The 288,358-nt window shown below is 37.5% G+C and overlaps 9 protein-coding genes and 2 long non-coding RNA genes across 17 annotated transcripts; 6 read left to right on the top strand and 5 right to left on the bottom strand.

The window, feature by feature from the left end:
- Window positions 1-1,448: 1,448 nt before the first annotated feature.
- LOC106053599 (40S ribosomal protein S9) lies at window positions 1,449-5,940 on the bottom strand. The gene is made up of 5 exons (XM_013209177.2): window positions 5,790-5,940; window positions 2,969-3,200; window positions 2,599-2,785; window positions 1,842-1,945; window positions 1,449-1,577 (listed from the first exon to the last, which is right to left on the bottom strand). The coding sequence occupies exons 2-5, from the start codon at window positions 3,186-3,188 to the stop codon at window positions 1,504-1,506; spliced, it is 585 nt and encodes a 194-aa protein (XP_013064631.1). The 5' UTR covers window positions 3,189-3,200; window positions 5,790-5,940; the 3' UTR covers window positions 1,449-1,503.
- A 12,903-nt stretch (window positions 5,941-18,843) lies between these two features.
- Window positions 18,844-122,053, bottom strand: LOC106057700 (UPF0764 protein C16orf89 homolog). 3 transcript variants are annotated; one of them, XM_056020134.1, is made up of 9 exons: window positions 61,953-62,107; window positions 48,935-49,048; window positions 40,607-40,832; window positions 35,523-35,684; window positions 31,043-31,196; window positions 22,369-22,480; window positions 21,532-21,691; window positions 19,898-20,026; window positions 18,844-19,067 (listed from the first exon to the last, which is right to left on the bottom strand). In XM_056020134.1, exons 2-9 carry the CDS (start codon window positions 49,019-49,021, stop codon window positions 18,922-18,924), a joined length of 1,176 nt encoding a protein of 391 aa, XP_055876109.1. In that variant the 5' UTR covers window positions 49,022-49,048; window positions 61,953-62,107; the 3' UTR covers window positions 18,844-18,921. The 3 variants fall into 3 exon arrangements, with proteins under 3 accessions (XP_055876109.1, XP_055876111.1, XP_055876110.1); XM_056020136.1 differs by lacking the exons at window positions 48,935-49,048; window positions 61,953-62,107 and adding an exon at window positions 121,981-122,053; XM_056020135.1 differs by lacking the exon at window positions 48,935-49,048 and having other exon boundaries at window positions 61,953-62,099.
- On the top strand, window positions 85,395-94,877 carry LOC106051249 (uncharacterized). The gene is made up of 4 exons (XR_001214829.2): window positions 85,395-85,492; window positions 85,979-86,076; window positions 89,409-89,451; window positions 94,824-94,877. It is a non-coding gene; the product is annotated as an uncharacterized LOC106051249 (long non-coding RNA).
- On the top strand, window positions 90,785-93,385 carry LOC129924571 (uncharacterized). The gene is made up of 2 exons (XM_056020133.1): window positions 90,785-91,053; window positions 91,684-93,385. Exon 2 carries the CDS (start codon window positions 91,847-91,849, stop codon window positions 93,368-93,370), a length of 1,524 nt encoding a protein of 507 aa, XP_055876108.1. The 5' UTR covers window positions 90,785-91,053; window positions 91,684-91,846; the 3' UTR covers window positions 93,371-93,385.
- A 1,035-nt stretch (window positions 122,054-123,088) lies between the features above and the next one.
- LOC106061751 (uncharacterized) lies at window positions 123,089-124,352 on the top strand. Its single transcript, XR_001216693.2, has 2 exons — window positions 123,089-123,157; window positions 124,277-124,352. It is a non-coding gene; the product is annotated as an uncharacterized LOC106061751 (long non-coding RNA).
- Window positions 124,353-174,613: 50,261 nt separating this feature from the next.
- LOC129924681 (uncharacterized) lies at window positions 174,614-175,471 on the top strand. Its single transcript, XM_056021166.1, has one exon. It carries the CDS (start codon window positions 174,614-174,616, stop codon window positions 175,469-175,471), a length of 858 nt encoding a protein of 285 aa, XP_055877141.1.
- A 7,823-nt stretch (window positions 175,472-183,294) lies between these two features.
- Window positions 183,295-196,851, bottom strand: LOC106072322 (uncharacterized). The gene is made up of 6 exons (XM_013232685.2): window positions 196,635-196,851; window positions 192,120-192,221; window positions 190,145-190,214; window positions 189,164-189,296; window positions 188,250-188,358; window positions 183,295-186,630 (listed from the first exon to the last, which is right to left on the bottom strand). Exons 1-6 carry the CDS (start codon window positions 196,779-196,781, stop codon window positions 186,463-186,465), a joined length of 729 nt encoding a protein of 242 aa, XP_013088139.1. The 5' UTR covers window positions 196,782-196,851; the 3' UTR covers window positions 183,295-186,462.
- A 1,971-nt stretch (window positions 196,852-198,822) lies between these two features.
- LOC106072299 (ubiquitin conjugation factor E4 A-like) lies at window positions 198,823-220,857 on the top strand. Of its 4 annotated transcripts, none has more exons than XM_013232662.2 (22): window positions 198,823-198,997; window positions 204,265-204,404; window positions 204,875-204,958; window positions 206,112-206,206; window positions 206,309-206,482; window positions 207,150-207,309; window positions 207,532-207,743; window positions 209,507-209,698; window positions 209,998-210,115; window positions 210,462-210,668; window positions 211,027-211,139; window positions 213,663-213,804; window positions 214,912-215,063; window positions 215,262-215,404; window positions 215,792-215,944; window positions 216,058-216,250; window positions 216,959-217,072; window positions 217,374-217,625; window positions 217,820-217,993; window positions 218,362-218,439; window positions 219,386-219,543; window positions 219,651-220,857. In XM_013232662.2, exons 2-22 carry the CDS (start codon window positions 204,269-204,271, stop codon window positions 219,769-219,771), a joined length of 3,171 nt encoding a protein of 1,056 aa, XP_013088116.2. In that variant the 5' UTR covers window positions 198,823-198,997; window positions 204,265-204,268; the 3' UTR covers window positions 219,772-220,857. The 4 variants fall into 4 exon arrangements, with proteins under 4 accessions (XP_013088116.2, XP_013088109.2, XP_013088131.2 ...); XM_013232655.2 differs by having other exon boundaries at window positions 198,823-198,993; XM_013232677.2 differs by having other exon boundaries at window positions 198,823-198,993; window positions 204,878-204,958.
- Window positions 220,858-223,252: 2,395 nt separating this feature from the next.
- LOC106072288 (ubiquitin carboxyl-terminal hydrolase 22-like) lies at window positions 223,253-240,329 on the bottom strand. Of its 2 annotated transcripts, none has more exons than XM_056020138.1 (13): window positions 240,051-240,329; window positions 236,848-236,980; window positions 235,221-235,334; window positions 233,058-233,159; window positions 232,151-232,323; window positions 231,351-231,498; window positions 231,134-231,236; window positions 228,845-229,011; window positions 228,427-228,484; window positions 227,578-227,704; window positions 226,940-227,091; window positions 224,552-224,701; window positions 223,253-224,085 (listed from the first exon to the last, which is right to left on the bottom strand). In XM_056020138.1, exons 1-13 carry the CDS (start codon window positions 240,168-240,170, stop codon window positions 224,043-224,045), a joined length of 1,590 nt encoding a protein of 529 aa, XP_055876113.1. In that variant the 5' UTR covers window positions 240,171-240,329; the 3' UTR covers window positions 223,253-224,042. The 2 variants fall into 2 exon arrangements, with proteins under 2 accessions (XP_055876113.1, XP_055876114.1); XM_056020139.1 differs by lacking the exon at window positions 240,051-240,329 and adding an exon at window positions 237,109-237,127.
- Window positions 240,330-248,036: 7,707 nt separating this feature from the next.
- On the top strand, window positions 248,037-260,816 carry LOC106050845 (dynactin subunit 5-like). The gene is made up of 6 exons (XM_013205893.2): window positions 248,037-248,290; window positions 256,194-256,262; window positions 256,508-256,626; window positions 257,931-258,042; window positions 258,786-258,888; window positions 259,805-260,816. The coding sequence occupies exons 1-6, from the start codon at window positions 248,243-248,245 to the stop codon at window positions 259,903-259,905; spliced, it is 552 nt and encodes a 183-aa protein (XP_013061347.1). The 5' UTR covers window positions 248,037-248,242; the 3' UTR covers window positions 259,906-260,816.
- A 563-nt stretch (window positions 260,817-261,379) lies between these two features.
- Window positions 261,380-262,382, bottom strand: LOC129924682 (loricrin-like). The gene is made up of 2 exons (XM_056021167.1): window positions 262,082-262,382; window positions 261,380-261,975 (listed from the first exon to the last, which is right to left on the bottom strand). The coding sequence occupies exons 1-2, from the start codon at window positions 262,380-262,382 to the stop codon at window positions 261,380-261,382; spliced, it is 897 nt and encodes a 298-aa protein (XP_055877142.1).
- Window positions 262,383-288,358: the final 25,976 nt, after the last annotated feature.

A 288,358-nucleotide genomic window follows, 5' to 3' on the forward strand; every position in this document is an offset into this window, starting at 1 on the left:
GCTCTAAATTATAAAGCTAGAAGTGAATTTTAAAGTAGAAAACCATGAATAGTTTTATTTTATATAGCACCTAATAGACTATATTACACTATACTCTAAGCCCCATCTACTTCACTATCTAGATTTATAAAACTAAAACTAAGAGAGAGATTCCAGAACCTAAGTAGATCTTGAATTCTAGAAATATAATCTATACCATATATACCTAAGGCCTCCACCCTAAGACAGTAAAGTAGAATAGTAGGCCCTATATGTCTCTAGATTAAGCAATAGTCTAGAACTCAATCTATGTCTATAAAGTTGACAGTACTCAGAGGTAGAGTTTAACTCTAGAGACATCTAGATCTATATTATCTAAAATCTAAATTGATTTATTCTAATATTAGTAATATCATTATCTATAAATTTGTTTATCAAACTAGCTTTGTAGATAGATCTACTCATCTAGTCCTTGATTTAGATCTAGTCTAGATTATATCTAGATATTCTAGGTCTTAGGCCTAGATCTATAGACTGACTAATACTAGATTAGATCTAGATGATAGACTGCATCTATATTAGACTGGTATTTAGTGGCATAATATAATAATACTTAGTCTTACTACTTTTACTAGAATAACTAGATCTAGTAAAATCTTGAGTCTAGAGTCCAGTATATACATTACAATTCTAAATCTAACTCACTAAGTGACTACTATAAACTAGAACTTTCTAGACCTATGTAACTAAGTCTAAAGTCTAAGTATATAGCTTATTAGCTAGTCACCGCTAGTGACACTGTAATTCATGTAACAGTTACAGTTTTAAATTTAAAGACTAACATAACTTTAGAAGTCTAAGGCGAAGACTGTACTTACTAGATATAGATATCTATTTCTAGATCTAGTAATTCTAGTATCATCTACTAGATCTAGAGATAGTACAGTAAAACTGAGTAACAGTGCTGTCTTAGAAGTCTCTAAGTCACAGTATACTCTCTACTCTAAAACTCTAGCTCGACTATAACTATAATATAAATAATCTAGTCCTAGATCTAGACTATTTTCTAGACTAGTAGATCTAATCTAGATTTACGGTCTAGTCTTAATTTTAATATCATGTCTCTCTAGATTTAGATAAAATAGATCTAGCATTTTTCATTTAATTCTAGATCTATCAAATCTTTGTATCTAGATGTAGATCTAGGTTTGTTTATTAAAAAATCACTTTTTTTTTTTTTTTTAAAGAGATCGAGATAGACTTTTATATTATGCAATTTCAGGAGATTTCCAGGAGCTCCTGAAAAATCAGGAGGCCGTGGGAACCCTGAAATCCCTAACTTCAAGCACAGTGTGCACTTTGGATTACTGTTAGGTCATTCTAATGTGCAACATAAAAACACAACTGAAACTAAGTTTTAGTGTCATCACTTAATTACGGTACTTAAAATTTTTTTTTTAAAACAAAAATGTATTTGAAAGTAAATTTAATTTGCACAGTAGACAGTTTATGTAGCTTGTTAAATTAATCTTCAGCCTCTTCATCTTCAGCAGCTCCACCAGACTGACCTTTCTTAGCATTCTTCCTCTTGACACGGCCTGTTTAGAGGGAAAAAAAAAAAAAAAGATCAATAATTCAAGCTAACAGCATTTAAACCAATTTCAGCCTATCAAGCAAACAACCCAACAGTAGAATTTTAGCAACACGAAATTCAGAAATACAGGTTAAGCATTTATTCAACTATAAGTACAAGTATTAAGAAGGTCAAAGGATCTTCTAATATCAAACTGTACACTTTGAAGAAGCATTTGAAAGTTGATTATATGTAATACAGTATTACAAAATTTGTATAATGAACATACCAGGTCTGCCTCCACCATACGGAGACTTCAATGAAAAATCAATGTGCTTCTGAGAGTCCAAACGAACAACATAACTTGGGATGTTGACAACCTGTTTACGAACTCTGTTGATATAGAGCAATGGAATATTTTTAAAATTCTTACAAAATAAAAAACCCATTGCTTTGGACATGAAAATTCTTTTGCACACTGAAATGATTCTGGCCATGTGCATCTTTACTTTCTTAAAATTTTACATGCTACCCCACTAGCTTATGTGGGTGAGTTAAATCCACTCCATATGAAAGTTTAGACGAAAATGTAAAACTGTACTATTTAATGTGAAAAAATGCAATGTCTAATTCCACATTGTTTTAAATTCGCAATTAAGCAAAAAAATTCAGTAGTTGAGTAGTTTATGTGATCATTTACACTACTAGGTATAGACTATAGTCTACTGTTTCAATAAAAATTTACCTGAACATTAATTAAAATTAATGTATTTTATCCATAGACATAAAGGCTCAAGCCCGAATGCATTAAGGCTCAAGCCCCAGTGGTCTTAATGTTTATAATTATCAAAACCTAGCGGTCAGGCAGTCACCACAGACCCAGTTTGCACTGATTTTAAGAGTGAGGCTTGCTTTTCATAGGAAAACATACCTACAAACAAAAGTTTTGACTAATATAACCTGAATAAAAAGAACACATAGTCACAACAAATCATAGACATTAGACATTGCAAATTTTAAAGAAAAAAAAATAAATTAAATTTTACCTGATGTGTCTCTGTCTAATAAGCACACGAGCATGGTGGATACTTTTGGCAAGACCTAATTTGAAAACTTGAGTTTGAAGTCGACGCTCCAAAAAATCTTCCAATCTAAGACCCAAAACGTAATCAAGTTTCATTTTGCCCTCATCAAGCACACCAATCCTAACAAGTCGGCGGAGGAGAGCATTACCTGTGTATGTATATATATATAAAAATATGTTAAGAACATGTATATTTTATTTACTAATATCTTGTGTAAATGAAAAAGTAACCATTACCAAATTTAAAGCATTTTGAAAGTATTCAAATGGACAGCTACACTGCACAGTCTGATACAAAACAAAACTAAAGCTAATATTTTCAAATTCCATACCTTCGAATAGACGCTTTTGATCTTTTTCATCAAGTGTCAACAACTCTCTGGCTGCTTTTCTGATTTTTCCTAATGTATACTTGACTCTCCAAACTTCACGTTTATTACGAAGACCATATTCACCAATAAGTTTTAACTCTTGGTCAAGACGTTCCTTCTCAAAAGGACGACGTGGGGCAGTATAAGTCTTACTGTGAAGAGTGGGAACACCTCCCGGCATTTTGAAATTAGGCTGAAATTAAAAGTTTTAAAAAATCAATAATTTATAACAAGTCCCCCATGCCCATATATATCTGGTAATTTCACAACCATGACAATGGCAGCCACTAGACAAGACCGCCAACTGTTACGCAAAATCTCCCCAAAAAATGACAGCCAGTATGAAAATACAAATTTAACCTGTCCCGTTACGCTTTCCCCCTCTACACATGCTTACGAGTGGTCACAGGTAGAACTACGCCGTCTTGTGCAGAAATATATATATATATAAAATAGAAAAAACCCAAACAAACAGAAGAGGTGGAGTGAACACATTACGCCTAAATCTATATGTCGATTACTTCTTGATAGCAATTAAATTTAGTCGATAAATGAACGCGGGAGTGGTGGGTTGGTATAATTAAGTTAGCTAATATTACACCAATATGTCTTTAAAGTTCATGTGTAGAAATTAATTATAATTCGAGCTTTAAAAAGTCTAATGCAAAAAAAAAAATAATTGAAGCACTGTCGATTCAATGAGTCTGTGACTAGCGTGACATGTGTCAAGTGAAGTAAGTGAATGCACAATAGAAATTTAATCTAGCAGTCCTTTTGAAAACTTTCAAATAAATGATTTAGTAGCCTGTCTAGACTTTTTATTACACTTTTCTTTTTGTAGCCACTTTGTCCCACTTTTGGTTGTCTTGTCTTACACACGTCACACCACGGCCACTACTTTGGGCCTAGCTTAGCTGGTCGCGCTAGGGGAAAAAAATCGCCTCTGGGGGGGGGGGGGGGAGTACTCTCTCTAGTCTACCTACGGGGCACTTTTTCCCCCCGTAGCACAGCTCCACTAGCGCAGTGCGTGCCTGTCTCACCTTAGCCTTTATGGTACCAGTCAGATAATTGCTAGTCTCCTGCTCTCTCTCTCACCTGCTTTTTTTTTTTTTAGAGCGTGTAATGGTATGCTTAAGAGACGTGGAAAAAAAAAGGGGGGGGGGGGAGACTTCATGTAGTATACTCTCTTTTGATTTTGACAATCTCTTAGAATTTTGATGTTTCACACAATGGCCATTTAGTGCACCTGGTCGATCAATAATTGTAGGCTCGAGGTCTACAATGATATTGCGACTTTTTTTTTTTTCAGCTGCCCATTGATGCCAATTTATTATTATATATATATGGGCACCTAAGTGCTATAACATTTGTACATATTTGTTGCATATTAAATGGTTTAAAATAAATGGTTATACGTTTTGCATACACCACATTAACTTTTTACACACAAGAACACATACATAACTTAAATATACATTTTCTACTATATTATTTTATCAAACAACAAAATTATTCTTGTAAATGTTTAAAAAAAAACAATAACAATTTGTTTATTTCCCCATAAGTACTGTGTCAAGTTATTTCCCTTCGATGACTAGCGTCATATGACGATATGTTTTCTTATTCAGAAAGGTAAAACTTGTTGGCCACCCCCTACTTACATGTTAAGTGGGAAAGGAGAGTCTGGGTTGTACAATTTATCTGTTTATAGTGCCTATTTAGAAGCATTATATCTGGGTTTTAATTGGGTAATGCATCTAGGGGCTTAAAAATCGTCTTAGCTCCAGACCCTATCTCGTTCTTCCCCTTGGGAGAAAAAAAGCTAAGTTTTACAGTAGTCTACTTTGACCCCAGATAAAATTACTTTCTCTCAATATAAAAGGGGGCTGTACGTGTCGGAAGTGTGACAAAATAGTCCATGCGCAATATTTATACGGAAGTTGGGTAGTAAACATTCAAATAAAGAAGATTTAATAATAATACATCGAGGTGGCCGATATGCGAGACGAAACCCGGGTGGCCGACAACCATCCTTTACTCTAGATATAATTATTATTTAGCTTTTAAATATATATTTAAGATACATTAAAATTAATATTCATGTGATTTTTTAATGTTATTTAACTTTTAATTAACATTATGAGATAATATTTTAAGTGAGAAAATATGTTCATCTGACATGGCATTCATTCATGGCCACCCCCCCCTCCCTGGTGATGTCTAGATCTAATTAATCTAATTCTAATGTACATGATCTGACTTATTGGAGATGGCCTAAAATCAAATGTATAATTAAATAAATACAAAATCAACTAAAATGTTTGTTTTTACGGCTAAATACATTGATAAACATAATAAAGGAAAAAATTCATTTTTAATTTTAAGTGGCAGTTTTGTCTCAATTAAGAATCAACAAGATTTCGTTTAAAAACAATTTGATGTGATCATCATTTCATTTTTAGACATCTAGTCTAGTCTAGATCAGACATGGACCATTATTATCGAATTATTTCGCCACCAATGCGCTAAGTTAAGTGTACGTCAATACGCCTTATACTGTTATACGGCCATATTGTAATTCATGTCTTCGTCACTCGTGTCCACGTGGTTTTAACGCATTTATTTTAGAAATTTAATCTTCAAAATCTGATCCTTCATACTCAGTACAAATCATTCTTTCAATAGATAGGTCTAAAAGTAAAGCCATAGTTAGCTAATTATCAATATACTAAACTGGAAATTCGTTTAAAAAAAAAAATTAAGGCAGAGCTTGATCACTTACCAACCGTTCTCAATGAAGTCCGGGACTAAAAAGAACGGAAAAGGTGGAAAAGGAAGTGAATGTTGTAAAATGAAAATACTTAAAAACAGTGACTCGGATTTAGATCCAAAACAGTGACTCGGATTTAGATCCATATAAATAATAATAGATCTAGATCTAGACTCTAGATCTAGATTTACATTTGATTATCCAATCATGACGTCTTCAAAATATATAAAATGTTCAAAATATAAAAAAAATAGATCTAGATCTAATAACTAGAAAAAAATATTTTTTTTAAAGGACATTATGATTACCTCTTTAGGCTCCTTTATACTATTTATAGATCTAGAATCTAGATCTACATCTTCGATTATTTTGCTCTTCAAAAATAATGAATGTTAGATTTTAAACAAATAGAACATTTTTTAAACCCTATTTCATTGCTACCAACCCCGAGAAGAAATCCTTGTTAAAGCGAATGCATTTATATCTACTAGACCAGGAAGGCCTAAAATACGACGCGAGGGCCAGATCCGACTGCAACGCGGGTCTATCTGGTACGTCAAACTTTTGTATGTAGAACAATAAATCGGCATATTTAAAAAAATATGAATAAAAATAAGAAGCATTAGGGTAATCTCGGTGAACTTTGAAAGATTTCAATCAATGTGATATTCCAATTTAAAAAAAGGTGTTTTTAGTTGTAGTTTTAGTTTATGAGATGACATTGTCATTGACGTGTGATTAACACAAGGCACCTTTTATGTTTTCCTTTTCTTTTGGTAGCAACGCGAGTGGTAGGGCTTATAAGTAGAGTAGGCCTATTCAACGTGTGTGTGTGTGTTGTGTGCGCGCGCTTATTGATGAAACTTTTTTGCTCAGCATAATAACAAGCAATGAATTGAAAGGGAATAATTTCTTTAACAAGGAGTAGCCTATCAACCCCCTCCCCCTGAAATGAAATCCAACCCCCCCTTTCTGAGTTTAGTTACAGATTTTTTGCTTTGATTTTGTTTATTTTAGGTGAGATTTTAATACTAAACCATCATTTGCTCGGTGCAGCCAAGGGGTTTTGAGTTTAAAACCCCCTACCAGGGGTTTTTCCCTATCTATGGCTAGTAGAAACAAGAAAGAGTGTAAACAGCCTTGTCTCACTCCTGTTTGGACTTCAAATGCCTCTGTCAGTTGTCTGCCGTGCACTATTCTGCAAATCATCTCCTCATATGACTTCTTGATGATATTTGTAATTGACAGCAACAGACCAGAAGCGGAATGGTATACAGTGGAAACTGTGAAAACAGCTAGATGATCTTGACTTTGCAGATGACTTGGCTCTTCTTTCTCACACACAGCAGCAGATGCAGGAAAAGATAAATGTTGTTGGAGACAATTCAGCTAGAATGGGTCTTACCATAAACAGAGGGAAGAGCAAGGTGTTTAAGGTAAAGGCACCAACAATACACTCATTACAGGTGAGGCGCTGGAAGAGGTGGAAATCTTCACCTATCTCGGCAGTATCATAGACCACCATGGAGGAACAGATGCAGATGTCAGAACCCGCATGGGAAAGCTCGAGCAGACTTCCATCAGCCGAAGAACACATGGGGATCTAATGAAATAAGCACCACCACCAAGATTAGGCTCTTTAACACCATTGCTAAGCCGATACTACTTTATGGAGCAGAGACCTGGAGAACCACCGTCACTACCATGAAAAAATCCAGGTATTCATCAATACCTAACTGGGGAAGATTTTTTTAAGCTCCGCTGGCCAGACAAGATCTCGAATAAGGAACTGTGGCAAAGAACAAAACAGCAGCCCATTGAAGTAGATATCCTTCAGATACGCTGGAGATGGATAGGTCACACCCTGCGCAAGCCTGCGTCCAACATAACAAGGCATGCTCTAACCTGGAACCCCAAGGAAAGAGGAAGAGGGGACGGCCCAGGAATACATGGCAAAGCGATATGGAAGCAGATGCCAAGCAGATGAGCAAGACGTGGGGACAGTTGGGGAGACTCGCCCAGAACCGAGATGCCTGTAGGAAGCTGGTTGGTGGCCTCTGCTCCAGAAGGGACCACAGGCAGAGATGAGATGAGATGACCAGGGGTTTTGCAGTTAAATCCCTCTCTTCTATAAAACAAAACAAAAAAATATGCAAACGACAATCCCCAAATTCCAAGAGCATAGCAAAGGAAGGTTTTGATTAAAAAAAAACCTCGGAAATTAACGATAAAACCCTCTCTTCAATATATGACAATCCATTCACCAGTCATCAGATTCTATGAGCGTAGCCAAGTGTAGTTTTGTGTTTAAAACTCCTCTCCAGCGGGGTTTGCAGCTAAAAATAAAATATGAAAAAAGCAAATTACACACTCAAAATTCTATGAGCGTAGCCAAAGGGGTTTTGAGTTTAAACCCCCCTTCTTCGGGGTTTGAAGCTAAAAAATACCTCTTCAATATAAAAAAAACAAAATTGCGCACTCAAAATGCCATGAGCGTAACCAATTCAAGGGGGGTTTTGAGTTTAAACCCCCTTTTTCAGAGGGCTTTAAAACCCCTCCAAATGGTTTTGAAAATCTCCCTATAGAGAGTTTTTAGGTTTAAAACCTCTCTCTTCAATGTTATTCTAAAGCAAACTATAGTCACCTACTTCTAAGAGCGTGGTCAATAAAAACATGCCAATATTCATAAAGTGGACATGATTCAATAATGTCAGTTTTGAAATACATAAACGTTTATGTTTCAAATAAAAAGAATGTGCTTTTAAAACTATGATTATGCACCAAACATCTTTTAGTACAAAGACAAAGCGTGTTAATCTAAATATAAATAAAAACTTTACATTATAAATTCGCATTACACACATAGCAGCGATGGCTGGCATATTTTAAACTTTTGTCTTCACCTTTGAGTGGGCTAGTTAACATGTAATATTCCTTATTTTTTGTCCTTAAATGTCTTTTGGGAAATCCAAATTAGGCCAACAAATAGCCTGTTTGACAACACATTTTATGACTTACACAAGATAATTGTGTATAATTAGAAAAATGTCCTTTGCCAGCTTGTATTTTTCTTTAAAAGTAATGTATTGGGGACTGAGAAAAGACGATAATGCAATCTTAACTATGTATAGCAGTTCAATTATTTTTCCCCTTTGGTTTCATAGTATACCCATGTCTCATATGGGCCCTATTGGTCATAAGTCATGGGCCCAAGCGCAATGAGCCCCTTAGCACCATATTTGCTACTCCACAGGCTGTGGGCTCCTAATGGTCGTGGGCCCGGCTCATTGAATCCATACGCGCCATGTATGCCACACCACTGTCCCAAAAGCGGCTCTAACGATTTTCCTATAAAACAGTTAATCATATGTTTATCGCTGAGAAAATAATTACTAGCTCGTCGTGAAGAAGCAAAATAAATTTTTAAAAATCTATTTTAAAAAAGCTTAACTAAGAGGAAGAACTCCACATTTATAATAATATATCATTATATATCAATCCTGTAAGATTTATTTCTCGTTTTAGTATTAAACAAAAATTATTTAATTAAGTAATTGTTTTTATTTATGTATTCATGTTTCATTTTAGGAACAATGAATAAATATGCAAAGTTTCAACTTGATCCGTGAATGAGAAGTGGGAGAAATAATGTGCTCAAAATGTGTATCAGATAGACAGAAATAAGACACAACACAATTCTATTTAGCATAGTTTGAAGTACCGTGGTCTGTCTACCACTGTTCGAGTAACACTGCTCTAGTGACAGACTAGTGAGTAGACCTAACTGTAACCCAGGAAATCTAAATGTGACATCTTTGTGCTACGTGTTTTCTTAGTGTTTTTTGTATTTCTTCCAATGTGACAGAAAAATTCAACCCGACAGAAAGTGTACACACCAAATATAAAGGTAAACACGTTGTTCAATTAAAATAGTAATAGTTCATCAAACCATTCTTGAGCACACATAGCTAGTCCCTTGAGAGATCTACACAGGTCTACACTATTTTCTTTTTCACTTATTTTATTAACTAGAGTCTAGAAATCAACCATGTTCTCCAGGTGATAGCGAGTTTAAAAACCAAACAACAACAGAATATTAATATAGAACCACTCAATTACCTTTTCATAGATAATAGGTGGTTTACCTCAGCCACCTTTAAATTTTTGGACTATAACAAACTCTTGAAATGGTTTGTAGCCTGTTTGAGTTTATGCACTTCTTATGCACTGTGTACAAACTGTGACAAAGCAACGTACGGGGTATTTTTGAGTAATTTCGCATATTATGGAATGTTTATTTTTCGGCATGAATTTGTCAGATTTACCCTAAAGCAAAAAATTATTTTAGATCGAAATAATTTTGAATTTAAAAGACAAACTAGAGCATCATATTCAAGTATTGCAATTATGATTTTTGAACGCAAAACTTTTTTTTTCTTGTTTAAACCATTCCTCTTATTTGCTTGCAAATTTTTCATGGGTTTAAAAAATTGGACACTGGAAACTGGACACAGATTTCAAAAACGGTTCTAACGATTTTCCCAGAAATTTGACAGTCCAATTATATCTTTGGGTATAGTGCGGAAATTCTCACTGACGTATATTCAAAATAAACCAAATTTAATTTTAAAATGATAATATTTTTTTTAAATAGGACGGTCATATCAGAATTTTCACCGTGTTACAAATTAGCTATGAAATAAAATCATTTCCTGTTAGTTTCCATTGAGATAAAGTAATGTAAAGTTCCCCATTCAGACCTTGCGATCCATGAGCATAGCCAGGGGTTCAACCCCATCCCCCCCAAATGAAATCCCCCTCTCAGGGGGGGGGGGGCGAAATTTAGTGACTGATTTTTTGCTTTGATTTTGTTTATTTAAATGATATTTTAATACTACACAATCACTTGCCCCAGCGCAGCCAAGGGGATTTTGAGTTTAAAACCCCTGCCAGTGGGTTTTGCAGTTTAATTCCCCTCTTCTATAAAACAAAACAAACAATAAATAATGAAAACGACAACCCCAAATTCCAAGAGCATAGCTAAGGAAGATTTTAATTTTATCCCCCCCCCCTCAAAAATTTACTATAAAACCACCTCTTCAATATAAAAAAAGCAAATTACACACTGAAAATGCTATGAGCGTAGCCAATGGGGTTTTGAGTTCAACCCCCCCCCCTTCAGCGGGGTTTAAAGCTAAAAAATACCTCTCCAATATATAAAAAAAGCAAATTACACACTAAAAAATCTTTGAGAGTAACCAAAGGGGTTTTAAGTTTAACCCCCCCCCCTTCAGCGGGGTTCGAAGCTAAAAAAAATACCTGTTCTGTAAAAAGAAAAAGTAAATTACACACTCAAAATGAGCGTAGCCAAAGAGGGTTTTGAGTTTAAACCTCCCTTCATCGGGGTTTAATGCTAAAAAATACCTCTTCAATATAAAAAAAAAGTAAATTACACACTAAAATTCTTTGAGCTTAGCCAAGCCGAAGGGGGTTTTGAGTTTACCCCCCCCCCTTCTCCAGATGGCTTTTTAAAAAAAAAAGTTTAAAACCACTCCAGATGGTTTTGAGTTTAAAATCCACCTACAAAGAGTTTTGAGGTTGAAAACCCCCTCTTCAATATTATTCTTAAGCAAATTATACTCACCAAATTCTATGAGCATAGCTTAATGGGGTTTTGAATATGTAAAAAAAAACTCCAGAGATTTTTTAGTTTAGAACCCCCCAACAGACGATAAAACTTCCCTTTTCGATATAAAATCTAAAGCAAACTACAGTCATCTAATTCCAAAAGTGTAGCCAAGAGAGGTTACAAATTTCTACCAGTGGCTGGGCTCCATTAATAAAGTGCAGTGGATAGCAGGGGCGGACTGGCTATATGGGCAAACGGGCAAATGCCCAGTGGGCCGGCACCTAATGGGCCGGTCTGGTCGCGACCAAAGAAAAAAAAATTCAATGCAGACAACTTAAAAACAAAAGTGACAGCAGCAAGACACAAAGGCCCGAACACGTTTTGTTGTTGTTTTTTTTGTAAATTATTATTACAATTAATTTTGTTTGAAATATAACAAGAATATAATTTAAAGAATTACACTATACACTGTATGTATTATCATTTGTAAAACTTTAGACCGTACTTTCTGCTATGCATGAGCGGCATGGCCTTCAACACTACTTTGATGTCTTCGAGACTGTGTTTGGCCTGATCATTTTGCTGGTCGGCATTGGCCTTTGATGGCACTCCTATTTTTCTTTTGCTCCTTCCCTCACCCGTTTTTTGATGGTTCCATGAAAGTTAACGAAAAAGAGGGATGGGAGAGGTTCAATTAGTAAACATTGATATAACGCGGCAAAAGGGGAGACAATTAGCTCTTTAACAAAACTTAATAGAAGTTAACAAACACATACACACAGCCGCGAAATTGCAAACCACCCAACTTATTAATAGCTCAATATGGGTATAAAGTTCTACTTTCTGCGATTTGAAAAGAAAAAGTAAGTTTCTTGTTGTTTATTTGTAATAACATAGATCTAAAAATACTACACTTAAGGCTTACAAAAAAAAATTATTATTTAATTAAAACATAAATCTAGATCTAAATCAATTTCATAATATTTTGATTAATCATTTAATGGCAAACTTATGCTTAGTATGAAGTCATTAATATTGGAAATTATTACAATAATTAAAATAATTTATATAGCACTGTCACATCCGATATTTAATAAAAGGAGATTTAGAATAATTTATATTTTAAATAATATATTCATATACAAATCGCGTTTTTGAAAATGTACTAGGACGAAGCAAGAGCTTTTCACATTTAGAAGTACCTCTCTAACCGTTCTGCTTTCTCTTATCTTTTAAAGGAATATATATAGATCTATCTATCTATCTATCTATCTATCTATCTATCTATCTATAGTTCGTCCATCATATTTCGATTATGACCATTTTGTCATCCAGGGGGCTGCGGGCCTTGCACTGGAGTTTTATGTCTCCTCATGTGGCTGGTGAGACCTATGTGAGCCCGGAATGTTCGGCCGCACACTAGGCAGGTTATTCCAGCTGGAGCTAGTGTCATTGGCCTTGCTTTTCTTCTCTGGCGTTTTTCTTCTGAAGCGTTGTTCTCTTTTCCTCAGCAACCTGTGCGCCGGTTTCACAGCGCGACGTCATGATGCTCTGTCATGTGCCTCTGTCTCCCAGGTGGCTGTGTCTATGCTGAACGCCTTCAGAGAAGCTTTCAGGGTGTCCCTGAAGCGCTTTCTTTGACCACCTTGCGATCGCTTTCCTTCGCTTAGTTGGCAATACAAGAGTCGTTTAGGGATGCGGTGGTCTTTCATTCTGCATACGTGTCCTGCCCATCGCAGCTGGGACTGCATCAGGATTGTGTGGATGCTTTGCAGACCCGCTCTTTGAAGGACTTGAGTATCTGGTATTTTGTCTTGCCATTTGACATTCAGTATTTTTTCACAGACATGTCATGTGGAAGTGATTCAGTTTCTTTGCATGTTAACTGTACACTATCCATGTTTCTGAGGCATAGAGCAATGTGGGGAGGATGACGGCTCGATAGACCCCTAGTTTTGTATTTGTGGTGATACCACTTTAAAGGAATGGGTTGCCTGAGTCAGCCAGGAAAACCAATGATTTAGCATATTTTAAGTCACAGATCAACATGCATGACAAATTTGAAATGCGTAGGACCTAATTATTATATATTTTTTGAAGAAACGTCTGTAATCTATAAGTAATACCAAAAAGTTTGAAACTGCTATTGTAGTGTTTATAGCTTTCAGACTACATACATGTATAAATAGAATACATTATATAAGCCTACGAAAGCATACATCCAGTTTTGATGCGTTATCAAACCTTATATATTTTGAATAGAATTAGGCTTACACCTATGATAAAACACATGGGCGTAGACGAGAGGGGAGGAGTTCAAACCATCACTGGCCTCAGATCACATTGTTTGAAAGGGAAACTTTACTTACTTCCTCATTGCAGCCAATTCCTCATTAAAGCATTTTACCATTTTCTACCAGTCGCTGGACTCCACTGAATAGAAGATTTAGTTTTTGATTTTTTTAGCGGAAGAGTAGCATGCTAATTGCACTGTATACCTCAAAATATGCATTTTTGAAAGCTTAAAATAATGGAAATAATGCTTCGCCCCGGACCCCACTGGGGGAGCTTACAGCGCTCCCCCAGACTCCCTAGCTGTCCCTTGGCGATGTGTACTGCCTTTCATTAATTATAGGAAGAGAGTATTCTAGGGTAGAAAAAACGTTTAAAAGAATGAAAGATAAGAATGTAATGAAGATTAATTGCATATACACACACTAATATATATATAAATTGCGGAGGGGGTTTAAAATGCCCACCCCACCGAAAATATATGACATGCCATTTGTGGGCCGGTTTATATGGTAATGCCCTGGCCGATTTTGATACCCAGTCCGCCCCTGGTGGATAGTCATCTGCCGAAATTGAAAAAGACTAAATGTGGCTCAACTATGATGGCTAAGATAAATGGGCGTAACCAGAATTTTTTCCTGGAGGGGGAGGAAATTGGGGTGTGGTAAAAGTTAAAAGTATTCCTTTTTTAAAATTAATTAAATATTAAAACTTCATCGGAGAAATATTTAATTATTTTAATCTTTATTTTTGATATTTGTTTTATGATACCTTTTGCATATCTTTTTCTAGGTTCAAATAATTGTTTATTATAAAAATGAGTGTCTTATATTAGCAGTATTACAAAAGAAAAAAAAACAAGGGTAAGGCAGTACTAAGACCCCTGCCCTAACCCACGCGATCCCTTATCATTATTTATACTATTCGAATTACTTTATATTTATAGCTTTAAAAATTTTACAAATAGATGTAAAACAAACTATTGCTTTCATACATTCATTTAAAATTGAAGGGTTTTATACACGAGAGATATATAGTTTTGCATAATTTTAAAAATTATTTTAATATTGAGCACAGTTTTCGCATTTTTGTCATGTAAAGATTTTTTTTTTTACAAATATATTAGCAATATAACCATTGTCCACAGGTGGTCAATTTAGATTTTCTTTTCGCAGTCTGCGTCTGTCCTCGGCAGCGGATTTTCTTTTGTTCTCAAATGTGTATCCCGTGGCCTTTGTGAGTGACCTCCAGCTGTCTCGTTCTGAGGCCGCAGGCCACCAGGTGCTCTCTTCTTTGTCAGCTAAGGCAAGTTGGCGCCTAAGCTTATTGTCCCTTTTCCCTTCCGGTGATGTCGATGGTTGCCTGCTTATTGTCCCTTTTCCCTTCCGGTGATGTCGATGGTTGCCTGCTTATGTCCCTATTCCCTTCCGGTGATGTCGATGGTTGCCTGCTTATTGTCCCTTTTCCCTTCCGGTGATGTCGATGGTTGCCTGCTTATTGTCCATTTTCCATTCCGGTGATGTCGATGGTTGCCTGCTTATGTCCCTTTTCCCTTCCGGTGATGTCGATGGTTGCCTGCTTATTGTCCCTTTTCCCTTCCGGTGATGTCGATGGTTGCCTGCTTATTGTCCCTTTTCCCTTTCGATGATGTCGATGGTTGCCTGCTTATTGTCCCTTTTCCCTTCCGGTGATGTCGATGGTTGCCTGCTAATTGTCCCTTTTCCCTTCCGGTGATGTCGATGTGTGACAAGTCAAAAACTCGCTGTCAGAGTCACTCTAAATTATCACAGCATTAATTATTAATTTTCATTATTTATTTATTTTATTTTAATTATTTCTCCATCCTACCCCTAAATTCTCCACCCGCCCCACCTTTTCCTCTATACCAGGCTAGACTCAGTCCACCACCTTGGAGAAAACTAGGCCAGTCCTTTCATTTATCTGCCCTTGATCGGGGAAAGATAATCACACTATCTCTTTTGTCTTACCCGCCGGATGTCTGAAGGACGGTCGCGGTTTACACCACCTTGGTTTGAATGCAAGCTAATCCTTCTCCCCCCCCCTTCTCTCACGTCTCTCTTTGATCTAAGAGATTACCCTGGTCAACACACCGCGTGATATTCCAAGGTGCGGCTCCCACCTCGAGTCAAATCCACCCACGTGTAAGATAAATCTTAGCCTAGGGCATTTCCTGTGTCCGCCCGCACTTTCCAGGCTTATATAAAGTAAACCAACTCAAGCCAGACCCTTTTTCATTTCTCATTCGAGCTGAGCTATCGAGTCTGGACTATATCACTTATTCTCTCTCCTAGAGGAATATCTGGTGGTAAGCCGAACTTAATCACAAGTTCCATCTTAATTACTCTGTGTATATTTCCATTGGATTTTATCATGTGTAGCTTATTAGTTCATTTATATTTAATTAGTGCATTGTGTATTTCTCACTGGCGTAAGTAGAAAACATAAACATGCCCTATGTATTTATTTAATATTGCATTAATCTATTAAGGCTACGTTGCTCAATTGATCATTGATGCAACCATGTATATATTTGTACACCTTATTTTATTTCCTTTATCTCGGTTGATCGCCTTGATGATTTTACTATCGCACTAATACTGCGCTTAGAAAGGAGATATGAGTTATCTCCCCTGTATTGAATTATCTCCCCTTTACTCATTTTACCCTAATGAGAGTTGCGCCGCTTGAACGGACACACCATTCAAGCGCGCTCCATTGTTCTCGACCCACGGTCATATGTAAACAATCATCTGGGTCGCTGACCACCGCCCAATTCAACCCCCCCCCCCCCTTTTCTTTCTCTATCCACCTGTGTTGTTCATTTGAGATTATTATTTCCCCTTCTATGTACATTTTATGTTATTATTTTCCCTTTTATGTACATTTTGATATTGCTACTATCATCCATCTATTTTCCAAATCCCATTTGTCATCACCTCCCCCTTGTGCTCTAAAGCAATTTTACCAATCTGACGAATGCACCTCAGTCGAGGGCATCGATAAGATGTATGAGAGACATGTCCTAACTTGTCTTTATTTATCCGCAGCCTCCCTCAGGTGTCTGCCTATTTGCCTACTGGCCTATCTATGTGCTTAGTGCTAATCAGCGCTGCTATCAAGAATCACCTATTGCCTAGTTATTGGATCAACGATCTATTTACCTGCAGTTGTGCTTAGTGCTATTCAGCGCTGCACTTGCCCATTTAGATGCTTAGTGCTATTCAGCACTGTATTTGCTATCGAGGATCACCTACTGCCTATTTATCCATTGGATCAACGATCTATTTACCTGCATTTGTGCTTAGTGCTATTCAGCACTACACTTGCCTACTGAGATCTACTCAACTCTACCACTTGGCGCTATCGGCATTGCCCGCCTATTCGACAGCCCACCTGTCAAGCTATTAGGTGCGACGTCCCTATAGACCAGATCTGTGTGAGACGTCATAGCTACGCCAACCCGCTGCAACTCACTGGACATATCCTGTCAACTACGCTGCCCACGGCAGATCCGCTCTGCCCGCAGTAACCTTGTGCCCACGGTAGCCGGCCACCCGCTTTACTGTGCCCACTACAGATATTAGATTTTGGGGATTGAGACTCCACAAGAACTATATCTCCGGCGTCCCTCTATCCGCTAGAGCGCCACCTCCAGCTGCAGAACCTCAAGCCAGGACACAGCCAGCTGCGACATCAACAGGACAACTAGCTAAGTCAGAGGACAAAGTGACATACTCTCTTATTAGGTGCAAGAGTGATGATTAAACATATTATTCACTAGAGATAGATGCAAACCCTCCCCCTTTTTATTCTTATATGTATATTTATGTAAATAAATATTCTTTCATTTTAACTTTTGTATCTATTTTTCATTGCTTCGTCTCGTTGCGTGTCTACTCCCGATTCATATGCTGATAGTGGGGGTGTGATAGCATTAAAAATAATCATCCCCTAGACATTAAACTCGCCAAACACACGTCACATTTCCCCACCTGTCACACGATGGTTGCCTGCTTATTGCCCCTTTTCCCTTTCGATGATGTCGATGGTTGCCTGCTAATTGTCCCTTTTATCCTTCCGGTGATGTCGATGGTTGCCTGCTTATTGTCCCTTTTCCCTTCCGGTGATATCGATGGTTGCCTGCTTATTGTCCCTTTTCCCTTCCGGTGATGTCGATGTTGCCTGCTAATTGTCCCTTTTATCCTTCCGGTGATGTCGATGGTTGCCTGCTTATTGTCCCTTTTCCCTTCCGGTGATGTCGATGGTTGCCTGCTTATTGTCCCTTTTATCCTTCCGGTGATGTCGATGGTTGCCTGCTTATTGTCCCTTTTCCCTTCCGGTGATGTCGATGGTTGCCTGCTTATTGTCCCTTTTCCCTTCCGGTGATGTCGATGGTTGCCTGCTAATTGTCCCTTTTCCCTTCCGGTGATGTCGATGGTTGCCTGCTTATTGCCCCTTTTCCCTTCCGGTGATATCGATGGTTGCCTGCTTATTGTCCCTTTTCCCTTCCGGTGATGTCGATGTTGCCTGCTAATTGTCCCTTTTATCCTTCCGGTGATGTCGATGGTTGCCTGCTTATTGTCCCTTTTCCCTTCCGGTGATGTCGATGGTTGCCTGCTTATTGTCCCTTTTCCCTTCCGGTGATGTCGATGGTTGCCTGCTTATTGTCCCTTTTATCCTTCCGGTGATGTCGATGGTTGCCTGCTTATTGTCCCTTTTCCCTTCCGGTGATGTCGATGGTTGCCTGCTTATTGTCCCTTTTCCCTTCCGGTGATGTCGATGGTTGCCTGCTTATTGTCCCTTTTCCCTTTCGATGATGTCGATGGTTGCCTGCTTATTGTCCCTTTCCCCTTCCGGTGATGTCGATGGTTGCCTGCTTATTGTCCCTTTTCCCTTCCGGTGATGTCGATGGTTGCCTGCTTATTGTCCCTTTTCCCCATCATCAGCCAAGCATAACGGAAACGTTTGTAACGGGGTTTTAAAACAATAATTTGAATATTTATAATAGTTGCTTCTAGCTATCTCTATTTGTTAACTGTTCATTAATATTGGCCTAATATTTACGCTGAAATATGCAAACAATCAACTATATGATTTTTAAACACCCGCTAAACCAATTACAACAAAAATTGCACATGTTTTATTTCACAAATATTAACTTTGTTTAGTTAGTAGGGGCGGATGTTAGACGTCGAAGAGGTTTTATTGCAAATTTTCTTGAATCCAGACTTCCAAAATATATCGAACATATTGCGCCATGACTCCAGCAGCTACAGTTGATCTGTGACACAAGCAACCTTTGAAGATACGCTTCTCTTCTCTTTTCCTTCTTGAGACATGACTCGTTTCTACAAACATTAAAGTGAAATGTATTACTATTAACAATAATAATAATAATAATAATAATAAATTCATATTCCGCTTCCAGGACAGCGATGAATATGAAATAAATTAGGCAGGCGGTAACTATTATTCACCAATGAGTCGAGTGTTTACTGAGGGCAATTCACAACCTCATGACCAAACACAAGAGGTCGGTCTACTCCCTGACTCGCACCCCACACAATTGAGAGGTGCTGTTGGTGGTAGAACAAGAGGAGCCAAAAGGATCAAATGGACGAGAGAAATGAATATAGACGTCATCAAATCGTTCTTCCGTGTAAACATTTGTGATGATGGAAATTGTCCAAAATAACAATATACCCCATTGTTATATCAACCGAGGGGATAATAACAACTGACCTCACAGACACCTTCTAGGCCCTTAACATTCCTAGGAACATCCTCGTTGCCTGTCAGAGGGCGGTACTGCTGCAGACCTGCCACATCACCAGAAAATTCCTCAGTGGAAACTGTTAAAGGGACTACGATGAATTTTGTTTCTCTTTAGCGAAACTCGACCCTGGCAGCGCCAGAGAATGACTACTCGTTCATTTCTAACATAATAATAATAATAATAATAATAATAATTTTATTTATTTTATTTATAAAGCGCTGTTAACAAACAAAATGTAGGCTCAAGGCGCTGTAATAACATTAAAAACACAAACACGACACCAACATTAAAGAACTAATCTAAAAAAGTTTTAAACAAGTAAAAAAGTAAGGGAAAGTCTGTATTAGTTATAGTGTAGACAGTATAAATAGACTCTTTTCTGTTTTCTGTATCGTAACCAACCTGGAGCATTTTCTGGATGCCACGCGTCCCATTTGTAGCAGCCTTCTTCTGCGTCCTGCCAACTAAGAATGTGTATCAACCAATCGTTATTGAAGAATTGTCTGAATCCTAACATTCCACAGAGAGCAGCTGAAAGTATAAAAGAACATTTTTTAAATTATAAATATGACCAGTATAATATTTAACAACTAGTTAAGTGTGCACTTGTCCAGGGCATAAGAATACCAAGGGTAGGCCTAAACAAATGCATTGGTTCACACAATAATATTACAATTTAGCTTTGTAGTTTGTACATATAGGCAATCTCGACTTGGAAACTTATATAAAATTTATTCTTATGTCTCAAAAGAGAACACCTCAAAAATGATCATACACGATCTTAGAGTGTACAGAAAGGGTCCAAGCAAAGACTTTGAAATCACTGATCAGTGGAATTGTTTCTCTCCCATGGATTCTTGACAAATAACTTTTCATACTGGCAACTATCAGTTGGAAGCAAATTATATCTCAACCGTTTCGGGAACTCAAGAAAGGGCATGGTGTGTAGAATCTCCTTTGTCATCCAAACCACAAACTTGCAATCACGTGATGAAGGGCAAACTGGCCTTAAGTTATCTACATAGATAAAAGATATCTAATAGATAAATAAATGATTTAGGAATTAATTTGATGTTCAATAGTTCAACATTTGTAAAAAATTTCAATTCAATTTTCTTATCTTATTTTATATTATACAGACGTTAGTTCAAAAAGAAGATGATTACGTTTCGTTTCACTTAGCTCTATTAACAAGAAGTGGAAGGATACGGATGGAATGAGAAGGATTGAAGGATAATTAATATGAGAAGGATTGAAGGATAATTAATAAAGATCTAAAATTAAACTTGACAGTAGGTCTCATTTATTTTGGAATTTTATATATTGCAATGTCAATGAGCTAGCAAAAACAAAAAGGTGTGTCAGATGTGATAAATTGTTGTTTTGCAAGATATTTTGTAAGTGGAGATCCATCCGCCAATCCAATAGATTGAGTCGTCGCGAGGCATTTTTTAGTCAAGAACAGCAAGGGGCCCGCCTCTTATTGGACAATCTACAATGGTAAGTTGAAGTAATGGTCAATATGGTGTGGTTTAGATAATTGTTTTATGAAAGGTATTTAAAAAATACTTGCTCAACATGTGCATTGTTTAAAAAAAAATTGCCTTAAACACGTGTAGCACTCAAGTTGGAACTAAATTCAATTTCCTAACCCAGGAAAACTCTCCATTGAAAAAGTTTAATTATGTCACGTTAAGAATAAAGTGTGCTGAGAAAGATAGTACAAATGTCTATGTGTCGCTAATACGAGCCATTCGGAATGATCATTATGGACCAATTATTCGAAGGATAAGTTAAACTTAAACCGAACGGGCTTATGCTGTATATTTTATTATACGGTAGTTTTCTACTTGAAAATAAAAAAAAAATATGTATAAAAGTAGAATGTGTTTTAATTAATATTTTTATTTAACAAACGGGAAATAATCCTACCTATAAAACTAACGTACGGTTGTGCTAAATTCTTAGACAATGGGAAGTGTTCCGTTAAAGAACAAGTTTAGGGACCACTTGGCTAGAGGAATCTAAAAGAACACCTTGTTCCATAAAGAGATCTCGTTGATTTGAGGGGAAGCCTTTCTCAGCTATCATGTTGGCTTCATCCAGTATGTTGGCACAGAAAATGTCCTGTAGCTCTCTCAAGTTAGGTTGTCGATGATTGAGAATTTGTCGTTGTATTTCTTTCTTACAACCAAACTAGGAGTTGAAAACAAATTACAAGAATTATCACAAAAAGTAGATACGATTACTATTTTAAGTCTTTATTAAAACAAAATATATGAGGTTTTAATATTTATTATCATAGTTTGGAGTCTTCAGAAAATGAGATCACTAAACGAAACTATGCCTTGTTCATTTTTTTTTAACATAGCGAGGATTGCAGACCGCACCTGGTGCCACAAAAAAAAAAAACACTTTTTTTTTCTTGCAAAAGCTAACAATGTTTGTAAAAAAAAATAAGTACATAGTTAAATTCCTTAACAAATGGCTGCGCGTTTAATAATAATCTATGCTTTCCTTAGGAAATATTGATAGTTGTTTTTTTTTTGTTGGGGGGATTTGTTGTGATGGGGATAGGATTAACCTCATTTGTAAAAATAAATAAATATGTAAATAGTTAAATAAATTACTTAACAAGTGACTGCGCGTTTATTAATAATGAGTGGGGATTGGTTGTGATGTGGATGAGATTAGCTAACCTCATTGGGTGACACCAGCACCAGCGACGCCTCTGGTTTAATCTTTGGCTAAAACATTCGGGAGAAAGCTGTAAAATTAATCTCTGAACTAATCGTTTCGTGTACGCTTCCGACTCCTTCTTTTCAAGTTAGTTCTTGCTCGTGTTTCCCAAGCACTCTGACGAATGTACTTACACCTTCAGCTATTTCCAAATAGAAGATCTCGTGTGTTAGAGAGTAAGCACTGTAACCAAACGAAGTCATGAGTGTCCAACACTGGTCTGTCGTTGCACACTGCATGCCGTCTCTGAGCACACAAAGAAAAAGAATTTTAAATTATCAGAATGTACGAATGTATGCCTATAGCATATAGGACAATAGGAACAGAATTTAAGTTGATCAACCATTATCCACGATTACGACGTTCCACCTACACACTGCGAATGTCGTAAACTATATTTGACAATGTTTCTGTATTATTATTATTATTCTTTTATTACTGTACTGTATTTTATTCTCAACATCAACCACACTCACACCATTTTATTTTTTTAAATTGCTTATCCATTCAAAGTAGTCGCTTACTCACCCAGGGCATTCGCTTACCGAATAAAAGGCACCCAGCGGATGAGTTTGAAGAACTATTTTTATCGTAGAGAATGTGAACGAAGACAAAAACAAAATATAAACATAGTTACAAAGACAGCTTGTGTGGAAACACAAACTCAAAATTGGCCCCCCAAGTGGTCCACCCAGGCAGGTAAAAGGCAGGTTTTAATACTTTCAGAAAGAATATCAGAAGGAAATTCTATCAAAGGCAAATGCAGAGGCATAGCTAGGGATTTGGGAGCCCGGGGGAATTGACCTTTTTTTGGGAGCCCCCTGCATTGTGACATTTGACATGATGACATGAGATAATGTACTTAATATATAACCCTACATTCAAATTGGTACAGTATATCAGTAAAATTAACAACACTAGAAAAGTTTCTCCAACAGCTTTATGATTTTGTCGAGATGCTAGGAAATCGACAAGGTAGCTTCTTCTCTTGTCACCTTGTATTATCTCCTTTTTTAAACTCCCGGCTCCAGTTTGGCCAATCTCTGGGCTGAATTGGAAAAAAAGGTGAACAATTCATTTACAGTTCCAAAAAAAGGGTGACAATTGCTGGATCTATCTCAGCAGAATGAAGAGCTGACAGGTTCAGAGAGTGATTATCACATTTCAGAAACGTTGCCTTTGGATTTATGTCTAAGAGACAGACGGCGACTCATTGTGGTTGCATTATCATAGAATTAAACTTGACAGTAGGTCTCATTAACTAACTTTATGCCCATCAAGTTTATGAACTCATTTTGAATTTCTGGTGACAAATAATGTGTCTTCCCATAGTCGATTCTATGTAAGTGGTGTTTCGTAACTTATCAAATTTTGCAAGAAATTTCAAAGATGCTAGGAAGTTCCCAGGATTGGGTGAATTCAGTTTTTTTTTGTTGTGACCACATAAGGTTGAGTTTGTTTTTGTAAGTACTTAATAGCTGCTGCTACACGCTTCAGAATATCTCTCCAATACTGTTAATTTTTCAAAATTTGCGCATGTGACAGTTCATATGGTTCTGCTTTAAGCTTTTCTTTTTCTAGCTTCCACTTAAATAAAAAACGTGTCTGTGGTGGACTCCTTCTTCATGTTCTTTCAGTCTCTCATGTTTCTTCCAGTTGGTGAACCAACTCCAGGTTTGCTCAATGCACTAGATATCTTTTCTGATGCCTCAGAAAACAGTACACATGCAAATCAAAATAGACATCCCAAGAGTCGAGAGAAGAGGACCCGAGATCTCTCCTATTGGACGCTTTCTAGTGAACCATGATGTCAAACTTTGTGATTTGTTTTGGGTAAACTCTACTCGAAACAAATACCTTTTATCTTTGTTTTGGAAAAATAAGCTACCCTTTAACAGAATTTTGCTCGCAGTTCCTCTGATAAAATTCCAGGCAGGATATATCTAAAGTCTTTGTACTTAATTATAGCTTTTTCCACTTCTGGAGAATGTTATTTTGGAAGACCATCCCTTGACACATTATCTGTATCATTTACTTCAGATGTTTTCTCTGACTATGATAAAAGGGTATTCCCTTGGAGTTTCTTCAGCAATACTTCCCTCATCAAGAGATATTTTCACTTCTTCGACTGCTGTATCTTTGTATGAATCATCTGAATAGTGATACTTTTCTTCGATAGGTTCAAGGTCTCCTTTGTTTTCAGTGCTCTTATCATGTTTCTTCTTAAATGATAAGAATGGTGAAATAAACTACCCTATATAACAAGTTACTTCCTGAGAGTAACACGACACTAGTCAGCGCTATGGAAGTTATTCCTTGAAATTGAGAGAAACCCCTTACGGAAAGAGTTAATACTTTGTGTGGAATACATACAACAGGGGCACTAACTTATATAACAACGTGAAAAGCAAAATTATATGACAGTGACGTAATATTTATTTAAAAACAAATTTCGGACACTCATTTGGGGGCCCACTCAAGTGGAGGCCCGGGGGGATCTTCAAATTCTCCCACCTCCTGCCCCCACCCTAGCTACGCCACTGGGCAAATGACAGAAGGATGGAGAAAGAAAGTTGACAGATCTTGTGTGGTGCCCCAACGATCGAGTAGACCATGGGATAGAAGCTGAAGTCACCTGTGAACCTGGCCTAACTGATGTCATATAATGATTATCTAATTAATCTCATCATTGGCCTCCTTCAGTCGTAGAACGACTATGGTTCATCTCAGAGCACACCTCCTCATGTGGCTGTGGAGCCCTATTTTGGAGAGACACTCCCGTCCACAGATAGCGCAGGTTAAGGTGGCTTTTGCTTCTGTGGTAGAGGAGCTGGCCGTTTTTCGGATTGTGCGTTTTTCTTCCTGAGCTGAGACCCATGTACTTTCACTGTCCATAGCTTTCTTGGTCACTGTCTCTCTCCATCTGTTGCGGTCTAGAGCTATGTCTTCCCAATTATCAGTATTGATGTTCACTGATTTGAGGTCACGTTTTATTACATCTATGTAACGGAAGTGGGGGCGACCAGTTTTTCTTGTGCCAGTCGCGAGTTGACCATAGAGGATGACTTTCGGGATGCACTTGTCCTCCATCCGGCAAACATATCCAAGCCAGCGCAAACGGCGTTGTCTGAGGGCTGTAAAGATGCTGGGAATACCTGATCGCGCAAGGATCTCAGTATTGCACACTTTTTCTTTCCATGTGACATTCAACATCTCAAATGGAATGAGTTCAGTTTTCTCTCTTGCTTTGCGTAGGTGGTCCATGATTCACTGCCAAACAGCAGTGTACTCATAACGCATGCCTTGTAGACTTCCATTTTGGTCACCGTAGTTAGCTTATGGTTTTCCCAAACTCTTGGTCTGAGTCTAGCAAAGGTCGAGGTAGCCTTCCCTATGCTTTTTTTTCATCTCCTCTTCTAGAGACAGGTCATCTGTAATTGTGGATCCCAGATAGCAGAATTCGTTTACAGCATCCAGCTTGTTATCGTCTATGAGGATGGAGGGTGGTGCTGTAGCAGGTGGTCCCATAACATTTGTTTTCTTCGTGCTAATAGTCAAGCCATATTCTTTACAGGCCTGAGAGAAGTGGGACATTAGTGACTGAAGTTCCTCTTGCGTGTGTGCCACTACCGCTGCGTCATCCGCGAATAGCATATCTCTTACGAGGGTGGCTCTGATTTTAGTTTTGGCCCTCACTCTGGCAATATTTAGGAGTTTGCCATCAAATCTGGAATGGAGATAGATGCCATCAGTGGATTGGTCAAACGCGTTGTCGATTAGCAGTGAACATAGTATTCCAAAGAGAGTTGGGGCCAGGACACATCCTTGTTTAACTCCGCTATTTATACTGAAACTTTCAGAGCTGGCACCGTTGAATTGCACTGTACCCATCATATTTTGGTGGAAAGATATGATTACATTTAGTAGATTGGGTGGACAGCCTATTATCTGTAAAATTTTAAAGAGGCCATCTCTGCTAACTAGATCGAAGGCCTTTGTCAGGTCAATAAACGCAATGTACAAAGGCATCCTTTATTCTCTGCTCTTTTCCTGGAGTTGGCGGATGGAGAAAATCATGTCAATCGTGGATCTCCCTGAGCGAAAGCCGCATAGTGATTCTAGATAGACCCGATCAGCGAGTTTTTGTAGCCTGGGAAGTATCACTCGAGCAAAGACTTTGCCTACACTACTTAAGAGGGAGATTCCCCTGTAGTTGTTGCAGTCGCTTCTGTCACCTTTGTTCTTATACAGTGTAATGATTTTAGCATCTCGCAGGTCTTGTGGCACAGCACCTTCTTGCCAACATTTGCAAAGCAGTTCGTGTAGAGGTTGGATTAGAGTAGTTTTGCATTGTTTTAGAAGATCTGGGGGGGATACCATCGCATCCGGGTGCTTTGCGCGCAGCAATTTTGTCTATGGCTTTGTTGAGCTCTGAAAGGGTGGGTGTTTCGTCTAGCTCGTTCATTGTGGGTAATTGTATGATGGCCTTAAGGGCTGAGTCAGAGACTGAGCTTGTTGTGACGTAGAGCTCAGAGTAATGTTCAACCCATTTGTGCATTTGTTGGCACTTGTCTGTGATTGATTTCAAAGGTGTTGTCTTGTTTTGGGAGGGTCCGAGAGCCTTTTTGATTCCTTCGTACATCCCTCTTATGTTGCCCACTTGGGCTGCGAGCTGAATATTCTCACTGAGCTCTACCCAGTATTCATTGGCACAGATCCTTGCTGTCCTCTGTGCATTGGCTCTAGCTTCTTTCAGGTTTAGCAGGTTGCGTTGGGTAGGTTTTGCCTTGTAAGTAGCGAGTATATCTCTCTTTGCTCTGATGACAGGTGCTAAAATAACTGCTTTAGAGTCGAACCAATCATTTTGTTTTGTAATTTTTCTTCCAAAGATTTCCAGGGAAGTTAATTAATCTAATTGTTTTGTAAAGGGTTAATCTCTTATTGAAAACCTCAAGAAGGAAAACTGCAGTTCACACGATAATATGAACAACTACTTATTAATTGTTGTTTTAAATTATGTTCCACTTAAATAGATTTTTTCTATTTAAAAAAAAGTAAACATTTTTTTTTTGTAAAGTAGTAGTTAGTATGGAAGAACTTACGTAACTTAGCAATAAAACAAAAAAAATTGTTTTGACAGAAATTTAAAACCGTTTGCATAAATGTGTTAAAAATATGGTAAATAATCATCTCCCTTACTAAACAGCCTCCCGTGTTTGTTACTATTAATAGTGAATAGTTGTAAAAATGATGTATTTTTATGAAAAAACTGCTTGCATAGTTGATTTAAAAAATGTAATTTTTCGCTTTCAGAAAAAAAAAACGTAACCGTTGCATCAGAACTATGAAAGGTCTAAAATATCATGATGTCGAATTTTCAATATCTTTTTTAGTTTTCGAGATCTAAAAAGGACGGACGGACATACAAACCACACAAAATTAATAGCGTCTATTCCCCTTTCGTTGCCGCTAAAAATACTTTAGTAAAAAGCAAAGCTCTCAATACCAGGTACTGTAAACATTTTTACCCCATTTCAATACCAAACAAAATTATTGAATTACCACTATTGGATTATCTATTGGTTAATTTAGTTGATTTATTCATATGTTGTCTTCAAAAATGAATAATTGTGCAAAGTTTCAAATTGTTCCGAAAATGGGAAGTGGGAGAAATAATGTATTGAAAATGTGTATCAGACAGAGACAGAGCGACAGAGTGAGTTGATATAATCTTTGTAAATGTGTGTGCCTGTGAGCGTATTATTGAAAAAAAAGTTATGATTATTTGGAAATGACATCTATTTAACAGATCAGATTGCAATTAGAGGTGGATATTTGGAGACAACTATGTTGAGAAATGTTGAAGTCACATGTAAAATAGTAAGTATCTTCATCTCAACACCCTTGGAACATGCCCATGTCATTGGCTAAAACATGATGGCCAGAAATGAAGAAGTTTTAAGAGAAAGCTCTGATTTATCACCAACAGGACAGTGTGTGTAAAAGAGCGCGTGTATGTGAGTAAGTATGAGGGGTTTTGTGTGGTATACTGAAAACACGCTCACAGTCAGTTACTTTTGTTTTAAAACTTTATTTCCCTCGAGTAACCGAACCGCAACATCTCTTCCCATGCCCAGATCAGTAGACAAAACAAATCATTTGTCCATTATAAAAAGGAAAAGATAATGTTTGGTTACCAATATCAGAGTTACATTTCATTAATAGCTGACCATATAGAGTCCACAGTGTTTAGTTCTTAGGTAATTGGGTCTATACTTTTTAAATAAGTTTGTAAATATACAACAGCTGTTTATTGGAATGGAAAAGATGATCAATAAACATATGCTTGGGGGATGACATCCTTGAAGGCTGATGAACAGCAGATTGCAATAGGTTCACAACCACAATTCAAGTCTTTGTTCAAAAGCCTCTTGAAATAGAAAGTAGGTCTCGAAGGGGGAACCCACTAACTTTAAAATTAAACTAGATGCATCTGAGTTGTGTACGATACAGAATATAGAGTGCCAATAAAAAAGTTGATTCTCTATTACTAAGGTCAAACAATCCAATATAAAATTCCATTCTAGGGGTATTTCTTTTTGTTTAAAGTTGTAAAGTTCATTGCTGAAGTTCATTGTAAAGTTCATTGCTAAAGAAAGACGGAATGTCACGGGCGACAATTCTCTTTTTCCATTCACTGCTAAATTTTTCTCCAGTCGATAGAGTGATTGGAAGTTTGGAACTCACGTCAGTTACTTAATCCTAGCAATAATTTGAAGCCTGATCCTCGCTACGTGAAACTCATTCCATTTGAGGCACTCTTTTTCTTTGATGCTTCATGACTGACGTTTTTAGTTTTTCAGTGGGAGGCGGGACAGAGAGTACAGGTTCAACTCTTTGATAACTTGCCATGAGATTCAACAAAATCTTGGCTTTTGACTTACAAAGAAATACACGATAATTACAATGTATTGTAGCTGTTGATTTGGGAAATATTTTATTAAAAGGAGTTTATAGAAGATTCAATTAGGCCGAGTGATGGCTATGGTTAATATGAACAAAAACAAACACCTGATTTGGGCCAGTTTGGGCTGTAGCTTTCAATATGTAACGTTAAACATAACGCCATGCCACCTTGGTTAAAAGATCGGTCATGAGAAGTGACATTACGGACATAGAGGACCATAATTCTTGCAATACATGCATGAACACTGTGTAACAGAGTAGAACAAAAGTTAATCGTCAAGTGAATAGAAGAGACTAGGTCAGGAAACAAAATTACAATCAATCTTTGCTAAAGTAGAAATGGAATTAAAGTGAAGTGATACTTGAGAAACCGACGTCCTATCCACAAAGAATATCCTCTCGTTTGACGTTGTGTTGATTTTGTTGCATGTATGGCAATAGTTTGTGTATGTGAGGAGCCTACTAGAACATTTCAATAAAGCAAACAAAGACTAAATCCAATGAAAAAAAAAACAACGAGTTTGTGTGTGGGAGGCCCCTGAGGGTTAGTTGTGCTCATAAAGTACGTTGCACACGTAATTATGGTTCACACCTAAGTGGCGGGTCAATACAAACTTGTTTGTATGTGCATACAATATGCATAGAGTTTTGGTGGGAAGTGTGGTCGAGAGGCCAAGTGCGCTTGAACTTGGCTTAGCTTGGCTACCTAGAAGGGGGCTCGAAGTTCGACACCCGACTCGGGCAGAGTTGTGTTTACTGAGCGCCTAAAGTACGGTAAACCAACTCATAGATACCACCTCCCCCACTGGTCCACAAATGAGATTGGACCAAAAGCGCTCTGAGCATGCTATAAGCATGAAAGTAGCGCTATATAAAAGCTATTATAATAAAAAAAAATTAAAGTTTTCTGAGTGCCACAAGTGTATCCTAAGATCCAATATTTAACATGAAAAAATAAAACAATTTAAGCCCCTATGGGAAGAGCGAAAAAAATGAAAATAAAACATTTCTACAAAGCTTATATCTACTTACTCTGTCTGTCTGGTAAAAAGTGTCTATATGTTATTTCTCCCACACCCATTCTAGGATCAAGTTGAAACTTTGCACAACTATTCATTGACATAGACAAGACATGAATCAATTAAAAAAAAGTAAACAATTCGACAAATAATTCCTGGTAATTAATTATTTTGCTTACTAGCAACAAGGGAAACTAATACTTCAGCATTCACATATATGGCTAAATTTGTTGGGTTTAGTCTCCCTACATAATTGTTAACGCTATTTCTCCCTCACGCATTCTATGATCAAGTTGATACTTTAAATAATGATTTATTGTACCTAATAAAATATGACTCAATAAACAATGCTCAATTAGTCAATTAATTATTTGCAATTAATTGTTTTGTTTGATATTGAATAAGGGAAATAACTTGTACATTATTGGTAGATATAGTTTTAAAGACGGAGTTCTTCCCCTATAGATAAGCTTAGTTTTTTTTTTAAAGGATTTTAACTATTTTGCTTGTTTAACTCTTTACGACGTAAACAAAATGTTAACAGAAACAGCGTCATTTATCTCCCCTCAATCATTATCCAAAGCTAAACACAATATAACCCAGCAGCGATATTCACCCACATAAGTCATCTATCAACTCTTGGCAATAATGATCACAAATGTTTTGTATAGCTAATTTTTTCCACCCTAAACATGACCCTACTACAATTATTTCACTTCAAAAGTACCGATATTAAAAGACAACAACAACATAAAACTAAAGTGGCATCGCTTATTTCCTGCTCCCCTCCCCTCAAAATAGCTACCCACCCCACTACACAGACCTGGCACCGAATATTTCCCCCAGGCAAGAGTCCGAGTCCGCTTCACTCATTATCTCGTTGAAAGACTTTTTCCACAATTTATTTTGAGTTGTGACCACGTCTCTGCTGTCGTAGTTTAAATCAAACAAACCTCTGGCTATTGTTTCACCAATTCCTGGAAGGGAAAAAAAATAAAGCAATTTTTGACATAATAATGGTTTAACCAGAGTTTAGAAAAAAAATGACTTGATGAATTCAATCAGTTGAAAAATAATGCAGTATTCTTATCACTTATTCACATTTACCATACAAATAAACATTCTTTTTTTTTTAATTGATTCGTTAATAGATCTGTCTTTTATATAAATATATATTATATAAATTACAGACGTCCCTTCAAAGGAGAAGATAATTATGCAATATCTTGCGTGTACCCTTGTGTCAATCTAGTTCATTTTAATTAGAGACTTCAACTCTGCTAAATCATTCGTTTTTCCTGGCTGATTCAGGCCAACTGTTCCATGCTTTGATGGCACTAATGAAAAAAGAGCACTTTAATGAATAAGTCCTAGTAGATGGAATACGAAATGTGCCTTTATCTTTGTGTCTTTCTGAATATTTTATTAGATTATTACGTGCGCAGCGTAGTGTGAATAAAGAATGGTGCGAATGTGTGTTGAAAGAAAAAAAAAGGAGACATAATGGAATACTGTGAACGAGGATATTTTTGAGAATATTATTTGTTGAACAGGATTAAAGTTCTCCTACTCTCTACGACTTGTAGTGCTGTGTTGATGTAGGATTAGAAGACTCTCATCTGCTCGTAACAATTAATGTTTTTGTATTTGTTAGTCGTGGTTCAGTGTTTGAAGTATTATTCCTACAAAACATCTAACTTTGATATATGCTTTAATGATCTCATCCCCTTCAAAAATATCCCATAAGACTTTTCATGTTTCTGGTTGGTTTGTAGGTTTTACAACTCAATAAAATGGTCAGTGAGTTGGCCAACTATTTTCAGACTTGATTTTTGCTAACCCGTCCATTTAGCTTTTTTTTTTAGACGGGTATTCCCATTAAGTCCATTATCACTTCAGACAGTGGGTTGAAGGTCATCGCCACTGTCCAAGATATTTTCGTGTTTTCTCCAAGTACCGGACAGAGTGGGTGGGCCATTACTTGACCAATGCCGACCATTACTATCGCCACATCCGAACAATATAATGGTCAGTAGACGTCTTCCCTCAGGTCATAAGGTCGCAGTACTGTGTACCAATATAACCAGCCGTACTACCAGGGGCGGACTGGGTATCTAAATCGGCCCGGGCATTACCATATAAACCGGCCCACAAATGGCATGTCATATATATTCGGTGTGGGGGGGGGGGATTTTCACCCCACTCCACAATTTATATATATATATATATATTAGTGTGTGTGTAGGTTCTTTATGAAATTAATCTTCATTACATTCTGATCTTTCATTCTTTCAAAGGTTTTTCTACCCTAGAATACTCTCTTCCTATAATTAGTGGAAAGACAGTACACCGTCAAAGGGCAGCTAGTTAGTCCGGGGGAGCGCTGTGAGCTCACCCCAGTGGGGTCCGGGGCGAAGCCTCGGAACCAAGCATTATTTCCGTTATTTTAAGCTTTAAAAAATGGATATTCTGAGGTATCTACAGTGCAATTAGCCTGCTACTCTTCCGCTAAAAAAAATAATAATTCAAAAACCAAAACTGTTATTCAATGGAGTCCATGGACTGGTAATAAATGGTAAAAATGCTTTAGTTTTTGTATTGGAGGGGGAAGGGAAACCAGAAAACCCCTTTTGGCTAAGCTCATGAAATTTGGAAACTGTAGTTTTCTTACGTTGGCTGCACTGGGGCAGTAAGTTAAGTTTCCCTTTTAGACAATGAGGTCTGAGGCAAGTGATGGTTCGAAGACCCTCCCCTCCAGGCAACCTGTTACGTCTTACGCATTTCATGTGTCAATCTAGTCATGCATGTTGATCTGTGACTTGAAATATGCCTAATCATTGGTTTTCCTGGCTGACTCAGGCAACCCATTCCATTAAAAGATAAGAGAAAGAAGAACGGTTAAAGAGGCACTTACTTAATGTGAAAAGCTCTTGCTTCCTCCTAGTACATTCTCAAAAACGCGATTTGAATATGAATATACCATGACCCATTATTTAAAATATAAATCTCCTTTCATTAAATATCGGATGTGACAGCGCTATATAAATTATTGTAATAATTTTCATCATTAATGACTTCATACTAAGCATAAATTTGCCATTAATTATAATAGGATACAAATTGATTGAGATCTAGATTATTTTTTAATTAAATATTTTTTTGTAAGCCTTAAGTGTAGTATTTTTAGATCTACGTTATTAAAAATAAACAAAAAGAAACTTACTTTTTCTTTTCAAATCGCAGAAAGTAAAGCTTTATGCCCATATTGAGCTGGGAATAAGTTGGGTGGTTTGCAATTTCGCGGCTGTGTGTATGTGTTAAAGTTAATTTCTATTAAGTATTGTTAAAGAGCTAATTGTCGCGCCTATCTTTTTTTTTTCTGCGTTATATCAATGTTTTCTAACTTAACCTCTCTCAATCCCTCTTTTTGGTTAAATTTCATTGGAACCATTAAAAGACGGGGGAGGGAAGGAGCAAAAAAAATGGGAGTGCCATCAAAGGCCCATGCCGACCAGCAAAATTATTAGGCCAAATACAGTCTCGAAGACATCGAAGCAGTCCATGCCGCTCGTGCATAGCAGAAAGTACGGTCCAACGTTTTGCAAATGATAATACGTACAGTGTATAGTGTTTTTTTTTTTTATTCTTGTTGAATTTCAAACAAAATTAACTGTAATCAGAATTAAAACAACAACAACAACAAAACGTTTTCGGGCATTTGTATCTTGCTGTTGTCTATTTTTTTTTAAAGTTGTCTACATTGAAATTTTGTTTCTTTGGTCGCGACCAGACCGGCCCATTTGGTACCGGCCCACCGGGCACTTGCCCGTTTGCCCATATAGCCAGTCCGCCCCTGCGTACTACTCACAGATTTATGTCGGCTCTGCAAGCGGAGTCCTACATTTCTGAAACGTTATATTTATTCACTGAAGAGCGGTACACGAGTTTAGACCTAGGAGTTCTCTAAGTGATACACTCCATATGTTATCGAATTAGGCCTTCTAATCATTTTTTATGCTGAGGTATTAATTTTTTCTAGCTCTGTATTATCATTGTGTGTTGCCATTATCTATTTCTTCTTTGTGGCAGAGTTTGATGGCTAGGGTGAACACTGGTTAAACTAGCAGTTAAGGGTAGAACACTAATTTCATAGATTCAAAAGCATTGTAAATGATTTCGTCATTTAGTCTAACCCACTCTTGTTTCCGCAACGAGTTCGCTAAATACCAAAAAACAAATTTCATGGTGTAAATGTAAGCAAACAAAGACATTTCACACAAACAAGTGTTAACAGCTGGCTTCGTTGTTTAATAGGATTGAAAGAAAGAACGAAGAGAAGTTATTTTTTCCCCTCACTATTCTATAGTGTGTGTATAGAGTCCACCCAACTCTGATGGGTAGCTAACATTTGCGGAAAGTGAATGCGATTGATCGTTGTGCTGGCCACATGACACTCTCGTAAACCGTCAGCCATAGAAACAAATTACTTTTGCATCCTCTGAAAAAAATACATTACTTTTGATTCTTTATCTATTATTTGATAACTACTATCTGACGAAAAAGAATTACGTGTTATCACGCGATGTAAACCAAAGAAATATAGAAACTGGTATTTTTAATCCATCATTTTATTAGGCTATCTATATCGTTTGTGAACAGCAATGGTGGTTAAGAATTCACCAGAAAAATAGTGTGATCTTCACTTTTAAGAATGTTAAAATGTTATGTTTCGCACATTAACTTTTTTTTTATGTTTGTGATTTCCGAGTAAATCACAAAAATATGGCCGACGTCTCAACATCATCTACAATTGTCAGATTAAGATCTTCTTTTTTAGGTTTTTAACAATATTATAGAGAAGGCGCGATGGCTGAGTGGTAAAGCGCTTAGCTTCTGAACTGATGAGTCCCAGGTTCTAATGCTGGTGATGAATGGATTTTTAAATTCGGAATCTTTAGGGCGCCTCTGAGTCCACCCAGATCTAATGGGTACCTGAAATGTAAAGGCGGTTAGTCGTTGTGTTGGCCACATGACCGCGGGCCACATAAACAGATGACCTTTACATCGTCTGCCCTATAGATCGCAAGGTCTGAAACGGATCTTTACTTTCAACATTGTTAAGTTTATATTTAAAAAAAATATATTTTACTAGTTGATATTTTTCAATTGCTACTCTAGATCTACTGTATAAAATGTTGATTTTTGAGCACTCTGCTATGCGATTCTTCTGAAAAGCACATATCAAGTCAACGTATTCAACCAAAAGATTCCTATGACATATATGCAATTTCGAATCATCTTACGTCGATAGTACTCTGGATCATTACGCTTGATGTATGGCGTAGCATCCTCACTGAATTCTCTGGCCATGTTACGTAAGCGTATGATGTTATGTACAAAGCTATGCGGAAGCTGTGCAAGTAGATTGGATGTGTTCAACTGAAGTAATAACATATTCAGGGAAGCTGTAAGAAGAGAGAAAAAAACAAGAATATAATTCCAGTCAACAAAAGACCTCAATAGAATATTACACACAAGTTTCATGTTTTTTGTTGTAACATTCATTGATTACTTTTGAAGCGGCCAAGTTAACGAAACCAGCGATTATTCTTATTACATAGGACGTATTTTTAAAAGGTACTTTGTTCATTTATACGATATTTTCTCAATATTTTTATATTTGTGTGGCTACTATTCAATTACTATTTAGGCCTAAACTAAAATAAGATTGACAAAATAGTTAACTCTTACTGTACTCAAATTTGAAAATCAAAATAATTTAATCTAGAAAACAAAAAAGCCTGCCAAAAATGTGTTGTTCATCTAAAAGTCAGAGCATGTCATTTATAGCGGCCCCCGAAAAGGGAAAAGACGCTATTAGTTTTGTGTGAAATGTCTGTCCGTCTGTCCGTCCGTCCCGTTTAGATCTCGTAAACTAGAAAAGATATTGAAAGTCCGACATCACAATATTTTAGACCATTCAAAGTTCTGATGCAACGGCTACTTTTTTTTCATAAAGAGAAAAATCTAATTTTTAAAATCAGTTATGCAAGCCGTTTTTTTAAAGAGAACAAGCTAATTAGTATGCATTATAAGTTAGACCTAATTTAAAACTTTTAAACTTCATTTTTCTGAACATTTTTATTAATTACAGAAATGAGGAAGAGAAAAGAGGCCTAAGGCCCAAGGATTCCTATGATGATAAAGCTAAAATTGCATATCGCAAATTCTGAGGTTTCTTTAAAAAAAAAAAAAAAGAGGATTCGAAAAAGAGATTGAGTATTTTCAAAACAATGACATCAATGATAAGATTTTAGTTAGCCCATGAGAGGCGCGGTAGCTGAGCGGTAAAGCGCTTGGCTTCCGAACCGGGGGTCCCGGGTTCGAATCCTGGTGACTGGGATTTTCAACTTCGGAATCCTTGGGCGCCTCTGAGTCCACCCAGTTGGTCGCTGTGCTGGCTGACACCCTCGTTAACCTTAGGCCACAAAAACATGAACTTTACATCATCTGCCCTATAGACCACAAGGTCTGAAAGGGGAACTAGTTAGGCCAGGTTCACATCTAGCTTTGCATTCACTTGCACCTATCCTTTGGTCTGCTGGACCGTTGGGGCACTACACAAGATCTGTTAGCCTTCCTTCTCAATTTTTATCTCTGATTTGTCTTTGATATAATTTCATTCGGATGTTCTTTCTGAAAATATTGAAGCCTGGCTGGGTGGACCACTTCGGGGGCCGATTTTGAGTTTGTGTTTCCACACAAACTGTCTTTGTAACCTTGTTTAATTATCATTATTGTGAAAGAGTTGTGGAGAAACTAAAAGTAGGTTTGATTAATACATTGCAAACCACGGAACTAGCCGATCAAAAGACGATAATAAACGAAACTAGAACACATAAAACTGATCTTCTACATTTTAACTTAGGTCATGCAGGTGTTTAAAAAAAAAAAAAAAGGAAGATTTTTAACATGATGAGGTATTCTTTTGTAGCTCGTTCTTACATAACAATCTAATAAGTGGCCCATGGAAATGTTATAGCAAACAAGAAAATCTACTCTTTGAGCATTAGTAATGAAACAAAAATTAGAGCGCAATGCAATTACTGAAACCCAGAGGAATAGAAGGTTTAAATCTTCTCGGTTCTCCATTGGGTATTTCCACCTAAGTTTGGGTTGAATTATTGATAACGTAAAACGCACATTAATCCTTCGGAGCACATCAAATCTAGAAACGAACAGTCCCCTGGTCATAAAACAGGACAACGGATTGTACTCAATGGATGCAGAGTGCAGATTGTCCATAACTGATGAGCGCTATTTTTATAATTGTACATTTGTAAAGCTACACAGATAAAAAATGACCAAAAAAAAACACACACACACACAAAACACCACCAACAAAAAACAAAAACGAATACTAGGTAAACAAAATCATAAAAAATGTTCTGATTATTAATTTGGAGTTGGAAAGAAAATGATACACACACACACACGCGCGCACACACACACATACATATACATATATATATTGTTGTAACTCCGCTCCCGAGCCACACTGATGGAGCGCATGAGAGCACCATTCAACACAAGTAGTGTAGGACATGTTTAGACAGGAAGAAGGACTGTTGTGGATCCGGCTAAAGTGATGGAAGTCTAAGCTGTCTTGAGTCGAGAGAACGTCCTTAGTGCTATCTGTAAACTGAGATGAGGACCTGGGCCGGCAATGGGAAGTGTGTCGGTGGTCTGTATTGATAGTTAGGTAGAAAAGGACTGGTGTCACTTGAGATAGGACACTCTGGGACTAATAGCTGAAGTCCTTGACTGTTTGTACTGTAAATAAATACCTCGATTATTGTTACCTCCTGACGTTCGTTGAGTGCCTACCATAGAGTTACAACAATATATATAACCTTTAGCTGACGTTAAAGCAAAACATGTTAATAATTCTACAACGCTTGCAGAAGTAGAGTGTAAGTACGGCTTCAGTTCTATGACGTCATTTCCCCTTTGACACATGCCATACTCCAATTATATTATAAAAAGAAGTCTCTCTGCTCCTAAAAGAAAGAAAAAACTTTCTAAAATTCGCGAACGGAACTATGGGAGAAATTGACTCACAGTAACTACTTAGATCTCACAAGAGCTGTAGAGTGGTCTGTTGAATCTAATATATCTTATTGAAACATAGTAACTGGCATAACATGGTCTGTTGAATCTAATATATCTTATTTAAACGTATTAACTGGCATAACATGGTCTGTTGAATCTATTTAAACTTTTTCTGCCATGTTAGTAGCTTGATATGATGGCTCTAGATGTACCTAATTCAGCTTATTTCATCTAACGAAAACGACACGTCTCTGTCTAAGGAAAATGTCTTTTCTAAATGTCTCAGACTTTATGACATTTCATGATGCACGTTCTCCAGTGGAACTATGGGAGGGGGGGGGCGTATCACGCTGGATTGGCATTTCTGGCCAGAGTTACATCAAATACCTGATGTCGATAGATCTCTGAATGTTCTCTTTTTTTCTCCTATTAAATATTTACCACAATATTTAAAGCAAAGAATATTATGTTGAAGTGGGGTATTAGTTTTTTAAAGCTATTTATAGAATCTCACTCTTACTTACCCAAACCAACATCTATGATACACTGTCTTATAAGTAACATTTTAGATTTATCGTTATATCTTTTTTTTTTATTATCCGTTAGCGCTGGATACAAATAAAAGTATTCTTGCTGGAAAAAAAATTAAATAAACTTCGGACCAGCATACATTGACTCAGAGACTAATACAATTTACACAAATACAATTGACACATCTATACATTAACACATTGTTTGAGACAAACATCCATAGAAAAGCTAAAAAGATTCTAGAAATAAAACAAGGTTACAAAGACAGTTTGTGTGGAGACACAAACTCAAAATCGGCCCCCGAAGTGGTCCCCCCAGCCAGGTAAAAAGGCAAGTTTTAATATTTTCAGAAAGAACATCAGAATGAAATTCTATCAAAGACAAAAGACAGAGAAGAATGGAGAAAGAAGGTTGACGGACCTTGTGTGGTGCCCCAGTGGTCCACAGACCAAAGGATAAGTGAATGTGAAGTTAGATGTGAACCTGGTCTAAGTAATGTCTTCTAATGAACGTATATTTGCTCTAATTGTTTTGTAAAGGGACAATGTCTTATTCCCCAATAAAAAAAAATGTCCGTAAAAGAAAAAAAAATCCTTTAGTTCCGTGTCCGCGCCAATGATGCAGTTCACGCGACAATATGAAAAACTATTAATTAATTGTTTTAAATTATGTCCAACTTATATGCATACTAAATAGATTTTTTCTCTTAAAAAAAAGTAAACATTAATGTGTATACATGTAGTAGTTAGTATAACAGAACGTAATGTATAAAAAATATTTTTTTGACAAAAAATCTAAATCCGTTTGCAGAAATGTGTTAAAAATATGGTAAATAGCCTTCATCCCATACTAAGGAGTCTCCCGTGTTAGTTACTATTAATAGTGAATAGGTGTAAAAGGGTTGAATTTTTATGAAAAAACTGCTTGCATAAGTGATTTTTAAAAATTAGATTTTTCGCTTTCAGAAAAGAAAAAAGTAGCCGTCGCCTCAGAACTTTGAATGGTCTAAAATATTATGATGTCCGATTTTCACTACCTTTTCTAGTCTACGATATCTAAACGGGACGGACAGACAGACGGACAGACATTCCACACAAAACTAATAGCGTCTTTTCCCCTTTCGGGGGCCGCTAAAATCACCCTTTGGGTCAGGATTTTGTGATTTTACCATTACAAAAGAGATGCAAGACACCGATAGCAAAGACAAACACAAACACTTTTTGGTTCCCCATGCAGTCAAATCATTCAATAGAAACAATCTGATATCAACTTTGTCACATGTAAATTACGAGTGAGTCCGGTGTGAATGTACATTTTGTTTTTTTATAGTTATAATGTTATTTTTGGTGCAATGCACACATTGTAACACAAATTTCCTTACGGACAATAAAGATTATTATTATTATTATTATTATTATTATTATCACAGGACACAGGTACTAATACAATTCACACCATTTTGGATTTCGTTTTTGGATTTCGTTTTATTCTTAAACTGATTTTATAACTCTTTAAGACCCCATACCATTTTTTTTCTTTTTGAATCTACTTATCCATCCCAACAAAGTTCGCTTCCAATGAGCAATACAAATCTATATACCGAAAACTGTAAGCTAAACAAAAAAAAATTACCTATGTGTATTTGAAATATAAAACAACAACAGCGAAAAGAACAACAACATAGACTCGCTTGTATTTATTCATACTTAGCAGTTGATTCACGAGACTTGTATTAATATCTCACCTTCAACAATTCTTGTTCCAATAACGGCATCTAGATTTACGTCCCTATACTCTCTCAGAAAAAACTGCAGCACTTTGTCCAGGCCATCAAATGTTTTCTCTAAGTAATATTCAGTGGAATTAGTTCCAGGGCTCTGGTCGTTGGTCGGTTTCAGAAATGCTGGAGTCACCCCAGCAAATAAGCCAATCAAGATGGCGACACAGGTGCAGAAGTAAGCCATTTTGCTCTAGAGACAAATGAAGCAACAAGCAAAATAAAAAAGATAAAAACTTAAAAAAAAAACTAGTTTGGATCAGTCATGTAATTAAATTTGTAATACATCTAGACTAGCAATAATAACTCGTAGCGATTCAAAATATTTTTACCGTTTTTTGTTTAGCGCAATTTTATACTTGTAGCTTTCTGAATGCGCTATGATCCTATCACTTGTCTGGACCAGTTGTGTAAATGAAAAGGGGGGGGGGGGAAGGCACAAAGGACGTAGCCTACATGCATTCGATACATTAAAAAAAAAGTTATACGACTTGAATTCGAACTTGAGGGCTCAGGCCTCCTCATGCTAATTCGTAAATCACTGTGCCAGCCAAGTGCTTATGAAAATAGAAGGTTTCATAGTTATCTATTGTTGGTTTCAATTTTTTAGCCACGACCTACTTATCTACACAAAGTATAAAGGGGACTAACTCAAAGTATGCAAGTAGGCCTACACGTTCTTTCCTTTACTCGATACCAAACAAAATAATTAAATACCAACAGTTAATTAACTAATTTTTTTTTTATATTGATTCTGGTTTTGTCGGGTACAAATCTAAATACCTACAAACTATAAATAACCACAATCCCCCCTTCATACAAATATACAAGTTTGTGGAGGGAAACTGTTGCCGGCGTGATTGCATTTTTGACGATGGTATTATTGTTATTTTTTTATTACTATTATTACATTAGTAGCCTAATATCAATAATTATTCAATAAGCTGATCTTTAAGAAGAGATATGGTTTATTATGAGCCTGCCCTAACGTATGTTATTAGTGATCTGAATGACCAAAAATTAAAAAGCACACATTATCACACATTTAAGCTAACGCAGACTGTATCTATTTACTGATGGTCAAATAGGAATTAAAAATGGCTAGTCACTGACAACCAACAATATTTTTTAAAGTAAATTTTTATCACGGGACAAAAAGATGCGTGGCAGGTGGCATAACCGGTGTGTAAGGGAGAGAAAGGGGGGATAAATATGGTTAGGCAATGCTCCGCTTATAACCGACTTATACAAAAAGTAAACAGATTTCACTCATGTTTATTGAATAGATTTAACGTCATATAGGTAGCTAAAGTGATAAACAGATTTAGTTAAGAAGAATATATAAAGGTGTTATGAACATAAAGATAAGAGAGTCCAAAAACCATGTCTGTATAGTATGGCTTTAATACACTGAATGACTACACAACACACATTTCGTGAACACATTCTTACGGAGGAGTTACAAGCACATGTAAACATAAGAACGACAACCGATACAGAATATAATTTTCATAACATTCACCCCCGTTTCAAATAATGCTAACTAGTATTATAAACAATGAAAGAATCAAGTAAGTGCAGAATAATAATAGAGATTCAAGTAAACAAACAATGTAGAATAGCATGACATAATGTAACATGTTGATATAAGTAAGTGCAGAATTATAATAGAGATTCAAGTAAACAAACAATGTAGAATAGCATGACATAATGTAACATGTTGATATAACATGGTAAATCAAATAGCTTTTTAAAATATATCATGATAGATCAAATATCACATTAAAGTCAAGTCAACAAAAGAAAATGAGAGTAGTAAAATAAACAAATGTCATTTTGGAGACAAAACTGAATGTCAATGTAAGAGCTCTAGTAAGCTGATGAGCTTTTACACTTTGTAGTTGGGCCTAGTTCTCCTTACTCTAAGATTGTATGTATGTGTAGTTTCATCTGCTTGAAATTCGGACGGTCTGGCTATGTCTTCGGTGGTGCTGGTGGTTTCTTCAGGCATGATAGAATCAGTCGGTTGATTCCTTGGAGGTGAGCTTTGGATGGGGCAGCCAATATCAAGCTCTGTTCTACTCTGATTCTCATTTTCTATAACTTTTTGATCCTCCCTAGGGGCTAACATTCGTAATGAGACAGTTTCCTCTCGACTGTAAGGGGTCGTTCTACTGGTTGCAATTCCTCTCTCGTGGAGGAAATGCTGCACCTCTGTAGACATAAACGAAGTTCCCCTCTCAGTGTGGACGTACGCTGGAAATCCAAATAGGGCGAATAGTTCATTGAGACATTTAACGATCGTAGAGGAAGACATATCGGGACATGCAAATGCAAATGGGAATCTAGAGAATTCATCTATAATGGTAAGTAGATATCTATTTCTTGAAACAGTAGGGAGAGGTCCCTTGAAATCCATACTAATTCTCTCAAAAGGTTGAGTTGCTTTAATCAGTTCTCCGGTCGGCTGTCGAAAAAAACGGGGCTTTAGTTCTGCACAAGCTTGACATTGTTGTATTACAGTTCTGACGTCATCACAGGAAAATGGAAGATTTTTAGTCCTTACGTAGTGCAATAGTCGAGTAACGCCCGGGTGGCAAAGAGCATAAGCAAAAGTGTCAGTGAGTCGTTCGTCTTCGATGATTTTGTCATTCGTACGCTGAAAACAGGCGACTCCATTCGTAACACCAAACGGAATCCGACGGAATTGATACAGTTTCCCACATGCTTCGAAGGCTGTGAACGGCCTTTCCTCTTCTTTTATAGGAATCTGATGGTATGCACTTTTTAGGTCTAAAGTGCTATATATAGATTATTGCGAAATCTTCTCTGCCAGTTCGTCAATTCTGGGCATAGGGTAGGCGTCTAGTAGAGTGAACCGGTTTATGGTTTGGCTGTAGTCCACAACCATTCTTTTCTTATGTCTGTCATTTGTTGTGACTAGGACTTGTGCACGCCAGGGAGATTTAGATGGTTCAATAATTTCATCCTTTATTAGTTGTTGAATTTCCTTCTCTATAAACTTTCTATCTGGAACTGAGTATCTGCGAGACCTTGTAGCCACTGGGGTACAGTTTGGTGACAGATTACTAAATAGGCTAGGAGCCTCAACCTTCGCTGGCTGTAGAGTACTCAGGCACAACGATGGTTTCTGGCCATCGAAAGGAATAAACAAGTTTTGGTGCAAACTTATAAAGTCAAATCCAAGAATTACGTCAGAGCATAAATTGTCTAGTAGAGAAAGTCTAACTCCCTCGTATCGTTCATTTTTGAGACGTATGTTAGCGTAGATATGTCCTTGAGTGATTCGAGATAGATGGGTGGAAGCCATAAATATTCTGTTGCCTGAGGAACATGTCTGCCATTTGTGCTTCTTAGCGATGTGCGTCGAAATATAGCTTTCACAGCTCCCGGTGTCTACTAGGGCTTTCAATGGCACGTTGTTGGTGCAAATTGGTATTGTAGATTTGTTTAAATTCAAAGGCTGCACAGTAGCGATAGCCGAAACTGTTGAAGATCTAGATTTGCAAACTCTTTGAAAGTGAACCTTTTTGTAGCACTGATTGCATGTGGCTTCACTTGCAGGGCATTGCAATCTAACACTAATAACACTTGCAATCTAATGCATTTTGAGGAATCGTTACATTTGGCAAGGGTGAGGCCGAAGAATTGGTGAGAGTAGTTGCCGCGCAATTAGTTTCCGGCTGTGATGATTCATACTGTAATGAGTGCTGATAAGCATGTTCTAGTAACCGAGCCTCCTCGAAGGCGTCCTTTAAACTCAAAACAGTCTTTTCAAGTAGACGTTTTCGAATGCTGTTGGACACTAGTCCATTGATAAACGAATCTCTAATAGCCTCTTCTCGGTGTGGTTCAGCAGTCACCGCTTTGAAGTTGAAATCTTTGGATAGAATTCTTACTTTCTGCATGTAGGCGTCTATCGTTTGACCTTGCTCATGTTTGCAAGTAGCTAACCTATGCCTAGCAAACACCTCATTCTTTGGTTGAATGTAGATGCCATTTAGAGTCTGAATAGCTTCATCAAATGTCTCTTTATCAAGTATCATTTGATATACAGCAGGAGAGATATAGTTTATCAGTAGTTTCTTAGTATCAAGATTGTCTACTGATACTACCGATATAAAAATTTTTAACGTTTCATACCAGTGCTGCCAATGCTCTGCTGCTTGAGGTGCTGTGGGCTCGATGTCAAACTTCTCTGGGCGAAATATCCTATCCATTTCGAAATTCTAACAACTTCACAGTTTTGGATTCAGTGTATTAAATTGTTATGAACATAAAGATAAGAGAGTCCAAAAACCATGTCTGTATAGTATGGCTTTAATACACTGAATGACCACACAACACACATTTCGTAAACACATTCTCACGGACGAGTTACAAGCACATGTAAACATAAGAACGACAACCGATACAGAATATAATTTTCATAACAAAATGATATCAATTCTTGGATGGCTGCCTGGTCGTGTGGTATGCGCTTCGAACTGTCATAACAATGATCCCGAATTCAATCCTTGCCCCCCCCCCCCACTCTACCGTCCTGCAAGAGGTTTGGATTAGGACGTAATAATCTTTCTTTATGAATGAACGTTTGCAATTTAGTTGAAAACAATTTCCGCTGAGACGTGGAGCATTCATTGAATGTTGTGACGTCCCGAGTAACAAATGAGTTCCCCAAACACTTTTTGTTTCATGTATCGAGCACTAAATGAAACTAGCAGGACAATAAGGGCTAACCTCTGTCGTGACACATAGATTGGTTTAGACGAATTCATTGCTTATTTAAACTGGTTCAAAATGTCAATAAGGTCGTGGACAAATTGTCCATCGTATAGCTGCTTGGTGTGAACGACACCAATCATTAGAAATAAATAGCAGCCGTAGTGTTCACACCTAATCTTGTTACAATTATTTGGACAGCGTTATAAACTGCTGTAGTACAACTGAAATGATAGAATAGAAGAAACAGAGAAAGAAAACATCTATTCATGTGTTACACCCATTGCACGCTTTCTATATTTCAAATTATGGATGAGGTAACTTATTTAGTTTTAACAAATTTGGATGCTTTGGAACTTACACGCTAAATAACTAGATTTTTAACCTTTCAAAATAGTGCGTACATTTGCTCCAGCCTGAGGCCCCTATCTATTGAACCCATTTGTTGTGCATTTTAAACTACAATCTACAACAAGTATTAGATACAATCTTTTGATGTTAAAACCGGGAAACTGTTGTTAAAAGCAATGAATTCTCTTTAAAAAAAATACTGAGTTTCACTGTAGTTAAAAATTCTCACATTTTAATATATACATGTATATGACTATAAAAGTTGCAGACACCATTTTTGCCATTGATCTACGGGCTAGGCTTATGATACACTTGGTACTCTTTGAAAAGAGGATGGTGTCTTAGAGCACTGAACATGCTCAAGTAGCAAGGAGACGCCCTGGTATTTAAAAGAAAATTAACTATTTTAACCCTACACAAATGAGCGTTACACACACATACAAAGAGAAGGCGAGGAAGGAATAGTGAAACGGAAAGACAAAACTAAGTGTTGAGGAGAAGTTCAAGACTAATAAATAAATAACTACGATCTAGCAGACGCAGTGAAGTCCAAGTCTCCAAAATTGTCAAAGTATTTCAACCCAATCACATTGAACTGAGATTCACTATCCAATAAATCGAACAAGAAAGAAATGTAACTTTCTTATTTAGTTGCTGTTGCAATTTTTGAATAAACTATTAATTATCAAGAATTATTTTAAAACTAATAAAGATAAACGAAAGAATGTCTAAGAGAGAGAGAGAGAGAGAGAGAGAGAGAGAGAGAGAGAGAGAGAGAGAATGATCAAATTTAAACAGATGAAGTAGTAGAGACCGATTTATATTCAAAATACGGAAATAATTCATACATTCAGTGAGTTTAATGATTTTTGCTTATTGTTTTCTGGTATCATTGTAATATGTCAAATTGTCATGTTACATTAGTATGTTTCTCATTTATTAAATGTTCAATTGTTGAGCAGACGATATCCAAACAACGCATACGTGATAAATTCATCACGTATGCCAAAAAAAAAAAAACATAACAAAAAAAAAAAAAAGAGATGATCTCCGTCATGTTTGACAGATGTAAGCTCTTATTATGGCTCGATACAACTATCTTTGTAGTCCTGCACTCAGGGCTAAAGTAATATTGACCAATCGTCGCGTTGTTTGGATATCGTCTGCTCAACGCGGATCTAAAACGCTTAATGAGCCAAATATTGAAACACTGGCAAGAGAAAGCTTTGAAATCAATTAGATGAAAAGAATCGAAGCACGATTTTAGAATTTCACACAAAGAAAAAAGCGATTAACTTGTTAACACAGGGTCAAAGTTCATTTCATTTGCTTGTTGACTTGAAAACTTAATGAACAAATGTCTATAGTTTTAAGCTCTTTAATGTCATTGGTAAAAACAGAGATGTTAAAGAAATGAAAGCATTCATGTTATTTTTACAAAACCTATATCAAATCACTCTATCTGTCTGGTAAAAAGTTTGGACACGTTATTTCTCATACGCCAAACTTGGATCAATCTGAAATTTTGCAAAATTATTTCTTTTACCTGATAACATAAGAATCAATAAAAGAAAAATTAACAAATCAGTTAATTAACTATTGGTAATTAATTATTTTGTTTGGTATCTCAAACAAAGGAGAGAAATTGTACTTGAAATTAGATGAATTAGTCCTCTTTATAGGTCGCCGCTTTAAAGTAATTTTGAAACAAAACAATAAATAACTATACAATCTTCTATTTTCATATGCACCTCAATAGCAGAGTGGTTAGTATGTCAGCTTGAGGAGGCTTGAGATATGAATTTGAATTCGCCTTTTTTTCTTCCCCCATTGTCCCAACTGGTCCAGATAAGCGATAGGATTCATAACGCACTGAGAACGCTAAAAGCATGAAATAGCGCTAAACAAAAACAATTGGTAAAAATATTTTTAATTGCACACAGCTTTGTTGTTGGTCTAGATATATTAGAAACTATTATATGACTGATCCAAACTCATTGATACAATTACACTTCGTATTTGCTTTTTTTTTTTTAAAGTATTTTTAAAGTTTACTGACATTTTTCTGGTTGGTAGAAGCGCAGTGTTTTACGTTTTACGCTGTTTTACTTGTCTACAAACAGTAACACGCTATACACATTTAGCTTAGCTCGGCTTATTAGTCGGATACTGATTTCAATTGGGCGCTTGATGTTATACTAGTTTTGGATGGTCTCATCTGAGTCTCGAGTAGAACAATTACAAAAAAAAAAATGTAGAGGACTTAGAAAGAAGAAAACAGAAACCGTAGAAAAGTAGAAACGGTAGAAAATAGATAATGTAGAAATCATTGGAAGTAGCAACAGTAGAAAATAATTTTAAAAAAATAGTTACAAAATTTAAAAAGTAGAAAGAGTAGAAAAAATGTCGCACAAAGTAGAAACTTGAAAACGTAGAAAAGTTGATAAAGTAGAAAAATGATGACCCTACCTGAGTTTTCAATAGTTTAAAATGTTCCTCGCTTCGAGCACACTGAGTCTATTCTAAATAGATCTAGATTATTCTAGATGTCTTGTTAATCAACAAATCGATCATGCTAATTTGATGTTAATGACGCTTGGTAGATTAATAAGTTAAAATATATTTTTTCCAGCAACGAAATAATATTAATAATTACTTATGGTTTCAAATAGGTTCGTATGTTGTATATATATATACATACATCTATATTGTTACCCTGTTCCTCCCTGACTAACCATTTGTTTTCCACGTGCGAAGTAGGGTGATTTGTGTTTATTCTGTTGGCCGTAAATGACCTGAACTCGTGTGTAAATGTGTTGAGAAACCTGAGTTACGATTTTGGATTTCTCGACTGAGGATTGAGGATTGTTTTCTTTAATTGGTGTTAGTGAATCGGGTTATGTGAATTTGATTTGGAGATTTTGACATTTCTTTTTACCGGGGATAATGATTGATCATAGTTGGATTGTGCTTTTGCAATCGGAGAGATACCAGAGATCTGAGAATCGGTGAGTTGATTTGTTTAGTTCAAACCCACGTCTTAACAATATATATATATATATATATATATATAATTATATACATATACATATATATATATATATATATATATATATATAAACCGCAGCATATTACAGAGCTGAAGGAAGTGCGATCCTGACGTCAAGTAATGAAGATATAACGAAATTTTTTTTTACTTACATTTTGTTCGTAATTTACTTTTTTAGCGGCTCCCGAAAGGGGAAAGACGCTATTAGTTTTGTGTGGCCTGTCTGTCCGTCTGTCCATCCGTCCGTCCCGTTTAGATCTCAGAAACTAGAAGAGAAAATGAAAATCAGACATCATGATATTTTAGATCATTCTGATCCAACGGCTACTTTTTTCTTTTCTGAAAGCGAAAAATCAAATTTTTGAAATCAATTATGCAAGCAGTTTTTCCCTAAAAATAAACAATTTTTACAACTATTCACTATTAATAATAACAAACACTTAAGGCTTTTTAATATTTACCAGTTTTTTAAACACATTTATGCAAATGGTTTTAGATTTTTGGTAAAAAAATATTATTTTTTTTTACAATTGTATTGCTAAGTTATGTAACTTCTGTCATATTACATACTACAAATACAAAAAAAAAGTTAACTTTTTTTTAAAGAAAAAAATCTAATTACTGTGACAAGTCAAAAACTCGCTGTCTCCACGATGGCCGTGGCTCCTCAACCCACTGCCATTGATCTTGGCCAACTGAAACTCCCACCAGTGCTACCTCACCCCATCTCTTCTCCTCCGGTAGTAGAGAACATTCTGGCCAACGGTGTTGAAGTTGTGTGCCTATACGACTCAGGCTGCTCGTTTGGCGCGGTAATCAATAGGGCGCTGATTGACCCATCGGATCTCACTGGTGGAACAGTGACAATCCAGTCCATAGACCGTGGCACTCCTCCGCAGGTTCTACCTGTCGCGAGGGTACACGTGGAGTGCAGGTACGTGCATGGCACCATTGACGCCGCCGTCATGGACACGCCAGTGTATGACTTCATTCTAGGCTCCAAATATGTCCCTCTTGGAGTAGTCAACAAACCCTACTTCTCTCTGCCCGTCGGTAGATCGACGAAGCAGAAACGTGGCAGCAACCAGCAGGTTGGAAGCCCTGGTCGCCGCACTCACCCGCCCGGTCCCGACTCATCAGCGAAGCTCAAACCACTCCGCCCTGGCATTGACACTGCTAGGAAGTCACGAGTTAAGTCGTATACCCGCGCTCGTGAGGGTTTACTTAGCCCAGGCTACTCAGCCAAAATTAAGCAACATTCCTCTGACATTGACAGTGTCAGAATGCCCCGAGGTAAGATTAACCCTTGCTCTCGTGGACTCACTCCTCTCCATGGCCCATCAGCCACCATTCCGAATCAACCTCCCCCTGGCATTGATAGTGTCAGGAAGTCACGAGGTAAGCCGAACCCTCGCGCTCGTGAAAACTCTTCTCACCCTGGCTCCTCAGCCACCATTCAATATCAACCTTCCCCTGGCATTAACCGTGTCAGGAAGCCACGATGTAAGCCAGATTATCGCACTCGTGGGGACGTTCTCCGGCAGAACTCCACATTCTTTATCAGGCCACTCTTCCCTGACATTGATCGTGTCAGACGATACCGAGGTAAGCTGACTACTTACTCTCGTGAAGAAGCGCCTCACAGCGGCTTCGGAGGTAAGCCCCAACGTGCACACGTGCCTTGGGCACCCCGCCTAAGCCCCAACCACCCTCCCCAATCCGCCCCAGGAAGGAATTATTACTCACCCAATCGCCCAATCTACTCTCCCAAGCAACCCCAAATGTTTCACCCAGGTGACTACATACTCAGGGACGGAAAGTAGACCACGGACAGACTTGGACAGACTCTCCTCCTGGCATGGCTACCCCTTTATTTTCCCAGATTTCTTTTTCTAATGCTGTGATAACAACTGATCTTAAAGTTAGAGTGACATCAGTCTGCTCGCACTTTATGGATCTTCTGCGATAGATCCATCTTGGCGGCGGCGTATGTGACAAGTCAAAAACTCGCTGTCAGAGTCACTCAAATTTATCACAGCATTAATTATTATTTTTCATTATTTATTTATTTTATTTTAGTCATTTCCCCGTCCTATCCCCAATTTCTCCACCCGCACCACCTTTTCCGCTCCAGGCTAGACTTAGTTGACCACATTGGAGATAGTTAGGCCACGTCTTTCGATTTATCTTCCCTTGACCGGGGCAAAGATACACCCAGACTCTTTGATCTCATAGGCAGGATGTCTGACAGCCGCAGTGGACACCACCTTGTGTGGAATGCAAGTCACTCCCCCCCCCCTTTTCTCCTACGTCTCTCTTTGATCTAGGAGATTACTCGAGTCAAAGTGCCTCTCGACGCTCCCATCTTAAGTCTAATTCACCCACGTGTACGATAATTCTTAGCCTAGGACATTTCCTGTGTCCGCCCACATTCTCCAGGCCTGTATATAAGGTAAATCAAATCAAGTCAGACTCTCTCTCCTTTCTCATTATATCTGAGCTATCGAGTCTGGACTATATCATTTATTCTCCCTCCTAGAGGAATACCTGGTGGTAAGCCGAACTTAATCACAAGTTCCATCTTAATTACTTTTGTGCTATTTCCATTGGATTTTATCATGTGTATTTTGCTTAGTTCATTTATATTTAGTTAGTGCATTGTGTATTTCTCACTGGCGTAAGTAGAGAACATAGACATGTCCTATGTATTTATTTATGAATTGCATTAATCTATTAATGGTACGTTGCTCAATTGATCGTTGATGCAACCTTGTATATATTTGTACATCTTATTTTATTTTCTTTATCTCGGCTGACAACCGTGATAATTTTACTAGCGCACTAATACTGCGTCTAGAAAAGAGTTATGAGTTATCTCCCCTGTATTGAATTATCTCCCCTGTAGTCATTTTACTCTAATGAGAGTTGCGCCGCTTGAACGGACACCCTCTCCATTCAAGCGCGCTCCATTGTTCTCGACCCACGGTCATATGTAAACAATCATCTGGGTCGCTGACCACCGCCCATTTCCTCCCCCCCCTCTTTTTCTCTATCCACCTGTGTTATTTATTTGAGATTATTATTTCCCCTTTTATGTACATTTTTATATTATTACTTTCCCTTTTATGTACCTTTTATATTGCTACTATCAGCCATCTATTTTCCCAATCCCATTTGTCATCATCTCCCCATTGTGCTCTAAAGCAATTTTACCAATCTGACGAATGCACCTCAGTCGAGGGCATCGATAAGATGCATGAGAGACATGTCCTAACTTGTCTTTATTTATCCGCAGCCTCCCTCAGGTGTCTGCCTATTTATTTGCTATCGAGAATCACCTATTGCCTATTTATGTGCTTTGTGCTATTCAGCACTGCACTTGCCTACTGAAATCTACTCAACTCTACTACTCGGCGCTATCGGCATTGCCCGCCTATTCGACAGCCCACCTGTCAAGCTATTAGGTGCGACGTCCCTATAGATTCAGATCTGTGTGAGACGTCATAGCTACGCCAACCCTCTGCAACTCACTGGACATATCCTGTCAACTACGCTGCCCACGGCAGATCAGCTCTGCCCGCAGTAACCTTGTGCCCACGGTAGCCGGCCACCCGCCCTACTGTGCCCACTACAGATATCAGAACTTTGGATTGGAACTCCACAAGAACTGAATCACCGGCGTCCCTCTATCCGCTAGAGCGCCACCTCCAGCTGCAGAACCTCAAGCCAGGACACGGCCAGCTGCGACATCAACAGGAAAACCAGCTAAGTCAGAGGACAAAGTGACATACTCTCTTATTAGGTGCAAGAGTGATGATTAAATCTAATATTATTTAGAGATAGATGCAAACCCTCCCCCTTTTTATTCTTATATGTATATTTATGTAAATAAATATTCTTCATTTTTAACTTTTGTATCTATCTTCATTGCTTGTCTCGTTGCGTGTCTGCTCCCGATTCATATGCTGATAGGTTGGTGTGTGATAGCTTTAAAAATAATCATCCCCTAGACATTAAACGCGCCAAACACACGTCACATTTCCCCACCTGTCACAATTACTATGCAAATAATTTGGACATAGTTTAAAACAACAATTAATAAGTAGTTTTTCTTATTGTCGCGTGAATTATAGCAGATTAATAATATAGTAATGTACAAAACTAAAGGAATTTTTTTTTTTACGGAAAAGTTTTTTTCTTGAGGCTTTGAATAAGAGATTGATCATTTAGAGAACAATTAGATCAATTAGATTCATTATAAGACATCAGTTAGGCCAGATTCACATCTAACTTCACATTCACTTTCCCCTATCCCTTGGTCTGCTGGACCTTTGGGGCACCACACAGGATCTGTCAACCTTCTTTCTCCATTCTTCTCTGTCATTTGCCTTTGATAGAATTTCATTCTGATATTCTTTCTGAAAATATTGAAACCTGCCTTTTTACCTTCCTTCGTAGACCACTTTTGATATAATTTAATACCGATATTCTTCTGAAAATATTGAAAACTACCTATTTTTCTGCCTGTGTGGACCATTTGGGGGTCCGATTTTGAGTTTGTGTTTCCACACAAACTGTCTTTGTAACCTTGTTTTTTTTTTAATTTTGAATTGAACAATGTATACTATAAAGCAGAAAGTAAAGCGTATGTATGGGTGTGTGTATGTCCATAATAGAAATCAAAACCGTTTGACCAAACTTGATAAAACTTGGATTAATGAGGATTGCAGTATTTCCCGTGGCTTTCTCATTCACTCTTTCTCTTTCCTTCTCTCTCTCTCTTTCTCTCTCTCTCTCTCTCTCTTACTAAATGATTAACTTGATCACTAACCAGTAATTCTTCTACGTTGACAACGAGCTAACAACGTGCATTAGATCGACCTTAACCCACATCCCTAACTAAGGAATGCAAATGAAAGCCACGGGGAATAAATGTTGGAACGAGAGGACAATGTCACTGTCGTGGCAATCAAACTTATTTTGGCACTTTAGCGTTAAACCCCCCCCCCATCAAAACCCAGGTCATCTTTGCAAGGGGAGATTAAAAAATACATGTATTGTGTTTCAATGGATGATATATAAACCGCTTCATTGCAGCATGCACTCACCAACAAATAAACAAAACAAAAACAATTTTTTAAAGGTGTCATTGAGGCTATGGCGGAGCTATCATGGGGCGAAGGGTTTCATTGCACCCGTGCTTAGGCCTAATGGCCGTTGCCATGACAACCATTATAAGAAAACATTTTTAACCACATTTTTTTTATGGTTATTCATAGGGAGTGTACATATAAAGTTTGGAGTAATTTGATTAATAAATAAAAAAAAAGGTGTCAAGTGTCCCACACATAGCCTTAAGAAAAAAAATATTTACAAAAATACGATGCGTTGATACCAAACCCAATACAGATTATAATTTCAGAAGACTTGAAACACGCAGCGTGACACATGGCAAGCGTTGGTTCGTTTTGACGTGACATGACCTGCTTAGTGCCACATGGCAAGCGTTGGTTTGTTTTAACGTGACATGACCTGCTTAGTGCCACATGGCAAGCGTTGGTTTGTTTTAACGTGACATGACCTGCTTAGTGCCACATGGCATGCGTTGATTTGTTTTGACGTGACACGACCTGATATATGCCGACGTAATTTGAACTCATTGAAGCCCAACAACAAGCACTTCAGCGGATATGATGACAGTCGTAGCAGTGGAGAAGTTAACCGGAGCTGGCCAATAAACAGAGAGATCTTTAGATCTTTAGAAGCAGAAATTTCAATCATAACAATCAAATTTCGGAAATCAATAAATAATTAGCATAAAAACTTTGACCGACTGACCAACCTGCCAACCTGATACAACGATCTGTCATATTTTAACTAAGTCTATTGTGACCACTTTGTAGAGTCAGTTCGAATTGTTTTTGCAAAAAATTATATTAACTCATTCCGTCTGTCTTGTACAAAATTGTGCACAAGCTTTTTCTTCCACATTCTATTCTCGGATAAAGTTGAAATTCAGCACAAGTATTCATAGTCGATGACAATACATAAATCAATACAACCAATTTTAAAGTATTTTTAAAAATATTTTGCCTATTTTATTTATTTATAGATTTGAGAAAAACATTAATATAGCTAAAAAACATTTTAGATATAAAAAATAAACAACCTCTGGGTCAAGATTTAGTGATTTTACCATCACAAAGAAAATACCAGACACCGATTAAAAAGACAGACACAAAAACTCCTTTGTTCCCCTGGCAATCAAATCATTAAGTATAATTTAGTTATCTGATATAAACATTTCACCTGTAATTTTTGAGTGAATCTGGTGTGAATGTATATTTAGTTACCTTTAGTTATAGTGTTTTGTTTGGTGTAATGCCCAAATTGTAAAACAATAGGATGAAGATTATTATTATTATTTTTATTATTATTATGTTAGAAATGAACGAGTAGTCATTCTCTGGCGCTGCCAGGGTCGAGTTTCGCTAAAGAGAAACAAAATTCATCGTAGTCCCTTTAACAGTTTCCACTGAGGAATTTTCTGGTGATGTGGCAGGTCTGCAGCAGTACCGCCCTCTGACAGGCAACGAAGATGTTCCTAGGAATGTTAAGGGCCTTGAAGGTGTCTGTGAGGTCAGTTGTTATTATCCCCTCGGTTGATATAACAATGGGGTATATTGTTATTTTGGACAATTTCCATACACGCTTAATCTCCAAGCCTAGGTTCCCATATTTTCTTTGTTTTTCTATCTCAGTTTTTCTTAAATTATGAGACAGTGGTACGGCGATATCGATAATGGTAGCGGTTTTTTCTTTTTTATCGATGAACAGCAGATCCGGGCGATTGAAATCTACCGTTTTGTCGGTCAGAATAGGCCTATCCCAGTACAGCAGATGTTCAGTAGACTCGAGAACCTCTTGCGGAGAGTATTTATAATAAGGGGGAGTGTCCTTACCGATCAATTTGTACGTCAAAGCCAGGTGTTGGTGTATTAACTTTGCAACTTGGTTATGGCGACCCAGGTAGGCTGATTCTGATAGGGCTGGACATCCTGCCATAATGTGTTCAATCGACTCGCCCACATTTCCACATTTTCGGCATTTGTCGACAACATTGAGTTTCAGGATATACTTCTCGTAATTTTTTGTCCTGATTACTCTGTCCTGTATTGCTGTAACAAAGCCTTCTGTTTCAGGGTAGAGATGACCTGCTTTGAGCCATGTTAAGGACGCAGCCTTGTCGATGTTGTCCCCATGTAATGAAGCCGGAAATTTTCCGTAGAGTGTTTTTTCTTCCCATTGGCGAATCTCATGCCCTACGTCGTCCAAACCGACATTGACATCAGCATTGTGTAGGTTCAGAGGGGTTGCATCGGAGTCGTATTTCCGTAGGAAGGAAACTAATTTGTTGCTGGAGGCGAGCAGTTTTGATCGTATTTTTAGAACTTGCATCTTACACAATTTGAAGATGTTCTGCAATCCACGACCCCCATCCTTCCTGGGCAGGTATAACCTTATGGTGGAGGACTTGGGGTGTAGGCATCGAAACTTGGTTAGTAATTTTCTAGTGAGTCTGTCAATGTCATGTAGGTCGGTGTCAGTCCATTTGATCACACCGAACGTGTAAAGGAGCACTGGGACGGCCCAGCTGTTTATTGCAGTGATGAGATTACTGCCAGACAGTTTGGTGTTGAGGATTTTATTAACTCTTTGCCTATATTTGCCAAGAAAGTCCTCTTTTAATTTCTTATTGTTTATCTTGGCATTCTGGTTTATTCCAAGATATTTATAAATGGAGGCGGAGTTCAATTCCTCGATGCCTTCAAATTCAATGTTGGTGTTCGTTGCCTTGTCCTTTTTAATGCTTATGATGCCACACTTATCCAGGCCAAAAGACATACAGATATCGTCACTAAAGCATTTTACCGTTTTGATTAAGGTGTGTAATTTTTGCTCGGTTTCTGCATATAGCTTTAGATCATCCATGTATAATAAGTGGGACACACATTTTGTACATTTAGTGTCAACCCTAAAACCGTTTCTAGAGTCTTGGAGTAATGTAGATAGAGGATTAATCGCTAGGCAGAACCAGAGTGGAGATAGTGAGTCACCCTGGTATATACCTCTTCTTATGTGCACAGAATCTAGCTTATCACGATTAATGTGCAGGTTTAATTTCCAATTATTCATACAGACTTTCAATAGTTGTTTTATTCTTGGGTTGATTCTATGAATATCCAGGGTTTTTAATAGCCAATCATGCGGAACTGAATCGAAAGCTTTTTTGTAGTCGATGTAACACATGTGTAAATTTCTCTTTCTTCTATTAGCTTGTTGCAATATAATACCATCTATAGTTAGCTGTACTTTACAGCCCATCGACTCTTAAATGCAACCTTGTTGTTCCTCTGCTAGTAGCTTATGAGCAGAACAAAATTTATACATTTTACTTTTTAAAAGTTAATAGTTTATACACCACTGACAGACAAGTGATAGGGCGATAGTTTGATGGTTGGTTCGGATTATTATTATTATTGTGTGAAAAACGAACTAATATTCATTCTCTGGCACTAGATGGTTGATTTGTGTGGTTTTCGTTAGAGAAAAACAAAATTCATTGTTGCCCCTTTTAAGTGTTCACTGAAACAAAATTCATTGTTGCCCCTTTAAATGTTCACTGAGAAGTTTTCTGGTGATGTGGCAGGTCTGCATCAGTACCACCCTCTGACAGGCAACGAGAATCTTCTTAAGAATGTTAAGGGCCTTGAAAGTATCTGTGAGGTCAGTTGTCATTATCCCCTTAGTTGATATAACGACAGGATATATTGTTATTTTAGACAACGTCCATAACAGCTTTATCTTCAAGCTTAGATGCCCATATTTTCTTTGTTTTTCCATTTCAGTTTTCCTTACATTATGGGATAGTGGTACGGCCATGTCAATGATTGTAGCGGTTTTTTCTTTTTTGTCATTAAACTGCATATCAGGGCGATTAAAACCCACCATTTTGTCAGTCAAAATAGACCTCAGTATAATAAGTGATCAGTTGACTCCATAACTTGTATTTATAATTATTTGTCATAAGAGAATGTATTGTTATTAATCAAATTATGTGTCAAAGTGTTGGTGTAATTATTTTGCATCTTGGTTATGGCGACGTAGGTAGGCAGATTCTGATAGATTATTATCATTATTATCTATTTTTGTCTTTTAAAAAAAAAATTCTAGAGTAGAGTTGTGTAGATTCCAGATCTTTGATTGATAGTTCTAGAACAGTCCGAGACTGTGGACCAGACGAACAGTGATCCCTCACAGTCTCAACCTTTCAAGCGTTAATCCAAGGGGCATAAATGTAACACAGTCTTTCACTTTAGCGTGAAAACGAAGCAGCACTTGAGATGCGACATTTAACGATATCTTCTGTCATCTAATAGCGGCACCATTCAATTTATGTGCTCCATGTTTCAGCCCGCCGGCAGACAGAAAGAATCCACCACTAGGTGGCGTTAGACGGTTAGACGGAGACGTCACGGAGACAAGGAATATTAAGTGATATGAGTTAACTTTACAAGCAAGGGGTGATAACAACTATGGCTATTTCAGAGTTTAGCTGAAGCTGTGTTTGAGTATGGAGATAAAAATAGGGAGGGGGGAGTTTTTCAGGCTATTTGTAGTTTAGTTAAGGAGCATAGGATATAGTGACACATTTCTAAGCCAAACAAATAGCAGTTATAAAAAATTAATATAGCAGTTTCTACTGTATAAAATTGTTGGAGCTCTACTATTTCTCATTCTATATATTTATTGTAATGCTTCATTATCGGAAATGATCCTATATTTATTAGTATTTTTATTAATCCAATAATTATTAAGGTAAAAAAAAGTACTGTTACAAAGACAGTTTGTGTGGAAACACAAACACAAAATCTGCCCCCAAAATGGTCCACCCAGGCATGAAAAAAGGCTGGTTTCAATATTTTCAGAAAGAATATCAGAATGAAATTCTATCAAAGGAAAATGACAGAGTAGAATGGAGAAAGAACGTGAACAGATCTTATGTGGTACCCCAACGGTCCAGCAGACCAAGGGATAGGTGAAAGTGAAGGTGAAGTTAGATGTGAACCTTTCCAAACTGATGTCATATAATGATTATCTAATGGATAAGAATCAGTTTGTAAAGAGTCAATCTCGTATTCAAAACCTCAAGAAAAAAAAAACATTTCCGTAAAAAAAAGTTCCTTATTTTCCTTTAAGTGTTCCATGAATACTTATACGTGATGCACTTCACGCAATACTATACAAAAAAACTACTTATTAATTGTTGTTTTAAATTATGTTCTACTTATATTCACACTAAATAGATTTTTTCTCTTTATAAAAAAGGAAAAAAATGTGTAAACTTAGTAGTTAGTTAGTTATTTCTACTTAGTAGTTAGTTAGTTATTTCTACTTAGTAGTTAGTTAGTTATTTCTCCCACACTCATACTCCGATCAAGATGAAATTTTGCACAATTATTTCTTTTACCTGACAACACAAGAATCAATAAAATAACCTATTAGTTAATTAACTACTGGTAATTAATTATTGTGTTTGGTATCTTGAGCAAGGGGAAGAAATCGTACTTGAATGGAATGGTGATATAAGCTGAATTAGTCCCTTTTATAGGTCGCGCTCTAAATTGAAACAAACACTATATAGCTATACAACTTTCTCTAGTGGCAAATACCCCATTAGCATTTGCACGTCGGCCCGAGGAGGCGCGAGCCACAAGTTTGAATTCAGGTCGTCCCCCACCCCTTTTTTTTTTGTAAATGCTTTTAAAAACCAATTTCGGTATAATTCACCCAGATCTCCCATGCCATTCCTTCCCACCCCCCTTCCAATTTTCCCTACTGGTCTAAACAAGTGATAGGAAGAAAGTGCTAAAAATCATGACGCACAGATGTATTTTTGTTGGTCTAGATCTATTACACATTGAATTACTTGAATTTTTCTAACTAATTGATACAATTACACTTGGTCTAATTTTTTTAAAATATTTTTTAAATGTTTTTCTTGATTAAAATCTAACATTCATTAGTTATTAATACAGAAACAATCGCTCTATTAGTTGTATTAAGAAGGTAATGTCTTTAAAAAAAAGGTATTTTTTCAATGTTTTTCTTGTTTATGTATAAATTGTCAGCTTGATATTATTTTTGATCAACAAAAAAAAAAAAAAAAAAGAGATGGTTCTATATGACTCTAACACTAGAGATTCAATGATGAAGTAAATGTCAAATGACAAACAGGAGGCATGTCGTGGCTACCATCTGGTCGCTATCATTTATTTCCGTGTTTCCCAAACTGTGTTCCGCGGAACCCCAGTATTCCACAAAGCCAGAATTGGTATTTCATGAAGAACTGGAATATTTAACTAGTAAGCCACCACATGAATTGACCTCCCTAAAGAAAATAAACAAAGTGTTCCGCTAAATACTCGGAATGTGCGAAGTGTTCCGTTATTGGGAAACAATTGGGAAACACTGGTTTATTTTATAGGGCTACCACCACACATTTAACCTTTTACTAACTCGGTACAAGGTACAATATACAAGATATACAAGATATACAAGAAATACAAGATATACAAGATATACAAGAAATACAAGATATACAAGAAATACAAGATATACAAGAAATACAAGATATACAAGATATACAAGAAATACAAGATATACAAGAAATACAAGATATACAAGAAATACAAGATATACAAGAAATACAAGATATACAAGATATACAAGATATACAAGATATACAAGAAATACAAGAAATACAAGATATACAAGAAATACAAGATATACAAGAAATACAAGATATACAAGATATACAAGAAATACAAGATATACAAGAAATACAAGATATACAAGAAATACAAGATATACAAGATATACAAGATATACAAGATATACAAGAAATACAAGAAATACAAGATATACAAGATATACAAGAAATACAAGATATACAAGATATACAAGAAATACAAGATATACAAGATATACAAGATATACAAGATATACAAGAAATACACGATATACAAGATATACAAGAAATACAAGATATACAAGAAATACAAGATATACAAGATATACAAGATATACAAGATATACAAGAAATACAAGATATACATGAAGTGTCTTTTAGAACACACTATGGCTATTAATGAATTCAAAATTGCTTATGGTTACATACCCAATAAACACACAAACACGCATACACAAAAACACATAACAAACACAAAACAAGATTTTACATGCTCATTAAAAATGCAATGAAAATTCGCCTAAAATTAGTCTATCTCTCAATGTTGACGTCTCGTTTCTAGTCAAGTCAGATTAACAAAGTATTAGTAAATCAAAGTATCACACAACATTCATGAGATGTCCTTATTTGACGTGTCCTCAATTGAAGTGTCCTTCTTCTTACAGCCTTAGTGTCCCCAGTGTCAACGCGTTTTCTTTTTAGATGTGTTTGTAAATGTTTGTTTGTGTTTGTTTTTTCGTTTTAGCGTGATTGTGTGCTATATTTCAGATAGTACACATTTCTTTTTCATAATTTCATTATGATATTAAGCGATATAACTTTATAATGGAAACGCACACATGCGCATGTTTACTACATTAACAAATGTTGGCTTTCCTTTGTTATGTTTAGTTAACATTTCAACCTTTTTAGTTAATACGTTGTTAGATCGGTACAATGAACAGTTCGTTCAGAAAAATAAACACACAACTGCTTCAGACAAGTGCTATTAAAAATTAAATCAACTCCAACTTGACGTTCAAATAATAATCTAAGCATTATTTTTTCTTTCTCATTGGAAAATAAGAGAAAAAAATTACTAGTAAGGGGATCGAACCGACGACATGCGCGTGACGCGCTATCAACCGAGCTAACGAGCCATTCTACTATATTGAAATTTTCAGATAAATTCTTTTTTTTTCTCCCTCCCAGCTTCCACATTCTAGCTTCCTTAACTTGATTTCAACCATGCCCTTTTATAATAGTTCATAAATATGTAATGAAAAGCCTACTAAAATGCTGTTGTAAATTGTTTTTGTATATTTAAACTGTGTATCATTTAAGAGTACACTCAACACTCAGTCAATGACTCAACTCACCTCTTGCTTTATGTTCACCAAGAACTAGCACCACTGTTGTAAAATGACTCCAGTCAGTATCACGTCCCCCGCCATTACGTGGGTCTCTCACCACCAGCTGTATTTAAAGGGCCCCGATCAAAATGAGTTCTTGCCACGGCGAAGGGGTTTGGCCACCACTTCCGACTGGTGCCTGGCCACTCTATTGGGCTGGATCTGCTTCACTGGCCTCGTATGAAGGTGTCAGAACGGAGGTTGCCAATAATAATCTTCTCGAACTAATGAAACAATATTCAGAAGTTCGTTGCTCAGAAAACAAAAGGGGAAAGGGGGAACGAATGGTTGGGTCAATAGAATAAAAGAAAACCAGTAACTCCCCTCCCTCCACACTGTGATCTGCAAATAGAGTGGCTACTAATCCACTCCAACATTTGCCATTGATAGGGGCGTGTCTAATGAAAGGGTTCTTAAACGATGTTTCAAATGAGGAATTGATTAGCTACAAGAATATACTACAAAACAGGATACGAGACAGACACTTAAAGAACAAAAGTAGTAACTAAGGTGTCTCACAGCTATGTTCTTCTATTAAAGACAGTTGTAGTGTCTTACTATCAAGTGCTTGCTTAAAAGATAGCTCTAGTGTCTCACGGGCATGTTCTTGTATTAAAAGACATTCCTAGCGTCTCACAGACATGTTCTTGTATTAAAGACAGGTCTAGTGTATCCATTACATGCTCTTGTATTAAAAGACAGTCCTAGCGTCTCACAGACATGTTATTGCATTAAACTTCATATCGGATTCGATACGTAACGTACCGCCTTGACAACAGCATTGTAATACACGTAGCTGAAGTGTTGAATACATTCTTTAAGAGAACTGGTAGATGTACGAGTTGTCTTTTCTTTCAACTCCTTAAAATATAAACTTACAAATAGATTAGTGTTTGTTTTGGGAGGGAGAGGAGGTAATGGTGAATGTGGGAAAGTGGCAACTAATTTAAATTAGTAGTGTTGTCCCTTTGTGGCAGGGGCGTAGCTAGGAATTTTCCATCGTTTGGAGCCTGGGGGCTAGACCTCTTTGGGGTCCCTGCATTTTGCGTAATATTTAATTTTTAATGTAAAACACACTCATTTGGGGGCCCCTCTCAAGTGGGAAGCCGGGAGGATTTTCAAATTCTCCCCCTCCTCCCCCCACCCTAGCTACGCCACTGTTTTGTGGTATACTTTGTATTGAAACTACATGGCTAAAGATCTTTACTTTGTAATACGTTATTGTACTCAACAAATGTACGTTTATATTAAGTCTTTGTCTATAAAGTTGTTGCCTTTTTAAAAATACCTTTTTAGTTGTAATACTGTCATAGAGTGAACATATGCTAATGGAAACAGTTGAAGCAAATGAACTGCAGTGCCTAAAATGTACTTAAAATGTAATGTACATTTTCAAAATGCATAGCTTATCAGTACGTTCTTAACCTTATATCCTGTAATTTCTGTCTCTGATTTTGTTGAGATGGCAAATGTAATTAGCAAATAGATTAGAATCTCCAATTCAGAAAAAGTGCAACTATTAATCAGGTTTTGTTATAGTAACGACCTAAAAAATATTTTTTAACAATTCCCTTTTCGATCTAACACAATAATTTATTTATATTTTTTTAACGCCTAAAATTAATTTTCTAGCACTACAGCCAAGGATAACACTAAAATAGAAGCATTCATTTCGATAGGCCAGAGAGGCTATTCAGCCGAAGTAATGCATTGCTTCCCTTGGTGTACAAATAGAAGAGGGACTGCCTAAAATAAGGTCCATTTGCATATTAACTATAAAATTGTGAAGTTATTCTCTGGAGCGATCTCGTCTGGTTTTTAACTGGAAATGGGAGACGAGTTAATGTCGCCATGACAACGTCGTCTGATGGCCACCTTTCGACGCAGCCATTCATCAATTCTCACAATAAATTGTGTCTGTTAGCTGTTGTTTTTCAACAAGCTGATACTCGCGCATTAATACATTGAAATAGTTGATAGGCTATATTGACGTTATATGTTGATAATTTTAAACAGAACATATCCATAGAACTATTTTAATTTTGAAACAATATGATAAAAAGTGTCTATCGGGACCGGCCTTAAGCATAGGCAAACTAGGCAGCCGGCTAGGGCCTCCGATTGGTGGTGCCTCGCTCAGGGCTCAAAACATTTTTTTAAAGAAGACATAGCGAAACTTGTGCCCAATGTTATTGTTGAAGTATAAATATTCTGCGTAATTTTATTTTTTCGTTGTTTATTTTTCATTTTTCTATTTCATATGGGGGTCACTAAAAGTTCACTTCGCACAGGACCTCAAATCATCTTAGGCTACGATTTAAGCAATTTACGATTGTGAGTTTTCGCCCTAAAGAGTGCGATTCAGTGTATGCTAAAAGGACGTATATTTTGATTTTCACATGTATGTCACCAGGGCGGCCTTAGGTATAGGCGAACTTGGCAGTCGCCTAGGGTCTCCGATTGGCGGGGGCCTCGCAAAGGACTTAAAATATTTTTTTTAGAGAAAAACAGTTCAACTTGTGCCCAATGTTTTTGTTGGAGTACACTAGCCTTGATAATGAATTGTGTCATTTTATTTTTTGCTGTTTATTTTTCTATTTCATTTGGGGGTCACCAAATTAACTTCATCTAGGGCCTCCATTTATCTAACGCCGGCCCTGGTGTCAATCTTGACAGCACTCAATAACGGTTGACCAGTATGTGTACGTATTATTGGGTCACATTGAGTGTGCGTGCAGAAAAAAAATCCAGACCCTTCTAGATAACCTTGTCTTGCATAAACATGACGTAGGGTTAATGTGGAACAATGGAAAGCTGATAGAACTTATTATAAACGACTAAAGTAATTTAGAAAGATCGATATGCGATACTATATAAGACACGTGTAGTTAACTATCAGTTAGTTGTTTGGTCATTGTTCACTGTCGCTAGTCATTTGTCATTGTCCCATGTGGATTATTTAATGTGCTTTTGAATTCTTGTATTATATCTATTCGCCTGTATCTTCAATATGTTTTATTTCAACTACAACAGTGTTTCCCAAACTTTTTCAATAACGGAACACTTCGCACATTCCGATTATTTGGCAGAACACTTTGCTCATTTTGTTTTAGAGATTAATTCACGTGGTAGTCTACAGGCTAATTATTCCAGTAGTTTGTAGAACACCTATTCAGACCTATTCAGGCCTAACGGAACACTAGGGTTCCGCGGAACACTGTTTGAGAAACACGGAACTAGAGTTTTCTATTCAAATTATCGTTGTGCAAGTGATTGATTTACTTATTTTATTGAATTGAATTTAAAACATTAAACTCAAGAAAATTGTTCTCAGCTCTGAGCTACTTTATTTAATTCTAGAGAGTGTTGAATAGATTTATAGGCACCTCCATATCCGCGTATGCCATATGATTGTGGAGACAATACAAATCTCTTCAAAACACAAACGTGACAATGCTATTAAAAATTGTATGTCGCCTTAAATAAAACACATAGTTTGGAAGAAGATAAAAAATATCGATTTGGAAAAATCTAATGTTGGCATCTTTGAACGGAAAAAATGCTTAGTTGTTCCAAGTACATAAGTGGTTACACTTTGACATTTACTTCTCTTTCAAAGTACAGACATTACTTCGAAAAGAGAAGATAATTATGCCCTATGCATTTCATGTGTCAATCTTGTCAAGAATGTTAATCAGTGACTTCCACTTTGCTAAGTCTTTGGTTTTCCTTGCCTACCCAGTCCACCCATTTCATTCTCTAGCGTTACTTGTACGAATTTGTCCTAGCATATGGAATAAGAAATGTGCCTTTATCTTTGTGTCGTTATGAGCATTTTAAAAAATTAGGTTTTGCTTTTGTAAATTATGGTTCCGTGTTTTGTGTATTATTGCTAGTTTACTTTTGTCTTCTATCCTGGAGTGTCTCTGAATTTAATAATTTTACTAAACGTGTTAGTCTAATCAAATGTCGTTATATGTTTATTATAAATCTCACGCTCTAGTTTGTGGTGTCCTAGTTTATTTGTTTTCTTAAGTTGGAGGTCACAAATAGAGGATGAATATTCTAGTAATGATTGGCCTAATGTAAATTAGCATTTTAGTTTTATGTTTATCTCCACAAGAGAGAGAGAGAGAATTATAAACGAACAAATGAGTTAGTAAGTTGATCCCGAACAAATGAGTTAGTAAGTTGGTCCTGAACAAATGAGTTAGTAAGTTGGTCCTGAACAAATGAGTTAGTAAGCTGGTCTCGAACAAATGAGTTAGTAAGTTGGTCCTGAACAAATGAGTTAGTAAGCTGGTCCTGAACAAATGAGTTAGTAAGCTGGTCTCGAACAAATGAGTTAGTAAGTTGGTCCTGAACAAATGAGTTAGTAAGCTGGTCTCGAACAATTCAGTTAGTAAGTTGGTCCTGAACAAATGAGTTAGTAAGTTGGTCCTGAACAAATGAGTTAGTAAGTTGGTCCTGAACAAATGAGTTAGTAAGCTGGTCTCGAACAAATGAGTTAGTAAGTTGGTCCTGAACAAATGAGTTAGTAAGCTGGTCTCGAACAATTGAGTTAGTAAGTTGGTCCTGAACAAATGAGTTAGTAAGTTGGTCCTGAACAAATGAGTTAGTAAGTTGGTCCTCAACAAATGAGTTAGTAAGCTGGTCTCGAACAAATGAGTTAGTAAGCTGGTCCTGAACAAATGAGTTAGTAAGCTGGTCTCGAACAAATGAGTTAGTAAGCTGGTCCTGAACAAATGAGTTAGTAAGCTGGTCTCGAACAAATAAGTTAGTAAGTTGGTCCTGAACAAATGAGTTAGTAAGCTGGTCTCGAACAAATGAGTTAGTAAGCTGGTCTCGAACAATTGAGTTAGTAAGTTGGTCCTGAACAAATGAGTTAGTTAGTTGGTCCTGAACAAATGAGTTAGTAAGTTGGTCCCGAACAAATGAGTTAGTAAGTTGGTCCTGAACAAATGAGTTAGTAAGTTGGTCCTGAACAAATGAGTTAGTAAGCTGGTCTCGAACAAATGAGTTAGTAAGCTGGTCCTGAACAAAGGAGTTACTAAGTTGGTCCTGAACAAATGAGTTAGTAAGTTGGTCCTGAACAAATGAGTTAGTAAGTTGGTCCTGAACAAATGAGTTAGTAAGCTGGTCCTAAACAAATGAGTTAGTAAGCTGGTCTCGAACAAATGAGTTAGTAAGCTGGTCCTGAACAAATGAGTTAGTAAGTTGGTCCTGAACAAACGAGTTAGTAAGTTGGTCCTGAACAAATGAGTTAGTAAGTTGGTCCTGAACAAATGAGTTAGTAAGTTGGTCTCGAACAAATGAGTTAGTAAGTTGGTCCCAAACAAATGAGTTAGTAAATTGGTCCTGAACAAAGGAGTTAGTAAATTGGTCCTGAACATATGAGTTAGTAAATTGGTCCCAAACAAATGAGTTAGTAAATTGGTCCCAAACAAATGAGTTAGTAAGTTGGTCCCAAACAAATGAGTTAGTAAATTGGTCCCAAACAAATGAGTTAGTAAGTTGGTCCCAAACAAATGAGTTAGTAAGTTGGTCCCAAACAAATGAGTTAGTAAATTGGTCCCAAACAAATGAGTTAGTAAATTGGTCCCAAACAAATGAGTTAGTAAATTGGTCCCAAACAAATGAGTTAGTAAATTGGTCCCAAACAAATGAGTTAGTAAGTTGGTCCCAAACAAATGAGTTAGTAAATTGGTCCCAAACAAATGAGTTAGTAAATTGGTCCCAAACAAATGAGTTAGTAAATTGGTCCCAAACAAATGAGTTAGTAAATTGGTCTCTGCTTTATAATAACGTATTGGGTAGAAACTGAGGAAAAAAAAATATCGTTTTTGGAAAATGAACCTCTGCCTTAGCGATTTTGAAAAGTTGAGTCCTCCATAATATTTCCTTTTGTTGTGGGTGAACAAATAAGAAAATTTAACCCGTCATTACTTACCATGTACCTAGAACACAATGAAATGTAGGTATGACCATATTATTTTGTGTTTTGAGGTCGGAGATACGAAGAATTCTTGGATGAGAGAGCGTTACGACACCAGTTATAACAACACACAAAAAAAAAAGAAGGTCCACTAAAAAAGTAACATAGAGTTTATGAAATACTTGAATACTGAAGTAAAAAGCGAAGAAAAGTGTCAGTTATGTAAAATCATTTTTTTATGAGTGGTGACGGGGCGGGGGTTTTAAGTATGTTTGGGAAAGTTATAATGAGAAATGGAGAGGAGGGAATGGTGTAGATTAAACAGCTAGAAGTATTTGGGAGGGCGTTTTAAAGCGGGCCATTCCATGTAAACGTAACATATACTAGAATACACGCGGGCTAAAATGAAATTTTAAACATGCGGGCAGTTTTGTTGAAAGTGCAAAAAAAAGGGGTAGGGGAGGGCGGTACGACCAAAATATTATGTGAGTATTTGCAGGATGTAATAAGAAAAGAAATATCCTAGAGCCTAAGAAATATTTCGAATAAGAACTGAAAAGCAAAAGAAGTCAGATAGTATAAATAAAACAATTTGTTAAGGCGGGGAGTTGGGGGGGGGGGAGAAGAAGGGATACCCGAATTCAGAGACCGGCTACAATTCAACGTAATAGCTACCAATGTATGAGTGAGAGATTACCAGTGGGCCGTTTTATTATTTTTTTTTAAAGTAAGAACTAATAGGGACGGTAAAATAAATAATATATAACTTGGGAACAAATTAAACGGTGGGTAATGCTAGTTTAGAATAAAATGTTTTTTTTTTAAATCAGAGCGTTATATGGACTGACTGATGTCTGCTCATATTTTAATCAGCTGAGTTATTGGACTCTCCTCTTCGTTAGACCAACACTAACTGATCGATAGGCGTTTCCTTGATTGAAACTTAACGTGCAGTGAGCCCATAAAGAACCAAATAAATCAGCAATCTTTAATCTGTTGCATATTTAATGGCCTGAAATTATCACACGGAGAGCTGGGATCAAGCAAAATATATATCAGGGCAATGGCAGGAAAGAGACCCTCGTCACGTGATCCGACCAAAATAAAATGTTTGGGTGCAGAGTACTGATTCAAATTCGAATGAATCCAACTTTTCAAATAAACTATACCATATTCTTACATTTTTTCCCCTAAGATTTTATACATTACAAACATTTTTTCAAATGAGAAGATACTTACGCTCTATGCGTAACCATGTGTTAATCAAGCCGTGAATGTTACTTAGTAACTTAAACTCTGCTATGTCATTGATTTTACAGGTAACCCAATTCATGGTATAACCGTTCTAACGGTACTATGAATGATAGGGCGATTGTAAGGATATCCTAGCAAAGGGAATAAGGAATGAGCCTTTGTCTTATCTTTCTGAGCATAATATTAGGTTGATTTGTTTTTGTAAATTATTAATGGCAATGTCTTCGATTACGATGATTAAGGATGAGTGCAGTGTTTCATATGACTACCCAAACCCAATTGCGACCTACATATTTTCCTCATATTATGCAGACAAAGCCGTTGTCCATCGGCTGTCTATTTAAGTTTTCTTTTCGTCATCTGTTTTGTAAAAAATAAATGTTTGACATGATGTTTTTTCAGAGTTGAAGATAATTTACTTCCTGGTCCAAACCTCCCGCAGGTCGACGGGGGATGTGAGAGAGCAGGGTCTGAGCCCTGGACCATCGATAAGTCTGAACGACAGTCCAGCGGGCACACGAGCAGGCAGCCATTCTGTGCCTGTCTTCACTAAGGGCTTTACTAAAGCCTTCAGCCTTGTAACTTATGATTCCGTGTTTTATATGTTATTGCTTCTTTACTTTTTAGTCTTCTGTCCTTTTTAATGTGAAGAGATCTGTAGATTTTTGGTTTTGTTTGATCGTGTTCGAAAATGGATTGAGGTTTAGATTCTATTCTTTCTATCGATCTCTTTGAATATTCAAAGAACATCTTGTCTTTCTCAAACTGAAATCGATAAGTACAAATTGGATTCTAAGTAAAATTATGTAAGAAGTCATTACATTTAACTTTTTAAAATCGCTTTTTTTTTCTTTCCGTTGCCCTCCTTAGCCCGTATTGGCAAATAAATAAACCTATGCGCAATATACCCAATTTACTCCATGGCTGCAACGCCTCTGATTATATTATAGATTTATGTTATGTTGTATAAACTAGCTCTCAGGGAGCTGAATCGGCAGATTTTTTGTCGGTCTCTTGCTTCAAAACAGTTTTAGTATATTGTGGTCAGTGGCATCTTCGTAGCCACTTAATAACACACTGACACACATTCCGTGTTAGTCCACAACCAATTGTTTTGTGTTCAGCTGTGATAATATCAGCTGTGCTCTTTGACAGGACAAGACTAGGGAGGAAATAACTGCTCAAAGATGACAAAGATATTGCGAGCATTTTCAGACTACAAAAAATATGTTAGAAACGAAAGTCCCTTGCGTCTTTCTCTGTAACAATGTAAATCTTTGTCTAGAAAAAGGTAGCAAAAAATATTTGTTTTATTTGGGGTGATTTTAGAGGCCCACGAAAGGGGAAAAGGCGCGCCCTATTAGTCCTTCTGTCCGTCCCTTCTGTCCGTCCCTTCGTACGTCTTGTAAGTTTAGATCACAAAAGCTAGAAAAGATCTTGGAAAATCCGATATTAGGAAATTTTACGTCTTCTGGTGCAACGGCTACTTTTAACTTTCTTCTTTAGACATTGATTTCATAGAATAAATAAAATTAGAAGAAAATATTACGAACAAAAGATAAGTATTTTTCGATAACATTTATTTATAAACTCTTTTGAATTGTCAGTATATAGGTGGCACTGTCGTCACTGGGTCTTAGGAGAGACTCCAGAACGTTAAACTGAAAGGTTGTGTTATTGTAGTGAGTTTGTTAAGAAATATTATTACTAAAGTCTACTAGAATTATTTTATCTCATATCAACTTGATTTTGTCTATATTATAAATAAAAGTTCTATTTACTTTAGTTCACAAAAGGAAGTTATTCAAGTTACTTGATGTTTTATTAGTTAAGATATATTACGGTTTAGTTGCCTACCAGCAGTCTCTTTCTTATTCTATCTTTGAAATTGGTAGAGAATATTGTGTTATTAAGTGACTAACCAATTAACTCAATATGATTGTTAGAAATCGCTGTTATGCATTATATTACATTTACTTGAAGTCCAGAGGTCTCATTAACGATATTCGTTTCTAAAGACTAAGGAGGTCAATCTATTATTATGGTTCCTATTTGACCGATTTAGGGCACAATGTAAATTGTTATTTCCTTGCGATGTTACTTTTTTGTTCAAACAAGACAAAACAAAACATTGCTTGAATACTCCGATCTATTTTGTTTGTATTTGGCGGCCAGGAGATTTCTTTAAGGCATTCGGCGAGTGTCTCACTCATCGTCTGGGATTCTATTTAGTTTAAATGTTAGAATTTTGCAGGCATTTGGTCCAGTAGTATGCCCAATTTTTCAATTTACAAAAGTACTCAATCAGCCGGTGGTCATGTCATTTTACAGTACTCGATCAGCTGATGGTCAAGAAGATCTAATATTACAGTTAATGAACAATACAGAAAAAAAAGTTTTATTTTTTTAATTTCTATTTTGTAAATCACAATTTCTTCAATGTCCGTCATGTAACAAAACATTTAGTGTATCACTTTCAAATGACTCTGAACTAAGGTGTTCCTTCAGATTGCAAGTAAAACCTAACTACATAGTGCGAGAAGCAGTTGGGGATAGTGACATCAGTTTAGAAATCACATCCAAATAAATGTTCAATATCATCACACAATGTGTCATTAGACACTTCCATCACCATTAACCTGTCGATGTGATTAGCGCACAGGAGATGACGAAGTACATTCAGTGTCTTCTGGTTTGTCTAAATCTCATGACATGCCTAAGTCTAAGCACTTTACCCAGCTTGTACTTAACGTCATTTAACGAGATCGTGTTTGCATTGGTTCAGGCTATATAAAGTGTTTTATTACAAATAAAATCCAAGCTGACTCAAGGATTCTTGAGCTGGCAAGTGTACGCAGCGATATCACGAGAAAGGCCAGTCGGCGCCACAAGCCAATCTCCCACTAGTAGAAGTAGTTCATATTTACACATGAAAAGTCAACAAGCAATAACAAAAACTTGCATATAATGTAAACGAAGTTGAAGAACATAGCCACAGAGATATACAACATTTATGTTCTATTTCGATACCCATTTTAGCGCCCCATGCACATCTGCCTTCCCTTCTGTACGCCACTGAATCTACGAGCAAAAACAAACTTGTAGCAAAACTATAAGAGACATTTTTGTTCGTCTAGGATTATAAACAGATAAATATGCACAAACAAACAAACAAACGACTTCTAAATGAAATTGCGACTGAACTTCTAAAAATAAACTCGTCTCCATTGACAACTTCCCTTTGACCAAGGATGACCAATGCACAAAGACTGCAAGCTAGACATGTTTGGGATCTAAATAATCGCACTCCTGTTAGTCTCTATATCAGCGGTTCTCAACCTTTTTAGCTCCGCGACCCCCTAACACAACTTTTCACTAGGAGTCGACCCACAACCATAACAAAAAAATTGTCATAGGTCTAGGTCAATGTGATTTAGCTAATGTTATAAAATGGTTATCAAAATGTATATAACTAATATCTATGATGTTAATTTAATTGTTAGAAACTTATCATATTTATTTAGTGTAAAATAAATTAGTGCTTAAATTTTTGAAAAAGTTTATTTTATGATTTTCTTTTATTGATTTTTCTATTGCGTATTTATAATATTCACGTAACATACATAATTTACAATTTAAAAAGTATTACTTATCACGGAAAATGTGGCCACAGTAATAACAAACACGCCAAAGTTAGTGCGAAAGTTGAGCTTGTTATTATTTCACTAGATTAGGAATTCACATTTTCTGCATCAAGTTTATTTCTGTATTTAGACTTGATAACTAACAGGCAGAAAAAAATATGTTTGATCAACATATAATGTTGGAAATGAAAAAGAAAGTCTAGAACAGAATGACTGCAAACAATTGATCCAGAATTTTGTAACTGACATTGAAGAGAAATATTTAGATGCATTGCTATTAACGTTGCTAATATATGTCTATGAATCATACAGTAAGTTAGGATGGATTCTTATGGTGACTCATTCTGTACCAAACATAAAACTTCCAGACAGACATCCAAGCATACTTAGAGCACCATCTGTGCAGATGCCACAATTATTTTTCTAAGAAGTCTTTTACTTTTTCAAATTGAACCATTTTTGTGAATTACATCACTCGCTGTAGAGGTCGTTTATAGAGTTTTGCATTGAAACTCATCTTTACAATCGCCATTGTGTTTATATCTTAAGTATACCGGAACTAGTAATTGTGAACAATATACAACACCTGTGTATTCATCAAGCTGGATGCTAAATATTGTAAAAGAAGAAGATATCATTTCCTTAATATCAGAAGACATGTCAACTAATCTCCTGTCAATAGTGTCATTGGGTATCAGAAGACATGTCAACTAATCTCCTGTCAATAGTGTCATTGGGTATCAGAAGACACGTCAACTAATCTCCTGTCAATAGTGTCATTGGGTATCAGAAGACATGTCAACTAATCTCCTGTCAATAGTGTCATTGGGTATCAGAAGACATGTCAACTAATCTCCTGTCAATAGTGTCATTGGGTATCAGAAGACATGTCAACTAATCTCCTGTCAATAGTGTCATTGGGTATCAGAAGACATGTCAACTAATCTCCTGTCAATAGTGTCATTGGGTATCAGAAGACATGTCAACTAATCTCCTGTCAATAGTGTCATTGGGTATCAGAAGACACGTCAACTAATCTCCTGTCAATAGTGTCATTGGGTATCAGAAGACATGTCAACTAATCTCCTGTCAATAGTGTCATTGGGTATCAGAAGACACGTCAACTAATCTCCTGTCAATAGTGTCATTGGGTATCAGAAGACATGTCAACTAATCTCCTGTCAATAGTGTCATTGGGTATCAGAAGACACGTCAACTAATCTCCTGTCAATAGTGTCATTGGGTATCAGAAGACATGTCAACTAATCTCCTGTCAATAGTGTCATTGGGTATCAGAAGACATGTCAACTAATCTCCTGTCAATAGTGTCATTGGGTATCAGAAGACACGTCAACTAATCTCCTGTCAATAGTGTCATTGGGTATCAGAAGACATGTCAACTAATCTCCTGTCAATAGTGTCATTGGGTATCAGAAGACACGTCAACTAATCTCCTGTCAATAGTGTCATTGGGTATCAGAAGACATGTCAACTAATCTCCTGTCAATAGTGTCATTGGGTATCAGAAGACACGTCAACTAATCTCCTGTCAATAGTGTCATTGGGTATCAGAAGACATGTCAACTAATCTCCTGTCAATAGTGTCATTGGGTATCAGAAGACATGTCAACTAATCTCCTGTCAATAGTGTCATTGGGTATCAGAAGACACGTCAACTAATCTCCTGTCAATAGTGTCATTGGGTATCAGAAGACATGTCAACTAATCTCCTGTCAATAGTGTCATTGGGTATCAGAAGACATGTCAACTAATCTCCTGTCAATAGTGTCATTGGGTATCAGAAGACACGTCAACTAATCTCCTGTCAATAGTGTCATTGGGTATCAGAAGACATGTCAACTAATCTCCTGTCAATAGTGTCATTGGGTATCAGAAGACATGTCAACTAATCTCCTGTCAATAGTGTCATTGGGTATCAGAAGACACGTCAACTAATCTCCTGTCAATAGTGTCATTGGGTATCAGAAGACACGTCAACTAATCTCCTGTCAATAGTGTCATTGGGTATCAGAAGACATGTCAACTAATCTCCTGTCAATAGTGTCATTGGGTATCAGAAGACATGTCAACTAATCTCCTGTCAATAGTGTCATTGGGTATCAGAAGACACGTCAACTAATCTCCTGTCAATAGTGTCATTGGGTATCAGAAGACATGTCAACTAATCTCCTGTCAATAGTGTCATTGGGTATCAGAAGACATGTCAACTAATCTCCTGTCAATAGTGTCATTGGGTATCAGAAGACATGTCAACCAATCTCCTGTCAATAGTGTCATTGGGTATCAGAAGACATGTCAACTAATCTCCTGTCAATAGTGTCATTGGGTATCAGAAGACACGTCAACTAATCTCCTGTCAATAGTGTCATTGGGTATGCAAATTACTCTAAATTTATTTATAAATTTGGCTCCAATCATGTCTTTGGCCACTGACAATAACTGCTTGGTAGTGGTGTGAGGTCTCAGAACTCTGGCGATTCTGAGAGACACCAAACAAGAAGATTCATATGTTTCAATTATGGTACTTGCCATCTGAGGCTAAACTAAACTAGGCTACTGTATGTCGTAATCAGCAAAGTTCGGACGTTTGTTCGACCTCAATACTTCATTTCAAATGTTGCATCGGGATCTCTGCTTAAACTATACCGCAAAAAAAAATCGTCATTCTCTTTTCTTGTATTAACTTTCTTTTGTTCGAAGTCCATGTTCATGATTTGTTACATAATGAATCTATTTCCACTGCATATAATACGATGGCGTACAATTAATTGAATTATCTTCACGACGTGATTAGATCTTCACCAAAGAAATGTTTGATCCCGCAATGGTGTTTTGATGCATTGATAGACATTAAATTTATTTGTTGAAAAATGTATTTTGCAACGACAAAGATGTGGCCTGTAACATCTATTTTTGAATGACAATTATATAAAAAAAAAGAAACACAAAGAAGAACAAATAAATAAAACATGTCTACTCTCAAACAAGGAGGTTACATTCACTCAAAGTGCCCTCAGTATCGTCTTACAATATATGTACGTTTATATTTGTCAACGCCACTTTTGATTTATTTATTTTCTATTGAAACTTGACGATCGTTTCTAAATTGATATTATAATAATGCTATCTGAGTAATGCCCCACTACTACAATACTCAATATAAATCTATATCCACTATGGTACAAAAATTTTACAACACATAAGAAAAAAAAAAACTTCCGATAAAAAATTCCCAATCTCCCCACCCAATTTTCAGATAGTCTTAGGCGACCCCTGGCAAATGGTCATTCAACCCCCAAAGGGGTCGCGACCCACAGGCTGAGAACCCCTGCTCTAGATTAAGTCTTGTCTTCGACTGCTGGTGTCACGTGACAACGCTGACCCAACAAAGAAACATATATTTTGTTACATCCATTGCAAAGCCATTCTCTGCAGTGGGTTGATTTGTGCTCTCTTTTGGCTGTTTTCTCTATTGTGTCACGCGACTTAAGTGCTGTTTATTTCAAAACACCTGAGCTAGTCTTTAAAGCGTTCCCGAGGTTACTTGTTACGTGGTCCTCCTTTAACCTGTCTATAAAAGAGTCGTCCAGAGACATGACGTTAAACTGCGCTCCTCTTTCCTTAGCACTTTTGGAGCTCAAAGGTGCCCTACTTCTTTTCTATCATTGTGTCTGCCTCCTCTTTTCCTAAGTCTGCCTTCATTGATCATCACACTGTCTCCTTATCTTTAAAATCTCACTACGTCCTAGATCAGTCCGTTTGCCGTGGACTGCGACGGGTAAGGGGGGATAAAGAGATCCTGGTATTTGAGTGATGGCTATCTGAGGATAAACCATAACAACACAATACTTTGGCTCCAAGTTCCCCTAGACCCGAGGCCCAGATGGCCCGCTCTGGGTCAACCGGCTGGTCATGCCGAGCTACCGGCATAGTTCTTCGACCTATGCTGGAGGGCGGTGGCTGGAGGGTGTGATGATACGAAAATTGCATGCACAAGTTCATTTGAGTCTTTTCCCAGCAAACCGTGAGAAACTTTAATTAAAACTTAATCAATTATTTTCATTTCCATGGCATGAACAACTCCGATTGACGGACTTGGACTTTGCTGATGGTGTTGCACTACTCGGGGCTACAAATAAATGCATTCAAGAAATGACGGAGAGCCTAGACAGAGAGGCACCCAAAATTGGCCTCCGCATAAACTTGGATAAGACTAAAATTATGCGAGTGGGATATAAGGCAAAGGGTGTCCCCGTCAGACTTGGCGAGTCAAAGCTTGAAGAGCTGGACAAGTTCACGTACCTTGGCAGCATCATAACAAATGATGGAGATGCTTACCATGATGTAGCGTGCCGAATAGGAAAGGCAGGGAGCATTTTCCAAAGGCTGCAGCCTATTTGGACTAGCCAAGCTATTGGACTCGAGACAAAAATACACCTTCTCAACACAATCGTCATTCCAACTGCTACATATGCATGTGAGACGTGGAAGTCATCTGTCAAAATTGAGAAAAGACTAAATGTGGCTCAACAGAGATGGCTGAGACGGATTTTGGGAGTCAGTTACACAGACCGGATCTCAAACAAGGAACTGGGAGTCGAACACTTAGTGAGGTTGTGGCTGAGCGTCGCATGAGGTTTGCGGGACATGTTCTACGTCAAAATGAATTACGCACACCAAGAGTTGCGATAACATGGAAGCCAAAACGAGGAAAGCGCAAACAGGGACGTCCTCGTATTACTTGGCGACACACCTTCATGGAGGACCTCAGAACAGTGGACACCAGGTGGGAGGAGGCTTCAGACATTGCCAGTGACAGATCATTATGGAGACAGCTTGCCGCCCAATGCGCCGAACGGCGCGGGAGGACCTAAGTCTAAGTAAGTCCAAGTCTCCCCTCGCACTGTTTCTCACGGGACGAATCTCGACGTAAGACATTAACTAACCTCTCTAGGGCTAACTTTTAATTTTGACCGCTGTGCAGGTGACCAGCACACAAAAGTCGCTGCACGCAGCGGCCTAATAACTTTTCACACCTATTCTCCCCCCCCCCCGGCAGGATACGCACCGCTCTAAGAATAGCATTACACTCGGGCTGGACAAATGCATATTCACCTTAGTCCCCACTCTCACGGTACAGGCCATAAATCTGACCTGACGCATGACATCTCCGGTACATCGATACATGTGAGAAAATCACCTAGTTATCTTCCCCACCCGTTAAACAAAATGCCCCAACTATATATAGAGAGAGACCAAAGCATTCAAAGTTAGGCTCGCTATGATTCATACAGTCTCTTAGGAAGTTTAGTTGTGAGGTTTCATTAGGGACAAACGGGTAAAGGTAAACATTTTACTATACTTATTTTATCTTATAGGAATGTGTGAGTACGCATTAGTACACAACCACGTTCCCCGTCATTACATTATGACTTTATTATGTGTGTACATTGTGCTATTTTATGTCGATGCTATATCTTCATATAGTATTATTAATTCCGCTATGGTTGTCTACGTTTGAAGCCATAGTTATCATATTTGATTTGTTATGTTTCATCCATTCCTGTATCTTAGTGATTGATGTAAACAATAACCTTTCGTGAATCTAAGTACTGTCTAAGAACCTAGATCACAGTGCTCTAAACTTACAGAGCCCATGTGAAATTAATCATTTCACATTTCTATTATATATCCCTCATACATATTATTATGTCTCAAACCCTTATGAACTTATAGTTCCTTGGATGAATGTAATTTTGATTAACTATATCAAACCCTTATTACTGTAGCCATATCCCTAATATTTTATTTTCATCTTATCCTTTAGTATATAATAGGCTCATTCCCCATTTTACTGTAACTGATTGCTTATCGTCGTAATCAAATTTAATGGATGAATCTTGACTAGTATCATCCTACATTGTATGATGACACATTTATTGTGGTTATCTTACTTGTATCTTTTTGTTATTGAGTTATATGCATGCTTTGAGATTTTATACTTAATTGTCTTAAATGCCTTATTGGGATTGATACCAATGCCTACATCTGATTGATTGCAAGGCATATGGGAATCCCTGCTCAATGCCTTTAGGAGGTTCCTAATTGTCTGTCTTATCCCCAGCCTGGTTGCTACCCCCGATTGCTACACACGATTGCTACCCCCGACTGCTATAACTACCAGATCTCCACCCAAAGCTGTAACCGGAGCAGACCACACCAGATACCCCCCCCCCCCCAATTACATACCTGTTAGCAAGAAGGCATTGCCTACTGTCCTTGGCCTTAACATATTGCCCAGTGTCCACAGTGCCTTATACTGCCCAGTATCATCTGCCCAGTACCCGGCCCAAACTGTCCACTGCCCAATAGCTATTGCCTAATGCCGACAGATTAGAGCAAACCTTCGCAGCAGATAAACTGGTGTTGAGTTAGTACGGCTCTCTACGAGCTAGAGATCACAGCTGAGAGATCGTCCCACTACAACTTAGTCTGCAGCACAAACCCTCTCTACGGCTAAACAGGCAGCGGCCTCACCCTAGAGCCAGCTTGCTTACAGCACAGAGAATATCCCGAGCCGACGTCCTAAGACAGAGCCGGATGACTCATACTTCTGAGTGCCAGTCCTACGACCGCCAGAAGACGACCCACGGGCTAGCAGCTAAGAATATAAGTAGCCAGACATAGGAACATTCTTCTCTTCCAATCACTCACCAATTAGCAATCCATGATGAGCAGTTATGTTAGATATTAGCACCTTCATTTCATTTCTTGATTATAATTTTATTTGATCATTTATCTTTTGTAAACTTTCATTTATTAAATTATTTTAATTTATAAACGTATAATATTGGTCTGTTCTTACTGTTAGTTGCGGTGTGCCTGTACAAAATCTTATATGTGAGCGGGATAAAATTAATAAAATTTCCCCTAGACTTAAACAACAAGCCAAATATTAACAAAATAAACATCTCGTCACAGAGGGTCAATCAGGGAGCTGCTGTATCGGACACATGTCCGATGCAGCAGCTAACTGAGTATAGCACCTGTGTAACCCTGGCGGGCTCATTCTGGACATCCGAATGGCCCGTCCCCTTGTTGGACTCGATGGCGGATGGGGAGCACAGGTGACGAACTAATAAGAATATATATATGGATAAAAAAAAAACAAATAAACTACTTGCCCCAGACTTATGTCTGGGCAAGAGACGCCGTATTGATGCAAAAAAAGGAGGAGGCCACAAAAAGCTGTACTACCTGGCCATCATTTCTGGTGGTCAGGTGCACAGAGGAGGGGAAAAGCCTGACAAAGTTGAGCCCTTTTATTATCTATAAGGGACTCTAGTCAGTAGTGGGAGAGCCCAAGAGTGTGTCTAAGCTACACAAGTCAATGGAACTTCTTGTAGAAGTAGATAGCAAGATACACTCTGATGGGCTTTTAAGATGCAGAAGACTCTGTGATCTCCGAGTGGAAGTCATGCCACACAAGAGTCTGAACACCAGCAGAGGTGTAATCAGTTCTAGGGACCTACTGGAATGTTCCGAGAGGGAAATAGTGGAGGGCTTGAAGGAGTCACCCATGCCCGGCGCATTACCAGGCGCAGGGATGGTGAGGAGGTCAAAACCGCCACTATTATCCTCACATTCGGAACAAGGACACCACCAGAGTATATGAAGGCAGGATACCTACGAGTTCCAGTGAGGCCCTACATACCTAGCCCCATGAGGTGCTTCAAGTGCCAGGGTTATGGACACGGCGCGGCAGTCTGCAAGAGGAACACTGTGTGTGCCAGATGTGCTGGAGAGGGTCATGAGGACAAGGGCTGCACAGCCCAGTTCAAATGCCCAAACTGTCACGCTGGCCACTCAGCCTACCCCAAGGACTGCCCTGTGTGGAAAAAGGAGGTTGCCGTGCAGGAGTACAAGGCAAGAAATGGATGTACCTTCAGCCAGGCGAAATCGGCTGTATTGGCCCTACCCAAGGGCCAATTTGGCTTGACAAAGACCTACGCCCAGGCTGTTGCTAAGATAGGAAGATCCATAGCCACACAGACGGACACATTAACCCCACCACCCCCTCCTCCTCCTCCAACCCAGAAGAAAACACCACCAAAGAACACACCTCCGAAGAAACAAGAAAGCCCTGTTGTCATGCTAAAGAACAGGTTCTCTGTGCTCGCTGATGAGAGCATGGAGACTGAGCAGCATGTCAAAACCAACACTCCGGGAGAGCCTGGAGACATCATGTCTGACACAGGTTCTCCTCAGAGAACCCAGCCAGACACCCCAACCTCTACCGAATTAGAGGTTGACCAACTCCCTAAGAGGAGAAATCAAAGCGGAGAGCATGCCCGAGGTGAGAGAGGAGAAAATAACCTCCGCTCTAACCACAGGGATCTCCCCTCTCCAGAGAGAAAGACTTCCCCCAAAAGGGGGTTGTCCTCATCTCCATCCAAACCCAAGAATAAAAATACCAAGGTCACTGGAATAAAGGGAAACCCATCCGGGGGCCTCCCAAGGCCAAATAGCTCCAAGTAGATCATTTAGAATAAGCCATGGATTCCAGAATTGTACAGTGGAATTGTAGAGGCCTCAAGGCCAATTATGAGGAAATGCAGCTACTGATGGACTCTGAGACTCCTGTAGCTGTCTGCTTACAGGAAACATTTCTGAAAGATAGCATCAGTTTCCGAAGCTACAGTGCTTACAGCAAGAATGTTGAGGATGCAGAGAGAGCATCAGGTGGAGTCTGTATCCTTGTGAAGGACAGCATCCCCATAAGAGGGTAGAACTACAGGCCTTAGCAGCTAGGATAATCCTTCACAAGGTTATCACTTGTTGCAGCCTGTATCTACCACCAGGCGCTCCATTAAACCCAACAGACATGGAGGACCTATTGAAACAACTTCCCCGGCCTTATAAAATCCTTGGGGATTTCAATGCCCATAACACCATGTGGGATCCAACAATACCGACACAAGAGGTCGTATGCTGGAGGATATCTTCCTCCAACATGATTTATGCATACTTAATGATGCATCACCGACCTACTTGCACCCAGGAACTGGATCTCTCACATGCATTGACCTCACCGTATGCGTCCCTGGACTTCTGGACGACTTTAAATGGTCAGTTAGCAATGATCTACGGGGAAGTGATCACTTCCCAATCATCATTACTAACAATCTCCCCTCATTGGGACGACCTCAGCGGTGGAAACTGAACAAGGCCGATTGGGAACAATTCCAAAAAAGATGCTCCGAGGATATCACAGAAAATATTCTCGGTGAACAGAACACAGCTGACATTTTTGCTACCAAGCTACTTGACATTGCCCGGAAAGTTGTCCCCCTAACCTCCGCAAATCCAAAACGGCCTAGCAAACCATGGTTTGAGACAGCTTGCAAAAGTGCTATTGGCGATAGGAAAAAACGACTGGCTGCATTTATAAAGAATCCTTCCCAGGAAAACCTAAAGCTATTCAGGATAGCTAGAGCAAAGGCTAGACAAACCATACGGTCAGCCAAAAGGAATTCCTGGAGAAGTTTTGTTGGCAGTCTGGATGCCAAAACTTCTGCTAGAGTGGTTTGGAAGGAAGTAAGGCGAATCAAAGGGAAAGAATCAAATGCAATAGGGCATTTGAAAAACCAAGGACAAACTGTCACGTCCCCCAGAGAAATAGCTGACTGCCTTGCATCCTCAATAGCAGAAAAGTCATCCACTGCACACTACACGCCAGAGTTCCAAAAAGTCAAAACCAGGGAGGAAAGACTCCCCATTGATTTCAGGTCAGAGAACAATGAAGACTACAACAAACCGTTCTCGCTTGAGGAATTGAGGGACTCGCTGGACAAGTCACATGACACAGCACCTGGTGAAGATGAAATCCACTACCAGTTCCTCAAGCACCTTCCCGAACCCTCATTGGCAGTCCTGCTAGGGGTCTATAACTGTGTGTGGCAAACAGGCGCTTTCCCAAACAGCTGGAGGAAAGCCACAGTTATACCTATACCTAAACCGGGAAGAGACGGCTCTGACCCAGCTAACTATCGACCAATAGCACTAACAAGCTGCATCTGCAAAACCATGGAAAGAATGATTGACAGTAGGCTGGTCTGGTACCTGGAGAGGAATAAATCTCCAACTACCAGTGCGGATTCCGGCAGGGGCGGACAACAACTGACCACCTGGTAAGGTTGGAAGCTTATATTAGAAATTCATTACTCAGAAGAGAACATCTAGTAGCTGTATTCTTCGATATATAAAAGGCCTATGACACAACCTGCTATATCGGAGTCTAATTTGATCCAAGCTAGACTACGGATCCATAATATATGGAGCAGCAAGGAAGTCTTATCTAAAAATACTGGAACCAATACAAAATGCTGCCCTGCGTCTCTGTCTCGGCGCGTTTCTACATCACCTATCCCAAGTCTCCATGTGGAGGCTGGAGAACTCCCCTTGGACATAAGAATGAAAAAGCTTGCAATGCAGTATATAGTCAAGCTAAAATCCAACCCCACGAACCCTGCTTTCGACTCCATATTTAACCCCACAGAGGTAGAATTATACAATCGAAGGCCTAACGTCAAACAGCCATTGGGCCTTCGAATGAGAGAACCTATCCAAAATTTAACCCCACCCATTGACCAAATCTCTAAAATAGAAACCCCTCAGAATCCTCCTTGGCTAATGAATAAACCCAAATTAAATTTATCCCTCCTTAATTTCAAAAAAGAAAATACAGACCCAAGCATACTACAAGTCCACTTTAGGGAACTGCAGGAGAGCTACGGAGATTGTGGCACCATCTACACAGACGGATCCAAAATGGAAGGAAAGGTCGCGTGTGCCTGCTCCTTTCGGAACAAAACAATCTCCCGTAGACTCCCCGATGGCTGCTCCATCTTTACGGCCGAATTGCATGCAATATCGCTTGCACTTATGGCCGTCAAAGCATCAGAAAGGAGGAAATTTATAATCAGCTCCGACTCCAAATCTGCATTGCAAGCTTTGGGGCGGATGAAGACTGACATTCCATTGGTACATAAGAGCCTGAAGCTGTTGGACCAAATAACAGCCGACCATAGGGATGTCATCTTCATCTGGGTCCCCTCCCATGTGGGCATTGAGGGAAACGAAGCCGCAGACAGAGAAGCAAAGAGAGCCCTAAATCATGCGGTGTCAGGAACCCAAATTCCCTGCTCGGACCTGAGACAAAGTATTGCCTCTGCCACCTATCGAGAGTGACAGAACCGATGGGAGGCTGAGACTCACAATAAACTCAGGCAGATTGTGGCGGATGTCAGGTGGCGGCCCATATCTAAGGGTCTGACAAGGCGTGGTAGCACGACCATGTCCAGACTTAGGATTGGCCACACCTACATCACGCACTCTTTTGTGCTGAAGAGAGAGGAGCCCCCACTTTGTGAGTATTGTGACTCTCGCCTCACCGTGGAACATATCCTCGTTGATTGCCCCAGATACCAGGATGTCAGGGAGAAATATTTTAGAGCTACTAACTTAAAAACGCTATTCGATAATGTCGACCCTGGGAAGGTACTGGGCTTTATCCGGGAAGTGGGGTTGTCTATGAGGATCTGATTTATGAATTTGTGAACATGTACTATTTACATTAGATTTTTACCAAATTATTAAATTTTTACTACCTTTACTATTTTAACTGTGAATAGACCTTGATTTTAATGATTTAACTATATAGAATTAAGCCCTTATGTAGAGAGAGAGAGTAGTCCTTAAGGGACTGCAGGCACCACATGGCCTAAATTGTGCCGATGTGCCAAAAACCAAAACCAAACCAATCTATAAAAGAGAGCATGCCTCTGGCATATAGTCGCCCCGGTGATAGTTGCCCTTCTTTATGTATGGTTGGCACCTAGTTAAATAGATGTAGTTGAAATAAACGTTTAAGTTATTTTAAACTTAAAGGCAGAGCACTCATGGCCAGTGTTTACCAGACTGTGTTCCGCGAGGCTTGTTCCACGAACTACTGGAACAATTAACAAGTAGGCCATCTCGTGAATTAATCTATCTAAAAAAAAAGTGTTCCATTAAGGAAAATGGTTGGGAAACCCTGCTCTGGGGCCTAGCATTGCCAGCTGTAAAGGAACACACCCCCCCCCTCTTGTTTCCCAACGTTTTACTTGTGACGACCTCCTCCACCCCCCAAACGAAAAAAAAAGGTAGAGATGGGGGGGGCACCCTATTATTGAAAATCACTCCAGTATAAATTAAATTGAAAATATTCGCTAGGAAAGAGTATAGATGTATAACAGGAGACCCATTGAGAGGCATTTTGCATTGACGACTATTTATCTCCATTGACACTTATGAATTGTGCTGCAGCATCCAGTGTTGAATGAGAATCAGTTAACTGTGGGAGTCACATGCAGAGGTAAGCTGCTTACTCTTTGAACACGGCCTCATCATACTGAATGACATTCACATAAAATTAATCATTTGACAGACGAGACAACTTGAGATAATTGACTTAATAATGAGCTGAGATAATGGGCATTAACTCCAAATCCTATTTAATCAGTTTCGTCCACCAAGTCTCATTCGGCTATTCAACATCTCTTTAATCAACATCTTTTTGTTTAAATCTCTTTATTCAGCATCTCTTTATTGAGGTAAGCTCAACCGTCTGAGTTGGTGAAATGAAGATACATTTGGGGGCTACATATGTTCGAATGTTTGTGTTATTAATTCGTGATCGGAACATTATTTAGTTTTGTCACATTGTTCTAACAAGGTAATCGTATTGTGAAAAATGACTCAGAACATAATAAGATACTTTAACAGAGATGTAAAATGGTGCTAGAGAGGTTAAGAGAAGATCTATCAGGTAGCAGCTGACAAGGAAATATTATAAGACTATTAGGTGATGAAAGTCTTCAGTTGAAAAAGCAACAACAAAAAACCTGTTCAAAAACCTAGACAGCGAAACACTGACTGGCATGCTTCAAAGAATTTTAATGCATTGAATAATAATTGTAATGCTTTGGGAATTAACTAAAGTAAATATATTGTGATTGATGTGATGATTCACATTTGCATTGAGAGTAAATATGTTTACAAAATGTACTCATTCTATGATCTACGGCTTTTCTCTCCAGTTCGTTGCAGTCAAATACTCGGAACAGAATGTTCGTGTCCATCTTAGTTCTGTGCATATCTTCCAGTGTCATTGTGACTCCTGGACACAGCTCCAAAGGTATAACAAATAAACAATACTTACTTTTCAATCTAGTACTTAACAATACAATTAACCTTTAATTCCGACGTTTTTCTTTGTACAGATGGAATTTAGTTTTCACATTTACAGCTTCCCACCCACATGCTCCTGGTGTGTTCCTCCTCAGCTTTCCAGGACCTCTTCTTTATACTTAGCCCTCCGTGTGGACCTATCCAGGACCTCTTCTTTATACTTAGCCCTATGTGTGGATCTATCCAGGACCTCTTCTTTATACTTAGCCCTTCGTGTGGACCTATCAAGGACCTCTTCTTTATACTAAGCCCTACGTGTGGACCTATCCAGGACCTCTTCTTTATACTTAGCCCTATGTGTGGACCTATCCAGGACCTCTTCTTTATACTTAGCCCTTCGTGCGGCCCTATCCAGGACCTCTTCTTTATACTTAGCCCTACGTGTGGACCTATCCAGGACCTCTTCTTTATACTTAGCCCTACGTGTGGACCTATCCAGGACCTCTTCTTTATACTTAGCCCTCCGTGTGGACCTATCCAGGACCTCTTCTTTATACTTAGCCCTTCGTGTGGACCTATCCAGGACCTCTTCTTTATACTTAGCCCTTCGTGTGGACCTATCCAGGACCTCTTCTTTATACTTAGCCCTTCGTGTGGACCTATCCAGGACCTCTTCTTTATACTTAGCCCTTCGTGTGGACCTATCCAGGACCTCTTCTTTATACTTAGCCCTTCGTGTGGACCTATCCAGGACCTCTTCTTTATACTTAGCCCTACGTGTGGACCTATCCAGGACCTCTTCTTTATACTTAGCCCTATGTGTGGACCTATCCAGGACCTCTTCTTTATACTAAGCCCTACGTGTGGACCTATCCAGGACCTCTTCTTTATACTTAGCCCTTCGTGTGGACCTATCCAGGACCTCTTCTTTATACTTAGCCCTTCGTGTGGACCTATCCAGGACCTCTTCTTTATACTTAGCCCTACGTGTGGACCTATCCAGGACCTCTTCTTTATACTTAGCCCTATGTGTGGACCTATCCAGGACCTCTTCTTTATACTTAGCCCTACGTGTGGACCTATCCAGGACCTCTCCTTTATACTTAGCCCTACGTGGGGAACTATCCAGTACCTCTTCTTTATACTTAGCCCACCGTGTGCACCTATCCAGTACCTCTTCTTTATACTTAGCCCTCCGTGTGGACCTATCCAGTACCTCTTCTGTATACTTAGCCCTACGTGTGGACCTATCCAACACCTCTTTTTTATACTCAGCCCTCCGTGTGGACCTATCCAGTACTTCTTCTTTATACTTAGCCCTATGTGTGGACCTATCCAGTACTACTTCTTTATACTTAGCCCTACGTGTGGACCTATCCAGTACTTCTTATTTATACTAAGCCCTCCGTGTGGACCTATCCAGGACCTCTTCTTTATACTAAGCCCTCCGTGTGGACCTATCCAGGACCTCTTCTTTATACTTAGCCCTCCGTGTGGACCTATCCAGGATCTCTTCTTTATACTTAGCCCTTCGTGTGGACCTATCCAGGACCTCTTCTTTATACTTAGCCCTTCGTGTGGACCTATCCAGGACCTCTTCTTTATACTTAGCCCTTCGTGTGGACCTATCCAGGACCTCTTCTTTATACTTAGCCCTTCGTGTGGACCTATCCAGGACCTCTTCTTTATACTTAGCCCTACGTGTGGACCTATCCAGTACCTCTTCTTTATACTTAGCCCTATGTGTGGACCTATCCAGGACCTCTTATTTATACTTAGCCCTTTGTGCGGCCCTATCCAGGACCTCTTCTTTATACTTAGCCCTACGAGTGGACCTATCCAGGACCTCTCCTTTATACTTAGCCCTACGTGGGGAACTATCCAGTACCTCTTCTTTATACTTAGCCCACCGTGTGCACCTATCCAGTACCTCTTCTTTATACTTAGCCCTCCGTGTGGACCTATCCAGTACCTCTTCTGTATACTTAGCCCTACGTGTGGACCTATCCAACACCTCTTCTTTATACTCAGCCCTCCATGTGGACCTACCCAGTACTTCTTCTTTATACTTAGCCCTATGTGTGGACCTATCCAGTACTACTTCTTTATACTTAGCCCTATGTGTGGACCTATCCAGGACCTCTTCTTTATGCTTAGCCCTACGTGTGGACCTATCCAGTACCTCTTATTTATACTAAGCCCTCCGTGTGGACCTATCCAGGACCTCTTCTTTATACTAAGCCCTCCATGTGGACCTATCCAGGACCTCTCCTTTATACTTAGCCCTCCGTGTGGACCTATCCAGGACCTCTTCTTTATACTAAGCCCTCCGTGTGGACCTATTCAGGACCTATTTCTCCCACCTGTTGATATCTATGTCAAATTATTTCATGTCACTCTCGCCTCACCACCGTCACTAACCCTTAGTCTGTTGGACCGTTGGGACACCACACAAGATTTGTTAACCTTCTTTCTCCATTCATGTCTCGCCTACATCACTAAATCTTTGTAGTTGATGTCTCCTACACTTGGTTGGGGAAGGGGGGGGGCTGTCAAACAGCTATCTCCATGGCTGCGTCAATTTATTGAATGTAGGCTTGAAATATGACTTAATTTGTGCGTGAGTCCATTTTGTACATATTTTTTTTTTACATTAGGAAAAGTTATTAGAGATTTTCATCTATAACTGAAAACCTAGAACTAGCTAGTAGCTTTCTAGTGTATCCAGTGTACAAAGGGAAGTGTTGATAATATTTTTTTTTTTTAAATACAAGTTACACCTCGAACTTTTAAGTCCTGCAGAATTGTTATTTTTATCTAAGCTCTTCTGCTTGTAGCTCATTTTGTTGAAAATTTAGTTGGAACTTTGGTTTTGTCATATGGACGGAAAACTTTGACACAAAATGAACAAGTGTGTGTGTATGTCTGTGTATGTATGTGCACTGACCAAGGAGTGTGGGCCTTGATAGAAATATATTACTTTTCTCAGAGTCGAGGTTGTTTTTTTTTCTTTGCTCACACTGACATTAGAAAATGTTATATAGGCCATGTCATTAGAACCGAGAAGCTAAGCTGGTCTTGTCAGGACCACACTGCTAGGTTTATGAACATTCGCATACTTATGCATGACTAAATGCATGACGCGTAGGACGTAATCATCTTCTTTTTTGAAGTAACGTCTGTATTATATAAGAAGAAGATAATTTGCTAGGTCAGTACCAGGTGACTTTTCACCCCACCCCTTAACTGCCCTTCACCTATTTAATCAAAAAATGCTTTAAAGTGTCCATGTCCATGTTTAGATCTAATGAGAGACTGTGTGTGTTTCTTTGTATTCAGAACTACTTGACGTGCTTAAAGCCAAGCCAATACTCTCGAGAAAGTAAGTTCTACAATTTGTACTGGCAGCAGGTTTATAATAAGTTGTATTTAATGACTCTCTATCACATACATGAAAGTGGAGCATTTTTATATCTTATTGAAACAATAATTTTGGCTCCTTTTAAAACGTCAACAAATAGATTTATACTGCAAGGCCTACGTGCAAAATTTTAGCTGATATAAATGATTCAATTTTCTTTCCATGTTTTGACCACCTTCCTTTCAATTGTAACTGATTTAAAGGATTCATTTTTTTCCCCACGTTTTAACCAACATTCTTCCACTTTCCACCCATGAAGATTGTTAGAGCTAACAGTAGAAATTGGAAAACGCTCCAACTTTTATTATATCAAATGTATAATTTTTTTTTGGACTATTTTGGATTTTCAAAAATGAAGTCAATCGAGTGCATACAGACGTGTATATATAGGTCTGTGGCAATACATAATGCACAAACTACTGAGGTATTGTCAAGCTAGGTATTTTTAAAGCATGTAATGATTTGTGTGCGCTTTTCAACACAGCAGAATCCAATGTCCAATTTCTTACTCTTGTACCATACAAGGATTGTTACGTGATAAAATGGATCTTTGACTATAGCGTCCTTGGTATTGCTTATTTTGTCTATTTAAAAAAATCTCTCTCAATTTTCTTTTCACTTTGTGTTTACGTTTAGGTTCCATCAAAATATAAACAATAAAATCTATAAAATACTTTTAAAACTTATATTAAGCTTAGTTTTATCAATTAGTTAGGATTATTCATGTCATTAAATGTATGAAGATCTACACTCTACACTAACAATAATACATCTGTGCGATTGGAAATAGTTTTACCGTTTTTCTTTAGCGCAATTTTATAATTTTAGCTTTCTCAATGCACTATGATGCTTTCACTTGTCTGGACCAGTTGGAAAGAAGGTGGGGGTGGGAGAAGAAGGTATCTGGGTAAATATTATCGTGATGGCTTATTAAATGTATTTAAAAAAGGGGGATGCACAGTGAGAAAACATAGATTTAGGTCAAAAATATCGATATTTTAAAATTAATTGATTTTAATAGTTTAAAATGTCTAGAATACGAATTCCCTATCAGAATACTAAAAAAAATACGTTTTATACATCAATTTTGTATTTTAAATGTAGATATATAAGCAATAGATATATATATATACGCTCTCATCCCTAACAGATGGTATCTATACAAAGGTCTACTTTTCTAGTTCCTATTATGTGCATAGTTTCTCATTCTATAAATAAATAGTACTGCAATAAACTTTCAAAATACGTCACTACCTCTTTTTTTCCCCTATATCCTCATATACACAGCCACAAAGCCATATTTACGCATGCGCACCATCAAAGCTTCATTGGTTACTGTATATACACGCATGCGCACTGAAAAAGTTTCGGTAACAACAAAATATGCACGCATGCGAACATGACGTGAACCGGTCCTTCTTCTGTAAACTTCCATCACATCAACACTCGATTCATTATTGAAACTCAGAAATGCCAACAAAAGGTTATATGTTTGGAAAGAAAAAAACGTTACTGTAAGCCCAGAGGACGACATGCTTCAAAGACAAATGCACAATTACAAAGGTAAGTCTAGATCTAGAGTTTGCTTTTTTTTTTTTATTTACTAGACAAGCGTGTGCTGACACATAAAATAATGAAACCTTGGCTCTTTGAGTTCGACAACGTGTTTATCCAATGAATCACATCTAGAATCTAGATTCTATAGACATTAAATAAATATCATGAAAATGATTGCAAACATAGAGATCTATCCTTTTATAGATCTAGTCTATATTAGGAGCATAGATCACATTAAAACTAGATAATCTCTAGAGATTAGATTATCATGTATGATGATGTATTGAACAGTATTGTAGGACTTCAACTTCAACTCAAGTCTTGGTCTTAGTTGTTTTTTTTAGATCTAGTACATATTGTCATATATAGATCTACATTACATGTAACATGTCTCTATACATTCCTTGGTCTTAGTTGTTTTTTTTAGATCTAGTACATATTGTCATATATAGATCTACATTACATGTAACATGTCTCTATACATTCTTTACTTTTTATGATTAATACAATATATGATTTCTAAAATGCATTATAAAATTTAAAATAATCTTCATGTTGTGATAGATGTGACGTGTACTTTCATACTATTGAATTTTTTTTTAAAGACCCTCTAATTTATTTTTTATTTGTTTGCAGCTCTGTTTTGGATACAACTGGATCTGAAGCAGCAACAACACAGCCTGCAAGTGCAGCTGAGCGAAAAATATCCCTAACTGCAGTTACTAACGCTGATAACACCAATAAGAGGCTGCCTGAAGATTTCATATACGTCATGATGAATTCAATGTAATTGACCACAATGGTCTCCTTGTTGTGCTGTCCACATTGCTTTGACAACAAATTAACTATGTGCATCACACAATCAAAAGGCATGGCTCATTTGATTAAAATCAAATGCCTAAATTGTGAAACATATTTGTGGTCCGACTGGACCTCAAAAAAAAGTAATGATGTTCATCTGGATATTAATGTCCGCGCTGTCGCTGCATTAAAAGAATCTGGAATCTCGCATTCTAAATTTGATAGGTTTTGTGGACTTATGAGTATGCCCTGCATGCACAGAAATACTTATAACAATCTAGCTAACATAGTCAATACTGCTATAATTGAAGCTGGTGAAGAATGTATGATTAGGGCATCTGCTGTTGTGCATGGAAGAAACATTTCACAACCTCTAACTACAGATGAAAGAATAAGTTCAACAGGCTGTCCTGTTATTACAGTTTCTTTCGGTGGGACTTGGCATAAAAGGGGCCACTCATCTCATTCAGGAATTGGCACAGTTATTGATTTTGATACTGGACTCGTCATCGACACCGAAGTCCTATCAAATTATTGCCATGTTTGTGATTCAAACTCTGCAGAACTAAACTTTGATGCCTCTAAGCATATGTGTCAAAAAAACTTCAGTGGCTCAGCAAATGCAATGGAGGCCGCAGCAGCATCCAAAATCTTTTCGCGCTCTGTGGCATCCAGAAAACTTGTTTATGGCACAATGCTGTGTGATGGCGATAGTAAATCGCATTCATCTGCCATTACCAACTCAGGATATGATGTAGAAATCTTAAAAGAGGACTGCATTAACCACATCTCAAAAAGAATGTTTAATGCTTTGAACAATTTAAAAATGTCTAACAAAAAAGAACTAAATTATAGGCTTACAAAGCCAAAAATTGAAAAAATTACAAATTACTATTCCAAAACTCTGCGCCAAAATGCTCCCGACATTCAAAAAATGAAGCTGGCTGTTATGGGCTCATTTTTTCATATGATGAGCTCAGACCTAGATCATAACCACAGGTTGTGTCCTGATGGCGCTACATCTTGGTGTCACTTTAAGAGATCAGAGGCACTAAAACAGCCATATAAAAAACACAGCCAGACCATCACATCAGAAATAGGTAAATTGTTATTTCCTATAATGAAAAGACTAACAGACACAGATCTGTTAAAAAGATGTTCTAGAATGGGAACACAAAACGCCAATGAATCTTTTCATTCCCTCATTTGGCAAAGATGCCCCAAAACAGAATTCGCAACATTAAAAACGGTAAGGGCTGCGACATACCTTGCTGTTTTAGCCTTCAATAATGGACCTGTTGGCATCAGATCAGTTTTTGACATATTAGGCATTCCCTGGACACTAAAGAACATTTCTTCTAGTGAGAAAAAGCAAAGTGTCAAACTACAGCTTGTTAGAAAAAGAAAATCAATCGCATTAGTGTCCAGGAGAAAAAACTTGAAAAAACGAAGAATTGAGCATGAGCACCGGGCAGAGGTTCGAGAAGGTCCAACCTATCAATCAGGCCATTTTAATGAATAGTTTTTTGTTTTTTTATTATCTATTATGTTGTTTTATGTAAATAATCCCTTTTTTTTCATTTTTATGGTTACAATAAATATTTTATATCATTTTAAAAACTTTAAATGCGTTTTTCTCAAAATGTATTTTTAGGTGCATGTTGTCCACAAGAATCTCAAAATCTTTAGTTCTGTATAAGTTAGACTAATAATTTTTCAGATGTAGTTTATTGATAGTATATCATAGGTAATAGGCTGCAAAAATTTTCAATATGTATAATAATTTTCATAAAAAAAGAAAAATAATGATGTGACCTCAGATGAAAAATGGGGTCGGAAAAAAATAAAAATTTAAAAAATTCATAAAAATTAAACCAGTAATAATTTTCAAAACAAAATTAGCCAGTTACCTATGGGATTCAAATATCTATCAGGTGCAATCAAGAAATTAAAAAAATTTTGAGTACTTTAGAATATTTTAAGAATTTTGTAAACATTGTTTATTTTCAAGATGACCGCCATTTCCATAGCAACCCAAAAGGCTACACTCATAAAATGTGTATGGTTACTCATGTCTCTATATGTTCTATCAAGTCATGCATAAAGCTTTTCTATTTATCTGTAAATTACAAAAATTGAAATTTCATTGTGCATCTATAAAATACTTTTAAAACTTATATTAAGCTTAGTTTTATCAATTAGTTAGGATTATTCATGTCATTAAATGTATGAAGATCTACACTCTACACTAACAATAATACATCTGTGCGATTGGAAATAGTTTTACCGTTTTTCTTTAGCGCAATTTTATAATTTTAGCTTTCTCACTGCACTATGATGCTTTCACTTGTCTGGACCAGTTGGAAAGAAGGTGGGGGTGGGAGAAGAAGGTATCTGGGTAAATATTATCGTGATGGCTTATTAAATGTATTTAAAAACATTTTTTTTAAAGTTGAATGTCGTGGATTCAAGCCTTCTCAATCCAACAATCTAACCACTGTACTAGAGTAATGCTTATGAAAATATAAGGTTTTATAGTTAGGTATTGTTAGTTTCCAACTTTAAAGCAAGGTATAAAGGGGACTAATTCAGCTTATACCACCACATCCGTCAAGTACAATTTCTTTCCCTTGTTCGACACTAAACATAATATTAATTACAGGTAATTACGGCATTGCTTAATTTTTTTTAATGATTCTTGTTTTGTCAGGTAAAAAAAATATGTGTGCAAAATTTCAACTTGATCAGAGTTTGGGTGTGGGAAAATATCGTGTACAAACGTTTTACCAGACAGACAGAGCGAGTTAATATACGCTTTGTAAAAAAAAAAGCAGATTGCTGTGATTATCTTTAATATGAAAATCGCATGTAGGTAAGGTTTTAAGTTGTCAATGTAAAAAGAGTGTAACTCCTTGAATTTTGTTTCTCTCTATTTCAATCTTTGCATACCCTGAATAAACATGACATTCGAATAGTACCAGGACCATCCCGTAAGTATGGTTAGAGCATGTCACTTTCTTTAATTTGTTTAGACCACATAGAGTTGTAAGTACTAGAGAGACAGAGATAGGCCAGAGAAAACAACTTAAAATAGATTTTTTGTTACACACATGACCAGATATATATGTGTGCATTTTATTTATGCATCAAACGTTCAGAGGTTGAATGAATTGACTGTATATGTATATTTCTTTACACGATGAAACTGGCGTAGCTAAGTATTTGGGGATCCCTGGGGGCTTGACCATTGCTCTTTAGGGTCCTTTGCATTTCGACATTCGACATCACGACATGAGATAATGTAGGCCTACTTAATAAATACATAGCTTAATAATATATAACCCCGCACAGAAGAGTTAGTCTATGTGGAATACATGCAACAGGGTTACTAAGTTATATATAACAACATTAACACCATGACTACATGGCGGTGGCGTAACAGGGAAACCAAAGTTTTGGAAGAATTTAAGTCATTGATTAACATGCATGACTAGATTGACCTTGGAACACGGGAAGAAAGTAATCATCTTCTTTTTGAAGTAATGTCTATATTTCATAAGATAAGTGTGTAGCATGCCATTTACATCAGTATGTAGTATGTACCGTAGCATGCCATTTACATCAGTATGTAGTATGTACCGTAGCATGCCATTTACATCAGTATGTAGTATGTACCGTATCATGACATTTTCATAATAATATATTCTTTTGAAAAAAAAAAATCTTTTTCATTGTATGGTGACGTCATAAATCACTCTTCTCCAAAGTGCTGAGTGAGTATTACTTAGACTTTCTTTTTTTAAATTTAATTTATTCTGTACAACTATATTTATATTCAAATGTAAAAAGTGTTAAGTGTGTTTATGTGTGTGTTTCTATGTGTGTATATGTGTGTGTGTGTCAGGGTAGACTGCTAGTAGGAATAGAAAATAGATTTATTTATTGGTCAGGTTATAGAATCTAGCGCCAAATATGTAGTTGTTTAGAAAGGAAATGACGACACATTTAGGCTAGAGATAAGTTCGTGACTGACAAAGTAGGGAGTAAGTTGAGAGATAAGTTCATGACTGACAAAGTAGGGAGTAAGTCGAGAGAAAAGTTCGTGAATGACAAAGTAGGGAGTAAGTTGAGAGATAAGTTCATGACTGACAAAGTAGGGAGTAAGTCGAGAGATAAGTTCATGACTGACAAAGTAGGGAGTAAGTTGAGAGATAAGTTCGTGACTGACAAAGTAGGGAGTAAGTCGAGAGATAAGTTCGTGAATGACAAAGTAGGGAGTAAGTTGAGAGATAAGTTTATGACTGACAAAGTTGGGACTAAGTCGAGAGATAAGTTCATGACTGACAAAGTAGGGAGTAAGTTGAGAGATAAGTTCGTGACTGACAAAGTAGGGAGTAAGTTGAGAGATAAGTTCGTGACTGACAAAGTAAAGAGTAAGTTGAGAGATAAGTTCGTGACTGACAAAGTAGGGAGTAAGTTGAGAGATAAGTTCGTGACTGACAAAGTAGGGAGTAAGTTGAGAGATAAGTTCGTGACTGACAAAGTAGGGAGTAAGTTGAGAGATAAGTTCATGACTGACAAAGTTGGGAGTAAGTCGAGAGATAAGTTCATGACTGACAAAGTAGGGAGTAAGTTGAGAGATAAGTTCGTGACTGACAAAGTAGGGAGTAAGTTGAGAGATAAGTTCGTGACTGACAAAGTTGGGAGAAAGTTGAGAGATAAGTTCATGACTGACAAAGTAGGGAGTAAGTTGAGAGATAAGTTCGTGACTGACAAAGTTGGGAGTAAGTTGAGAGATAAGTTCGTGACTGACAAAGTTGGGAGTAAGTCGAGAGATAAGTTCATGACTGACAAAGTAGGGAGTAAGTTGAGAGATAAGTTCATGACTGACAAAGTAGGGAGTAAGTTGAGAGATAAGTTTGTGACTGACAAATTAGAGAGTAAGTCGAGAGATAAGTTCGTGACTGACAAAGTAGGGAGTAAGTTGAGAGATAAGTTCATGACTGACAAAGTAGAGAGTAAGTTGAGAGATAAGTTCGTGACTGACAAAGTAGAGAGTAAGTCGAGAGATAAGTTCGTGACTGACAAAGTAGGGAGTAAGTCGAGAGATAAGTTCGTGACTGACAAAGTAGGGAGTAAGTTGAGAGATAAGTTCGTGACTGACAAAGTAGAGAGTAAGTCGAGAGATAAGTTCGTGACTGACAAAGTAGAGAGTAAAACGAGAGATAAGTTTGTGACTGACAAAGTAGGGAGAAAGTTGAGAGATAAGTTTGTGACTGACAAAGTAGAGAGTAAGTTGAGAGATAAGTTCGTGACTGACAAAGAAGAGAGTAAGTGGAGTGATAAGTTCGTGACTGACAAAGTAGAGAGTAAGTCGAGAGATAAGTTTGTGACTGACAAAGTAGGGAGTAAGTCGAGAGATAAGTTCGTGACTGACAAAGTAGAGAGTAAGTTGAGAGATAAGTTCATGACTGACAAAGTTGGGACTAAGTCGAGAGATAAGTTCATGACTGACAAAGTAGGGAGTAAGTTGAGAGATAAGTTCGTGACTGACAAAGTAGGGAGTAAGTTGAGAGATAAGTTCATGACTGACAAAGTAGAGAGTAAGTTGAGAGATAAGTTCGTGACTGACAAAGTAGAGAGTAAGTTGAGAGATAAGTTCGTGACTGACAAAGTAGAGAGTAAGTCGAGAGATAAGTTCATGACTGACAAAGTAGGGAGTAAGTCGAGAGATAAGTTCGTGACTGACAAAGTAGGGAGTAAGTTGAGAGATAAGTTCGTGACTGACAAAGTAGGGAGTAAGTTGAGAGATAAGTTCGTGACTGACAAAGTAGGGAGTAAGTTGAGAGATAAGTTCATGACTGATAAAGTTGGGAGTAAGTCGAGAGATAAGTTCATGACTGACAAAGTAGGGAGTAAGTTGAGAGATAAGTTCGTGACTGACAAAGTAGGGAGTAAGTTCAGAGATAAGTTCGTGACTGACAAAGTTGGGAGTAAGTTGAGAGATAAGTTCATGACTGACAAAGTAGGGAGTAAGTCGAGAGATAAGTTTATGACTGACAAAGTAGGGAGTAAGTTGAGAGATAAGTTCATGACTGACAAAGTTGGGAGTAAGTCGAGAGATAAGTTCATGACTGACAAAGTAGAGAGTAAGTTGAGAGATAAGTTCGTGACTGACAAAGTTGGGAGTAAGTTGAGAGATAAGTTCGTGACTGACAAAGTTGGGAGTAAGTCGAGAGATAAGTTCATGACTGACAAAGTAGGGAGTAAGTTGAGAGATAAGTTCATGACTGACAAAGTTATGATTAAGTTGAGAGATAAGTTCGTGACTGACAAAGTAGAGAGTAAGTTGAGAGATAAGTTCATGACTGACAAATTAGAGAGTAAGTCGAGAGATAAGTTCGTGACTGACAAAGTAGAGAGTAAGTCGAGAGATAAGTTCGTGACTGACAAAGTAGAGAGTAAGTCGAGAGATAAGTTCGTGACTGACAAAGTAGGGAGTAAGTTGAGAGATAAGTTCGTGACTGACAAAGTAGAGAGTAAGTCGAGAGATAAGTTCATGACTGACAAAGTAGGGAGTAAGTTGAGAGATAAGTTTGTGACTGACAAAGTAGGGAGAAAGTTCAGAGATAAGTTTGTGACTGACAAAGTAGAGAGTAAGTTGAGAGATAAGTTCGTGACTGACAAAGTAGAGAGTAAGTTGAGAGATAAGTTCGTGACTGACAAAGTAGAGAGTAAGTCGAGAGATAAGTTTGTGACTGACAAAGTTGGGAGTAAGTTGAGAGATAAGTTCATGACTGACAAAGTAGGGAGTAAGTTGAGAGATAAGTTCGTGACTGACAAAGTAGGGAGAAAGTTGAGAGATAAGTTTGTGACTGACAAAGTAGAGAGTAAGTTGAGAGATAAGTTCGTGACTGACAAAGAAGAGAGTAAGTGGAGTGATAAGTTCGTGACTGACAAAGTAGAGAGTAAGTCGAGAGATAAGTTTGTGACTGACAAAGTAGGGAGTAAGTCGAGAGATAAGTTCGTGACTGACAAAGTTGGGAGTAAGTTGAGAGATAAGTTCGTGACTGACAAAGTTGGGAGTAAGTTGAGAGATAAGTTCGTGACTGACAAAGTTGGGAGTAAGTCGAGAGATAAGTTCATGACTGACAAAGTAGGGAGTAAGTTAAGAGATAAGTTCGTGACTGACAAAGTTGGGAGTAAGTTGAGAGATAAGTTCGTGACTGACAAAGTTGGGAGTAAGTCGAGAGATAAGTTCATGACTGACAAAGTAGGGAGTAAGTTGAGAGATAAGTTCATGACTGACAAAGTAAGGAGTAAGTTGAGAGATAAGTTTGTGACTGACAAATTAGAGAGTAAGTCGAGAGATAAGTTCGTGACTGACAAAGTAGGGAGTAAGTTGAGAGATAAGTTCATGACTGACAAAGTAGAGAGTAAGTTGAGAGATAAGTTCGTGACTGACAAAGTAGAGAGTAAGTCGAGAGATAAGTTCGTGACTGACAAAGTAGGGAGTAAGTTGAGAGATAAGTTCATGACTGACAAAGTAGGGAGTAAGTCGAGAGAAAAGTTCGTGAATGACAAAGTAGGGAGTAAGTTGAGAGATAAGTTCATGACTGACAAAGTAGGGAGTAAGTCGAGAGATAAGTTCATGACTGACAAAGTAGGGAGTAAGTTGAGAGATAAGTTCGTGACTGACAAAGTAGGGAGTAAGTCGAGAGATAAGTTCGTGAATGACAAAGTAGGGAGTAAGTTGAGAGATAAGTTTATGACTGACAAAGTTGGGACTAAGTCGAGAGATAAGTTCGTGACTGACAAAGTAGGGAGTAAGTTGAGAGATAAGTTCGTGACTGACAAAGTAGGGAGTAAGTTGAGAGATAAGTTCGTGACTGACAAAGTAGGGAGTAAGTTGAGAGATAAGTTCATGACTGACAAAGTTGGGAGTAAGTCGAGAGATAAGTTCATGACTGACAAAGTAGGGAGTAAGTTGAGAGATAAGTTCGTGACTGACAAAGTAGGGAGTAAGTTGAGAGATAAGTTCATGACTGACAAAGTAGGGAGTAAGTTGAGAGATAAGTTCATGACTGACAAAGTAGGGAGTAAGTTGAGAGATAAGTTCGTGACTGACAAAGTTGGGAGTAAGTCGAGAGATAAGTTCATGACTGACAAAGTAGGGAGTAAGTTGAGAGATAAGTTCATGACTGACAAAGTAGGGAGTAAGTTGAGAGATAAGTTTGTGACTGACAAATTAGAGAGTAAGTCGAGAGATAAGTTCGTGACTGACAAAGTAGGGAGTAAGTTGAGAGATAAGTTCATGACTGACAAAGTAGAGAGTAAGTTGAGAGATAAGTTCGTGACTGACAAAGTAGAGAGTAAGTCGAGAGATAAGTTCGTGACTGACAAAGTAGGGAGTAAGTCGAGAGATAAGTTCGTGACTGACAAAGTAGGGAGTAAGTTGAGAGATAAGTTCGTGACTGACAAAGTAGAGAGTAAGTCGAGAGATAAGTTCGTGACTGACAAAGTAGAGAGTAAGTCGAGAGATAAGTTTGTGACTGACAAAGTAGGGAGAAAGTTGAGAGATAAGTTTGTGACTGACAAAGTAGAGAGTAAGTTGAGAGATAAGTTCGTGACTGACAAAGAAGAGAGTAAGTGGAGTGATAAGTTCGTGACTGACAAAGTAGAGAGTAAGTCGAGAGATAAGTTTGTGACTGACAAAGTAGGGAGTAAGTCGAGAGATAAGTTCGTGACTGACAAAGTAGAGAGTAAGTTGAGAGATAAGTTCATGACTGACAAAGTTGGGACTAAGTCGAGAGATAAGTTCATGACTGACAAAGTAGGGAGTAAGTTGAGAGATAAGTTCGTGACTGACAAAGTAGGGAGTAAGTTGAGAGATAAGTTCATGACTGACAAAGTAGGGAGTAAGTTGAGAGATAAGTTCGTGACTGACAAAGTTGGGAGTAAGTTGAGAGATAAGTTCATGACTGACAAAGTAGGGAGTAAGTCGAGAGATAAGTTTATGACTGACAAAGTAGGGAGTAAGTTGAGAGATAAGTTCATGACTGACAAAGTTGGGAGTAAGTCGAGAGATAAGTTCATGACTGACAAAGTAGAGAGTAAGTTGAGAGATAAGTTCGTGACTGACAAAGTTGGGAGTAAGTTGAGAGATAAGTTCGTGACTGACAAAGTTGGGAGTAAGTCGAGAGATAAGTTCATGACTGACAAAGTAGGGAGTAAGTTGAGAGATAAGTTCATGACTGACAAAGTTATGAGTAAGTTGAGAGATAAGTTCGTGACTGACAAAGTAGAGAGTAAGTTGAGAGATAAGTTCATGACTGACAAAGTAGAGAGTAAGTCGAGAGATAAGTTCGTGACTGACAAAGTAGAGAGTAAGTCGAGAGATAAGTTCGTGACTGACAAAGTAGAGAGTAAGTCGAGAGATAAGTTCGTGACTGACAAAGTAGGGAGTAAGTTGAGAGATAAGTTCGTGACTGACAAAGTAGAGAGTAAGTCGAGAGATAAGTTCATGACTGACAAAGTAGGGAGTAAGTCGAGAGATAAGTTTGTGACTGACAAAGTAGGGAGAAAGTTCAGAGATAAGTTTGTGACTGACAAAGTAGAGAGTAAGTTGAGAGATAAGTTCGTGACTGACAAAGTAGAGAGTAAGTTGAGAGATAAGTTCGTGACTGACAAAGTAGAGAGTAAGTCGAGAGATAAGTTTGTGACTGACAAAGTTGGGAGTAAGTTGAGAGATAAGTTCATGACTGACAAAGTAGGGAGTAAGTTGAGAGATAAGTTCGTGACTGACAAAGTAGGGAGAAAGTTGAGAGATAAGTTTGTGACTGACAAAGTAGAGAGTAAGTTGAGAGATAAGTTCGTGACTGACAAAGAAGAGAGTAAGTGGAGTGATAAATTCGTGACTGACAAAGTAGAGAGTAAGTCGAGAGATAAGTTTGTGACTGACAAAGTAGGGAGTAAGTCGAGAGATAAGTTCGTGACTGACAAAGTAGAGAGTAAGTTGAGAGATAAGTTCATGACTGACAAAGTTGGGACTAAGTCGAGAGATAAGTTCATGACTGACAAAGTAGGGAGTAAGTTGAGAGATAAGTTCGTGACTGACAAAGTAGGGAGTAAGTTGAGAGATAAGTTCATGACTGACAAAGTAGAGAGTAAGTTGAGAGATAAGTTCGTGACTGACAAAGTAGAGAGTAAGTTGAGAGATAAGTTCGTGACTGACAAAGTAGAGAGTAAGTCGAGAGATAAGTTCATGACTGACAAAGTAGGGAGTAAGTCGAGAGATAAGTTCGTGACTGACAAAGTAGGGAGTAAGTTGAGAGATAAGTTTGTGACTGACAAAGTAGGGAGTAAGTTGAGAGATAAGTTCGTGACTGACAAAATAGGGAGTAAGTTGAGAGATAAGTTCATGACTGACAAAGTTGGGAGTAAGTCGAGAGATAAGTTCATGACTGACAAAGTAGGGAGTAAGTTGAGAGATAAGTTCGTGACTGACAAAGTAGGGAGTAAGTTGAGAGATAAGTTCGTGACTGACTAAGTTGGGAGTAAGTTGAGAGATAAGTTCATGACTGACAAAGTAGGGAGTAAGTCGAGAGATAAGTTTATGACTGACAAAGTAGGGAGTAAGTTGAGAGATAAGTTCATGACTGACAAAGTAGAGAGTAAGTCGAGAGATAAGTTCGTGACTGACAAAGTAGAGAGTAAGTCGAGAGATAAGTTCGTGACTGACAAAGTAGAGAGTAAGTCGAGAGATAAGTTTGTGACTGACAAAGTTGGGAGTAAGTTGAGAGATAAGTTCATGACTGACAAAGTAGGGAGTAAGTTGAGAGATAAGTTCGTGACTGACAAAGTTGGGAGTAAGTTGAGAGATAAGTTCGTGACTGACAAAGTTGGGAGCAAGTCGAGAGATAAGTTCGTGACTGACAAAGTAGGGAGTAAGTTGAGAGATAAGTTCGTGACTGACAAAGTAGAGAGTAAGTTGAGAGATAAGTTCATGCTTGACAAAGTAGAGAGTAAGTTGAGAGATAAGTTCATGACTGACAAAGTTGGGAGTAAGTTGAGAAATAAGTTCGTGACTGACAAAGTAGGGTGTAAGTTGAGAGATAAGTTCATGCTTGACAAAGTAGAGAGTAAGTTGAGAGATAAGTTCGTGACTGACAAAGTAGGGAGTAAGTCGAGAGATAAGTTCGTGACTGACAAAGTAGAGAGTAAGTTGAGAGATAAGTTCATGACTGACAAAGTAGGGAGTAAGTTGAGAGATAAGTTCGTGACTGACAAAGTAGGGAGTAAGTTGAGAGATAAGTTCATGCTTGACAAAGTAGAGAGTAAGTTGAGAGATAAGTTCGTGACTGACAAAGTAGAGAGTAAGTCGAGAGATAAGTTCGTGACTGACAAAGTTGGGAGTAAGTCGAGAGATAAGTTCGTGACTGACAAAGTAGGGAGTAAGTTGAGAGATAAGTTCGTGACTGACAAAGTAGGGAGTAAGTTGAGAGATAAGTTCGTGACTGACAAAGTAGGGAGTAAGTTGAGAGATAAGTTCATGACTGACAAATTTGGGAGTAAGTCGAGAGATAAGTTCATGACTGACAAAGTAGGGAGTAAGTTGAGAGATAAGTTCGTGACTGACAAAGTAGGGAGTAAGTTGAGAGATAAGTTCGTGACTGACAAAGTAGGGAGTAAGTTGAGAGATAAGTTCGTGACTGACAAAGTAGGGAGTAAGTTGAGAGATAAGTTCATGACTGACAAATTTGGGAGTAAGTCGAGAGATAAGTTCATGACTGACAAAGTAGGGAGTAAGTTGAGAGATAAGTTCGTGACTGACAAAGTAGGGAGTAAGTTGAGAGATAAGTTCATGACTGACAAAGTAGGGAGTAAGTTGAGAGATAAGTTCATGACTGACAAAGTAGGGAGTAAGTTGAGAGATAAGTTCGTGACTGACAAAGTTGGGAGTAAGTCGAGAGATAAGTTCATGACTGACAAAGTAGGGAGTAAGTTGAGAGATAAGTTCATGACTGACAAAGTAGGGAGTAAGTTGAGAGATAAGTTTGTGACTGACAAATTAGAGAGTAAGTCGAGAGATAAGTTCGTGACTGACAAAGTAGGGAGTAAGTTGAGAGATAAGTTCATGACTGACAAAGTAGGGAGTAAGTCGAGAGATAAGTTTATAACTGACAAAGTAGGGAGTAAGTTGAGAGATAAGTTCATGACTGACAAAGTTGGGAGTAAGTCGAGAGATAAGTTCATGACTGACAAAGTAGAGAGTAAGTTGAGAGATAAGTTCGTGACTGACAAAGTTGGGAGTAAGTTGAGAGATAAGTTCGTGACTGACAAAGTTGGGAGTAAGTCGAGAGATAAGTTCATGACTGACAAAGTAGGGAGTAAGTTGAGAGATAAGTTCATGACTGACAAAGTTATGAGTAAGTTGAGAGATAAGTTCGTGACTGACAAAGTAGAGAGTAAGTTGAGAGATAAGTTCATGACTGACAAAGTAGAGAGTAAGTCGAGAGATAAGTTCGTGACTGACAAAGTTGGGAGTAAGTTGAGAGATAAGTTCATGACTGACAAAGTAGGGAGTAAGTCGAGAGATAAGTTTATGACTGACAAAGTAGGGAGTAAGTTGAGAGATAAGTTCATGACTGACAAAGTTGGGAGTAAGTCGAGAGATAAGTTCATGACTGACAAAGTAGAGAGTAAGTTGAGAGATAAGTTCGTGACTGACAAAGTTGGGAGTAAGTTGAGAGATAAGTTCGTGACTGACAAAGTTGGGAGTAAGTCGAGAGATAAGTTCATGACTGACAAAGTAGGGAGTAAGTTGAGAGATAAGTTCATGACTGACAAAGTTATGAGTAAGTTGAGAGATAAGTTCGTGACTGACAAAGTAGAGAGTAAGTTGAGAGATAAGTTCATGACTGACAAAGTAGAGAGTAAGTCGAGAGATAAGTTCGTGACTGACAAAGTAGAGAGTAAGTCGAGAGATAAGTTCGTGACTGACAAAGTAGAGAGTAAGTCGAGAGATAAGTTCGTGACTGACAAAGTAGGGAGTAAGTTGAGAGATAAGTTCGTGACTGACAAAGTAGAGAGTAAGTCGAGAGATAAGTTCATGACTGACAAAGTAGGGAGTAAGTCGAGAGATAAGTTTGTGACTGACAAAGTAGGGAGAAAGTTCAGAGATAAGTTTGTGACTGACAAAGTAGAGAGTAAGTTGAGAGATAAGTTCGTGACTGACAAAGTAGAGAGTAAGTTGAGAGATAAGTTCGTGACTGACAAAGTAGAGAGTAAGTCGAGAGATAAGTTTGTGACTGACAAAGTTGGGAGTAAGTTGAGAGATAAGTTCATGACTGACAAAGTAGGGAGTAAGTTGAGAGATAAGTTCGTGACTGACAAAGTAGGGAGAAAGTTGAGAGATAAGTTTGTGACTGACAAAGTAGAGAGTAAGTTGAGAGATAAGTTCGTGACTGACAAAGAAGAGAGTAAGTGGAGTGATAAATTCGTGACTGACAAAGTAGAGAGTAAGTCGAGAGATAAGTTTGTGACTGACAAAGTAGGGAGTAAGTCGAGAGATAAGTTCGTGACTGACAAAGTAGAGAGTAAGTTGAGAGATAAGTTCATGACTGACAAAGTTGGGACTAAGTCGAGAGATAAGTTCATGACTGACAAAGTAGGGAGTAAGTTGAGAGATAAGTTCGTGACTGACAAAGTAGGGAGTAAGTTGAGAGATAAGTTCATGACTGACAAAGTAGAGAGTAAGTTGAGAGATAAGTTCGTGACTGACAAAGTAGAGAGTAAGTTGAGAGATAAGTTCGTGACTGACAAAGTAGAGAGTAAGTCGAGAGATAAGTTCATGACTGACAAAGTAGGGAGTAAGTCGAGAGATAAGTTCGTGACTGACAAAGTAGGGAGTAAGTTGAGAGATAAGTTTGTGACTGACAAAGTAGGGAGTAAGTTGAGAGATAAGTTCGTGACTGACAAAATAGGGAGTAAGTTGAGAGATAAGTTCATGACTGACAAAGTTGGGAGTAAGTCGAGAGATAAGTTCATGACTGACAAAGTAGGGAGTAAGTTGAGAGATAAGTTCGTGACTGACAAAGTAGGGAGTAAGTTGAGAGATAAGTTCGTGACTGACTAAGTTGGGAGTAAGTTGAGAGATAAGTTCATGACTGACAAAGTAGGGAGTAAGTCGAGAGATAAGTTTATGACTGACAAAGTAGGGAGTAAGTTGAGAGATAAGTTCATGACTGACAAAGTAGAGAGTAAGTCGAGAGATAAGTTCGTGACTGACAAAGTAGAGAGTAAGTCGAGAGATAAGTTCGTGACTGACAAAGTAGAGAGTAAGTCGAGAGATAAGTTTGTGACTGACAAAGTTGGGAGTAAGTTGAGAGATAAGTTCATGACTGACAAAGTAGGGAGTAAGTTGAGAGATAAGTTCGTGACTGACAAAGTTGGGAGTAAGTTGAGAGATAAGTTCGTGACTGACAAAGTTGGGAGCAAGTCGAGAGATAAGTTCGTGACTGACAAAGTAGGGAGTAAGTTGAGAGATAAGTTCGTGACTGACAAAGTAGAGAGTAAGTTGAGAGATAAGTTCATGCTTGACAAAGTAGAGAGTAAGTTGAGAGATAAGTTCATGACTGACAAAGTTGGGAGTAAGTTGAGAAATAAGTTCGTGACTGACAAAGTAGGGTGTAAGTTGAGAGATAAGTTCATGCTTGACAAAGTAGAGAGTAAGTTGAGAGATAAGTTCGTGACTGACAAAGTAGGGAGTAAGTCGAGAGATAAGTTCGTGACTGACAAAGTAGAGAGTAAGTTGAGAGATAAGTTCATGACTGACAAAGTAGGGAGTAAGTTGAGAGATAAGTTCGTGACTGACAAAGTAGGGAGTAAGTTGAGAGATAAGTTCATGCTTGACAAAGTAGAGAGTAAGTTGAGAGATAAGTTCGTGACTGACAAAGTAGAGAGTAAGTCGAGAGATAAGTTCGTGACTGACAAAGTTGGGAGTAAGTCGAGAGATAAGTTCGTGACTGACAAAGTAGGGAGTAAGTTGAGAGATAAGTTCGTGACTGACAAAGTAGGGAGTAAGTTGAGAGATAAGTTCGTGACTGACAAAGTAGGGAGTAAGTTGAGAGATAAGTTCATGACTGACAAATTTGGGAGTAAGTCGAGAGATAAGTTCATGACTGACAAAGTAGGGAGTAAGTTGAGAGATAAGTTCGTGACTGACAAAGTAGGGAGTAAGTTGAGAGATAAGTTCGTGACTGACAAAGTAGGGAGTAAGTTGAGAGATAAGTTCGTGACTGACAAAGTAGGGAGTAAGTTGAGAGATAAGTTCATGACTGACAAATTTGGGAGTAAGTCGAGAGATAAGTTCATGACTGACAAAGTAGGGAGTAAGTTGAGAGATAAGTTCGTGACTGACAAAGTAGGGAGTAAGTTGAGAGATAAGTTCATGACTGACAAAGTAGGGAGTAAGTTGAGAGATAAGTTCATGACTGACAAAGTAGGGAGTAAGTTGAGAGATAAGTTCGTGACTGACAAAGTTGGGAGTAAGTCGAGAGATAAGTTCATGACTGACAAAGTAGGGAGTAAGTTGAGAGATAAGTTCATGACTGACAAAGTAGGGAGTAAGTTGAGAGATAAGTTTGTGACTGACAAATTAGAGAGTAAGTCGAGAGATAAGTTCGTGACTGACAAAGTAGGGAGTAAGTTGAGAGATAAGTTCATGACTGACAAAGTAGAGAGTAAGTTGAGAGATAAGTTCGTGACTGACAAAGTAGAGAGTAAGTCGAGAGATAAGTTCGTGACTGACAAAGTAGGGAGTAAGTCGAGAGATAAGTTCGTGACTGACAAAGTAGGGAGTAAGTTGAGAGATAAGTTCGTGACTGACAAAGTAGAGAGTAAGTCGAGAGATAAGTTCGTGACTGACAAAGTAGAGAGTAAGTCGAGAGATAAGTTTGTGACTGACAAAGTAGGGAGAAAGTTGAGAGATAAGTTTGTGACTGACAAAGTAGAGAGTAAGTTGAGAGATAAGTTCGTGACTGACAAAGAAGAGAGTAAGTGGAGTGATAAGTTCGTGACTGACAAAGTAGAGAGTAAGTCGAGAGATAAGTTTGTGACTGACAAAGTAGGGAGTAAGTCGAGAGATAAGTTCGTGACTGACAAAGTAGAGAGTAAGTTGAGAGATAAGTTCATGACTGACAAAGTTGGGACTAAGTCGAGAGATAAGTTCATGACTGACAAAGTTGGGAGTAAGTCGAGAGATAAGTTCATGACTGACAAAGTAGAGAGTAAGTTGAGAGATAAGTTCGTGACTGACAAAGTTGGGAGTAAGTTGAGAGATAAGTTCGTGACTGACAAAGTTGGGAGTAAGTCGAGAGATAAGTTCATGACTGACAAAGTAGGGAGTAAGTTGAGAGATAAGTTCATGACTGACAAAGTTATGAGTAAGTTGAGAGATAAGTTCGTGACTGACAAAGTAGAGAGTAAGTTGAGAGATAAGTTCATGACTGACAAAGTAGAGAGTAAGTCGAGAGATAAGTTCGTGACTGACAAAGTAGAGAGTAAGTCGAGAGATAAGTTCGTGACTGACAAAGTAGAGAGTAAGTCGAGAGATAAGTTCGTGACTGACAAAGTAGGGAGTAAGTTGAGAGATAAGTTCGTGACTGACAAAGTAGAGAGTAAGTCGAGAGATAAGTTCATGACTGACAAAGTAGGGAGTAAGTCGAGAGATAAGTTTGTGACTGACAAAGTAGGGAGAATGTTCAGAGATAAGTTTGTGACTGACAAAGTAGAGAGTAAGTTGAGAGATAAGTTCGTGACTGACAAAGTAGAGAGTAAGTTGAGAGATAAGTTCGTGACTGACAAAGTAGAGAGTAAGTCGAGAGATAAGTTTGTGACTGACAAAGTTGGGAGTAAGTTGAGAGATAAGTTCATGACTGACAAAGTAGGGAGTAAGTTGAGAGATAAGTTCGTGACTGACAAAGTAGAGAGTAAGTCGAGAGATAAGTTCGTGACTGACAAAGTAGGGAGTAAGTCGAGAGATAAGTTCGTGACTGACAAAGTAGGGAGTAAGTTGAGAGATAAGTTCGTGACTGACAAAGTAGAGAGTAAGTCGAGAGATAAGTTCGTGACTGACAAAGTAGAGAGTAAGTCGAGAGATAAGTTTGTGACTGACAAAGTAGGGAGAAAGTTGAGAGATAAGTTTGTGACTGACAAAGTAGAGAGTAAGTTGAGAGATAAGTTCGTGACTGACAAAGAAGAGAGTAAGTGGAGTGATAAGTTCGTGACTGACAAAGTAGAGAGTAAGTCGAGAGATAAGTTTGTGACTGACAAAGTAGGGAGTAAGTCGAGAGATAAGTTCGTGACTGACAAAGTAGAGAGTAAGTTGAGAGATAAGTTCATGACTGACAAAGTTGGGACTAAGTCGAGAGATAAGTTCATGACTGACAAAGTTGGGAGTAAGTCGAGAGATAAGTTCATGACTGACAAAGTAGAGAGTAAGTTGAGAGATAAGTTCGTGACTGACAAAGTTGGGAGTAAGTTGAGAGATAAGTTCGTGACTGACAAAGTTGGGAGTAAGTCGAGAGATAAGTTCATGACTGACAAAGTAGGGAGTAAGTTGAGAGATAAGTTCATGACTGACAAAGTTATGAGTAAGTTGAGAGATAAGTTCGTGACTGACAAAGTAGAGAGTAAGTTGAGAGATAAGTTCATGACTGACAAAGTAGAGAGTAAGTCGAGAGATAAGTTCGTGACTGACAAAGTAGAGAGTAAGTCGAGAGATAAGTTCGTGACTGACAAAGTAGAGAGTAAGTCGAGAGATAAGTTCGTGACTGACAAAGTAGGGAGTAAGTTGAGAGATAAGTTCGTGACTGACAAAGTAGAGAGTAAGTCGAGAGATAAGTTCATGACTGACAAAGTAGGGAGTAAGTCGAGAGATAAGTTTGTGACTGACAAAGTAGGGAGAATGTTCAGAGATAAGTTTGTGACTGACAAAGTAGAGAGTAAGTTGAGAGATAAGTTCGTGACTGACAAAGTAGAGAGTAAGTTGAGAGATAAGTTCGTGACTGACAAAGTAGAGAGTAAGTCGAGAGATAAGTTTGTGACTGACAAAGTTGGGAGTAAGTTGAGAGATAAGTTCATGACTGACAAAGTAGGGAGTAAGTTGAGAGATAAGTTCGTGACTGACAAAGTAGGGAGAAAGTTGAGAGATAAGTTTGTGACTGACAAAGTAGAGAGTAAGTTGAGAGATAAGTTCGTGACTGACAAAGAAGAGAGTAAGTGGAGTGATAAGTTCGTGACTGACAAAGTAGAGAGTAAGTCGAGAGATAAGTTTGTGACTGACAAAGTAGGGAGTAAGTCGAGAGATAAGTTCGTGACTGACAAAGTAGAGAGTAAGTTGAGAGATAAGTTCATGACTGACAAAGTTGGGACTAAGTCGAGAGATAAGTTCATGACTGACAAAGTAGGGAGTAAGTTGAGAGATAAGTTCGTGACTGACAAAGTAGGGAGTAAGTTGAGAGATAAGTTCATGACTGACAAAGTAGAGAGTAAGTTGAGAGATAAGTTCGTGACTGACAAAGTAGAGAGTAAGTTGAGAGATAAGTTCGTGACTGACAAAGTAGAGAGTAAGTCGAGAGATAAGTTCATGACTGACAAAGTAGGGAGTAAGTCGAGAGATAAGTTCGTGACTGACAAAGTAGGGAGTAAGTTGAGAGATAAGTTCGTGACTGACAAAGTAGGGAGTAAGTTGAGAGATAAGTTCGTGACTGACAAAGTAGGGAGTAAGTTGAGAGATAAGTTCATGACTGACAAAGTTGGGAGTAAGTCGAGAGATAAGTTCATGACTGACAAAGTAGGGAGTAAGTTGAGAGATAAGTTCGTGACTGACAAAGTAGGGAGTAAGTTGAGAGATAAGTTCGTGACTGACAAAGTTGGGAGTAAGTTGAGAGATAAGTTCATGACTGACAAAGTAGGGAGTAAGTCGAGAGATAAGTTTATGACTGACAAAGTAGGGAGTAAGTTGAGAGATAAGTTCATGACTGACAAAGTTGGGAGTAAGTCGAGAGATAAGTTCATGACTGACAAAGTAGAGAGTAAGTTGAGAGATAAGTTCGTGACTGACAAAGTTGGGAGTAAGTTGAGAGATAAGTTCGTGACTGACAAAGTTGGGAGTAAGTCGAGAGATAAGTTCATGACTGACAAAGTAGGGAGTAAGTTGAGAGATAAGTTCATGACTGACAAAGTTATGAGTAAGTTGAGAGATAAGTTCGTGACTGACAAAGTAGAGAGTAAGTTGAGAGATAAGTTCATGACTGACAAAGTAGAGAGTAAGTCGAGAGATAAGTTCGTGACTGACAAAGTAGAGAGTAAGTCGAGAGATAAGTTCGTGACTGACAAAGTAGAGAGTAAGTCGAGAGATAAGTTTGTGACTGACAAAGTTGGGAGTAAGTTGAGAGATAAGTTCATGACTGACAAAGTAGGGAGTAAGTTGAGAGATAAGTTCGTGACTGACAAAGTTGGGAGTAAGTTGAGAGATAAGTTCGTGACTGACAAAGTTGGGAGCAAGTCGAGAGATAAGTTCGTGACTGACAAAGTAGGGAGTAAGTTGAGAGATAAGTTCGTGACTGACAAAGTAGAGAGTAAGTTGAGAGATAAGTTCATGCTTGACAAAGTAGAGAGTAAGTTGAGAGATAAGTTCATGACTGACAAAGTTGGGAGTAAGTTGAGAAATAAGTTCGTGACTGACAAAGTAGGGTGTAAGTTGAGAGATAAGTTCCTGCTTGACAAAGTAGAGAGTAAGTTGAGAGATAAGTTCGTGACTGACAAAGTAGGGAGTAAGTCGAGAGATAAGTTCGTGACTGACAAAGTAGAGAGTAAGTTGAGAGATAAGTTCATGACTGACAAAGTAGGGAGTAAGTTGAGAGATAAGTTCGTGACTGACAAAGTAGGGAGTAAGTTGAGAGATAAGTTCATGCTTGACAAAGTAGAGAGTAAGTTGAGAGATAAGTTCGTGACTGACAAAGTAGAGAGTAAGTCGAGAGATAAGTTCGTGACTGACAAAGTTGGGAGTAAGTCGAGAGATAAGTTCGTGACTGACAAAGTAGGGAGTAAGTTGAGAGATAAGTTCATGACTGACAAAGTAGGGAGTAAGTTGAGAGATAAGTTCATGACTGACAAAGTAGGGAGTAAGTTGAGAGATAAGTTCATGACTGACAAAGTAGAGAGTAAGTTGAGAGATAAGTTCATGACTGACAAAGTAGAGAGTAAGTCGAATGATAAGTTTGTGACTGACAAATTAGAGAGTAAGTCGAGAGATAAGTTCGTGACTGACAAAGTTGGGAGTAAGTCGATAGATAAGTTTGTGACTGACAAAGTAGAGAGTAAGTTGAGAGATAAGTTCGTGACTGACAAAGTAGAGAGTAAGTTGAGAGATAAGTTCATGACTGACAAAGTAGAGAGTAAGTCGAGAGATAAGTTTGTGACTGACAAATTAGAGAGTAAGTCGAGAGATAAGTTCGTGACTGACAAAGTTGGGAGTAAGTCGATAGATAAGTTTGTGACTGACAAAGTAGAGAGTAAGTTGAGAGATAAGTTCGTGACTGACAAAGTTGGGAGTAAGTCGAGAGATAAGTTCATGACTGACAAAGTAGAGAGTAAGTTGAGAGATAAGTTCGTGACTGACAAAGTAGAGAGTAAGTCGAGAGATAAGTTCGTGACTGACAAAGTAGAGAGTAAGTCGAGAGATAAGTTCATGACTGACAAAGTAGGGAGTAAGTTGAGAGATAAGTTTGTGACTGACAAAGTAGAGAGTAAGTTGAGAGATAAGTTCGTGACTGACAAAGTAGAGAGTAAGTCGAGAGATAAGTTCATGACTGACAAAGTAGAGAGTAAGTCGATAGATAAGTTCATGACTGACAAAATAGGGAGTAAGTCGAGAGATAAGTTCATGACTGACAAAGTAGGGAGTAAGTTGAGAGATAAGTTCGTGACTGACAAAGTAGGGAGTAAGTTGAGAGATAAGTTCGTGACTGATAAAGTAGGGAGTAAGTCGAGAGATAAGTTCGTGACTGACAAAGTTGGGAGTAAGTTGAGAGATAAGTTCGTGACTGATAAAGTAGGGAGTAAGTCGAGAGATAAGTTCGTGACTGACAAAGTAGAGAGTAAGTTGAGAGATAAGTTCATGACTGACAAAGTAGAGAGTAAGTTGAGACCAATCGTTATAGTAGGGCTCAACCTTGACCTGTGACCTCGCAACCTGTGGGCAGTGAAGACCGATAACTTGTTGCCACGTCACAGATCGTCACGTCAGAACAATTAGGATAAGCTACAATTATTCTAGTAAGTAAACGGGAAGTGAGTAACATTTGTAACCATATAGATATGAAGTAAGGTGGATAAAAATATTTGAATTACAAAACTTTGTCCAGACCACATTTTCCAGATCAAACTATTTTGGCAGACTTTAACCAATGTTGGGGCTCAGGGTCAATGTCATTGTTTACATAGGAACAGAAATTACAATGTGATTTTGTAAATATCTAGTAAAATTTTCCTTTTCGATTTAATGAATAAAATAGTTCAACGAAAAACTTACTAGTAGTTTAAAGTGTAAATCTGTTGGAAGCAATTCAAGAAATCACATTTTTTAATCCCTAAAGATCATTAGAATAAAAAAAAACAAGATCAAAGGCTGTTTGCTATCATAGAATAAGTATTTATTCTGCTTTCCAGGTCCGCCATCATGCTTATTTTTTTAAAATTAATTACTTTTATATATTTGATTGCGATGAAACTTGTAATGCTTAAAGTTTAGATATAATGCAAACCATTTTGCGGATTTTTATAGAATGAAGTATTAATCACAGAACTATATGTTCACGCAAATCTTTGAAATAAAGCAATTTCCTGTTAATTACCAATTTACCATTGAGTTTATGTTTCGAAAATCCTAGATCGAAGTAATTCAAGTATGTTGATATTAATCATCTTATGTACATTTAAATAGATTGATTACCTAGATCTTTAAAGAATTATGTATCTAAAAATTGCAACATAATAACTATGAGACGAGAGTGCTCTTATTGTCAATGTTCAAATTACTAGACGTAGAAACATCAAATTATATGCTACATAGGTTTGGGTTGAAAAAAAATCAACTTTACTTTTATAAGGCTTGTCTTCGAGTCCGAAGATTTATGAGGAATGCAATATTTCCCGTGGCTACTCAGCCCAGCTGTGACCTACATATTTTGTCACATCCAGGTTTTCGAACTTTTTCACATTTTGTGTAGTGTTATAGATTTCCATGTCCAGTGTAGGTATAATATATCTCTGTATTGAAGCTTAATTTGGCATCCCAACGTAGTTTTTTTTCTATTTTGAAAATCCCCCATTATAACTATTTGTCTTGTTTAAAACCTCTACTTACTCATGTATTCTAAAAACTTTCTCAGCTCAATAAAAAGTCAATGTTATGTATACCCATGTCAATAATCTAAGTGTGACCTATGTCAATAATCTAAGTGTGACCTATGCAATAATCTATATGTCGGCCAATGCAATTTTTTTATTTTAAAGTTATGATTGCCACGATGAAGGAACTCCATGTCAACCTGAGATAAGGAATTGTTGTGGATACTGCAACCAAATGTTAGAGTAACTTTTTTCTTACTTTCATTTTTTTTTTTTGCTATGGAAATAGTGTTTCATATGACTACTTTGTAATTTAAAGTACCTGATTATCTTTCATTTCAAATGTCTTTTTTTTTCCTTCATATAATAGAATGAATTTTTAAATAATTTCAGAGAATCAGAAAATTAAAACGGTCACATTTTTGTTATTCGAATTTTAAAGATTTCTATGAAAACAGTGATGAACTACAAGGAACAAAAACTGGGTCGAATTTAAGTAGAGAAACCAAAACATTGTTTAGGAATTCTTTACTTATGTTAATAATAATTAAATATATACCAAATCTCCAAGTGTAAGATAATTTTTAGCTTATGCCGCCCCCCCCCCTTCTAGTATATTAGCCGATTTGGTGATGGTGAGTGGGGGAGAGCGATAGCATCGATACCACCCACTCACCCACTCCCAGCAAAAAATTGATTGGTTACTACTTGGAACAAAAACAGGGGAAAGGGTGAACTTTTAGTAGAGACACCAAATAAAATTGTATAGGAATTCTTTACTTGTGTTAATAATAATCTTTGGGGGGGGGGGGCGGCAATATATTGGTGAAGAAATCGCACACCATTTGAACAAAATTTTAATCTTAATCTTAAAATTGTAAACGATTTTTAACCTAATGCGTCTCCCCTCTAGTATGTTAGCGGATTTGGTGGTGGTGTGTGTGTGTGTGTGTGTTCAATTAGTTGAGGGGGGAAGAACAAATGAAGTGTTGCTCTTAATTTTGTGGATTTTAAAGTTTAGGCAAAAGTTTGAAGTAAGTTTGCTATATTTCCCAATTCTTTTACAACAGAAAAATCTGAGATAGAAAGAAGACTGAGAAAAGGCTACTAGGGAGTAAAAGTTTTTATTTGTTCCACTTATACTAAATATTTCTTACGAATTCTAAGTTTTCCTAGTTAAACTTTTTCTTTCTTTGAATGACAAAAAGTTGAATACAATTTTTCGCCTTATACTGGGTGATTCAATATCAAAATGTTTTAATATGTAGCAGAGAGAGAGAAATGTTGTTCAAATGGTGTGCGATTTCTTCACGAATACATCCCCCCCCCCAAAAAAAAAAAGTTTAGGGTCGGTAATGGCCCTAGCCCACCGAATGGGCAAGTGCTATTATCACCATAACAGTATGGGCAACTTAACTTTAAAGAAAATGGGTTAAATATAAATAATAATTATATAATATTAATATCTGTAACTAGTACTGAACACAAATTGTGTGATTTCTCTACTAAAATACCCCCTCCCATACACGGATCCACCAGTAGTTGCAAGTAACTTGCAAGTGACCAAATAAAAAATAAAGTAAAAATTGATTCGAACCGTTCTGTCTAAATGAACGTGTAGGCGAGTAAAAATGTATAAAGCAAATGCACTAAGTAAGCTCGGAGGCGCGGTGGCCGAGTGCTAAAGCGCTAGGTCTCGAGTTCGAACCTCGGTGAAGACTAGGATTTTAAATTTTGTGATTTTTAGGACGCCCTCAATCCCACCTGACATTAGTTTTGGAAGAGTAAAGGCGGCTGTGCTGGCCACGCCACATGACACCCTCGTTAACCGTAGGTCACAGAAACAGGTGATCTTTACATCATCTGCCCAATAGACCGTAAGGTCTGAAAGGTGTACTTTCTTTACTAAGCAAGAACATTATCCGATGAAGCAATAATTAACAAATAATACAAAATTTCTATGATTTCTAATAGTCATTAAACTATAAGGGTTAGTGCAAAATATTTTTGTCTTAGCTTACCATTAACTTCTTACTCTAAAATCTAAATCGTCGGATATAAAAGAAAGTCACAGACAAATCATGTAGAAATAATTTATTCTACCATTTCAACTATTTCAATTGATTAATACTCGACTTCTGATGCAGTAGAGAGAAGAGCAACGGAAAATATTTCAACAAAGTGTTGATGATCGGTTGTTCACTTGAGCTATAGCACCAGATGTAGCGGGTATTCTATGTTCAATTGTAGAACTTGAAATCACTTGAACAAACCTCTTTGAAAAACAAAACTAAATATAACTTTTGTTACGGTACGGTATGAAGACTAATTCAACTTGAAACGAAATAACTCTAGTAGCAATAATATAAAATGGTACTTTAAACCAGACCTGTAGTCACATATGCCAGTGAAACCTGGACGCTAATAAAAACCACAGAAAATCTGCTAAATACTTGTGAATGAAAAATCCTCAGAAAATTAATGGTGCCATACATGAGGAAACCGGATGGATGATTCGCACCAACCAAGAAATATACCAGCTACATGAAGACCCCTCCATATTGACAGAAATAAAAAGGAACAGATTACATGTACTTTGGGCAGGTCACTTCGAAAGAATGCCAGAGAACAGGGGAGCAAAGATTGTTCAACGGCAGAAATCAAAAGGCAGCCCCCCCCCCCAAGGCAGACCACGAGTAAGGTGGCTTGATGACGTAGAGACAGATCTACAACAGCTAAAAGTCCGGGCATGGAGACGTAAAGTACAGAATAGATCAGAATGGAGAGATGTGCTCAAGCAGGCCAGGGCCCTCAAAGAACAGATCAGAATGGAGAGATGTGCTAAAGCAGGCCAGGGCCTCCAAGGACTGTAGCGCCATTGGGATGGTATTTGAAACAAAATCTAACTTACTACAAAAAAAAAGTATTAACTGTTTCAAATCTCTGGGTCTACTCTTGTACATTTGCATTACTCGAGACCTTATTTTAGTCTCCGCCTCTTCACTGCATAGCCACCAAGCAATCTCCTAACTCTCATCATCGTCACCTAGGAAACACACCTTCCATAGCTTTTAGTCTATCTTTAGTGATGGGGCCGTGGTCTTAACGTGGAAAAGCACTTAGCTTCCGAAACCAAGGGGTATCAAGTTCGAATCCTGCTGGATTTTGTATATCAACATTTTAAAGTCTAACCTGAAATCAGTTCGGGAAATGTTAATCGATGTGTTGGCCACATGACACCCTCATTAACCACGAGCCAGAGAAATAGCCACTTTATATTATCTGCCTCATAGATAGCAAGATCTGAAAGGGCTACTTTACTGACTATACTTTATCTGTACAGAGTCTCAAAGGTTATACCTTACATATTTAATTGCCCGGTAGCTGTTGGAAAGTCATTTTTCTTCCGAATCAATAAAGATTTTTATCATTTCCCAATTGTGTTTAAATTATACAGACCATATAGTCTAGGTTATAACGACATCATAGTTTAGAGTTTAGACTATATAGACCATATAGTCTAGATTATAAAGACCATATAGTTTAGATTACAAAATTTCATTATATAGACCAGTGATTCCCAAAGTGGTCCATATAGGCCCCCAGGGTCTAAATTGGGGGTCTATGAGATGTCCGCGGGGGTCTACGGTAATAGATTTCATTTAAGCAGGTCGTAACTTAATTTTCACATTCCATTAATGTAATTATTTCATACACTAATATACGATTTGTACCCGGGTTAATCCTTTCAATATTTATCCTGCTATTGAAACGAAACATTCTTGTATTCAATTTCAATACTTATTTAAATAGCTTAATTTTGTCTACATATAACTAATATTTAGAAAAAAAAAAGAAATGTAGACAGTACATCATTAATTATTTAAAATTGGGATTCATTCCTTCCTTGTTAAACACACAGTTGCCTAAGTGACTCTTTTATGACGATATGAAACCAGTTTCGCTAGAGGATCATCTGAGACAATGCCACCCTGACAAAAATTAAGATTTGAACAACTTTCGAACACTCAAAGTTCAGAATAGACCCACAAAATCTCTGTTCGACATCATATAGAGAAGATTTTGGTTTGTGAGCGTCTTTCAAGAATTCTTTACTTATAGCAAAATACGGAAAACAGCAAAGGTCAAACATTGTTAATACCTTTTTACAAAAACCTACATCTGTTACTATTAAAAGAATTTCTTTAAGCGACAATACAGTTTATGGTCGCTTCGGTGGCATGAGTTATAAAATTAAAACCTTCTTATGTAAATCTTTGCAAAAGATATAAATACAGTTTGGTCAAACAAGGTGTAGTGCTGTGTGCTACAAACTGTCTAATGGTCACCATCTCATCTCATCTATGCCTGTGGTCTCTTCTGGGCATAGGCCACCAACCAGCTTTTTCCAGGCATCTCGGTTCTGGGCGAGACTCTCCAACTGTCTCCACGTCTTGCCCATCTGCTTGGCATCTGCTTCTAAATCGCGGTGCTATTGTAAAGCACAAGCAGCCTTCCATTAGCTGAAGAACACCTGGGGATCTAGGGATAAAAGCACCACCACCAAGATTAGGCTATGTAACACCATTGTTAAGCCGATACTACTTTATGGAGAAGAGACCTGGAGAACCACCATCACCACCATGAAAAAAATCCAGGTATTCATCAATAGCTGCCTGAGGAAGATTCTTATAATCCGCTGGCCAGACAAGTTCTCGAATGAGGAACAGTGGCAAAGAACAAAGCAGCAGCCCATTGAAGTAGATATCCTTTAGAGACGCTGGAGATGGATAGGTCAGCCGGCATCCAGCATAACAAGGCAAGCCCTAGCCTGGAACCCACAGGGAAAGAAGAAGAGGGGACGGCCCAGGGATACATGGCGCGAATGGTCACCGTCTCCTTATATTTCCTTAAGGTTGACTCACGAGACCTGGTTTAGGCTCCAGTTACTCGCCTTTGCCCCTCTCCTGTTAATAAAAACAGTTCCGCAGATTTAATATTTGAGCCACACGTGAAAGATCAAGAAATACACGAGAAACTGCTCTTTGCGAAACCTTTTACAATGATACTTAAGGCATATTCATTAATTAATTAATTAATTAATATTTAATGTTAGAAAGACTAATTCATAGAAAAACAGATTTGTGTATAAAACATTATATCCGTAGTTGTGTAGTTTTAAATTACTATTTCACTCTTCAACGCACTACAGTTAGAAATTGGTTTAAAAATAATGTTGATGAATTTGCAAAAATTTGCAAGTTGAGTAGGGGGTCTACCGAAAACCAGAAAACATGGCAGGGGGTCTACGAGACAAAAAAGTTTGGGAACCACTGATATAGACCATATAGTTTAAATCGTATAGACCATATAGTTTAAACCATATTGTTTAGATTATAAAGACCATATTGTTTAGACATTGGCTTTTGCTTTATAAAATTTAATTTACATTTCATATTCTTTTCTATAGCAAAAATTCAGATTCGTAAGTCAATTTATTTTATTTTTTTTACAAAAGTTTCCAATTCAAAAATTTCTTTTGTTTTACTTTCTGCTCATTCTCATGTATGCCAGAGAATTGCACTAGATGGCGCAAAGAATATTAAGCTGGAGACAGAGTAGTTGAGATTGGTTTAGGAAAAGTGATTATTTTGCTAGTTAGCCCAAGAGCCATGCAAAATAACAGAAGCTGAAATAAAGTATTTAATTGGCTACCTCTTAACAAAGAAACCTTCAGTAACAGCCATGAAGATTCCTAAAGGAGAAAATAATTGCTACCTTGATATCTTGATACCAGCCATTATCAAAGTAAACTTACAAACAACAGTGATCAGTTTACTTTTTTTCTGTATATGTTCTAATCAGTGATACTATTCGCATTCTTTTGTAACGTCTTCCAGAAATAAAATCATTACTTAATAAACTTTTTTTTACGCTTTGCTATGAGCATTTATAAATTATGTCTGACAGTTAGCAAATTTTCAACCCCCCCCCCCACCTCCAAAAAAAAAATCTAAATAGTTATAGATTAATTATTTATTTATTTAGTTACTTAAACTTTTTTTTAATTGGTGATAAACCTTAGCTAAACTACTTCTTTTTTAGTTTAAACTTAGGATTTAAAAGGAAATTAAATTTAGTTTTCACTACTGTCAATCACTGCACTTTGTTTTACTTACATGCACACGACGTTTTAACATTTTGACCTCGTGGTTACAAACAAACTGTCCTTTGAGAGAGGACTAGAAGAAGATAGGATAGAAGTGGTAGAGAGTAGATCTACGAGATAGAAGTGGTAGAGAGTAGATCTACGAGATAGAAGTGGTAGAGAGTAGATCTATGAGATAGAAGTGGTAGAGAGTAGGTTTACGAGATAGAAGTGGTAGAGAGTAGATCTACGAGATGGAAGTGGTAGAGAGTAGATCTACGAGATAGAAGTGGTAGAGAGTAGATCTACGAGATGGAAGTGGTAGAGAGTAGATCTACGAGATAGAAATGGTAGAGAGTAGATCTACGAGATGGAAGTGGTAGAGAGTAGGTCTACGAGATAGAAGTGGTAGAGAGTAGATCTACGAGATGGAAGTGGTAGAGAGTAGATCTACGAGATAGAAGTGATAGAGAGTAGGTCTACGAGATAGAAGTGGTAGAGAGTAGGTCTACGAGATAGAAGTGGTAGAGAGTAGATCTACGAGATGGAAGTGGTAGAGAGTAGATCTACGAGATAGAAGTGATAGAGAGTAGGTCTACGAGATAGAAGTGGTAGAGAGTAGATCTACGAGATGGAAGTGGTAGAGAGTAGGTCTACGAGATAGAAGTGGTAGAGAGTAGATCTACGAGATGGAAGTGGTAGAGAGTAGATCTACGAGATAGAAGTGATAGAGAGTAGGTCTACGAGATAGAAGTGGTAGAGAGTAGGTCTACGAGATGGAAGTGGTAGAGAGTAGGTCTACGAGATGGAAGTGGTAGAGAGTAGGTCTACGAGATGGAAGTGGTAGAGAGTAGGTCTACGAGATAGAAGTGGTAGAGAGTAGGTCTACGAGATAGAAGTGGTAGAGAGTAGGTCTACGAGATAGAAGTGGTAGAGAGTAGGTCTACGAGATAGAAGTGGTAGAGAGTAGGTCTACGAGATAGAAGTGGTAGAGAGTAGATCTACGAGATAGAAGTGGTAGAGAGTAGAACTACGAGATGGAAGTGGTAGAGAGTAGGTCTACGAGATAGAAGTGGTAGAGAGTAGGTCTACGAGATAGAAGTGGTAGAGAGTAGGTCTACGAGATAGAAGTGGTAGAGAGTAGGTCTACGAGATAGAAGTGGTAGAGAGTAGGTCTACGAGATAGAAGTGGTAGAGAGTAGGTCTACTAAATAGAAGTGGTAGAGAGTAGGTCTACGAGATAGAAGTGGTAGAGAGTAGGTCTACGAGATAGAAGTGGTAGAGAGTAGGTCTACTAGATAGAAGTGGTAGAGAGTAGGTCTACGAGATAGAAGTGGTAGAGAGTAGGTCTACGAGATAGAAGTGGTAGAGAGTAGGTCTACGAGATAGAAGTGGTAGAGAGTAGGTCTACTAGATAGAAGTGGAAGAGAGTATTGAGATTGAAGTGGAAGAGAGTATTGAGATTGAAGTGGGAGAGAGTATTGAGATTGAAGTGGAAGAGAGTATTGAGATTGAAGTGGAAGAGAGTATTTAGAAAGTAGTTTGAGTTATTATAAAATGAAACATACGTGAATGATATGGTACACTAAATGTATAACTTTACTATCTCCTTACTATCTCCTTACAAAAGATGGATATTTACATTTATAGAGGTAGACGCATCTATTTATAATAGATCAAGAAAACTATTTCCATTTGGATAAAAACAAATCATTCCTTTTTTTTTTTATTAAATTCGTTTTTTTAACCCCACCCCGCGTTCAGATGAAAGAGAAGACATGTGCATAATAGTCCTATTGAAGCATTGACCTGTCACTTCCACTGTGCTAGCAATTACTCGATATTAAGCAATTAATTTAGAGAAATGGAAGAACATAATCGCAATATTGCATGCTGGGTGTTAATAACTAAAAAAAAATGCTTATAACTTATTATCCTATATTAGGCGCACGTGTTTTATTCTGCGTTATAAACTAGAAACGACCTTTTTTTTTTTTGTTGTAGAAAAGTAGAGCTATATAAAAGCTTTGATTTAAATTAGGGCTACGCCTTTAGATATAAAGTTTATAATTTGAGACTATGATTTTTAATTTGTAATAGTAGGATTGGAATTAGAGTTGAATGGGACCAGCCTATTCTTCAGTCCCGGTCTAGCTGGTTATAAGAACGATCAGGGTCGAGTCCCATGGACAGTATCCGACTTGAACTAGAAGTCTGTTTGAACAGTAGGGTTATAGATTTGGTGACATTTATAGTAGTTACAGGATTTTAACTCATATTGTAGATTTTATATGTTTCTTACTCACAATATACCACATACCATAATAATTAAATATGCTTTTTATACTTTTGCCTTGAAACTTAAAAATAGACATTGCATAGCAAAGTTAAATTAAAAAATAATTGCCTAAAATAGAATTCACCACTCCAAATGAAAAACAAAATCAAATGTATTTAATAGAGGTGTCTAATGTATCATGTATAAATACATAAATCTAATCTAAGTGTCTTCTATTTCATACAATTACATCATGATGTTTGGCAAATGCAATTTAAAGAGTGCCGTAAGTTACTATATTTTTTTTAAAAAATTGTTTTTGTTATTATTTCTTGCAAAATTTAAAAAAATAAGATAATTGATTAATTAGTTTCTTTTACTTTATTATTTTCTTTTCTTTTTCAGTCTTTGTGCGAATCTGTCTACAATAGAAGTCAATGACAAATATTATAGGAACTGATTGACACGTAAGGCTCTTCAGCCCGATTCTCTTCTTCTATGACAATGTGAATGATCATCAAATTGAAAGTTATTTGCTATAATAGATGTAAATTAAATTGAGATTGATTGTTTTTCCTGGGATACGCCACCATTTCGTCCCATACATGTGGAGCTGGGGAGGGTAGCATGCGGGATTGAAGAGGGATAGAGTGAAACATTCACATAGGGGTGTCAATGAGGTGGACTATGTTGGGCTATGGTCAGTCATATTGAGGGTGAAGTGGACTATGTTGTGGTGAAAGTCAGTTATGTTATGGATTAAGCGGACTATAATGTGGCGATGGTCACTCATTGTTATGTGATGCGAGTTTAAAAAAGTATATTTTGTTGAGGATGGATGGACTATATTGTGGCGATGGTCAGTCATGTTGAAGGTAAGGTGGATTATGTTGGGCGATGGTCAGTCATGTTGAGGGTGAGGTGGACTATGTTGGGCGAGGGTCAGTCATGTTGAGGGTGAGGTGGATTATGTTGGGCGATGGTCAGTCATGTTGAGGGTGAGGTGGACTATGTTGGGCGAGGGTCAGTCATGTTGAGGGTGAGGTGGACTATGTTGTGGCGAAAGTCAGTCATGTTGAGGGTGAGGTGGACTATGTTTTGGCGATGGTACTTTATGTTGAGCGTGAGGTGGACTATGTTGTGGCGAAAGTCAGTCATGTTGAGGGTGAGGTGGACTATGTTGTGGCGATGGTACTTCATGTTGAGCGTGAGGTGGACTATGTTGTGGCGAAAGTCAGTCATGTTGAGGGTGAGGTGGACTATGTTGTGGCGATGGTACTTCATGTTGAGCGTGAGGTGGACTATGTTGTGGCGAAAGTCAGTCATGTTGAGGGTGAGGTGGACTATGTTGTGGCGATGGTACTTCATGTTGAGCGTGAGGTGGACTATGTTGTGGCGATGGTACTTCATGTTGAGCGTGAGGTGGACTATGTTTTGGCGAAAGTCAGTCATGTTGAAGGTGAGGTGGACTATGTTGTGTTTAAAAATATTTAAAGTATATTTTAACCCTTATAAAAAGATAAACTTGTAACGTTTCTCAAATATTTGCAATCAATTTTGATGTTTGATTTGATTTTTCCCCCCAGAGTTGTATCAAACATTATAAAGTGAATAACCTGACGATTTGATCTGATTAAACAATTTTTGAAAATAAAAAACAAACCACAAGAAAGTGTTAATAGTTATCATTCAAATATCTATTATATTCACAAGGACTATCCTACTTATTCAGAGATCATATTGTTCTAGTTTTAGTTATGTTGTGTGCTGTTTACATCTAACCTATAACAAACAAAATAGGGCAGACGAAGTAAAGGTTTCTGTGGCCAACGTTTAACAAGGGTGTTATGTGGCCAGCACAACTACACACCACTTTTACTTTAATGTCAGGTACACTCGGGCCTTTCTTAGGCATATGCAAACCATGTCTACTATGTCTACTAGCCTAGCTCTAAGTCTCTAGTATAGACATAGCAGAACTCTATGGCTCTATGTCTACTAGCCTAGCTCTAAGTCTCTAGTATAAACATAGCAGAACTCTATGGCTCTATGACTACTAGCCTAGCTCTAAGTCTCTAGTATAAACATAGCAGAACTCTATGGCTCTATGTCTACTAGCCTAGCTCTAAGTCTCTAGTATAAACATAGCAGAACTCTATGGCTCTATATTTACCTCTACTTGTTAGACCACATATGTTAAAAGACCATTGTTTCTTCCTTGTGTTGAAATATCGAAATATTATTTTTTGTCTGTCGACCATGAATCGTCCATGAAGCATGTTCCTGATATCGTCGTTATATGAATTTAACTTATTTGTTTTTAATGCATTGTGCATTTTTCGGTCTTAATTTTTTATTTTTCATTTAGGGTCCTAATTACTTTGCTTAGAGCCTCCGATTACCTGAGACCGGCCCTGGGTACACATTGAAGTTGGATAGACTCAGGGTTTCCTAAAAAATCCCGAAATTTAAAACTCTATTCTTCATCGAGATTCGAACCCTGAACTTCTCGGTTCGAAAGCCAAGCGCTTTACCACTCTAGCTTTCCATTCGTACAGAATAAGCCTGTTTTAAAAGGTTTGAACACGGAGGGTGATTATGTCCAAGTTCAAATCTCAAGTAGGATGGCAAGAAAAAAAAACGAGGCACAAAATAAATTAATATTTCTCAAAAGTTACAATATTTTCTTTCTATAGCGTTTGTTCATAAAAGATTGATGTACTCAATCAAGAAATGTGGCCAATTTTAAGATAAGTTTACTCAAGCAAAGAATGAGTTGCCAGAATCAGTCAGGAAAAAGGAAGAAATAAGCATACCAGTGATATTTAGTCTTGGGAACTACAATCGAATCCGGTTAATCGGACCACCGGTCAGCCGCTTATTTGGACCGAATTTCCTTTTAATTTGACTAAGGAACATGGGAGAAAATACAGAAAACACACCCACCCACAACATACACATACACAAACTTCAACAGGAGGAAAATTATGGAGAATTTGTATCCATCTACAAGTTTCTACAACGTGATTCAATGCTACGTTAAAAATAAAGATTACGACGCTGCCATTGGAAGATGCGAAAAGTGATGATAATAATGAAGATGGCACTGATGGTGCAAGTGACAACGCTGGACGTCACGAAACGATTTGAAACTTTGCGCGTCTATTGCAGTCAGGGCCGGTCTTAGGCCACTGCAACCTATGCGGTCGCAGTGGGCCCCGCGCTTTCATAGGCCTCGCGCTAATTCTAGATGTAATTATTACATTGCAAAATATATACGAAAAGTTCCTGGAAATCTCCAGGATTTATTAAAATCTCCTGAAAACTTATAAAAATCTCCTAAAAAATAAAAAAAACTTGTCATTTGTGTGTGTCATTCATTGAATAAAACGCCATTCCAATGCGCGACAAAAGAAAAAAAAAGGCATTGTCAGCTTTCTTGTAATAAAATGTAATAATCGGGCGAATTTTCACTGTAATCGAAAGTTACAATACTTTATTTACTTTTATAGACACCGGTATATAAATACGCCATAGGTTTGCAAAGTTCGTAAAGTAACGTTAATTTGATCGTAATTTTGTACTTTGTAAAGAATGGATAAAATTCAAAGTCGAATTTTTTTCTAATACAAAATCTTAATCTTCACTTATTATCCTTATTCCCACCCAGACTAGGCCCCGCGCAATCAGTTTCGCATCGGGCCCCGCAATTGTTAGGACCGGCCCTGCTTGCAGTAGGGGGACTAATGGCAGTCCGACTGGTGCGAGAGAGTGAACAGTTCAAGTGTAGTCCGTCAAGCGCTAGACTACCAACGTGGACTGAGGATTAAACACACTTTTAAAAAGGACAAAGCTTCTATCAACTCACTCAGTGTCTGGTACACACGTCTTCCACGTCCCAGTCTCGGAACTACTTGAAACTTACTCTGTCTGGTACACATGTCTTCCACTTCCCAGTCTCGGAACAAATTGAAACTTACTCTGTCTGGTACACACGTCTTCCACTTCCCAGTCTCGGAACTACTTAAAACTTACTCTGTCTGGTACACACGTCTTCCACTTCCCAGTCTCGGATCAACATGAAACTTACTCTGTCTGGTACACACGTCTTCCACGTCCCAGTCTCGGAACAACTTGAAACTTACTCTGTCTGGTACACAAGTCTTCCACTTCCCAGTCTCGGAACTACTTTAAACTTACTCTGTCTGGTACACACGTCTTCCACTTCCCAGTCTCGGAACTACTTGAAACTTACTCTGTCTGGTACACACGTCTTCCACTTCCCAGTCTCGGAACTACTTGAAACTTACTCTGTCTGGTACACACGTCTTCCACTTCCCAGTCTCGGAACTACTTGAAACTTACTCTGTCTGGTACACACGTCTTCCACTTCCCAGTCTCGGAACTACTTGAAACTTACTCTGTCTGGTACACACGTCTTCCACGTCCCAGTCTCGGATAGACTTGAAACTTACTCTGTCTGGTACACACTTCCACTTCCCAGTCTCGGAACTACTTGAAACTTACTCTGTCTGGTACACACGTCTTCCACTTCCCAGTCTCGGAACTACTTTAAACTTACTCTGTCTGGTACACACGTCTTCCACTTCCCAGTCTCGGATCAACTTGAAACTTACTCTGTCTGGTACACACGTCTTCCACTTCCCAGTCTCGGAACTACTTTAAACTTACTCTGTCTGGTACACACGTCTTCCACTTCCCAGTCTCGGAACTACTTAAAACTTACTCTGTCTGGTACACACGTCTTCCACTTCCCAGTATCGGAACTACTTTAAACGTACTCTGTCTGGTACACACGTCTTCCACGTCCCAGTCTCGGAACTACTTGAAACTTACTCTGTCTGGTACACACGTCTTCCACTTCCCAGTCTCGGAACAACTTGAAACTTACTCTGTCTGGTACACACGTCTTCCACTTCCCAGTCTCGGATCAACTTGAAACTTACTCTGTCTGGTACACACGTCTTCCACGTCCCAGTCTCGGAACTACTTGAAACTTACTCTGGTACACACGTCTTCCACTTCCCAGTCTCGGAACAACTTGAAACTTACTCTGTCTCGTACACACGTCTTCCACGTCCCAGTCTCGGAACTACTTGAAACTTACTCTGTCTGGTACACACGTCTTCCACCCCCCAGTCTCGGAACAACTTGAAACTTACTCTGTCTGGTACACACGTCTTCCACGTCCCAGTCTCGGAACTACTTGAAACTTACTCTGGTACACACGTCTTCCACTTCCCAGTCTCGAAACAACTTAAAACTCACTCAGTGTCTGGTACACACATCTTCCACGTCCCAGTCTCGGAACAACTTGAAACTTACTCTGTCTGGTACACACGTCTTCCACGTCCCAGTCTCGGAACAACTTGAAACTTACTATGTCTGGTACACACGTCTTCCACTTCCCAGTCTCGGAACTACTTGAAACTCACTCAGTGTCTGGTACACACGTCTTCCACGTCCCAGTCTCGGAACTACTTGAAACTTACTCTGTCTGGTACACACGTCTTCCACCCCCCAGTCTCGGAACAACTTGAAACTTACTCTGTCTGGTACACACGTCTTCCACGTCCCAGTCTCGGAACTACTTGAAACTTACTCTGGTACACACGTCTTCCACGTCCCAGTCTCGGAACAACTTGAAACTTACTCTGTCTGGTACACACGTCTTCCACTTCCCAGTCTTGGAACAACTTTAAACTTACTATGTCTGGTACACACGTCTTCCACTTCCCAGTCTCGGAACTACTTGAAACTCACTCAGTGTCTGGTACACACGTCTTCCACTTCCCAGTTTCGGAACTACTTGAAACTTACTCTGTCTGGTACACACGTCTTCCACGTCCCAGTCTCGAAACAACTTGAAACTTACTCTGTCTGGTACACACGTCTTCCACTTCCCAGTCTGGGAACTACTTGAAACTCACTCAGTGTCTGGTACACACGTCTTCCACAACCCAGTATCGGAACTACTTTAAACTTACTCTGTTTGGTACACACGTCTTCCACTTCCCAGTCTCGGAACTACTTGAAACTTACTCTGTCTGGTACACACGTCTTCCACTTCCCAGTCTCGGAACTACTTGAAACTTACTCTGTCTGGTACACACGTCTTCCACGTTCCAGTCTCGAAACTACTTGAAACTTACTCAGTGTCTGGTACACACGTCTTCCACGTCCCAGTCTCGGAACTACTTGAAACTTACTCTGTCTGGTACACACGTCTTCCACGTCCCAGTCTCGGAACAACTTGAAACTTACTCTGTCTAGTACACACGTCTTCCACGTCCCAGTCTCGGAACTACTTGAAACTTACTCTGGTACACACGTCTTCCACGTCCCAGTCTCGGAACAACTTGAAACTTACTCTGTCTGGTACACACGTCTTCTACTTCCCAGTCTCGGAACAACTTTAAACTTACTATGTCTGGTACACACGTCTTCCACTTCCCAGTCTCGGAACTACTTGAAACTCACTCAGTGTCTGGTACACACGTCTTCCACTTCCCAGTCTCGGAACTACTTGAAACTTACTCTGTCTGGTACACACGTCTTCCACGTCCCAGTCTCGGAACAACTTGAAACTTACTCTGTCTGGTACACACGTCTTCCACTTCCCAGTCTCGGAACTACTTGAAACTTATCTGTCTGGTACACACGTCTTCCACTTCCCAGTCTCGGAACTTCTTGAAACTTACTCTGTCTGGTACACACGTCTTCCACTTCCCAGTCTCGGAACTACTTGAAACTTACTCTGTCTGGTACACACGTCTTCCACGTTCCAGTCTCGGAACAACTTGAAACTAACTCAGTGTCTGGTACACACGTCTTCCACTTCCCAGTCTCGGAACAACTTGAAACTAACTCAGTGTCTGGTACACACGTCTTCCACGTCCCAGTCTCGGAACAACTTGAAACTTACTCTGTCTGGTACACACGTCTTCCACGTCCCAGTCTCGGAACAACTTGAAACTTACTATGTCTGGTACACACGTCTTCCACTTCCCAGTCTCGGAACTACTTGAAACTCACTCAGTGTCTGGTACACACGTCTTCCACGTCCCAGTCTCGGAACTACTTGAAACTTACTCTGTCTGGTACACACGTCTTCCACCCCCCAGTCTCGGAACAACTTGAAACTTACTCTGTCTGGTACACACGTCTTTCACGTCCCAGTCTCGGAACTACTTGAAACTTACTCTGGTACACACGTCTTCCACGTCCCAGTCTCGGAACAACTTGAAACTTACTCTGTCTGGTACACACGTCTTCCACTTCCCAGTCTCGGAAAAACTTTAAACTTACTATGTCTGGTACACACGTCTTCCACTTCCCAGTCTCGGAACTACTTGAAACTCACTCAGTGTCTGGTACACACGTCTTCCACTTCCCAGTCTCGGAACAACTTGAAACTTACTCTGTCTGGTACACACGTCTTCCACGTCCCAGTCTCGGAACTACTTGAAACTTACTCTGGTACACACGTCTTCCACGTCCCAGTCTCGGAACAACTTGAAACTTACTCTGTCTGGTACACACGTCTTCCACTTCCCAGTCTGGGAACTACTTGAAACTCACTCAGTGTCTGGTACACACGTCTTCCACGTCCCAGTATCGGAACTACTTGAAACTTACTCTGTCTGGTACACACGTCTTCCACGTCCCAGTCTCGGAACAACTTGAAACTTACTCTGTCTGGTACACACGTCTTCCACTTCCCAGTCTCGGAACTACTTGAAACTTACTCTGTCTGGTACACACGTCTTCCACTTCCCAGTCTCGGAACTACTTGAAACTTACTCAGTGTCTGGTACACACGTCTTCAACTTCCCAGTCTCGGAACTACTTGAAACTTACTCTGTCTGGTACACACGTCTTCCACTTCCCAGTCTCGGAACTACTTGAAACTCACTCAGTGTCTGGTACACACGTCTTCCACGTCCCAGTCTCGGAACAACTTGAAACTTACTCTGTCTGGTACACACGTCTTCCACGTCCCAATCTCGGAACAACTTGAAACTTACTCTGTCTAGTACACACGTCTTCCACGTCCCAGTCTCGGAACTACTTGAAACTAACTCTGGTACACACGTCTTCCACGTCCCAGTCTCGGAACAACTTGAAACTTACTCTGTCTGGTACACACGTCTTCCACTTCCCAGTCTCGGAACAACTTTAAACTTACTATGTCTGGTACACACGTCTTCCACTTCCCAGTCTCGGAACTACTTGAAACTCACTCAGTGTCTGGTACACACGTCTTCCACTTCCCAGTCTCGGAACAACTTGAAACTTACTCTGTCTGGTACACACGTCTTCCACGTCCCAGTCTCGGAACTACTTGAAACTTACTCTGGTACACACGTCTTCCACGTCCCAGTCTCGGAACAACTTGAAACTTACTCTGTCTGGTACACACGTCTTCCACTTCCCAGACTCGGAACAACTTTAAACTTACTATGTCTGGTACACACGTCTTCCACTTCCCAGTCTCGGAACTACTTGAAACTCACTCAGTGTCTGGTACACACGTCTTCCACTTCCCAGTTTCGGAACTACTTGAAACTTACTCTGTCTGGTACACACGTCTTCCACGTCCCAGTCTCGGAACAACTTGAAACTTACTCTGTCTAGTACACACGTCTTCCACTTCCCAGTCTCGGAACTACTTGAAACTTACTCTGTCTGGTACACACGTCTTCCACTTCCCAGTCTCGGAACTACTTGAAACTTACTCTGGTACACACGTCTTCCACGTCCCAGTCTCGGAACAACTTGAAACTTACTCTGTCTGGTACACACGTCTTCCACTTCCCAGTCTCGGATCAACTTGAAACTTACTCTGTCTGGTACACACGTCTTCCACTTCCCAGTCTCGGAACTACTTGAAACTCACTCAGTGTCTGGTACACACGTCTTCCACTTCCCAGTCTCGGAACTACTTGAAACTTACTCTGTCTGGTACACACGTCTTCCACGTCCCAGTCTCGGAACAACTTGAAACTTACTCTGTTTAGTACACACGTCTTCCACTTCCCAGTCTCGGAACTACTTGAAACTTACTCTGTCTGGTACACACGTCTTCCACTTCCCAGTCTCGGAACTACTTGAAACTTACTCTGTCTGGTACACACGTCTTCCACTTCCCAGTCTCGGAATTACTTGAAACTTACTCAGTGTCTGGTACACACGTCTTCCACTTTCCAGTCTCGGAACTACTTGAAACTTACTCTGTCTGGTACACACGTCTTCCACTTCCCAGTCTCGGATCAACTTGAAACTTACTCTGTCTGGTACACACGTCTTCCACTTCCCAGTTTCGGAACTACTTGAAACTTACTCTGTCTGGTACACACGTCTTCCACTTCCCAGTCTCGGAACTACTTGAAACTTACTCTGTCTGGTACACACGTCTTCCACGTCCCAGTCTCGGAACAACTTGAAACTCACTCAGTGTCTGGTACACACGTCTTCACCTTCCCAGTCTCGGAACAACTTGAAACTCACTCAGTGTCTGGTACACACGTCTTCCACGTCCCAGTCTCGGAACAACTTGAAACTTACTCTGTCTGGTACACACGTCTTCTACGTCCCAGTCTCGGAACAACTTGAAACTTACTATGTCTGGTACACACGTCTTCCACTTCCCAGTCTCGGAACAACTTGAAACTTACTCTGTCTGGTACACACGTCTTCCACGTCCCAGTCTCGGAACCACTTGAAAATTACTCTGGTACACACGTCTTCCACGTCCTAGTCTCGGAACTACTTGAAACTTACTCTGTCTGGTACACACGTCTTCCACTTCCCAGTCTCGGAACTACTTGAAACTTACTCAGTGTCTGGTACACACGTCTTCCACGTCCCAGTCTCGGAACTACTTGAAACTTACTCAGTGTCTGGTACACACGTCTTCCACTTCCCAGTCTCGGAACTACTTGAAACTTACTCAGTGTCTGGTACACACGTCTTCCACGTCCCAGTCTCGGAACTACTTGAAACTTACTCTGTCTGGTGCACACGTCTTCCACGTCCCAGTCTCGGAACTACTTAAAACTCACTCAGTGTCTGGTACACACGTCTTCCACTTCCCAGTCTCGGAACTACTTGAAACTTACTCTGTCTGGTACACACAACTTCCACTTCCCAGTCTCGTAACTACTTGAAACTTACTCTGTCTGGTACACACGTCTTCCACGTCCCAGTCTCGGAACAACTTGAAACTTACTCCTTCTGGTACACGCGTCTTCCACTTCCCAGTCTCGGAACTACTTGAAACTCACTCCGTGTCTGGTACACACGTCTTCCACTTCCCAGTCTCGGAACTACTTGAAACTTACTCTGTCTGGTACACACGTCTTCCACGTTTCAGTCTCGGAACTACTTGAAACTCATTCAGTGTCTGGTACACACGTCTTCCACTTCCCAGTCTCGGAACTACTTGAAACTTACTCTGTCTGGTACACACGTCTTCCACGTCCCAGTCTCGGAACAACTTGAAACTTACTCTGTCTGGTACACACGTCTTCCACTTCCCAGTCTCGGAACTACTTGAAACTTACTCTGTCTGGTACACACGTCTTCCACGTCCCAGTCTCGGAACAACTTCAAACTTACTCTGTCTGGTACACACGTCTTCCACTTCCCAGTCTCGGAACTACTTGAAACTTACTCTGTCTAGTACACACGTCTTCCACGTCCCAGTCTCGGAACAACTTGAAACTTACTCTGTCTGGTACACACGTCTTCCACTTCCCAGTCTCGGAACTACTTGAAACTTACTCAGTGTCTGGTACACACGTCTTCCACGTCCCAGTCTCGTAACTACTTGAAACTTACTCTGTCTGGTACACACGTCTTCCACGTCCCAGTCTCGGAACTACTTGAAACTTACTCTGTCTGGTACACACGTCTTCCACGTCCCAGTATCGGAACTACTTGAAACTTACACCTTCTGGTACACACGTCTTCCACGTCCCAGTCTCGGAACAACTTGAAACTTACTCTGTCTTGTACACACGTCTTCCACTTCCCAGTCTCGGAACTACTTGAAACTTACTCAGTGTCTGGTACACACGTCTTCCACTTCCCAGTCTCGGAACTACTTGAAACTTACTCTGTCTGGTACACACTTCTTCCACTTCCCAGTCTCGGATCAACTTGAAACTTACTCTGTCTGGTACACACGTCTTCCACTTCCCAGTCTCGGAACTACTTGAAACTTACTCTGTCTGGTACACACGTCTTCCACGTTTCAGTCTCGGAACTACTTGAAACTCATTCAGTGTCTGGTACACACGTCTTCCACGTCCCAGTCTCGGAACAACTTGAAACTTACTCTGTCTAGTACACACGTCTTCCACGTCCCAGTCTCGGAACTACTTGAAACTTACTCTGGTACACACGTCTTCCACGTCCCAGTCTCGGAACAACTTGAAACTTACTCTGTCTGGTACACACGTCTTCCACTTCCCAGTCTCGGAACAACTTTAAACTTACTATGTCTGGTACACACGTCTTCCACTTCCCAGTCTCGGAACTACTTGAAACTCACTCAGTGTCTGGTACACACGTCTTCCACTTCCCAGTCTCGGAACTACTTGAAACTTACTCTGTCTGGTACACACGTCTTCCACGTCCCAGTCTCGGAACAACTTGAAACTTACTCTGTCTGGTAAACACGTCTTCCACTTCCCAGTCTCGGAACTACTTGAAACTTACTCTGTCTGGTACACACGTCTTCCACTTCCCAGTCTCGGAACTACTTGAAACTTACTCTGTCTGGTACACACGTCTTCCACTTCCCAGTCTCGGAACTACTTGAAACTTACTCAGTGTCTGGTACACACGTCTTCCACTTCCCAGTCTCGGAACTACTTGAAACTCACTCAGTGTCTGGTACACACGTCTTCCACTTCCCAGTTTCGGAACTACTTGAAACTTACTCTGTCTGGTACACACGTCTTCCACGTCCCAGTCTCGGAACAACTTGAAACTTACTCTGTCTGGTACACACGTCTTCCACTTCCCAGTCTCGGAACTACTTGAAACTTACTCTGTCTGGTACACACGTCTTCCACTTCCCAGTCTCGGAACTACTTGAATCTTACTCTGTCTGGTACACACGTCTTCCACTTCCCAGTCTCGGAACAACTTGAAACTTACTATGTCTGGTACACACGTCTTCCACTTCCCAGTCTCGGATCAACTTGAAACTTACTCTGTCTGGTACACACGTCTTCCACTTCCGAGTGTCGGAACTACTTGAAACTCACTCAGTGTCTGGTACACACGTCTTCCACGTCCCAGTCTCGGAACTACTTGAAACTTACTCTGTCTGGTACACACGTCTTAGTCTCGGAACAACTTGAAACTTACTCTGTCTAGTACACACGTCTTCCACGTCCCAGTCTCGGAACTACTTGAAACTTACTCTGGTACACACGTCTTCCACGTCCCAGTCTCGGAACAACTTGAAACTTACTCTGTCTGGTACACACGTCTTCCACTTCCCAGTCTCGGAACAACTTTAAAATTACTATGTCTGGTACACACGTCTTCCACTTCCCAGTCTCGGAACTACTTGAAACTCACTCAGTGTTTGGTACACACGTCTTCCACTTCCCAGTCTCGGAACTACTTGAAACTTACTCTGTCTGGTACACACGTCTTCCACTTCCCAGTCTCGGAACTACTTGAAACTTACTCTGTCTGGTACACACGTCTTCCACTTCCCAGTCTCGGAACTACTTGAAACTTACTCTGTCTGGTACACACGTCTTCCACTTCCCAGTCTCGTAACTACTTGAAACTTACTCTGTCTGGTACACACGTCTTCCACGTCCCAGTCTCGGAACAACTTGAAACTTACTCCTTCTGGTACACACGTCTTCCACTTCCCAGTCTCGGAACTACTTGAAACTCACTCAGTGTCTGGTACACACGTCTTCCACGTCCCAGTCTCGGAACTACTTGAAACTTACTCTGGTACACACGTCTTCCACGTCCCAGTCTCGGAACAACTTGAAACTTACTCTGTCTGGTACACACGTCTTCCACTTCCCAGTCTGGGAACTACTTGAAACTCACTCAGTGTCTGGTACACACGTCTTCCACGTCCCAGTATCGGAACTAATTGAAACTTACTCTGTCTGGTACACACGTCTTCCACGTCCCAGTCTCGGAACAACTTGAAACTTACTCTGTCTGGTACACACGTCTTCCACTTCCCAGTCTCGGAACAACTTTAAACTTACTCTGTCTGGTACACACGTCTTCCACTTCCCAGTCTCGGAACTACTTGAAACTCACTCAGTGTCTGGTACACACGTCTTCCACTTCCCAGTCTCGGAACTACTTGAAACTTACTCAGTGTCTGGTACACACGTCTTCCACTTCCCAGTCTCGGAACTACTTGAAACTCACTCAGTGTCTGGTACACACGTCTTCCACTTCCCAGTTTCGGAACTACTTGAAACTTACTCTGTCTGGTACACACGTCTTCCACGTCCCAGTCTCGGAACAACTTGAAACTTACTCTGTCTGGTACACACGTCTTCCACTTCCCAGTCTCGGAACTACTTGAAACTTACTCTGTCTGGTACACACGTCTTCCACTTCCCAGTCTCGGAACTACTTGAATCTTACTCTGTCTGGTACACACGTCTTCCACTTCCCAGTCTCGGAACAACTTGAAACTTACTATGTCTGGTACACACGTCTTCCACTTCCCAGTCTCGGATCAACTTGAAACTTACTCTGTCTGGTACACACGTCTTCCACTTCCGAGTGTCGGAACTACTTGAAACTCACTCAGTGTCTGGTACACACGTCTTCCACGTCCCAGTCTCGGAACTACTTGAAACTTACTCTGTCTGGTACACACGTCTTAGTCTCGGAACAACTTGAAACTTACTCTGTCTAGTACACACGTCTTCCACGTCCCAGTCTCGGAACTACTTGAAACTTACTCTGGTACACACGTCTTCCACGTCCCAGTCTCGGAACAACTTGAAACTTACTCTGTCTGGTACACACGTCTTCCACTTCCCAGTCTCGGAACAACTTTAAAATTACTATGTCTGGTACACACGTCTTCCACTTCCCAGTCTCGGAACTACTTGAAACTCACTCAGTGTTTGGTACACACGTCTTCCACTTCCCAGTCTCGGAACTACTTGAAACTTACTCTGTCTGGTACACACGTCTTCCACTTCCCAGTCTCGGAACTACTTGAAACTTACTCTGTCTGGTACACACGTCTTCCACTTCCCAGTCTCGGAACTACTTGAAACTTACTCTGTCTGGTACACACGTCTTCCACTTCCCAGTCTCGTAACTACTTAAAACTTACTCTGTCTGGTACACACGTCTTCCACGTCCCAGTCTCGGAACAACTTGAAACTTACTCCTTCTGGTACACACGTCTTCCACTTCCCAGTCTCGGAACTACTTGAAACTCACTCAGTGTCTGGTACACACGTCTTCCACGTCCCAGTCTCGGAACTACTTGAAACTTACTCTGGTACACACGTCTTCCACGTCCCAGTCTCGGAACAACTTGAAACTTACTCTGTCTGGTACACACGTCTTCCACTTCCCAGTCTGGGAACTACTTGAAACTCACTCAGTGTCTGGTACACACGTCTTCCACGTCCCAGTATCGGAACTAATTGAAACTTACTCTGTCTGGTACACACGTCTTCCACGTCCCAGTCTCGGAACAACTTGAAACTTACTCTGTCTGGTACACACGTCTTCCACTTCCCAGTCTCGGAACAACTTTAAACTTACTCTGTCTGGTACACACGTCTTCCACTTCCCAGTCTCGGAACTACTTGAAACTCACTCAGTGTCTGGTACACACGTCTTCCACTTCCCAGTCTCGGAACTACTTGAAACTTACTCTGTCTGGTACACACGTCTTCCACGTCCCAGTCTCGGAACAACTTGAAACTTACTCTGTCTAGTACACACGTCTTCCACTTCCCAGTCTCGGAACAACTTGAAACTTACTCTGTCTGGTACACACGTCTTCCACTTCCCAGTCTCGGAACTACTTGAAACTTACTCTGTCTGGTACACACGTCTTCCACTTCCCAGTCTCGGAATTACTTGAAACTTACTCAGTGTCTGGTACACACGTCTTCCACTTTCCAGTCTCGGAACTACTTGAAACTTACTCTGTCTGGTACACACGTCTTCCACTTCCCAGTCTCGGATCAACTTGAAACTTACTCTGTCTGGTACACACGTCTTCCACTTCCCAGTTTCGGAACTACTTAAAACTTACTCTGTCTGGTACACACGTCTTCCACTTCCCAGTCTCGGAACTACTTGAAACTTACTCTGTCTGGTACACACGTCTTCCACGTCCCAGTCTCGGAACAACTTGAAACTCACTCAGTGTCTGGTACACACGTCTTCACCTTCCCAGTCTCGGAACAACTTGAAACTCACTCAGTGTCTGGTACACACGTCTTCCACGTCCCAGTCTCGGAACAACTTGAAACTTACTCTGTCTGGTACACACGTCTTCTACGTCCCAGTCTCGGAACAACTTGAAACTTACTATGTCTGGTACACACGTCTTCCACTTCCCAGTCTCGGAACAACTTGAAACTTACTCTGTCTGGTACACACGTCTTCCACGTCCCAGTCTCGGAACCACTTGAAAATTACTCTGGTACACACGTCTTCCAAGTCCCAGTCTCGGAACTACTTGAAACTTACTCTGTCTGGTACACACGTCTTCCACTTCCCAGTCTCGGAACTACTTGAAACTTACTCAGTGTCTGGTACACACGTCTTCCACGTCCCAGTCTCGGAACTACTTGAAACTTACTCAGTGTCTGGTACACACGTCTTCCACTTCCCAGTCTCGGAACTACTTGAAACTTACTCAGTGTCTGGTACACACGTCTTCCACGTCCCAGTCTCAGAACTACTTGAAACTTACTCTGTCTGGTACACACGTCTTCCACTTCACAGTCTCGTAACTACTTGAAACTTACTCTGTCTGGTACACACGTCTTCCACGTCCCAGTCTCGGAACAACTTGAAACTTACTCCTTCTGGTACACGCGTCTTCCACTTCCCAGTCTCGGAACTACTTGAAACTCACTCAGTGTCTGGTACACACGTCTTCCACTTCCCAGTCTCGGAACTACTTGAAACTTACTCTGTCTGGTACACAAGTCTTCCACGTTTCAGTCTTGGAACTACTTGAAACTCATTCAGTGTCTGGTACACACGTCTTCCACTTCCCAGTCTCGGAACTACTTGAAACTTACTCTGTCTGGTACACACGTCTTCCACGTCCCAGTCTCGGAACAACTTGAAACTTACTCTGTCTGGTACACACGTCTTCCACTTCCCAGTCTCGGAACTACTTGAAACTTACTCTGTCTGGTACACACGTCTTCCACGTCCCAGTCTCGGAACAACTTCAAACTTACTCTGTCTGGTACACACGTCTTCCACATCCCAGTCTCGGAACTACTTGAAACTTACTCTGTCTAGTACACACGTCTTCCACGTCCCAGTCTCGGAACAACTTGAAACTTACTCTGTCTGGTACACACGTCTTCCACTTCCCAGTCTCGGAACTACTTGAAACTTACTCAGTGTCTGGTACACACGTCTTCCACGTCCCAGTCTCGTAACTACTTGAAACTTACTCTGTCTGGTACACACGTCTTCCACGTCCCAGTCTCGGAACTACTTGAAACTTACTCTGTCTGGTACACACGTCTTCCACGTCCCAGTCTCGGAACTACTTGAAACTTACTCTTTCTGGTACACACGTCTTCCACGTCCCAGTCTCGGAACAACTTGAAACTTACTCTGTCTGGTACACACGTCTTCCACTTCCCAGTCTCGGAACTACTTGAAACTTACTCAGTGTCTGGTACACACGTCTTCCACTTCCCAGTCTCGGAACTACTTGAAACTTACTCTGTCTGGTACACACTTCTTCCACTTCCCAGTCTCGGATCAACTTGAAACTTACTCTGTCTGGTACACACGTCTTCCACTTCCCAGTCTCGGAACTACTTGAAACTTACTCTGTCTGGTACACACGTCTTCCACGTTTCAGTCTCGGAACTACTTGAAACTCATTCAGTGTCTGGTACACACGTCTTCCACGTCCCAGTCTCGGAACAACTTGAAACTTACTCTGTCTAGTACACACGTCTTCCACGTCCCAGTCTCGGAACTACTTGAAACTTACTCTGGTACACACGTCTTCCACGTCCCAGTCTCGGAACAACTTGAAACTTACTCTGTCTGGTACACACGTCTTCCACTTCCCAGTCTCGGAACAACTTTAAACTTACTATGTCTGGTACACACGTCTTCCACTTCCCAGTCTCGGAACTACTTGAAACTCACTCAGTGTCTGGTACACACGTCTTCCACTTCCCAGTCTCGGAACTACTTGAAACTTACTCTGTCTGGTACACACGTCTTCCACGTCCCAGTCTCGGAACAACTTGAAACTTACTCTGTCTGGTACACACGTCTTCCACTTCCCAGTCTCGGAACTACTTGAAACTTACTCTGTCTGGTACACACGTCTTCCACTTCCCAGTCTCGGAACTACTTGAAACTCACTCAGTGTCTGGTACACACGTCGTCCACTTCCCAGTTTCGGAACTACTTGAAACTTACTCTGTCTGGTACACACGTCTTCCACGTCCCAGTCTCGGAACAACTTGAAACTTACTCTGTCTGGTACACACGTCTTCCACGTCCCAGTCTCAGAACTACTTGAAACTTACTCTGTCTGGTGCACACGTCTTCCACGTCCCAGTCTCGGAACTACTTAAAACTCACTCAGTGTCTGGTACACACGTCTTCCACTTCCCAGTCTTGGAACTACTTGAAACTTACTCTGTCTGGTACACACGTCTTCCACTTCACAGTCTCGTAACTACTTGAAACTTACTCTGTCTGGTACACACGTCTTCCACGTCCCAGTCTCGGAACAACTTGAAACTTACTCCTTCTGGTACACGCGTCTTCCACTTCCCAGTCTCGGAACTACTTGAAACTCACTCAGTGTCTGGTACACACGTCTTCCACTTCCCAGTCTCGGAACTACTTGAAACTTACTCTGTCTGGTACACACGTCTTCCACGTTTCAGTCTCGGAACTACTTGAAACTCATTTAGTGTCTGGTACACACGTCTTCCACTTCCCAGTCTCGGAACTACTTGAAACTTACTCAGTGTCTGGTACACACGTCTTCCACTTCCCAGTCTCGGAACTACTTGAAACTTACTCTGTCTGGTACACACTTCTTCCACTTCCCAGTCTCGGATCAACTTGAAACTTACTCTGTCTGGTACACACGTCTTCCACTTCCCAGTCTCGGAACTACTTGAAACTTACTCTGTCTGGTACACACGTCTTCCACGTTTCAGTCTCGGAACTACTTGAAACTCATTCAGTGTCTGGTACACACGTCTTCCACGTCCCAGTCTCGGAACAACTTGAAACTTACTCTGTCTAGTACACACGTCTTCCACGTCCCAGTCTCGGAACTACTTGAAACTTACTCTGGTACACACGTCTTCCACGTCCCAGTCTCGGAACAACTTGAAACTTACTCTGTCTGGTACACACGTCTTCCACTTCCCAGTCTCGGAACAACTTTAAACTTACTATGTCTGGTACACACGTCTTCCACTTCCCAGTCTCGGAACTACTTGAAACTCACTCAGTGTCTGGTACACACGTCTTCCACTTCCCAGTCTCGGAACTACTTGAAACTTACTCTGTCTGGTACACACGTCTTCCACGTCCCAGTCTCGGAACAACTTGAAACTTACTCTGTCTGGTACACACGTCTTCCACTTCCCAGTCTCGGAACTACTTGAAACTTACTCTGTCTGGTACACACGTCTTCCACTTCCCAGTCTCGGAACTACTTGAAACTCACTCAGTGTCTGGTACACACGTCTTCCACTTCCCAGTTTCGGAACTACTTGAAACTTACTCTGTCTGGTACACACGTCTTCCACGTCCCAGTCTCGGAACAACTTGAAACTTACTCTGTCTGGTACACACGTCTTCCACTTCCCAGTCTCGGAACTACTTGAAACTTACTCTGTCTGGTACACACGTCTTCCACTTCCCAGTCTCGGAACTACTTGAATCTTACTCTGTCTGGTACACACGTCTTCCACTTCCCAGTCTCGGAACAACTTGAAACTTACTATGTCTGGTACACACGTCTTCCACTTCCCAGTCTCGGATCAACTTGAAACTTACTCTGTCTGGTACACACGTCTTCCACTTCCGAGTGTCGGAACTACTTGAAACTCACTCAGTGTCTGGTACACACGTCTTCCACGTCCCAGTCTCGGAACTACTTAAAACTTACTCTGTCTGGTACACACGTCTTAGTCTCGGAACAACTTGAAACTTACTCTGTCTAGTACACACGTCTTCCACGTCCCAGTCTCGGAACTACTTGAAACTTACTCTGGTACACACGTCTTCCACGTCCCAGTCTCGGAACAACTTGAAACTTACTCTGTCTGGTACACACGTCTTCCACTTCCCAGTCTCGGAACAACTTTAAAATTACTATGTCTGGTACACACGTCTTCCACTTCCCAGTCTCGGAACTACTTGAAACTCACTCAGTGTCTGGTACACACGTCTTCCACTTCCCAGTCTCGGAACTACTTGAAACTTACTCTGTCTGGTACACACGTCTTCCACTTCCCAGTCTCGGAACTACTTGAAACTTACTCTGTCTGGTACACACGTCTTCCACTTCCCAGTCTCGGAACTACTTGAAACTTACTCTTTCTGGTACACACGTCTTCCACTTCCCAGTCTCGTAACTACTTGAAACTTACTCTGTCTGGTACACACGTCTTCCACGTCCCAGTCTCAGAACAACTTGAAACTTACTCCTTCTGGTACACACGTCTTCCACTTCCCAGTCTCGGAACTACTTGAAACTCACTCAGTGTCTGGTACACACGTCTTCCACTTCCCAGTCTCGGAACTACTTGAAACTTACTCTGTCTGGTACACACGTCTTCCACGTTTCAGTCTCGGAACTACTTGAAACTCATTCAGTGTCTGGTACACACGTCTTCCACTTCCCAGTCTCGGAACTACTTGAAACTTACTCTGTCTGGTACACACGTCTTCCACGTCCCAGTCTCGGAACTACTTGAAACTTACTCTGTCTGGTACACACGTCTTCCACGTCCCAGTCTCGGAACAACTTGAAACTCACTCAGTGTCTGGTACACACGTCTTCCACTTCCCAGTCTCGGAACAACTTGAAACTCACTCAGTGTCTGGTACACACGTCTTCCACGTCCCAGTCTCGGAACAACTTGAAACTTACTCTGTCTGGTACACACGTCTTCCACTTCCCAGTCTCGGAACTACTTGAAACTTACTCAGTGTCTGGTACACACGTCTTCCACGTCCCAGTCTCGTAACTACTTGAAACTTACTCTGTCTGGTACACACGTCTTCCACGTCCCAGTCTCGGAACTACTTGAAACTTACTCTGTCTGGTACACACGTCTTCCACGTCCCAGTCTCGGAACTACTTGAAACTTACTCCTTCTGGTACACACGTCTTCCACGTCCCAGTCTAGGAACAACTTGAAACTTACTCTGTCTGGTACACACGTCTTCCACTTCCCAGTCTCGCAACTACTTGAAACTTACTCAGTGTCAGGTACACACGTCTTCCACTTCCCAGTCTCGGAACTACTTGAAACTTACTCTGTCTGGTACACACTTCTTCCACTTCCCAGTCTCGGATCAACTTGAAACTTACTCTGTCTGGTACACACGTCTTCCACTTCCCAGTCTCGGAACTACTTGAAACTCAACCAGTGTCTGGTACACACGTCTTCCACGTCCCAGTCTCGGAACTACTTGAAACTTACTCTGTCTGGTACACACGTCTTCCACGTCCCAGTCTCGGAACAACTTGAAACTTACTCTGTCTAGTACACACGTCTTCCACGTCCCAGTCTCGGAACTACTTGAAACTTACTCTGGTACACACGTCTTCCACGTCCCAGTCTCGGAACAACTTAAAACTTACTCTGTCTGGTACACACGTCTTCCACTTCCCAGTCTCGGAACAACTTTAAACTTACTCTGTCTGGTACACACGTCTTCCACTTCCCAGTCTCGGAACTACTTGAAACTCACTCAGTGTCTGGTACACACGTCTTCCACTTCCCAGTCTCGGAACTACTTGAAACTTACTCTGTCTGGTACACACGTCTTCCACTTCCCAGTCTCGGAACTACTTGAAACTTACTCTGTCTGGTACACACGTCTTCCACTTCCCAGTCTCGGAACTACTTGAAACTTACTCTGTCTGGTACACACGTCTTCCACTTCCCAGTCTCGTAACTACTTGAAACTTACTCTGTCTGGTACACACGTCTTCCACGTCCCAGTCTCAGAACAACTTGAAACTTACTCCTTCTGGTACACACGTCTTCCACTTCCCAGTCTCGGAACTACTTGAAACTCACTCAGTGTCTGGTACACACGTCTTCCACTTCCCAGTCTCGGAACTACTTGAAACTTACTCTGTCTGGTACACACGTCTTCCACGTTTCAGTCTCGGAACTACTTGAAACTCATTCAGTGTCTGGTACACACGTCTTCCACTTCCCAGTCTCGGAACTACTTGAAACTTACTCTGTCTGGTACACACGTCTTCCACGTCCCAGTCTCGGAACTACTTGAAACTTACTCTGTCTGGTACACACGTCTTCCACTTCCCAGTCTCGGAACTACTTGAAACTTACTCTGTCTGGTACACACGTCTTCCACTTCCCAGTCTCGGAACTACTTGAAACTTACTCTGTCTGGTACACACGTCTTCCACGTCCCAGTCTCGGAACAACTTGAAACTCACTCAGTGTCTGGTACACACGTCTTCCACTTCCCAGTCTCGGAACAACTTGAAACTCACTCAGTGTCTGGTACACACGTCTTCCACGTCCCAGTCTCGGAACAACTTGAAACTTACTCTGTCTGGTACACACGTCTTCCACTTCCCAGTCTCGGAACTACTTGAAACTTACTCAGTGTCTGGTACACACGTCTTCCACGTCCCAGTCTCGTAACTACTTGAAACTTACTCTGTCTGGTACACACGTCTTCCACGTCCCAGTCTCGGAACTACTTGAAACTTACTCTGTCTGGTACACACGTCTTCCACGTCCCAGTCTCGGAACTACTTGAAACTTACTCCTTCTGGTACACACGTCTTCTACGTCCCAGTCTCGGAACAACTTGAAACTTACTCTGTCTGGTACACACGTCTTCCACTTCCCAGTCTCGCAACTACTTGAAACTTACTCAGTGTCAGGTACACACGTCTTCCACTTCCCAGTCTCGGAACTACTTGAAACTTACTCTGTCTGGTACACACTTCTTCCACTTCCCAGTCTCGGATCAACTTGAAACTTACTCTGTCTGGTACACACGTCTTCCACTTCCCAGTCTCGGAACTACTTGAAACTCAACCAGTGTCTGGTACACACGTCTTCCACGTCCCAGTCTCGGAACTACTTGAAACTTACTCTGTCTGGTACACACGTCTTCCACGTCCCAGTCTCGGAACAACTTGAAACTTACTCTGTCTAGTACACACGTCTTCCACGTCCCAGTCTCGGAACTACTTGAAACTTACTCTGGTACACACGTCTTCCACGTCCCAGTCTCGGAAAAACTTGAAACTTACTCTGTCTGGTACACACGTCTTCCACTTCCCAGTCTCGGAACAACTTTAAACTTACTCTGTCTGGTACACACGTCTTCCACTTCCCAGTCTCGGAACTACTTGAAACTCACTCAGTGTCTGGTACACACGTCTTCCACTTCCCAGTCTAGGAACTACTTGAAACTTACTCTGTCTGGTACACACGTCTTCCACGTCCCAGTCTCGGAACAACTTGAAACTTACTCTGTCTGGTACACACGTCTTCCACTTCCCAGTCTCGGAACTACTTGAAACTTACTCTGTCTGGTACACACGTCTTCCACTTCCCAGTCTCGAAACTACTTGAAACTTACTCTGTCTGGTACACACGTCTTCCACTTCCCAGTCTCGGAACTACTTGAAACTTACTCAGTGTCTGGTACACACGTCTTCCACTTCCCAGTCTCGGAACTACTTGAAACTCACTCAGTGTCTGGTACACACGTCTTCCACTTCCCAGTTTCGGAACTACTTGAAACTTACTCTGTCTGGTACACACGTCTTCCACGTCCCAGTCTCGGAACAACTTGAAACTTACTCTGTCTGGTACACACGTCTTCCACTTCCCAGTCTCGGAACTACTTGAAACTTACTCTGTCTGGTACACACGTCTTCCACTTCCCAGTCTCGGAACTACTTGAATCTTACTCTGTCTGGTACACACGTCTTCCACTTCCCAGTCTCGGAACAACTTGAAACTTACTATGTCTGGTACACACGTCTTCCACTTCCCAGTCTCGGATCAACTTGAAACTTACTCTGTCTGGTACACACGTCTTCCACTTCCGAGTGTCGGAACTACTTGAAACTCACTCAGTGTCTGGTACACACGTCTTCCACGTCCCAGTCTCGGAACTACTTGAAACTTACTCTGTCTGGTACACACGTCTTAGTCTCGGAACAACTTGAAACTTACTCTGTCTAGTACACACGTCTTCCACGTCCCAGTCTCGGAACTACTTGAAACTTACTCTGGTACACACGTCTTCCACGTCCCAGTCTCGGAACAACTTGAAACTTACTCTGTCTGGTACACACGTCTTCCACTTCCCAGTCTCGGAACAACTTTAAAATTACTATGTCTGGTACACACGTCTTCCACTTCCCAGTCTCGGAACTACTTGAAACTCACTCAGTGTCTGGTACACACGTCTTCCACTTCCCAGTCTCGGAACTACTTGAAACTTACTCTGTCTGGTACACACGTCTTCCACTTCCCAGTCTCGGAACTACTTGAAACTTACTCTGTCTGGTACACACGTCTTCCACTTCCCAGTCTCGGAACTACTTGAAACTCACTCAGTGTCTGGTACACACGTCTTCCACTTCCCAGTCTCGGAACTACTTGAAACTTACTCTGTCTGGTACACACGTCTTCCACTTCCCAGTCTCGGAACTACTTGAAACTTACTCTGTCTGGTACACACGTCTTCCACGTCCCAGTCTCGGAACAACTTGAAACTCACTTAGTGTCTGGTACACACGTCTTCCACTTCCCAGTCTCGGAACAACTTGAAACTCACTCAGTGTCTGGTACACACGTCTTCCACGTCCCAGTCTCGGAACTACTTGAAACTTACTCTGTCTGGTACACACGTCTTCCACGTCCCAGTCTCGGAACAACTTGAAACTTACTATGTCTGGTACACACGTCTTCCACTTCCCAGTCTCGGAACTACTTGAAACTCACTCAGTGTCTGGTACACACGTCTTCCACGTCCCAGTCTCGGAACTACTTGAAACTTACTCTGTCTGGTACACACGTCTTCCACCCCCCCAGTCTCGGAACAACTTGAAACTTACTCTGTCTGGTACACACGTCTTCCACGTCCCAGTCTCGGAACTACTTGAAACTTACTCTGGTACACACGTCTTCCACGTCCCAGTCTCGGAACAACTTGAAACTTACTCTGTCTGGTACACACGTCTTCCACTTCCCAGTCTGGGAACTACTTGAAACTCACTCAGTGTCTGGTACACACGTCTTCCACGTCCCAGTATCGGAACTACTTAAAACTTACTCTGTCTGGTACACACGTCTTCCACGTCCCAGTCTCGGAACAACTTGAAACTTACTCTGTCTGGTACACACGTCTTCCACTTCCCAGTCTCGGAACTACTTGAAACTTACTCTGTCTGGTACACACGTCTTCCACTTCCCAGTCTCGGAACTACTTGAAACTTACTCTGTCTGGTACACACGTCTTCCACTTCCCAGTCTCGGAACTACTTGAAACTTACTCAGTGTCTGGTACACACGTCTTCCACTTCCCAGTCTCGGAACTACTTTAAACTTACTCTGTCTGGTACACACTTCTTCCACTTCCCAGTCTCGGATCAACTTGAAACTTACTCTGTCTGGTACACACTTCTTCCACTTCCCAGTCTCGGAACAACTTTAAACTTACTCTGTCTGGTACACACGTCTTCCACTTCCCAGTCTCGGAACTACTTGAAACTCACTCAGTGTCTGGTACACACGTCTTCCACTTCCCAGTCTCGGAACTACTTGAAACTTACTCAGTGTCTGGTACACACGTCTTCCACTTCCAGGTCTCGGAACTACTTGAAACTTACTCTGTCTGGTACACACTTCTTCCACTTCCCAGTCTCGGAACAACTTTAAACTTACTCTGTCTGGTACACACGTCTTCCACTTCCCAGAATCGGAACTACTTGAAACTCACTCAGTGTCTGGTACACACGTCTTCCACGTCCCAGTCTCGGAACTACTTGAAACTTACTCTGTCTGGTAGACACGTCTTCCACGTCCCAGTCTCGGAACTACTTGAAACTTACTCTGGTACACACGTCTTCCACGTCCCAGTCTCGGAACAACTTGAAACTTACTCTGTCTGGTACACACGTCTTCCACTTCCCAGTCTCGGAACAACTTTAAACTTACTATGTCTGGTACACACGTCTTCCACTTCCCAGTCTCGGAACTACTTGAAACTCACTCAGTGTCTGGTACACACGTCTTCCACTTCCCAGTCTCGGAACTACTTGAAACTTACTCTGTCTGGTACACACGTCTTCCACGTCCAAGTCTCGGAACAACTTGAAACTTACTCTGTCTAGTACACACGTCTTCCACTTCCCAGTCTCGGAACTACTTGAAACTTACTCTGTCTGGTACACACGTCTTCCACTTCCAAGTCTCGGAAATACTTGAAACTTACTCTGTCTGGTACACACGTCTTCCACTTCCCAGTCTCGGAATTACTTGAAACTTACTCAGTGTCTGGTACACACGTCTTCCACTTCCCAGTCTCGGAACTACTTGAAACCTACTCTGTCTGGTACACACGTCTTCCACTTCCCAGTCTCGGATCAACTTGAAACTTACTCTGTCTGGTACACACGTCTTCCACTTCCCAGTCTCGGAACTACTTGAAACTTACTCTGTCTGGTACACACGTCTTCCACTTCCCAGTCTCGGAACTACTTGAAACTTACTCTGTCTGGTACACACGTCTTCCACGTCCCAGTCTCGGAACAACTTGAAACTCACTCAGTGTCTGGTACACACGTCTTCCACTTCCCAGTCTCGGAACAACTTGAAACTCACTCAGTGTCTGGTACACACGTCTTCCACGTCCCAGTCTCGGAACAACTTGAAACTTACTCTGTCTGGTACACACGTCTTCTTCGTCCCAGTCTCGGAACAACTTGAAACTTACTATGTCTGGTACACACGTCTTCCACTTCCCAGTCTCGGAACAACTTGAAACTTACTCTGTCTGGTACACACGTCTTCCACGTCCCAGTCTCGGAACCACTTGAAAATTACTCTGGTACACACGTCTTCCACGTCCCAGTCTCGGAACTACTTGAAACTTACTCTGTCTGGTACACACGTCTTCCACTTCCCAGTCTCGGAACTACTTGAAACTTACTCAGTGTCTGGTACACACGTCTTCCACGTCCCAGTCTCGGAACTACTTGAAACTTACTCAGTGTCTGGTACACACGTCTTCCACTTCCCAGTCTCGGAACTACTTGAAACTTACTCAGTGTCTGGTACACACGTCTTCCACGTCCCAGTCTCGGAATTACTTGAAACTTACTCTGTCTGGTGCACACGTCTTCCACGTCACAGTCTCGGAACTACTTGAAACTCACTCAGTGTCTGGTACACACGTCTTCCACTTCCCAGTCTCGGAACAACTTTAAACTTACTCTGTCTGGTACACACGTCTTCCACTTCCCAGTCTCGGAACTACTTGAAACTCACTCAGTGTCTGGTACACACGTCTTCCACTTCCCAGTCTCGGAACTACTTGAAACTTACTCAGTGTCTGGTACACACGTCTTCCACTTCCAGGTCTCGGAACTACTTGAAACTTACTCTGTCTGGTACACACTTCTTCCACTTCCCAGTCTCGGAACAACTTTAAACTTACTCTGTCTGGTACACACGTCTTCCACTTCCCAGTCTCGGAACTACTTGAAACTCACTCAGTGTCTGGTACACACGTCTTCCACGTCCCAGTCTCGGAACTACTTGAAACTTACTCTGTCTGGTGCACACGTCTTCCACGTCCCAGTCTCGGAACTACTTGAAACTCTCTCAGTGTCTGGTACACACGTCTTCCACTTCCCAGTCTCGGAACTACTTGAAACTTACTCAGTGTCTGGTACACACGTCTTCCACGTCCCAGTCTCGGAACTACTTGAAACTTACTCAGTGTCTGGTACACACGTCTTCCACGTCCCAGTCTCGGAACTACTTGAAACTTACTCTGTCTGGTGCACACGTCTTCCACGTCCCAGTCTCGGAACTACTTGAAACTCTCTCAGTGTCTGGTACACACGTCTTCCACTTCCCAGTCTCGGAACTACTTGAAACTTACTCTGTCTGGTACACACGTCTTCCACTTCCCAGTCTCGTAACTACTTGAAACTTACTCTGTCTGGTACACACGTCTTCCACGTCCCAGTCTCGGAACAACTTGAAACTTACTCCTTCTGGTACACACGTCTTCCACTTCCCAGTCTCGGAACTACTTGAAACTCACTCAGTGTCTGGTACACACGTCTTCCACTTCCCAGTCTCGGAACTACTTGAAACTTACTCTGTCTGGTACACACGTCTTCCACTTCCCAGTCTCGGAACTACTTGAAACTCACTCAGTGTCTGGTACACACGTCTTCCACGTCCCAGTCTCGGAACAACTTGAAACTTACTCTGTCTGGTACACACGTCTTCCACGTCCCAGTCTCGGAACAACTTGAAACTTACTCCGTCTAGTACACACGTCTTCCACGTCCCAGTCTCGGAACTACTTGAAACTTACTCTGGTACACACGTCTTCCACGTCCCAGTCTCGGAACAACTTGAAACTTACTCTGTCTGGTACACACGTCTTCCACTTCCCAGTCTCGGAACAACTTTAAACTTACTATGTCTGGTACACACGTCTTCCACTTCCCAGTCTCGGAACTACTTGAAAATTACTCTGGTACACACGTCTTCCACGTCCCAGTCTCGGAACTACTTGAAACTTACTCTGTCTGGTACACACGTCTTCCACTTCCCAGTCTCGGAACTACTTGAAACTTACTCAGTGTCTGGTACACACGTCTTCCACGTCCCAGTCTCGGAACTACTTGAAACTTACTCAGTGTCTGGTACACACGTCTTCCACTTCCCAGTCTCGGAACTACTTGAAACTTACTCAGTGTCTGGTACACACGTCTTCCACGTCCCAGTCTCGGAACTACTTGAAACTTACTCTGTCTGGTGCACACGTCTTCCACGTCACAGTCTCGGAACTACTTGAAACTCACTCAGTGTCTGGTACACACGTCTTCCACTTCCCAGTCTCGGAACAACTTTAAACTTACTCTGTCTGGTACACACGTCTTCCACTTCCCAGTCTCGGAACTACTTGAAACTCACTCAGTGTCTGGTACACACGTCTTCCACTTCCCAGTCTCGGAACTACTTGAAACTTACTCAGTGTCTGGTACACACGTCTTCCACTTCCAGGTCTCGGAACTACTTGAAACTTACTCTGTCTGGTACACACTTCTTCCACTTCCCAGTCTCGGAACAACTTTAAACTTACTCTGTCTAGTACACACGTCTTCCACTTCCCAGTCTCGGAACTACTTGAAACTCACTCAGTGTCTGGTACACACGTCTTCCACGTCCCAGTCTCGGAACTACTTGAAACTTACTCTGTCTGGTAGACACGTCTTCCACGTCCCAGTCTCGGAACAACTTGAAACTTACTCTGTCTAGTACACACGTCTTCCACGTCCCAGTCTCGGAACTACTTGAAACTTACTCTGGTACACACGTCTTCCACGTCCCAGTCTCGGAACAACTTGAAACTTACTCTGTCTGGTACACACGTCTTCCACTTCCCAGTCTCGGAACAACTTTAAACTTACTATGTCTGGTACACACGTCTTCCACTTCCCAGTCTCGGAACTACTTGAAACTCACTCAGTGTCTGGTACACACGTCTTCCACTTCCCAGTCTCGGAACTACTTGAAACTTACTCTGTCTGGTACACACGTCTTCCACGTCCAAGTCTCGGAACAACTTGAAACTTACTCTGTCTAGTACACACGTTTTCCACTTCCCAGTCTCGGAACTACTTGAAACTTACTCTGTCTGGTACACACGTCTTCCACTTCCAAGTCTCGGAACTACTTGAAACTTACTCTGTCTGGTACACACGTCTTCCACTTCCCAGTCTCGGAATTACTTGAAACTTACTCAGTGTCTGGTACACACGTCTTCCACTTCCCAGTCTCGGAACTACTTGAAACCTACTCTGTCTGGTACACACGTCTTCCACTTCCCAGTCTCGGATCAACTTGAAACTCACTCAGTGTCTGGTACACACGTCTTCCACTTCCTAGTCTCGGAACAACTTGAAACTCACTCAGTGTCTGGTACACACGTCTTCCACTTCCTAGTCTCGGAACAACTTGAAACTCACTCAGTGTCTGGTACACACGTCTTCCACGTCCCAGTCTCGGAACAACTTGAAACTTACTCTGTCTGGTACACACGTCTTCTACGTCCCAGTCTCGGAACAACTTGAAACTTACTATGTCTGGTACACACGTCTTCCACTTCCCAGTCTCGGAACAACTTGAAACTTACTCTGTCTGGTACACACGTCTTCCACGTCCCAGTCTCGGAACCACTTGAAAATTACTCTGGTACACACGTCTTCCACGTCCCAGTCTCGGAACTACTTGAAACTTACTCTGTCTGGTACACACGTCTTCCACTTCCCAGTCTCGGAACTACTTGAAACTTACTCAGTGTCTGGTACACACGTCTTCCACGTCCCAGTCTCGGAACTACTTGAAACTTACTCAGTGTCTGGTACACACGTCTTCCACTTCCCAGTCTCGGAACTACTTGAAACTTACTCAGTGTCTGGTACACACGTCTTCCACGTCCCAGTCTCGGAACTACTTGAAACTTACTCTGTCTGGTGCACACGTCTTCCACGTCAAAGTCTCGGAACTACTTGAAACTCACTCAGTGTCTGGTACACACGTCTTCCACTTCCCAGTCTCGGAACTACTTGAAACTTACTCTGTCTGGTACACACGTCTTCCACTTCCCAGTCTCGTAACTACTTGAAACTTACTCTGTCTGGTACACACGTCTTCCACGTCCCAGTCTCGGAACAACTTGAAACTTACTCCTTCTGGTACACACGTCTTCCACTTCCCAGTCTCGGAACTACTTGAAACTCACTCAGTGTCTGGTACACACGTCTTCCACTTCCCAGTCTCGGAACTACTTGAAACTTACTCTGTCTGGTACACACGTCTTCCACGTTTCAGTCTCGGAACTACTTGAAACTCATTCAGTGTCTGGTACACACGTCTTCCACTTCCCAGTCTCGGAACTACTTGAAACTTACTCTGTCTGGTACACACGTCTTCCACGTCCCAGTCTCGGAACAACTTGAAACTTACTCTGTCTGGTACACACGTCTTCCACTTCCCAGTCTCGGAACTACTTGAAACTTACTCAGTGTCTGGTACACACGTCTTCCACTTCCCAGTCTCGGAACTACTTGAAACTTACTCAGTGTCTGGTACACACGTCTTCCACGTCCCAGTCTCGGAACTACTTGAAACTTACTCTGTCTGGTGCACACGTCTTCCACGTCCCAGTCTCGGAACTACTTGAAACTCTCTCAGTGTCTGGTACACACGTCTTCCACTTCCCAGTCTCGGAACTACTTGAAACTTACTCTGTCTGGTACACACGTCTTCCACTTCCCAGTCTCGTAACTACTTGAAACTTACTCTGTCTGGTACACACGTCTTCCACGTCCCAGTCTCGGAACAACTTGAAACTTACTCCTTCTGGTACACACGTCTTCCACTTCCCAGTCTCGGAACTACTTGAAACTCACTCAGTGTCTGGTACACACGTCTTCCACTTCCCAGTCTCGGAACTACTTGAAACTTACTCTGTCTGGTACACACGTCTTCCACTTCCCAGTCTCGGAACTACTTGAAACTCACTCAGTGTCTGGTACACACGTCTTCCACGTCCCAGTCTCGGAACAACTTGAAACTTACTCTGTCTGGTACACACGTCTTCCACGTCCCAGTCTCGGAACAACTTGAAACTTACTCCGTCTAGTACACACGTCTTCCACGTCCCAGTCTCGGAACTACTTGAAACTTACTCTGGTACACACGTCTTCCACGTCCCAGTCTCGGAACAACTTGAAACTTACTCTGTCTGGTACACACGTCTTCCACTTCCCAGTCTCGGAACAACTTTAAACTTACTATGTCTGGTACACACGTCTTCCACTTCCCAGTCTCGGAACTACTTGAAACTCACTCAGTGTCTGGTACACACGTCTTCCACTTCCCAGTCTCGGAACTACTTGAAACTTACTCTGTCTGGTACACACGTCTTCCACGTCCCAGTCTCGGAACAACTTGAAACTTACTCTGTCTGGTACACACGTCTTCCACGTCCCAGTCTCGGAACCACTTGAAACTCACTCAGTGTCTGGTACACACGTCTTCCACTTCCCAGTCTCGGAACAACTTGAAACTCACTCAGTGTCTGGTACACACGTCTTCCACGTCCCAGTCTCGGAACAACTTGAAACTTACTCTGTCTGGTACACACGTCTTCTACGTCCCAGTCTCGGAACAACTTGAAACTTACTATGTCTGGTACACACGTCTTCCACTTCCCAGTCTCGGAACAACTTGAAACTTACTCTGTCTGGTACACACGTCTTCCACGTCCCAGTCTCGGAACCACTTGAAAATTACTCTGGTACACACGTCTTCCACGTCCCAGTCTCGGAACTACTTGAAACTTACTCTGTCTGGTACACACGTCTTCCACTTCCCAGTCTCGGAACTACTTGAAACTTACTCAGTGTCTGGTACACACGTCTTCCACGTCCCAGTCTCGGAACTACTTGAAACTTACTCAGTGTCTGGTACACACGTCTTCCACTTCCCAGTCTCGGAACTACTTGAAACTTACTCAGTGTCTGGTACACACGTCTTCCACGTCCCAGTCTCGGAACTACTTGAAACTTACTCTGTCTGGTGCACACGTCTTCCACGTCAAAGTCTCGGAACTACTTGAAACTCACTCAGTGTCTGGTACACACGTCTTCCACTTCCCAGTCTCGGAACTACTTGAAACTTACTCTGTCTGGTACACACGTCTTCCACTTCCCAGTCTCGTAACTACTTGAAACTTACTCTGTCTGGTACACACGTCTTCCACGTCCCAGTCTCGGAACAACTTGAAACTTACTCCTTCTGGTACACACGTCTTCCACTTCCCAGTCTCGGAACTACTTGAAACTCACTCAGTGTCTGGTACACACGTCTTCCACTTCCCAGTCTCGGAACTACTTGAAACTTACTCTGTCTGGTACACACGTCTTCCACGTTTCAGTCTCGGAACTACTTGAAACTCATTCAGTGTCTGGTACACACGTCTTCCACTTCCCAGTCTCGGAACTACTTGAAACTTACTCTGTCTGGTACACACGTCTTCCACGTCCCAGTCTCGGAACAACTTGAAACTTACTCTGTCTGGTACACACGTCTTCCACTTCCCAGTCTCGGAACTACTTGAAACTTACTCAGTGTCTGGTACACACGTCTTCCACTTCCCAGTCTCGGAACTACTTGAAACTTACTCAGTGTCTGGTACACACGTCTTCCACGTCCCAGTCTCGGAACTACTTGAAACTTACTCTGTCTGGTGCACACGTCTTCCACGTCCCAGTCTCGGAACTACTTGAAACTCTCTCAGTGTCTGGTACACACGTCTTCCACTTCCCAGTCTCGGAACTACTTGAAACTTACTCTGTCTGGTACACACGTCTTCCACTTCCCAGTCTCGTAACTACTTGAAACTTACTCTGTCTGGTACACACGTCTTCCACGTCCCAGTCTCGGAACAACTTGAAACTTACTCCTTCTGGTACACACGTCTTCCACTTCCCAGTCTCGGAACTACTTGAAACTCACTCAGTGTCTGGTACACACGTCTTCCACTTCCCAGTCTCGGAACTACTTGAAACTTACTCTGTCTGGTACACACGTCTTCCACTTCCCAGTCTCGGAACTACTTGAAACTCACTCAGTGTCTGGTACACACGTCTTCCACGTCCCAGTCTCGGAACAACTTGAAACTTACTCTGTCTGGTACACACGTCTTCCACGTCCCAGTCTCGGAACAACTTGAAACTTACTCCGTCTAGTACACACGTCTTCCACGTCCCAGTCTCGGAACTACTTGAAACTTACTCTGGTACACACGTCTTCCACGTCCCAGTCTCGGAACAACTTGAAACTTACTCTGTCTGGTACACACGTCTTCCACTTCCCAGTCTCGGAACAACTTTAAACTTACTATGTCTGGTACACACGTCTTCCACTTCCCAGTCTCGGAACTACTTGAAACTCACTCAGTGTCTGGTACACACGTCTTCCACTTCCCAGTCTCGGAACTACTTGAAACTTACTCTGTCTGGTACACACGTCTTCCACGTCCCAGTCACGGAACAACTTGAAACTTACTCTGTCTGGTACACACGTCTTCCACGTCCCAGTCTCGGAACCACTTGAAACTCACTCAGTGTCTGGTACACACGTCTTCCACTTCCCAGTCTCGGAACAACTTGAAACTCACTCAGTGTCTGGTACACACGTCTTCCACGTCCCAGTCTCGGAACAACTTGAAACTTACTCTGTCTGGTACACACGTCTTCTACGTCCCAGTCTCGGAACAACTTGAAACTTACTATGTCTGGTACACACGTCTTCCACTTCCCAGTCTCGGAACAACTTGAAACTTACTCTGTCTGGTACACACGTCTTCCACGTCCCAGTCTCGGAACCACTTGAAAATTACTCTGGTACACACGTCTTCCACGTCCCAGTCTCGGAACTACTTGAAACTTACTCTGTCTGGTACACACGTCTTCCACTTCCCAGTCTCGGAACTACTTGTAACTTACTCAGTGTCTGGTACACACGTCTTCCACGTCCCAGTCTCGGAACTACTTGAAACTTACTCAGTGTCTGGTACACACGTCTTCCACTTCCCAGTCTCGGAACTACTTGAAACTTACTCAGTGTCTGGTACACACGTCTTCCACGTTTCAGTCTCGGAACTACTTGAAACTTACTCTGTCTGGTGCACACGTCTTCCACGTCCCAGTCTCGAAACTACTTGAAACTCACTCAGTGTCTGGTACACACGTCTTCCACTTCCCAGTCTCGGAACTACTTGAAACTTACTCTGTCTGGTACACACGTCTTCCACGTCCCAGTCTCGGAACAACTTGAAACTTACTCTGTCTGGTACACACGTCTTCCACTTCCCAGTCTCGGAACTACTTGAAACTTACTCAGTGTCTGGTACACACGTCTTCCACTTCCCAGTCTCGGAACTACTTGAAACTTACTCTGTCTGGTACACACTTCTTCCACTTCCCAGTCTCGGATCAACTTGAAACTTACTCTGTCTGTTACACACGTCTTCCACTTCCCAGTCTCGGAACTACTTGAAACTCACTCAGTGTCTGGTACACACGTCTTCCACGTCCCAGTCTCGGAACTACTTGAAACTTACTCTGTCTGGTACACACGTCTTCCACGTCCCAGTCTCGGAACAACTTGAAACTTACTCTGTCTAGTACACACGTCTTCCACGTCCCAGTCTCGGAACTACTTGAAACTTACTCAGTGTCTGGTACACACGTCTTCCACTTCCCAGTCTCGGAACTACTTGAAACTTACTCAGTGTCTGGTACACACGTCTTCCACGTCCCAGTCTCGGAACTACTTGAAACTTACTCTGTCTGGTGCACACGTCTTCCACGTCCCAGTCTCGGAACTACTTGAAACTCACTCAGTGTCTGGTACACACGTCTTCCACTTCCCAGTCTCGGAACTACTTGAAACTTACTCTGTCTGGTACACACGTCTTCCACTTCCCAGTCTCGGAACTACTTGAAACTTACTCAGTGTCTGGTACACACGTCTTCCACTTCCCAGTCTCGGAACTACTTGAAACTTACTCTGTCTGGTACACACTTCTTCCACTTCCCAGTCTCGGATCAACTTGAAACTTACTCTTTCTGGTACACACGTCTTCCACTTCCCAGTCTCGGAACTACTTGAAACTCACTCAGTGTCTGGTACACACGTCTTCCACGTCCCAGTCTCAGAACTACTTGAAACTTACTCTGTCTGGTACACACGTCTTCCACGTCCCAGTCTCGGAACAACTTGAAACTTACTCTGTCTAGTACACACGTCTTCCACGTCCCAGTCTCGGAACTACTTGAAACTTACTCTGGTACACACGTCTTCCACGTCCCAGTCTCGGAACAACTTGAAACTTACTCTGTCTGGTACACACGTCTTCCACTTCCCAGTCTCGGAACAACTTTAAACTTACTATGTCTGGTACACACGTCTTCCACTTCCCAGTCTCGGAACTACTTGAAACTCACTCAGTGTCTGGTACACACGTCTTCCACTTCCCAGTCTCGGAACTACTTGAAACTTACTCTGTCTGGTACACACGTCTTCCACGTCCCAGTCTCGGAACAACTTGAAACTTACTCTGTCTGGTACACACGTCTTCCACTTCCCAGTCTCGGAACTACTTGAAACTTACTCTGTCTGGTACACACGTCTTCCACTTCCCAGTCTCGGAACTACTTGAAACTTACTCTGTCTGGTACACACGTCTTCCACTTCCCAGTCTCGGAATTACTTGAAACTTACTCAGTGTCTGGTACACACGTCTTCCACTTCCCAGTCTCGGAACTACTTGAAACTTACTCTGTCTGGTACACACGTCTTCCACTTCCCAGTCTCGTATCAACTTGAAACTTACTCTGTCTGGTACACACGTCTTCCACTTCCCAGTCTCGGAACTACTTGAAACTTACTCTGTCTGGTACACACGTCTTCCACTTCCCAGTCTCGGAACTACTTGAAACTTACTCTGTCTGGTACACACGTCTTCCACGTCCCAGTCTCGGAACAACTTGAAACTCACTCAGTGTCTGGTACACACGTCTTCCACGGCCCAGTCTCGGAACAACTTGAAACTTACTCTGTCTGGTACACACGTCTTCTACGTCCCAGTCTCGGAACAACTTGAAACTTACTATGTCTGGTACACACGTCTTCCACTTCCCAGTCTCGGAACAACTTGAAACTTACTCTGTCTGGTACACACGTCTTCCACGTCCCAGTCTCGGAACCACTTGAAAATTACTCTGGTACACACGTCTTCCACGTCCCAGTCTCGGAACTACTTGAAACTTACTCTGTCTGGTACACACGTCTTCCACTTCCCAGTCTCGGAACTACTTGAAACTTACTCAGTGTCTGGTACACACGTCTTCCACGTCCCAGTCTCGGAACTACTTGAAACTTACTCAGTGTCTGGTACACACGTCTTCCACTTCCCAGTCTCGGAACTACTTGAAACTTACTCAGTGTCTGGTACACACGTCTTCCACGTCCCAGTCTCGGAACTACTTGAAACTTACTCTGTCTGGTGCACACGTCTTCCACGTCCCAGTCTCGGAACTACTTGAAACTCACTCAGTGTCTGGTACACACGTCTTCCACTTCCCAGTCTCGGAACTACTTGAAACTTACTCTGTCTGGTACACACGTCTTCCACTTCCCAGTCTCGTAACTACTTGAAACTTACTCTGTCTGGTACACACGTCTTCCACGTCCCAGTCTCGGAACTACTTGAAACTTACTCTGTCTGGTACACACGTCTTCCACTTCCCAGTCTCGGAACTACTTGAAACTTACTCTGTCTAGTACACACGTCTTCCACGTCCCAGTCTCGGAACAACTTGAAACTTACTCTGTCTGGTACACACGTCTTCCACTTCCCAGTCTCGGAACTACTTGAAACTTACTCAGTGTCTGGTACACACGTCTTCCACGTCCCAGTCTCGTAACTACTTGAAACTTACTCTGTCTGGTACACACGTCTTCCACGTCCCAGTCTCGGAACTACTTGAAACTTACTCTGTCTGGTACACACGTCTTCCACGTCCCAGTCTCGGAACTACTTGAAACTTACTCCTTCTGGTACACACGTCTTCCACGTCCCAGTCTCGGAACAACTTGAAACTTACTCTGTCTGGTACACACGTCTTCCACTTCCCAGTCTCGGAACTACTTGAAACTTACTCAGTGTCTGGTACACACGTCTTCCACGTCCCAGTCTCGTAACTACTTGAAACTTACTCTGTCTGGTACACACGTCTTCCACGTCCCAGTCTCGGAACTACTTGAAACTTACTCTGTCTGGTACACACGTCTTCCACGTCCCAGTCTCGGAACTACTTGAAACTTACTCTGTCTGGTACACACGTCTTCCACGTCCCAGTCTCGGAACTACTTGAAACTTACTCTGTCTGGTACACACGTCTTCCACGTCCCAGTCTCGGAACTACTTGAAACTCACTCAGTGTCTGGTACACACGTCTTCCACGTCCCAGTCTCGGAACTACTTGAAACTTACTCAATGCTCCACACAAAACAGGAATCAATCGAAAAAAACAACAACCAACAATTATTTAATCAACTGATTTAATGAATTAATTATGTTTTATATAGAGACAGTACTAGCTAAAGGGAGATAAAAGAATTTGGTCATTGGCTAAAAATTTGAATTCACAAAAGATAACCTTCAATGTTTAACAGTAACACCTTTGTGTTTGTCGGCTTTTCATCATGGAGGCTCGAGACCTTCAGTTCACAATCAGACTCGGTAACATTTTAACAATCATTTCGAAAAGGCGACACAGAAAACTGTTTTCTAAATATCTAGAAAAAAAAAAAAAGGTCCACAAAAGTGATAGGACCATAACGCACTGGGCATACTGAAAGCATGAAAATTGTGCTAAACAAAAACAGTACAAAAAATATTTCCAACGTACAAATGTATTATTGCTAGTCTTGATCTATTAAACATTAATTACATAATTGAATAAAAATAATTGATACAATTTCACTAAATATAAGCTTTGTTTTTAAAAAGTATTTTTAAATATATATTTTACTTATTATTACGCTTCGCATTCTGAGCACCTACCTATATATTGTATTGTAGATAATTTTGGAAGCTATAGCATATTTTTTTTAATGAACAAAGCTTGAAAATAACAGTAACTCTGTTCTTGTTTGAACGTTTTCTATATTATTGTATATATCCCACAATAAAGGTTTAATTAACATTTACATCAATTATAGAACGTGCCGTAGTTTCATCAAACCAGCTGGTTATTTGGACAAAAACTATCGTGTCTCAAATGTGCTCCAATACAAAAGAAATCTATTGGCACCTTGCAGGCCTCATGTCTAAATAGCCTACATGCAAGTAACATGCATTGCTTAGATATGCTGTTGTTGTTTTCTTCTTTTGATTAGAAAAGTAGATGCCGGTACTCTGTGGTGGATTACCTAACTTTTAACTACTAATAAATTAATAATAAACGTTAACCTACCGGTACAAGAAAAGTAATATTTTTTTTCCCACATTGAAAAAGGTGCCGGTACGCCGTACCGGTGCGTTCCATTACAAAAAAAAAAAAAAAAGCACTGATTACAATTAGGCCTATACAAAAGCATACATGAATACAAGTAAAATTTTAAACGAATCTATTTTAAACCCAATCTGTCAGGTTATTTAAAAATAAATAAGAAAAAGAAACGTATGCTTTGTTACAATTTAATTCTTACAATTCCTAACATAAACGTACACTCTCTTCATGGAACAAGGTTACAAAAGACAGTTTGTGTGGAAACACAAACTCAAAATCGGCCCCCGAAGTAAAATGTTTTACATAATTCGGATAATCCTTCAGAGCTGAAGATAGTTTACTTCCTAGTCCAAACCTCCCGCAGGACGACGGGGGATGGGAGCAGGCAGGGTTTGAACCTTCGATCGTCGATAAATCCAAACGACAGTCCAGCGCGCAAACCGCAAACCTACACTTGATAGTCTAAATAAGACTAAATAGAGCCCAGATCTAGATATATTTATAATATATATATTATTATTATATTGATAATTTGAACAAAATTTTAATTATTAAGGCAATAACTTATCTTCTGACAGCTTAGGGGTGCAGATTTATTTATTATGTAAACAATATAGTAGGCCTATCACATCTTATCTTATATAATACAGACGTTACTTCAAAAAGAAGATGATTAGGCCTAAGTCCTACGCGTCATGCATTTATTATATTAACCAATGACTTAAATTCTGCCAGCTGCCGGATACGAACAGCATAGTTCAACATGAGCATAACATTTGGCCTAGGTCTAGTCATTGTAAGATTAAACGTGTACATTCATATGAGTTCTAGTCTAGATTCTATATCAAGAATCTATATCTAGATTATTCTAGATTTACACTTAGTTAGATCTATATATAGACTTAGACTTTGATCTAGATCTAGCTAGACCTAGACTTAGATCTTGAATCTAGATTTAGATCTAAAACTAGGTCTAGATCTAGCTAGATCTATGTCTAGTTTGTATGACAAATGACAAAGGAGATACTAATTCTTATTTGCGAGGGGAAAGTCTTAAGTCTTAATGTTAAGTCATTTGTACACAATTGAAGCTTAAAGTAGGTCAAGAATTTTTTTCGTGTTGCCAATTTATCAAATTTTTTTAGAAGAATAAATCTTTTTTAATTTCTCTTTATTACATGTAACATGTTATTAATTTTGAATTTATGGATTAATATAATAGGTTAATAATTATTATTCTAAAAAATATATGTGTACACTAAATGAATATATAGAGATGCTGTGGATGAGGGGTAAAGCACTTTAAAGTGCTCTGTTCGAATCCTGGTGAAGACTCTAGGTGGACCACTTCTGGGGCCGATTTTGAGTTTGTGTTTCCACACAAACTGTCTTTGTAACCTTGTTTTTTTCATGCTAAAATCTCGCACAAAGTATTACGGCCGGAGCAGGATGGAGAGACTCCTTGCAATAATGAAGCATTACAAGAACTACAAGAAATAAATCAAATCATAAACTACCTTTAATATCTTCATAAAGTAGTCATTAATTTACAAAACAATATTTATTACTTTCTTTTAATGAGTGTATTTTATAAATTGAATTATTAAAAGTTAGTTCATAAAAAGATTTTTTTTTTGTTGTTTGACGAAATAAGGACAATCCGTTGCAGCATCTACTAAGATCTACTATAACTTTTTATTTAAAAACGTAAGTTGTAGTTTTTTGTATACTTTCCTCAGAAAAAAAAAACGAGTAATAATCAATCAAATGGAAAGTATCTGAGTGTATATCTATAGTCATTGTTTGGGGGATGTCAAACTAAGTATCTAAGTGTATATCTATAGTCATTGTTTGGGGGATGTCAAACTAAGTATCTAAGTGTATATCTATAGTCATTGTTTGGGGGATGTCAAACTAAGTATCTGAGTGTATATCTATAGTCATTGTTTGGGGGATGTCAAACTAAGTATCTAAGTGTATATCTATAGTCATTGTTTGGGGGATGTCAAACTAAGTATCTAAGTGTATATCTATAGTCATTGTTTGGGGGATGTCAAACTAAGTATCTAAGTGTATATCTATAGTCATTGTTTGGGGGATGTCAAACTAAGTATCTGAGTGTATATCTATAGTCATTGTTTGGGGGATGTCAAACTAAGTATCTAAGTGTATATCTATAGTCATTGTTTGGGGGATGTCAAACTAAGTATCTAAGTGTATATCTATAGTCATTGTTTGGGGGATGTCAAACTAAGTATCTAAGTGTATATCTATAGTCATTGTTTGGGGGATGTCAAACTAAGTATCTAAGTGTATATCTATAGTCATTGTTTGGGGGATGTCAAACTAAGTATCTAAGTGTATATCTATAGTCATTGTTTGGGGGATGTCAAACTAAGTATCTAAGTGTATATCTATAGTCATTGTTTGGGGGATGTCAAACTAAGTATCTGAGTGTATATCTATAGTCATTGTTTGGGGGATGTCAAACTAAGTATCTGAGTGTATATCTATAGTCATTGTTTGGGGGATGTCAAACTAAGTATCTAAGTGTATATCTATAGTCATTGTTTGGGGGATGTCAAACTAAGTATCTAAGTGTATATCTATAGTCATTGTTTGGGGGATGTCAAACTAAGTATCTAAGTGTATATCTATAGTCATTGTTTGGGGGATGTCAAACTAAGTATCTAAGTGTATATCTATAGTCATTGTTTGGGGGATGTCAAACTAAGTATCTAAGTGTATATCTATAGTCATTGTTTGGGGGATGTCAAACTAAGTATCTAAGTGTATATCTATAGTCATTGTTTGGGGGATGTCAAACTAAGTATCTAAGTGTATATCTATAGTCATTGTTTGGGGGATGTCAAACTAAGTATCTAAGTGTATATCTATAGTCATTGTTTGGGGGATGTCAAACTAAGTATCTAAGTGTATATCTATAGTCATTGTTTGGGGGATGTCAAACTAAGTATCTGAGTGTATATCTATAGTCATTGTTTGGGGGATGTCAAACTAAGTATCTGAGTGTATATCTATAGTCATTGTTTGGGGGATGTCAAACTAAGTATCTAAGTGTATATCTATAGTCATTGTTTGGGGGATGTCAAACTAAGTATCTAAGTGTATATCTATAGTCATTGTTTGGGGGATGTCAAACTAAGTATCTAAGTGTATATCTATAGTCATTGTTTGGGGGATGTCAAACTAAGTATCTAAGTGTATATCTATAGTCATTGTTTGGGGGATGTCAAACTAAGTATCTAAGTGTATATCTATAGTCATTGTTTGGGGGATGTCAAACTAAGTATCTAAGTGTATATCTATAGTCATTGTTTGGGGGATGTCAAACTAAGTATCTAAGTGTATATCTATAGTCATTGTTTGGGGGATGTCAAACTAAGTATCTAAGTGTATATCTATAGTCATTGTTTGGGGGATGTCAAACTAAGTATCTAAGTGTATATCTATAGTCATTGTTTGGGGGATGTCAAACTAAGTATCTAAGTGTATATCTATAGTCATTGTTTGGGGGATGTCAAACTAAGTATCTAAGTGTATATCTATAGTCATTGTTTGGGGGATGTCAAACTAAGTATCTAAGTGTATATCTATAGTCATTGTTTGGGGGATGTCAAACTAAGTATCTGAGTGTATATCTATAGTCATTGTTTGGGGGATGTCAAACTAAGTATCTAAGTGTATATCTATAGTCATTGTTTGGGGGATGTCAAACTAAGTATCTGAGTGTATATCTATAGTCATTGTTTGGGGGATGTCAAACTAAGTATCTAAGTGTATATCTATAGTCATTGTTTGGGGGATGTCAAACTAAGTATCTAAGTGTATATCTATAGTCATTGTTTGGGGGATGTCAAACTAAGTATCTAAGTGTATATCTATAGTCATTGTTTGGGGGATGTCAAACTAAGTATCTAAGTGTATATCTATAGTCATTGTTTGGGGGATGTCAAACTAAGTATCTAAGTGTATATCTATAGTCATTGTTTGGGGGATGTCAAACTAAGTATCTAAGTGTATATCTATAGTCATTGTTTGGGGGATGTCAAACTAAGTATCTAAGTGTATATCTATAGTCATTGTTTGGGGGATGTCAAACTAAGTATCTAAGTGTATATCTATAGTCATTGTTTGGGGGATGTCAAACTAAGTATCTAAGTGTATATCTATAGTCATTGTTTGGGGGATGTCAAACTAAGTATCTAAGTGTATATCTATAGTCATTGTTTGGGGGATGTCAAACTAAGTATCTAAGTGTATATCTATAGTCATTGTTTGGGGGATGTCAAACTAAGTATCTGAGTGTATATCTATAGTCATTGTTTGGGGGATGTCAAACTAAGTATCTAAGTGTATATCTATAGTCATTGTTTGGGGGATGTCAAACTAAGTATCTAAGTGTATATCTATAGTCATTGTTTGGGGGATGTCAAACTAAGTATCTAAGTGTATATCTATAGTCATTGTTTGGGGGATGTCAAACTAAGTATCTAAGTGTATATCTATAGTCATTGTTTGGGGGATGTCAAACTAAGTATCTAAGTGTATATCTATAGTCATTGTTTGGGGGATGTCAAACTAAGTATCTAAGTGTATATCTATAGTCATTGTTTGGGGGATGTCAAACTAAGTATCTAAGTGTATATCTATAGTCATTGTTTGGGGGATGTCAAACTAAGTATCTAAGTGTATATCTATAGTCATTGTTTGGGGGATGTCAAACTAAGTGAAGCAGACAAATGACTTCATCTGGACCCGCGTTTTTGGGTGTTTCGATGTTATTGTCTGCCCTTGCTCGGATACAGCCTGTAAGAGTGTGTGCAAATAGTCTGAGACTTTGCGCTTGTGTGTGTGTATGTGTGTGTGGCAATCGTAGAAGTCTAAGGGGCGTGCTAGTGTGTGTGTGTATGTGTGTGTGGCAATTGTAGAAGTCTAAGGGGTGTGCTAGTGCTTTACTCAATAAGTAAGTTTACTCACGTTTTTTTTTTTTTGTAGTTGCGTGCAAATAATGTCTGAGGAACGACTTTATCCAGGGACTCTACAATTTGGGTAGTGAACACCCAAACATTGTCACGACTTTATCCAGTGATTCTAAAATCTGGGTTGTGAACATCCAAACATAGTCACGGCTCTAAAATCCAGGTGGTGAGCACCCAAACATTGTCATGACTTTATCCAGTGATTCTAAAATCTGGTTAGTGAATACCCAAACATTGCCTATACCTTCTTGCTTCTTTATGTACGGTTTAACTTTGTTCATAAGTGGTGCCTTAGCTGTTAAACAATAATTGCACATTCGTGGTTCATATACAGTTAAACTTTGTCAGTTCATTGTTCATATACAGTTAAACTTATAGTCGACTCATGGTTCATATATAAACTTTTTTCCATTCACGGTTTACTTGTATTCAAACTTTGCTAATTCTAGGTTCAAAATAAAACTTTTTCAAATGTGTTGAAAATATCTGGTCTTCAAAATAATGCAAGCAGTTCTTCTATAGCCGTCTTAAATCTTAAGCACAAGTTCAGGGTGGGCTGGCTATATGGGCAACCCGGCAAATGCCCGGTGGGCCGGTGCCAAAATGGGCCGGTGGGGCTGCTGAATGTGCCACATTAAATGTCAGTAAGTCCTGTAAACGTGATTGATCTCGCCTTATCTTTCATAAAAATCTGTACATACTTAACTGTGTATTAAAGCCACATAATCTAAAATAATGGATTGGCTTATAGCAGTTTACCGTGCTTCTGTTATAATCCTCTTTACACACTAAGAGATTAACAAACAACATAAAACCTATGTTTTGTTTATAGTTAGTCGAACTATTGTTAACATACTCGTGTGAACCTAAAACGGTACCCTGAACTTAAAACTAGGAAGTATTCCCTCATGTTATGTAGTTATGTTTCCAGCAGTCTGTAAACCCACTGTTGCTAAAATTGACTCATAAATGGATTATCCTCTCTAATGTGCATTATATAATTGGAATGGTCGGTTCGTCGCAAGATCACAGGATTTCTCAGCAACGATGTCATTGACAAACCACAATTATTATTTAAACAGACAAACATGCAAACAAATATAAACCGAAAAGATTTCCATTGACCCCTGGAGATCATGCCACGTTAGACGACGCAGAAACAGTAACAAATATTCACAAAGATGCATGGCAGACTTAAACGGTCTGATGGATATAGGCATACATGTGCGCCTTCAACTTTGAATGTCTTTTAATAATTAAATCCTCTAAATGTGATCACCAAACAATGGAGTAGTGTCTTAGTGTAATCCTGTTATTTGACGTTGACTTACCCGAGAAGCATTAAAAAAATAAGGTAACGAATTGATGAATTGAAATATGACGCTTGGGATATCAGAACGATGTCTATTGTAGAGATGGTTTTATGGAGATGATAGCAAAGAGTGTTGTTTTGTAATAACTGTCCCAAGGCTATTGATGAATAGTGGGTACAATTATTTTGAAATCCTCAACTAGCTAGCTTACGCTGTAATATACGTACGTGACTTGTGAACTAAGTTGTCTCCCTGTTTCTGCAGATAAAGAAAAGACAACAAAGCGAGAGTTCATGCTGCAGACATTTCTCTGTTGCTTGAACGTGTCACGTGACTTTCTGTTTGACATGATTCAGTTGTTATTTCAAAATAGGTGGAGGGGAGAGGAGTGGGCGGCAGGCAGAGCTCGAACCTGAGACCATCGAGACTATCTCCAGAGCGCATAACACACAAACAGGCAGCCACCCAGTGTTATGCTTTACTCTTTAAGTTATACCAAAATAATGTTTAAAATAACTATTAAGATTACGACTACATTGTAGATTTTTTTTTTTTTTACAAATTGAGATTTTCCTATAACACTTAAATCTATTTATATACAGCAAGTTAACAAACTCTCGTTTGCATACATGCGTTCCTTTTTTTTTTCTTCATATCACATGCAATCAAATTGTGGACCGAATCGTATGGTCATGCCCGGGCCGATTTTGCCCCCCCCCCCCCCAGTTCACCCTTGCACAAGCTGAATACAATCGCATGATCTACTGATATCCTCCCGGTCCTCCCCCATACCCCCTTCTCCAATTCCCTACTTCAAGTCTTTCCCAAAATGGAGCCAGGTGTTGATAGTTTTTGTAAGGAAACAAAACAAAGATGGATATGGAAGTTATTTAGGATAATTTTCTTTTCTTCTTTTATTATTACTGTAATTGGGGGAGGGGGTAATGGATAGATCAAGTCTTTATACAAAGAGGAAGAACTGAAAGGCTGACATGAGTTTTTTCCCATATTTTTTTTTTCTGCTCTGTACAAGGCACATTTTTGTTATTCAAACAGAAAAAAGAAAATGTATCTTGTGATAAGATGTGACAAGGAGAGTTACTGTTCCTTGGCACTATAATATGTTTTTCTTTTGTGTGTTTGTGTATGTGTGTGTGTGTGAGCTCCAGCGACATGGAGACTACCGGATCGAAGACATGATGAATGTACAGAGATGTGCAGATTAGTTTCTAGAGATCGCTAAATAAATATCAAGATAGGCTATTCTTTCATTTTTTTTTGCATTTAGCTAAAGTAGATCTAGATCTATACAGTTGGCTTTTCTTACACAGTTCCAGAAGATCCAGCGTTAGGCCTACATCATTGGATCTTGTTTCTGGGATAGCCTCATTGTTGACAAGTAAAATAAAATCCCCCCCCTTTTTTTTCTCTTGCTTTTTATAACTGGTATAGCATGTGTGTGTGTGTTTCTATTGGCTGGTTAATTCTGATGTAACCTTTAAATTGGATTGATCAGACGACTTTTTAAAAAGGAAGTGAACGGCTGATGAAAGGCGGAGACGAGAGACAAAGGGACGTGTGTCTTATTCATGAAGTTCAGTTTGACTAGCTACCTAGAGTTATAACCATACGACGACCGAATCAACAGTAATAAAATTACATTGGAAAATGTAGTGTAGCCTAATGCTCCAGTAGAGGAGAGGCTATAGTCCCAACCGCCTTCCACGATAGTCCGCCCCTGTAATACCTTTAGGTCTGAATGATTTGATTTTTTAGCGGCCCCCGAAAGGCGAAAAGACGCTATTAGTTTTGTGTGAAATTTCTGTCCGTCTGTCCATCCGTCCCGTTTAGATCTCGTAAACTAGAAAAGATAGTGAAAATCCGACATCACAATATTTTAGACCATTCAAAGTTCTGATGTAACGGCTATTTTTTTTTTCTGAAAGCAAAAAATCTAATTTTTAAAATCACTTATGCAAGCATTTTTTTTAAAGAGAAAAAGCTAATTAGTATGCATTATAAGATAGACCTAATTTAAAACGAATAGCAATCTTGTAAACTGCATTTTCTTAGACCTTGTCTTGGCGCCCAAGAGTCCACTCAGCTCTAATGGGTACATAACATTAGTTGGGGAAAAGTAAAGGCGGTTGGTCGTTAACCGTAGGCCACATAAACAGATGAACTTTACATCATCTGCCCTATAGACCACAAGGTCTGAAAGGGGAACCAGTTAGGCCAGGTTCACATCTAACTTTGCATTCACTTGCACCTATCCTTCAATCTGCTGGACCGTTGGGGCACTACATAAGATCTGTCAACCTTCTTTCTCCATTCTTATCTCTCATGTGTCTTTGATATAATTTCATTCGGATGTTCTTTCTGCAAATATTGAAGCCTGCCTGGGTGGACCACTTCGGGGGCCGATTTTGAGTTTGTGTTTCCACACAAACTGTCTTTGTAACCTTGTTAACTCTCTGTTTAGATTTCTTGGAAAATAATTGTACAAATAAAAGTACGTGGTTAAAGCTAATTAACTTTTTTTTTCTTTACTTTAGGTCTGAATAATCTTTTTAGATTTTTGAATGACGATAATGCAAATAAAAATACGTTGTTAAAGTTAATTAACTTTTTTTTATTGCTTCTTTATTTTAGTTTGTGCTGGTTTTTAACCAGTTTTTAATTTGTTAGTTCAGGGATAAAGATATAGGCTATTGTGTATTGACTATTACAGTGGTCAACACCAAGCTACTAACAATCATATTAAACTCCAAGTACTGAAACTATGGAGCCCACAGTCTCTAAGTCGAAGTCCATTTCAAAGATTAGCGGACCATTAGAGTGCTAATCTAATTGAAGTTGACGTGTACACTAGCAGATCCCCCTGGCGGCCACACTTGGAAGATTCGTCTTGTCCAATTGTAAGGACACAAAGGGATTACTTGTGTGTACAACGTGCGTCATACAAAAAATGGGGCCGTGTTGGTTACGTCATGAGGCTAGAAGATCTTGTTTCACATCACACACAAAAATGCGAGTGTGTTTGGTGGGGATGTGGTGGGGGGGGGGGAGTTGAGATGGCGTCATACAGATCAGTGTGACTCTTTGTGCCATGTCTGGGGCGTCTTGGGGATAAATGAAGAAATGGCATCTATAATGAAACCTCACATAAAATGTAAGTATCATCAGCACTGCAACAAAATCTGTTTTTTTCAAAAGGGATTGCAATTTCACAGCAGACACAGTGGCTCCTCCGGATGGGATACTCTCCGGTAAATCCTTTTTGCCTTTCGAGACAGATGAATGTCTACTTTTGTTACGGCTGCTGATGTTACAACTATCGCAGTTACTATTACACTACTACTATTGATAATAATAGGCTTATAACTAGTACAGTTACTCATAACTCCTCATTTTTTGGTGTATAGCCATCTTTTTTTAAAATTACAATCCCTCTTATCAGTTGGCAAAAAAAAAATAAAAAAAAATAAAAAAAAAAAAATGGAACCTGGACCAATCTTTAAGGATTTTTCCTAGAAATTTGACAGTTTATGACATTATGTAAATCTTTGGAAAAAGAATTACTATCTGATTACCCACACAAGAAAAAGTCTGGTTTTACCGTTATAAGTTTTAAAAAAATAATCTTCTTAATTAAATTAAATTTTATTTGAAGGTCTAGAGTCTAGACCAATGATACCCAAAATACGGCCCGCGGGCCACATCCGTGTAGTTCTTAAAATTAGATCTAGATCTAAATCCTTTCGATCTTTTCTCATGTCAACACAGTAAACATGGCCTAGATTTATAAGATACAATACTTTTAGAGAGTTGGGCAATTTTATTTTTTTTTTGTTGAGGGTCTTAAGTTTGTTTTAGGGCTACAATACATACACTACGGTCTAAGTTAGTACCCAAGGAACATTTCTGCCAAGTTTTATCAAGATCGGTGAAACGGTTTTGATTTCTATACGGGGATATACATACATAGCCTACATACATACGCCTCACATTCTACTCTATATATTAAGATAACAACTCAATGTACAATACGCCATTGAAACAAGTTTCGTGTGTTTTAAAGAGAGAGAGAGAGTGAGAAAGAGAGAGAGAGAGAGCTTCTGTGTTAAGTTCTAGTTTGAACTTACTTGGGTCAAAATGTGAACATGTGTGTCCACCTTGCCAGAAATCGTATACATTATTTGCAGGGTGAATGTGTTTTCGTATCATTAAATCTTATCGTCTATCTTATGAAATAAAGACTGAGTGATAGGTTTGTGGTCGAAAAATGTGCTACTATCGGACAAGCTAACACGGGAGGAAACGGTTTCCACTGGATGTTAGTCAGGTGGCCAGCATCCCTCGGGTACGACGCCCGAGCCCAGCCCACTATCACAGAGCGCCACGATGGCCTCAAGCACATACGGGGGAGTCGTGCCCCCTTAAAGACCGGCAATACTAGAGGATGTGAGTCTCGTGGCCAGCATCCCCCGGGTGCGACGCCCGGGCCCAGCCCACTGTCCCAGAGCGCCACGATGGCCTCACGCACAAACGGGGGAGTTGTACCCCCCCACACACACACACACGAAAACCCGAAAGGTGACCGTACCAGGAGGCAAGGCTAGAGGACGTGGTACCCCCTCATTCACCAAAACCAGAAAGGTGAACGCACCAGGAGGCAAGGCGAGGGAGAGTGGTGCAATCCCACCCGGTTACGACCGAAGCAAACAGCTTCGGATTATCCACCTCAATCTGAATCGGCAGTTCTCACTGAAACAGGATTGAGGTCTATACGATAGCAGAGCAATACGAGGCAGATGTCCTACTGTGTCAAGAGACTCTACGCTCAGACGAAGGGCCACCTCTTCTTTACGGCTTCACAGCCTACCGGTGTTCCTGCTCGAGGTGCCAGGTATTAGTAACGTTCGTACGGAATACGCTTACGGCCCGAGTAGTGGAGTCCAGCGCCCCTGCGGGACCCGGTGGGACTGACACTTTGACAGTGGAGGTGTACAAATATGGTCAGCGATTCACATGCGTAAACCTCTACAATCCACCTAAGTCTGAGTTGCAATTCAAACTGCGTGAGCCATTTGAGCCAGCGTGGGGATGCCAGGAGACAGACATCCGAGGGCGCCGACTACTCGAGATTTGTGACGAAACAAAACCTGGTTGTCTTGCAGGGCAAAGACAGCCCCCCGACCTTTCTGCACACCGGCCATGGGGGCATGTCGCGACCAGATTTGTCGCTGGTGTCAACTGATTTAAGGTCACAGTCGAGAGTGGACGTGCTCAACGACGTCGGGAGTGATCATCTGCCGGTCTTGGTCACAATCGAACTCGAGAAGCTCAACGTGAGTACCCCAAATACAGAACCAAAATGGGTGTATAAACGTGCTAACTGGGATCTGTTTAGGAGTGCATCGGATGTAGCTCTGAACGGATTGGATATCCAAGCAGATTGCATTAACCGGACTTACGGACTCTTTGTCAAAGCCATCTTAGGTGCTGCTCGAAAAGCTATCCCGAGGTCCTACGGGGGGGGGGCAAAAGATTAGGCACTTTTGGTCTCCCGCTTTGGCACGCCTAATCCGACTGAGCACAGCACAGTCGTCGAAAAACCGATGAAACCAGGAGAGCTTACAACAAGCTTACGGCGGAGGTGAAGGAAGCCATTGCGGAGGGTACGAGACAGAAATGGGCCAAGACATGTGCTAACCTGGATCTTGCGGACGGACGACAGGCATGGAAACTTCTCAACAACCTAACCAGGGCGAAAGAACCAAAAGCAGCTGCGCCCCTGCTAACGGCTCAAGGCTTGGTGGTCACTGACTCTAAACGGTCGGACGCTCTAAACCATGCTTTTGCGGCCATCTCTAGGACGGGTGAGAGGAGCGAAGTGTCGAAAGCTCTAGACGGCATCAGGAAGGCTAAAGCGAAACGCAGTTACGTCTATGGTGAGGACGAGACGAGCACATTCATTAACGAAATGCTGAAACATTTCGGTCCTATTGGCAGAAGGAAACTGTTGGATTTGATCAATCGTACTTGAACTAAAGGGGATTTCCCTAAGGCTTGGCGCGTGGCAACGATTGTTCCCCTGCTCAAAAAGGGGAAAGTCCGGGATCGTGCAGAAAGTTACCGACCCGTTTCGTTGACGTGCAATGTCGGGAAGGCGGCCGAACGCATGGTCAACAGAAGGCTCACATGGTTTCTAGAAACGAAGGGTCTCATTGCTCCTGAACAGGGCGGGTTCAGGAGGCAACGAAATGCGATCGATCAAGTGACGTCATTCATGCAGAAAGTGGCGGATGGCTTCCAGTGGGGCAACACAAATCGACCTGGTCAGTCGACGCTAGCGGTATTTATCGACCTCAAGCATGCCTATGACAGGGTATGGAGGCCCGGTTTGTTGTTGAAACTGATGAACTTAGGTGTCGGTTCATATATGCTTAAGTGGATCCAAAATTTCCTCACGGAAAGAACGGTACAGACTTGTGTTGGTAAGCAATTGTCTAGGAAACTTCCACTCGAGCAGGGGGTGCCGCAGGGATCGGCACTCAGCTGTACGCTTTTTTTTTGGTCTATATCAACGACTTGCCGGCCCTTTTGCAATGTAAGAAGCTGTTGTTTGCAGATGATATTGTGTTGTGGGAGTCAGGGAGGGATCGCCAAAAGCTAATTGGCACACTCCAGCAGGCATTAACAACTTTATCCTGCTACGCCAGAATGTGGAGCCTTGAGGTAAACCACTCGAAGTCGGTTTACTCATGGTTTACACTGGGTCGTGATATATTGAAGGAACCTGTTGAGCTACGAATGGATGGCAAGATTCTGGAATGGGATAAAAAGCCCAAGTACCTTGGAGTAATTCTCGATCAGAAACTGACTATGTGCGATCATATTCAGCAGGTGCGAGAGACAGCTTCCGAGAAGCTGAATATCGTAAAGAAACTAGCTGGAACGAAGTGGGGAGCGAGAGCGGATGTGCTGAGAGGACTGTACATGGGTGCAGTACGCTCTCACTTGGATTACAGTCTCCCTGTTCAGGTCTGGGCTTCGCAAACGACTCTAGCAAGCCTAGATGCTGTTCAGAACCAAGCCATAAGACTAATCTGTGGAACCTTTAGGACAACGCCAATTGCCGCTGGCGAGATTATGGCAAACATCCCACCGTTGAAATTGCGCAGAGAGCGAGCCGTCATACTAGCTCACGAGAGATATATGCGGCTGGAAGATGGATGCCCACTCAGAAGTCTAGTCGACAACTGGGAGGGTAGGAGACGCCTCCATAACCGGCCCTGCTTCATGCATGTGGCGCGTGGGTTGGTCAGAGAGGCGAATCTGCCGGTGGAGCGGGCTGCTCTTTCCCCGTCCGGTTCTATCTTCCCAATGGAGGCCATCGGCATGCCGACGATACGGAAGAGCCTACTTGACCCAGTGGTGACTAGGCAGAGTCACCACACACGGCTACTACAAGCAGCCAGAGAGACTATCGCATCATATCCAGCCGGAGTAACCACCATCTACACAGACGGTTCTGTGCAGACGCTCGAGGGAACTGTGAAAGCTGGGTACGGGCGGTAGTTCGACTCTCTGGCACTCCCGAAAGTGACGTGCTCAGGGGATCCTGTCAGCAGAAAAGCAGCCTCGAGGCTGAACTCGAAGCAATGTTCCAGGCACTGGACTGGGTGGAAGCGAAGATACGTAACGGGGCTGCGTCGGCCAACGACATAGTACTTTTCACGGATTCGATGTCCGCACTAGAGGTCTTAGAAGGGCTTGATGAAGGTGTTGGAAGGGTATGGGACGTCCTAACGGTCGGAGGGCGTCTCCTACGATTCGGCGTGAACGTTACTTTGCAATGGGTGCCCGCCCATACGAGCCCTAGCCGACAAACGCATGTTGGCACTTTGGCACGATGGCTGGGATTCTTCGGACAAGGGACGTGAGCTTTACCGGGCAATGAGTAGACCAGACAAAAGAGATGCATGGTGGCAACTGAATCGTGCGGAACAGGCGGTCCTAGCCCAGTTCCGGGTCAGACACTGTCCAATTGGTGCTTACCTCGGACGATGGAAGGAGAATTACGACACACGGTGTCGCCATTGCATGGAGGACGACGAAACAATAGACCACATTCTTTACGAATGCAGAGTTCTGCACGAAGGACGATTGGGACAAGGTTTAGAGAGATGACTGGTTCATGGCCTACACAAAGGCTGTCCTTGTACGCGGACAAGGCAACCTTAAAACTCACTGCTCGCTTCCTCTCACGTGCTCTAAGGGAGTAATTCCCAGCATGTTTTTCGCTGTCAATGGGGTTTCTGACTCGGTGAGACAGGCAGGGGGACAAGCAGACATAGTTAGGAAAAAAAAGTATATCTTTCAATTTTCCCTATTAGAAAACGTTATAGATAATGTTAAATGCTCCATGCCGTGCAGTATGCGCGCTGGACTGTCGGTAGTCTTAGTCTTAGTCTTAGTCTTAGGCTTGGTCTTAGTCTTATTCTTAGTCTTAGTCTTAGGCTTGGTCTTAGTCTTAGTCTTAGGCTTGGTCTTAGTCTTAGGCTTGGTCTTAGTCTTAGTCTTAGGCTTGGTCTTAGTCTTAATCTTAGGCTTGGTCTTAGTCTTAGTCTTAGGCTTGGTCTTAGTCTTAGGCTTAGTCTTAGTTTTAGTCTTAGGCTTAGTCTTTAGGCTTGGTCTTAGTCTTAGTTTTAGGCTAAGTCTTAGGCTTGGTCTTAGGCTTAGGCTTAGTCTTAGTTTTAGTCTTAGGCTTAGGCTTAGTCTTAAATGCTCCATGTCGTGCAGTATGCGCACTGGACTGTCGGTAGTCTTAGTCTTAGGCTTGGTCTTAGTCTTTGTCTTAGGCTTAGTCTTAGTTTTAGTCTTAGGCTTAGTCTTAGGCTTGGTCTTAGGCTTAGGCTTAGTCTTAAATGCTCCAAGTCATGCAGTATGCGCACTGGACTGTCGGTAGTCTTAGTCTTAGGCATAGTCTTAGATTTAGTTTTATTCTTGGTCCTCCATATTCAAATTATTGTGTGCTACAAACAGAAGAGCTTAGAGAATTTCATTCTGCAGAACTAAATAATGCACACATCGAACTAAATAGTGCACACACAGAACTAAATAGTGCACACACAGAACTAAATAGTGCACACACAGAACTAAATAATGCACACATCGAACTAAATAGTGCACACACAGAACTAAATAGTGCACACACAGAACTAAATAGTGCACACACAGAACTAAATAGTGTACACACAGAACTAAATAATGCACACATCGAACTAAATAGAGCACACACAGAACTAAATAGTGCACACACAGAACTAAATAGTGCACACACAGAACTAAATAATGCACACATCGAACTAAATAGTGCACACACAGAACTAAATAATGCACACACAGAACTAAATAGTGCACACACAGAACTAAATAGTGCACACACAGAACTAAATAATGCACACATCGAACTAAATAGTGCACACACAGAACTAAATAGTGCACACACAGAACTAAATAGTGCACACACAGAACTAAATAATGCACACATCGAACTAAATAGAGCACACACAGAACTAAATAGTGCACACACAGAACTAAATAGTGCGCACTAATGATCAAATAACTTTAAAAAAAAAACCCAGCTAATCAGTAGGCTATTGCCTTTATTTTGTACAGCGGATACACCAAAACGCTATTTATAGTATTTCGGACATGTATGGAGATCTCCAATAACTTTAGTTACTATGAACCTTTAGTAAATTATTAGAGTAACCAAGCTTTAGTAGTGATAATTATGTTGCACAAATAAATGTCGGGAAAATGGTTAAAAATACACTTGAATAGACGCTAGTTAAGTTCCCCATTCAGACTATGCTATCTATAGAGGTTGTTAAGGTCATCGGTTAAAGAGCAGAATATCATATGGCCAACATAACAACCAACTGGACATTCCGCAACTTAATTCAGGTACCCATTAGAGTTGGATGGACTCGGGGGTGCCCTAAAAATTCCAAAATTCAAATCTTCACCGAGATTAGAACCCAGGTGCCCAGGTTCGGAAGCCAAGCGCTTAACGACTCATTCACCGCGCCCCCACTGAATCGATGCTAGTGAAATGATTATGCATATAGGTCTTTTATACTCATGCTAAGCAAACGTATGAAATGTATAGAGTATGAAATGTATAGAGTTAAACACACGAAACTAAACTAAACTAAACTAGAAGAGCTTTATCCAAATACTAACTGGGAAGTTTAAGATATCCTACATGTCGACATAATGTTTAAAACTATCTATAACAATGCATTCAATGTTCTCAGCTAATTAATCCTGAAGAAAATATTGCCAAGTTCAAAGAAAAGAAGTAACAATTCTAAATGTAAGGACCCATGCCAATGCTACGATCTAAACGTCTTCACACTGTTTGGTTTGGTAGCTGGTACTCTGTGATGAATGTTTGCCTAGAGTGGCCCTAGAGATGAACACAACAGACAGATAAGACAGACGCGTTATGACTTTTTTTCCTTCTATTTTTTCATTCATAGTTAAATCTATATATTTGTTTACCCTATATAAGTACCGGTATCTATGTTATTGTTAAGGAGTGCGTGTGTGTGTTTGTGTGTGTTTGGTTATGGAGGGAAGATGTTAGCGATTGGTTGTCAATGATAGGTGGCATTGTCCTCATTTGATCTTAGGACAGACGACTCCAGAGAGTGAGACTGAAAGGTTGTGTTATCGTAGTGAGTTAGATTTGGTTAAAAATATTATTACAAAAGTCTACAAGGTTTATTTCATGTTATCACAAGTCGTTTTTTTTTGTCTATATTATAAATAAAGTTCTATTTGGTTTTGTTCACAAGTTATTTGAAGTTTTATTAGTTATGGTATAATACGCCTACATCTGTTTAGCTGTCTACCAGCAGTTTGGTGCTACAAGTCAACAACCGACAGTAACATTATCATGTAGGCTTATTGTATCTAGGCTTATGTTATCATGTAGACCTATAGTATCATGTATATGTGTATGTAGTATCTTAACATATTTTATCAATATTATTATGTATCTAGGCCTATGTTATCATTTATCAATATCTATGTTTATTATATTTGCCACCTATTGTATACTCTAAAAAAGACTATTGATTGGTGAGAACCTCTTGTCCCAGAGTTTCATAAAAGGCAGACAAATATTGAAAGATATGTATATGCATGGGCGTAGCCAGGGGGGGGGGGTTTCACCCCCCCCCCCCCGAAATGAAATCCCCCCCGGGGGGGGGGGGGGATCGGAATTTAGTGACTGATTTTTTGCTTTGATTTTGTTTATTTTAGGTGAGATTTTAATACTAAACCATCACTTGCCCCAGCACAACCAAGGGTGTTTTAAGTTTAAAACTCCTTACCAGGGGTTTTGAGTTTCAAACCCCCTACCAGGGGGGTTCGAGTTTAAAACCCCTACCAGGGGGTTTTGAGTTTAATCTGAAAATCTTATTTTTGTTATTTCTGAAGCTAGGCCTTTGAAATTTGTTATGGTAACATATAATGATATTCTAAAATAAATAATGCTAAAAAAAAGTTTTTTGAATGACGGTTGCCATGGTAACGGCGGCTATATTGTTTATTGTATACAAATTAAAAGTCTGAATTTTGTAAAAACTATTGATCAGAAATACATGAAATTGAATTAAAAGATAAGAAAAAAGGATTCTCTAAATTGATACAACGTCAGAATTAAAGATTTAAGTATGTTAAATTTTTTACAAATTTTTGAATTTTTAGTATTTTTAGACCTAAAAAAACAGGATAAATATTAATTAAAAATTCTTTTTATAAAAAAGTAAATAAAATATTGAAAAAAAATCATTGTACGAGTAAAGTTAATGATGTCCTTAAGAAGTGTTTCAAATTTCATCAAAATCTATCAAGTAGTTTAGGAGAAATTCTTAGTAAAGCACAATGACATGTGCAAAAACTAACATTTTGAGAAAAATGAGTTTAAAGTATAAATTTTATTAAGATTTTGTCTCATAGACCTCATAAAAACATGTTTTAGACACAGATTTAAGCAATAAAAATGATTGTAATGTAAATAAAAATGATTGATCTACTTAATTATGTTATTAGTTAAAAATCGATATCCTAGACCTAAAACTCAATTTTCTCTAGGGATACCTCCCCTTAAAACCCCCTACCAGGGGGGTTCGAGTTTAAAACCCCTACCAGGGGGGTTTGAGTTTAAAACCCCCTACCTGCGGTTTTTGCAGTTAAATCACCCTCTTCTATAAAACAAAACAAAAAAAAAAATGCAAACGAAAATCCCCAAATTCCAAGAGCACAAAAAAAGCCAATGACACACTCAAAATGTTATGAGCGTAGCTAAATGGGTTTTTACTCAGTTTTGAGTTTAAACCCCACTTCAGCGGGGTTTGAAGGAAAAAAATACCTCTTTAATAATAAAAACAAAGCAAATTATACACTCAAAATGTTATGAGTGTAGTCAAAGGGGTTTTGAGTTTAAACTCCCCTCCAGTGTAGTTTGAAGCTAAAAAGTACCACTTCAATATAAATAAAAGCAAATTACTCACTCTAAAGTCTATGAGCGCAGCCAAAGGGGTTTTGAGTTTAACCCCCCCCCCCCGCCCCGGCCAGGGGGTTGGAAGCTAAAAAATACATCTTCAGTGTAAAAAAAAAGCAAATTACGCACTCAAAATGCTATGAGCGTTGCCAAAAAGGGGGTTTGATGCTAAAAATACCTCTTCAATATAAAAAAAGCAAATTACACACTAAAATTATTTGAGCGTAGCCAATCCAATCGGGGGTTTTGAGTTTAAACCCCTCTCCTACAGGTGGCTTTTTTTTAAAGTTTAAAACCCCTCCAGATGATTTTGAGTTTAAGACCCCCCATTCAGAGCATTTCGAGGTGGAAAACCCCCAACAGATGATTTTGACGATAAAACTTCTCGATATAAAATCTAAAGCAAACTACAGTCACTTAATTCCAAGAGAGTATTCAAGAGAGACTAAACATTTTTACCAGTGGCGGGGCTCCATTAATAAAGTGCAGTGAATAGTCATCTGCTGAAATTGAAAAACACTAAATGTGGCTCAACAAAGATGGCTAAGACAGATTTTAGGAGTCAGTTATAGAGATCGGATCTAAATCAAGGAAATCCTATGCCGAACTGGGAGTCGACCCCTTAGTAAGATTGTGACAGAGCGTCGCATGAGGTTTGCGGGACATGTTCTGCGACAAAAAGAATTACGCATAAGAAGAGTTGCGATGAGATCGTAGTACAACATGACGCCACACATTCATGGAGGTCCTCATGGCAGGTGGGAAGAGGCTTCGGAATTTACCAGTGACAGATTTTTGTGGAAACAGCTTGACGGCAAATGCGCCGAACGGCGTGGGAGGGTCTAAGTCAATAAGAATAGCACATTAGCTTTTTGAAATAAAACTTTTTAATAGCAGGAAAATGCAGTGTAGGTACCTCAGAATATGCATTTTGTTGGCTTTCAATACCAGAAATAGTGCTTGGCGGCGGGGCTTCGCCCCGCGCGGGGGGGAGCTCCTAGCGCTCCCCCAGACCCCCTTGCTACTAATAGCGGGAGATCTACAACTTTATGGAAACAGCTTGACGGCAAATGCGCAGAACGGCGCGGGAGGGTCAATGTCAGTAAGAATAGCACATTAAGTTTTTGAAATAAAACTTTTAATAGCAGGAAAATGCAGTGTAGGTACCTCAGAATATGCATTTTGTTGGCTTTCAATATCAGAAATAGTGCTTGCCGGCTCCTAGCGCTCCCCCAGACCCCCTTGCTAGTAATGGCGGGGAACCTACAATTTTTCCACTAACTCATGGAAGAACCTATTCTAGGGCACAATAAACGTCTTCCGAAAGAATGAAGGGTCAAAATGTAATAAAGACTATGTACACACACACACACATGAATACATATACATTTTTTTCGCGGGGGGCGGGGGGGAGGGGTCGGGGCGGGGTGTCCCCCCCCCAAACCCCCTCCGAAAAAAAATCCTGGCTACGCCCATGTGTATATGTCACTATCCGACCATATTCGGCTCTGGCAGAATATCACTTCAAGTAACTTCAAAATAGGTCACTCTGAATAAAAAAAGGTCTTTGTCCAATTATGTTTGTTAGAAGGTCATTATAACGTTTTAGGAGTTTAATATGTGAAATGAAAAGAAAATACCATGACGATAATAATAATAATAATAATAATAATAATAGGTCGCCATAACCAAGTTGCAAAACTAATACACCAGCACTTGGCTCTGACACACAATGTGATCGGTAAGGATGCTCCTCCTTATTACAAATACTCACCACAAGAGGTTCTCGATTCTACTGATCACCTACTGTACTGGGATAGACCTATTTTGACCGACAAAACGGTAGATTTTAATCGCCCTAATCGTTGCTGTCAGAGGGCGGTACTGCTGCAGACCTGCCACATCACCAGAAAATTCCTCGGTGGAAACTGATAAAGGGACTACGATGAATTTTGTTTCCCTTTAACGAAACTCGACCCTGGCCAGAGAATGAATACTCGTTCTTTTCTAACATAATAATAGTAATTTTGTTTATTATCCATAAGGAAAGTTGTCTTACAATTTTTGTATTACACCAAACAAAACATTATAACTATAGAAAACCAAAGTATACATTCACACCAGACTCACTCATAATTTACATGTGAAATGTTTATATCAGATAGTTGAATTGTATTTAATGATTTGATTGCTGGGAGAACAAGAGTTTTTGTGTCTTATTGTCTTTGCTATCGGTGTCTTGTATCTCTTTTGTGGTGGTAAAATAATAAAATCCTGACCCAAAGGGTGATTTTTTGATTCTTAAATCTTTTTAGCTTTCTTATGAATGTTTTTATATAGCCCTGTTGAATATTAGCTATTCGTGGCATTGTTTTGTAAATTTTGACTGTTATTCTTGAGATACTACAAATAGTCATGATTTATTTCAGACTTTCTGGTAAGTCCCGGAGCGTCGCGCCAGCTCATTAAATTTACAAAGAGATTCACGATTACAGATTTATTTTGGTCTCCATGGCCTGAGTGCACGTTAAGTTCTAATCAGGTCCACCCAGAAGCCTGTCCGATGTTTACGACATCCGAAATAGAATGAACAAAGGATGGAAGCTGCTAAGTTGCAATGGAAAAGGAAGTCGTTTCTCACCTTGGGAAAATGTGGAGGGCGGAGCAATGGGCAGTTATAGGAACAAAGTGGTGGTGGCATTCAGTGGTTCTTACCTTGGTCGCAGGGCCGGCTTGGATACATAGTTGAAGTGAATTTGGTGGCTAAATAAAATTAAAAAGAAATAACGAACAAATAAATATTAAAATTAAAAAACCTGGCCTATGTCCACATTATTTATTCATCTACGGTCTACAAATCGACAAATAACTGAAATGCATGTATTGCAATTTCCACAGTAGAGACAAGAGTTAGACTAGTAAACAATAGTCATGTTCAAGATCTGTTTTAAGTTTTGCAATTTATTTTTTTTCTCATATTTTTTTTTGTCCTGTGCGAGACTCCAACCAACTGAACAAAAGAAGCCTATAAAATCCCCCCCCCCCCCAAAAAAAAGGGGGGAGGGATAAGACATCTACTTTCTTCAAGTCCTTTTAATTTGTATGGGTACGTGAAATTAACTAAGCACCAAACATAATGAATGGTTAGCTTACGTTTAGTTAATGCTTGGCAGATTTAGATCTAGTGTGTTTACCGGGACTTTTCTAAAGTTTTCCATCTTGCACCAGCATCAACGAAATATAGGCCCTACCTACTAATGCTTAAGCACGCTCAACAGACTGAGAACAGTTTCGCGTGCTCTCTGATTGGATTAGACAAACAAAAGTGGGGGCACTAAGTTTGTAATAGTAATAAACCTGGGGTTTTGACAGAAAAGTACACTGTTTTTCTGAAGCCTTAGTTCAGAATCAAAATGGAGAGCGAAAAATCTTTATCAAGGAGTGACTCTGTATGGAGCCTAATAGAGTAAGGATGTGGCGGTTCTTCCCTTCCCTCCATTTTACATTTCCTTAACATTGCCCCCATCCCTTATTATCAAGATTCTAAGTATATATTTTCTAAAGATTAAGGTTGGTATAGAAACGAATGGTCACACCGATTTACCGATTCAAGGGAGAAATATTTCTTTTTTAAAGATTGAATTAATGTTTGCTAATGCCTAGCATACGACCTTTCCCCGAAACTCAGACAAGACAAAAGCAAATAACAGAGACCAAAATTAGGGAAACTTTTCATTGAAACCTCCGTTGCCGTGCGGCGGTAAAAACTCATACAGTGAAAATGAGAAATCAGTACCTGGTGACCCTTAAGTACAGCACACAGTGCTATATTCTCGCGGTGCAATAATCTTGAAGATCTACAAACACTGCCGATCCCAAATTGTATTGGTTCTAGATGTTCGCCGATCCCAAATTGTATTGGTTCTAGATGTTCGCCGATCCCAAATTGTATTGGTTCTAGATGTTCGCCGATCCCAAATTGTATTGGTTCTAGATGTTCGCCGATCCCAAATTGTATTTATTCTAGATGTTCGCCGATCCCAAATTGTATTGGTTCTAGATGTTCGCCGATCCCAAATTGTATTGGTTCTAGATTTTCGCCGATCCCAAATTGTATTGGTTCTAGATGTTCGCCGATCCCAAATTGTATTGGTTCCAGATGTTCGCCGATCCCAAATTGTATTGGTTCTAGATGTTCGCCGATCCCAAATTGTATTGGTTCTAGATGAACCTTTGGACCCAAAAGCTGCGTACAGATAGGGGAACTAATGACAAGCAAAGTACAAAAAATACTTCTTTTTTAAACAAAGCTTATCAATTAGTTTGGATCAGTCAAGTGATTACATTCGTACCTAATAGATCTTGGCTAACAATAATAAATCTGTGCGATTAGAAATATTTTTTCCAATTGTTTTTGTTTAGCGCAATTTAATGCTTTTAGCTTTCTCAATACGCTATGATCCTATCACTTGTCTGGACCAGTTGAAAGGGGTAGGGAGATAGAACGGAGTATCTGGTTTATCGTTTTTAAATGTATTTACAAAAAAAAAAAAAAAACGCCCTGAATTTGAACTCGTGGGCTAAAGCTTTCTTAAGCCAACACGGTAACCACTCAGTTTGCGAAGAGCATATGAATATGGAAGATTGTATAGTTATCTATTGTTTCTATTTCGTCTTTGTATTCATTAGCCTCAAATGACTATCTATAAAGGGGGAATATTCAGTTTATACCTCCACTTCAGTTAAGAACAATTTCTTTCCCTTGTTCGAGATACCAGACAAAATAATTAATTACCAATAGTTATTTAACTAATTGCTTCATTTTTTCTAATTCTTGAGTTGTCAGGTAAAAGAAATAATATAATTAAAAGAAATAATATAATTGTGCAAAATCACAGCTTGATCCTAGATAGGGTGTTTGAGAAATAATGTGTACAAACTTTGAACCAAACATACAGAGTGAGTTATTAAAACAACAACAAAAAAACAAAAACAAAAACGAAAAAAACACAATAATCTTGGATTATTTTAGTTTCATTTTCATACTTAATTGACAGAGTTTGGTGCTGACATTTCAAAGTTTTAATACTTCTGCATTACACTCTTATTAAATCAAAGCTTTTTAAAGGTGCATTGTTGTCTATAGACCATACTCATTGGCCTATATTTACTTGTGAATGAATTGAAGTCTTCAAACTAAAATAGTCCAAATTCAAAGGGTATTTGTCAATAAAACTTCTCAACATGACAATATATATCACATTGATTTTAAATTCAATTTTGAGTTCAATAAAAAAAAAATGAAAAAGTACAAATGTCTGATTAAATAAAAATTCAACTTAAAATCAATGATTGACTTAAAAAATAATTTATCAGAAGCAGATTGTTTCAATTTTATCCAACATTCAATAATATATCAACTAAAACAACAAGTGTTTCAACAATTACAATGAAAGGCAATCCAACATAAGTGGAAAATGTATGATTAGCCAAAACATAAGTATAAATTTACAAGTATAGAAGGCAGGTGTGGCTGTTTTTTTTTTACAAATAAATATTTCAATAAAATTCCAATTCAATTTGATAGACATGAAAGCCAAATGTATAAACATTTATAGATCAAAAGCAGTATTATTTTTCAATAACAGGTTTCCCTAACAGGTCAAAAACTTGATTTAAGTTTTAAAATCTATAAGCCTGTTTATGCAGAATGTGTGGAAATGTAGAAATATTGATATAGATGTGATTGTGAAGACAAGTAATAAAATGAAATACCATAACAAATACCTCAAGAAGATATTAGTCAAAGAGTGAAATAGCATGCCATATTTAACAAGATCTATCAGCTATAAAAAACAACAACATCAGTTCTATAGTGCATTAATGTGTAACATCATTAAAAAATCTTTTAGCAACTGGCCTGAGTTTAAAATAAAATGAAAATGTTCTTTCAAAATCACAATTTCTTCTAAGATTAGTTAGACTTGTATTAAGTTTTTCTAGGAGTAGCTAGACTTGAATCAGCAGATTGATCCATCACAAACAAAATGTCAGAACTGTGATTTAACTTCTGAATGCCTTTTCTTATTTGTGATAACGTATGGTAAGTTGTTTGCAAAGAAGCAGCACGACTTTGAATTTCCTTCAAAAGAGGCTCCTAAAAAAAAAAAAAATAAAAAAAAAATAATAATAATAAAGTTAGCATTCATATATGCTTGCTGTTTTTTTTTAAGCATGATTGAAACTAATTAGTAAACAAAAACATAATCACGAGAGACATAAACTTCTTGAGTAACTTCTTCTTCTTCATTCTCATTTTACATATTGGAGGGTTCAGATCAGTAATCCTATTTCTGAGATGAACCATGCAGTGGTTTCCTGATCAGGCAGTGCTCTGTAAAGTTTTTCTTCTATAGGAGGGTTTTGGGGCCAAAGTCTTGTTCGGGCCTCTTGATACAGTACGCAGCTTTGAAGGACATGATCAGCATTCTCTGGCGACGCCCCACAAGGGCTAGCTTTGCCAGTCCTGACCTCTAGCCTCCAAAACACATGTCGTCCTACTTTGCTGTGTCCAGCTCTGAGTTGAAAAATAATGCATTGGTCACACCAAGACAGCCCACAATAGGCATCCTTTTTCTTGTGATTGGGATGTGAGCTAGTCCTATTCTCATTTATTCTACACTTTATCATTTTCACCATTTCTTCCAGGTAGAAAGGGATTTTCATTTGTTTGTTCGTTCTTCCATCTTTGGCCAATATGTCTGCTTTTTCATTGCCTTCTAAATCAATGTGTCCTGGAATCCATTGAATAACAGTTTCCTTGCTGTTGATGTTAAGGTTTACCAAGAGCTGTCCTGAGTTGCTTTATATAGGAAGTATCCGATTTTTGCAGGCTTTGAAGGACTGTTTTGGCATCGGTCAATAAGATAATATGGGTGTTTGGTGAAAATGGGTAGTTTATGGTAGCTGCTAATTCCAGTGCTTGCCTTTCTGCTCTATGGCTATTTGAGAGATCGCCAGTTGCAATTGACTTTTCCAGTCTTTCTCCATTGGGCCATTCAATTCAAATGTCAGCTCCTCCATTTGTGTGTAACAAATTGTAATGTAAAAATAATTGTCATCCTATGATTATCTTATATAAAACACACAATATTATAAATCATATAAAAGCCTAGTGTATAACTGTATATAACACATTGTTATATTATTATAATAAACACATTTTTTTAGTATGATTATTTAATAGATAATTTCAAACTATTTATGAAAGCACAATTAACAATTTCCACATTGAAATAAAGATTCAAGATTATAAAGTCAAATTTTGCTAAGCTGTCAATAAAAAGTTAAACACTCAGTATTTATCATAGTTTGCTGGTCAAGATACAATTACAAGAGTTATAATCATTGAAACTTTACTTCTAATTCATATTTGAAATAGTTCATATTTCCTTAACAATAAAACACTCTGTCAGGGATCAAATGTTCCAGAATTATCCTAAACTAAAACTATGCCATACTTCTAGATTGCCCCTAAGGGATGATAAACTCTATTATCACTGAGCTCTGTAAGAAATAGTTGTGCAACAACTTTCTTTTAAGACTAAGACTAAGACTAACTAAGACTAAGACTAAGACTGCTTTATTGCTCCCAAAACCAAGGATTATGATTCACACCCATAGTTCATAAATGACTGCAAGCTGAAGCCTTCAGTAGCAAACTTCCATATAGTAGTTCTTGCTTGTCATAATATAAGATCAGGAATAAAGTCTTACCAATTGTGCAGCAGAGAAATCATTATTTGCCATCCATGTCAAGTTTTCTAAATGAAAGTTCAGATCATTTAATGTTGGCACAAGCTGCATGAATAATTCAGAAGCATGCCTGTAAAGAAGAAGGTTATGAATGAAATTAGTATCAAAAGGGAATTATTAGTATTATTTAATGATTATTAAATATCATCCTTAACAAATCAACATTTAAAATAATATATTTTTGGCATAAACTAAGCTTTAAGTACCTGCTAAAAAGCTTATTCATGATTAAAAATAAAATATTTTTTTTTAGTTAGTGAAATATTTTTGACATATGGAAACAGAATGTCACAGTCTAGAGAAGAGATATACTGGTAATGTGTTTTGTTTAAATCATAATATATCAAAAATGTTGATGTTGGAACCACAAGTAGTCCTAAATTAAAGAAAATAGAAATAAATTTTTTGAACTGTAATCACAACCTCACAGCCAATGAAAAATAGTATATTAAAAGTAAGATATTGAATCACATAGATATAGATATAGAATTACATAGTATATTATTAGTAAAATATTGAATCACAAAGTATATTATAAGTAAGATATAGAATCACATAGTATATTATAAGTTAGATACTGTGCTCAGCTTGTGCTGATTTAACATAGATAATACTACTGATCAAAACTAAACTTGATGATAATAACATTTTTACATATTTCAGGGACAATGCAATAGTGAAATGAATTTTTCAGTATAAAGTACATTGAATGCACATTTTTTAAGTAAAAAAAAAAAGGAATTATGAAACATTAATTATCTTAAATTAAGGATCATTATTTTTTTTTTTATAATGCAAGTGCAAAGCTATTTCTCTCTTTTCTTTCATTAAACAATGTCAGATTCCAAAATGTCCTAAACTGAAGATCAAATTACCTGTGATAAGCAGCATCTATCTTTAAATAGCTTCCTACAAATGGTTTCTGAAGACGATTAACTAAGAGCTCTGTGTTCTGTAAAACTGTGTCCAGGTCTGTGCAAAGCTGCTTGACTGTGTTAATACGTTCCTCTAACAAACATATGTTAGAGTTGCAATAATAAAGTTGTGCTTTTTTTTTGTTTTGTTTTCTAAATAAACTTAAAAAATTAAGTGAGTATATTGACAAAAAATTATGAAAGGAACAAAAAACAAGTAACATCGAGTTCTTTTTCATGGCATGAGTTCTTTTTCATAGATAACTAAACAGCCTACTGGTTCAATTCAATAAAACTGGCTTCATATGTATATATCTGTAATATCACATAAAGTAGCGTAGTGTAGCATCAAGGTCATGTGGTTTGAATAAATAAGTTGTTTACGAAAAAAAAAGGTCCAGAAGATTGTCATACTACTGTAATATACGCAACAAGGCCTCATTACTTGGACTAATAAATTAATTAACTTCGAGAAAATATGATAACTTGCTCATACTACTAGTAATAGATACTGGAATTTCCATAGTTCTAAAAATATTGAATCGCAAAGTATATTATGAGTTCTCAGCAGTTGGTGAAATGAAGATTAGGAAGGGTTCTTAACCAAGGGGACGACACTAAGCTGGGTCGCTAAATTGTTCAAATAAGTTTACTTTTGTGAATCTACTAGTGAAATTAATTTTACTGTGTATTTGTAATGTGTGTTCAATATTTCCTTGATTCCAAGTTGAGGAATAAAAGTGTTTTATTTGGCAAATAGGATTTCTGTTCTGTTTCTTCACTTAAATAAGTATCTCTGACAAAAAGGTCAATTAACAGACATAGTTCTGAAAATACTTAGACATATTTTAACCACACAATCCCCTCATATCAGGTAATGACACTAAAGCATACTTTTATTATTAACACTTAAAATTTTGATTATAATTTTTTTGTACTCACCAATTAAATTCAAATGTAGCACATCGGATGTTTCCTTTTCTTCTATGTGTTTTCGTATTGAGTATTTAGCCTACAAAAAACAAAGATTCAAAATTAAATTAAAAAACAAAGAAAGAAAAAAAAGGTTAGAAATTAAATAAAATTTTTTTTCATTGATTTATTTGTGGATACTGACAATAACTTTGTTTAGCATATTTCATGCGTTTAGCTTTCTAAATACACTAAATCACTTGTCTGGACAAGTTGGAAAAATTGGGGGGGGGGGGGGGGGGAGGAGGAGAATAAAGGGATATCTGTGTGAAATTTATCGTAATCCCTTTTAAAGGGATTTATAAAAAAAAAAAGGTGGGGAGGGGGACGACCCTAAATTCAAACTCATGGATCATTGACAAGATTGATTCCTTAACTAAGTGACATTTACTAGACATTTGTCAAGCAGTGTAGGGCCATCTCCAGATAGAGATAGACAAACCAGTCCATCAAATTAAGAGTATAGATAGATGTGGGAACACACCAAGTCAGAAGTAAAAATCAAAAGTTAAGTTCCCCTTTCAGACAATGCAATCTGTAGGGCAAATGATGTTTTTGTGGCTCTTGAGTTAATGAGGGTGTCATACAACCAACTTAACGTCTTAACAACCAACCGCCTTTAATTTTCTCAACTAATCTCAGGTACCCATTAGAGTTGGGTGGACTCAATATTAAAAATCCCAGTCTTCAACAGGATTCGAACCTGGGTCACTCAGCCACTGCGCCTTCTAAGTCAGAAGGGATTAATGTAATTTTTTAAAGACAACATGGTGACACTATCTAGAGGTAGGACACTAAAGGATGACACTGGGTTGTTTGCTTAACTAGAGGTCACATCTCAATTACGGTGTGGACTATATGCCACACACATTCCTTTTTTTAGGAGACAAACCAAGGTATGTAAGGGAGGTAATAATCTCCATTAGTTAGACTTGTGTTTAGACTGTATAGGAGCTGAGACTCAGGATAGAAGTCTCAGGCAGTTTCTTGTCTAAACAGAAACTCAGAGTAGATAGATAGGTATAGTTGAGACAGACAGAATAAGACAGCAAGACAGATTTTTATGACCTATGCGACGAGTTTTTGCATTAAAGTTGTCAATTGATTTTATTATTCTGAACTTTATATATAGAGACTTGTTCACCAATAAACATCTAAAGAAGCAGTTCAACTTATTCTTGTGGTTTAACTGGATGAAATATAAATATTGTGTGAATTATAAGAAAGCACTTCATACTCTTTAGCAATGACCATTTGTTCCTGTCATTGTAGGGACAAATAGTCATCACCTAAGCAGCCGCCACAGAACATTCTGGGAGACGACCATCCCTGGGATCTGTAGACTCACAGAGGGGGTTGATTTGTCTAAATAGGCGCAGTAACGCTGTGCAGCCCACCCGTTTGTAAAAAAAAAAAAGTAAAGTTTCCCTTTCAGACCTTGTGGTCATATGTTTCTTTGGCAAATGATTGGCAAGTAGAGTGTCATGTGGGTGGATACCTAAAAAATCTGAAAATTCAAATCCTAGTCTTCACTGAGATTCGAACCCAGGACCCAAAGTATGGTAGCTAGGCGCTTAACCACTCAGCCACTGCAACCCCTCCCCGGTTGTACAGGCCCCATAATATTCGGACAGTGCAGCAGTGATAATTGGTAGAGATCACCAGGGTTGTATAACTGACAAGTGTAGTAATTTGGTCAGCAGTAATAGAATCTAAGCTTCAATAAATTACTTTGCTACAGCATGTCTCAACATGTGGACTGGTAATCAAATTATAATAATAATAAGTGACAATTGCACAATTTTTAAAGGTAGCTTAGGACTGGGCACAAATATATCACAATAATTTTCACAAGTTTGAGCACTCTTGTTACAGTTATCCATCTGTGACACTATAACTTTGAAACAATATATCTTCTCCTTTAATTTTTTTTTTAATTGGCTACCTTTAATAATGTCTTGTTCTTCTGTGTGATTTCTTTCTGCTGTGCTATGATTTGTGAAGAGCTGAGTTCCTTCAGGGCTTTAGAAATTTTGGTCTGATTTCTCTAAAAGATAAAAATATTTATAATGCACACACAATAAATTTGGTTTTACTAGATCCTAAATAATATGTAAATGTTTCAATGTAACCCTATAACCTATAAAAATGTAAAAATGGTGAAAGAAGCAGTGTCCCATGTTTTTTTTTTTTAAATTATGTTTAAGTCTAAGGTTCATTTCACATTTGTATCCTGTTGTCTATGACTTTTGTAATTTATTCAGGGACTGTCTCTCAGTAGTCAACAAGAATCCCGTAGTAACTTAAAACTAGGTCTTACTATATAAGCTTTGTAAAAAGAGAGAATTGTAAATTTTATCTAATTTTCCTACTTAAAAAAAAAGTCTGTATAATAGATGATAAGTAAGATATATTGGATGTCACTAAATGTCAGAGAGAATCTAGCTAGATTATTCTAGAGATTCAAGTTACTTACTAGGCCTAACTAGGCAGTAGTCTAGAATCAAGTTTATTGTTTACATGATTATCTAATCTAGATACTAGATTCTAAGTCGGTCAAGTCAGTCTAAGTAATAAGTACTCTAATATAAGACTTAAAGGGAAACTCCGATAATTTTTCAAATTTGAGTTATTGACATATTTAAATTCTGCGTAAAAAGTTGTAATAGTAAACATTATATCATTTTTTATTTAAATGCTTAGAAAATTTTATATTTAATAAATTAGTCAGTAAATTCTTGACATCTAAAAAAAACGGGATTCCTTGAGATTTTGTTTTAAGTTATTTCATGCGTCACTTCCCTAAACAATACTGAAAGAGAAACTTGATTTAACCAATCGTATCGCTTCATTCTTACAGTAGCTGTTAGGCTTAGTGACGGCCTAGTCCAGAGCTATGATACAGTTATATATATAAACATGTATAGATAGATCCAAAAGCATTAGGATAACCAACTCGAGAAAAAAAAGTAACATTTTCATCTAAGCCTCTCACTATCCCAAGAAGTAAATAGATCGTGTGTCTGAATGATTCGAACAAGCTGGTCAGTGTAAGGCTAATCGAGACTACGTGTAGTCGGTCATGACAGGACAAGAAAACCAAGCGATAGTGTTTGTTGTGTGTTGAGTGGTCTGGCAAGACAATACACACTGCGTGGCTAGTCAAGCATGTAAATCTACTTTTAATACGCATTTTTTCTTTGCTTACAAGATCCTAGATTTAACTGCATAGACAAAGATATATTTCTTTTACGAGAATGTAAACTGTATGGTCTCCTGTTATACAATAAGTCAATAGATTAAAACACCTTTGTGACGTCACATAGAAACCCAGTGAAAGTCTAACTGTTTTGGATGCGCAGGAAAATTACGCCGGAAAAACATCAATTACTAAGTTATTATTGCAAATTAAAAAAAAGAAGAATATATTCATTATCTGTAAATCAAAACACATAGGGCGGAAAACAAATTGAGCTCTCAACATTCTACTTTTAGGACCATTTTTTTGACCAATTTCAAATTGGCTATTATTGACATATTATATATCAAATTTATTGCCCAAGAATAGAGGAATTCAAAAAAAATAAAATCAGAAGCAGCAGACAATTATTTAACTTGAAAAAATGAGGTCAAACACACTTACCCCTAATAATGAAAAATCCATCACTCACAGAAGATATGTCCAATTATCCATGAATTTCACAAATTCACAATATTATTAATAGAAAAATGTATCACAAAGTAAAGTATATTTATAGAACATTTGAAAAAAATATATAAACATGTGTTTTAAGACATTTATGCCTATTAATTGAGCCCCCCCCCCCAGACCCCACCCCCTCGGTAAAAAAAAAGTTGCAAATTATACTTTATCATCATCCTGAATAACAAAACCATTATCAGTTTTGACATAATATGTATCAATTTTAATGCCCAAGAACAGAGGAATCCAAAAAAAGTAAATTCATTAACATCAGGCAAGTATTTAACATAAAAAAATGAGATCAAACACACTTACCCCTAATATTGAAAAATCCAAAATTCACAGAAGATATGTCCAATATTCCATGAATTTCACAAATTCACAATATTATTAACATAAAACTGTGTCACAAAGTAAAGTATATTTATAGAACATTTGAAAAAACAAACAAACAACTTTGAAATGTATTTATAACTAATAAATAAGTCTCCTCTTCGGCCCACCCTACCATAAAAAGTCACTTTTTTTTTCTTATATTTATCTTCATTTTTTTTTCTTTAGACTAGAAAAGATCTAATATTAAATGAATTATTATCAAGATATAAATAGATCTTGTTCTTGATCATTTCTAGATCTAGGCATTTGAGGTCTAGACTCTAGACCTAATAATAGGCTTAAGCTAGAAGTGCATGGTGTTTTCTGTTTACTATCTCAAATAATCTCAATTTTTGTATCTGTTGTAAATGTTGCTGAGAAAAGAAATAAAAACATTTATATTTGGTTTATATGTGTTTGTTGTTATTTTTAACGATGTCTTAAGTTTAAGTCATAAGATGATAAGTGGATCTATTCTACTATAGTCTATATCTATAGTAATCTATAATTATAATCTATAGAGATTTAGAATTTACTATTTAGTCTTAGATCTAGACTAGTCTAGATCTATAAATCACAAACATAACAAGTATTATTAGATCTAGATCTAGTGTCTAGATAAAGAAAAATGTAGTATCTGCGTTATTTTGACTCTAGTCTAGATCTACTAGTACCTCTAGACCTAGATAGATCTAAATTACTGTCTAGATCTAGAATCTAGTCTAGATCTAACAATGGAAGTGATACAGCACTCGATTTTTTACCGGTCAGCATTTTTTTTAGATCTAATCTAGCAATACCGTAATTAATTTTAATCAAAACATTTAGATTCTAGATCTACAATCCAATCTTTTATCCCGATCTTGGTTTTCTTGGCGTTAGTAAAAAAAAAAGAATTTACAGTAAAAAAAAAAGAATTTACAAAGGAAAAAAACACTCGTAGTCGCCGTAGAAGTTTTTCTAGATCTAGATCTAGCCTCTATTAGACAGTATATAATCCCTAGATCTAGACTAGGGCTAGGTCTAATCTCTATTATTATAGATTATAGATCTATGTATTCTATAATCTAGATCTAGTCTAGATTATAAAATATAAGTTAAAATTAAGATATATCGATCTCCATGCGGCATCACGCTGTGTAGCGTTTAGCCTGTTTAGCACGCGTGCGTTATTGCCGATGTCCGGTTATTCGAAAATCGGTTGTTCGAAAGCGACAACGTAGTATTAAAGTACAATAATTACCTTAATAGTTGATAATATTATAAAAACTATTGTCTTATGGATAGTTCGGACTGAGATCGCTTTTAGCGATGTTTCTTTCTCGATGATTCAGAGCGAATGATTGAAAAAACAAGTTTTTAAAAAAGCGTAAGCCCTCCGATTTCGACGACACCACTTCCGATTGGTTTATAAAAAACGTAATAAAACATTATTTTTTATATTTTTTCCTCTTTTTTAAGTACGAAAATATTGTAATATGATTTCTAAAATAAAAATATGTGTTTCCTAATTAAAATTGGTAATATTTAAGTGTAAATAAATAAATATCGGCAAGCGTACATTCGCGACAGCCAATTTTCGTATTTGCATCGAGGCTATTTTTTTTTTAAATCTAGGACAAACGAACCATTCAATTTACTTTTTTTTTCCTTGAACATTTACAACAACCATTTTTTAATGATAAGTAGGCAATTTTTTTCATATAACTATAAAAATAATATGTTTCTTACCTTTTCAAAGGGGATCACATAAAACCACAAGTAAAACCTCTCTGTCGTGAATAGCTTACTTGGTGAATTTCACAAGTGCACAAAATCTTAATAAAAACGAATTTCCACAAAATGTTGCTTATGAAGCTTACACAAACATAGATCTACGTATCAGATCTAAAAAATACGTTACAGGTGGCTTAAATTCAGAGATAATGAATATTGACATTCAAAAATGCATTTTCAATGGGAAATCTGTTTTCCGCCATATTATATCAAAAATTGTCAAAACCATCGGAGTTTCCCTTTAATTCTCTAGACCTAGGTCCTAGATCTAAATGATATATGTCATATGATATATCTAGAATCTATAATCTATATTAAAATTTAAATATATATATCTACTATTACTATACTACTAGATTTACTAGATCTAGACCTAGATCTTAGAAATCTAGAATACTCTACTATAATATTATATATTTATATTATAATAATTATAGAAGTCAGACTCACAGACTATCAGTAGAACTAGAACTAGATCTAAGTAGAAAGTTAATAAGTGTAAGTCTAGACTCTAATAAGTCACTCTAAGTAAGTGTTACTAAGTTACTAAGTAGAAGTCTCGAAGTTAGAAGTAATTTACTTTAGAATTAGTAACTAATTACCAACCATTGTATCAAATCCTAGCTGGTTCGCTTTAATTAAAAAGTTACGGAGATTATTGATATTGTCGTCATCGTGGTCCCATGGATTCGATTCATGTAGATCTATATTAAAGCTAGCTTGATCAATACTGTCGTTGTCTTGTTTTTCCATTTCAAAATAAATTCTCTCTTGTTTATGCTGTCCCTGTAGTGTAGTACGAATTTTTAGATGCACTCCACAAACCTATATAAAATATTGAAAACGGATTATAATTTCCGGGCACAGACCTATATAGATCTATAGACTAATATATTCTAGACATCTAGAATCTAGGTTTAGATCCAGATCAAGATGTAACCCATTTCATAAAATGCCCAGACGCGACTACCAAAGTCCCGCTTTCACCTAGTCATTAGTCACCTAAAAAGTCAATTTATGTTTTTCTTTTTAAATCTGATAAAGGCTTAAAGAGCATGCCTTTTTAATTTATAACTGCCTTCTTTGTCTTTTTATTTCGTATTTACCGCTTTGCACGAACCAAATGTTTCGCGATCGTTACAAAGGTCTGGTCTCTGGTCCCTTTAATTGATTAATTGATTAATAATAAACGAAGTGAAACAGCAAATTAGTGAAGCCTAGTTTGTGTCATTGTTCTCGGATGCTTCAAACCACAAAGACGTGACATTGCTGCCACTGGTGATACGATTCTTTGTGCCATTTTTGAGCGTGCAAGATTTGAAACAGAATCACTTCTAAGAGAATTTGGTGAAATTATTTCACTATTTATGGCAAATAGTTTACAAAAACATGCCATGGACTAACAGAAAGGTTGTAGGCTTTTTAGCCTATCCAATAATGCTAATACTTGCAAGATTCAGTAGGCCTAATAGTTGAAAATATATTTGGTATTGGCCGTGCTGCCCATACGGTTCTGCAGATTTCCTCCAATAGACGTGGCCAATATTACTTCTGTTCTTACGACCAGGTCAGGATTTACGTATGTGGAAGCCCCTACACTTCTTCGAAAGCTGCAATCAAAATCCACTTTTAAACATTAATTAATAATCATACTGATATAAAATAGCAAGCTTTGTTTCACAAACAAGAAAAGCATTTTAAAAAATACTTAGGCCTAACAACAACAACAAATAAAAAACAACAATATTAAACCTTCTATTAAGGGTAGGTTAAACCCCAAACTGAAACATCAACAAATCTATCACAATTTAATGTGCTTGTATGTTTGGACGGATCATTTATTGATTTAAAAAAATATATATTTTAAAAAAATTTACCTTAAAAAGTGAATTTTTTTTTCACAAAAAGGGTAAAATAGTAAAAAAAAAAAAAAAAATGAAAACACATGTCAAGATATTTAAGTATCCAATAAATATTTTCAAATGAATTTTGCACAGTGTCTATACAGCATGTAATTCCAATCTTAATCAGCTACAATTGTTACAATCAGAAAGAGAACTTTTTAAAAATGATTTTTTTTTTAGTGTGGGAACCATAAAACTGTCGAAACTGGTTAGGGTATTGGTAAGTATTGAGGTCAAAACTTTAAAACTACTTCATAAGTTGTAATTCTGGTAGCATGTTTTGTTTCAATGTGGACATAGAAGGACTTTGTTAGCTTGCGTGTTCAGTTAGTCTCGGGGGTCCGCTTTTCTGCCTCAACATGGCACTTGGGTGGAAACGATCATTCGGGGAAGTGATAAGGCTGAATGAATAGCAAAACAAAACTCATGTGGGAGTGTCCAAGGGAATGCGAGAGCTTTTCCATTGCACGATGCGGAGTTAAAAGAGAGCTTCCACGTCCCTGTCGATAATCCATGCGCCGTTACTCAAGAGACTGTTACATTAATGGCGAGTCCAGCACGGTTAGCTTGGTACAACATAGGAAAATGGCGGAGGTTCCCGGTATAGGCCTACTCGGCCTTCGGCCATGCATTCTAGTCCATAAATGCGCCCGGAGTGCCAGATATATCGGAAATAAGCAATGCTTTACATAGGCATTGACTTAGATCTCTTCCAGACAGAACGGTTGTTCAAGCAGGCTTACATGCCAAGAGCTCGAAGAGACTTCGGCTCAGCTCTTTTGACAATCAAACGGTCCGCACTCTTCCCCCCACAGTGACACTTGTAAGTCTATATAGGTCGGTGATTTAACTAGGTTTACTAATTTGACTAAATGAAACTTCATGTTTGAAGAGTAAAATTGAAATATGCAAAATAATGACAACAAAATCAATCTAAATTGTGGGTCTCGATCTAGAATCTAGACCTAGACTATAATGATTATCTAGAGATAGGTAGTCTATATCTAATACCTAGAGCTAGATCTAGTATAAACATCTATCATCTAGGATCCGAGTTCAAAGCAAGTAAATCTATATATTATAATAATTATTATTATAGAATATAATATATAATAATAATAGATCTAGATCTAATCATCTATCATCTAGACTAGTAATCCTAGATCTATAAGTATAGATTATAATAGTAATAATACAGATAGATAGTATAGTATAGTCAGTATAGTATAGTCACAGTATAGTGAGTATAGTCAGTATAGTTCAAAAGAAATATAGATTAAATATACATCTATACTATACATCTAGATCTAGATCTAGTATAAATAATATTAATAATATAGATCTAGAATCTATTTTATTTTTTATTAATTATAATTATTTTAAATTATATTAAATAGATAGATCTAGAATCTAGACTCTATATAAAAAAAATATAATCTTACTCTCAGTTACTGTCACTGTTACTCAACTTACTGTTAATTAAGTTAATAGTGATATAGTGAATAATAGTATTAATAGTGACATATTCAAATAGTGATAGTGTTAATCACTGTTAATGATACTAATTAATTGTCTAAAACTAATGATAGTGATAGCGTAGCCTAGCCCTAGGCTAATGAAGGCTGAAGGCTTATCATGCCAATCATGGCTTATGTTATGGCTAATTAATCATGTCACTAGTCTAATGAGTAATAATGTCACTAATCATCTAATGATCATTAATGATGGCATTGATGCTAATCGGCTAGTCAATAGCAATACTCAGTAAGGCTAATTCAGTAATTGAGAGTAATAAATTGCCCTGCCCTAATCAGGGCAATCAGGCTAATGTCCTAATGCCTAATGATAATAATGTCAATAATGAAGGCTATTGAGTAATGTAGATTGTAGAACAACTTGGAGTAATACTAGATGACTAAATCTAATTAATTAATCTAATACTAGATCTAGATCTAATTTAATACTAATTAATAGTATTTAATACTAATATTAGTAATATACATAGTTTAATAGTATTAATAGGGTCCCAGACCCAGTCTATATGCTAGAATACTAAACTAAGACTTGACTATACTGTACTACTTTTAACTTTAACTACTTACTTAGTCACTTACTAATTTAGTCTTAGTGTCACATACCTCACAGTGACATAAATAGATCTGAGTAGATCTATTCTAGATCTAGTCAAACATCTATAGTCTAGATAGACTCTCTAGACTTTACAAGTTCTAGAAGTAGATTCTAAACTAATCTAAACTAAAGACAAGACAGTCACAGTTACATGAGTTACAGTAGACTAATAAAATCTTAATCTAGGCAATCTAGAAATCTAGAGATCATCTAGATCTAATTCTATATTCTAGTACAGGCCAGTTGAGGACAACATTTTATATAGAGGGCCGCATTAAAAAAATTTGGGGATGGGGGGCTGCATATATATATATAGATCTATATCTGGCTGGAGTAATGTAGATCAGTATTAGAAAACTAGATCTAGATTCCAGATCTGTTATTTACTTCTACTTCTAATAAGACTAGTCTAAGTCTAAGGCATCTCAGTATGAGTATCTAGAATAATATAAATCTACTATTGTAACTATAACTATTAATCACTAGATCTAGTCAAAGAAAACTAGATCTAGTACTATACTCTAGAGTTTACTAGTGTCTTACTAGACATTTACTAATTTAGATCTATCTATCTAATATATATATATATATATATATATATATATATATATATATATATATATAAGTGCGCACTATTAGTGACTAGACTAGGAAAGATGTTGACATTAGAGAGAGATAAATGAACACATATATATATCTAGTTGAGTTGCCTCCCTTAAGTTATTACATTGGTGTCAGAAGTGGGATTATAGGCGACTCAACGAGAGGAGGTAGGATTCGATCACAATGGCATCTTTGAAACATCTAGACCAACTCTTGATTTAAGAGCTAAGGCAGAAACTTCGTTACAGATGCCTGAAGCTTGGTGATAGCAAGGAGGTGCTTACAGCTCATCTCCGGCAAGCCCTGGTCGATGAAGAAGATGATCCAGAGACCTACCTGTTTGAAATTGAGCTGGAGATTGTCGAGCTCATTAGCAAGATAAATGAAGGTGTTGATGCAATGTGTGAACAAATTAACAGTATGGGGAACAAGGTAGATAAAATGGTGTCTCAAGCGAAAGAAGACTCGTTGGTGAAGGAGCAGTTGCCTGTAGACTCGTTGGTGAAGAAGTTGCATCGTCAGGACTGTGGCTGCACAAACAATGGTGATGGAGATGCTGGGGATTGGTGCGCCATCTGTGGCTGTGATGTGGGAAAGTCTTGTGGGTATGACTTTCTAGACAAGAAACGTGACAATGATTACTGCGAGGATCTCAAGTGGATGTACCGAATTGAAAGGAAAGAGACAAATGAAGAAACTGAAGTCTGTTATGTGCCTGTAGTGTTTGTTCCTATTGTACCTGTTACGAGTACCTCAATGAGCTGGACATATCACGATAACGTTGAACTTGAAAATGTCTATCTCCTGGACGTGAGACTGTTAGCTGATGATGAATAGGGCGCATTGGACTTTGTTTGCAATATGGCTGAAGGTGAACCTGCAGCTCCCTTGAGAGGCATCTGTCGGGAGGGTCTGGTGAAGCAGAGTGTCCAGTCATCGGCTGTGTGGATGAAAACAGTGCTTGACACTATTTCTTTGTGTGTCAAAGGGCCACATCATAGTCTCAAGAACAGACTGGCCAACTGGAAGAAGAGGAAGCGATGGTCGCAGAGAACATTGCTGGTGACTTCGTTGGGAACACGCTCCCTGCTGCCCGTGGCTCCCACCGATCGACCTCCACCTGAACTGTCAAACCTCTACTGCAGTGTTTCTTTTTGGGATGAAAAGTGCTAAGAAGGGGGGCAATGTTATAACCCCGCCATGCACACCGCCATCCAAGATAGTGCAGAAGGTGTGCACTATTAGTGGCTAGACTTGGAAGGATGTCGACATTAGAGAGAAAAGATGTCGATTTCCGCCCAAGTCTAGAGCCAATATGAAGATGTTGTGCTCAAGGCAGATGTCCTATGTGTTTGTCATGTCCTCTTGTAAATAAACTCATGTTTATGCTTATTTCATTGAGTTGCCTCCCTTAAGTTATTACAATATATTAAATCTAGATCTATGCGATAATTTCAATAATCACTATTAAACCAGAACAGTATATGTGGTAATCTAATTCTAGTCTACTAGTACTAGAGTAACTAGACTCTAGTACAGTGGTTCCCAAACTTTTCATAGACTCCTTGCAATGTCTTCTGGTATTTGGTAGACCCCCTGCTTAGCTAACACTGCAATTTGCTGTTTTATGAACTTCAAATGTAATTTTTTACTGATTTTTAACCTAGTAATGTGAAGACTGAGGCGCGGTGGCTGAGCGGTAAAGCACTTGGCTTCTGATCATCATTATCATTTTTCACAAAAAGAAGTTTTTCTTGGATTTCTCAATCCAACATAAAATGAGAATATGGCAATAAAAATGCTTCATTATGGTTGAGTCGTTTGCAAATAATTACATTTAAATAATAATCATTTCATCAATAGATCTTTGAACTGTTTTATTGCTTAGAGGAATTCTTTAATAAACTCAGATACAGGTTTGTGCTGAAAATAGTTTTTAAAACTTCTTCAGCTACTCGCAAAACTATTCATTTTTTCGCTTATTGTGTGATGTTTTCCAAATTCTGCAATTATTAAAAGATACTTTTAGACACTTGCAAACCATATATAAAGAGTTTGTCCATTGTTGGTCTTTTCTCAACTTTATCATTGGCTGTTTAAAAGCATTTCAAATCTTAATACATTTATCAGGGTGGCATGATCTTAAAGGAATCTTCAGTTTAGGTGGTATCATAAGGGTCATTACATAAACTTTTTTACATAAAAGGAACATTTGGCAATATAAGTTTGACAAGAAAAAAAAGTCAAATAAAAAAAAAATAACACTACTGTCTACATTTCATATTTAGATTACATTAGTTACATGTACACTAAAATAAGCTATTTAAATCAGATATTAACATTTACAATTTTTCATTGGAATAATATGATTCAAATTTAAAGGATTACCTATAATAAGTTATAGATAATTTATAAATATTTATATGAGATAATTGTTAATTTCATTAATGAGAATTTGAAATTAAAATCATAACCTTCTTAAATGAGAATCACTCTTGTGGACCACTATTTGCATGTGATAGACCCCCAGTTCTTTTTTTTTCACTTTTGTAAACCCCTTGGAAGTCTTCATAGACCCCTGGGGGTCTATATAGAACACTTTGGAAATCACTGCTCTAGTACTATCTAGCTCTTACTTAAAATTTAGTCTATACCTTGCCTTAATGATTGAGTAGACATAATTAAGTCAGAGTCTTGAGTTCTGAATCTACTATGAGTCTATACTAGTCAGCACTTCTGATGTTAGTTAGGACCACTAATTTTAGTCTCACATGTAAAGTTTAAAAGTAGATCTATGATATTGTAATAACTTAAGGGAGGCAACTCAACGAGATATATGTGTTTATTTACAAGAGGACATGACAAACACATAGGACATCTGCCTTGAGCACAGCATCTTCATTTTGGCTCTAGACTTGGGCGGAAATCGTTCTTCTTCCTAATGTAAACATCCTTCCTAGTCTGGTTTCTAGAAGTTGACACCTTCTGCACTAACCTGGATGGCAGTGCACATGGCTGAGTTATAAGAATATTAACCTAAAGTGCTATCTCAAATCAGGTCAAGCTATTTTGACCAGTGTTTTTATAGATTGCCAAATGCTCATAAGTTGAGTGATTACATACTCATTCAACATGATTAACATTTAAGTGTTTTAGTTCTCATTGAAGACAGTGTGAGTTACAATGGTGCTTTTTTTCCCCATGGCGTTTTTACCTGGGATATTTTGGATGTAAAATAGAGTTAAGCAAATCAATAATAAGTCATGAATTTTAGAAGATCAAGGGAATCACTGTAACTTTACAGCAAGACTTTTTTTTTTTTAAACAAAAATGGAGATTTGAGAAGATGAACAAAACTTCTGAGTATAGCTTTTTACTCTCGTTATTTTTTTTTTTTAAATGTCTTAGATCCAAAATATCCTGGTTAACAAATGTGCTGAAGAAAAAAAACTAAAACTTGTGGCCTTTTGTTTGAAATGTAATACTGCCATTGGTCATGTCAATTGTGTATGTGATTTCAGTATCATTAGGGCACAAAAAGAACTGAATAGAATCACTTTACTACTTTATTACAAGATGTCAAATTTATGTTCTTACAGAACCATGGATGAGAATTTATCCTTAAATCCATTTGCTGCTCTTTTCACAAGTGTGGAACAACCTAAAAGCTTAAGCAAAGAAACTTCTTCCAATTCTATTGGCTCCTTACAGACTAATCAAGCTCAACATGATGAATCAGGTATTTGAATTTTTTTTACAAAAAACTTGTTTCTCTCTTTTTTTTTTTTCAAGATAAGGAAAACATTTCCAAACTCATATAAAAACTATCATATATATTTACATCAAAACATCTCTTTGCCAACTGAAAAAAAAAATCTTCAAATAATATAATTTTGGTTTTCATTTTTAAGTCTAATGGTATATAACCACAATAATAAAAGGTTTCACTTTGGGATATTTTAAAGACAGATTAAGTACCAAAAGGGCAAGTGAATTTTAAAACATGGTTGTCTGGCTAGTGACAACTTTTCTGTTTTATATACAAACAAAAATTTAAAAGTTTACATTTTCTGGTTTCCAAAAATTATTTTGCACTAAGAATTGATTTTAGTAATTTTGACCCATTAAGTATACTCTCTACATCTGTTTGATTTTTTTTTTGACTGCAACTAGTACAACTTAAGCTTTACATGTTCCTTTTTGTTTCAGAAGCACAGGGAAGCTCAGCTAATAGTGAAGAACAAGAAATTAATTCTCTTGCTGAAAATATTTTTAACATTTCATTGCAGTCAGGTAGTAAATATGCCATTCAAATGTATGTCATTTAGCTCAATCTTAAGTTATAATGAATTATTAGAAGTATTTCTTGGGGAAGGGGGGGGGGGGTCTGGGTTCGATCCTGGGACCATTGAGACGACAGTCCAGAACACACTGTCCAAGCAGCCATCCTGGGGATAAATTAAAGACTATAAAACAAATATAAAACTTAAGTTAGATTTAGCTTAAGATATCATATTTATTTATGCACTTCATAAATCATGTGGAATGTTTGAATTATCTTGTTTTTGGATATTGTAATAACTTAAGGGAGGCAACTCAAGGAGGCAAGGATGTTTATTCACAGGACATCACAAATACATTATAACAACATCTATCTTTAGCATAGTCTTTTCACTTCGGCTCTAGACTTGGGCGGAAATGGTTCTTCTTCCTGGTTTCTAGAAGAGCGCAGCTTCTGCACTAGCCTGGATTGCGATGTGCATGGCAGAGTTATAAAAATATATATATATATAATTATTAACAGAGATAAACAATTTTTGAAAATAATTCAGTCAATAATATGGCTCCTTTTGTCTTTACAGAGAATGGATAAGGGTACATTTCTTATCCTAGATAAAGGGATCATTTTGTTGCATGAATATCCCTCTCAACTTAGTGATTAAGTGAGGTTCAAAGCAATACTTTTACCACCAACTCAGTTGCAAGAACTGTCATACAGAGATTCATGGTTGATTACCATAATTCTCTCTAGGGGCTCCACTTTTAATTTTTCTTCAAGGTCAATTCTTGTAACCTTAGCACTGAAAGGCTGCAGTCGTTTGAAATGTAGGTACCCTTATCCTATGTGAATAGCCTTGCTAGGTTGACTATTTCCATCTGCCCAAAGCTCCAATTTTCAGATGCATCAGGTATCCTCTTTCACCTCTTTAACTGTCAGTAGTATCAGTTTCTTCAAATTTATTATCTCAACCACATGACCAGGTGCTGGACTTAAAATACAATAATAGAAGAATTAAAAACGAAGGGCAAAGACTTCCATCTTCCACAAACAAACAAAAAAGAAAAATAATAAACTACATTTAAGTAATTCAGTATTACTTATGTTAATTGTATTCCTTGAAGTAGCATAAGTAACGAAATCTCTCAAATATTTTTGTGAAAACAGATCCTAAAAAGAGGCAAAAGCAAGTGAGATATTTTCCTGATGTTTCAGAGGACTATAAAAATAATCCAATCTTAAACATCTCCAATGTTAAGCATGTAAGTAGTCCTCATTCATATTTAAAACAGCTATGAATTTGTGTTTTTTTCTTCTGAGAGCTGGATTATAGTAGTTTTGATATACTTGTGTGTGTGTTTCAGGTTGTGTTTGATGTGCTTATGATGGATTCTCATGATGATGACTTTCATCTCAGTCATCAGCTCAATGAAGAGAGGGAATCAATCTTTGGAAATGAAAACATTGAAACCACTCAGGTTTTAACTTACCTCTATTGTGCTTACAGAAGATACCTGATGCAGATGGACAATTATTTGGTTAGTAACTAGTTACGCATTGCTTTGAAGTGCATAAAATGTTCTAGCAATTACTAGTTCGAAAGATTTTTCTGTTTATACAAAGAGTTTTTTTTTTCCATGTCCTTAAGTGGGTTCCAAGTTCTAAGAGCTGGAAGAGGTATCTGTATTCATTGCACAAATGACACATGCTACACTCCTGTGCTGATCATAGGTTTTCATCTTTAGACACAATTTTTGTGCATAGCTATTAAAAGGCTCCTGAGGGCAAAAAAGGGAAAGTCATATTCTGGACACTCAGTACCATAGTGAATGTCTTCTGCCTCATAGGTTATTTGATATTATTAGAGCAGTGAGCGCTCTTAATCATTAGATCTGCCTCATAGGCTAAAGGATTTCAACTAGTGGGCTTTTTATCATAAGAACCGTCTCATAGACTATACGATCTTTCATTAGAGCCTTGAGCTCTTTATCATAAGATCCTCTACATAGACTGTATGATTTCATTAGAGCATTGGGCTCATAAGATCCAACTTTTAGGCAATAAAACAAGGTTGTGTGCTGTAATTATTTTATTTATATTCAATAATTATACAATGCAAAAGCTATTATTATTATTTTTTTAAATACGCTTACTTATTAGACAATTTTTTAAAAATAATTTAAAATTACTTTGTCTTCCACCCAGAAATCCAAGTCTCAAAATGTATTGTCATTTCTGAAAGAATGTAAAGAAGTTATATTGCTCAATGCTAGAGGATGCTTACAAAACCCTGATATTTACCAGTACCAAGACTTTGTGAGTCAGTTCATCAACCTGTGTATCGAAGAAGATCTGCCTCCTCAAGGTCAGTGTGATGCACAAAGAAAAGTGTCCTTAAGAATTTAACTTTATTATATTATGGATTAAATAAGCTTATGCTCTCTCTTTAACACTTTGATAGACAAATTTGATAAAACTTAATGATTATTTTATTTTTTCTGTATTGCTTGGAAATAAAAGAATTAAAAAAAAATCTTGTCCTCTATAATGATTGTCATTGAGCAATTCTTGTTTTCTTTGTGTTCAGACCCAGCCAATTACCCTTGTCTGTTCCTACAAGAGGTCTCAAAAGCCATTGAGATGAACAGCAATGAAGGATCACTTAGCCAGTCATTTCAGCCAGTTCTTCTGGAGGTTAAGAATAGATTGACCTCTGCGTCAATGACTATTGTTCATAAAGATGCCATCAAATATGTCAAAGTTCTTCATTTCTTTACCAGCACACCAGCTCTGGCAAGGGTAAGTTTTTTTTTTACCTGTATTTATAGTTTTTTTAATTTGGTTTTAGTGGTATTGATTTATCATAATAATAATGGCAATGGTAATATCTTCGATTCAGAATATTAAGGATCAGTGCCATGTTTCACATGACTACGCAAACCCAGTTGCGACATGCATATTTTTCAGCATTTCGTGTACACAAAGCTGTTGTTCGCAGGCAGCCTATTTAAGTATTCTTTTCGTCTTCTGCACCTGTCTTCAAAGGCTTTCTTTTGGCTCTCGAATTTTTTTTCGAGGCCTTTGTGAGAGCTTTCCAACTGTCTCTTTCAGAGGCCATCTGCTGCCAGGTACTTATAATAATATGCAAACAAAATAGCAATAATGTCAATGAGTTTAGCTAAGATACAAATTTCAAATTTCATAATAATACAAAATGCTTCAGAATTATGCAAGAAAGTGATACAATTACATTGAACTTTTATTTTTTTAAAACTTTGGTATTCACATTAAGTGAAACAGTGGAGTCCCATTAATCTGAATGTCCGCTTAATCAGAAACCAAAATTAGGATATTTTTAGGAAATAAAAGCCCCTAAAAAATAACAGCATTTTGTACTAAAAATTACAGTACATTAATTATCGTACTTATTCTGTACTATACCATATTTTTAGCATTTTACATTACACTGTATATAGCTCTTTAGTTCTGTACATCAAATAAACCATACCTTAAGTCAGTCAACTAGAATACTGTTTTAAAAAAATTATATAAATAAATGCTTGGAAGTTTGTGGAAAATAGTTCCAGGAAGTGTATGTGAATATTATTCAATGATATGTGATAAATTGCTTGGCTGCAACAGTATGATAATGATACAGGTATTTTAAAATCTGATACAGTAATATAAGAGACATTTCTGTGATTTTCAATCACATGGCAAGAAAGAGTGTGTACCACTGAGATACTTGCTCCAACAGGTCTTCCCAGCATCATTATAATCCACAGACATTGCCACCTGCACTGGCTTGGTCATGTCTGCCGGATGGAGGACAATTGTATCCAATACATGGATGTAATCAAACAGGACCTCAAAGCAGTGGCATTGATGCTGACTACTGGGAAGACATAGCCCTAGACCACACTATGTGGAAAGAGATGGTGACCAAGAAAGCTATGGACAGTGAAAAAGCATTGGTGTCTGCCAAGGAAGAAACGCATGTCAAATGAAAAATGACTGGCTCTTCTACCATCAAAGCAAATGGCCACTTAACCAACAAGACATGTGGATGGGAATGTCTCTCAAGAATAGGGCTCCACTGTCACATGAAAAAGTTTTGAACCATAGTCATTCTAGGACTGAAGGAGGCAAACAAGAAACATTTGTCTCTTTTTTCACACATTTCATACACAGAGTCTGTTAGTTTCAGAGAGATGAAATAGAATTAACTTATCACTATATCCTGTACCAGTTTATTTAAGTCATGTAGGTTCAGAGAGATGAAATAGAATTAACTTATCACTAGATCCTGTACCAGTTTAAATGCTTAAGGAGCCTACTGAGCATCAACTACTTTATTACCTTTGTGTATTAGAAAGAGTGCTGATATTCATTTAGGAATGTCCATTAGAAAATTTAGATAGCTTATCACCTATTACTGTTTGGCATTGTTAACCTATCTAAGCTTCAACAGTCACTTAATTTCTATATAATCCTGCTTATAGATATTAAACTTAATCGTCTCAAGATTTTCATTACTTTAAACATTAATGTTTATGTTTCAGACATTTTTATCTTTGAATACACCTGAACCTTCCCAAAATTTTCATGGAAGAGTTTATGAAATGACTCCAATTGGTGCAGCTCTTAGTCTCAGTGTTCTTCCACGTGGAGAAAATGGACCCTTCCATTTTTTTTCAAAACCTTCATCCCAGAGTAAAAAGGAAATTGATGTAGTTGAACAAAGTGTTTGGTGGGTAAGTGAAAGTTGGAACTACTTCTACTTCACGTTTTTCCCATGTTTAATAAATACAACAAAACATTAGTAAATGCTAAACATTTGATTTTGTTCAAGTGAACTCTAATTTTGAATAAGAAAAAAAAAATGTTCATATGCATCTATGAGAAATTTAATTTTTAAGAGCTTAAATTTGAAAATACAAAGAGAAAAATTTGAAACAATCTTTTTGTCAACTGTTAGCTTACAATGTAAAAAAAATTGTCTTTTATTTTGTTCATTGATTGTGAAATTTAAATGACTTGATTTCTTTGACAGGCTACTGAAGAACTTGTCTCTGCTATTCACAAAATTTTTGTTGATTTAATGAAAGTAACTCCTGAGATGAAACACTACACACTGCGTTGGTTAGGTCTTTGTATTCAAGGAAATGCTGGTGTGTAATGGTGTTTTTACATTTAAAACTTAACATTATAATGATACTCTATGGTTGATTATACAAGCCATTAAGATTGTTTGATTTTTTTTTATGGATTTGATTTTAGATATTTTAATTTTAATTAATTTAATTAATCTATTATTTTTACTACTCTTTAAAAAAACATTTGTTTACTTATAAATGATAGATTTAAAAGTTGACTTATAAATTTGTTCATATAACTGCTACAAGCTGCATTTTATAATTAAACATCTTATTAGTAACATCATAAGTAATTTCCAACCTAATATACATTTTAAAATAAGTGATTCAAAGTCAAGTTATTTGTGTACTGGTGTTACAGGAAGGGCTAAAATCTGGGACAACCATATTGCATCGGATAAATTTGTTAGTGATGCATTTGCAGTAAATCTCACTCATGTACTCTTGATGTTCTGCAAACCATTCTCTGACCCAACTTCTAATAAAATTCTGAAAATCCAAGCTTCCTACACCAAGGCGGTAGCCAACGGAGACAAGGAAATGTTGCGGCGTTCCATCCATCTCTTAGGTTTGATATTTTGGTTTTGTTTTAGATAAACTATTTATTTATTTAATTTTAATTTCCTTGTCAGACTTGACTTAATGCAACAGATTATAGTCTAAATACTAGATCTTTAATGAGGAAACATTTTCTCCTTTGATCTGAACACTTGAGGGGAGAGACTCCCACGTGATTAGTAAATAATGTTATCATCTACTACACTCTTCTATTACATAATCATAACCTGAATATCATTTGTATGTCAATTATTTTAAATAACTTATTAATTACTATAATTAACAATTAATGTCATCTTAAATCTATAGCAGGAGTATCATTTCTATGTTAAGGAATGCTTGTTGAAACCAGCCTTTTGTATTTCCAGGTATGCAGAAGGAAACTTGTCTGATTCCTTCCAGTGATTCTATCCCAGTAGAAGAAGATGACACCTACACATTTATCACTGAATGCTTGTTTATAACACACAAAGCTATTCAGGTTAGTGAGTGTTTCTACATAGTTCCATATACCTGTCTGAACTCACATACATGTCAATAGGGTAAGAGTCTTAAGATCAAGCACCCATTTCAATGCAACTTGATTTGGTATGTCTTATAATCTCACACACTGTCCCTGAACAATATTTTATAGACCTGACCTCACACACTTGTCCAATACAAAACAATTTAGTATATACAGGTAATCCTCGACTTATGACGGTATTCCGTTCCTACGCGGCGCCATAAACCGAATTTCGATGTGAGTCAATTCATACAGAGTACTGTAGCATAATAACAGTACTGTGCTGTACTGCAAACACTTAATACATAATTATCAATAAAAACAGTAAAATATTGTGCAGAAAAGTAATTTTAATAATGAAATACTCTACTGTACTATACAGTACTGTAAGTGCTGTAACAGTAATAAACAGTACTTTATGACCTGGTGCTGACTTATCCTCCTTGGCGATGTATGTACGGTTGGGTAAATGTTTCCAAAACAAGCCTGTCTCATCCACGTTGAACACTTGTTGAGCACAGTAACCACCCTCCTCAATTATCTCAGCCAATGTTTTAGGAAACTCAGTTGCTGCTTTCTCATCAGCACTTACAGTTTCACCTTGCACTTTAATGCTATGAAAATTGGCACAATCCTTAAACCTCATAAACCAACCCCTACTCGCCACAAGTTCTTCATTTTCACTTCCTTCTCCCTTTTCTCTTTTCAACACCTCAAACAGTCGCCTAGCTTTCTCCTGAATAACCATAAGGCTCACAGGGATACTGGACTACACTATTGTATAAATGTATTCCTCCGCCACTGCACGTAATTCGACATACGTCGCAAAACCGCGTAAGTCGGACTGAGCCGTCGTTAACACCGTCATAACCATGAAACGGCGTAAGTCGAGACCATCGTAACCCGAGGACTACCTGTATTTCTTAACTTCACATCTTATTTAAAATTTAATTTTCCTTACATCCCTCTTTTCTTATTAATAATAGTGCTATATTGATTGATTAAAAAATCTGTCTATGTGGCATCAGAATGCTTATTTAAGCTTATTGTTTGTAAAGAAATGATATTCTGACTTAACAAAATCACATACTAATGTAGGAAAAAACTAAAGCTAGTGGTTTAAAGATGCAAACATTTTCTTGAGCTTGAACTTTAAATAACTTTAGTCACCCTTGCTGAGATTAGGTTGCACACTCATTTCTTGGAGAGAGCCCTTCATGTTTGTACTTTGTATCATTACTTCCCAGGAAGAGTTGCCCTTGGTAAAATATCTTGTAAGATCAATTGCTTTTGTGATTTGAGGATTGGAGATTTAGTGAACCTTTTATCTTCATAATGTTCAATGTACTAAGTACTAAGAGTCCATTCTCATTGTTTGCCTATGTCACACTTCATTGCACACTTGGTCAGAGTCTGAAGTTTTAGAGAATAGAATAGAGAAGGTTCGAGCAAAATCTTGACCATATCAAAATAATGAAGCCTAGGAGACCAATAAATATCACAAAGACTTGTAGATGGTTTTATTTGGGAAACCATAAAAAAGGCAAAATAAGCATGTCTTAGTGTCAGTCTCAGTTCATGTCAGTTTTATGATCATGCAATCTGTTTAATTATTAATTGTTGTTTCATTTGTATTGTTTCACTAAATCCTGGGAATTGAGTGCACTTCAGTTTTTTGTATGTATCCATGCACACTTGAAGTCTATAATATTACACCCTGTTCATCAACTCTCATCAACAATGCCACATATTTAGAACCTCTGAGTTAACAAAACTTGGCACCATCATGGGCTAAGTTTACACCTCTAAGTTTACACCTATTTATTTCCTCATTAGTGCTGAGCAGGAATTCTAATGCCAATAGTTTTTTTTTTAAACAAAATTAATATTCTTCAGTATTGTTTGTTGCTCTCAAACAAGACACCCCCAATTTCTAATTATATAATATACACCATTGCAAAGAACTGTACTACTTCATCCCACACATTAATAAAAATATGTTACCCCAGTATCTTGTGCTTAGTGAAAAACATTCAAACCATATAAAGATACTCTTTAAAAAAATTATTTTTGAATATTGCAACGTGGCAGAAAAGTAATTTGTCATTTAGACCTATCTGTTTAAAACTTTTTTAGATTAACTGTCATTTTAGCTCTCGTGTTTTTGTTTGTAATGTTGTTACAGCGCCTTGAGCCTACATTTTGTTTGTTAACAGCGCTTTATAAATAAAATTATTATTATTATTATTTTAAGCCTTTTGTTAAAGGAAAGGGAAAGATTTTGGTTTTTGAATGCATGCAGGAAGAAAAGAAAAAGAAGATGGCAAGGACACATTTAAAACTGTTCTTAGAAGCTTACACATCAATTTTATTTATGATTAATATTGCAGAATTTTCATAAATACTGATAATTAAATGATAAAAAAAGCATCATATTACTTTTTTTTTTGTTTAGACATTTTTAAATGAAAGTTGAAACCAATTTTTCTGTTGAAACAGGTTTTAGTACAACCAGTTATTGGTCGACTTTTGTCAGTTAATCGAGATCTACATCAAATACAAAGGTTGTATAATGAAGTGCTACAACAGTCTGCTGGGAATGAGGAGCCAGTTCTCAATATTAAAGAGAGAATGGAGAAAGGTAAAACCTTCAATTATACAATCAAACACTGTCGTTTATCACATTGATTTATGCACAGTTTTAAGTAAGTAAGTAAGAAGCAAGGTAAATACAATGTGCCATTAACAATATTGAAACAAAATATATGGTTGAAATGAGATGAACAATTATTGTTCAAACATTTTTTTGGTTTGTCAACTATTTATTTTTGTATTTGTATTAGAACGTGACATTAATTATTGGTATCAGACTTAACAATTTGGTATAAATTTGTCCAGACAGTGGATTTTTTGTCTAGAAGTGATACCTATGGGCTTTGCCTCACCTCATTCATTGTGCCATTGTCAAAACTTTGTACAGTAGGCAGCTCTTTCACTAAACCAGCCTTTATCATCCTGGAACTTACGTATCCAAACGGGGTATACTCTAAATACATTTCAGTGACAATGATTTTTTTAAATGGCTAAATTTGACAAAAGATTGAGGGGACTTAAAAATAAAAAGTTAAATAAAGGGGAGATATCATAAAGAAGTTTAGAGAAATCCTACATATTTAGTACTGCTGACTGTTCTTTTAAGATGTTAAAGTTCTTTATTGTAATTGTTTGTACATTTCATTTCTCTTCTGGCAGTCCATTTCAAGTTCCATTTGATTTTGTTAGACACCTTGTTTATAGTATTAGTTATTTAGCGACGCACCATAGAAGACGTATATTGAACGGGACTAGTGACGTTTGGGATATTTTGTGTTAGAGACCGGAAAATCAGTTAGCGATAGAATCCTCTAGGGTAAAGACATGTTTAGTTGACAGAGACTTTTACTGTGGCCTTTTCTTAGAATAAATATATGATAAATTGTTCATCAGTGTTGACCACATCTCTTTACTCGTTAAATCGATCGTCTTGTTTATTCTGTTTTGTTGATCAACTACACTGAATACACCCGAACAATAAAACTCAAACGCTTGCAGAGTAATTAATTGAAATTCAAGTCATCTAGAGTTGACCTCAAGACAGCCTGAACAAGTACATCACAATTTCCATTTCTACAACATAGTAGTTTTGAATCCTAATTTATAAAGTTATTGCTCTGTGTTGTTGTATAGTGTTCAAATCATTTCCTTCCAGCCATGACTTTCTACCTGAATCGTAAAACTGCTTTGACTCAGCCTGGACTTTTGTCTCTCTCGTTCAACTTCCTGATCACCTCAGTTGCCTGGTTGTGTTTAGTAGCTACCACTGACTTGCCCAAAGCAGATCAGGTGGATTCTAAAACACAGGTGACAACAAATGTATTCTGTTATGTAATATAATTATGCAAACAAAAATACCTCAATCAGATTCTAGAGGAAACTAAAAAGTAATATTCCAACAGTTTACTTTATCAATTAGAATTAGTTTAGAATTGTTTACTAAAAGGTAATTTAAAAAAAAATTAATTATGACTAATATTATCATTTGTATTGTATAAAACATAGGTGCCAGAATTGAAATTCCCCTTGTCAGATCAAGTACCTAATGCATTAACTTGTATACCAGAATTTTTAGCTGAAAACATCTGCCATCTTGTCAACCATATACATCGGTTTGAAGATACAGTTTTAGAATCAGTGGAAACTAGGTAATGACATCAGCCTTAGGTACCCGTAATGGTTTGATCAGTATGACAGAATCTGGTGCTTGCTATTTTGTTTATGTTATTAGATTCTTATCTACACACTTATATAAAGGAAAGAATTTATTTTATTGGTTTTAACAAAGATTTATGTGAAATAGAAACGAGAATCAAGTTCTAGACCAGTTGTTTATAATAAGTTGATTTATTCTGAATGAAAAGAAATATTTGTTCTACAAACATTTATTTTAGTTGTGAAAATCCAAATATAAACTAAATCTGTTCAGTTTGTTATAGGACGTTTTTTTATTTTGCAATTTTTATGTGTTTTTACTGTTCTGAGAAAAATCTGTTTTTAGTGGGGTTTTTAAAATGTTTTTTCATTACTATCAGGCTGAATTACCTCATGAACTTTGTTCTGGTCTTCATGAGTTCACCCAAGAGAATGAAGAATCCACACCTGAGAGCAGAACTGGCTGAAATGATGTCCTCCTTGATGCCTTTACAACCAAATGAAGTTCACCCAGAAAGATTACAGGGTTCTCAGTAAGTTACACTGGGGCCCAGTCACATCTAGTGATTTTTAAATATTAATAATGTATATCTTGGCAGTCTTTAAGGTATTTATAATAAAAATAAATCCTGTTACCTTGACCTAGGTATTTCAGAGAAGAGCTCTTCAAGAGTCACCCCCATGTGACATATATCCCAGAAGCCTTGCTTCATGTATTTGTCAGTATTGAAATGACTGGGGAGAGTGTTGCCTTTGAACAAAAGTTTAGTTACAGGAGACCCATGTACAACATTTTGAAATATATTTGGAGCATTCCTTTGCACAGGAGAAAGCTTAAAGTAAGCTGTTATTTTATTTAAAACATATTTTTAATTTATGTGTGCAACTTAGGCCATGCTCTAGACAATTATATAGTATAATTTTAAACAGAAATAGAACTGTTGAGCTAACGTAGTATATAAAATAACCTGTTATTTTATTATCACTGATTTTCTTATTACAAGATTTGACTATCATTTAATTATGCTTAGGGTCAGATAAACATTTTGGCATCTCATTACATATACGTTCCAGTTTATATCTTTATTGTAAACAATATAATTTTGTACTTGGTTTAAAATTGGTCTGTTTATTTCAAAATGGCGGAATGTGACTTTGACTTTTTTTTTCAATGTTCCTTTGAGTAATTTAAGTAAAATGGTAGGATCAAATTTAATAGGTGCAGTTTTTCTTAACAAATTATCTTAATTTTCATTATTAACATGAAAAACATTTTTAATAAGTGATCATTATATTAATTTACATTAACATTGTAAGAAATGTGGAAGAATTGATTTTGAGAAAAAGTAAATAAATTGGCCAACTCAAGAATATTTATAGGAAAGTAGCTAGAAAATTAAGCAAAAATACAACAGCTTTGTTTTCAACCATTAAGAACTTCTCAATTGTTTTGTATTTAACTCTGCTATTTATCATAGTCATTTTGTTGTGGTTACAGAAATGAACTAGTTAGTCTGTAATTGAAAAATATTGTTCTATATCTACAGAGTTTAGCCAAGTTAGCTGAAGAGAATATCATGTGTTCAGAGCCACCACTATTTCTGAGATTTATCAATTTACTTGTCAATGATGCTACATTTTTGCTGGATGAAGCCCTCATTGTAAATAACACCAATAGATATGTTTCTCAAATCAATGCCTCTTAGAATATCTCATGTTCAAAGGAAAACATTGGAATAAAAGAATATTTTTGAGCTTGAAAGAGTTAATGTTAATTGAGAGAATTTATTTTATAGACTACCAATATCCCTCACATAAAATATTTTAAAAGAAAATGATTTTCTCAAAAAATTTTTTTGCAACATTTTTTCTAAATGTTTTCAATGTTCTGGTATTTTGTTTGAATTTTAACAATAAATAAAATAAATCTTTCTTCTTTAAATCTGTTGTTCCGTTTTCCAGTATATCTGTAAGATTAAAGAGAAACAGCAAGAACGAGAGCGTGGAGACTGGAGAAGTTTGCCTGAGGCCCAGCGCCATCAGGAGGAGGCCAACCTCCAACACATCTCAAGGCTAGCTCAGTATCACAATGTGATGGGCAGTGCCACCATCAGCTCTCTCAGGCTAATCACTGAGGAGATCAAGTCCATCTTTTGTCACCCCACGTTTGTAGACAGGATGGCCAGCATGCTAAACTACTTTTTAGTTCGACTGGTACGTTACGTAGTCTTTTTGAAGTTCACTTGATCCCTTGCACTTGGATCTTTTTTGAATTATACTTGATCTGTCAGGCATTCAGGTACCGGGTACCTTAATTTAATCATTTAACAAAACTGTTGGGGGGGGGGGGGGGAGAATTTTTGATTTCATAACAATTTGTGATTTTTGCTTACTTGGACTATTAACAGGTTGGCCCCCGACAGAAAGATTTTAGTGTCAAAGACAAAGAAAGCATTGAATTTAAACCTCAGGAGACTGTGTCCAACATATCAAGCATATATCTAAACCTACAAAGCAGTGATTTGTTTTGTCAGGCTGTGTTTCAAGATGAGAGGTCCTATTCATCAAATCTCTTTGCTCAGGTTAGTACATCATGTCCAGAAGTATATTTGCTCTTTACTTTGTTGACCTTCTGTTTTGCTCATCAGGATATGGCATTACAATAAACAATTTTTTTAACAGTCTTTTAATACTTGAACACTATTCCTCCATGTGTGTCTTTGATTATTAGTATATATAGCATAGGAGAGCTTCATTTACTTTGCCACCTTATACCACAGTAAATCAAGAGGACAATATTTGTCCAGTGAGATACAAGATAACATTACTTCCTCATTATTTACTATTCAAGCTCATTATTCTGTTCAATCATATATCAAATAATTATTATTGTGTCATGTATGTTTGTTGTTAAGACTTCATCTATGCATTAACTCTGTGCTGTTCACAGGCCACTGAAGTCATGGCCAAGATAGGAGAGTCCTCTCAGGCTGTTGCTGACTTCATGTTACTGGATGAGAAGATTAAGGTAGCCTTGGTGTTGATATTTACTTGACATCAATATATGCTTACAATATACTGATTTTAAATCGCTTTATGACTTCATTAGAACTGCTTTGACCAGTTTATTGTATCTAGTTAATACATATGTGACCCAGATGAGATTAAAAAAACAACTGAATTGCTAGCTTAATGTTTATAAAAAGAAAATATAGAAGAGGGTATAGTTATAAATATGTATGTTATGTGTACAAAAACAATTATTTGATTTACAAAAATCTAATGATGTTAAATTTGAATTAACCTCCAAGATATGTTTTGATAGAATGGAATCTTGTTTTCATTGTTCTCAAATGTATTCAAATAAATATACATTTCAATGGACACATCTTTGTTAAAATTAGGAATGAAGTACCTTGATGAAATGAAAAAAAAATGTTTGAAAACTTTTATTCGTTTAATTGATCAAGATACAATAAAAAAAAATACTCTGGGTTTCTAGTATCATATCCAACTTAAAAGAATCAATGATATGCTTCTAAATAACAAGATAAGTGATATCAGCTTTTAAAAGTATCATTAATTTATGATATTCTGAAATAAATTTGTATGTGGTCAAGCTTCTAGATTTTAGAATAGGATGTCCCAATTAGCTATTAAGAATTGGCTAATTTTAACTTAGAATGTATTCAATGACAACTAATAAATTAGCCCTTGCCAGACTAAAGTCTAAAAACACAAAGATGTTTTTATAGTCAAAAATTTAATTTTAGTGAATGTTCTACAAAGTTCCCCAAGTGAGCATGGAGGTCCAAAAGTAGGTAAAATATTAAATTATTTATATTTTAACCTAGTTCAAACAATAGATAAATGAATACATAACACTATTCCCCATACTGTCGACACCCTTTATGTTATAATTATTATCATTGCTGGTATAGTTAACTGTTTTCTATACACATTTTTATTTTCAGAAAATGCAATCAACCAAATTAAGTGAAGAACAGGCTCTGGCAGATGCACCAGAAGAATTTTTAGATCCAATCATGGGAACTCTTATGTCTGATCCAGTCATGCTACCTTCCTCTAGAAACATTGTGGATCGCAATGTGATAGCTCGACACATACTCAGGTATTTTATATAGAGAATCATACACTTTCTTTTAGCTTCTTACCACACTCACTAAATTTATTTATTTTTGAGTATTCAATTTCCATTTCTTTTCTTGTTTGTTTTAGTGATCAAACAGATCCTTTTAACAGGCAGCCCTTATCTCTGGATATGGTCATCCCCCAGCCTGATCTCAAGAATCGTATACAGGCTTGGAAGCGTGATAGGTTAAATAAGGGTTCTTCCTAGGTAGTGTTACCAAACGGTCTAAGAAAAAGCGTTGTTTTAAAAATCCTCAAGCAAAACTCCAGTTTAAGCGAATGAAGCTTTTTTTTTTTTTTTTGTAAATTTCAGAGATAAAAATTTGAGCCTACTGATGTTTAATAAAACTACACTGCAGTCATTCAGTATTTTTATAAATGTTTTTTAAAATCTTCTTAGACTTTGCTTTGAACTATAAATTTGTGTAACGTTCTTAAGTGAACAACTTTACATTGAACATTCAATTTTTCATTCTCACCTTATTCCATTAGTATATTCGCAGAAAATCACAAAATTTAAAGCAAAACTTGTGATGATTATTGTTTTGGTTCTGTGATATATTTAAATTGAGCAAATAATTAACAAATCAAATGTGTAGACATTAAAGTGAGTATAACAATTATTTTTCTCTTTTTAACATTTTTTTATTGTGAATTTTTATTATTGTGGTCAAAGAAGAAAATAGATATGTGTTTAGTTCATATGTTTTCTTTTGTTTTAATTACATTTTTGGGGGTGTTTATTTTGTATATGTATTGTATTTGTATTTTGGTTCAACCAATTTTCATGTTACATTGGTTGTTGAAGTCACTGCCACATAATTGATTGGGAGTTAAGGTGACAAAAATTGCATTTGTTTACATGAGAATATATTATTGGGTATATTTTAAAGTGATTGTCAAGAGTTTATAAAATAAGCGCATGATTGTTTGGTCTTAAGTGGTTCTTTGGATGCCTTAATTGTAACACTATTAACAACTTTTAAATGTTACAAACATTTAAAAAATTTTTTTGTCTAGTTTTTTTTTTACCATTATTTTAATAATGGTGTATGTATAAAAAATAGGTATGTGTACAATTAAAATACTTTTTGCGTTCAACTTTGTGAATAAACAAAAATATTTAGTTTATTTTTGGAAATGAAAGAATATATTGATTTTCTTTTTTTTTTTTTATATGCTAATGTTACTTGTATTTGTAATTTTGTTTGAGATTATTTTACACAAAAAAAAACAACTTTAAAAATTTTGTTTAATAAGAATTGAGATAATTTGAGTTTTGAAGTTGCTTCAATTAGGTTGTTTGATTTAAATTTGCTTCTTTGTTGTCATTTTGCTGCTGTGTTTTTATTGAAAAACAAAATATTCCTGACAATTCAAAATAAACTTATTCTTGCACTATATACTGTTTTCAACAACCCCATAACAAGCCAGCTCTCACTGATCCTTCAACATTCTGCTATCAATCACATAGGTCTCACCAGCCACATGAGGAGGCATAAAACCCCAGTGTAAAGCCCTCAGCCCCCTGGATGACAAAAGTGGTCATCATTGAACCATGATGGACGAACTATATATATCAATCAATTTCAATGAATGTCACATTTACAAATTATTTAAGTCATGGCTATATTTGTATAGACTTTTGTCAATAATTTAAAGTAGGTAGTTGTCCAAAGATTGACGTTTGGTCCTGGTCCTGTATTGGTTACTAATGTTAAGGATTGAAATTTGGTCATGTATAAGTTTCCATTATAAAGTAAAGGATTGACCCTTGGTCCTGTATTGGTTACCGGTACCAATGTAAAACCATGACACTTCATTGAAAACAAGATGAGAATATTTCATAACCATTTTTTTAATGAATCAAATAGAAAACAGTAAATCAATTTTTAAAAAATAAATTAAATTATAATTTTTATATTATATTTACCTAAATGGACACCAAGTTGAGTTATCAGCTTAACTTGCAATATAAGAAATCTTATTGAAAAAATGTTGTCATGGCTTGACCTAATTACTTCACTGTGGTTTTCACTTCCTAATTTACTGTCTTCTGTACAGAACCTTCAAGTATTTCTACAAAAAGGAGGATTTCCAGAAGCTATAGAGTAGGTCTCAAGATGCTCTCACAGAAATATTTTTCAGCAGCTACAGTTGACTCTTGATAGTCATACACTTCATTATTTGAAACACTCATTTGCTATCCAACATCAAGAGAAAAAAAACATTAAATTAAAGTGAACAAATATTCTCTAGTTGAGGAAGCTCTTTATGCTTAGTTAAACCATGGAACAGACTTGCCCCAATTTCTTAACATATTTTTTTATTGTGAAATCATGGAAAAAGATTATTTCCATCCTAGCGAAGGCTGGTTTGAGAATTTAGAAATTTTAATTATCTTATGTTTCTAATATACGTGAAGAAAGAAATTATTATTATCAAAAATTAAAATGCCAAATGCATGAACAAGTGTAATGCTGACAAAACCAGCTTAAATTGGCAGCAACTTCCTACACATACATTTGTAACTAGAAATAACCTTTGTCAATCCCAACATCTTCCCAGTAACTGTAGAACTATTCTTGCTAGTAAGTAAGAGAGAAAATCTCTCTCCTCTTTTTGAGGTTTCCTTTTGTTGAGGGATTTCATCATAAATATTGAAGAATTAAATATTGACCTATGGTTAAATAATTTTATGTCATAAATGTTCAGTTTCTTGTAATGATGGCTAGTGTTTTATGATGGATTTTATTCATTATAGATTTATTATCATAACTTATTGTATGGTAATTTAAAGTGTTTGATTAAGTCTATAGAACATGAGGAGTTGCTGCATATATTAAAGGTATGTGGATGACACCAAGTTAGTTGAATTGTTCTGGTGGCTGTAGAGTAAAGCAATTGGCTTCTGAACTAATAGGTCCTGGGTTTAAATCTTGGTGAAGACTGGGATTTTTAGGATGTCCCTAAGTCCACCCAGCATAACTTAGTTGAGGAAAGTATAGGTGGTTGGTTGTTGTGGTGGCCACACGAAACCCTGCTCGTTAACCATTGGCCAAAGAAACAGATGGCCTTTACATCATTTGCTGTATAGATCGCAAGGACTTTACATTTACTTAGCATTGCTTGAAGAAGAAACACTGGTGCTCAACTTTAATGTTTAACAACTGAATCAGCTACAAAAACAAATGATGGCCTACATTATTCTGCAATGGAGAAATGAAGTATGTCTGCATGAAGGATACGTAGTCACTAGACACTTGCATGTTATTTAAAGTGAAGAACATCAGGCACATTCACAATGTCATACAGGTGACAGTGATAGTCTAACTAATACTTGATATCCTTCTCAACAAATTTACCCACAAGATTTCTAGTTAAAAACAGCACAAAATTCATTTACCTTGATTTATAATAAATGAAAAAAAAGCAGTACTGCATTTGAATATTCTATGGTGATACAGCAGTGAATAAGTTTCATTTGAAAGTAAATATTCAGAATTGAAAAATAGCTCAGCTGAGTATTGACCACCATTGTTTTAAAAATCACTAGCTCAGTGTTCTGTAAAATTGAATGTATCTTAAATATTTGTTTAAAAACATTTTCTAATAGCACCTCTGGTAGGCTTAAGTAAATGCACCAATAAATACTAGCTAGATAATAAAAAAGCAAGGCAACAAGAAGACTTGGTTCTGTATCAAAACTTCACTGGGACTATTTCAAACTGACAAAATGAGCAATACATTCAGAATAACAAATATACACAATATCTGATAATTGAATGATTATAACAGGTAAGTACAACTTAAATATAACAAATCCTAGTGTCTTGAACCCATGTAACAGTAATCTCATACTAAAGAACATGGTTAATATTTTGCAAGGACTGATTTATACAGGTATGAAACAACCAAATAAAATGGTTTCAATGATTTGAAGTTTAAAAAAAAAAAAAAAAAAAAGCAACACCATATTACAGAATTGTAATAAATTAAATACAAAAGCATTCATACAGAGAAATCTTCAGGACGGTTTATACAAGCAATTTGTGTTCAGTAGGTCTACAAGACTTACAACAACAACAACAAAAGAAAGTTTTCACTTTTAACTAAATAATAACAAAGTAAGACAACTTAGCTTAATGTATACTTGTATACATTTGTTTCTGTTTTCATGTAGGCAATACTGCAGTGTTAGAACATTGCAGCATTTATTTATGTTCAAAGTGTAAATACTTCACAGCAGAATGCAACATTCATTTGTAAGTATTAGATAATTGAACATTTAGTAAATGCTAGGCTGAAGACTGCAGCATTCTCCTAGGTGTGGGAGTTAAAACATCGCCACATTCATTTATGTGTTACAACTGCGTGATCATTTTGTTAACACTTATTACAAGAAGACTGCAGCTTGTGTTGCTACGTTGTAGCTAAGCTTTTAATTAATAAATCTCCACAATCAGAAGACTTTATTAGTCATTCATATTCCAATACTTGCTTGTGATAGAATAATAAGTACCTAAAACAGAAAAAAAAAAAAGACATTACAATATAATAAACTACAAAATCTTTTTATATCACAAACTAGTAATTTTTTTTATATGTATGTGTGTCAATTTTGCTCTTTTGAATGAATTCAAGTTATTTTAAGAAACAATCCTCAAAAACAAGAGAATTCGGATACCTTTCCATAGATTAATGGTCTATCATTTTGTATTAAACTTTTTAAGTTTAATAAACCCTTTCCCTTGTATACAAGAAGGTGCAGTGGCTAAATCGTAAACCACTTGACTTCAGAACCTAGGAGCCCCTGCTTTGAATCCTGGTAAAGAATGGGATTTTTTATTTCGGGATCTTAAGTGCGCCCCTGAGTCCACCCTGACAATAATTGGCGAAAAGTAAAGATGGCAACTGTGCTGGCCAAATGACACCCTTGCTAACTGTGGTCCACAGAAATAGATGACCTTACATCATCTGTGACTTACCCTTCACTATTGAGTACCTCACCAGCTGTAGCCCTTTTTATAAGATGATCCTCACATCTGTACCATTGCTCTTTGAGGGAACGAATGTAACAAGTATAGTGACCTGATTCTATGGTGCCATAATGGTTCACAACAGCAAACAGAGAATATCTAGGAGTAAAAAAACAACAATGCAAAACTAACATTTTGATCTAATAGTATATTTTTTTAAACTAGAAAGTGTTGACTTGTGCACAGGAAATATTATTCTGAATATTTTTAAACAGTGAAATGGACATTAGAATAACTATAATTCTTCAGGGCAAGTAGTTTGATCCATAATGTTATAAAACATATGTTTCTAAGCATCTGCATATCTTATATATATATTGTTATGACTTTGCCATGCGCACCGCCATCCAAGATAGTGCAGAAAGAAGGTGCGCACTATCAGTGACCAGACAAGTCGGATGTTGACATAAGAGACTAACGATTTCCGCCCAAGGAGAGAGACAATATGGAGATGCTGTACTCAAGGCAGATGCCCTTTGTGTTTGTCATGTCTCAGTGTAAATAAACGTCAATGTCCTCGTTGAGTTGCCTCACTTAAGTTATTACAATTGGTTGTCAGAAGTGGGATTATAGGCAACTCAACGAGAGGAGGTAGGATTTACAATGGCAGCTTTGAAACGATTAGACCAACTCTCAGTTAGAGAGCTTAGGAAGGAACTTCGTAACCGATATGAGATAATTGGTGGTACCAAGGAGGTGCTTACAACTCGTCTCCGGCAAGCCTTGATAGATGAAGACGAAGATCCAGATACCTACTTATTTGAAATTGAACCGGAGATTTATGAGCTTATTGGCAAGATAAATGAAGCAATGTGTGAACAAATTAACAGTATGGGGAACAAGGTAGATAAAATGTTGTCTCAGCTGAAAGGAGTTAACTCGTTTGTAAAGGAGCAGTTGCCTGTAGACTCGTTGGTTAAGAAGTTGCGTGGTCAAGACTGTGGTTGCACAAACAGTGGTGACGGAGACGCTGGGGATTTGAGCGCCGTCTGTGTCTGTGTTGTGGGCAAGTCTTGTAGTTGTGACTTTCAAGACGAGAAACGTGATGGCGATTGCTGTGATGATCTCAACGGGATGTACCGAGTCGAACGGAAAGAGACAAATGAAGTATTTGTTCCTGTTGTACCTGTTACCAGTACCTTAACTGAAGTCTGTTATGTGCCTGAAGCGTTTGTTCCTGTTACCATTACCTCAATGAGCCGGACAGATCAAGACAACGTTGGGTCTGCTTTCAAGCCTGTTGCTATGGACCTTAAAGACCTCTGCCTATCTGTCGGTGCTCACGAGGGAAATTCGAAGCTTGACAACTGCATCCAGAAGTTTAGCATGAACTGTACGTGCGGCGCTTCACACATAGAATTTAGATGCCAAGAAAACCACCAACAGCGCATATGTACTTCTACCATCATCATTGACATTGGCATAGATGAATGTCAATCAAATCACTCTAAATCTGAGCTGTCAAGAGAAAGACATTTTCCACTTAAACCTGAAGAGACCTATCTTCTGGACGTAAGACTGTTGTCTGAGGATGACTTCGGTGCATTGGACTTTGCTTGCAACGTGGCTGCAAGCGAACCTGAAGCTCCCTTGAGAGGCGTTTGTCGGGAAGGTCTGCTGAGACAGCGTGTCCGATCAACGGCTGTGCTGAAGAAAACAGTGCTCGACCCTATCTCTTTGTGTGGCAAACGGCCACGTCATTATCGCAACAACAGCCTGGTCAACTGGAGAAAGAGAAAGCGGCACTGGAAGAAAACAATGCGGATGGCCTCGTGGGGAACACGCTCCCTGCCGCCTGTGGCTCCCACTGATCGACCTCCACCTGTGGCTCCCACTGATCGACCTCCACCTGAACTGTCAAACCTCAGCTGCAGTGTTTCTTTTGGGGACGAAAAGTGCTAAGACGGGGGCAATGTTATGACTTTGCCATGCGCACCGCCATCCAAGATAGTGCAGAAAGAAGGTGCGCACTATCAGTGACCAGACAAGTCGGATGTTGACATAAGAGACTAACGATTTCCGCCCAAGGAGAGAGACAATATGGAGATGCTGTACTCAAGGCAGATGCCCTTTGTGTTTGTCATGTCTCAGTGTAAATAAACGTCAATGTCATTGTTGAGTTGCCTCACTTAAGTTATTACAATATATTGATGACAGCAATTTTGTTATAACATTTTCTTATTATCTCTGGTATATACAAGATTCCAGCCCTTTCATATTAAATTGTTTTTGACCATATTATCATTTAAAACAAAAAATTCATCTAGACTGAGGATTGTAACCCTTGACTAATAATGAAAGTACCCCCCCCCCAGCCCAATGACTAATTTGACTTACTTATTATCACAAGACGCTGAGTGTAAATTTGGGCCAGAGTGACCATTAATATTGTTCCGGGAGGATGACATAAATGGTGTCATATCCAACTCCTCAGGAAAAGAAACAAACGTTGAGATCTTTTTGTGGTAGCCTGTGGAATGCTCAAAACGCTGCAAAAAGTCAAAAGAACAAAAATGTAGTTAGTAAAAGAAATACACTGGAATTTTGAAGTGACAATGGCTCTCTGTAGTGACAAGTAAGCTTAGTATATGCTACACCCTAAAATAACAATTTAACATTACAATGTCTAATAATGTTCCAAGTTGGGTCATTTAAATTTTTTTTATTATTATTTTTTCATAATTATATTATTTGTAAGATCTGAATAGAATTTTTGTTAAAAATCACAATGAACAACTGTAATATTAATTGTTTGCTTGTTAAGTCAATAACTGCTTCAATGTGTTATGATTATTAATGAGCCAAATTGACAAATGCTCAAAGGCAAAAAAGATTAAAACTGTTATATCTATAAAGTTACACAAGACCTAACAAGGTTCTAGAATACAATACAGGTAGGCATGTCTGTAATGGTAATCATACTTATTTTAACTACTGACAGAGCTCAATGTGGTTAGTGGTCATCAATTTCCTACCTTCAGATGAAAGCAGGCAACAATTGGAAGCTTCTTCATAGTCAGCTGCTTGGTTGATTCTTGATAACTATGACACTTACTGCAGATGATTTTAGCTGAATTGCCTAAATGTTCAGTTTTTGTAAACCTTTAGTCATGACAAACAAGAACTCATTAGTTTTTGCACTGATTTTGTTTCATAATACAAATGACAAGATTATTTACTTTTCTATTAAAAAAATACGGACTTGTGGATTACAGGACAAATATGTTAAGATTTCTATAATCATAATGCCAGAACAACAACAAACAACCTGTATTTATATTGCATCCATCGAAGCTGGATAGACCATAGGCTGACTTTAAACAATTCATTAAAAAATGGCATCTTCTAAGTTCTAGCAGGATTTTGTTTGGCAATCAAGTTCTTTTATCTTAGGTTCACAAATAAGAAATTCAAGACAAGTGAAAGTTATGCTGAGAGGTACTAAAACAAGAGAAAATGCTTGACCTCTTCTTTTCAATTTGATATACCTGAATATTCTTCTTAGCCTCTTTATCCATTTGGGATATCTTAATATTTAACTTTTTTTTTTTTTTTTTTTTTTTTTACTTTAAATTTTTTTCTCTTCTTCCCAACCAGAAGCATAGATACTCAACATGCAAATAACATTGTGCTATACAATTGTAATTTGATAAAGTGTTTTCTGTTTGCTGATACTTAACCTATAGTTTTGAATTTATAATCATCAAAATTTAAATTTATAAGGTCTATTATATAAAAGACATTATCATTAGTACATACAAGTAAGATAACTACTTGAACAATAGAGGGATATCTTACAGCTTAATAATTAGATTTCTTCTTACCGTTTCAAACATTCAACAAGAGAGGTAGGTTCATAATTTCCAGGACTGTTTGTAAAGCCTGGTCAAGGATAAAAAAGATTAAATAATAAGCTTAATCTGTAAAACACTTTATGCTGCATTTACAAAAAAAAAAACCAAAAAACAAAAGAAAGTAAATAAATATTTCAATGAAGATTATTCATCAATTAAATGTAGTATTTAAAAAAAAAAAGGGATTTAGTAAGAACCTTTTTATGCACCACATATATAAATATACAGATATATACCACAGTCATGTTTCTATAATAATTATTTTTAAATATATGACCAATTATAATTTATAATATATAGAAAGAATCAAAATGAAACCATAATTAAAATTTTATTTTCAATTATACTTAATGAGGACATGAATCGTTAGTTGACAAAAATGACCAACCTGGTGCTGGAGAATGAGTGAACTCCGTGGAAGCAGTTGTCTGTGAGGTAGAGGTGTTGTTGACTGCAGCAGCTGCTATGGAGGAGAGGACTTGAGAGGAATGGATGGGTCCGGGACCAAGATCTAATGAGATGTCCCATATGGGGTCAATAGTAGTTGATACATTACTGAAAACCACATTCAGAGATTAGCATTACAATATGAATTACAAAAAAAATTACTTAAGCACTTTTCTGTCATAACTGCAGTGTTGATTCCTTTCAAATGAACAAGTAATTCTAAGACTTAACTCTTTCTCTCCTAAGCGACAATAGCATTTATTTTTTTTAGTAAAAGCCGATTAAGCGACGATATTGGCGTCTGTGCAGTTAAACATCTTTGTTTCGTTCCTATTCTTGGTTTGTTTAATAATTTTAAATGCTTAAATTCTAAATCTACGTGATTTCCACTTGCAGAAGAGTTCACTGTTTACTTCTTCAACATGTTTTTAATATTATAGAGCGTTCTGAAAGTCGTCTTTTTTTTTTGTGTTTGTTAAAATGGAAATGGAGCCTGAGCCTTCAGGAGGTCAATCTACTAAAACTTGTAGATCTAAATTATATTTGGATCAACAAGTAAGAGAACTTATTGATTCAGATGACAGTGATTTTGTTTGATCTGATCATAGTGATACTGATGTTCTAGTGTCAGATCTAGATTCTAGATCTGAATTTGATAGTTCATCAGCTGATAAACCTGCCACGCCCCCTCCTAAAACTAGACATCTAGATCTAGGCCTGTTTTAACAAGTTTGAAAAATGCAGAGATGTGTACTAAAACAGAAAGCAATTTTAGATTTATTCCTTCCACTAAAATAGTAAATCTAGATCTACTTCAGGCAATGTAGTATGTACAGGTGTCAACACGAACTTACTAAATTCTGAGTCAACTGAGCTTGACTTTTTTTTTTACTCTACTAGATTCCACAAAAGTTGATAATCTTGATAATGCAATAAAGTTATGCAGACTACATAATAAAAATAAACACTCCAGCACGCAGGAAATCCATTTCTACAAAATGAAAACCAGTTTCTAACTATGAAATTTATAAATTTCTGGCCATGACTACAATGATGGGATTAGACTCGTCGTTACGTGCAGCACATCCATATGGATTGTTTTAAATACCACAGTTAAAACATGGAAGTTGTTTTTTGTTCAGGCAAACATTATGTAAATAAAAATGAATCACTTTTTATTTGAAATAGATCATCTACAGTGTAATTATTTTGTTACTGGAACTTAATGTTGCAAGTTATTGTTTTTTTCTCATAAATTTTCTCTGGTGGTGACCTTGGAGAATGTGCTCCAGTTTTGTACTCCATGAGTTTTTTTTATTGTTTGAGTGCCAGTTCTAGTTCATGAAAATATGAAAAAGGATTATAAAAAATAGCCTTTAATTCAGTCTGGAATAGAAATGATCTTCTTAAGTGACTTGTATTAAATTTTTTGTCGTCCATTGGTGAGTTTTCAGATTTTCATTTTCACTTTTCATAAAGCAAAAAAAAAAAAAAAAAAAAACCCACTTCAATTTATACACTTGATTTTGTAATATCTAACAAGAACATTCATTTTCCTTTAATTCAATATCAAAAACATTATTCTATGATTGTAAATAAAAAAGTTATACCATTTTAATTAGAACATGTTAGTGCACAACAATCAGATTAAATTAATAATTCTGCCAGAACGTGGAAAATAATTACGTAGAGAAAGAGTTAATGTTACTATGTTACTAGTAGCCATCATGGAAATATCATAAAATTAATTTATTGATCCAACTAAATAGAAGTGCAAATTATAATGTGTTTTCCATTAACATTATTGTTATAATAATTGAAACAAAATAACATATACCAAAAATGGAATAACTATTAGAACAAACTTGACACATTAATACCAGACTATAAAAAAAAAAGGCATTTCAATAAAATGGAGAAGAAATTTTTTTGTAGTGTTTTTTTCTTTTATCTTGATTGTACACTCGTTATTTTATGTTTATACTGAACATGAGAACACTAATCTTTAAAGTGATTCTATGCCACTAAATAATTAGAAATGGTAAGTATGACAGGTAGTAGTAAAGGAAAGTTTGGCAGAAAACAAATGAAAGGGACAAAAAATTTTTGTCAAACAGCATTTGAAAAAAAATATTTTTGTTTTAATTGAGCAATTATCTATTCTAAATAAATTAAGGATAATTTCAGACAACAATGTTTCATTGTATCATGTCAACACCAAACTACTTACTTGCATCTTTTACATGTGACATCCGACTGTAAGCCACCAGTAAAAATTCTGTCTATAATACAGTTACAGTGGTGAGGATTACTGCCACTCACACCATTCATTTCTTGGGAAAAAAAATATTTTTTTTTAGAAAAAAATATGAGCATAACATCAAACTAGATAAGGTTTTTTAGCGAATAAATTAAACAATGGTGCTATGTTCTTCTGGTCTGAATACCTTTACAATGGCGATGTAGGACATCTAAAGCAGCAATGAGAAATTCATGTGCATCTTGTTGTTCATAACCTGCCAGATGCCTGGCATTGGTCCACACCAAGTGAAGCAATTTATATGGGATGAATGGAGTTCGAGAACCAGAGTAAAACTAAAATAAATTGATTATTATTGGTAAACTATTAAAATGTAATTTTTAACCCTGTAAATAGACAATGGACACTTTTCAATAAGTATTTAAAAAAAAAATAATACAAAGACAATGTTCCTAATTAATCTTATAAGATTCAATGAAATGTAGACATCAAGTTAGAATTTAAATTTCATTAAATCAAAATATTGATATGGAAGTAAACACTGCCTCTTCGCTAACACAGCTTTCTGATTAAGTTTTGTGAGTACAAAAATGCTTAAAAATAGATTTACATGTCTTGTAATCTACAGAGTTATGATGCTAAATACAGCGCTAAAATTAAGTTAGTGATACTATGAATATGATATTCTAGCTCTTTTGTGATGATTTGAATATTCTTCCTAGTACATAATATTTCAAAATGTGAGTCAAATGATTCAGTTTGCTTTTAAGTATTGGTAAGTGAAAGAAGGTGTTTTGAGTGAGGTTAGGTAAATTAAATTTTAACCATCACACTGAATAACTTTTTGTAAAAATTTAACATTTTATTTTAAACTGAGCTTACTCAGTTGTTGAGTTCTAGTATTAAGACACTTTAAAATAACTAAAAATTCAAAGTAAACATTCTAAGCCAGAAACCTTTGGGTCAAGAGATTTGCCTAACAATTACCTCCTGATACAGTCTGGCCATTTCACAAACAAGACATTGTTCAGACTCATCATTTTTTAGACAGGCATGCTTGTCAGCCATAAAATAGTCTCTCAGTATAGGTGTGTGAGTCAGTGATTGAAGGATGCAGTTCATAAAACAAGTGTTTCCCAAATTGATGAGCCCACGTAAACCTGAACAAAGTAATAAACAAGGTTCAATGGATGCTGCTGCCTGGGTGAGAATGATACCCGGTCAACATGTGAAATTAAAATGTTAAGAAAAGGTTTGGAAAAAGGTTTGATTGATAAAATAAGTGGCCAGACCTACACTAATTGTCAGACTGAGGTTGATAAGTAAAGTACAAAGCAGGAAAAATAAGAGGTTTAGTTAAACATATATTCAATTTTCAAAAAGCATGTTAATAGAATTCTTTCTTCTAACCAGCTTTTTGCTTCTTTTGCAGTCTGTGCCAAGAAAAAATAGCTGCCTAAGGTTGATTATACAATGAGACATTAAAAGAGGATATCATTCACAGTTTCATAAGGGTGGGCAAATGGTACTTATTCTAGTAAGGTAATAATTTAAAGGTGGGTGTCCTGTCTGTTCTTATTTGGAATACTGTAGATTGCTCTTTGCAAGGGAGGAAATAGATACTATCCATATTGTTTAGTTTGGTCATTTCTTTGTACATAGTGCTGTATATATGTCTGTGCTTCTTGATGCCCACTGGCTCTCTGTGGTTGCTGGCTAACATTGACTTGAGAGTGAGAGTGAGGTAGTTTTAAAATTAGGAATTTTGGCTAACTGAAGTTGAGATGCTAAGAAAATTTTTTTTGTAAAAGCTTAACAACAAAAATCATAGATATAATAATAAAAAGGAAGCCATAATTTTGTAAATGAATGAAAGTAATTAGATAACAAATACCTATATGAGATGCTTCAGTCACTCTTCTTCTCTTTGGGTTACACCGTAATAAAATAAGTTCTTCTTCAGTTGGCTCCCAAGGAAAAAAACGCTGTTTAAGACCTGAGAAGAGAAATCATTTTTAAAAGATGAAATATTGAAATGATAAACAAAGTAATGATTATTTATGAAAATATCGTACTAGCAAAGATACATTTTTAGTTTTAAAAAAGGTGTGATGATAGCTGTATAGAACTTGGCTTGGATCTGGAGTTTAAATCCTGGCTGCAGTTTTGAGGATGTTCCCAAGTCAATACTAACTTAAATGGGTACCTGACATTTTTTTTTTAAGGTTCTACATTAGCTCCATTATTAAATTATTCCTTAAAAAAATGTTAATTATTATATGATTTGCTGAACAGGCACCTAGATCTCTATATAACTTTACTTACTATACATATAGTAAATGCACATTGTACACATTTTAAAAGACATATATCTAAAATGGAAACTTTTTTGAAAAGTTACAAACATGTTTTTCAAGCTATTATTTACAGGGTTCATAGCCAATTTCATGAATGATTTTCCAGGTTTTCAAGGTAAAGTTTTAGATTTTCAAGGTATGCATCGCACCATAGCAAGCAATATATATGTATATATATTTACATACATATGACATAAATATGTAAAAAGAACAATATATATATATATATATATATATATATTAAATTTAAAAACCCTCATTAAAATGTATGCTGATAAGTTGAAATCATACCTCCCCCCCAAAAAAAAAATAATTCATCTCTAGTGTTTCCTAAGCATTTAAATGCAACATTTTAATACATTAGAAAACACACACAAGCTTGCACTACAGAAGAATAACTTTTTAAAAATATGAGATGTAATTCAGCTAAAACTGTCACAATCTGAAGTTGGAAATTTTCTAAAATTGACATAGATTTGTAAAAAAATATTTCATTCTTACTATAGCAGTTGACTTGCTTTCCATCAGTTTTAAGTAAATTACAACCAAAATAATTATACAGGCTTTTCTACAGCTGTGTGCGAAATATTTAAGTTAAATCTACAGTAGATCTAGACTCTAATTTAAGTCACTAAATTCACGGACTTTTCACGGCTGTGAGAGAATTATCTTCACTCTATTCTATTGGATTAGCATAAATTAAGTCTAGATCTAAGTCTAAGTCACTAATTTCGCGGACTTTTCACGGCTGTCACTGCTTCTACAGTCTAGATCTAATTAAGTCTTTAAATTGGCGGACTTTTCACGGCTGTGTGCGAATTATCTTCACTGAATCTATTGTAGATCTAGACTATAGATTCTAACTCAATGTCACTAAACTTCGCGGACTTTTAACGGCTGTGAGAGAATTATCTTCACTAGATTCTAGTGATTTAGCGTAAATCTAGAATCTAGCGTATTTCTAGAGCAATCTAGACATTAGATGTACCTGTATCTAGATCCTTAAATAAACCTTAAATTCACGGAGTTTTCAGGTTAAGCGCGAATTATCTTCACTAGATCTAACTTAAATCTAAATTTAGATACTATTTCTAGCTAGATGAGAAGGATGGATCGTGAGAAGACTCAAAAGTAAAGTACCGGTAGTAATTATACTTAAACACTGAATCATAATCTCCAAATACAAAATCTAATAAAATACTCAGAAAGACAAAGATAAGATGATATACGGACTTTCCACGCGAAGTCACTCTTACTGTTACAAGAAGAAGATTTTCGGCGAGGGAGGGCCCGGAGGGGTGTAGCCTTCACATTAGGCTTCTAATTGCTCTAGTTATAGACAAGTCACTACAGACTAGATCTAGCACGTCTTCAGTCGTAACAGTGAAAGGAAAACAGTGCTAAGTGAAATGCTTGCTTGAGCCAAGGTCGTTTTCAATTACGAGGTCGCGCTTCACAAGTGGCGGTGTAGACGCGTCGTCACTGGTCAGCTCAATGTAACCGGGAAAAAAAAACGAAAATAAACATCAGGTATCGGGAGGGAAAGAACTCAAGGTCCAGTTTTAAAATTCAAGGTTTATTCACCGTTTTTTACGAAATTCAAGGCTTTTTCAAGGCCTTGAATTTAATATGAAATTCAAGGTGTTTTCCAGGTTTTCAAGGTGGCTACGACCCCTGTATTTAGATCTAAGAAGTCTCACCTAATGACATTGGTGTTTTTTGACACTGAGTCTTTGACAACTCCTCCAGCTCTAGGTCATACACATAATCTTCACACATGAAGCAGTAAACTGAACCATAGGATACATCTATAGCTGTAAAAACATGTATAGTAAAAAAAAAATAGATGATGTGGTGGTTTGAGTATTTAAGTACATATCAACAAAGAAAAAGGAAGATCTCATTATTATAACCATGTTTATTTCAGTCAAAAAGAATATAAATCAAAGTCATGTGCATTTGTCTCAACTTAGTCCAGCAGATTACATTTTACATGACATGAAAACTTAGACCAAAACGGAATTCTGAAGTGACCATAAATACACCAAATGAAAATATAAAAGTATGTACAATAATAATTATCTAAAATAAGGCTTGTCTTCGAGTTTGAGGATCAGTGAGGAATGCAGTACCTTCCTCCCTGTGCAGCCCAAGCTGTGACCTACACATTTTGCCACAACCAGGGCCCATTGTCCGCAGGTGGCCGACTCAAATTTTCTTTTCACTGTCTGTGTCTGTCCTCGGCTATGGATTTTCTTTTGATCTCACATATGTATCCTGCAGCCTTTGTGAGTGACCTCCAGCTGTCTCATTCTGAGGCCGCATGCAACCAGGTGCTCTCTTCTATGTCAGCCTAAGCTGGTCTTGGCAGCATTTTCGTGGGGCACCTCTGTTACGTCGACCACCTTTTAGCTCACCAAAAAAAGACTGCCTTTGGCATACATTCATCTCCCATACTGGATACATGCCCTGCTCAGCCTAACTGTTGGACTATACGAAAAACCTCTATACTGTCCATATCGGCATTCGCAAGGACATCGCTGTTTGTAGTGAGGTCTATAAATGTGTATTAAATAACATGCAATAATAAACAAAATAGCTGAAATAAAGTAATTAGTAAGGCAAAAAGTGTTATATTTGTCATTATAGATCTAAACCAACAAGTTAACTCTTTCTCTCCTAACTGACGATGCCAAAGTTGATTTAACCCCAATTAAACTAACTGATTTTGGATTTATATACTTTAATTAGTATTGTGTAAGAAGAACATGCATATAATTCAATTCAAATATAACATTTTAAAAGTTTAACCCTAACAGGATAGTGAAATACAAATGAGCAAACTGAAAAATACTATCGAAACAAGGAAAATAATTACAGAGAGAAAGAGTTAAGTAATGCTTGTATGAACTAACAAGTATCAATGATAGATGAGATGATCTAGACCACATACATACAGTAATGGAGTAATATAAACTTTCCATGTCACTAGAGAGAAACTCAATTTTTAAACTTTGTTTTAGAAATAATCTGTGCAAGCATATTACTATAACTCATAATTATTATGAAATAACAATGATCCTTATCAAAGAAAAAAGAGAACCTATTTACTGCTACATTAAACATCCTGTCCTTTGGAGAGCTTAAACTGACATGTAGCCTGTTGTGTATAATTGAATAAACAAAATACATAAATTAATGATAGACAAACACTATCCTGATCCAATTATTAAGGGAAACAATAAGATATGTCTCAGGTTTTTTTAAAGTCTTACCTGACATTGCATATATATAGTCACATTTTGGGTTATATGAAACATAACTTACCTAACTGATGCTTTTTTTCCAGTGAGTGTTCATGGATATGCTTCAAGTCGTAGCAACCAAAGTAAATACAAGACAAACAAGCATGTAGTCTGGGTCGGACAACATCACATTTAACACACTTGCAAATCTGAGCCTAGAACAAATGACCAAAGAAGGTTTAATAAAAATATTGTGAAACAGAACATTGCATGTTGAAATGTGATTTTACATAAAACTGCCAACAATAACACCATGATCTTAAAAAGAAAAAAAAAACTTAACTGTATGAGCTGCATCCAAGTCTGTTCTTTTTTTTTTTTATTGCATGTTAGATGTTAAAGTAAAACAACAAAATAAAATTGAACAATTTATGCAAATTCAGAATTTATGAACCAATTTTTTGTAAACTTCAGAAGAAAAAAACATTCACAACATTTATAAATTTACTTAAGCTTGCTGTAATTAAAAAAAAAAAAAAAAGATAATATATATAGAGAGACCTAGATATAAATTAAATTCTAATTGGCTATTTAATAGTTTAATGATAAAAAAAAAATATAAACAAACTGACTCTGTGACTGCATATATTTAAATTTATACTAGAAACTAGACTCAATTATTTGTATTTAGCTTTGAAATGTTAAGTTTCTCTTTTTTGTAGTTTTCATCTCTACTAAACTAAAGGTACAGAGATTTAGAAATATAGATCTAGCTCCAAAGAGTACTCTTTTGTTTGCTTGGCACAGTATCATATTTATCTATATAGGTCTATAGTAGAGTCTAGATTATTACCTCTCCTAAAATTAAAATCTTTGATTTAAGCACATGATTAAATTTAGGAGCACTTGATTTACAGTAAGGTTTTACTAGTTTTTAAGTTTTAGCATCATATGATCATAATTGACATATATAAATCTAGACTTTAGATCTAATTCAAATATAAACATCAAGACTTAGACTTATAGACGGTGTGACCAATCCATCTCCAGTGTCTCTGAAGGAAATCTACTTCAATAGGCTACTATTTTGTTCTTTGGCACAGTTCCTCATTGATGAATATCCTCAGGCAGGTATTGATAAATACCTGGATTTTTTTTCATGGTGGTTCTCCAGGTCTCTGTTTTATAAAGTAGTATTGGCTTAACAATGGTGAAAAAGAGCCTGATCTTTGTGGTGGTGCTTATTTCCCTAGATCCCCAGGTTGTTTCAGTTGACTGAGCTTTACCAATGCGGGTTCTGACACCTGCATCTGTTCCTCCAAGGTTGTCTAGGAGACTGCCAAGATAGGTGAAGCTTTTCATCTTTCAGTGCCTAACTTTGGACTGTAATGGGTGTGTTATCTTGAACACCTTGCTTTTCTTTTGCTGTCTTCATGACCCAATCAATGGCTAGCAGAAACAAGAAGGGATAGAGTAAAAAACCTTGTCTCACTCCTGTTTGGATTTCAAATGCGTCTGTCAGTTTTCTGCCATGCATTATTCTGCAAGTCGTCCCCTCATATGACTTCCTGATGATAATTGTAATTTGTTTTTCAGGCACTCCATAGTGTCTCAGATGTCCCCAGAGGGTCTGTCTTTCAAACATCTTCTCATAGTCTATAAGACAGATGAAGAGAGGGAAGTTCCATTCCATGGACTGTTCCAAAATTATGCATAGTGTCGCTATAGGATCTGTGCATATCTCTCCTTTCAAAAGCCGGCTTGTTGATCACAGAGATGTGGATCTACTGCATATTGCAATCGGTTAAGCAGAATGCGGTTAAACACTTTTCCTGGAATGGAGAGCAGTGTTATCCTTTCATAGTTGGAGCAGGAACTAAGATCGCCTTTCTTGGGGAGTGTTGATGAGGCAGCCCTCCTTTCTCTCTGGTGGCACTTCTTCTTTTTCCCATATCTTGCATTAGAGAGGGTAGAGTTACTTTACACTGAAATCAATGTCTCCTTTTAGCACTTAAAATGGTATGCTGCAGGATTTACCATTCTTCAATTGCTTGACTGCGCTGCAAATCTTTTCTTGGTGGGTGCACTGAACTTGATAGGTAGGTCTCTTGCAGCTTGCAGTATCTCTTGTGGGTTTGCAGGGTAGGTCTGTTAAGAAGCTCATGGAAATGCTCAATTCAACTCTTCTTTTGGCCTTCTTTATCTGTTATCACTTCATCATTCTTGCCCCTTACAGGTCACTCTGACTTGGTTAATTTTCCTGATATCTTTCTGATGACTGAGTACAGGTCTTTGGTACTGTTCTGAAGGGCTGCTTCTTCTGTCAGTGCTTCAATGTAGTCCCGCCTGTCTGTTCTGATGCTACACTTGACATTCCTATCTATTTCAGCATATTCTTTTTGTGCTTTTCCTTTTGCTGCTCTTGCTTTACTATTGTTCACACATGCTTTCTTCTTTCCTTTCCTTGATCTTCTGAAGAGTCTGTTAAGATCCACTCCTTGTGGGTGCACGACTTGGGGACCCAGTACTTCTTGTTATTGTAGTAAGCCTGCTAGTCCAAGTCTTCTTTGCTTCAGTTTCACTCTGTCATCCAGAAAATGATGATCTGAAGCAACATCTGTTCCTCGTTTGACACATACATCCTGAAGAGATTGATGGAACTTCTTCTCAATACATACGTGGTCTATTTGGTTCTCTGTTGTGTATACGTTTGTGTGGGAAGACAGTTCCTCCAATCACTAAGTTGCTTGTGGCACACATGTCTGCAAATCTTTCCATTTTTTTTTTCATCTCACATAGTCCATTCTTTCCCATGATCTCAAATGATATTTAATATCTAAATCTTATTAATCTAATGATAAATCATAAACTAGATTAGCTCTAGACTCTAGACCTAGAAGGAGATCTAGATCTACTTACTACTATTACTACCTTATCTAGATCTTGGAATAGATTTTTAGAATTCTAGAATAGCTTTAGACCTAGACAATCTAGATCTATCATATACTGAAATCTACTCCTACTGATCTAGAATCTCTCTCTAGTCTAGAGTTACAATTCACATTCACACTCTCTTAGACTCTCTAGTTTGTGGACTTCATTCAATAAATCAATCTCACTGTCAATATCTCAATTATTCTCAATATATCATTACACTTAGACTTTTTTAAAATACTAATAGATTTGAGTATATGTAGATCTAGATTAGACCTAGATTAATCTAGATCTAAATACTAAATAGATCTACATGTCATCAATAATCCATCATTGGTCACATTGGCATACCTTTTTTCTGCGAGCATCAGCAGTAGAGCAAGTTATGAAGTAAGAGTAAATTATTTTAAAAGTTTCGGTGCCTGTTGTTGCCTTGTAATTTTGCAAATGTTGACAGCCATTTAAACTCATTTTTTTAAGTGTTAAGATTTCCTAATACAAAATGTCCTGATAATATTCATTGCTAAATGTATAGACAAAGACCTATGGTAAAAAAATCTGTTTCTTTTTCCATATCTTCTACTAGAAGCTAGGTCTAGACTCTAGACACTCTTATAACTAATCAAACACTGGTTTTACTACCTTTTGTTTTTATACCCAGAATTCCAGTATTTTTACCCTAGAAAATACCTAGCTTTTTAAAAATTATTTATTTATTTATAGTTTTCATTGCATGTCATGTTTACTCGTCTATTTATTTGTAGGCTATCTGCAGTTAAAACTTGATCAAAAGTTAAATATATATTCTAGATTCTAGATCTAGATCAAGATATACATATCGATAATTACATATTTTAATCTTCAAAAGTAGATGCAGATTTTTTTTTTATTTTATAAATTACGGCGCGCCGTATTAATAGCCATAAATTAAATTACACTAATCTATATATATATATATATATATATATATATATATATATATATATATATATATATATATATATATATATATATATATAATTCTCTTCTTCCCTCAAAAGTTTGGACGAGAAGCAAGAATTAAAGAAAAGATCACTCTCTTATCTCTGCGGATAGTCACCCCACGAAATAACAAGAGGGGGGGGGGAGAACACGTGGGTATTCACAAGTCGCTACGGATGGCTGCGCGCTGGACTGTCAAACCCTGCCCACTCCCATCCCCCTTCGTCTTGCGGGAGGTTTGGACTAAAAAGTAATTTATATTCAACTCTGAAGGAACATCCGAAACATGTAAAACATTTTACAAACACTAAATAGCAGGGTCGGACTTAAGCATTGTGGGGCCCGATTCGAAACGGATTTCGCGGGGCCAAGTTTGGGAAGGGAAGCGGACAATAAATGAAATTTAAGAGTTTGAATTAGAAAATAAATTCGTCTATGCATTTTATTCATTCTTTACTACGTACAGAATTGCTTTACGATCCTTGCGTGTAGCAAAGTCATTTAGTATATCATAATAACTAACTCTGTTTCCTACATAGATCTCGCTCAATAGCAAGAATTAACAAATGTTTCAATGAATTTCAATCTATCTTAGAGAATTGTTGACCTCAAGTAATTCTTCATTTGTTTGAGGCGCGAGAAGCTTCTTTCACCTGATTACACAATTACGGCTAATGCATAGGCCTAGTGCCGTTTTTATTTATCGCGCGTAGGATTGACGTTTTCCATATTGAATGACACCCAAAAATGACAAATTTTTTGTATATATTTCCATATATTTTAAGGACTTTTTCGTATATTTTACAATTAAGGGAGATTTCCAGGAGCTCCTGGTAAATCGACAGGAGGGCATGGGAAATCTGTTTTAAGTTATAAAATGGTTTAATTTAATAATTTATACACCTTGAATTAGCGCGGGTCCTATGAAAGTGCGGGGCCCACTGCGGTCGCACAGGTTGCAGTGGCCTAAGTCCGGCCCTGCAAAAGAGCGGCGTATGGTACGCCGCCGGTCGACTAGTATTTTAAATTAAGCGTTTTTTTATTTTTATTTTTTTTATTTTCAAGTATAAAGCTATAATGACATACAGACATGAGCACACACACTTATATATATTATAGCAAACCTCATGCGACACTCTGTCACAATCTTAGTAAGGGGTCGACTCCCAGTTCGGCAAAGGAATTCTTTGATTTAGACCTGATCTCTATAACTGACTTCTTAAATCTGTCTTAGTCATCTTTGTTGAGCCACATTTAGTGTTTTTCAATTTCGGCAGATGACTATTCCCTGCACTTTATTAATGGAGCCCCGCCACTGGTAGAAATGTATAACCTCTCTTGAATACGCTATTGGAATTAGGTGACTGTAGTTTGCTTTAGATTTTATATCGAAAAGGGAAGTTTTATCGGACTAACTTTGGATTGTAATGGGTGTGTTATCTTGAACACCTTGCTTTACTTTTGCTGTCTTTATGACCCAATCAATGGCAAGCAGAAATAATAAGGGATAGAGTAAAAAAACTTCTCTCACTCCTGTTTGGATTTCAAATGCGTCTGTCAGTTTTCTGCCATGCACTATTCTGCAAGTCGTCTCAACCCTTCTGTATGGCTCTGAGACATGGACACTATACAGGAAACAACTAAGACTTCTTGAGCGCTTCCACCAAAGATGCTTGCTCTCCATCATGGAAATACGGTGGCAAGACCGCACTACAAACAGCGATGTCCTTGCGAACGCCGGTATGGACAGTAGGCCTATAGAGTGACTTCTTTTGGTCCGACAGTTGCACTAGGCAGGGCACGTATCCCGTATGGGCCACGGTATGGGAGACGAACGTATGCCAAAGGCAGTCTTTTTTTGGTGAGCTAAAAGGTGGTCGACGTAACAGAGGCGCCCCACGGAAACACTTCAAAGACCAGTTTAGGCGTCAACTTTCCTTGGCTGACATAGAAGAGAGCACCTGGTTGCATCCGGCCTCAGAACGAGACAGCTGGAGGTCACTAGGTGTATAAATTATTAAATTAAACCATTTTATAACTTATATCCCTGGTCTATCAGACCATGAGATCATAAAAATACACAGTCAGATAAAAGCAGTAGCCAATACAAAACCCAAAAGAAAAATCTTACTCTGGAATAAATGTAACCTAACACAACTACACCAAGCTGCACTAAACTTTCAACAAACATTCTTATTAGAAAAAGACATTAACCAACCAGTCGATGACCTCTGGAATTTCATTAAAAACCATCTTAAAAGCATAATAGAAAATCATATACCAACTAAATACACATCAAACAAAATAAATAAATGCTGGTTTAATAATAGACTAAAGAAGCTTTGTAAACAGAAGGAAAACCTCTATAGAAAATTTAAAGAAACTAATGCAGAAAGAGTTTACAAAAAGTATATAAAAATTAAACACTTAACCCAAAAAGTAAGCAGACAGCTGCAGAGTGAATACATAAACAATGTAATATCTAAAGATAACAACAAAAACCTATGGTCATACATTAAGTCTAAGAAAATGGAAACAACAGGCGTAGCGCCATTAAAAGATGAACATAACATAATACATAATGATAATGAAACTAAAGCAAACATTCTAAACAAATACTTTGCATCAGCATTCTCAGCCCCAGGAGACAAAGACATATTACTGAATTTGAACCAAGTAGACAACATAGAAGATATAGTAGTACAAGAAAATGGAATTCAAAAACTATTAGCCAACACCAAACCAAATAAAGCTTCTGGACCTGATGGTATTCCAGCTAGATTACTCAAAGAACTAAGTAATGAGCTAGCCCCAGTGTTCAAAATACTCTTTCAGGCTTCACTTAACCAGGGCAGAGTACCAAAGGACTGGAAAGAAGCTAATGTCACCCCCCTATTTAAAAAAGGAGAAAAATCTGACCCAGGGAACTACAGACCAGTATCACTTACCAGCATCACATGTAAAATCCTAGAACACATAATATGTAGCAACATCATAAACCACTTAGACAAACATAATGTCCTCACACCATACCAACATGGCTTTAGGAAATATAGATCATGTGAAACACAACTAATAGGACTAATTGATGATTTTTCAAAAGGTTTAGATAATAGTGAACAAATAGATGCTATCTTACTAGATTTTTCTAAGGCTTTTGACAAAGTTCACCACCATAGTTTGCTTAAAAAATTAAAATATTTCGGCATTAATGGTCCACTGCATCAGTGGATTAAAGACTTTCTGATAGGGAGAGAACAAACTGTAATAATAAATGGCTCTAAATCAACACCGATAACAGTAAACTCAGGTGTACCTCAAGGTACAGTCTTGGGTCCACTACTATTTTTAATTTACATAAATGATTTACCAAATTGCATTAGTTCAGGAACAAAAGTCAGATTATTTGCAGACGATTGCATAATATATAGAACAATAAAAACAACACAAGACACAGATATTTTACAAAGAGAATTAGATGAATTACAGAAATGGGAATCAAATTGGAGCATGTCTTTCCACCCAGAAAAATGTCAGTTGTTAAGAGTAACAAAAAAACTAAAACAAATTAATTCCACTTATCTTATTCATGGCAAACCAGTATCACAGACTAAAAACGCAAAATACCTAGGTGTTATAATAAATGAAAAACTATCATGGAATCCACATATTGATGAAACTACAAAAAAATCAAACAAAGCATTAGGATTTATTAAAAGAAATTTCTATAAATCAAATAAGAACATAAAACTAAAATGTTACTTAACCTTGGTTAGGCCAATAATAGAATATGCATCCTCCGTTTGGGACCCCTCAACTCAAGAAAACATTAAGAAACTGGAACAGACACAAAATAGAGCAGTGAGATTCATAACAAACGAATATTCACATTTGACTAGAGTAACACCTTTAGTAAAATAACTAAATTTAGAAAGCCTTCAGGACAGAAGGCTCAAAAGTAAAGTAGCAATCATACATAAAACACTGAACCATAATCTTCAAATACAAAAACAAAATTTAATAAAATACTCTGAAAGACACAAAGATAAAGGCACATTCCTCGTCCCATATGCTAGGACAAATTTGTACAAATACTCCTTCTTCCCTAGTGCTATTAGAGCATGGAATGGGTTGCCTGAGCTAGCCAGGAAAACCAGTGACTTGGCAGAATTTAAGTCATTGGTTAATATGCATGACTAAATGCATGACGCGTAGGACGTAATCATCTTCTTTTTTGAAGTAACGTCTGTATTATATAAGATAAGATAACAGATTTCCCGCGGCCTCCTGTCGATTTACCAGGAGCTCCTGGAAATCTCTTGAAATTGCAAAATATAAGAAAAAGTCCTGGAAATCTCCGGAAATTATAAAAATCTTTTGAAAACTCATACAAATCTCCTGAAATGTATAAACAAAAATGCTCATTTTGGGGTGTCATTCAATATGGAAAACGCCAGTCATACGAACGATAAAAAAAAACGGCATTATGCAATACCCGTAATTGTAGAATCTAGTGAAAGAAGCTTCTCGCGCTTCAAACCAATGAAGAATTACTTGAGGTCAACAATTCTCGTAGATAGATTGAATTTGAAACATTTGGTAATTCTTGCTATTGATTATGAAATACTGTATGACTTCGCTACACGCAAGGCTCGTAAAGTAGTTTTGTAGGTAGTAAAGAATGAATAAAATGCAAAGACGAATTTATTTTCTAATACAAACTCTTAAATTTCACTCATTATCCGTTTCCCTACCCAAACTTGGCCCTGCGAAATCCATTTCGCATAGGGCCCCGTGATGGTTAAGTCCGGCCCTGCTATTTAGTGACGGGTGAATACAGAGTTGATTACTTGCTCTCCTCCACCCCCCTCTTTTTTCGCAGACCGCTAAAACCTCGTGGGGTAGAAACAAAAAAGAATGATCTTTCCATGACTTTTTGGTCACAACGGTTAAGTCTGCTATTTTGTGACGGGTGAATATTACAGGCCCCCCACCCACCCCTCTTTTTGTATTCGTAGGGTTACTCTAGTTCCGTAGTTCGTCGGACTTGCAGAAATAAAAGAGTGATCTTTCCTTTACTACTTCTTGCGTGTCCAAACTCTTGAGCCATGGAGAGAATTATATACATAGATGGATTAACGCGTAGGACGTAATCATCTCCTTTTTGAAGTAACGTCTGTATTATATAAGATAAGATAAGAAGATAAACGGTTATGATCATACTTTAGACACTATCCTCCATACTGTGAAGAGACGAAAGCCGAATTGGTTTTGTCATATACATGACTCACTGTCTAAAGTCATCTTTCAAGGTACAGTGGAAGGAGGATGAAGAAAAGGTTGTTTTGAGAAAAGCTGATTGGGCATCGTAAAAGAATGGACCGGCCTCTCTCGCTCTCTCTTAATATCCTACTAAAAACAGCTTCTGATCGGGAAAAGACAAAGATAAAGGCACATTTCTTATTCCATACGCTAAAACAAATTCGTACAAGTGCTCCTAATTCTTCTTCTTACCTAGTGCCATTAAAGAATGGAATGGGTTATCTGAATCAGCGTAAGACGTTATTATCTTCTTTTTTGAAGCAACGTCTGTAATATATAAGATAAAATAAGAGAAATAATGTACACCACATTGCTTTTCCAAAAGCTTTGTTGATACATTTATAACTTTCACCCTTTACAGTTATCCCTTTTTTTTTAATCTTTTTTTTTTTTAATTTATATAAACCTAAGTGAATAAAAAAAAACCCAAATCTAGGTAGAAATACTAAACAACATAAGTCCTGACAACAAGAATTAAAAATCGGTCTGTGTGGCCAGGTACCATAGCACATAAAGAGGACATAAAGGGTACAGTGTCTTTGTTTAGGCACGATATGGTGCTCGTGGTGAAATCTGCTATGAGGCTTACACATTTTAATTATCATTCACATATTTAAAATTGGATATATTTTACATACACTGACTTGGCAGAATTTAGGTCATTGGTTAATATGCATGACTGAATGCATTATGCGTAGGACGTAGGCTAATCATCTTCTTTTTTTTTTTTTTGTAGTAAAGTCTGTATTATATAAGATAAGATACATAATTTTAAATTAATAATCTTAATGTCAAGAAATTTAAAAACTGTATGTCTTTGTTATACTGGTAGATATTTCGTAGTATTTTGTGATAGTATTTTTTATTTACATAGGACCTACATTTGCACCACTTTGATTTGCACATAATAACGCGTCGGTGCAACACCGCACAAGTGACGTAATAAACAGATGTTATGTATGGCTGTCTGGTTGTGTGGTATGCACTACGGATCCAACTGTCGTTTGATGGTCTCGATGGTCCCAGATTCGAACCCTGACCGCCGCCATCTTCCGTCATCCCGCCGGAGGTTTGGCCAAATATACTTCAATTCTGAAGGAGGATTCGAAACATCTGAAACAAACAAACATGTTCAATTGATTTGCTGAAAGTTATATTTTACATGTTGTCAAATGGTGTAGGTTTTCATTATGGCAAAGTTCTAACAATGGCTGAACTGAGAGGCGTAGTGAGCAAAACGTTCGCCCAGGGAAAAGTATAGGCCTACTTTGTTGCCCCCCCCCCCATTTTCCTTGAACATTACATAGAAATAAAGGTTTATAAACAAAAAAAAAAGATTTAATAACAATATAATACAAATAAACTTAGAATATATTACCTAAGTAAAATATCTACAATAATGGTATTTATGGCACCTCTCTGCGTGTGACGCCCCCCACCACGAAGGAGGCGCCCAGGACATCGCACCCCCGTCTCACGTGAAAGAAAAGTGAAGACTAATTAATTAATTCTTGCACCCTTGATATACAATATAATCTACAACAGTGATGCTTACAAAATACGGCGCGGGCCACATCCGGTCCGGATTTAATCACAATACAGACACAATAGGCCCACAAATAGCGGTTTTTCCCTGTTAAAAAGAAATAAAAGCAGCTATTTACAAATTGTAGACGTAGACGGCTTTTATGGGTCACACTATACATTAAACAGAAAACATAACTCACACACAATTTAAAAAAAAATATATCTAGTTATGGAACCTAGATCTACTGGGCAACAAAAGCTGAAAAGTCGGCTCCCCCCCCCCCTCCGTCAAAATGAATGGCTGCCTGGTCGTGCGGTTTGCGCACTGGACTGTCGTTTGGATTTATCGATGGTCCTGCCCGCTCCCACCCCCCTTCGTCCTGAGGGAGGTTTGGACTAGGAAGTAAACTATCTTCAACTCTGAAGGAACATCCGAAACATGTAAAACAAAGTTTTGATCCATGTTTTTATTTTTTCTGGAACCGCAAATAAGTTTTCCGGTTAAATCAAGGGAGACGATTCCCGATTATTAGTCATAGACAAAACAGTCTGAAATACAATATAAATATAGATCTAGTAGAAGTATCGTATCTATCTAGATCTAGATTCTAGATTAGATTATCATCTAAATCTATAAATCTATACTATAGTATACATCTAATGATTGCTCTCTAATAAGTCAAGATTTCTTTAGGTCTATCCAGTTTTGAAGAATGGAACTTTTAGACGAGTTCTATAACAGCTCGCAATATATTGAAACGGTAACTTAATAACTTAATTTAATTTTAATAAGTAAATTAGTAATAAATAACACTCACACTAGACTAGTCACACTGACTTAGACGACTTACTCAGTTACTGACTTAGTCTTAGATTTAGATCTATCGTGATGGAATCATCTAGATATTAATTAATATAAATAAAATTTAATTGCTTAATTTTAAATTTAGAGTAAATTACTTTTAGAGTTTAATTAATTAATTAAATATTAATAATTAGATTATCATTATTAGAGTTTTAGAGTAATTTACTTTTTTTATTCTGAACATTGAATGCAAAATACCTAGTAGAGATGTCCTAGATGGCTAGAGGTGTTATAATAAATGAAAAAGGGACCCCTCAACTCAAGAAAACATTAAGAAACTGGAACAGACACAAAATAGAGCAGTGAGATTCATAACAAACGAATATTCACAATTGACTAGAGTAACACCTTTAGTAAAATCACTAAATTTAAAAAGCCTTCAGGACAGAAGACTCAAAAGTAAAGTAGCAATTATACATAAAACACTGAACCATAATCTTCAAATACAAAAACAAAATTTAATAAAATACTCTGAAAGACACAAAAGATAAACTCATGATAAAGGCACATACCTCGTCCCATGTGCTAGGACAAATTTGTATAAATACTCTTTCTTCCCTAGTGCTAGGCACTTCAACAAAAAAATTTGTTTTGATCATATTGTTTTGTAATTGATATCATTAAATAGAGCTTGGTGTCCCATTTACAAAAATATCAAATTTATGTTTCTATGATAAGTAGAAGCAAAGTTATGATTTTTTTTTGTATTTATTTTCTTTTTCCTTCTTTGGCTTTGTATTCAATAAAAAATTTTGGTACCCGAAAAATGACTTTTTGTTATTAAAGCATGCATATCTTTCTTATTATTCAATATTTTTGGTTCAAATTTTCAGAAGACTTTATGTATGTTATTTAAAACGTAATACTACCCCAATCTTTCATCTAAACCGATTTTTCATACTTTTCCAGCCGGGCGAAGCTGAAAATAGAGACGACAAATTTGGTCGAAATTTGACTTAATTAATGCACAACTTTTTTATTTGTCAATATTTCCATTTCAAATTTTCAGTAGACTTTACATGTTCTTTATATCATTTTATAACCCCCAAATCTTTCATCTAAATCTATTTTTTACACTTTTACAGCCGGGCGAAGCTAAAAATAGAACCGACAAATTTGGTCGGAATTTGACTTAATTCATGCACAACTTTTTTATTTGTCAATATTTCTATTTCAAATTTTCAGGAGACTTTACATGTTCTATATATCATTTTTTAACCCCCAAATCTTTCATCTAAATCTATTTTTTTTACTTTTACAGCCAGACGAAGCTAAAAATAGAACCGACAAATTTGGTCGGAATTTGACTTATTCAAGCACAACTTTTTTATTTATTTATATTACCATTTCAAATTTTCAAGAAACTTTAAACATGTTATTTGCTACAAAAATAAATAATAATTTTAAAGAAAAAAAGCAATTCAAAATTGCGACATTTATTTTTAAAAATTGTACTATGGGAACAGCTAGATTTTTTTCAAATATTGACGAGAACTTGTTTTTATTTCTTAATATTTAATCATAAAATTAAAAGGAGACTTTAAACAGCTGGAGTATGAAAAAGTTATCTTTAAAAAACATTTTTAAAATATTGACCTTTTTTTTTATTTAAAAAAAAATGCAGATGTAAAATTACAAAATATTTGGATATTGGGGGGGGGGGGGGGGGCGAGGCAAGAGGCAATAGAAATCAATACAATTAGTCAAATTGCCAAGATTAGATATCAGAATGTCTCTTTTATAAAGTTTAAAATATACTGAGTCTATATATATATTATATATACAGACATAATCTAAACAAACTTATAATAAAACATCTAAATTATCTAATTTATAATATATATTGAAAAGCTGTTTTAGTTTTTAGGCTATTTCTCAGATTTTCTCCCATTAAATTTCACATAAAAAAATAGATCTAAATTTAGTCCTCAACATTCTAGATCTAGAAACTAGTATTAGTTTATTAAGACAATTAAGTATAGACTAGACTAGTATATATCAAATCAATTAAAGATCTATCTATCTTATCTAATTCTTATTCTAGATTTCATTCTAAGCATCTCTGTTCCTATTCTAGAAAATAGATCTAAGTCTAAGCCTAAATCTAAGTATTAGACCTAGATCTACACTCTAGTGTATGATTAAAACAATAATTTGATTTTTCTACATTATCTGTTGCTTCTCTAGATCTATTACTAACTAAATCTAGATCTACATTAATACGAGTTTTTTTGCTTCATTATCTATATTAATAAACAAGGAAACTTCGTTTTTATTATATTTTATAAGTATTTTATTACTACTTCCGGTAGAATTGATAGCAAAATGGCTACTTTCGATTTGGTGGTCATTTTGGCATTCATATACCAAGAGTGCCATCCAAAATAGCTTTATAATCACACGTGATTCTTATGTAGATATGGATACTACAAATTACTAACCAATATAAATAATTACAAAACAAAAATAAAAAAGTAATCATATCTGGAACACACCCTAATTTTGGAAACTTAAAAAAAAACGATCTAGTAAACCAATCCCGTCAAATTTGGTATCAAAAGAATCGCCATTTTCTCCCCGACAAAATGATACTCTAATCTAGAAGATCGGTTCAAAAATAATGACGTTTTACGCACTTTTCCGACGGTAACCGGGGACGCGACCGAAACCATGAGGACCAGAATTTAAACACACTTCCGGCGTACAAAAATAGCGATGTTGAAGTACCTACTAGTGCTATTAGAGCATGGAATGGGTTGCATGAGCTAGCCAGGAAAACCAGTGACTTTGCAGAATTTAAGTCATTGGTTAATATGCATAACTAAATGCATGACGCGTAGGACGTAATCATCTTCTTTTTTGAAGTAACATCTGCATTGTATAAGATAAGATAAGATTACATGATCATTCATGATGATGAATCCGTACAATTCACTGTTTTCGTTGTCATTACATCTTTATTTTGATATTTAATTAAATATGAAACTAGCGCGCTGTAAAAAAAAAATAATGTGCGTTTCCATTTTCCATTGATTTTTATTCTGACCCCATTTCCTTCCATTTAGTTAGCTGTCTAAGGAGTATCCATAAGGTGCGATGGTCTGACCACATACCAGACACAGAAATCTTAAAGCTGTCCAACATAAACAATATCAATGCGACAGTAAAAAAGTCCCAATGGAACTTAGATGGGCGAGACATGTAGTCTGCATGCCAGACAATCGCCTTCCCAAACAACATCTGTACGGGGAGTTGTGTGCAGGAAAGCCCTCCCAAGGAGGTCAATACAAGGGCTATAAAGACACTTTCAAGAGCTCCTTCTAGGAATGCGATATCAACTTTCACAGACCTACTAGATAGATCTAGATTTATATATAGAGAGTATATAGAGGATTCAGCTATTTGGCAAGAATGGCCATCCTAGAATAATTATAATCTAAAACCTAGATTAAGATGCATGACTAGATTGACTTGGCTTATGAATCAAATAAATCAGCTCCAAAAACAGAATAAAAATATTGCCAGGCTCATTAGCATAGACTTAGACTTAGCCAATCAAAAAATATTGTCTTAACCCTATTATTGGCCTCCCTCAGTCGTAGAACGACTATGGTTCTTCTCTAATTAGAACACTTTTCATATATGGCTATGGAGCCCTATTTTGGAGAGACATTCCACATATATTGCAGGTCAAGGTGGCTTTCACTTTAGTGGTAGAGGAGCTGGCTATTTTCATGTGGCACGCTTTTCTCCAAGAACTGAGGCCCATGTTTTCTCACTGTCCATAGCTTTCTTGGTCACCGTCTCTCTCCAACTAGTGCGGTCTAATGCTATGTCTTCCCATTGTTAAGTATCTAAGAAGAGGTAAAGTCATCCTGGTAACATAGGAAAAAAAAACAACTCTGACTTACAAATAGAAAATTCTTTTTTCTTACATAAAAAGACAGCTAAATGGAAGGAAATTGGGTCAGAAACATTGGAAAATGGACATGCATACTATACAGCGTTCTAGTATCACATTAATTATCAAAATAAAGATGTAATGGCCACAAAAACAGCGAGTTGTAAGGATTCATGTAATGTCCAGAACTAATAAAACTATATTATATGTAAATGTAGATCTAGTAGAATAACTCAATTAATAATAATAATAATTTTATTTATAAAGCGCTGTTAACAAACAAAATGTAGGCTCAAGGCGCTGTAACAACATTACAAACAAAAACACGAGAGCTAAAATGACAGTTAATCTAAAAAAGTTTTAAACAGATAGGTCTTAATGTTCTTCTTAAAAGTGGTGTAGCATGTTGTCTGTCTGAGATCAATGGGGAGTGAGTTCCAAACCTTTGGTCCGTGAACTGAAAAAGCACGCAGAACGTAGCTTTTGAGGGAGAAACGTGGCACTACAAAAAGCGTTGAGTCCATTGAGCGCAGGGCTCTCTGGGGGACATATGGAGTAATCAGTTCGCTATGGTACAAGGGCATCTCATTGTTATATATACACTGATGACAAAGTGTGGCGACCTTGTAATCGATTCTCGCTTTCACGGGAAGCCAATGGAGCGTGCGCAAGAGCATAGTAGCAGAATCTTGTCTAGTTTTTTTAAGGACTATTCGAGCGGCGTTGTTCTGTATACGTTGCAGCTTGGCTATTTTGTCATCAGGTATACCTGCTAGCACAGCGTTGCAGTAGTCAAGGCGGGAGAGTATGAATGCCACAGCTAGCGTTTTTGTTGACTCTGTTGTTAAATATGGTCGGATCTGGCCTAATCTGCGCAGCTGCAGATAAAGACCTTTGCAGAGCTGACTTATGTGTGGGTCGAAAGAGAGTGTTGAGTCGAAGAAAACTCCAAGATTCCGCACTACATGGACAAAAGGAACATGGCAGTTCGTGATAAAGAGAGAATCTGTGCTTTCAACTTTTGAGACATTGTTCCTAGTGCCAATCTCAATTATTTCTGTCTTGTCTTCGTTCATCTTGAGTTTATTTTCAACCATGCAATCGCTCACCCTTTCAACGGTACTACTGATTTTCTCTGCCAGATGCCACACCTCTGAGGGTACTGATGAATCGTATAACTGTGAGTCATCGGCAAAGAAATGATATAAGATGCCGGTTGGCCGTATGACACCGCTGAGTGGATATGTGTACATAGTGAACAGTACTGGGCCTAGAACTGATCCTTGGGGTACTCCGTACTTCAAAAGTAAGCTTGTTGATTCCGTCCCGCTAACAACGACACTTTGGGTGCGTTCCGTCAGGTAGGATCGAAGCCACTTTAGGACGACTCCTGCTAAATCAAAAGTTGCAGAGAATCTGGCCATCATAATTTCATGGTCTAGCGTATCAAAGGCTGCGGACAAGTCCAGCATGGAAAGAATTGATATGTGGCCTTTGTCGGAATTGTGAAGTAATTCTGTCTCTGTGCTACGGCACTTCCTATATGCAGATTGAAATTCTTCCAAGAGACAGTACTGTTCAAGATGAGAAAGTATTTGCGCTCCAGAAGCTTTGACAGGAAGGGAAGATTTGATACCGGGCGATAGTTTTTTAGACATTCCGGGTCAAGACTGGATTTCTTTAATAAGGGCCTGACAAGTGCATGCTTAAATTGCTGTGGTACAATGCCTGAAGTCAGTGAAGAGTTCACAATGTTAGTAATTGTAGGTACAAGCTCATCTAAACATTCAAGGAGCAAGGAAGTTGGAATAGGATCAAGGTCACATGACTTATTTGGCATCTTTAAAACAGTACTTTTGACATAATCTTCAGATACACGCTGAAACTCGCAAAAAGGAGTATTTTTGAAAAATTGGAGAGTGGTCAAGCTGGGATAAGAGGGATGCCATGTCATTTCAATTATATCAATATTAAGTAGATCTAGACTACTTTGTCATCCAAGGGGCTGAGGGCTTTGCACTGGGGGTTTATGTCTCCTCATGTGGCTAGTGAGACCTATGTGAGCCCGGAATGTTTGGCTGCACATTGGGCAGGTTATTCCAGCTGGAGCTAGTGTCGTGGGCCTTGCTTTTCTTCTCTGGCGTTTTTCTTCTGCCAGCATTGTTCTCTTTTCCTTAGCAACATGTGCACCAGTTTTCACTGCACGACATCATGACGCTCTGTCATGTGCCTCTGTCACCCAGGTGTTTGGGTCTATGCTGAACGCCTTCAGAGAAGCTTTGAGGGTCTCCCTAAAGTGATTTCTTTGACCACCTTGCGAGCGCTTTCCTTCCCTTAGTTGGCCATACAAGAGTCGTTTAGGGATGCAGTGGTCTTCCATTCTGCAGACTTGTCCTGCCCATTGCAGCTGGGACTGCATCAGGATTGTATGGATGCTTTGCAAACCCGCTCTTCGAAGGACTTCAGTATCTGGTATTTTGTCTTGCCTTTTGACATTCAGTATTTTTCTTAGACATGTCATGTGGGAGTGATTCAGTTTCTTTGCATGTTTTCTGTACACTGTCCACGTTTCTGAGGCATAGAGCAATGTAGGGAGGATGATGGCTCGATAGATCCCTAGCTTTGCATTCGTGGTGATACCACGTCTGTTCCAGACATTTTTAGACAGTCTGCCAATCTTTCCGTTTCTGGAGAGTGTGCTGCCAAGATATGTGAATCTGTCCACTGCGTTTATTTAATGTCCATTTAATAAATCTTGATGCTTGGATCCGAGTAGGCTTTCCCAGTAGCAGTAAAATATAAGACTTCAGTCTTATTTGTGTTAATGGTAAGGCCAAAGTCTGAGCATGCTCTTGAGAAGTCACTGACAATGCTCTGCAGATCATTTTCAGAGCAGGCATTTAGGGCACAGTCATCTAAAAGTCTACTAGTACTAGTATTACTAAGATTGGTAATAGTATAACTTCAAGTAAGCTACTAATCTAAAATAGTAACTAGTAAGTTATTTAAGCATTAATAATTTACTAATTAGTAATACTATAGTATCTAGATTTAGAATCTAGATCTAAAATACTAAATTAAATATAAATAGATCTATTATAAATACCTTATACTGTATTATAACCATTTAATAATTTAGATTTGTATAAATCATTAGATCTTTTTATTTTTAATTTATAACTTTACAGTAAGTACTAACTAAAAAAAAGTGCAAAGTCATTTAGTATACAAAATAATAATAATTTGTCTTTGAATAAATTGAATATAGATCTAATAGTCTAGATTTAGATAGTAATCTATAGATCTAGTTAATATAGATCTAGACTCTATATGAACTTAAATCTAGATTTAGATCTATTTTTATTTCTTAAAAATAATTTAAAAACAATTTGTTATAATTGTTTTTTATGTATTTTTAATATAGAAAGAAATACTAATCTCAGTATGATATGCGTTTACTTTTGAGCCCTAGACTACTAGATTATAGTAATGAAATACTCAGAAAGGCACAGAAATAGTGGACATTTCTTATTCCATATGCTAGAACCAATTCGTATGCAAGTGCTCCTTCTTCCCTAATGCCATTAGAGCATGGAATGGGTTGCCTGAATCAGACAGGAAAACCGACGACTTAGCAGAGTTTAAGTCATTGATTAAGATGAGTAACTAGATTGATACTTGAAATGCGTAGGACACAATTATCTTCTTTTTGAGGTAGGTAGTAAAAGAAAACACATTTAAATTTGGATCAAAAAGCTTTTGAGATATTTTCAGAAATGCTGCTACCGGTACTATAAATATTGTTTTGTGTGTTTACAAACAGATTAGCCAAATATCAGTGTATCTACAGATTGAAATAGTTTGATCGACATTTCTTTTTTGTATTTGTCTTGCTCAGGCATCTGGCAACAAAGTAAGCAGACAGTCAGTTTTGTGTGGAAGTCAGAATATTGTTATAAATGGCAAGGTTGGTTTTGTCATCATTATTAATTAACTAATCAATTAAACAATGTAACTGTTTTAACTGCTGAAGAGCATTACATTTATATTAAATGTTTAAATTAGGAATTTATTCAATTTGGTGCAACATTTTTTCACTTTTTTAATTAGGTTAATAGATGAAAATACAAGTGAGTTGACAGATAGGTACTAGCATGTTTATTGTTCTAATTATTCTATAACACAAAGAATATACCATTTATTCTGTTATAGACTATTGTGATGACTGGTTGCGTTATACGTGGAGATTTAGCCAATGTTCGTATTGGTAGACACTGTGTTATTGGACAGAATGCTGTAATTCGACCAGCTTTTAAGAAATTCTCAAAAGGGTAACAATCTATAATTAGCTATATTACTCACACAGAAACACATATTTTACTTCATAATTTCAGATTTAGGTTAAACTCCTGCCTCTCCTTTGTTAGTGTCATGTGAATTTCATGAATTTACAATAGATAAACCAGACTAATGCTATATAGCACTGTTCTTCTTGTCTATCTTTCATGTAATATTATGCCTTTAAAAAATGCTGTATTTACTACTTACCATCTAGCTTTTTTTTTTCAACAACAATAAGATATAGCTCTTCCACTATTTCCATTGTACTGCTTCCTACAGCAGCCAAAATATTTGGGCTCTCCTGTTTAGTAATTTTCTTTCTTGAAATATCAGTGTATGAAAATCAATCATCGACAATATTTAAGAGACTCTAATGTCGTATATAAAAAACTTTTGTAATTTAAACACTGTTTTATTTCTTAAAAGTGAACCAAGAATTCAAACACCTTACACTTGGACAAAAAAGAAAATGAAAACTGATAATAGACTGTCAAAAATACATTATTAATGAACTTAAAGAAGCCCAATTGAGCACTGATTATCATTAACTAGATAGTGTGGAACTGGCTTGAATGAAAGTTAGTTTTTAATAACCTTTACTCTTCTTTGATCCTTATTCTCTCTTAACTGAAGTTATTTAGTCTAGTTGGGGCTGTGCCAGTCAAGCTTATGAGCTGGCAATGGAAGAAACATGTTCACGTTTCCTTAAAAACTAAGATCACTGAAATTAAGAGTAACATCCACTGCTGCCATATCAGTTGTAATAGAATAATTTAACTTGAGATTCCATTGTATAAAACATTTCAATTTATTGATGATATACTGTGTTCAATAATGTTTATGCTTTAAATTTTATACTAAACCAACCAATTAATACAATTTTACCAGTTGCTAATTTTTATATTGTGTAGGGATCAAACATATTGTATTCTTATTCCAAAATAGAATTATTTATGGTGACCTATTGGCTCCCCTCCTTTTATTGTCTCAGTTTTACAACATTGACATTTTCTTTTTGGTATTTTGATGTTTTATAATTAAGTGAATGAAAATTGCTTAAATTTCATTTTGATAACTGTTCTTTCTAAAAACTAAAAGAATTTTGTGGCATGGCTATGTCCACTGATTTTTTTAATTAAATTTTTTTTTTAACAATGTTTAGAGAGCTTCACTTTGATCTGTTGAGATATACCTCATTTGCAACTCAGTATTGCATAAGACTTAATGGAAATAATGACTAATATATTTTCATAGAGGAAACCTTTTACTAATACTTGAAAATTTTCCATTACAGAGTAGCATTTTTCCCCTTGAGCATTGGTGATCATGTTCTAATTGAGGAAGATTCTGTTATCAATGCAGCACAAGTTGGTTCTTTTGTTCACATTGGGAAAAACTGTGTCATTGTAAGTGTGCAGTATAAAAGTAGGTCATATTTTCTTAAATCTGATTTACTTTTTTCAAAGGGTTTGAACTGTCAAAGCAAACAATTCATGACCTGAAAATACTATCACATAAATTGAAGACAAGATTTTTTTTTCATGTTTAATACCGTTTTGTCAAGTGTTCAAGAGAATGCATATCAGGTTTGCTGAAATAAAAAAAAAAAGAAAGAAAAAAAGAAATACAACTTAATACTTAAGCATCTTCCTCATGTCCGATAGTACGTAGGTGTTAGTGACCAAAGAGACACTTGCAATGCACACTGATTGTTACATAGGCATCAATGACCAAACAGACACTTTTAGCCATCCACACTGACTGTCAGAAAGCCACAATGAAAAGGAGAAAAATGTGTAAAATGCTAAAATTCAATAGATTAGCTTTGAAGTACAACTTTTTCTTTTGTAGACTTCAAACCAAAAAAATAGAGTGTGGCTTAGTTTATATAGACATCATTAGATACTTTAAAATCATTAGTTGGTGGACAGGGGACTTTAAAAAAAAATTTGTTGAGGGAGATTTCTCCAGTGAAGAAATAATTTATAATATGAAATTATTAAAATTTAAGTACTTAAAGCAAACATCTATTTTGTTCATTCTAAATTTATATTTTTCTAGCTTTATAAATTTCCCCAATGTGTTGCATATTTATATTTTTTTTTTGTATAAGTACTTGACTATAGTTATTTCACTTTAAACTCCCTAGGGTCGCAGGTCAGTGCTAAAAGATTGTTGTGCAATCGCTGATAACACAGTTCTTCCTCCTGAAACCATTGTTCCACCTTTTGCACTATTTTCTGGTTCTCCAGGTGAGTTGAACAAAAGTGTCATTGTAACATTCAAGAACAAGAAAAACATTTAAAAAAAAAAACTTTTAAAAAAATAGAGCCCAAATTAAGGCTAACTGTATCAATTAGTTTTGAACAGTCATGTAATTAAATTTCTAATAGATCTAGAGGTCTAGACTAATAGTAATAAATCTGTGCAATAAGAAATATTATTACAAATTTTTTTGTTTAACAATATTTCATGCTTTTAGCTATCTCAATACACTATCACTTATCATCTGGACCAGTTGAGAAAAAAAAAAAAGGGGGGGGGGAAGAAAAAGAAAAGGAATATCTGGGTGAATTTTTACAGTATTCACTATTTTAAAGAATTAAAAATAAAAAAAAGGGAACGACCTGAATTTGAACACAGGGTGCAAGTCTCCTCAAGCTGACATCCTATCCACTCTGCTAGTGAGGTGCCTATGAAAATAGAAGATTGTATAGTTATCTATTGTTTGTTACAAAATTATTTTAAAGCTGCGACCTATGGGGACTCATTCAGCTTATACAACCACTTCAGTCAAGTACAATTTCATTCCCTTGTTTGAGATACCAAACAAAATAATTAATTACTTACAATTAATTAACTAATTAGTTCATTTTTAAAATTGATTCTGGTGTTGTCAGATAAAAGAAATAATTGTGCAAAAATTCAGCTTGATCCAAGATAGGGCGTCACAGAAATAATGTGTACAAACTTTTTACCAGACAGACAGATAAACTGACAGAGTGAGTTGATATAAGCTTTGTAAAAAACTATTGGATTATGGTAAACTAATATGCATATATATATATATATATATATATATATATATATATATATATATATATATATATATATATATATATATGTATATATATATAAAATTCCCTAATTTGTCTTGTCTTTCATTAGGTAAAATGGTGCAAGATTTACCAGATTGCACACAAGATTTGATGACCGATATAACTGTCAGTTACTATCAACACTTTAAACCACATGGCAAAGGAAAATAAAATAGTTTTTTAAAAATATTTGTCTATTAATAGCCATCATTTTTTACCTTATTATTTTGGGTTAATCGCCTTCTTATGTAGCACTGTGGAAAAATAACCACTTTTTGTGAAGTATAATGCATAGTACCGGTACTGCATATTTAGTTTTTGACAAAAAAGAGCCAGTTATGAAAGGCATTGTACATCTTTTGATATTTTTCCCACAATGCAAATGCAAGGCTTTAATGAAACCTTATATGATATAACTGAGCTTATAACCTTTTTTTTTTTGTCTTTTATTTGTTGCAATAACAAAAATTATTGTGTCAGTCTAAGCTGTTGATTTTTTTTTTTTAGTGTGCTTAAAAGCTGTCTAGTCATTAGTTCAGTATCATTTCTGTGTTAGAAATGATGAAATCTAACTTGTTTAGAAGTTGAATAATTAGGTATTTACAAGCTTAGCCTCTAACACTTATTTCCCACTGTCACCATTTTTGTTTCAAAATAAATATTGTTTTCATTTTTTTTAGTCTACTATTGGGTCTGTGTTAACAAATGGGTTTTGTTTTATGTGGGGTCTGGGTTGATAAGAGTTAGATTTACATTATTTAGATATGAGTGGTACTGGTTTAGTTTCAATTGTTTTCCACATCACAGCCATTAATGTTTTAGCTCTTTGTATTGAGTGTATATATATATATATATTACTTTGTCAATATTTCTTGTACAATATAATGTGATGACTTTTAATTTATAATTATTTGATTATGTTATAATTTCAAACTAATGTCTGGCTACTGATCTGAGTCGCAGCACTGTCTTTAACTGTAAGGAAATGATCTGACTGTTTAGTCAAGTCTGAAACTGATTTGACCCTCGTGGTCAGGGAGCTAGAAAAGAAAAAAAAGATGAAATAAATCATTTTCACCACCCTTAAGCTGTTTATATTCTGTATTTTTGGTTACCGTTAAATTTGTATTGTTTTTTCTTTTTTTTAATCAAGCTTTTGGTTCCAAAACTTTATTTAAATGCAATTTGACATGCCACGTGTAGGATATACCAGTATCTAATAATGCCAACACAATTTTTACCTAATTGGAATTATCTATTTGAGCAACTAAATAACAATCTCCTTCATCAATGTATCAGTATCAGAGGTGCTGATACAAAATAGCAATGTTTTATTTAGTTATCATGATGAGTATGAGCTAAGTCCCTTCCTACAGAAAATGCCATCCATGATCATAATAGCTTTATCTACTGGCTCATGGGAGGGGGAGGCTGGAACTAACTATATTATTTTTGTCATTAAACGATGTATAACAGTTGTTTTCTACAGTGAAAGACAGAATATACATAAGAAGCTATTCATATTTCAACATCAGTGAATACGCATGATAAGCAAACCTGTTATCACCAGAATAAAGTTTATACATTTTTCAACAAGTTAAATGTGTATTGCATAAATGCAGAGTGCATTCATAAGATGTCAATGTCAAGCTGATGAACAGCATTCTGCAGCAATACAAGTCAGTCTGTGTTCCCCTCCCCCATCATACACAGCAATACCAGTCAGTCTGTGTTCCCCTCCTCCATCACACACAGCAATACCAGTCAGACTGTGTTCCCCTCCTCCATCACACTCAGCAATACCAGTCAGTCTGTGTTCCCCTCCCCCATCACACACAGCAATACCAGTCAGTCTGTGTTCCCCTCCCCCATCATACACAGCAATACCAGTCAGTCTGTGTTCCCCTCCTCCACCACACACAGCAATACCAGTCAGTCTGTGTTCCCCTCCCCCATCATACACAGCAATACCAGTCAGTCTGTGTTCCCCTCCTCCATCACACACAGCAATACCAGTCAGTCTGTGTTCCCCTCCTCCACCACACACAGCAATACCAGTCAGTCTGTGTTCCCCTCCCCCATCATACACAGCAATACCAGTCAGTCTGTGTTCCCCTCCTCCATCACACACAGCAATACCAGTCAGTCTGTGTTCCCCTCCTCCATCACACACAGCAATACCAGTCAGTCTGTGTTCCCCTCCCCCATCATACACAGCAATACCAGTCAGTCTGTGTTCCCCTCCCCCATCATACACAGCAATACCAGTCAATCTGTGTTGGCTCCTCCATCATAGACAGCAATACCAGTCAATCTGTGTTCACCCCTCCATCATACACAGCAATACCAGTTAATCTGTGTTCCCCTCCCCCATCATACACAGCAATACCAGTCAGTCTGTGTTCCCCTCCTCCATCATACACAGCAATACCAGTCAGTCTGTGTTCCCCTCCTCCATCACACACAGCAATACCAGTCAGTCTGTGTTCCCCTCCTCCATCATACACAGCAATACCAGTCAGTCTGTGTTCCCCTCCTCCATCACACACAGCAATACCAGTCAGTCTGTGTTCCCCTCCTCCATCATACACAGCAATACCAGTCAGTCTGTGTTCCCCTCCTCCATCACACACAACAATACCAGTCATTCTGTGTTCACTCCCCCATCATACACAGCAATACCAGTCAGACTGTGTTCCCCTCCCCCATCATACACAGCAATACCAGTCATTCTGTGTTCACTCCCCCATCATACACAGCAATACCAGTCAGTCTGTGTTCCCCTCCTCCATCACATACAGCAATACCAGTCAGTCTGTGTTCCCCTCCCCCATCATACACAGCAATACCAGTCAGTCTGTGTTCCCCTCCTCCATCATACACAGCAATACCAGTCAATCTGTGTTGGCTCCTCCATCATACACAGCAATACCAGTCAATCTGTGTTCACCCCTCCATCATACACAGCAATACCATTTAATCTGTGTTCCCCTCCCCCATCATACACAGCAATACCAGTCAGTCTGTGTTCCCCTTCTCCATCATACACAGCAATACCAGTCAATCTGTGTTCACTCCTCCATCATACACAGCAATACCAGTCAATCTGTGTTCCCCTCCCCCATCATACACAGCAATACCAGTCAGTCTGTGTTCAGCTCTCCATCATACACAGCAATACCAGTCAGTCTGTGTTCCCCTCCCCGATCATACACAGCAATACCAGTCAGTCTGTGTTCCCCTCCCCCATCATACACAGCAATACCAGTCATTCTGTGTTCACTCCCCCATCAAAGACATCTAGTAAAATCATTGTGCAGCATGTTATCCACTGATTATTCTGAATTTTAATTTATTTGTCTATATCTAGAAAGACCAACAATCTCTTTACAAATATTTTTACATAGTGGGTCAAAAGTTAATGTAAAAGGAAACACAAAAGAGTTTGAAGGAGTGAAGAGAAAATTAAAAGTTAACTTACATTTTTTTGTTTCGTACATTTTTGGTTTCGTAAAATTTTGATGTTTTGTTGATAGATCTAAGTACTTTTTTTGTATATGTTTATTTAGAGTTTAAGTCATATCTATTGCCTTTTATATTATTTTTTTTATCAATTGTGGAATACTAAAATGTCTTGCAATATTAGTTGTTATTCCCAATCTTTTTAACGCAATATATTAAAAACAAAGTCTTTTAAAAATCTTTAATTTATTTAGGTCCTCCTCTCTTTTAGTCTTGTTGAATTCTTGAATTAGAAACTGATTGAATATTAATAGGAACAAAGTTTGCTGAATGAAACTGAACAAAAATTACTGCCTCGTGATGTGGTAAGGGGTTTGGTCACAATGGCCCTGAGTTCAAACCCTGTCTCTGCCACCCTAGAGGAATTTTCTTCTTTTCTGTAACTTATAAAGCAATATTTGTGTGTGCATAAATTTAAAAAAAAATAAGTAGAAGAATCGTTACATTTAAGATTGGGCTTCTTTTAACCTTCTTATGTGCTGAGACACATGGGCTTCTTTTAACCTTATTATGTGCTGAGACGCCAAGAAGGGCTTCTTTTAACCTTCTTATGTGCTGAGACACATGGGCTTCTCTTGACCTTCTTATGTGCTGAGAGGCTCAGAAGGGCTTCTTTTAACCTTCTTATGTGCTGAGAGGCTCAGAAGGTCTTCTTTTAACCTTCTTATGTGCTGAGAGTCTCATAAAGGGCTTCTTTTAACCTTCTTATGTGCTGAGACGCCAAGAAGGGCTTCTTTAAACCTTCTTATGTGCTGAGAGGCTCAGAAGGGCTTCTTTTAACCTTCTTATGTGCTGAGAGTCTCATAAAGGGCTTCTTTTAACCTTCTTATGTGCTGAGAGGCTCAGAAGGGCTTCTTTTAACCTTCTTATGTGCTGAGAGGCTCAGAAGGGCTTCTTTTAACCTTCTTATGTGTTGAGAGGCTCAGAAGGGATTCTTTTAACCTTCTTATATGCTGAGACACATGGGCTTCTTTTAACCTTCTTATGTGCTGAGACACATGGGCTTCTTTTAACCTTCTTATGTGCTGAGACACATGGGCTTCTTATGTGCTGAGAGGCTCAGAAGGGCTTCTTTTAACCTTTTTATGTGCTGAGACTCCAAGAAGAGCTTCTTTTAAGCTTCTTATGTGCTGACAGTCTCATAAAGAGCTTCTTTTAACCTAATGTTCTGGGACACGCAAGAGAATCATATTTTGATTTTTGTTACACTTTCTGTTTCTGCTGCCTCTCAAAATGTATTTTTGTTTGTACATCCTTTCTCAAAAGTACAGAAGAGTTTGTGTCGTCTGCTGTTATACACACAGAAACATTTGATGGGTTTTATAGAATAGGACTTTCAACAATTAAGGAACAGACGTGGAGACTAAAGCAAGAGTCACATTCATCCAGTTCCAGATGTTACGATTTGATTTTATTCCAGTGGCAAGTGTTATATAGATATCAGGTCCTTAGTCAGACACTGGTGTGGTAACATCAGCCTTTGCCCTGGTTTCAGTTGCAGAAGTGAAAAAAAGAACCAATGGCTTGATTTAGCAAACATTACCCAAAGTGCCTTCTAGCTTTAAAAAACAACAACACTTGGCAACAGAATTTGTAACGATCTGTAAGCGATGATAGGAGAGAACAAATGAATACATCTTGCTTGAGAACAAGTCAATATCAATGGGATTCTTGGGGTAAAAAACAATAAAACATTAGCATAACATTAGTTAATTCTACTTACCAACTCCAAATGATGCAAACATAAATATTAACCCAAGAGATCAACAGAAACTGCATTGTTAAAATTGATACACACAAGGTCACGTCTGCTGAGTTGTCACTACATGTGTTTGTTTTAAATTGAATTAGAACTGGCTCTAAAACAATCCATGTGTTTTCAGGTTGTAGTAGTCCAAGAAAAGGTTTCTAACATCAACTTGCAACTAGTTCATTGTGAACAAATAGTGAAACTGAAAAACAGATTCATTTGGTCAGACAGAAGTAATGGTTAAATCAATCATCAGACTTAAATATATATATATATCCTATAGACGTAGGCCTATCTACATCGGTATATGGACTTAAGGAGTCAGCCAGCACTTAAGCAAACACTTTTCAGAACTATTGAAATATTTTCAAGCTATAAAACATTTCATTTATCATTTTCTTCCAGAAAGGAAAAAGGGGGGGGGGGGTTTGATAGCTTTCTATTAAAGGTATCAAAGGAAAAAAAACGGACATATGCACATATGCATATGTTCTTTCATTATTTAAAATCGAAGGTAATCTATATGTGATCGATACTTCATCGTTTTCGATATTTTTTTTTGTTTTTGTTTTGCAGAGTTAACTCTTGCGACAAATGTAGTTTGTAATAGAAATCGACTTTATTCTTCAGTCTTCTTTTTTTTTTTTTTTTTGTCTACGTCGTCTTCTTCTATGTTTTAGTGTAGCCCCCCCCCCCCCCCCCCGGCTACTCTTGAGAAAAGTTCCTAAGTATTATATGATCGAAAAAGTCTCCATTCAGTTCATTATTCATCGCTACTACTAATGACTGCATTAGTCTCACACAATGCCATAATGAACATCACATTAGCTGTACTAAGCTTCCTGAGTCGCCCAATCTGAACAAATTGCAGTTTGGCGTGCGTCTAGCACATCATGTGTCGCTCTGGGAACTCATTATTTTGTGGAATCAAAAAATTAATCAGGGACAAAAGATCAATCTAGGTCATTTATTTGGCGGTTTTTGAACTGATAATGGATAGCCCTAAAGACTAGACAGATTTTTTTTTTACCTTTTATTTATATACCTGTACTCATGTCTTATAAAAGTGATATGTATAATTACAAAACGAGGCTTATTTGTGAGTTTTGGTTTTTAAAAATACATTGTTAATTGTAGTTGCTTATTTGCACATTCTTTTATTTAGTATTAACAAATTAATAGTCAATACTAGTGCTGTACAATACAGGTACCGTAATAATTTCATAATCACCTTCACCTATCCCTTAGTCTGTTGAACTGATTGGAGCACCACACATGATTTGTCGACCGTCTTTCTCCATTCCTCTCTGTCTTTTGTCATGGATAGAATCTCATTCAATGACAGGCCCGTCCAGTCTTTTAGTTGTCCTCCTTTCGGTTTCTCTATCTTTTTTTTCCCGCCTGGCACTGATCCCTGAAGGAAGGTCTTTGTGACCTCTGAGGACCTTGGCTATACAGTTTCAGGTTGAGTTGTTTTGTATCTTTTTGATTGTGATTAGCAGAGTATCGTGATCTACAAATCATTCATGTATCCAATTTTCGTTTGTTTGAAAAAACTTACATAAAATAACTTAATAAATGACTTTAAATCTCCATTAATATACAAATGAAGACAATCAATAGAAGGAGAATTTTTTTTTTAAACAAGAAATTCAAAATCAGTTTGAAACAATATTTTCTAGATCTATTTATTTGAGCTTTTCGAACATAATATATTACAAAGCTTATTCCGGTATAACTCACTCTGTCTGTCTGTCGAACAAGGGAAAGAAATTGTAATTGACCTAAGTGGTGGTATAATATGAATTAGTCCCCTTTATAGGTTGTGATCTGAGTCTTAGTGAACACGAACCTGAAAATAGGACGCGACTATAGAAACAACAAGATAACTTACAATCTTCCATGTTCATAAGCTTTCCACTAGCAGAGTGGTTACCATGTTGGCTTGAAAAGGCTATAGAGCCTTCGAGTTTAGGCTGTTCCCCCTTTTTTAAAACTTTTATAAATGCTTGTTTTTATTTTATACTTTCATTTATGTTCGTCAAGGAAACAAACACATTAATTTTATTTTTCATGTTAAATTGTGAAATTTTCTAAAAATCGAATGCGCATTGTTTCAAATGGAAGTACATAGACAACCTAAATCATATGGACTTTCGTCTAACAACCAGACTAGATATGAATCTCGCAAGATGTGTGGTTTTGCTATTTTCACAATTCTAAATCCACAAGAATTAGTCGTCAACACTCCGAATGTCACAGTGGGCAGTCAGACTTAACCTAAAGCCGCAGTCCAATCAGGATCGTTCCACACAACGCCACACCTATGTAGTTGTTTTGTGTGTGTGTGTGTAGGTGTTTTTCACATTGCTCTTGACGATTGCGAATCTTGGACTTTTCAACAGCATAATTAGAATCGGGGACCCATCAAGGAGTGGACAGGCCAGTCAATGAAAAAGATTCTAATCCTGGCAAAAGATATAAAAGAATGGTGAGAGAAGGTCGACAGATCATTGGTGGTACCCCAACGTTTCAACAGATTCATGGACAGATGAAAGGGGTCAAGGTCAACGTGTCCATCTTGTGTCACTATTTCGTTCTGTTGTTTTTCTTTCCAGTTTAATCTCGTCAGCCATTATGTAACATCCTAGCAGGGCCGGCCTTAGATAATTGGAGGCCATAGGCGAATGGAATTTGGTGCCCCCCAAAAAGAAATAGAAAAATAAAAAGCGAAAACAGAAAAACACAACTAAAACTTACGCAATTGATTAAAAACCTAGTGTACTCCTAATTGAGGACAAGTTTTGCTATTTCTTCCCACCAATCGGAGGCCCTAGGCGGCTGCCTAGTTTGATTATGTCTAAGGCCGGCCCTGCTCCTAGTGATGCTGTAAGTTGTCAGTTACATATATATATTTCTTTCTTTTATTTACTCAATGAAAGTAGATAAAAAAAAAAAAGGAAATAGAAAGCAGTTCAAAGAAATTTAGTCGAGTTTTAAAAAAATAAAGACAACGAACTAGAGATTCTGATTTATTTTCTTTTTAGATCATTTTGTTATGAATGGCTAGATTGACCATTCAGTTATGTGCCACATAATTTCCTTTGTTTGAGATATAAGAAAATTTAAAAAATCATGTGACATGCACATCAAGGGAAAAAATTGTAGAGGTTAAATACTTTTTTGTTTCACATAAGTACAAAATAACAGTTTCAATTATAGACCTATAATATATATATAAAGGTGTGTGGGTTCAATCTTTGCGTGAAAATTTAATGATACGATATTTGTCTAAAAAGTATTAACCTAGGGAAGAATTCCGAAGAGACGTGACTCTCGACAACTATGCGGGCCTTTCGGGGTACTATAGTTTTACCCTGCACAAAACAGGAAAACACAAAACGTTGACTAACATTGACTGTGTTACATTCCTATAGAAAGAACAGTAGAAACAGCAGGATCGATTATTGTTAAGACTAAACGGGCCCAACTCGTTGGGAACAGATTTAATCTGACATTACTAGAGAGTTTGGTTTCAAGTCTTGTTCTCATGGAAGTGAAGCTGTGTAGTCATTTATAACCTAAGTCTGTCTGTCTGTCTGTCTGTCTGTCTGTCTGTCTGTCTGTCTGTCTGTCTGTCTATCTATCTATCTATCTATCTATCTATCTATCTATCTATCTATCTATCTATCTATCTATCTATCTATCTATCTATCTATCTATCTATCTATCTATTAATCTATCTTTCTGTCTGTCTGTCTTTAATAAATACGTTTACACAATTTTGGTTATATTTTTCTTTCTTTCTTGTAAATGAGAATGACTAGAGGTGCTAAGGCTGACATTTATAAGTTGTGACCTCAGCCAGACTTCTGTGCCATGTATTGGATTCTGATTATTGCCTCTATAATAGCTCTATCCCCTGCTCTCCACCCTGAAACCACCTGCCTCATGGTACAGACACAGAGTTGTTCATAATAGTTTGTACTGGCGAATTTCTTTAAGTTGACAACGTTTATTTTTCACGAAAATTGTGTATGGAAGACTGAAAGTATAGAGGAAAATAGGCTTACAAGTAAAAACCTTACTACCGAACGTATACAAAAGGAATTTTATTCCTTGGCCCATCTAACACCTCTGACAAGCCTTTCTAAGTCCTTCATCCTGTCTCAATCATCTCACAGTAATCCATAGGAGGCCAAAAACGAAACAAAAAAAAAAAGTAACGTGTACAAACTTTTTACCAGACAGACAGACAGAGTGAGTTGATATTAGCTTTGTAAAAAAAGAAATGCAATGACGTCCGTAGCATGAAATAACCCTACATCAAAACTAACGATCTAAAAGGTCACAATGACGTCCGTAGCATGAAATAACCCTACATCAAAACTAACGATCTAAAAGGTCACAATGACGTCCGTAGCATGAAATAACCGCTACATCAAAACTAACGATCTAAAAGGTCACAATGACGTCCGTAGCATGAAATAACCCTACATCAAAACTAACGATCTAAAAGGTCACAATGACGTCCGTAGCATGAAATAACCCTACATCAAAACTAACGATCTAAAAGGTCACAATGACGTCCGTAGCATAAAATAACCCTACATCAAAACTAACGATCTAAAAGGTCACAATGACGTCCGTAGCATGAAATAACCCTACATCAAAACTAACGATCTAAAAGGTCACAATGACGCCCGTAGCATGAAATAACCGCTACATCAAAACTAACGATCTAAAAGGTCACAATGACGTCCGTAGCATGAAATAACCGCTAGATCAAAACTAACGATCTAAAAGGTCACTGAAAAAGTAATGATAGATGGGGAGTTGTCACGTCCATCACTTCGGCTAAACTGGAGACTGAGATGGGGAGTTGTCAGGTCCATCACTTCGGCTAAACTGGAGACTGAGATGGGGAATTGTCAGGTCCATCACTTCGGCTAAACTGGAGACTGAGATGGGGAGTTGTCAGGTCCATCACTTCGGCTAAACTGGAGACTGAGATGGGGAATTGTCAGGTCCATCACTTCGGCTAAACTGGAGACTGAGATGGGGAGTTGTAAGGTCCATCACTTCGGCTAAACTGGAGACTGAGATGGGAGAATTGAATTACAAACAGGGCTCGACCGTGAGAAGGGGGTAGGGCTGGACCATGCTAATACTGTTTTCAGTTTATACCCACAGACATACAATGACTTGCGAGCGCATACTTTGAAATGCGCACTAATGCCTTATTTATTATAATTTATGAGGATATTATATTTTTTGCTATTTATTTCCAATAAAATGAAGGTGTGGTGGCTAAGTGATGAAGCGCGTGGCTTCCAAACCAAAGGATCTCGGGTTCGAATCTCGATGAAGGCTGGAATTTGGAATTTGGAAAATTTTAGGACTCCCATATCTTATCTTATCTTATATAATACAGACGTTACTTCAAAAAAGAAGATGATTACGTCCTACGCGTCATGCATTCAGTCATGCATATTAACCAATGACTTATATTCTGCCAAGTCACCGGTTTTCCTGGCCAGCTCAGACCCTTGAGTCCATCAAACTCTAAATGGGTACCTGACAGTTGGGGCAAGCAAAGGCGGTTAGACGTTGTGATGGACACATGACACCCTTGCAAACCGTTGGTAATAGAAACAGATCGTTTGCTATATAGATCGCAAGGTCATTTTTTTTTAAAGTAACATTTTAGTTCTTCAAGTGGAGCTTGTAAATTTAGAAACTTGGTAAAGATTAGATTCTTTGTCACTAAAGCCCTATTGGATGTCTCGTTTCCCATTGGGCATAAAATGTTAACTAGCTCAATGCCATCGTTTAACGAGAGTGATATGGGGCCAGTACAATGATTGACAGCCAAAATATTTCGCCGCTGATATCAGAACCAGATTCAGAACTGAGGGAACCCGGTGACATCCTTAGAGACTAATAGCAACTTCAGTCCGTCGACAAGGATTTGAATCCGGATCATCAGAATAACATTTAACCTAATATTGCCATTGAGTGTGTGCCAGTAGAATCATTAGTGGATCCAGAACTTTGGAGTGGTGGGGGGGGGGGCGATTTTTGTCCAAACCCTAACCATAACGCCCAGTAAACCGTAACCCTTAGCAGAAACGCGCGTACAGCATATATATAGGGGGTCTTTATAGGGGGCCCCGACGCCAATAGCGTTTTCTTGCATTCTTCACAGCAGAAACGCATTCTCCTGACATCTACAGTTCATTATTCATCCTATTGAAAAGGACTTTTTGAAAATGTTTTACTTGAAAAATATTCTAATGTGAATTTTCAGGCCCTTACTACATTGCAGAGTGGGGAGGGCAGTAGAAGATATGCCCCCCCCCACCTCACCGAATCGGCTAAGATACCAGAAGTGTAGTGATATAATATAAAAATTATATCTTAATTCAACTAATTTTGTTCACAAACTATTATTTCTTAATAAACGTAGGACCGCCCCCCCCCCACTCAAAGGGTTTAGGTGGGAAGGGCAGTAGATGTATTCGCCCCCCCCCCATCCCACCCAATCAGCTAACAGGGAAACGACATAATATTAAGATCGGTTAAAATATCAATAACAAGTTTTAATTATAAGATATTTAATTGATTATGTTGACAAGTAGTGATTTCTACAAATAAATTGGACCGCCCCCCCCCCTCGAAAGTATATGGTGAGGGGTAGGGATTGATTGATCGCCCCTACCGCCCCCATGGATCAGCCAGTGAGTGGAGTATTGGTTTCTTGCGGAGCTAAAAGCAAGCTAAAAAAGCGAGCATCAAATTGTATACTAATTAACACATTATTTAACATTTTTAGCGGCTCCCGTAAGGGGAAAAAGCCGCTATTAGGTTTGTCTGTCCGTCTGTCCGTCTGTCACACTCAGATCTCGAAAACTAGAAGAGTTATGAAAAATATTATTTCATCATTAAATCCGGCTTGAAAAGTTTAGGTGCAACGGCTACTTTTGGTTTTCTAAAAGCAAACCGTTTAATTTATAAAATTAATTATGCAAGCGATTTTTTCATAAAAATACACCAATTCTAAAACAATTACGTAAATGTAAGGGAGGCAATGTTACAATATGCTAACAAAGATGGACAATTTCTGTGTATTTTCAGTATCACTAAGTCAAATATATTTTAAAAATGTACAGGAAATGTTTACAACAAATACAAATAATAGTTAAAGACGTTTTTTCTGGTCAACTAGCTGCTAAAATTAAAAGAAAACATTTCTGTTTGTTTATAAAGGCTAATAATGCACTTTGTATGTAAATATCACGCACATTTTTTTTAATGGACTTTTTATGCAGCGATTTTCGTGCAGTAGCGTAACGTCGCAACATGATCAGGTGCTAAACCAATTCCTTAAACTTTTTTTAAAAATCAGATTTTATTTATTTTTTGTTTAGTGCCCCCATCCGAATAAAAGAAGCTTATTTTTGTGCGTTTTGTCTGTTGGTCGGTCTGTCCGTCACGATTAGATTTAAAAAACTAGAACTCTAAAAGCTATTGAAAATCTGATTTACACTTTAATGTTCCTCCCATAACATCTCAATAGTTTTAAGTATCTAAAATTGATTGTTCCGGATTTTTTTGTGCAAAACTAATCAACGCCAACAAATGTTTGTTTGCTCTTCTAACTTATATTACATTCAATTTCCATGCTTAAACGTTGCAAAAACACATTATCAATAATATGTTGTTCCGTTTTTTATGTAAATAGCATATTAATGCTAAATCATAATCTCTATACTGACTTATATTTCATTAAGTGTAAAAATGTTCCGGATATTGTTTTATAAAACATGAATTATGCCTAATGATTGTTTGAAATCGCATAAGGCTTTTAAAAAAAGTAATTTACTAGAATTGATTACTGAAAATTACTTTTTAGACATTTAATTTTTGTGTAAAACATAACATAGAAGTTTTGTAATCGATAAAGAAAGTTCCGGATTTTGTTTCTTACAAATCGTCGCCAGAAATTTCCGAATTTATTTAAAAATCTACTAACGCCAAATAATTGTTTGAACTCCCTCTTCTAATTAATAAACAAATAATCTTCTCATTTACGAAATAATGTTTTTACGGATTTTTATGAAAAATATTTTAACTCACTACTCTCTTACAGTACATTTAACTTTCTACCTAAAACATTAAAGAATCTAATTATCGTTAATATTATGTTCCGATTTTTAAGGAAAACAGAATCCAAACACCAAAGTAAGGTATGAAAATCTCTCCACGTGGCTGTAGTACATCTAATTTTTATACGAGACCATCCAAAAAATTTAATTAACGGTATTACATTTATCTGAAATTCTCTTTTTCTTTTACTATTTATACAAACATCCGGAACAATCTATTATATAAACTTTTCAATTGTGTTCATACCTAAAAATTATTGCGATGTTTTGAAACGTAAAATAAAGGTTAATCAATTTTTAATAACTTTTAGTTGTTTTTTTATATCACGATAACGGACAGACCGACTGACAGACAAAACGCAAAAACAATGTGGCTTTGATCCTTTTTAAATAATATCTATTAGAACTCAGTGCACCAATGTCTATGAACCCTCGTTAAATATCTCGTGTAAATAAAGACATTTTTTTTATGGTACCGATACTAGCCTATTGTGAGGTAATGGAATTTTTTTTTTTTTGACGTCATATGAATGGACTCTTTAAATGTAATGTTAAAAGAACGCACTCGGTGCACCAATGTCTATTAACCCTCGAAAAAATTGCTTGTATTAATGAAAACATATTTTAGTCTAGCTAGGCCTTGTGACGTAGTGTTTTTTTTCCTTTGACGTCATATGGAATGAATTCTTTAAATGAAATGCTTAAAGAACGCACTCGGTGCACCAAAGTCTATGAACACTCGATAAATGGCTCGTAATGATGAAGGCGATTTTTAGTCTAGCTAGGCCGTGTGACGTAGTGTTTTTTTTTCCTTTGACGTCATATGGAATTAATTCTTCAAATGAAATGAAAAAAGAACTCGGTATAGTAATGTTTATTAAGCCTCGTTATGTGACTCGCGTTTAAAAAAGGAATGATATCTTGATTTAGATCTAATCTAGATTTTTTAAACTAGATCTAGATTTTTATTACAGTATATCTAGATCTGGATTTATATTCTAATTAAAATTATTTTAGAGTCTAGATCTAGAATTTCTAGATCTAGTTTAGACTAAAATAGACTAGATTAAGATGTAGAATTTCAATTTCTAAACTTAAAGTGTAAAAAAAAAGTGTAGATTTTCATTTCCAAACGTTTTGATCAATATTGTAATGTTTTAATATACTAAAACTAATCTACTATTTTTTTATTAAATTTAAATTTAAATTTACGGCAAATGAATCTTTGAAACATTATTACTTTTGACCATCGGATGGCTGCCTGGTCGTGCGGTTTGCGCGCTGGACTGTCGTTCAGATTTATGGATGGCCCAGGGTTCAAACCCTGCCCGCTCCCATCCACCGTCGTCCTGCGGGAGTTTTGGACTAGGAAGTAATTATCTTCAACTCTGAAGGAACATCCGAAACGTGTAAAACATTTTACATCAAAATTAAATCACCTCTTGAATATTATTTGCGAATATGCAGATCCGACAGGGATCCGACTTCGACGGGGGCCGCCTCTGAGTTTGTGTAACACAAACTCTCTTTGTAATCTTGTTTTATTTAAAAAATATTTTTCAGAGTTTTCATAAAAATATACATTCTGTCCTTTTTAAACATTTCTTGACGTTTGCTATATGATAAATACTTTTTTTTAAATATAGTTTTAAAAAAGTTGCGTCTCTAGTTTATATCTTCTTGAAGAGTGACCATCTATTGTATTGAAGAGTGGCCATCTATTGTATCGAAGAGTGACCATCTATTGTATTGAAGAGTGAACATCTATTGTATTGAAGAGGGACCATCTATTGTATTGAAGAGTGACCATGTATTATATTGAAGGGTGAACATCTATTGTATTGAAGAGTGACCATCTATTGTATTGAAGAGCACTGGCGGATCCAGAACTTTTGAGTGGAGGGGGGCGATTTTTTTCCAAACCCTAACCCTAATGCCCAGTAAACCCTAACCCTATGCATAAACGTGCGTATATATATATATATATATATATATATATATATATATATATATATATATATATATATATATATATAATTATATATATATATGAGAATTTTAAAAAAAGCAGCATTTCTCAACCTTTGGTGAAAAACAAAACAACTGGGGCATCGCTATAAGGTTTTCAAGTGGGGTTCGGGGCGAAGCCCCGACGCCAAAAGCGTTTTCTTGCTTTTTTCACTGCAGAAAAGTATTCTCCTGACATTTACAGCTCATTATTCATCAATGGAGTTCAGGGCGAAGCCCCACCGCCAAAAGAGTTTTCTTGTATACTTCACAGGAGAAACGCATTCTCCTGATATCTACAACTCATTATTTATCAATGGAGTTCGGGGCGAAACCCCGACGCCAAAAGCGTTTTCTTGCTTTTTTCACTGCAGAAAAGTATTCTCCTGACATTTACAGCTCATTATTGATCAATGGAGTTCGGGGCGAAGCCCCGCCGCCAAAAGCGTTTTCTTGCATTCTTCACTATAGAAACGCATTCTCCTGATATCTACAACTCATTATTTATCAATGGAGTTCGGGGCGAAGCCCCGACGCCAAAACAGTTTTCTTGCTTTTTTCACTGCAGAAAAGTATTCTCCTGACATATACAGCTCATTATTCATCAATGGAGTTCAGGGCGAAGCCCCACCGCCAAAAGAGTTTTCTTGTATACTTCACAGGAGAAACGTATTCTCCTGACCTAAAACTCATTATTCATACTATTAAAAAAGGACCTTTTGAATAATGTTGTACTTGAAAAATATTCCAATATGAATTTATAGGCCTTTAATACATTGCAAAAAATCCGATTTGTTCCTTGAAAAGATAAGATACCCCACATATTTAGATTTTGGCTTTGAGGATCTCCGCCGAAAAAAAAATATTCGATAAATAATATTCAATAAAATCAAAGTATAAATTGTGAGTTATAGTCCCAAATTTATTTAACTAGAAAAATATCAGATTGAGTAAAGGTTAGAAAAAGGCGACTATGAAAAAATGATTTGGGTTTAGAACTCATCTCATTCATTTGAGTTTAGAACTCATCTCAATCGTGACTCTTATACTGAAAAATTTCGTTTGAATTCTAATTTTTTATTTTTTTTTCTTAAAATAGTTATGATAAATTCATGTGAAATTACACAAACTCTGTCTGGAAATGGGAGGAGCGGTAGAGTGAAAATGATTAATCCTCGCTCCTTTAATAGTTTCTGCTAAAGATTGCATTTGGCATTAAAGAATAGGGGTGGGGCGACTCGATATAAGAATTTAATTTATAGTATATATAAATTATATTAGTGACAGATGTTTTTGTTTTGTAATTTCCTAACTGTAATACAAAAAGAAAAAGTATTGGTTTGTCCGATGGGGGAAAGGCGATTGCATGAATCGCCCCTCCCACCTGGTACAACCCTTTTTCATTTAAATTTTACTAATGATAAAATTTGAGATTAGAGTGTGGTACGACATAATATACAATGAGTTCACATATCAATATATAGTTTATATTATATAGATATTCAACTAATTTTGTTCACAAACTATGATTCTCCATAAAAATAGGACCGCCCCCCCCCCACTCAGATGGCTAGAGTGGGAAGGGCAGTACATGCAATTTTCCCCTCCCCCAACCTCACCGAAACGGCCAAGATACAAGAAGGCGAGCGACATAATATAAATCTATATATTAATTCAACAAATTTTGTTCACAAACTATGATTTCTCCATTAAAGTAGGACCGCCCCCCCCCTCTAAAGGTTTAGGTGGGAAGGGCAGTAGAGATAAATTGGCAAACAGGGAACGACATAATGCAAAGATCGGTTAAAATATCAATAACAAGTTTTAATCACATAGATATTTAATTGATTCTGTTAGCAAGCTGTGATTTCTACAAAGAAATTGGACCGCTCCCCCCCACTCGAAAGTTTTTTGGGGGGGGGGCGGGATTGATACCATCGCCCCCTCCCGACCCCACCAAATCGGCCAACATACTAGAGGGGGGGGCGAAATAATCTAAAAATAGGTTGAAATATAAATAATTAGTATATATTATTAACATAAGTAATGAATTCGTATACAAATTGTGTGAATTCTATACTAAAATTCGTCCGCCCCCCCCCCAGAAGGGGGGGGGGTCGGCCGAGTGGGGGGGGGGGGCGATCGCCCCTACCGCCCCCCCCCCTGGATCCGCCAGTGTTGAAGAGTGAACATGTATTATATTGAAGAGTGACCATTTATTGTATTGAAGAGTGACCATCTATTGAATAGAGGAATGTGTTGTTTTTTTTCCCCCAGAGAAGAATTTAACCTTTTATGACGTATCGCTAGTCTGGACTGGGCATATGTGCTAAATGTTCCTAGTCTTTTAACGTACCGTGTATCATGTGTATGAATTACTTTTTGTGCTAGTTCTCTTTAAATCTTAACCTTAACATAACACTTATAGTTTGTATTCGTTCTCAATTGTGTACCAATTGTATTTGAAAGATGATCATTGATTTTACCTCGAATTTCTAAAATAACAACAACATTGGCCTAGTTTATTGAAGGGGGCTCAAGTTAAAATTTCGATATATGCTAATTCAAGATTTGTCTAAAGTCTAAAGGTATTGTAATAACTTAAGGGAGGCAACTCAACGATAGAGATGTTTATTTACATGGGGACATCACAAGTACATAAACAACGTCTGCCTTGAGCACAGCCACTTCATCAGCTCTAGACTTGGGCGGAACTCTGTTCTCTTCTTCCTAATGTCAACATCCTTCTCAGTCTAGTCTCTAACAGTGCGCACCTTCTCAGTCTAGTCTCTAACAATACGCACCTTCTCAGTCTAGTCTCTAACAGTGCGCACCTTCTCAGTCTAGTCTCTAACAGTGCGCACCTTCTCAGTCTAGTCTCTAACAGTGCGCACCTTCTCAGTCTAGTCTCTAACAGTGCGCACCTTCTCAGTCTAGTCTCTAACAGTGCGCACCTTCTCAGTCTAGTCTCTAACAGTGCGCACCTTCTCAGTCTAGTCTCTAATAGTGCGCACCTTCTGCACTAGCTTGGATTGCGTGTGCATGACAGGGTTATAACAGTATGTTTGTCTTAAGGTATGTTTGTCTAAAGGTATGTTTGTCTAAAGGCATGTTTGTCTAAAGGCATGTTTGTCTAAAGATATTTTTTGTCTAAAGGTATTTTTGTCTAAAGGTATGTTTGTCTAAAGGCATGTTTGTATAAAGATATTTTTCTCTAAAGGTATTTTTATCTAAAGGTATGTTTGTCTAAAGGTATGTCTGTCTAAAGGCATGTCCACATGTCTAGAATAGAGATTTAATCTGACCGTACTGAGTACTGAAGATGCGCTATAAAATAGCAATAATAATAATGAAATGATACATAAATCTGGTTGTTTTGTTATCAACTTTATTAAAGCACCCCTTTCAATCTGTTTTTAATAAAAGTTTCAGATTTTCATTAACGGGAACTTTTCTTGTGACTGAGACAAACTTTGGCTTGCTATCTTTTTATTTTGTTTTGAAAGATTCAAAATGTATATATTTATATTCTTTCTTTATTAAAAAAAGTAGAGTTCCCCTTTCAAACCTTACGATCTATGGGGCATATCATGTAAAGGTCAGAATTTGTAGCTAAGGAAGATCTGTGATTTTCATTATATTAAAAAACAAGGTTACAAAGACAGTTTGTGTGGAAATAGAAACTCAGAATCGCCCCCCTAAGTGGTCCACCCAGGCAGGTAAAAAGGCAGGTTTCAATATTTTCAGAAAGAATATCAGAATGAAATTTTATCAAAGGCTAACGACAGAGAAGAAAGGAGAAAGAAGGTTGACAGATCTTGTGTGGTGCCCCAACGGTACAGCAGACCATAGGATAGGTGAAAATGAAGGTGAAGTTAGATGTGAACCTGGCCTAACTGATTTCATATTTGATCTAATTGTTTTGTATTGGGTCAATCTCTTATTCAAAGCCTCATAAAAAATACAAACTATTTAGGTGTCTTATAAGTTACTACGTGCCCTGCAGTTCAAGCGATAATATGAAAAACTACTTATTAATTGTTGTTTTAAATTATGTTCCACTTATATGCATATTAAATTGATTGTTACTCTTTGAAAAAATAGTAACCATTTTTTTTAATGTAGTAGTAAGTATGTCAGAACTTACTTAACTTAGCAATAAATTTGTAAAAAAAAAATGTTTTTGACAAAAAATCTAAAACGTTTGCATAAATGTGTTAAAATATGTTAAATAGTCATCTCCCTTATAAATAGCCTCATGTGTTTGTTACTATTAATAGTGAAATGTTGAAAAAAAATGGCGTATTTTTATGAAAAAACTGCTTGCATAGTTGATTTTAAAAATTAAAATTTTCACTTTCAGGAAAGAAAAAAGTAGCCGTTGCATTAGCACTTTGAAAGGTCTAAAACATCATAATGTTTTATTTTCAATATCTTTTCTAGTTTACGAGATCTAAACGGGACGGATGGACGGACAGACGGACAGACATTACACACAAAACTAATAGCGTCTTTTAACCTTTTCGGGGGCCGCTTAAAAGACATCACCAATAACAGCAATATCGCTATATATTATATTACAATTAAAAAAAAAAGCAGCTAAGAACTTTCTCACTGAAAACCTAAAATGTGTTAAACGTAGCGAAAATATGATACCACAGAAAGCACCAAATTAATTTTTCAAATAGATTCTTTGTAGAACTAGAAAAACTAAAAAACAACAACACCACCACCATAGAATTCAAACACAGAGAACTGTTTCCGTTTTCTTCTCTCAAATAGTAGAAAGTCCTAAATAGTCTTGAACTTTTTTTTTTTTTAAACACAATGGCAATACACAGACACATTATTTCAACGAATAAAAAAAAAAGTTTGAAAACCTAGAACTAAACATGAAGGCTACTGAAGGTCAGGTCATACTGTCACGTAAGAACCAAAAAATGAGAAACGGTGTAAAGTAAACAGAATTAATACTTGGAGATTGATGATGACTGACGATCGTTCAAAGGTTGTTACCGTTTCCATCCAAGTCAAACAAATCTAGAAGTGGTTCATGATTATGTAAGGGAGACAAGTGGACCTCAAGAAATTTGAGGTTTCTAGTCAAGTGGATGTAGAGTTGTGTAATGCTTGAGTGTATATATTTCCTGTTGCTTGGATAAAGCCTATGTTTGTATACTAACACAATCTGTGATGAAGAAAACACGTACAACAATCATCGATATAAAAAAAAGTCTTTATTAAAAAATTTCCAAAAATTCACATGTTCACATGATTTGTTAAGCTAAAACTCTAGTAGTAATTAAAGAAACAGACTGAATCGAAAGAGCCAAATGGTAGGTCATTTGCATACTCGACTTAATACAGTGTATTAAACACAACAACTTTTCTGTTTTTTACAAAGCTTATATCAACTCTGTCTGTTTGTCTGTCTTTGAGTCTGTCTGTCTGGCCAAAAGTTTGTACACGTTATTTTTCCGACTCATTCTTGGATCAAGCTAAAATTTTGTACAATTATATCTTTTTATCTGAAAACACAAGAATCAATAAAAAATTTAACCAATTAGTTAATCAACTATTGGTAATAAATTACTTTGTTTGGTATCTCAAGAAATATTACTTGATTGAATAAGTGGAATTAGGCGGCCGTCTGAGGCTTAGTGAACACAAACATAAAATAGAAACAATAGATAAGTTTACAATCTCCCATGTTCATAGACTCTTCGATAGCAGTTATTACCGCGTTGGCTTGAGAAGTCGGAGAAGGCTTAAGCCCAAAATTTTGAGTTCAGGGCGTTAACTTTAAAAAAAAAATACACTTAAAAAGCGATCACCTAGATACTCCATCTAACTGGTCCAGATAAGTGATAGGATCATAGCGTATTGAAAACGCTAAAAGCACGAAATTGCGCCCAACAAAAACAAATGGTGAACAAATATTTCTAATGGCTTAGATTTATTATTGCTAGTCTAGATACACATTAATTACATGACTGATCCAAAGTAATTGATACACATTATTATAAGATTTGTTCTTTTTTTAAAGTACTTTTTGTAATTTGCTAGTATAAAAAGTTTTTATATTTTTTGCTTCTTTAGAGTCCAAACATTTAATTTATATATAGTAGGCTTTATGTTGGCCTATTATAGTCTAATTAAATAAAAACTAACTCATTGATGGTTTAAAAAAAATCTTGTCTACAATAGGAATTCAATGTGGCAAATATGTGTAACATGCAGTATTTTACCTTGTTAAATATTAATATAAATACTTACATAAAAAAAAAATGTAAAATGAAGATCAGGTGTAGTAAAACCCTAACAGAATGTTAGATTATGTCTAAATTACAATAAAAAGGTCAATTCAACACAGGATCAACGACCTTTAATTGTGACGAAATATTTTTAAAAAGTTTCTAATTGTTTAAAAGGAGACAATTTAATGAGATAAAAAAAAAATTCCAGACCAGAGATCAAAGCTATTAATATCAAATTTGTCCTAGATTTGTTTAAAAATCCATTGTGGAGCCATCTACTTATAATGAAGTTTTTTTTTTAATATATCAATTTTGTTTTTCCCAGGGTAGTGGACAGCTAGTTTCTGTTTTAAATAAAGTTTTTCTGTGTCTTTTCAGCTTGCATATTTACATACAGGTATGATTTCTAAGTTAAACTGGGTTTATTCAAGTAATCGCTTTATGGGCTTCACCTCTTCCCTAATATATTCTTGCAGACGTTAACATAGACCTTATATCTTTCCTTTCTTAATATATTCTTGCAAATATTAACATAATAGATTTTGGCGTTTACACAAATCTTTTCGGGAAATAAAAGCTACAAAAGTTTTAATGTAAACAAATTAAATAGCGACGAGAATATATAATATTAACAATATGTTACTATTCAGTGAACGATTTGTCTGTGAAAAATTTGTCGGTGAACGAATCGTCAGTGAACGAGTTGTCGTGTGAAAGATTTGTCGTGAACAAACTGTCGGTGAACAAACTGTCGGTGAACAAGTTGTCGGTGAACAAGTTGTCTGTGAGCAAGTAGTTGGTGAGCGATATATCGGTAGAACGAATAGTCATGTGCACGAATTGCCGGGTATACGAATTGTCGGCTGAACGACAAATTGTTGCCTGAACGACGAATTGTCGGCTGAACGAAAAGTCGTGTGCCCTCTATGAACAATGAGATGACTTATTATGTTAGGAGGAAGTTGATGATGTTAAAAATGGTTCAATTTTAAGATTTTTTAAAAGTGCTATACATTTAACACGTTTTGTTTTAATGGAATCACGTCTTACACATATACAAAAATTTAGTACGTCTTACACATCTGACGCATTTGATACATCTGGCACATTTGAAACATCTGACACATCTGACTTATTTGACACATCTGACACATTTGAAACGTCTGACACATCTGACATGTCTTACACATCTATGAATTACATATCTATGAAATGGCTAAACCTTTTCAAAATTTAGAAAAAAATGTAGCTTCATTTTTCATTTGAAACAAAATGTTATCGATTCGAACTTGTCAGACATACGTATAAATAAGTATGACTTAATTTATTTTGCAAATATTTATACGTTAAACGTAATATATATTTCTATTGTGAATATGGTATTTATATTTTTAATCTATCTATCTATCTATCTATCTATCTATCTATCTATCTATCTATCTATCTATCTATCTATCTATCTATCTATCTATCTATCTATCTATCTATCTATCTATCTATCTATCTACTCTAAAGTAGAAAGTAAGGCGTATGTATGTATATATGTATGTAAGTACCGCATAGAAATCAAAACCGTTTGACCAATCTTGATAAAACTTGGCATAAATGTTCATTGGGTACTAACTGGAACCGTGACGTATGTGTTGTACCCTAAAACAAACTAAAGACCCTAAAAAAAAAGTTACCCTACTCTATGAAAGTATTAGTATTTCATGGATCTAGGCCATGTTTTCCATGTTTAGATTGAAAGGATCTAGATCTAATTTCTAAAACTTCACTTTGCACAGATAGTTGTTTTTTACTTTGACGTACAATCTTTCATTAGACAAGACCGAAATGTTACACATCTCTCTATTCCTAGGTCTAAAACTCTAATTCAACTTTAAGATGATAGAATTTCTCTTTGCAAAGATAGTTTTATACTTTAACAAATGAACATACTAACTATAGTCCATTCATTTCATATTTTAATCAAATCAACATTCAAATGTGTTTTTCTAAAGCATTTTTCGTACATCTAACAACAAAGGTCAGGCACGCGCAGAGCGAAGCCTCCAAGCAGGCGCAGAACGAACTCTATCCAAGCCAATATTTAACTCTAGATTAGTCTAGATTTATATCTAACTCAAGATCTAATTCAAAGATGATAGATCTACTTTATACTTTAACACATGAACATACAAAATAAAGTCTATTCATTTAATATTTTAATCAAATATATGTAGACCTACAAGCAAATGTTTTATTTGAAAAAAATGGATTTAGGTCAATTAGCTATTTTGATAGCTCCAATCATACTATTTTACATTCACGCATTCACTTTACTTATAACATTATTATTTCGTTTAATTGTTTACAAAACATTCTCAATGACTATATCGACAGTGATGCGCAAATTAAGACCCGCGGGCCGAGGGTAACATATGGTTAATATACACACACACACACATATATATATATATATAGGGTAACATATGGTTAGTATACACACACACACACATATATATATATATATATGTATATATATATATATATATATATATATATATATATATATATATATATATATATATATATATATATATATATATTGATTGGTTGAAGAAAATAATTTCATTGGTTAAGCCAAGTGTCAAAAACAAGGTCAACAAGGTCGCCATCTAGAACCTTCAGTCGAAATGTAAACTTCGTAGAGATAAGACGTACTTTAGTTTTGAGTAAGAATTTGTAGAGATCAGTCTTGTATTTTTATTAAATCTTTTAGTAAACTTGAATATTTTACTATTGAACTTTGAAACAAAGTTATTATCTGATACAGTTCTATTTCTGTACATAGTGATTCCAAGTTTTGAATTAAAGTTCTGTTTTGAATTGAAAAGGATCCTCATTTATTGAATCTCTAAGATAGTATTTAGATCTAGAGATATACAACTATGGAATCCCCTGCACGTCACAGTAACCTTTTGTAGCATCTGACATCTCAAGAAAGAGTCTACAACTTTAGCACTTCTCATCACTATCAATGAATTAGCACCTATCAACAACAAGAGAACCTGTGACAATATATATATATATATTGGAGGGGGTACATATTTATTTTTTGAATTTAATGTATTTCAAATGAAGTTTGTCTCAGTGTGTTCTAATTATAGTCCACCATTCTTGTTTAACCTGTAGCATATAGCATAATGAAATCTTTCTCTCTTATAATCTGTGAAATTGATAGACTATTAAAAGCAATCGACTTGATAATCATACCGAATCCAGAAAATGTCAAAATAAGTTACAGTTATCTTTCTTTAGAGTTCAAGTTAAGGGGATATAGAGTTCAGTTCTCCTGTCAGACCTTGCGATCGATAAAGACAGATGATGTAAAAGTCATCTGTTTCTGTGGCCCACGGTTAACGAGGATGTCATGTGGCCAGCATAACGACCAACTGCCTTTACGTTTCCCCAACTAATGTCAGATACCCATTAGAGCTGGGTGGACTCAGAGGCGCCCAAAGATCCCGATATTAAAAATCCCAGTCTTCACCAGGATTTGAACCCGAATCCAATCCAGTTCGGAAGCCAAGCGCTTTGCCGCTCAGCCACCGCGTCTTTCAATGGGAGATAAGCCATGTGTCAAGGCTTCGTTCGCTAAAAAATGTGAACTTACTATTGTCTGAAAAAAAAACTTATTTTACAAGTATCTCAGTTTCCATTCTCGGATCATGGTGAAATTAACCTAAATTATTCATTGTCGATGACAAAACATGAATCAATTAAAAAATAATTAACAAATTAGTTAATATGTATTAGGCTAAGCGGAGATAAACCTTGTGTAGAGAATTTTATTATTTAGCAAATAATTGTAAACTAAGAATAGTCTATAAAACCTTTTATTTTTATAAGTGGCCCTAAACAATTAATGAAAATACTTTCAACTATTTTCAATCGCACTTATTCATTTCTTATAGTCTAGCTCTTATCTTATCTTATATAATACAGACGTTATTTCAAAAAAGAAGATGATTACGTCCTACGCGTCATACATCTAGTCATGCATGTTAACCAATGACTTAAATTCTGCCAAGTCACTGGTTTTCCTGGATGGATCAGGCAACCCATTCCATGCTCTAATAGCACTAGGGAATTTGTCCTAGCATATGGAACGAAGAATGTGCCTTTATCTTTTTGTCTTTCTGAGTATATTATTAGATTTTGTTTTTGTATTTGATCTATAAAAATTAAAAATATGATTGATTTTTAAAAATTGATGCAGTGGCACTGAATATAAGCTTTGTTTTTTTTAAAGTGTTTTTATATTTGACTTATGGTGTATGTTATTCATGTTTACATCTATAGTATACTATTATTGTTATAGTAGTAGCCTAATGTTAAAGTGGACAATGGTGGACAATCTGGATTTCAATTGAATAATGTTATCGTCTCTTATATCAAAATATCTAAATGAAAAATTTGCATTTAAAAAATCAAACATAACATTAGGGTTTATTGACAGAAATTTCTACAATCAAATAAGAACATAAAACTAAAATTTTATTTAGCCTTGGATAGGCCAATAATAGAATATGCATCCTCTGTTTGGGACCCCTCAAGTCAAGAAAACATTAAGAAACTGGAACAGACACAAAATAGAGCAGTGGGATTAACAACAAACGTATATCCATTCACTTTTGATTACAGTAACACCATTACTAAAATCATGAAATTTAGAGACTTTTCAGAATAGAAGACTTAAAAGTAGCAATTATAGTCTACATAAAAAAAAACAACCATTATCTTCAAATACATAAACAAAACCTAATAATATACCCAGAAAAAACACATCTAGCAGTCAGATCGTGAGCGTTAAAGTCAGGTTGAAATACATTCTCTCAGATGTATAGTGAATCAATGGTTATTTTTCTGTCCACCAACTAGTCTGTACTTTACTGCGTCTAATTGAGAAGGTGTATACCTTCATTTGTCTCAAATAATTGGCATAGAAAAGAATTCTTTTTTTTTTTTGGTTGTTGTTGCAAAGTTCATAGTCGTTTAGTTGGCATCTATTTACAAGTTGTTTTTCTTTCAATATAATTTTTCCTTCATTTGTTTGTGGTCAAACCTTGAGATGTGTTACCTATTTCTTTAAAATTGTTTTGTTCCCATTTAGAAATTACACTTTAAAAATCTCAAACGTTTACCTGATTACCCGTTTAAGGTATAAAATTAATTATTTTACTCTAATCAACGCATACATTACTATAACAATACAATGATAACAGCACTTGGAAGTACATGGTCAACACGTTCTCTTTAATATTATACCCAAGGAAATATCAAATGTTTCATTTTTAGGGCCTAAACATACTAAAAAATGATCTGGTCCAGCTCCATGAGTGAAGATACTTAGGGGAGGGAATTCGGGGAAAGGTTATTAGGGGGAAGTTATCTGGGGAAAGGTTATTTGGGAGAGGTTATCTGGGGAAAGGTTATTTGGGAGAAGTTATCTGGGGAAAGGTTATTTGGGAGAAGTTATCTGGGAAAGGTTATTTGGGAGTAGTTATCTGGGAAATGGTTATTTTGGGAGAAGTTATCTGGGAAATGGTTATTTGGGAGAAGTTATCTGGGGAAATGGTTATTTGGGAGAAGTTATCTGGGGAAATGGTTATTTGGGAGAAGTTATTTTGGGAAAGGTTATTTGGGAGAAGTTATCTGGGAAATGGTTATTTGGGATAAGCTATCTGGGGAAATGGTTATTTGGGAGAAGTTATCTGGGGAAAGGTTATTTGGGAGAAGTTATGTGGGAAATGGTTATTTGGGAGAAGTTATCTGGGGAAAGGTTATTTGTGAGAAGCTATGTGGGAAAGGTTATTTGGGAGAAGTTATGTGGGGAAAGGTTATTTAGGTTATTTGGGAGAAGTTATCTGGGGAAAGGTTATTTAGGAGAGGTTATTTGGAAGAAGTTATCTGGGGAAAGGTTATTTAGGAGAGGTAAAATCTGGAGTTAAATATTGAAGAAACAAATGATTGGTTTCAAGCTCGAGACAGAAGTGTTCAATGTGACGTACAGTTGATCTTGTGTAGCTACTTACAACAATATGTCCTCCTTACAATACAACTCAATAATAACACCATCTTATCAACCTTACAACCAACTCACTAATAACACCATCTTATCAACCTTACAACCAACTCACTAATCAACTTGTATTATCAATTTATAACCCAATTCAGTAATCGCATCATTATCAACCTTTCAACTCAACTCACTAACCACATCATCTTATCAACCTTACAACTCAACTCACTAACCACATCATCTTATCAACCTTACAACTTCTTATCTTATCTTATATAATACAGACGTTACTTCAAAAAAGAAGATGATTACGTCCTACGTGTCATGCATTTAGTCATGCATATTAACCAATGACTTAAATTCTGCCAAGTCACTGGTTTTCCTGGCTAGCTCAGGCAACCCATTCCATGCTCTAATAGCACTAGGGAAGAAGAAGTATTTGTACAAATTTGTCCTAGCATATGGGACGAGGAATGTGCCTTTATCTTTGTGTCTTTCAGAATATTTTATTAAATTTTGTTTTTGTATTTGAAGATTATGGTTCAGTGTTTTATGTATTATTGCTACTCAACTCACTAACCACATCATCTTATCAACCTTACAACTCTGCTGTCCTCTGTCCATCTAATATTTTACTATTTGCTACATTTTTCATAGCATCATTTGTTTTGTTACTCTTCATTGTGTACATGTTTTGTTTGTAACTTGGAAAAGTATGAGAGCTTGTAGGCACTACGAAAACTCTTTTCATATCCACACAGCTTTACTTTAGTTTTAAACACCATCCATTAGACAGTATACTATTTGAACAACTATCCACTTCCGGTCTCCCACCCATTCATTACCACAACCT

Source organism: Biomphalaria glabrata, chromosome 2 (genome assembly GCF_947242115.1).
Source record: "Biomphalaria glabrata chromosome 2, xgBioGlab47.1, whole genome shotgun sequence".
Taxonomy (NCBI): domain Eukaryota; kingdom Metazoa; phylum Mollusca; class Gastropoda; family Planorbidae; genus Biomphalaria; species Biomphalaria glabrata.

Bases quoted from the DNA above. Each gene is read 5' to 3' on its own strand.
- LOC106053599 (XM_013209177.2), bottom strand. From the start codon at position 3,188: ATGCCGGGAGGTGTTCCCACTCTTCACAGTAAGACTTATACTGCCCCA. The intron at 1,946-2,598 runs GTAAAATTTAAT...CTATATCAACAG, and splicing joins ATTAGACAGAGACACATCAG to AGTTCGTAAACAGGTTGTCA. The intron at 1,578-1,841 runs GTATGTTCATTA...CCCTCTAAACAG, and splicing joins GTATGGTGGAGGCAGACCTG to GCCGTGTCAAGAGGAAGAAT.
- LOC106057700 (XM_056020134.1), bottom strand. From the start codon at position 49,021: ATGGACAGACGGACAGACAGGCCACACAAAACTAATAGCGTCTTTCCC. The intron at 31,197-35,522 runs GTAAGATGATTC...TTTCCCTTCCAG, and splicing joins TGATCCAGAGTACTATCGAC to GAATTGGTGAAACAATAGCC. The intron at 19,068-19,897 runs GTTGGTTACGAT...TAATGTTTGTAG, and splicing joins GCATCCAGAAAATGCTCCAG to AAACGAGTCATGTCTCAAGA.
- LOC129924571 (XM_056020133.1), top strand. From the start codon at position 91,847: ATGGTCTCCTTGTTGTGCTGTCCACATTGCTTTGACAACAAATTAACT.
- LOC129924681 (XM_056021166.1), top strand. From the start codon at position 174,614: ATGTGGAGCCTTGAGGTAAACCACTCGAAGTCGGTTTACTCATGGTTT.
- LOC106072322 (XM_013232685.2), bottom strand. From the start codon at position 196,781: ATGGAAAAACAAGACAACGACAGTATTGATCAAGCTAGCTTTAATATA. The intron at 192,222-196,634 runs GTTGGTAATTAG...TTTATCTTTTAG, and splicing joins AGCTAGGATTTGATACAATG to AGAAATCAGACCAAAATTTC. The intron at 189,297-190,144 runs GTGAGTACAAAA...TATGTTTGTTAG, and splicing joins GCTACATTTGAATTTAATTG to AGGAACGTATTAACACAGTC.
- LOC106072299 (XM_013232662.2), top strand. From the start codon at position 204,269: ATGGATGAGAATTTATCCTTAAATCCATTTGCTGCTCTTTTCACAAGT. The intron at 204,405-204,874 runs GTATTTGAATTT...TTTTTGTTTCAG, and splicing joins AGCTCAACATGATGAATCAG to AAGCACAGGGAAGCTCAGCT. The intron at 218,440-219,385 runs GTAGCCTTGGTG...TTTTATTTTCAG, and splicing joins TACTGGATGAGAAGATTAAG to AAAATGCAATCAACCAAATT.
- LOC106072288 (XM_056020138.1), bottom strand. From the start codon at position 240,170: ATGAGTTTAAATGGCTGTCAACATTTGCAAAATTACAAGGCAACAACA. The intron at 231,499-232,150 runs GTAATTGTTAGG...AATTTATTTTAG, and splicing joins TGGCCAGACTGTATCAGGAG to TTTTACTCTGGTTCTCGAAC. The intron at 227,092-227,577 runs GTAGGAAATTGA...GACTTTTTGCAG, and splicing joins TTGCCTGCTTTCATCTGAAG to CGTTTTGAGCATTCCACAGG.
- LOC106050845 (XM_013205893.2), top strand. From the start codon at position 248,243: ATGGAACTTTTAGACGAGTTCTATAACAGCTCGCAATATATTGAAACG. The intron at 248,291-256,193 runs GTAACTTAATAA...TGTCTTGCTCAG, and splicing joins GCTCGCAATATATTGAAACG to GCATCTGGCAACAAAGTAAG. The intron at 256,263-256,507 runs GTTGGTTTTGTC...ATTCTGTTATAG, and splicing joins ATATTGTTATAAATGGCAAG to ACTATTGTGATGACTGGTTG.
- LOC129924682 (XM_056021167.1), bottom strand. From the start codon at position 262,382: ATGACTGGTATTGTTGTGTGTGATGGAGGAGGGGAACACAGACTGACT. The intron at 261,976-262,081 runs GTATTGCTGTGT...ATGATGGGGGAG, and splicing joins AGGGGAACACAGATTAACTG to GGGAACACAGACTGACTGGT.